We start from the raw sequence: 225,678 nt of genomic DNA on the forward strand, positions 1-225,678 counted from the left end.
GAACTTTATTTCTTAGCTAGAAATCTGATCTGCAGTGAGGAGGGTTGAGGGACAAGCCGTGTTTGTAACACATCCAAGGACGCTGTTCCCTCGGTTCAGTCCCCCGGTGCACTCAACACTCCTAATCTGCGTCTACTCTATAAAGGCCCAAGAAAACTTAAGCAGCCTTAAAAAAAAAAAAAAAAGAATTTGCAATGGCACGTCTTCTTAACCAGCATCATGGAAAAGTCATGCTGCTCTGCATATAGCCTTCAGGATTGTGTCTGTAACACTTGAAATCCTGCCCAAGTCTGGCTTCGCTCGCACTAACAGGTACTCTGTGTGCTTCTGCATCTTTTCCTACAAGCAAATGTTGCAACTTTCCTATTGCGACAGCTGTAATAGGCATTCACTTTACTCTGTTTTTCCTTAACACTCCCGATTCCTTTTATATCTAGTTGGGAATACACTCAAGCGCTAATGGCACTTGTTCAGCCATCCAGAGAAGGCACAGCGTCGCCTTTCTAGCTATTTGTATTTCTTCATTTTGGAAATCTGAACTTTGCCGAGATCCAAATGCCTGATATTTAACTTAGATTTGTCCCTCTTAAGGTCAGAAGGCACCATTAAAATTATCTGGCAACACAAGATTGGCATCTACTTGGAGAAAGGAGGTTTTAAATCAGTCATTCCTACCTCTTACTTCTGTTTGGGCAGTAAGAGGATTCCAAGTGCCAGATAATTAAGTCACCACTGACAGATGAGACCGGTGATAGACCTGCATCCGTATGCTATCACTTCTAGTTTGGTAACCTCAAGGGATGTGGCTCATGCTGCACGATAGTGATCTACAGCTGCTGGTGTTTGCTAATCGGTCAGCACAGGCTCCTTCAGCCACCGCCTGATGGAAAAGTCCTAAGGGGCTGAGCAGAAATGTAGCTTTTAAGGCTCCAAAGGCACCATTTCATGGAAGGGGACCTTGTCTGGGGTTTCAGACCATAAAAGCTTTCTGCTGTCAGCACTGTGGGGCGCTTCAAGGTGTAGGGAACAGCATCAGCGCAGCCCTGCACAATGGTAAATAGTCTGAACTGCCTTGTAAGCCACTTCCAAATCTTTGAATCCATGTGTGAAAAATGGCTTGAATGGCATAAGAAGAAATGGCATTAATAAGCCCTATGAAACCCATCGGTAAGGCAAAGCAAGGAGAGCTGCAGGGGAGCTGAGGGAGTCTGGCGACAGCCAGAAAATTCAGAAACTCCTTCAGCAAACAGGGAGAGAGACATACCACCACCCAGGCAGGTCTGACATAAGGGTTTTGAACAGGAGCCTTCAAAGTTTTATTACTAGGCTCCTTTTTGTAAGGCAGGGCACAGCACATACTCCATTTAAGGCTTCTGTGGAGTAGAACCAGAAATATCCAGCCTTGCAAATATCCTCACCAGCCAAGCGCGGAGCCGAGACATGCAAAATGAGCGCCCGTCAGCTCAGTGCCAGCACAACAGAAGGCAGAAGTGCTTCAAGGAACTTGTGACAGGTTCTCTGGATGCACCAATTCGAGACGGGCCAATCCCTGCTCGAAATGTGCAAACTCTCACACTCCTTGGCATGACCGTGCAGCCAAAATGCACATTTTTTAAAGGATTCAGAGAAAACACGACCAAAGGGACAGGAACGCGGAAGAATTTGGCAATGGGAAGCAGATGCTTCCTAGGGAGGAGACAGGACTTAGTTCGAAAAAGGTTTGAGGGAACTTTATATATAGCAATGAAGTTGCTGAAGTCTAATTTATTGCTGAATATCTAACTTCCAGGGAGGACTGTACTGTAAACAGTCACACCTAGGAAAGCAACTCCGCAGAGGTTCACTCTGGGGAGTAAGGCAGCTTAAGTGGTATAAATATCAGTGCGCTGGTTTACCTACAGCAGGTGCTGCTGGCAGACACGGCAGCCATCCATCACAACCCAGGTTACCCATGTTTTGCCGTTTGCTGCTGTCTAACAGCCCCTCTGAAATCCTGGGGGTGGCGTACCAGGGATGCCTGCAGCGAGGGGGTGAGCTGGTGTGCAGGGCTGGAGTGAGAAAGAGAAAGGGAGATGATCCGAATGCGTATAAGGCACAAAACACAGTACAAAGACTGAAGATGAACTCCGAAGTTGCTGGCAAGAAAGAGAAACATGACCATTAGTTTTGAGAAGGGAGGTGGCACAGTCCAGGCTTGTTCCTAGTTAGTGGGATACAGTTTTTAGCTGATCTTTGTCTGACAAATGTAATGGTGCTAAGCACGGAAATGGAAAGAAGATGAAGGACAGGATGACCTGTGAGGGATGGAGTTACCTACCTAAAGGAGAGCGAAATGGCAAGTTTTAGGGGAAAGGACCCAGGACGGGCTAGAAAGTCCTACAAGAGAAGGAAGAGAAAGAACATCACTATTCTCCTTTATTGCACTAAAAATGAGCTTGCCTCCATCAAAGCGATCTGACTTTACTTTCTTCTCATAAGCAAGCATGAAATACATTATTCCAAATGGACCTCAGTTACTTCCTGAGCTGAGCCTTTGCATCCTTCTGTTAAAAAAAATAAGACACTTGTGGTTCTCTGGGCTTCAGCCCTTTTCATACTGGTGTTAATTTTATTTTTCAGGCTGAACAAGATCACTCCTCATTCACATCTTAGGGCCTCCTCATAAAATTAGCCTGGGAAAGCAAGACAATTGGACTGAAAATTGTTGGACTTGCCTTGGCTTTGGAACACTCCTGAAAACCTCATGTTTCCTTGGAAATACTCCCCCTTTGACCAAACTAAACCTGCTCCATTTCCACTAAGTGTCACAAGATCGTACCTCCCTCCAGCGGGACCAGAGAGTTTCCTTCCTATAAAGCCAGGTTTAAAGGCCAGCTGCACTCCCGAGGCTTCAGCAACAGCCTGCAGTCTCCAGCACACCACATGCCAGAAATCAGCATCTATACGGGCTCACAAAGGCTGTAAAACATCTTGTGCAGAGTGGAAAAAAAAAAAATTAAAAAAAAATGCCAGGGAGCTTTGCCAAACACTTTCTGCTTATTTGCACCTATGCCAAATGCTTTGCAGTCTTTTGCAGGGGGCATCAGAAAGTTACCCCGCAGCAGCCCTGGAAGCAGGGACATCCCTTCTGCCAGCACCCTCGGAGAAGGGCTGGGGCAGAGCTCGTGCTCCTGAGGAACTACAGTAGTTTTGAGATGTCTGCATAGAGATTAGGCTGTCTGATGCCCTTGGGGAGAAAACTTTCATCTGAGGCACAATTTAATTCCAGTCCTGCCACAGAATCCATTTGCAGTCCTGCTGACACACACAATGACTCCTGCCTCAGTTCTCCCACCCATAACAAACGTTATTATGTCCTTTACACAGCTGTCTTGGGCACTGAAGGGACATCCACTTCTGAATCACATCGTTTGGAAATGGAGAAGCAGAGAAAGAGGAGAATACAGAACATGAGCTAAGCTCCTTTCGAAGAGGACTTGAGCTTCTGCAGCGGTTTGCCATTGCTGCCCACGCTGTCCTGTAGGGACCTGAGACGAGCTCTTCCCCAGATCTAACACGAATCTTTGGCTTCAAGAGAAGCAGCTTTTTCCCCATCTGGGGTGTGGGAGAGGTTCTTACAGGTAAGAAGAACTTCCTTCTTGCCCAGAAGGAGCAATGCTTGGAGAGAAAGTGAACCAAGGGAAGAGCTGACTTAGGCTGTGCTCTTTGCTGAGCTGAAAGGAGCTGAGAGGAGCTGCATTCGCCTGTTGCAGAGAGAGAAAAGACAGTTTTAAGTTCAGCAATTTTTAAGCAGCAGAGAAAAGGCAGTGTCTGGCTGGGGGCGGGGGGTGATCGGGAGCATCCTGTGCTGCACGTGGAGCAGGAGAGACGGCAAGGTACCAGCCAAGCACTGGTCAGGAGAACAGCAATGAATATAAGCACTTTGCAGATGAATAGACTTTACCCAATTAACTTTCCCCCTCTGTATTTTGTTTCCTTTGCCAGTGGTCAACCCCCACCGGCTGGTCCTGGCAAGCCAGGGTGAAGCACCGGGTCCTTTTGCCTCAGCAGCGCTTCCCCTAGAAGCAGGGCAGCCTCAGCTCCTGGTGCTGCTGGAAGCTGCAGTAAAGCCTTTCATCATGAAAGAGTAATTTCTTCTACTGGGGGAGTATTCAGAGGCCACAAGGGGCCACACAGACATCCAAGATGGCATAAGCCTGTTTGAGGAGCTTACAACACGGGAAGGCAACAACAACACAAGAGAAACAATGGGAGAAGGCACAGACAGAGGGACACGGGATGATCTGGGGTTCAGGCAGCCAATCAGTAATGCTTTACTTCAGTGTGGCTTTATTATTTTTCTAAATAACCATTTGCTTAACCAGCCCCAAGGCTCCAGCTGTTAGCTCCCCTTCCAACACAACAGATCTGGTCAGTTTTGAAGGGGAAACACAAAGCACAAAGGTACCTTCATATCTCTGAGCAACCTTAGCCTCCCCTCAGAAAGCACAGGCAAAGGCAGCTCCCAAACCGCTGCTCTCTCAGGTCAGCCTAAACGTGTCCTTTGCAAAGGACAGGTGATTTTGACTTAAACACGGCTGTTGCCTTATCCTTGGTTCCTGCAAGCTGGCATCCACATGCTGAAGTGACGGTCCCTGCCAATGGCTACCAGGGGAGGACCCGGTCAGTGTCCACAGGGATTGCAGAGGATGCACAATCATCCTGACGGCACTGGATGGATGCTCCCAGCCACCCTGTGACCGAAGGGAGATCCCTCCCCACGTGCCTGCCCTCATCCCTCACGTCACTTTCCTCTCGCTGTGCAGGCACCAGCACAGAATCTGCCCCAATAATGAGATCAGGGACCGTCACTTCTGACATAGGGCTGACTTTTGTCAAAACCTATCATTAGGACTCTGTTTCCCCACTGTTTTGAACCTTCTTACGTACAACATTGAAGCCTCAGATTTGTCAAAACATGCAAAGGTGCTGCCAGAGGCTGAGCAACTCATTTTAGTCCCTTTACAAAGCCATTTTAAGGAAAGAAACAACATGTCAGGGCGATGCCAACAACTGACTGTACCAACAAGGAGAGATTTGACGTACTTTTCTATGCTGCAGTGACTGCTATAATAAAAGACAGCAGTGCATTAGTGAAAGATTTATGCTAGTATTTCAACAATGGAAAACATGAGCTTTGCTGTATTCTCTTTCACACCGAGACAGGCAGCGAGGGCATGTCATGTAACACTATTTCCAGGAATGATGTTACAATTGAAGAAATGCTGATTTGCTGGTACAGTAAGACAATTCCTGGAAGCAGGAGAGACCCTCGTATTATTATCATTGCAGAGGGAGAATTTGACTGTACAGCCTCTTATCCCAGGCTGTTTAGCAGGGACAACCCTCCTGCTCCTGAGGGGTAGGAAGAAAAGGTGAGCCAGAAAGCCTGGGAGAGCTGCCGCTCCGGCGTGGCCCCCTCTGCGTGGCAGCAGTCTCCCTGGCACCGTCGTCAGAGCCCTCCATGCCAGCAAGCGCAAGTGCCAGCTAATTGAATTTGCTAATGATACATTCTCTTGAAACCCTTCGCGCTGCACCCACCATTTTGTGCTTGCAATTAAATTACAAGCAAAAAAAAAAAAAAAAAAGTAAAAAAAAATGCCATGTGGTGTCATTTGACATTTAGATGTCAAAGTAACTGATTGACAGGGAAAAAATCAACAGTGAAAGGCCCGTTCCTGCCAAAGCCAGCAGGGAGGTTGCCAGAGGCGTTGGGAAGAGCAGGATCCCTCGCGGGCCAACGGGATGAGGCAAGGTGGTGGGAGAGCGGACAAGCAAGCCCCCTGCCAGGTTATCCTGGCCCCGAGAGATGTGGGAGGGGGGAATCAGCCATCCTTCTCCATCTCCCATCCTCCAGCACAGGGGTTTGGGGCGCATTCAGGGAGGGAGGGAGGGGACCCTGACACCTTTGCGGGAGGGTTGTTCTGTGCAAAGCCTGGGAAGATGGGGTTCTCCCACCTTGTCAGAGGTTTTGACATCTTGGTGGTTCTTTCTGCCCTTGTTCAGGATAAAGAAAGGAGGATTTTTAAAAAGAAAAAAATCATTTGTAATCTGACAACTGGGAAAAAAGCAGAGTTAAAGCAAATCACTCATTTTGATAATTTTGAAATATTTTCTTCAACATTTTACCTTACAGGATTTTTATTGGTTTTAGCCTAAAGAATAAAGTAACAAAAATTTCAAAGCAAGAAGGAAAATTTTTAAATGTCAAAACCTGGACATTTGCATAATTTAAAAAAGCTTTTTTACCCAAAACCTTTTCAAACTGAAGAGAGATTCATCCCAACAGGCCCCACCCAGCAAAAAGCCTCAGCAACGGTAAATATGACGTTTTTCCAATGGGATTAAAAGTTCACGCCCAAATTCCTGGTGAGCCCAAGGAGTGAGAGCTGCCTGGGGTCAGTGAGGTGGGAAGGGAACTGCGGAGCCGGGGTCCCGAACCGGCTAAGCACGCACACGCACATCGGCACGCTCACACCCGCAGCCTCCATCAGCATCTGTGCGCGGTCCAGGCGTGCAAAGCACAGCTACAGTCAGGGGCCTGTGGTTTGAGAAGGGGAAAAAAGAGAAGAAGAAGAAGAAAAAAAATACAAAACAAAAAAGAAGGAAATTGCAGTTGCATCTTTTCTTTTTCCCAGACCTCATGTGGAGGTTGGGTAAATAAGTGAGGTTTTGGGTTACCCGGTGCAGGCAGCCTCGGATCCCCCCGCATGGTGCTCAGCTGCTGGAGGGGTGCCTACATTTCCTATAAGAGAAGAAGAAGATTAATAACACAAAATTAAAAGTTCTCTCTCCCTCAAGCTCAGTTACACACAGTCTATAGCAAACAAGGTACATCAGTGAGCTTCCTTGCCTGCCCCCGTCCCTGCCTGCAGCAGCAGCCTCCCGCAGATCCCACGGACCACCAGTGCCTCAGGTTTCGGTGGGCTTCGGCTCAGCCCCCTGCAGACCAGCACTGGGCAGACGGTGGGCGCTGGGACCTGTGTGTGTTTTAGTGGAATGGACAAGGTATGTACGTGGAGTTAAAAATAAAGCTTTGGGGCTTTTTTCCTTCTCTTAGATGCAGGTGGGGCTATAAAACTCTGTTAGCATGAGTCAGAGCGCCAGACTTGGCAAAGCTTGGCTTGCCACTTTAAAAACAGAGCACTAATTAAATCAAGTAACAACAAGGAAAAAAAAAATACCTCTTTTTTTCCAATAACTAATCCAGCCTGAAATGAATTAAAAATATTTTACCTGGACTCTATTCATGTACAGAATAAAGCAAAAAAACATGCCTGAAAAAAAAATTGCTTGGCAAAAACCTAATGCAAATTGCTCTAGCATGAAAGTACAGACTCTTCTTTAAGCAGTTTAGATAGATTTAATCATGAAGCTGAAAGCCTCCTTCGTCTCTGAGGAGAGGCCAAGTGAATAGTCCTCGCTTGGGTGTCCTTTGTAGGGGAGGAAGGGTGGGACCGTCAGAGACATTCTGAAGAGCCCACTACAAACTGCTACTAACGAGCAAAAGTGTATCCTTTATTTTCCAGTGTATATTTTACGTCCTGTTGCAGCTGTCAGAGAGGCTGTGAGTGGGTTCATTAAGGTGATGTTACGGCAGAATTTTAGGCTTTGGGTTGGTCCTGTATGCCCTGCGCAGAGATCTACCATCGCTCGCGAGCCCTGGCTGGGCAATGCTGCACGGTCCTGCCAGGCACTGGGGTGCCTCTGCCCCAGCATCATCCCTGACATGGAGACGCTGAACTGGTCCTCACGACAAATCTTACAGGCACAACCAACCCGAAAGGTTTTAGTAGCCATTACAGCAATTTCATTGCCCTGTGTTCCTGCTTCATGCAAACATTTCAGGAAAATGAGATCCATTTTGAACTCTCATCAATGCAGAAAAACGTTCATTCTTCCAGTACTCCACAGTTCCTTGGCACTATCCTTACAGATTTTCTTCCAGGGTTTTTTTTTTTAATCATATGTTGTTTATTAAAAAAATAAATCTTCAGAAATGTTAGTATCAGTGAGACACAGAAAATTCATGCTTAAAAAACATTCAGTAAAAATACTGGAATGTTACAGGAAGTAATCTATTTTTAAAAAGCAGCTAACTCCTCCTGGGCACACCACACTTGCAGAATTAGTTATCGTCAGGATTCACACAGGAATCACGGGATGAAGTTGTACGGCGTGCATTGTGCAGGACATCCGATGGGCTCGTCACAGGATTCACTTGCCTATAAAATTACTTGGAGCAAAATGATGCACAAATCCAGCTCACGGTACATGACAGTCATGCCATTAACTCCAATAGAAATCTGCTCGCCTGAATAAAACAAGAAAGACTTGCCGGGGAATTTCTATCAGCACAGTGAGCAGTAATAGATACAAAGCGTACAGCCTGCAGTTATTCATTCTGGAGATTTATTTTTATTGGGAGCTATTTACAGAAGTATCTGCAGCTGCACATTTGCCGATGCTCAGGCCAGCCTGGACCACAGAGCGTTCTCCCAAGCGTGATCCCGAGCGCAGCAGAGGCACGCTGGCTCCTCTCCCTGTCTTTATCTGCTGCAGCCGGTGCTCTGTGTACTATGTGCAGGCTTGTACCTGCACCCAAATCTGCCATTAACTTCAGGGACAAATTTGGCTGCCAAAGAAAAGCGATGTCTGGCCTGGTTGGCTGGCTGGGTGGAGTACACACCGTGTGCCACGGCAGGGTCTGCATTACCCTTGAAGCCTACGCATAAATCCCATTAACGGTCATTAAAATTCCCGGCTGGTGTTGGAAGGAAAATAGACATTGATTGGTATGCCAGGGAGTTCAGGGGGAGGGAGGAGGCACCGGCAAATTGTGCAGCTCCTGCTTAGGCTCCGATCTGCTGCGGGGTGTTTCTATGGGTCAACCTGGTTCGGGTGCAGCTCACCGGAGCACGGGACCCCCAGCCACAGCAGCTCTGGCGGGCATGATGCCCAGCCCAGTCACAGCTTCTCCTCGTGCTCTCCCAAGCGCCTCGTGTGAAAGTGGCTCCACAATATCTCTGCAGAGGAAGAGAAAACTCAGGGACCATGCCTGAAATTACACGGGAAAGCAGTGCCACCTGAGACCTTCCAAGTCCCATCTTTTCACTGACGGCATCTTCGGGTTTTTTCAGAGTGTTCACTTAAATTACATTTAATAAGATAGGCATGTCAGATTTTGTTTACAGAAGTTTACTGTTCAAGTCAGTAGGGAAAATAAAAATCTATCGACTGTGGCTTTTAAACAATAAAAATGCATTTTTTTTTTATTAGCATTTTATTTCAGTGCAGACAGAAACATCACTGACTATCACTGTTGTTTACTGTTAAAGGCGCAGCTTCTACCGCCTTTCCACACATAGAATATTCCCATGGCAATCAATGGAAGTTTAGCATAAAGAGCAAAATATACTCCATCATGTTGTCTCTCTATATAGTAAATGCTAATTTCTTGCCAACTATAAACTTGAAAATTTCTTGCAGTACATTGCAACACAAACCTATTCTCAGTGTGTAATTTAGATTTTCAAGATGTGTACGTTCCCAGCGGAGAGTCATTTGTGTGTGTGTGTGAGAGTATACGTATAGAAGAAATGAAACGTTAATGACTTCTCCATCTATGGCTCTATACTTGTTAGCTTTTCCTCCTAGTTTTCTTCTGCCCTTCAGAGTGCTAATTGTGCCTGTAAAAGTCCAGGAAATTTGTGTCATAAATAGTTTCTGCCTATTATAGCCAATGAAACACATATTGAAACAAATATATGGGACTGAATCACAAGTTATTTCACTGAAGTCAATGGGGTTACTCTGCATTTTGATTTCGATTTGGCAAAGCATGTGGTCTGAAGTTGGTCTTGGAGACGGGAATAAAATTAAGCACATGCACACAATACTTGTCTGGGGCTTTTTTTTTTTTAATTGATTCCATACAGGGAGCAGAATTTAGCTAAATATATTTAATACAATTTCCTTCTGATTTTCATCACTGTAGATAATAGCTTGTATTAGGAAAAGTGTATCATAAATATCACACATTTGCCAGAGAATGGGCAAATAGGAAATACTGACGCTGCACTTCAATCAGTAGTAGCTCTGATTTTGATCACCGGGTTATTGCCACCTGGACATTAATTTTGCTTATAGGTTGGAAAATAATATGCTTTTCTGTGTTAACTAATTAATTTTGGATTCAGGAGAAAAAAAAAAAATCCTTTGGTTTCTCAGGTGTTCAGAAGTACTACCATTTCCTTGCCGTTGCCTCTTGCCCAGTACTTCGGCTGTGTCACCCTCTTTGGTGGGTATATTTGACCCCTAAACTCAGTTGCTCTTTCTTTTTCATGTGTTACAGAATTGTGTGCATGTGTGTCTTTAAACAAGGGCACCTGCATAAAAAATGTCTATCCTCATTAGATCCATTTTCTCAATTAAATTCAAGTTTCTATGTCCAAAAGACATAAATCTGGGTATCGATTTAGTCGTAAAATAATGAAACTCCCAGCAGTCTTCTAAACCCATTTTACTTGGATGAGCGTATAAGCTTTTAAAATATCAAGTTATTCCAGTATTTAATACACATAACTGCTTCCAGAGGTCTGAAGGCAATAAGGCATATCTTCCCCACTCCATTTGAAGCACTACGGTTAGAGCTAGCCAGTCCCTCACTGCTGGTTTTAGGGCTTTTGACAATTTTATTCAGTGTGAGTTTGATATTTTCTCAACAGGGGCTATATCCCCTGAAGCCAAAATCAATAACCTATCAAATCAAAGCTCTATAAAATACCAATGGGCTCTTGGTGTTTTGCTCCCATAAATACAATTCAGCTTAACTCTACGCTTCCAAAACAGGCCGACTTTACATTTACTGGCGTGTTCCACCAAGTTAAATGTATCATCAACGTGCACTTCCAAAAATCTCTTTTTGGGCAACAAATAATGATCTATTCCTTGTAAAGTAAAGAATCAAAACCAATTTTACTTACTTGTATTCATGGGACAATTCTGAATCTTTTCTTTTTCTTCCAAACGGGACAGTATTTTGCTGTGCCAGTGCCTCCTTTTTCTTGTTCAAAGGACATGCCCAGCTGAGCAAGTATAACCTCTGCGTGGAGGCAGCCGGAGTCTGGGTAAAGCATTTACATGTCTTGTGGTCCTATTTCGGGTTAAACTGGATTTCACAGTGCATAGATCAATGTTAGTAAACAAGCTTTAAGGTACATTGGCGTCTTAGCCCCGTCTATGCTCAGGGCAGTATGAAAATATAGAAAGAATAGTAAATTGAAGCAAATTTTAAAAAATACCAGTGTGTTTTATTTGAGTCTTTTCCACTCCTCACACACACGCTGAAGTTGCTGCTTGATGAAACGAAATCTTACAGAGATGAGCATTTTATGAGCTAAGAAACCTTCTCTCCCACCGCAAAGTTAAGTGTAACAGAGCAAGGAGCAACTTACCTTGCTAAATCACAACAAATTCTACATACAACGTTTTTCCCCAGCTGTCAGAGTTTAGCAAACAAGCCTGCCCTGCATAATATAACAAATATTCTTCTGATAACTAGGAGCAATATTTCAAATTCAGTGGGTTCACGAGGTGTTCCATCTGCTGATGGAAGCTGCGGTTCCTTTCCTTTCCCTGCTTGCCTTTAGCACCAGAAAGCCCAGTTCAGTACCATGTAATTCCAGGGTTTACACTGCTACCCAGCTGGAGCAAAGGGCCCTGACTGCTGCCTGTTTTCAAATTATTTCAAAAGAATTGAACTGTCAGGTTTCACCAAAATTCCACACACAGAAAACTGAAGTAACGTGGTGGTCATTATCCTCCAAACTCAAGTTTTTTGATTATTAATGAAGATGAGATACAATTACTCCGAGCAGTTTCTTATATATAATCTTGAGTCCTGTTCAGCAGCAAGCCTAGTTTCTAAATATAGTCTTGGGGTCAGCATGTAAAAAAATTTAAAGTGTGGCCGCATTTCAAATGCATTTGTATACCATAAATCAAAAATAACACCAAAAAAATTGAATTCAAATGAATGTCTTTTGGCTCTGCCACTCTCCTCTCTGATTAATTCTTCTCCGATAAATATAGCAAGGTGGTTGCTGATTTTTTTCTCTGGGTGGCTTTTACGTAATTCTCCTACAGCAAACATCACAGGAACTTATTTATGTATTGATCTCTCTGGTATCCTCCAAAAAACCAGTTCTTTAATACTACAGTATTCCAGACAGGTCCTTATATTCTTGACTCTATTCTACAAAATTAATAAGCACAATTTCTTTTATGTTAATTAAAAAACAAAGTTGGATTGTTCAGGCCCAGTAGTATCATGTGGAGTAATCTCCTTCCACTATTAATTTCATCTCTGTCACTAGCAAGGACGACGTCCAGATTTGGAGGGCTGAACAGCTGCCGAGCAGGACCACAACCTTTGTTTCGTGACATCTCTTGCTTTGACCCCTGCTCTCTGGTCACCAGAGAGATGATTGACTAAGTGCGCGGGGAAGTCCATTTTTAGTACGGTGGACTGGAGCACGGCATGACAAACTGTGATGTCTGAGTTTTGCGTTACACCATCTGGCCTGCCATTTCCAGAGCCTCACATCAGAGTCCTGATGATGTATGTTTAAGCTTGGCACTATCATTTATCTCGTGTCTTGTGTTTAAACAGATGCAAGCTGAATATAACAGAAAAGGAGACCTTGATGCAGGAGTCGCTGCAGAAAGCGATGCTCTTGAGCTGTCTACAGACTCCAAGATTAAGTGTAAAATCTGACAGGGAGGATATGTATTAAAAAATATGTGTTGACAGAATGATTTAACTAATATTTTAAAGGCAAAATATCAACTGACTTTCCATATCATTTATAACGTTAGTGAACAAGGTACTACAAAGCTGGCTATCCCCTTCTGTCACCATCATCTTATTCGCAACCTTATTTTACAGATCAAGAATGTTTTAATAAAAGGGAGCACTGGGGCCTGATTTTCAGCTGCTGCGAATCAACCCAGCTGCAATGATAGCACCAGGGTAGTGCCATTAATGAAGGGACACCGCTTTACATCAGCTGAGGATCTGGTTCCTAACTCTGATACAAGTGCTTGTACACAGAGATAACTTGCTGCATCACCAGGAATGCAAGGCCTTGATGATTAAAATGAGCTCTTGCAGTGCCAAGGGTGGGGACACATGGCTGCGCGGTCTGAACCAGATGCGTTCATCTTCCCAGGAAGAGGAGAGGGAAGGAGAGGGTTCTGCCCTGTGCCACGAGGCCATGCGGTGGTGCTCAGTGTAGGGTCCCCACTGTCGCAGTCATGCTCAGCTCTTTTTATCTTCATCCCACATTAAAATACATGTCTCCTCCTGGATCTGGCTCACAGAAATCAGCAAATCCAATGGAGGAATGACACTTCACACCAGCTTTGGATTCAGCCCCTGAAGCCTAGATTAAGTTCACCAAACTGTAGAAATTCAACTAATTGCAATGCTTGAATTAGCAGTCCAGGTCTGCACCCCTAATCCACAGAAAAAAGGCAAGAACAAGCAGAAGGGGGTGCAGCCCTTTTAGATATGAAACATGTCTTAAACGAGGGGTGCAAACCTCATTTCACTGACAGCAAAGGGAGTGTTGAGCAACTGCATTGTATCTTGGGCAGCTGGGTCCTGGCATCGGAAAGAGAAAATATCCCAGGGTAAACAAGCTAATTGATGCAGGCAAATGGGAACTTCTGGGGGAGAAACTGGAGGTTGGAAGGGGAAGAAAACATGATGACCTGAGTAAAAGTAGTAGGCAATTGAGATGTGAACAGTCTGGGGAGACTGAACTGTACAAAGCCTAGGTATGTCACCCTTTTATTCCCTCAACATGGCTGTAAGCGACAACAGCGCTTCCATGATGTCCAGGGGACATCCTGGTGCTGAGACTGGACTAGGAGCAGCCGCGGCGCCGGGGGGACGAGGCAGCAGCCCCTGAGCAACATACGCCCCACAGCAGCTCCTGAGCAGACAATTTTCAACCCTTATTAAAATGTTAGCACTTTATTTTGTGAATGGAGCGATACTTTTATTGCATGCACAATTAGCCTTCCGTATTAGCAACTTCCTAGCAACTCTGTTTCTTAAAATAGGGACTTACAGTGCAAGCTTTTATCTTATATAATCCCTTAGAAAAAGATAGCTCAGACACCTTTTGGGGGTTTTAAACATCAAACCTTCAGCTTGAGACCTGTCTTTATCAAAGGAACTAGCAGCTCTATCTAGGGTTTATGTTCTTTAGAGGAATTCCAAATTGCCTGTTTTTTATAGACTACCTACATAACAACCTCCTACAGTATTTAAATTTTTGTAATTTTCTACTCCTAATGTGATCTTCACATTTAAATGCACACAGATTATTTTACATTTATCTATTTAATATCATAGTTATGTCTTTCTTTAAATGCCTGTTATTCAACAACTTATTAATAGTGAAGAGTTTTTTTCAAACAGAAGCCATTTAAATTTAGTTAGTTTATGGTGAGCTCTTGTATTTTTTCAGCCAGGAAAAAAGCCTTAATATCCTAGAAGACTGTATTTATAAAACATATTTGTCTATTTAACCTCAGATGCATCATCATTATGAGAGGACTGAAACATTTTTCCTGACTTTTCTTTTCACAGATATTTCATTGCTGTACATTAATAAATGTGACTCCTGTGAAACGGGCTTGCTGTTTATCACCAATCCTTAAAAATTGCTTTGGCATTAAAAAACAAATAAGGTCTCCCCCAAGGAGTGTTTAAGGTCTTCTCAGGAAGCTACCCCAAAGACAGAGGTCCCAGCAGAGCCATGCTTACCTTGGCTGTCACACTGCTATGGGGACCCAGCGCAACAGATTCTCAGCCATCAGTTGCCAGACGTGACCCATCCAGGGTGGTACAGAGCACCCCGACGCCTGGCCTATGCAGGTGGAGTGAGCGGGCTGAATGTGGGTTGAAGAAACATCATCTTGTTAGCGAAAAGCATCTACCACCTCCTGAGTAGGAAAAGATAAGGGAGGAGAAACGAAGTGTAGTGTCATTTAGCATCACATTCACCCCTGCAACCTTCTTACTTCTGTGGACTTGCATTTTGGAGCACAGGTGGGCCATAATCCAGAGCAAAGCCTTTACACATGCCGTACTCGAAGAGCAGAAATGCTCGCAGGGTTTCAAGGACATCCCTGGCCACTGCTCTGCGTGGGACCTCTGGAGGCATGAGGCAGTGAAATGTGTTTTTTCCTGACAGCCTCCAGGACGCAAATTGAGGAAGACATGAGGGCTGAGAGGGAAACGGGATCAGCTGAAGTGTTGTTCGTAATGACCTGCACAGGACTGTCAATGGTAGCTCCGGTCAATGGTGTCATTGACTTCACCCACATTTTTGACTCCGGAGCATCTCCCAGGCAGGAGGGAGGTGACCCGCTCACTTCTGACAGGTGCCTGAGCATCATTACTCTGAAACAGGCTGAGCAGGAGAAAACGGAGGGCCCCCCAGGGATGGGGACAGCCCAGCTCCCAGCATTCCCACTAGGCCCACAAGATCAAATGACATCTGAGAAAGGTTTGGCTCTACAGGTAGCCCTGAGTGCAGGGAGGGTCTTGAACCCAGAGCATCTCACCCACCTCTCTGGATCGTCCTCCCCGCTGCAGGACCTGAGCTGTTCATGGGGTGTGCAGCTCCTGGCCTTCTCCCTTCCTATGGGTACCTAACAGCAAAACTTCAAGGAGTCCTTTTCCTCCTTTTTATTTATCCACAAGCATGCTTTGCAAGGGCTAATTAATATTTGAGCAGCCGTGTGTATGAAGGTCTATGCAAGGCAACTCAGCCACCAGAAAAGTTAATATGTGCTTTGCATTTGCTGTCTCTAATTACAGGAGGGAAGGACTGAAGGTACAGCTATGCCTGCCTCTGCATGAGCCACTTTGACTATTCCAAAGCTAATTAAATATGTCTCCTGTATATAAAATATATCATCTCCAGATAACAGCATACTGTTAAATTCTTCATCTTATTAAAAGCTTGCATTAATGCTTTTGCAACATAAATTTTAACTATGGACAGGTACTATTTGAGGAGCCTGACAATAGGACTGACCTAGATTAGGCTGACAGTGCCAAAAGATATATCACCTCTAGCTGTCTGGGAGAGAAGAAGGATGAGGAATACATTCTCCATTATTGCTTAATGCTGAATTGCCAGCATTATCTCCAGAAATCCGGTGGTGTTTCGCCTTCTGCTCTCTTGGTACAGTAGGTGGCTATACCATGCCGAGGAACAATATTCTCTACTTGCCATCTCATATTTCCCATCTTATAACTCAGCTGCAGGGAGATTTAATGGAGCATTGGATAATGATTTTAAAGTCATTGGTAAGTCCCCCTATAGTTTACAAAATTATGGGAGAAGTCAGATAATTTCAGATGGTTGGGTTTATGCAATAAGTTTTCACAGGCATTTAGGTCAGGACTGTCATCTGTACAGGAGCAGAAAGAAGTTTGCCTGTACCAACACTCAAGCCTTTGCAAATTAAATCTTCTCCAAGGTTGCTTGGACTCTTCTGCTAGGCCTGAGCAAGCAAGGGGAAGTGATGGCAGGTTCAGAAACCACAAGGAGTTTCACCACATAGGGAACATTCTGTTCTCTCAGTATATGCGCACAGATCTGATCAGAGATCTTTTCATGGCATCCTTGTACAAAAATGAGACGGCAAGTGTGTCACACAACTTCTAATGCAGAAAACAAAAAGACTGCTGAAGAGCAGCAATGTTTCTCACATGCATTACTGATTACTCAGAAGATATGAAAATAGCTTTAAGAGTCTAAGAAAATAGAAATTCCAAATATTAATAGGAACTCTGCCATTGATTTTAGCACAGAGCTTGCATTGACATTGTGAGATTGCTCAGGCTTAGACACTTGATTGACACAGTGATGGCTCATTCAAAGTGTATGCAAAGTCAGTGCAACTGTATTAGGCTTTTCCCTTGACTTCAGGTTTTTTAACTTTTTCCAGTGACATAACTGCCAAGGGCCATTGTATTGGCAGAATAATACTTCTCTTGCCATGCTGGTGTATAGGAGACTTTCCTTTTTGGGAAGGAAGGACTCTTCCACTGCTGTCCTCCTGGATAAAGAGCTCAAGATACAGTGGATGAGGTGCAGCTGCCACAGAATCTCCAGCCTACGAAATTCTTTATGGACTCATTGGTGGGTTGTGCACTCAGAACTCCAGTGAAAACCAGTGGGAGCTCCCTCTACAAACCAGCACCTCTGAATGTGAGACTTTATACATATTCTACTATTGAGACAATAAGGCCAAGGATCAATTTTGGAGCCACACCTCTTTAAGAGTTGACTGTGGTGTTTCCCAGAGCTGGCTCAAACCTCCTCAGCAGGGCAGAGGAAAACCAGCATTGCCATCTCCCAAAAGGGGACAAAACTGCTTCCCAGGACAAGGGTGCCATTTGGCATGTTTCTTCCCCACATACCCAGCGAATCATCTGCTGTAGCACAGACCTGTCCCTTCCCCAGGCAGCGAGCTCACGGCCCCTGGAAGGGGCTCATTGACTAAGATACCAATGAGGGCAAGAGTGTCCTATTCCAGAGGGGAAAAAAAATACTCCATTGCCACCTGCTTTTGCTATACAGCTGGATGAAAGACAAAGAAAAGGAAGAAAAACTGATGGAGGAAAGGCCCCTCTAGGGGAAATGTTATCCCTTGAGCACTAGGACAATAAAATAAAACTTACTGTATCTAGGGATTCTGTCTGACAGAAAGAAAATTCAGTGCCAAAGCAAAACTGAGGATTGGAAATACAATGAGCAAGAACTGGAAGGGTCTCAGGATCACTTCCCTGGCAGGAGTAAATGGCTATAACTGCACTGGATTTAATACCAGACAAGAATATGTCAGGGATCTATCAAAAATGTCCTACAGAAACAGATGTTTCCACCTACTCAGAGATATGGACAAGAGTCTTAGTTACCCTAAATCCCTCTCATGTTCTCCTAAATATATACCCATCATATGCCCTTTAAAGTGTGAGAATGATGCAAAACAGACTTCACGTGTATGAAAAATCTTATCCTGGATTTTTACAAGGAAAAGCATAATTTATTGTTAAACTTTTTCCCAGCGGTTCCACTGGCTGTGGAAATTCACCTCCTCATTTTGGAAGGTATGTACAGAAATCTGTCGAACTTAAGGAAGAAAAATGAAAAACAGACAATAAACCATCATAATCTGCTTGATCAGCTGGAGCACAGAAATAAAAAATGCTACATCTTAAAAGAGCAGTCCGAATTGTCTTGATTTGTACATAGAAATAAGTGACAACAACCACTTCTAGATAGCACCACTTCCTAGCCGCATATTTAAACTTAAAAGTCAAGGTTGAGTGAAAAAATATTGCTGCCTTGAAAGATAAATATATTACTTACATAAGCTATAACAGGAATATGTGTTACTGCATAAATATTTAAATTCAGATTTGGAAACTATATAATTTTAAGAAACCCAGGCCAATAAATATTGGATTACAAATTCATATTTACAAATTCCTTAAAAAAAACCCGATCTTATGATTTCTGTTTCACTGAACTGGGATGGTAATAATTTGTCTGTGTTGAACGAATGCTCGCTTTGCACTCTGTTCTCCAAGCTAACATTTTCCATTTCCTTTTAACTACCAGAAAAGTGAAAACATTGCCCTAAAATATTTCTATTCAAATTTCCTAGATTAAATCATATGCTTTTAAACCTCACTCAATGACCAAGACACTTTTCCCGCAGCAGTCCAACCCAGCTAGTTGAGGGGAATGAAAAGCAATTGAGTTGCGCTAATAGAGCAACGCTAGTTTGGAATAGATAAAACACAAATGCTGCACAGTAGGCAGCTGACAAAGCCCATTGCCAAAAGACATCCCTGAAAGAAGTATTTTAGCAAATTTAAAAAAAAATGGGGGTGGGAGGAAGAGACTGTTGTACATAATTAGAGCAGAAATGGCTTGAAATGTCTTAAATTTTAAGACATGTGCCAGCCTGTAAAGAGCATGAGCAAGGAGGAGGCATCTCGTTTGGCCTGCTCTTTCATTTTGACCTACTGTAAAGATTACTGCATTTAGCTCCAGGGCAGCTCTTATGGGTCATTTTTACCTACAAAATTAGGCCTCCATAGCCCGGGGTCTCATATGATCTGATGGTTCCTACATTAATTACGGAAGACCAGATTCTTCCCTTCTTGCTTGGGTAAGCTGCTGTTGGTCTCTGATGGTGCAGACTTTGAATCAGAGGATTTGTAGCTGTGTCAGGGCAGGAGTCAGGAAATGATAAGCCATCAGTAACAAAGAAAAGACTGAAAATTAACTTGGCAAGTGCCATGCTACTGAAAGTTTAAAATAGGCAGAGGATGTTTTTATAAATTTTAGGAAGACTATAGACCCCAGTCGCATGAATTAAATGGAACAAAATGCTCATTAGGGGCTAATAGCAAGTCAAGGAAGAAAATAATCTTGTCTTCCTATCCTGCAAGCCTACATGTGCGATCCTTCAGACTAGTAAGGTCCCAGAGGGTGAAAAATGTCACTGAACTTGCACAGTCCTGTCCACACGGGCTGGACCCCTGGTTAGTCCACGTGGGGAGCCAGCACCTCCACGTAGACATTAGAGGAATATTAACATCCACCCTAGCATGGCTGATGGTATGAACGGCACATCACTCCGTATTTCAGAAAACGATCGCTGGTTTTAGTTGCTCTTTTTGGGTGGCTGCCCAAGAGAATTGATTGCCAGAGAGCAAAGGCTTGGGCTCACTGCGAATCAGGAGCTAATAAAACGTCCCAAGGGACAGGTGAAGGCCTGCCAATTGTTTTTGAAAGTGTAGGCTTTTAAACATGACATGACTTCCAAAAAAAAAAAAAAAAAAAAAAAAAAAAAAGAGAGGAGAAAAAAGAAAGAAAAAAGAAAATAAGAAACAAATAAACAAATCTTGCTCATAACCAGCACAATAAAAATAGCAGATTTCAGGGGGAAAAAAGCAAAGATTTTTTTTTGCAAAATCCCACTAGAAAATGATCTCATTTTTGAGCACCTATAATGCTGAGTCAAATATATCAGTCTTTTTATTTCACTGGGAAAAACCTAGTTATCTTTTACATTCCTCTCCTTTTCATTCTACAATTGACTGTTGTGACTGTAGTATAACTCTCGCCCATTACTGGACCATCAGTGACTGTACCAAAAGAAAATAACACACACATTTAGTGCCTTCATCCAAAGGGAAACATAAATGACAAAGAAGTTTTAAGAAGCCTTGGGATAAAATCAGTTTTCACTTATTTAAGCTACTTTATCACTCTTCCCAGCAAGCTTACCTCAGCACTGACGACCCACTGCATTCACATGAAGCCTTGCCATCACGTCCATAACAGTAAAATGAACTTTGACACCACATCTGGCTCGCTGGGATGCAGCAGGCTGTCCACTGCATTTCCAAATCATCCCCCTCTCAGGAAGTTTTTACACTTGTTCATTAATACTTAGCTTAAAGGGCGATTTGCTGCCCGCTACCGTGTGGACAGCATTTTTAATAAATAATGCATACTGTGCGATAAGGACAATAAAGGCCAAGGTAAAAAATGTAAAACATTTTAATGGGATGTCTTGATGAAAGCTTCCCATCACCTTCTCTAAACACCTTACTAATGACCATCTAGCTTGGGGAGATAATTTTTTTTCTTAGAAACAAGTTCATAATGTACTAATAATATGCTGCTAGTTGTTGAAGTAGCAAAGTTCAGATGTGTTATTCCAGCCCTTCTCACTGAGTAACTGTGCTTACGCCCCACACCGAAAGCTTCAGTAGGGTGTAAGTGATACTTGTACAGGGTCTTCTTCAGGTCTTGTCTGCCTGGGAGAACTTCAGCTGCTCAGCACAAGGGTGGATTCCAGTTTTCAGGGGTGGAATATAGAATAATGAAGTGAAATAACAGCATTAACCAATACCTAATTAACACACAATCTATTTAATTTCTAGCTCCACCATTAGGTTACTATTACAGTATATTTAGTCGGCATGTGTAAAACCACATTATGGCAGCTTTTCAGAGTCAGGCTATTCACAGGCCATTTGCAATTCTCATTTCTCTTCTCTCTTTAATGTCATAGACTTAACTTCATGAAGGTCTAGAGCAGGTTAGTGCAGAAGATTGACGATTACAGCCTAATAGGTTTTTTTTTCCTGGCCCCTCCACAGTGTGTATTAGAAGCCTGTACAGATTCAGAGCAGCAATGTGTCTGTCTCCTCCTGGCCTCCAAGATATGGGGGAGCAGGATTTTAGGTAAGAGGAACTGGGATTTCAGGCAGAGCTATGTGTTTCTCGGCTAGACACCAAAGAGTTTAATATATTTGGATATTCAGGCAGGTAAACAGGGCCTGTGCTTTAAACCTAGTGCCTGTGGAAATACCGGAGTCCCATCCACCGTGGGAAGACTTCACACCCAGTGCAATGCACAATGTGTTACCTCTCGCTTGTATTCCTACCTCAGCTTCTGCTGGGCTTGTAGCCAAGGCCATCACTTGTCCATGATGTGTACAACTCCCATTCTGCATCCCACTAGGTCAAAACACTGTGCTTCCTCCTGACCAAGAAGCCAACTGCATGCACGCTCCTGCTCATGCCTGGGGACCAACACAGTTTATCTCTCGCTGGGTATTCCCCCCATGCACTGAGCAGCAGGGATGGAGCAGCATGAGCAGGTCCAGTGCTGCAGTGAGCACTGAGGGGAAGAGTCTGTGCATGCAGCCCTGGATTTCAGACCGGGTAGGTGCTGGAGCAAGGGTTCAAGCCATGTACATTGTGGATCAGTCCATCAGCAGGTATTCCCTCTCAGTAAGGTCTGGGTCATGTGCATTTACTGTTAAACTCTTCCATCTGCACCAGGCCTGACTGTGGTCACAATATTATGGTCAGCAGCTGAGACCTTGGGGAGTCACAGTCCCCTGTTCTTCCCTGCCAAGAGACTCAGCAGCAACAGTCCATATACTTAGTCGCTAACTTTAGTAAATCATTCAAAATACTGCCTAGCCCATAATATAAAGGACAGCTGTGATTTAGTAAGGCTCTTAGGCTGGGCACAGCAGAGCTGTCTGTGTTACCTCAAGCTAGAAAAGGATGAGTTTTCAACAGACCTCTTCAGGATATTTTAATTTGTGTAAGTGCATTCAAAGCATGAAAGCAGATGGACAATATGTGAATTATGAACTAATTGGGGGAAGATGGAAATGAGAAGGTAAATTTCATTTACATTATCTCTCTTTTTACGCTTGCTAAGGTCTAAGGTAAAGGCTTGGTCTCTTTCTGGTCCATAAAATATGGATTGCTATTTTCAAACTACATCAACACTGCTAATAGCCATTCCCATTAGTCAGCCGTATAATAGCATTATGATGCTATGAAATATTGACATGATAAAACAATGTAAGCCAGAGGTTACTGACAGTGCACACTCTGATATTGACAAATAAATGCAGATTTTTTTAATGCACTCCTTTTGCCACCTTTCTACCTGGCTGACAGTATATAAAAAACATTTTTCCAGATCCTTCACTCACTATTGCTGATGCCAGTTGATGGCAGAGGACCACTGAAATTAATGGGACTATTCTCACTATTCTCACTGATGTTTTCCGGTGTGGAAAAAGAATTCAGAAATTTGGCTAAAATGGGGACAACACTGAAGATTTTGTATCTATCTCAGTGCAGCGTGAGGGAGGTGAGATGGGAGTGGAGGTGCAAGAAACCAACCAAGGAGATGCAAACTTCCTGGACAATGCCCAGCTTCTTGGAAATGTGAGCACACAGAAGCAATCAAGCGGGGACAAAGTGATAGACCTGGTTGCTCCAGCACCTCTTTCTTGTACCAACACACCTTCTCTGGAAGGGAGCTGCCCTGTACTGTATCCCCTTCACCAGCTAGCTGCAAAGTCATCTTTCTGCAAAATAAATATACATAAACATATATCCAGCTACCCAAGGGAATATTCTATTGGGCACTTTCAAATATGAAAATCATTTATAACATCTGTTGAGTGCATAATTTCCCACCCTAAATCACACTTGCAGTACTTCTTATTTTGTTGGGTTTAGGGAAAACACATGTAACATTTGGTGATACAGTATAGATGAGAGGACAAGGCCTATTTTTTCCAGAAATAATTATTACTGATCCGCTACTAGAACGTATTCCAGAAATATTAAGCTAGAAATCATCCCTTTAATGGAGAACATATCCTCTGTACCAAAGGCTCCCAGTTATTAGCATTTTCTTTACTCCTTGGCTTTAATTGTACTCATTTTCACCCTTCCTCTCTAAAAAACATAACCATGACTGAAATTTTGTGTGGACATCTCTATTTTCCAGTGACTCCAGTGATGCATCCTCATTTACAGCTCTGTGTCCCATCAGAAACTGGGATTAAGACTTTTGCCAGGTGGTGGTGCTTCATTCACTGGAGTTTGCAGAGCAACCGGCCGCTCTCGGATGATAAGGTTCAGAGGACCTATCCTGCACGTGGTTCAGGCTTCCTTTGTAGCCAAGAGGAGCCTAGCACAGTTTTGTGTTTCTCCTGGAGAACGTGCCTGCTGGACTCACTCTCCACCTCCCAGAAGTCCACCCTAGGACTGAGCTCTCCTTCTTGTTCCTCCAACCCATCTGTTTTAACGATGACTAATTTCCACCACACATAAGTCACCAGCTCCCCCTTGTTTTCTTGGAAGGATCCTTATTCTGTGGTACATACCTTCTTATCTGTTCCTGTAACCAGCTGTCCTTCCTTTGATGATTCCTACCAGGACTGCTACACAAAATCCCCAGATTGTAAAAATCCTGTTCTGTGGAAACGTGGTAATTTTGCCACCGGGGTATCCAGCCCACTCCTGAGATGACAGGACCTGAGGAAGGGTCCAGAACAAGCACTGGCTTTGATGTTGTCTTCCCACACACTCTGTCGCCTCATGCCTGAGACTGTACGTACCGCAGGAGGGTACAACAAGGGCAGCCTGAAGAGAGCTTGTCTGGTGGGGCTCGTTCCAGGAAGACGCGTGTTTCTGGTCTCCATTATCTGCAGGAGTCAAACAGGGGACATGTCAGTGCGAGCCAATGGGTAGTGCTGAGCTAAGGAGAACACCGCCGCGTCTGAACGAGTACAGCTCCCGTGTGCTTTTAACAGCTTACACTTCACAGGCAAGGTCTGGATAACACAGGAAATTTCACCACCAGATGCTGTAGCCCCTACCTGCAGGCACAGACCACACAAGGGAGAGGAGTGGCACCCGGTGAAGAACAGGGGAGGGAAGGATGGGGTCACTGTTCACCTCCGGCATCCCGGCACTGCTGGGACAGCGAGATCTTTTCTTGCTTCCCACCAATGCATGACACATTCTCCTGCTTAGGATACAAAACTTAGGTTTTGGTTAAGGACGTGTGTAGATGCTCCAAATTGCTGTGCCATTAAAACAAGAATGAAACAGAGAAATAGGAGCAGTGAGGGGAACAATAAGAGAAAGGAGAAGCTCGAGCTGAGGCAGGCAGGGGATATGCCTGCTGCCCAGCTACGACGACGAAGCCATGAAGTGGGTCCCTTGGTTGTGCCCACATTACGGGGTGTTGCTGCCATCCCCACCTGCCAGACAGGACTCTGCCTCCAAACCGGAGAGGCAGAGACCTAATGGCGCAGTGAGCCCATCAGCAGGGCTTGAAGTGGGGCATCGTGATGGGGGGACGATTCCCCCCGACAGGCACAAGTGTGTGATAGAAATATCATGCTGCCTCTGCTGATGTCTGAGGGTCACAGCCCCACGTCCAAACAGGCTCTCTGGTTAGCCAAGGGTACAAGCAACAGTTTGCAACTGTTACTGGAAATCTTGAAGAAAGATCGTGTCTCTACTAATCACAACCATTTTCCCTGTATTATCCAGAAGACAGCTCATGAGGACAGGCACTCAAAAAATAAATACTTCCTGTAAGACTTAACATTACTAGGTTTTAGCACAGGTTTAAAACCTTGCTCAGACTAGGATACAATGCTTGAAATATGCTCTCCTGAAGTAGAACTTTGCTGATCTGGCTCCTTACCTGAGCAATGCTTAATAGCCATAAAGCAGCAGAAAGCATTCCAAGTTGTGTGCTACGTTACTGAGCTGGTGGGTGAAGCATGGGTAATTAAAAATGTAGTCAGAAGTAAGTTTTCAGCCACAATAGATAAGATATGCAAAGCAGTTGCTTGTCCTTACTGTTTACCTTGGTTTAGAAACTGATGGCAACCCTCCAAAGAAATCAGTTTAAACTGAACGCTGAACTCAGTTTAATTAGTTTTAAGGTATTGACACCACAGCAAGAACCATCAGACAAAACTTCAGTGCTTGATCAAACATATGGCTTTATCTGTGTCCAATGTGAGGCTTTTGCTGCCTAAACCTGAAAACTTCTTATCACTTAATGGCTTGGCTCGAAAGAAAGCTAATTTGGGATGGTAAGTGGATTGACTGACCAATTTGTGTTTTAAGACTAATCCACATGTGCTGTACTTCACAGTGCTCCTGGGTGAACTCCTCACCTTGTTCTGAAGCTTTCTGTATAAGCTATCTTCTGTGACAAGTGCAGGAAGATGCAGTGAAGAGTTAAAAGTGAATCTCCTGCCTCTTTGAACTGTTTTCTCAGTACTGCATGTACACAGATACACTTTTGATGTGTTAACTAGAAAATCTGACTGAAAAAGAACAAAGCAGCTGTCACTGAAAGGAAGACACTGACGAAGAACCACACAGCCTTTTATTGAAGAACTGTCAAGATTGATCCTACAGCACTCAGTTTGTCTGTAGTATTTATCAAAGACCTAGATCAGATGAAGGAAATTAAAAAAAAATAATAAAATCCTATCCACTGGACATTTATAAATGGTATCTGAGAATGCATTACATTTAAAACACCTATAAGAATGTTTTTTTTAACAGTTTAGGGACTGGAATAAAAGCTCACTGGCATTTTTCACAAGTCTTGGAAAATAACAATTTGTCATTGTTGAGCAAACCCACTTAATTGCTTGCAAAATTTTAAGCAGCAAACTTGATTAAAAACCATTCTGACCTAATAAATAAATGAACTCATCGAAAGTTCAAAATCTCTTGCCTTTAAAAGATAAGTAAAGCATGCAATGCATCCTCGTAAGTACTGACATTCGTGTTACAGTTGCACCACAGAGCTCAAAACAAGATCAGGGCACAAGTGCGCCAGAACCTCCCCAAACAGCTGGGTAGGATGCAGATGGCCACATGAGCAGAGAGAGATTAAGGCATTTGCCCAAGGTCACACAAGGAGGCCTTTGGATAGTCAAATCTGCAGCCCTGAGGGTTTCAATCTAATACTCTACTGCAAGGCCAGCTGCTAATCGCATATCCTTGCTGGCCTAGGGATGAAGCACGGGATGTGATGAAGGGAACTTGGGCGATCCCTATCTCACAGCACTGGCAATCACTGCCATTGAAAGGACATTAAATGCCAGAAGCCTCTCTGGATTAATATCTCAGGACCTGGTGCTGCGTTGAGCTCCTTGGGGGAGCCACCACTCCCTGGTGGGTAGCACAGCAAAACCTGTGGTTACTGTGATGTATCTCTTGGCAAATGCTGACAGTTTAATGATGAAGGCTCTGGAGATATCTCCAACACAGAGCCAGCAAGACAAGTTCTTCTCCATCAACCTCTCTTAAAAGTAACAAAAATACTGCCCCTTTTTTCAAAGAGGCAACTGCTGCACAAAGAGCTCTGAAGTAGTATGTAAGTGTTGATTAAGATTCAAATTCTATTTATCTACACACACACAGAGACTTTGGGAGGGCAGGACAGATTAGACTTTCTGTCAGGGATGGAAACGGAAGTTGCACTAAGGAGATGTGGAAGCCCACATTAAAAAAAGAAATCTTTGTTGCATTTCGGCATTTCTCTTTGTGGAAAAGTACCAGTAAATCCTGGAAATGCTGGTGTGCCATTCTGCATCCAGGCACTGCTTCTCATGGGCTATGAGAGTGGCTGCTGGCCTTTTTTAGCCAAGGCTCACCTGAAGAAATGAGGACGAAATTGGCACCACACCAAGTCCAGATCCTTACACCACACTCACGTATTTTTCACTCATGATGGTCAATATCTTCTAGCTACCAACGCAGCCAGCATTTCCACCTCTTCTTCCAGTCAAGTAAAACCATGTCCCTGAACAGGACATGTCATATGGCCAAGAACAGCACATATATGGTACATCAAAGAACTGTCCATGGGGGGTTCATGCACAATCTCTTTGCACTGGCAAGCAAGATGCTTGCTAATAAGCAGGCGTTCATGATTAATTCATGTACCTACCGATAAGCGCAGCACGGGCCCGCCTGTCCCATGAGAAACGCCCCTGAGAGATGTGGCAATGGGTTAGGCAAAGCAGGGGTTAAGGAGTTGGATTGGGAATAGACGTGTGTCTCAGTTTGACAGTCATACGCTAACTGGGGATGGCTGAACAGATGCTCTCCGAATGCTAATGTCACTCATGGTGTTCTACTTTGGGCAGACTTTCTCCACCAGCACAAGTCATCTGGGAAACGGCTGAGCTTGGAGGGGCTGGTGGCCGTTCTCCCGGGGCACTGGGGCTCTGCCCAGCCAGACCTCACCCTGGCACACATGGCCAGGCTAAAACCCTTTGCTCAAACATTATTTAAGTGCCTTAAACTAGCCTTGCCCCTTTTTGCCAGCCCTTGGCAAGGGGCAGATTTCTGTAAATCGCCTGGGGCTGGGGCCTTAGCCATTTAGATACTCTTGGAGGAATTAAAAAAGTGCATTGGACCATGTACACTGCAAAAGACATTTAGCTAGTCCTTAGCCAGCATATGTTCATTGATTTAGACACTAGTTCTGTATTCAGACTGTCTCCAACTCAGACTTCTACTTTTGAAGCACCTTTTGAAGCTGAAGGGTCTGTGCTATCAAAGCCAATGCATGGTCAAGGCCTCAAATAACAGGCTGCTTAGATCGAGGATGTACAGATTGCCACGGTGACCTGTGACATTGTGTAGTGATCGTTAACAAGACTTAAAGTGCACTTGGAGAAAAAAAAAAATATATATACATATATATATATAAACTTTGAGCAGAAGACCCCAAAATTTTAAAATCACATTGGAGCTGTCCTTTATAACAAAATAGCAGGGCTCTTCCTTAGCTCTACCGATGTAAACTTTCCCTGAAATTAATCTGTAATTTGTCCACGTGATTACAGAGATATGGGACTCTGGGTGTACAGGCAGAAGCTTGCTCACTTAGGATGCTCTCAGTGGAGTAACACTGATTTACACCACTGAGAATCTGTCCAAGGGATTTTACTTTTTCTGAAAAACACTTCCCGCTGTGGCAGACATAACGCCATATCAAAGGCATGTGCTGTAATACACAATAAAGATATAGCTTTCATAATTTTCGATTACACTTCCTCTGCAATGATGTTAGTGAATCTCACCCAAAAGTAAATTATTCAGTGCAGATGATATAGAAATCGTTTGATGAGTGTCACTTTTCCATTTAAAGTTTTACCAAGATCTTCTTGGATAAGGGGCTCTTTTTTCGCATGACACATTTTATATTTTGTTTCTGTCCCTCACCTTCATTCAGCAGGCTGTTTCAACTTTTTAATATACTTTTCTAACAAAACATGGAGTAGCCATTCATCAAGGTCTATTCAGGGGAAGCGCTCATTCATTCAGCCAGAAATACTGATATATATGTTTTATTTAGTTTTAAGAATACTTTTTTTAAAAAAATTTTGAGAACATTGAAAGCTAGAGCCAAATATGAAACGGCAACCTTCTTTCAAAGCAGGCTTGGAGGAAGAAGTATCGTGGGCTGCACTGGGAATCCTTTTCTTTCATGTAAATAAATAGTTCATTTACAAGAGCTTTTTAAATGGAAAAACATATCCAATACACCAATACATTTAAACTCAATCATATGGTAAAATATAGCAAACTGAAAAGCTGAATTCCAGAATGTTTTTATCTTTCTTTTCATGAAGTTACAGATACATTGGAATCTAATTCAAAAAAAAAAATTTTAAATGTCCCTTTAACTTCACAGTTATTTTCTACTTGCTCTATTTCAGACATGTACAACAATTAATCATTTCATTTTTCCATCTACTCTTTCTCTTCTACCAAGCTATTCAGAATCCTGCCCATGTGACATGGCCACCAACAACGACCTAGGTTTATTTTTATATGGTGCCAACTCCTACTTTTACATCTGGATCAGTAATATGCTCCTTATTACCTCAGCCATAGTGGTCAAGAAGCACCAGCTATCAGTACTTTAAGTGGTGTGTCAATTATTCCTGTTTGGAAGTGGGTCAGTAACACATAACTCCAGCCATAACTGTTTTTGCAGGCATGGATCTGGAGGAATAAAATGAGGTTTGCACATTGTTACAAAGTGTTTGACCAACACACATTGAAGCCTCGCTACCATTATACTAAGTTGGCAAAAAAAGTCCCATCTCTATCTACTGGAGAGGGGATGGTGAAATTTCACTGATGAACACATGTATCAAGATAGACCAAGAGTCCTGAATAAGGAAATCGGCAGCTTGTGTCCGAGACTAAAAGATGTAGCAGCAAAGGAGATAAAAGATGATGGAAATCTGGATGATAGATTTAGAGTGTGTTGATGTACAGGAACAGTTACCTCAGCCGTGATGGAAGGAAAGACGGCATTCTTCACTGTTTTCCTCCTTCTGCCTTAGAGTACTGCATCTGCCTGCGTTCCCCTAATTCTTTAAAAAAGGCCTGGGTCTATCTGCAGCTCATGACAGGTGACACATACCCATGCAAAACCCCAAGCTTCAGCGTCTGTCGCTGAACACATCAAAAGCATAGCAAAGTATACCTGTCATTTATCCTGCACTTGCCTTGGCACCACTTAGGCAATGCAGTGTGAGTCTGGTTCCAGCTTGTTGTAAATAGCCCACAAGAGAAGGTCAAAGGCAGTCTTTATCTTTTGCGTCATATATACTAACGGTATTTTTCTTGACGCTCTAGAAAACCTTCCTGAAGGTTAAGACTTCCCACTTGTGCACAGACTCACAAAAATTTTTGTCCTCTGCTAGCAATAACCGAGCAACACAGACACGTGACACTGAAGAAACAGGGGGTTTCCCAGTGGGAAAATACACAGCTGTGTTACACTGCTGGGGTCTGTAAGTCCAGCTGAAGTTCTGCCTCTGCAATTGATACACAGTCTTTGGGAGAAGAAACCACAAAATTGGTGAATTGCAGTTCCAGTGTTTGGACCAGAACCTCTGCGTTACAGGCTAGCGCACCGGTATTTCTCAGAAATTATTCATAAGTGAGCAATACGCTAGTCAAAGATGTGGAAAGATTGTTGTGTGAAGAGCTGGAGATGACTGGAATTGTTCACCTTAAAGGGAAGAGTATACAAGAGAAGTGGGTAACAGAGATTGACTAGGACCTTCTGGTCTCCCTGCTCAAAAGACAATGGGAACATTGAAAGATGGGAAATTAAAAACTGATAGTTGCTCAATTATCCCAATTTGCTTAAGCACACTGAAAGTCCTCGAAGCATACAACCTTGCAAGACTCTAGAAGTGTCTAGTCATTTGTACTAATTTCACCCTCCAGAGAAGTTCCACCTCTGTTTAACAGCCATGTGGTAAACACAACACATCATGATTTAGCCAGACTTAGATTTTGAAATGGCAGACCAGTGTGGAAAGTAAAGAGTTCATGTCTCCCTATTGTTACATTTTACATTACAAATGTTGTTGGTCCCAGACTTTTGGGGCTAATGGACCACCATAAATCCACTGATGTTCCTACTGATTCCCACCCTAGCAATGGAGAACTGAGAGACTTACTAGTGTTGCCATCTAACACAGATCCATACATCAGCTACAGATCATATACCGTTGCCATATATCCAGATTGACAGCCCATGCTGGGAAAGCTGGTACAAACTTTTGACTACTGTTGGCGTGCTCCTTGTACAGACTTCAGTTCAAATGTGTACAGTACTCAAAGGAACAAGACCAAGGCTCAAAAGACAACAGGACACCCCTTTTTGCAAGCCGGCTTATCTCTCTAAGCCAGCCATCTATCAGGCACGGGATTCCTCCTTACCACAACCACTCATCTCTGAAAGAAAATTTGTAATTCCCATTCTTGATTTCCTTTCAACCTGCTTCTCTAAAACAATCTTCCCCTCAGGCAACGTGAGTCTCCAGCCTTTGTTTGGCTGAAGATGTAAATATTTGGGCACTCACAGATTTGATATATATATACATATTTGTTGGAACATTTACCACCTGCTATTCAAAGTTAAATCCATAGATTACAGAAAACAAGTTCTTTATCGCTTTTTGTCTAATGTAAAATTAAAGACAGCTGAAAGTCTACAAGCTTTCTCTTGCTTGTGAGTCAGTTGTAGCATAATTACCCCTCTAAGGCTTGATCGGAAGTGAAGAGCAAGATATTTGCAAAGGCCCATCATCCCAGCAAGAGCTCCAGGAGCTTCTGTGCTCCTGAGGACATAAAAGCAGAGGTCATTAAGGCAGAGGCCACAGACTAATGAAAACTCTTCGTCTGTACTCTGCATGAGCTCTCATCTGCTGGTGATAAAGGCTCACTTGGCTCCTGAAGCAGGGAGACCCAGGGTCTCCATGGAGCATCATATGCCTCCTTCTGAGACCAATGCAGATAGCACTGCAGTGATGCATTGCACAGGGTTTTCCCAGACCCATTCCCAAAGCTAAAAGTGGCTTTTAGAGGTCTGTGAGATCTTTACACAACCAAATCCTTCCTATGTGTGAAGTCAGGTCTACCAAATCTGCATTGCTTTCCCAGGGTGGCCTTTCTTCCATAAGGCACTGAAGCAGGACTAGCAACAAGGTCTACCACTTGGCTATGGGCAGGTTTCTCCTCTCTCCAGGCATCTCAGAAACTTCTTCAGACTCAAAACCAGATGAAGCATCTGGGTGCCTGAAGTCATCGAATTGAGGTTCTGCCAGCACTCAAAAAAACCCACAAAGCAACATAAAAACCCCAACCAACCAACCAAAAAAATCTCCAACCAAAAAATCAAGGACATGTGTTTGCGGGGAGATTTGTGCCTCATTCTCATGCTTATTGTTTTCATTAGGTTTTCAGGTGGCGACCTGGGCTGGTATGAGCAGAGGAGAGCAGACTACATAGGAGCAGGGTGTGTGTGGAGTGTATACGGTGGCACAGCAAAGCAGGTACAAATAGTGGTGCAAACTGCAGCGATGCCACGACCTCCAGTATCAAACTGGGCTTGATTCTTGGTACTACATACAGGCCTGTTCAGGTTTATTTCACTCTCTAAAGTGAGTGAATATGCTTGAATAAATATATGCTTGAATAAGACTCACATCCCTAAAAGAGACCCGGCTTACTTTAGACATCTCAGAATTGCCCGGTCCCTTGTGGCTACTGTCAGTAAACAGGTACCAGCGCAGTTTCAATGCCCATGTCCAGCTGCTGGCATCCAGGCTCCAAGCACAAAACCAAACTGTTCACCTGGTAACAGCTTTTTGCACTTAATTGTATATGTGCGTTTATTTTTGAATACCCAGCTATGTATATGGGACTTACATGACATACACCTAATGGTACACACAAGAGTATAAGCAATATCCTCCAAACAAGAAGGTTTGGAAATCTGAGAAGAGGAAGCACTGATGGCTGGTCATTAAACTGACAGTTTGGATCTGACTGTTATAGGAGAGGAAAGGTATGCCTCTGCTCCCTAATGAAAAGGATAGACAGATATTGAAGAAGAGTAAGTTGGACTTTAATTACTGGTTTTGATGTCTGATCTATAACTCCCTAAAAGTTTTGTACGGGAGTAATATGGAAGCATCAGAAAATTCCACTGGGATATAGATGAGGTCCAGTTTGCAAAAATATCCTCTTCATAAAGAAGCTCAATGCCCTCTTTTGCTTGGCAAACCATCATGAATTTATGATGCATCGCATTTGGAAGGCAACACGGTGCACAGCTGAGGCAAGTTACTGAAATGCAGGGAGAGTAAAAGCAAAATGTTCTGAGAGTGAGGGTGCATATGGGGATGTATTTGAAAAAAATTATATATATATAAATATACACACACATTTGCTAGAGAAAATGTATATGTATTTATAAAAAATCTAAACTTCTCACCAGTCAAAAGTTAGAAATGATGCAAAACGCATCTGCTTTGATAAGCCTGTTATAAATCTCACAGCTTGAAGCTTTTAACTGACCCTTTCCAGTTCATGAATATTTTAAGCAAACCCAGTTTAATTTAAAACAACCCTGGATCAATATATGCATTTATTCTGGCCCTGTCCAAATATCAGGTCCTTGTATTATCAAAAATTGTATCATACATCTCCAGTTTGACTCCAAATCTAGGGTTCATTCAAGGCTGGAGCTCAAATTAGGGGTAAACCTACATGGACTGAAACCTAAAAAAGTCTATATGGAACCCAGCCAAGCAAGACAATTTGGCTAACTATATTTAGAGCAATCCCGTGACATAAAGACTCTCTTATTGCCCAAAGCTGATGCTCAGAGAAGCACACAAATGCCCCGGGGAATAGGTGGTTTCCAGTATCACTTTGTGATGGTGTTCAGCATGGGATATTAGCAAGGAGACGTTTATGTCAAGGAAGTCCACACTACCTCACTTCAGAAAACCCATGCCAGAGCACTGATGGGGAGAAGAGATGCCCACCCCACCAAGAACTGACACCTCCAACCTTGGGGGGGGGCCCTTCCATGCAAAAATTACTTCAACAACCCAAAACTGCTACTGTCCTGAACACCTTTTGGAAGAAGTCCTCTTGCTTGTGTGACACTCTTCTTCTCCAGGTGTGCAGAGAGAGCCGTAGGCTGAGAACCGCAAGGCTTTGAAGATTCTTAGGATCTTGAAGCACTTGTATGACTTTGCAAGACTTGCAAAAAGCAGCTATTTATAAGAATAATTTCAAACCTACTGTCCAGTTTAAATATTAACAGAATTAACAACTGTTCACCGTCCCACAGATCAGTGTTCCCTGCCTCTCATCTTCATGTCAGCAAGAGGCATTTCTTAATAACTACAGTGAAAATTAAATCCCGCCTTCCTCTTAAAGTCAATGAGAGTTTTGCTCTGAGTCATAATTTATTACATACTTATGTTTTTCCTTCCTAGTACTGTTCACTTTTTTAAAAAAGTTCTCTTGAAAGACACTAGCATATATTCTACTGCACTAAATATGTTTTTCATTTTAAAACCTCTTTTTCCATACATCTTCATCCACTGCAAAATTCATTTGTTGCCACTAACATAACACAGATCCTGTATTAATCCAAGAGGCATACTTCTATCGCCGTTAAATTCCGTAGCAGTGACAGCCACCTGGCAGTCGTCCTCTCACCTGGTCTCAGGGGCAGCAGCCAGCCCCCGCAGCTGTGGTCCCTCGGGCGTGCTGGGACACCCTTGTGAGCACAGCACCCTTCAGAGACTTCCCAAAAGTGTGGACACAGATTTACAGGTGTCCATGAGAACAACTGCGGAGTTTCCCACTTCTCAGGCACAATTTTAATGCCTGAAAATCATTCATTACCATAGGAAGGACAGCCTAAATCAGCTTCCAGATGCTTTGGTAAAGAGAAGGGCTATTGGCCATTTTAAATGCAATGAATAACAGATACTAGGCTAAGACAGTATCACAGCACCAACCTTTCTACCTAATCACACATGCTAGCAGTGATAAAAAGGCAGAAACATGGACTGGTTTTACACTTGAGAAGTATTTGTGGGGGCTTATTCAGTGCATAGATTGTCTGTATAACCTCCGTCTAAGGAAATACCTACACAAACATCCAGCCTGTGACTTCATTAAGATGCTCACTGACTCTATGGGAAGCCCATAATAATCTCTATAGAAAGAATGCAATCAATATGCTATCGAGAAGATAAGTCAGTGTCAACGCTAATGTTTAAATATTCATCTACTTGTACCAACATCTTGCCTGTTACTGAAACAACAGGAATATTCAAAGATTAACTCTACATAAAAGACTTGGTAATTTTTTTCTCCAATTCCTTGTTTTTCTCTCGTCAGTTCTACGAACAGTTGTTAAGTAGAACAGGTTGGCATTTTTTCATCAAAACGTTACTTATTTGAAAAATGGGTCTTGGAACAAACCAAGACTTTTGCAGAAAATTTTCATTTGGGGAAATTTTTCAGCTTGTTGTCAAGAAAAGTGAAAACTGAAAAGAACTCATTTTCCAGGATACACAATAGTTCTGAATATATAATCAAAAGAGCTAAAAGAACCAGACGGTATTTGTTTTAATCCAAAGAATTTGAAAGGAGAGAATATAAAAGGACTCATATTAACTGCAAGCACATTTATGAGGAGCTTCAGAAGAGAGATGATTTGCTTCTTCATTCAGGACCATGAGACGAACTCCAGAAAGTACCAGAGGAGAGAAGGAGGGAGGATGACTTCCTAGCATTTGCGACCCACTCAAGCCATTTCTACCGCTCAGAAGAGACTTCCCAACATTTCTACAGTGAAAGATTTGTTTAAAATTAGAAATAAAGAAAAAACTTTACGTAGAAGATTAAGGAGCATGTGAAATGCTTGGACAGAAAGATGATGAAGTTCATTGAAGCTTGTGTTCTGCATGGTGCTGCTTGGAGGCTCTAAATAGAACCAACATTTCTGCCGCCAGAGGCAACAGTCCCCTGCAAAAGGGGAAAAAAACTGATCTCCCAGATGATCGCACTGCCCTGAGAAATCCTGCTGAAGAGCATTAACATTGTTTTGTGCAAGACGGTGAGTACATCTACCTGAGATCTGGAAGAAGTAATATATGGTAGTGAACTCAGTCCCACAGCTAATTCATCTATTACAGCATAGGCATTGTGCAGCATATCAAAAGTAAATCAACACTTCCAACACCTTATTCACAGGTAAGCATTGAAGTAAAGCCTGCTACCATTTCCTAGGTGGGATTTGAACATTAGAATTGGAGGAGTGATATGACAATAAGAGAAGCAACAGAGACAAACCACACTATCATCAAGAGAGGTTTGTAATGGAATAGCATAGTACTTGCCATTTTGCTATTTACCAAAAGCCTTGTTTTAATCAGGTCTGTAATTAAAGCCCTTAATCATTCTGAACAGTTTCAAATGAAGGGCTTCTCTCATGCGTTAACATATCATTTATGCAACAACTGTACATGTAAGGTAGTGTCAGTAGTCTGTCCAGACACAGGAAATAACCTATTGAAACACAAATCTATTTGTCGGCATTTTAATACAAATCTGAAAATGCTAGTTTACACATTTAAGAAGCTGTTACAAACTGTCAAGCAAAAAAATATGTATCTTGTGAATTAATGAGGCTTCCTAAAGACACAAACCGCATCTGTACGCAGCATGCTATGCTGGTGAAAGGGGAGCAAATAGAGCATGGCAGAAAGCGGTTGCAGCTGCAGTGTGGGGTTGTGTCCCAAAGGACATCTTCCAGGGGAGGGCATATTGTCCCCACGCCCAAGCCAGCAAGGGCTGAATTAGTCCTTGTTGAGCTCCAGTTTGGGAAAGGACTTTAACAAAAATGGGAATGGGATCTACAGTCTTCCCTTATGCCTGAATACATTTTCAGGCCACCCCTGGATTCAAGAATATATTCACTTATTCAAATGGGAAGGGATTGAGGTGGGAGTTACTTGTACTCACCCCTGAGCAGGACCGTTCCTGCATTTGCTACCACCGATAATGTCCTGGTACCAGAAGCTTCATGAGTTGTGATGGAGTCATTTGGGGTGCAATTAAATGAAGGCTAAATCCAGGCCTTGATGTTGAGAGGTATTTCTGGGTAACCTTTGTGCACTGTCAGTGTGCTCTGCTTGGTCCCTCTCCACTCTTCTCCGTTTGCCCTGGTACGATGGGGGATAGCAGCAGCACCGGCAGTAGAGCAGGGGAAAGAGGTCAGATAGGACAGGTGGGGAAGGAAGAGCTTGAGAGAAAGAGGAGAGAGGTACTGAATAAAAAAAAGACACTGGGTAGATTAAAATTGAGCAGCAAACACTGTGATTTGAGGGTTTTGAAGAATTTCAACCTGTTCTGGTGAGAAGGCATATGCTGTAAGACTGCATTGGGGTTCTCCAAGGAAGAGCATGTATTTTCCTCCCTGCTTTAAAGAATTAAAACAGCGTGGAAATTAAGCTATAATCAGATTTACAATTACAGTATAAAACACATATGGTATTAGGCAAGGCTGGCAAGGGTATCCAATTTTCAGTCCTCAGCTCCTTGCATTTCCCCTCCCAACAACAGTTTAACTCTCTCTCTTGAAGATCATAAACCTGTTGTTCTCAGGTGCTACAGCCCCCTTCTGTTCCTCTGATGCTGGCTGGAAAGGCAGCAAGATCTTCCCAGAGCTTTTTGCTCCCTAAAGGAGTGCAAAGGGCAATCCCTTTCTACCTTGCTAGCCAAACGTGCAGGAATTTGCCACAAAACTTTTTGCCCAAAGGGAATTGCTGATGTCTTTAAGAAAATGCTCCAAAATGGGTTTTGCTGAACTTCCAGAAAAACATTGGCACGTTTCTGAGGAAGAAGTGGTGGACTCGCAGTGCTGTGGTGGACTCCACAGGGAAACACTAGCAGAGGGATGAAAGTCCTCAGCAAGGCATGTCAGAGCCTGGGCCTCCCAAAAAGCAGAAAAGCACAAGGCCTTGTGTCCTCATGGCACCTGGTGGGTCCAGTTTCCTCCACGTGCAGCAGAGAGCCCCGAGAGTCACATCTCGCGGCGCAGAGTTTCCTCTCCTGCTCTGCCCATACCACACTTCCTCCAGTTACGTGCTGAAACAGATAAGTAAAATGCACCTGTATGAAACACTTCACTGACCTGCTGCCCTTGGCTGTATACCCACATACTCGAGACACCCGTCTCCCAGATGTCCTCCAGCATGAGGAACATTATGTGCGTGCTTCAGGGCTGCAGCTCAGGGTACAATCAGCAGCTATTCCAGGTCTCTGGTCTTGGGTCACCAGATTTCACCCGCAGCACCTGTGCCTTCAGAGGTTTCACCTTAACGCGTTTCCTTCAGGACGACCAATAATGGATGGATGAGCTAAATGTGTAATATCCCCTTTTTTCCTCTCAGAGGCCAGAATAATATTCAGCCCCACTTCCATGTCAAGCTTAAGTCTGCATTTTAACATATACATCAAGGAGACTGTGTTAAAAAAAAATCTAATATTATGCTTTTGACTAGAGAATTTACCTAAGTAAATAATTATTTTTAAACCTAAGATTTAGGCAGCTTAGTATTCCACATTATGCTAATGTTTGACAATTACTAAGTGTGGGTATCAGCCAGCATTTTTTTTTTTAAGTTTAATTTAAAGCAATTTGACATGGAAAGGTTATTACTTTAGTTGCCAATAAAAGCTGTACTTTTAACATAAGTGTACACCAAGCCCTAGGGTATGTGACTATTATCTTTTCTGCAATTATGTGGTGTTCTACATAAATGTTTAAAAAAAAAAAAAAAAACTTAGAAATATCAAAAGTACTAACTTAGCTACAATACAGAAGTTGAGCAGCAGAGCCGGGAAGCCCGGCTCCGGCAGGCACAGCACAGGTTGAGGTTTCCTCCTAGAGGTACCGCCGGGAACGGCGCCTCCACCCGCCGCCTCCCTGCACATAAATCATAAATCACAGAATGTCCTGAGCTGGAAGGGACCCACAAGGATCATCGCGCCCCACTCCTGTCCCTGCACAGGACACCCCAAATTCACACCGTGTCTCGGAGGGCCTTGTCCAAGTGCTTCTTGAGTATCGCCAGGCTGGTGCCGTGATGCCTCTCTGGGGAGCCTGTTCCAGGGCTCCACCACCCTCTGGGGGAAGGACCTTTTCCTAATATCCAACCTAACCCTCCCCTGAGCCTCCCCGCACTGCCAGCCCTAGGGCTGAGCTGCCCCAAACCATCTCACCAAACACAGATGCTGCCATTTCATAGCTTCACCTGCATCCCCCAGAAAGGCACTTTTTTTCCAAAAGCCTTTCCTTCCCTCCGCAAGTTTTCCATGCTAAGACAGAAAACTGCTTTTCTTGCATCCTTCTTGAGCTTCTGCTTTTCTCTTATAAGGGGAAGTCGCAGCTTCCACTTGCTTTAGGGCACGTTGCCAGAAGAGACCCCATGACTGCAGTAGTGTGCCTCCCCCCCAGCAAAAGGCAGGGTGTGATCCTGCACCTGGTGGGGAGCCCGGTGCCCAGGGAGCAGCCACCACAAAGCACGGCAAAGATCGCAACCCAAACGCAAAGTGTGGTCCTATCAGACAGAAGCATCACTGCATGGTCAGCACCTGCCTTTGAGCGGCAATCACCCTTTTCCCCCAGGAAATTACAGGGGAGACCATGAAAAGCCACAGTGCCATCATCAGAGGCCCTGAAGGGATGAAGTCCTGGGTACAGCCGTGCAGAGGAGAGGGGTGAAAGCCTGTCCTTAGCAGGACACAGGCCAGCTCGCACGTGTGTAGGGAGAGGCGTTTCCCTCCTGACAGCTGCTGTTCTCCAGGATTCATTTCTTTGGCCAAGGTGAGGGTGCCGCACAAACCAAAAGCGCCAGGAGGGTGTTTGCCCGTGGCGCCGGGGAGCTGGCACTGAGTGCCGTACTCCCTTGGGCTGCTCAGTCTTGAGCCCCGCCTGCATCACGGAGGGAGACGGATGAGAACAGCCTCTTCCACCAGCCTCTCTGGGCCAACAAGGGCCAGAGCTGGGGTCCGCGTGGGCGCACGGCAGCGTCTCCAAACAGGGCCCAAGCCCCACATCAGCCTGTGCAGGTAAACTCCTCTCTGCTCTGCACACACAGCCCTTCAAAGGCAGAGCCTGGGGGCAAACAGGTCAGAGTGAGACAAGCTCTAGTCCGAACACTGAAGGCTGCTTAGTTAAGAGATCATTCTGATTTTTTTTTTTAAGCCTGTTTTTTTTTTCTCCCTGTCTGGGTTTTGTTTTTAAAGTTAATTTGAAGCTCGCAAAAGTCACAGTATGACCCATGCTGGCTGAAAATCTCCCCCAAAACAGCCAGCACCAGGGCAATGAACTTCAGCTTCCTGCAATGCCTTGCCAGCGCCTTTTGGTGCTAACCTGCAACCATCCCCAGACAGCGAAAGGGAGTTCAGCCTCAGCAGCCTGTTCAGCCTTTTGTCTTTCTACTGAGAAAGTGAGAACACTGGTTACAGATCCAGTGCCAACTGCAGTTCATGTTTCAAATTAGCTAAAGTTTGTTATTTTACACTTTAGGTAGGAGCTGCAACAAACTGTTCACCAGCAGTCCAAGCGATAGTATACAAGCCCCTCTAGGATCCCTTGGAAGAGCTCCTGATGAGTTCACCAATGTTTGCACATTAACCTCTGGGTGAAAAGCCAGCCAGAGGGATGTGAGAACTCCACTGAGCCCTCCAGAACATGACACAAAATGATGCAAGTGTGGGAGCTAAGAGAGAAAAGGTTTTGTGAGCCCAGAAAAATAATAAAATGTTTAAATCCTTAATTGTTTTTCTTGAAGGTTTATCCAAAATTGAGCTCTCCTTAAGTCTGTGAGTTTGCAGAGCATTGTCAATAAATTAGATCATGCACACAAGGCAGGGATTTCAAGCCAAAAAGCTCTAGCCACGAGTTGCTTAACAGCAACACTCCCCAGAAAAACGACTCGAGATGAAACATGAGATATGTATTAATTATCAATGGTCTAATAGAAAATTTAATGAAGACAAGTATCTTCTTGCACTTTATCCATGATAACGATGATAGTACGTCAGCGAGATGCATACCTTACAATGTGGCGGTGAATGTCAAGTCCGAAGCCATTATAGCAATCCACCACAATAATGGCTAGCCAATGTATGGACTTGTAGCACTTAATCAAAGTAATGCCATTCATCCACAATTATTTATGTTATGGTAACAAAGAGCTGCCAAATGCAAAACAAATGACATGAGGATTTGCAAGTGAATTCCTTCCCGTAAATTCTCCTTAGGTTATGCTTAAAGGCCCTCAGGATGGAAGTCTGTATAAATTCAGAGCGTTATCAAAACAGCGGTGTTATCGTGTCACATTTTACTGCCTATAAGCCATGAACCCAGCGCCATTGCTGAAATGAGCCCTTCAGCCAACAGAGCTGTATTGATATCATTTGAGCTGGCCCTGATTAACACCCAAGAATTGTCTTCAGAATTTTACAAGGGGCTGGAATTTTGAAAGATGACCTTTGCTTACATCTGCCTATTAAAGAAACCAAAGACCCAGTTGTATCAACACTCATACATGCATTTAACTTAAAGGATATGAGCAGTTCCCACTTACCTCAATGGGCTTTGGATTAGAGCCATTATAATTACCAGCCATGATTCTCTATTAAGTGCAGTACTTTTCTTTCAGGGGCATTTATGTGGGTGTTTGTATAAAAACACTGTCAAAAACTAAGAACACCAGTAAATATAAAACGGTAACATTCAGGTTCAAATGCAATGAACTAATTTATTTTTTTTAACACTACATCCAACTGTTTTTCACTTGTCACAGATGTCACTGGAATAACTTGAATACAAAAAATCACCTAAGAACAACATACTACACAGACCAGCTAATATTGATTGCTTTAAAAATGCCCCCTGTTAAACTAAATAATAGTCAAATCTCACTGCAGTAAATGTGCCTTTATATCATTAAACACTAATCTAACAGTAATCTGAGTGCATAGTGGAAAACATGAAAATGTTGAAAATGAAGGATCAATTTATATTTTTTTTGCATTATATGAGTCTCCAAAGCAACACTTGAAACAAAATAATCATTCCGTATCAGCTGGCCACTTAGCCGCGCAGGCCAAAACTGGGACTAAGCTAAAGTCTAATACGCGCTTTCCAAGGCGAGCTATGCCCCTGAGAGGGGATGCTGGAGGACGCCCCTCACCACAGGCTCTGGCCACCCTCGATGACCAGATTATGGCCCGTCATGTAGTCTGAGGCTTCGGAGGCCAAATAGACAACGGCGGCCTGCAGGTCGGTCGCCTGAGCCAGCCTCCCGGCGGGGATGTCCACCAGCCAGCGCCGCACCAGCGGCTGCAGGTCCTTGGAGCGGATGAGCGGCGTGTCCACGATGCCCCTGCAACAAACACACCCCCCAAGAGTTTAGGACCAGGTTTCCCCCAGAAGAAAAGGCAGAACTTATAGGTTTTTGAGATGTTAATTCGGAAGGAAAACCATGGAACAGCACAAAGGAGATGCACAGGTCAGACCTGCTCTGTCTCTGCTGAAAGTCATGATGCAACTTTGGTAGGACTTCTTTCCTATTGCCTTTTGCTGCCGGTGGCCAGGCTTAGAGTTTTTCTAAGGTTTTTTAGAGGCTTCTAAGAGGTTTCTTAGACGTTTTTATTTGAGTACGCACATATCTTAGCTAACAGCAGTACCCCCTTACTTTTAGGTTGTAATGACCTGTTTAAATTTTTTTATAGAAAAAAAGCACGGCATTGGAACCGAAAGTGCCTTGAACTGGGTCCATCACGGCTTTTGGGAACTGTTGTCCTTCTACCGACGTCCCTTCTCATCGCTTCGCAGCTCAATGTCACACAGCGTGTTCGTGTACAGCCCAGAAACTGAGAACAGCCCGACTTCCCATAGGTCAAAAAGTGGGGGAAACAAAAGCCAGCACCCTTCTGGGCACCAGACCCTTTCCACATTAAAAAGGAGAGGCAAAGATAAGGACAGCGCACCCAGTGCGGTTCCCCTTGAGCCAATACCTTAACAAATCACACCACATTTACCTGCCTTGCCTTTTTTACATTAATGAGTGACTACACCATTTATTAAAACCCTGCGAAGTCCATTTTCTTCAGGTGCCCTAAAAATGAGTGATGCTTCAGAAAGCAGAATGCAGGGCGAACATTTGGCTGGCTTTTATGACTTTAACTGAGACTGATTTGTCATCCTCCTCCTTAACAACATATTTGTATTTTGCGAAATGTATAATTTTTTCAGCCCCTGAACAAATATATTTACATAACTGTGTCTAACGAGAAATTACATTTAACTTCTCAGAAATTACAATAACTAAAACCTGAACTGCCAATTCCACTTCATTAGTGTGGTAGAAATGCATTCCAAATGTTAATAAAAATTCCAACATGCTGATAAATTAGCGCTTCTAAGGAGCATGTGACACCTTGGTTAACATATTCAACCTCAATTATATTTCTCTTCAGCACCCTGTTATCTGGAACCTTTGCTGGCAATCAGAGGTGCTGTTTTTCAGCGGCCAATTTTCTAGATAATGTAGCTTATCAACACTGTGGGTAAACTTGCCAATGAAATCAGGCTGCACTGAACCACACACACGCTAATTGCATCTCTTTTTTATGCATATTTACAGACTGTCACTTCAAAGAAATCAGTGGCCCATTGAGGCAGCCAGTTAGCTGGAAGAATTGCCTCTTGCAAATGAAAATTAGCAAACAAGCTAGTGATAAATATGAAATGAACAAAGTATAAAAATACTCGTTTTGTTCTGAAACTTCATCGGCATCCCAATTTATACTTCTAAGGAAATAATTTTTTGAGACACACTGGATTCTGGGTATGAGATTTACCTTTTGTTTTAAATGAAGGCTGAAATCTGCTATTTACTCTGTTACAAAGTGGAACTAATTCAGACTTTCCCCCAAACATTTCTGTTTTCACTAATCGGGCAGGATTTAAATATCAGCTTTATTATTTATTGTAATTGTCAATAAACAGCAGAGCAGTTCAGAAACACTGAGCGATGCAGCTCGCTTAAGCTCTGGCAATGTAATAAAATCAAACACATTCCGGTATAGGACTGCAGAAGGTTTACTTATTTCCCCCAAGCACAGCCCCCCGCTCTCCTCCCTCACTCTCCCAAACTCCTCGAGAACTGGTTTTCTTCACAGAGAAATGTGCTTTGAGCAGCAGACATGAAATATGTTGGACTCCTTTCCCTTACGTGCCTCTCACCGTGCTTACAAAACCATCAACATAATCATTCTGGCTTTACACTATCAGAGACCAGAATAAGATCCATATGATTTTTAATTTTTTTAAAATTTACATATATGTTTTAACCCCAAGGGAATGCAGATTAGGGAATACAACACAGTCCTCCAGCACAACAGATTTTGCTAAAAAGAGGATGTTTTTCAATCTGTTCAGAAAAACGATCTTTGGCCTGATCACTGCAACCTGTAAATCACAGCACTGTGCCTCTCGCTGGACCTTTCTTTAGGTTCACTTCAAGTAGCAAAAATTATACGTGCAACAAAACTTCATTACAAATTTTTGTTATCGAAATGAGAGAAAAATATAGCGCAAAACTTAAAAGTTGCAAACACACATACTGATGGCACTATAAATATTAGGCATGTCATTGATACTACACATCTTCTGGGAAAGCTTTGGTGCCAAGTTGGGCAATTTAATGTTGTCGAACCCTTTTAGGCAGATTTTAGTTGGCTTCTAACCAGTTCCAGCAAAGACAACTGCCAATGCATTAATTCCCTACCTCATCTTGTATGCAGTGCTGAGCCTATCAGTACTTTCTGTTGCATGTCAATGTAATATCAAACTGCTGGTTCCTTAGCATTAGACATGAGCATCAATATTTCATTATTGATACACAGGACAATTCAAGACATTAGGAATAAAAAAAAAAGCCTAAAACATTTCCACTTCAAGAGACACGTTAGAAAAATATCACTTACCAGATACTTAACTGGAATTGTTACGTGCGCTCAATCCCCAAATGAGAGCAAAAAAAGATTCCATCTGTGTGTAACTTGATTTCTTTCAGATGAGTTATTAATTTGAATGAGTTAAGTACACTCCACTTAATCAGGAAGTGTTTAATCAAGAGATCCACTTAATTGGGACATCTCCCAAGGAATTAGATTTAAGTCCAAAGATACTTACCAGCAGAGACTGCTCCTTAATAGGGATAGTAATGCTGCTTAATTGGGACACCTTCAGGTGATGCTGGGGTGGTCCTTCTCCTGCCAGCTCTGCCTCTCCTTCCCCCGTGATGAGGTGATCCCACCCTACCTGCTTTCTGACTCCTCGTACCCGTCGGGCTAAAAGCCTGGTACAGCACCGCACGGCTGCCTCCGTACCATCCCGGGGAGCAAGGCAGGCATGCAGGGGATGAAGCCTCTTTGCCCATCACAGCCTAAACGCAAGTCCCTGCAGCCCATCAAGGGGGAATGGGGTTCATTCCCTGGACTGCTGAGTTTCATGGGGTCCCCAACAAGCTGGCCTAGCTGTGGCTGCGGGTTGAGCTGAAGATAAACTTCCAGCTGCCCATCCCAAAGGTCATTACATTATGGCATTTTATGCCTTGCAAATCAAGCAAGGAGATGCAATTAGCCCCAAAAATGGACATTGATTCAGTGCAATGCCTGCAAAAAGGAAGCGTTCCAATGCTGTACTTACGAAAACCCAGAGCCCCTCAAAAGTCCCCTGCTCCATCCCACCCAACACAGTTCACATCTGAGGGGACCAGGAAAGGGACTGAACCACACTGTGTGCAGCCAGGCATCAGCCACCACTCAGTGCCCTGCAAAGGTCCCTATTCACACCCAGGGCCTCTCTGCAGCCCAGCCCCCCCATCCCTTTTGGGAATACTCTAGCACCTTCTTAATTTTGCACAGCATCAGCTGTGCAGCAGGCTACCAGGCAATTGCACTAGGTGGTGGCGTAAGGGCTGAGCGCAGTTTCCACAATACCTGGAGACGCTTGCTGCTGCATGGAGCAACAGGCAAGGTCAGCCAAAGCATCCAGGGAGTCTCAGCCACCTTCTCCCCGTGGGCACGAGGCTTGCCTGGCCCGCAAGACAAGCCTAAATCTTCAATGTTATAAATGCAATAAATTATCCTAAGGACTCTGCTGTAACATTTTATGCATTGATAACTTTTATGCATTGTTCTGCATGAGTTTTATGCACTCATTAAGAAATTAAGTTGATAAAAAGAGACCAGATAGGAAGAGGAAAAAAATGCCAAAAGGTTTGCACGGTGAAATATTGTTTGAGGCCAGGCTGGAACGTTTGGAGCTTCAGACAGAAGTACGCTGGGAGTGCCTTAAAGTGTTAATGCAACCGTGAGTGGGAAGGGCAAAGGACTTAAGGACACAAATATTTTACTTCCCCAGAGATTATCTTGGGTACCGCAATGCCCTATAGCTATCTCTGTGGTCTTCACACTCCTCAAAATCCCCTTCTTTTATAAGATGGCTACATGCTAAGTTGGACATCCATGTTCAGAATGACCTGGGCATTTGTGACGTTTTTCAACCCTGCGAAGTACTCCGACAGCATCGACAGATGCGCTGTTGCATTGAGGCAACTGCCCGGTGTTGGGTACTAAGTTCAAGCGGGTTGAAGATGCCCCTGTGCCTCACTGGGTCACGTCAAGAGACACGACTATAAGTCCGGTGGGGTCTGTGGTTCTGGGGATGGGTCCAAATCTGCGCTGAAATGCAGGTTCACATCTCATACAGGCAGAAAGGTGAACGTGAACGTTTATTCACTCTCAAGCATATGTGGCTTTTCCTCCTGGTGAGGAAGGATCTGAGCTACATGAACCGCTGTAGGCTCCTTCCTCCAAGCACCACCCAGAGCTCCTGGCGGGCCCCGGCACAAGGGGCTCAGCCAAAGCTTTGAACAGCCAGGAGTACAACTCTGCCTGGCTCCCAGAGCTGTTCAGTCCAGGTCCCCAGCTGCGTCCGGGGGAACTGCTCTGACCAGAATGGGGGACTTTAAGGACAGCAAAACGTTTGTCCTCTGTGCGCCCTTTCTGGCTGTTCCTCCGCAAAGAAACACTCCCCTTCCTGTGGCAGGATTTTGAGCTCAGAGCTAGAGTTTAAGACAGGTAGGGATGATCAAAAGGCAATCCCGTTTTGGCTTGAAAAGTAGAAAAAGAGAAGCGTGACTGTTTTTTCTCCAAGCTCTGACAACTGCCTCCAGAAACATAACTTCTTCAAATACGAGTATTTGCTTCCAACTTATACAAAACAATGACTTTTGATCATTCAATGGGTATTTTTAAAATTTATGTAAACCCTTTAGAAATGGGCAATTCCTCATGTAAGAACCTCCTTATCTGTGATTGCTGTGAATGTGACACTACTATCCCACCTCTGTCGGTAAAGATTACCCATGTGTTTTCAGACAGAGTTCCTGCCAGGTCCTGCTGAGCTTCCCTAACTCCCTTCATCTCCCCCAGCTCCCGAAAGCCAGTGTAAATTCACTAGCACTAGTTGTGGGAACACTAGTGCAGTGCTGCTAGCGTTGGCATGGGGAAAACCCTGCTACAAAGTAAGATGCTGTTTGAAGAATCTGTGGATCATATAGAGCAACGGCTGGAGTCACTGGCATAATTAGTAATAAATAATCATAAGGACGACAGCTAGCACAAGACCCACAGTAAAAACAGAGGCACTTCCCATTGAGCTCTGTAATATTGTTTTTACTCCACTTTGTGGACTGAAATACATGTAATTTGTTTTTTCTAATTTGATGTACATTGTATCTTCATTATTACAATTTAACTTCTGGGTTAAAATCCTGCCCTTCTTACTTACTCTGATTGACTTCAGTGGTCTACGGAATTTGACCGCTTCCAATTAATGCTATGCACTTGGGTTTCTGCTTAGCACTGTCGTGCACTGTTAATTGTTTAATAAAATGACTGCGTTGGGCACGTGTGCGAGAGACAGGGACAGAAAAAGTGTATGCGACAAGAAAACTTTTCTTCGTGAATAAAGACCATAAAAAAACCATACAGCTTTAAGCCTCTAAAAATAAGGGAAATGTAATATGTAATAAATATATATATATTTACAAAATTACACCTGGCCTCCTGTGATTGTCAGTGCTGAACAGTATCTCAATTACAGCAGTACAATGTGGCTTTTAAAGTGCATATATATTTGTCTCAAGTAAAAAGGGGAAAGAAGTATTGTCTATTAAGTGTCAAAAACCTTCTCTTTAACCACAGAAGGCTTGGACAGACTAAGGAAATATTTCATCTGGAAGAGAAATGCTAAAAACTACCCTTCACGTTATTGGAAAACCTATTATCAAATGCTAAAACCTCTTCTTAAGTCCCTGAGTATACACAGCAACAGAGCAGGCTTGGTTCTAAGTATTTAAACCTTTGTTAAGAAAAAGACAACATAAAAAGGGATGCAATCCACCTGCTAATTAGAAACTTTATTTGCTGAGATACTGTTCATTTGAGCTTTTTAGAACACTTCATTCTCTTTGTACCTTCAGAATGAGACTACATTTTACTTACGGGGAAATGCAGTTGACTTTTACTCCTCTGTCAATCCACTCGGTTCCTAGTGTCTGCGTTAATTTTACGACCCCAGCTTTCGAGGTGTTGTACGCCAACTGCTTCTGCGGGTGCGGGACTAGAAGGGATTCAGAAATAGAAAATTATTTATTCTCCTCAAATTAAGGTAACTTCAGCACTACATGGACAACTCCCTGCACTGAGATGAACTATTTGCCATTTTCTCTGATACTAGGCAGGGAGCAACAAGAATTTAGACACCCACAACAGAAAACCTCTAAATATGTATTTTGTCACCTCATGTTTTTGCCTCAGCAGCTGGGCTACTGGAAAAAAAATGAAGGGAAAAAAAAAGAAAAAGAAATAAAGCCATTTAAAAGGTTCCGTATTTGGGCAAAGCCAAATCCAATGTATTAAACATGCATATGCAATATTTGACTACTCCCAAGAAGGATAAATAATCACCTACACACATGCACATTCATATATGATAAACAGGTATATGTTTATATACTAAATAATTGTACACTGAAATACTAATAAAATATAGTATAGCATAATGATATGATATAATGTAATATGACCTAAGTGCATAATAGATTTTATATAACATATTATATTATATACAGCTTCTTGGAACAAATTATTTTCCTTAATTTTTAAGTTATCCGTAGAATTGTCTGAAGCAAACACATTGTATTACCTAATCAGTGTTTGTGTGGATGTGAGCGCAGGTGCGTCCCAAAAATTCTGAACGCCCACCACTTTCAAAATGTGAAGCTTTTGAAAATGTTTCAGAGATGTCACATGTCAGTCAGAGACTAATTACAACGTTCAAGCTTGTTAGTGCCGTGTGCTCGGGTAGCTCTGCCCCTCCGCCAGCTCTCACGCTTGCAGTATTCCCAGGAAAGCTACTTAGGGACAAATCCCCAGTGGGTGTAAAGTGCTTTAAACCCACGGGAGTCAGACCAAATTGGTCCAGCTGTTGGGATTTACACCCACAAAGTGTCTCTCCTTGGACTTTTTTGGCTGCCGCAATGACTTCATTAAACAAATCCAGTGCAAAGCATAATTAGCACCGTATCGGTACTGAGCATCACTGAGATGCTGACTCTTTCACGGAAGGAGAGTGGGGAAAATCAGTGCTAAATACCAGTAATCGCAAAGGCAAGTAATTGTAGCCTGTGGGATTCGGTAACTCTGAACCCTGGAAGCAGGTGAGTCGCTGCGTTTGTGTAAGGTACAGCAGGCAACCTCCCAGCATTTTGATGAAAGCACATAAGCGACACTGGTTGATGGCATTAAATTGGTCTTAATTTATTAAGTTAAGCTGATGCATCAGTTCTAGATCACTACCACCCATGGTATCCCAGCACATCCACTATTGCTTTTATTGACTACAACTATTTGAGTATGTCAATTTAAAGGGTGAGAAAAAGATGATAACAAATTGAGTTATCCAAACTGTGAAAGAGCCAAAAGCCCTGCTGAAAATGACTGAGCATGTGAATAAGGACCTTTGCCTTGAACATAGTTGTTTGTGAATAGATTTAAAGCACACACCCATGATGGGAGCAACAACTAGCGTCTCTTTTTTCTGCATGTGCTGAAGGTTTGCTCAGAATTTGGAGGCCTTTTGCTTGCTACAAAGAGCATTTCACACCACAGCTCCCCTCTGCCAGCGCTTATTCTGTGCTCGTTTTCTGTTCAACATGAAGCGATTTGCATTTCGACCATTGCTTTGCCCTCGGCGTGTGCCTGTCACCCCCCAGACACAGTGCACCGTGTGGGCTCTCAAAAAGATGTGGAATGTAGTTTCTTGATTAATTGCCATGCATCAGCTCCAAGTTACATACAACTTTGGTAGTTAACCTTCTAACCTCCCAAAAGCAGTTCTTTGCTAAGCTTTCCAAACATGTCTGTTTGTGATAAATCATTCAGTGCTTGCTAAGAGGATAAGAGTTTTGGCACCAGCTCTGCACCTCTAGCACACATGGGTGAGAACAGCAAGTTGCTGTAAGCTATCAGAATCAGCTTTCTGATTTGGGGTGGGTGCTCAGACAGGGTTTTCAAGAGTCCTTCCATGTAAATGCTTTCATCTTCACAAGAATATCTAAGGAAGGTAATTCAGAAGCTGAAATTTGCCCCTCCTGAGACACTTGGCCCCTCTCAGTGGGAAAAGCTGAAGAAGAACCCAATGAGTGTTGTGAAGCTCGGGTGCTGGGTGGGCTTTCTGCAGCTGAGCACCCTGCACCACCTCTGCTGCCCTTACCTAAGGTGGTCTCTTATAGACAGAAGAGCAAATCTGCAACCCTCCAAACTCATAGAAAACAGGGCTAGAGCTTGTGAATAAAGGTACGCCTCCAGCAGTGTCACAAAAAACTCTGAATTTGTAAGGCTTCTGGGAAGTGAGGGCACTCGCTTCTGTTTCAGATGGAGAAGATGGGAGGAAAGCAGATAAAAATGCTACCAACATCAGCTGCATTACATTTTAAACACCTGACACTGTTTTTCCAACCTTGTTCGGTGCATAAGGCTTCCAGCCTGACCTTGAAGCAGCCATGTAATGTTAATGAGAGGTGCACACAGATAGAGAAGACCAGACCACTTACCACTAAAGATATGCACTGTAAAAATTACGGATCTGAGTTACACCTGTGTAAATCGCAGAGCCGCAGCAGCCTTGTCTCCGCTGCTGAAGCATAAGTCTGGAATAATTCCAGTGAAATACCAGAATCAAAATGCACATATGCAAAAATGTATGTAGCTTATCTTCAATTAATTGAAACTGATTCTGAGCAGTGTATCTGGAAAAATCACAAACAAAAGCCTCCCTATCCTGCTAAGTGTCTCCTAATTTTCCTGTATCTCTGAGGAAGGACTCAACCTACAACAACAAAAAAAAATATCCCCTAACTATTTCTAGAAACATTTCATACTATGCCAGTTGGCCAACATACTTAAATAACCAACCAACCAACATATTTATTTAACATTCAGCAGATGGACATGATATGAACATCGTGGTTTTCAGTCGTAGTTTTATAACTACTAGGTTTTTTCAATGCCAAGATTCAAACAGGTTCAGAAGGTAAACACATCTCTTCGTCTCTTAACTTCTGGCCTAGCATGCATTAACTTTCAATGACATTTGAATGCATCTTGCAATGACCCTTCCAGGCTGCTCTGAGGGTTGCTTTCCAGTGTTTGTTCCTGCTCCAGGACCCATACCGCCCTCAGACATCAGATGTAATCCCCATGTGGGTCTCAGTGGACTTGGCATACCAGCCAAGGAGGTGCAGCCCCGAGCTGGGGCTGGGATGGATGCCGTGGTGGAGCGGCGTTACCTTCCCGTTCAGCAGAACCATGCCAGGGCCTGAAGGAGAAGCTAGGGAAATGCCTCTCCTTAAGCAGTGGAGAGCACTTCTGGGCTGCAAGGGCAAGGCTGGGAGCAGAGTGCCAAACCAGCAAACCCCCGGCTGGTGCCAATTTCCAGAGCTCCATAACTTTGCCTAGGGTGGAATACTTCCCAGTAAACTTTGCTCTGTGATGATGATGTGGACGGTGACAGCCCAAGCCCAGACCAGAGCCCGGCTGGGCATTCGAAATCGAAAGCTTTACATTCTTTTCAAAACTATTTTTCTTTGGGAGATTTTGTAACTCTGCAAAGCTGGGGTGGAGGGATGGTGCCTGTGTTTAAGCATAAGTAAAACAGCTGGCAAAGACGCTTGAAAAAAAGATTAACAACGACATTATAAATGCATTTTTGAAGAAACATTTAAAGTTACTGTGCAATAAACTGAGCAGAATGTCACAGAATGTCAAACTGGGCACAGTAAAAATAAATGTTATTCCCAAGGAAAATAAAAAGACTGCATATTTATGTAACATTCAGCAGATGGACATGATATTAATACAGGGGTTTTCAGTTGTACTTTTATAGCTACTAGATTTTCTTGCCTAACTTGGCAACCCAAGGCACCATTTGATTTTTGGATTTGGACAATACTGCAACAGATGTCCAGACCAATAAAATAAATTCCTAAAGGGCTATGCTTAATTTGTGTAATTGATCAAGTTTTGTTACATGGGCCTCAGTTCACCAGCATGTAACTGCCTTCCAGATTAGCTCAGCAGTAGGGATTTCATTCCATATGTTACAATGGTTTATTGGCGCTTTTGACAACACTGCTGATTCAGCAGCGTTGGTGGAGACACCTGTTGGCAACGATAATGAAATAAAACCCATGGTACCGGGGCAACGACTGGCACAAAAGCTTTTGGGTGGCTTGTAAACACCACAGGGGCACGGCTTCCTGCACTCAAATGCGTTTTCCCGAAATTACTGGGGAGCGCACCAGCACCTCTCCCGTGCCATCGGTGCATCGGAGTCAGAGAAGGTGACTCCACCTCTTCTATAAAAAGTAATAAGTGCGCTAAAACATAGAGGACAGATAAATGTTGAAAAATGATATCAATAAAAATTTTGTAGTACATTTCCTCTAATACAAAATGTCAGTGATTTACTCCTTCCCAATACAGGTTTAATTGATTCAAATAGCATCGGTAGTAATTAAAATATGGATTCTGAAGCACAACTGTTAGCTCTCATCACTCACCTATTAAACTTGCCATAGATGCTGTGTTAATTATCTTCCCATATCCTTGATTCAGCATAATGCGGCCTGCAGCCTGTGACAGAAATTAAAGGAAAGACCAGTGACCCTTTTTGTGATTGTGCTAATAATGACATGATAATAAATTAGTCTTCACTTTTCAGAAGAGTTTATGTGCTAACACATTTTTTTTAAGCACTTGATATAAAAACTTGATATAAAAATGGCTGATGCAGGAAAAATCCCATTGCCGTTTCAGACCCTCTTCACTGTTGGCAATATTTTTCAAAATAATCACTAATGTTGGGAACGCCCCCCCAAAGTTTTCTGCTATTCAGGAAGTGTCAAATAGCCACCGTCCAAAAAACCCTGGCCATCCTTAAATGCCTGGGCTTGGGCAGCCAGTAGGTACCAGCTGCTTCTGAAAATATTAACCAAAATCTGTAACTGGTATAAAGCAAATCCCTCCTTAACTCCCCCAAAGGTAGGACCAGTTCCATTGTGATAATTAGTAATAAAGTGCTGTGAAATCTTGGTAAAGTAAATGCTTAAAAAAATGTTACCATTTGCAAAACAAACGAGTACAGCGTCTCACACTTACTTGGCAGCACAAAAATAATCCTCGTAAATTAATATTAAAAGTTTTGTCCCATTCCTCCAGGGAAGTATCTTCGCTTGCAGAGTTCATATTGATCCCCGCATTGTTGCATGCGATGTGAACCGTGCCCCAGCGAGCTACAATTGTATCCACCATCCTTTGCACATCCTCGGGTTTGCTTATATCTGCTGCGATGGCAATGCTTTTAATCCCTGCATACAAGTAAGTGATGAAGTCAGTGAGGGAATTCACAGAGAAATAAAAAATCTGTTTTATGATTATTTATTAATATATATACCTATATGTATTTTATATATATGCCACCTTAATTCATTGCTCCACAAATTGTAATAAAATGTGTGTTTGTTATTGCGATACCGCTATTAAAGTTGCTAACTGGTGCGAGGTTTGCTTGTTGGAGGCAAACATAAAACCGAGGTACGAGAGTGGCGTTTGCCACTCCACCGGGACGAAGTGTTGAACGCTGCACCATCTTCTGTCCAAACTGCACCATCTTCTGTCCAAATCCTCAACTGCAGCTTCCCCACAGAGAGCATCACTCGGGGGTGGATGGTGACAGCTCAGGAGCAAGACAAAGCAAAGGACTCTCTCATTTGCTCAGATGTAGATTTTTTTTAAGGCCAGTTTCCCCCCAAGACGCTGCAGAAATCAAACATATTTGCCCAAAAAGTGCTTTCTGGATGAACTACAGCGTCCAGGCGGCTGGAAGCTTCAGACAAAACCAGACCAGTTTTAGGTGGGAGCTAACTGGGAATGCCTGCAGGTTCCCAGGTATGGTAGTCACGGTGCCTGGCCTTATTTGTTGCAAATCACACTACCAGAATAACACAAACGTTCAGAAGTTCAGAGATTTACTGAATTAGAAACAGGCAAAAGTTGTACTTTTTTTCCCCAGAGAAATCCAGGCATCGACTTTTGCACCAGTGCTGATCCATAAATAGCTTCATCTAATTTACTGTCAAAATCAGCTTTCAATACCCTTATTATTAAACAACTACTGAGGCATGTGATGCCAATAGGATTATACCCATCCTGAAAGTCAAACAAGGCTGCCCAGTAAGGGCTGTGGTGAAATGGGTCTTAACTCACAAGGAGGGGGGCAGCCGCTGGGGTTGCACCATAGAGCAGCAATCTGCAAGCAAACAGCGCACAGGTAGAAAGTTACAGCTGTTAACGCAAGATGTTTTACTTCTATTTAAATGGAAAAATTATTCCCCATTGGTCCCTTTTTTCAATTATTCTAATGAAAATTTTAAAAGAAGCCTTAAACCTAGCCTAGGAGAGCAGAAGGCTCTCCCAAAATGAAGCTTTGAGATGGAGATTTCCATGAAAGCAAGGCAAAAGAATAACCACCCAGTGATGCTGGAAGAAAATGACAGGAAAGCGGCTTTTGGATGGAAAAGCTCCTCTTGATCTCCCATGCTTCCAGGAGCCTGCCAGAGGGCACACCCCAAGGTGATGCTGGTCTGGGGTGCTCCCTATGTTGGGCCATGGGACTTAACGTCCCCTCTGGCCTTCAGCTATGCCACGGTCCCCTTGCTTTCCATGGCAGAAAAAAGGGCAGACTCATAATGCAGCCACCCACAAAAATGGATGCACGTTCTGCCACAAAACAAGACCTCTTATTTTATCACAGGTTTTATGCTAAATGTGTTGAAGGAATAAGAATAGCCAGACAACCCATGTTGCTCCTCCTAATTGTTATCAAGACGTGTAACATACAGGGAGCTGCCTCAATCTTTCTTATTCAATTTACAGACAAAATGGGTGCAAGCGTGTTACTAATGGTAACAGAATGAGGCTCTTCACCTGCCCTCCAACTCTCACCCCATTTATGGCTTCGTCTTATAAAATAGTTCATAAAAACAAGACAAAAGGTGCCATGCATAAATGTCTAGTGAAGAAGCAGTGAAGGCACACTCACTTCAAACCAGAGTCCCACACTTGACCTTAATCAATTCAGCTGATATCCCTGCACTCTGACAGGGGGAAAAAAACCACTTTCTGTCTCTCCACTGTCTCCCCAAACCATCTGTTAAAAATAAATTAAAAAAAATGAAATAAAATAAACTATGGAAAAATGGCTTAAAATCTGTAGTCCTAACCAAAGATAAGAAACCTAAGACATGACCGTGCTGCTACATGCACGACAGTACCAACGCACCTCTACAGTCCTCGGTTTAGTTTTGCAGTGCTCGTGGAGGCAGTTTTGTGATGAGAAGGGCAGGAGAGGAGCCCAGTGTCTCCGTGCTGGAGAGGCACTGATGTGCTGAATTTGCCCAACATGTCCTTCTGCAGGGGACATGTACATAGCCCCCCTGCCATGGGGCTCTGTCTCTGCTCTCTCCGTATAAATGGAAGTAATACATTGCATTGAGACAAGAAGATCAAAAGTGACATCGCGGGGAAGGCATTTGCATAGTTTACAGGGAAAATGCACATTTTAAAAATCCCATCAGACTAATTCTTCCCTTAAGGTACAGGCAGTGATTCCCGCTGAAGACAGAGGGGTATGTAGTGGAAGGTAACCCTCAGGATTTTTGGTTATGTTTCATCATTTTTGGTTCTTCTGTCAGGATCCATTAGCAGCTCCTGCAAAAGGTATTCACACAGGATCTAAAAACAAAGACCCCTGCAGCCAAGGGAGATACACCCGAGCTGTCTAACAAAGATAAAACCGAGATCACAGAGATTCTGATGCTTAAAACTCACCATGAAATGATGGCACCATCCCAAAAGACAGTAAAGGGCTCCTGGGTATAAGAAGCAAAGAGGGTTTAAGAAAGCTAAGCAAAATGTTTTGAAAAAGTATCTGTATGGGAATGACTTGGGGCACTGCGCTACTGCATTTCCAACTTTGAGTTTGAGACCCACAACCAAAAAGGGGGGAAAAAAAATCACAGCTCCTTTGTGCTTATTATAGCAGGAAAAATACGTATTAATACTACGATTGCTTCAGGCTTACTCATGTGAATATTTTGGGGGTAAAGCTAGCTGAACCTTTTTGTCAAAATTTATTTCCAACAGAGTATGTTACTTTTTTGAAGCCAAAATATTTCATGGAAACATATTGATTTCAACAAAAGTTTTCAAGGCAAAACTTCTGAGGTCCAGGCTAGACTCTCTAGTTACCTCTGGAGAGAAAGAGATTGAAAAACTGACCTTTTCAGATCCTTTCCAAAAATGGGCATTTGGATATAATTCCCTTTCACAAAAGCATTACAAAGTTTGGTTTTTGTTCCAACAAGGAACGACAATAAATTTGAAACCTCAAAAACCATCATGAGATGGAATAGACGTGCCCTGACCAGCTGCACTGGTCAAGTTGATAGAGAATATGTGACCTCAAAGGATAAAGATGTGTAAAGACTGAGTAGTGAGATTTTCTTTACTTTAGACTGTAATAATATTTGCTATGCCTCATGACCTCTCCAGCTACAGTTTGCAACACCCCCCACCTCCTCTGGGCTTGCAGCCCACCGGTGAAGGAGCAGAGATGTAGGGCAGCTGTTGAAGGATGAATGATCAAACTCCTACTGAAAATGCCCTGGAGAAAAGTTAAGATAGTTTTCAAATAGGCTGTTGGCATCCAAACTCTCATGGCTCTATCAAGTAGCCCATTTCTATCTGAATAGCTCTACTTGATATGCAGGGTCTCACTGTGAAAAAATGTCCAAGAGGCAAGTTAACTTGTAGGGCACAGCTACTTTGTGCCAAGACCATATGGCTTCAGTGCATAAGAAAATGAAAAGCTTCAGGGAAGGAGGGACCAGATGACTCAAGAATTTGTAATGGGAGCTGGACACTTTCTATTCTAGGTCACTGGGATCAGACCAGCAATGAAAGCTTTAACCGGTACACTGATACTCAGCGTAAAGTGTCTCCTGCTAACTAGATCTGAGATCGGGCAGACTGGGACTTTTTAAGATGTTCTCTGTGTAGGCTCAGGGTGGTATCAAAACCAGAACTGAACCATTCCTTACCCCTTCCTTGGGAAGCTGACTGAGACTGGGTGATAGAAACACATCTGCAGGGGCCGTTTTTGCTGGAGAATATGGTCTCCAATGGCCTAATCCCTTTCTGAAGTCAGAGTGGAAGCAAATACTGGGGACTTTATCCAAATGGGAATGTGAAAATTTCCTGGGTAAAGCTCCGTCTTTAGAGGCAATGAAGTACTGAACTTCGAAGAAGGCTCAGCTGTAGTCTCACAAAAAGAATTATAAAATGAGTAACACTTCCTTTCTTTTCTCATTAAAATTATATTTCCAGTTTTCTTTTTCCCCCCTTACAATTGCACTTTAGCATGACTCCAGGGGGAAATTCAATTTTATGTTACATTTTCTGTTTTTACTCTTAAAATAGAAGTGGCTTGTAGAGGATTTTACCTCTTATTTGGGATTTTTGTTATTACGTCTATTAGTATTTTGTTCCTATATCTGATGTTGCACGTTTGAAAGAACTGTAGCTGAGGGTTTCAAAAATGACTTTGCCTCGGTTTGGAGGTATAATGAGAGATTTAGGCTGACAATGCCTCTACCCTGTTTTGGCTCATAGTCCAGACATGAGGTATGGAAGAGGTGCCAGGGAAGAGGTATGCGCTAACACGTTTGTAGGCCGTGTCTGTTCATCCATCCTTAGTAAAGCCTGAGGTGCCTTGGCTGCTGCATGATCTACTCTGAGGAACATCAGGGCTGGATGAAAGAGAATTGCACCACAGAGAAAGGGTCAGGTTTGAACAAGGAAAGCAGCCTGTTCCAGCACTCATCACCAGGTCGTGTACAGCAGGACCTGCAGGTTAGTCCCCTGCTTACCTTTGAGGCTGAGCTCATGCACCACCGCTTCTGCCTTTGCAAGGACCAGATCCACAATGGCTACTTTAGCACCAGCTTCCCCCAACGCATGAGCAAAGGCTCTTCCAATTCCCTGCCCTCCGCCTGTGACGTAGGCCACCTTGCCATCCAAACGCAGCCGGTCAAGGATGCGGCGCTTGTTATAACCCCAGAAGACGTCATCCCTCACGACTTCTTTCTAAAACAAAAACATATATACATGGCACAACAAGGTGAAAAGCTCAGCAAGTGATAGCTGTGAAGGACTCTGCCTGTGAGAATGAGGTGGGAGCATGAACAGGGATCCATGTCTTCTCGGCTCGTTATTTAGTACTAAAAGTTTGACTTATTCAAGCTGGAAAGCACCTTTAACCCCACAGATATTAGTCTCAATAGGAGCACTAAGGTGCAAGACAATGGAGCAGAAGGGCTGTGGGTTGGGGAGATGCACTGACCACTCCACTTACTTGAGAGCTGGGTATGGTATTTCCCGACCCAGCTTCCCATGAGAGATGGGCCATGTACAATGTCTTAGAAGATGGCTGATTAAGTCTTCTTGTTATCTCACCCCCAGGACCTAATCCTGCCCTCAGGCTCAGCTGGCTCCAGGAAGGCACAGAGGCTAAGAACAAGTTTCCAAAGGCAGGATTTGGCTCAAGTGGAGTTCAATCAAAATATCTTCACAAGGCTGGTGCGCAAATAAAGATATCAGCCAATAACTTAAACCAAGCTGTCATCTGATCAGCTGCCATACATCATTTCCCCCTGACTGGAATCAAAATGGAAAATACAAGATGTTTAAAATATTGGGTTTGAAATGCCAGAAATTGCCAGTGGGTGTAGTTTTGGGAGCGCTCAGAAACTGCAAAACAATCAAGATGTTTGGGTCTGGATTTACAGAGTTAGGCCATTATGATTCCAGATGGGAATTTCATTACATCTGGATGATGACCACTACATAAAAAGGAGAAAGATAAAAGCACCATCTTTTCCACAGGACAAGCAAAATCTAAGGACATGAAAATATTAAGCTCAGAGACCATAGTGGGTATGACGTGCTGCCTTTGGGCAAAAAAGGAGCTACTTCAGAAATATTGCATTGGTTCATTACAGCTGGGCATCAGCTCCACCTGCCCCCACTCCCCTGCGCGGGAAGGACCACAGACCTCTGGGCACAGGCACCCGGCGAGCAGCATGCCGGCTGCTCCGGGGGTTTATCAAAGCACCGGTGTGGCTGATCCAAAAGATTTTGCAAGGAATCAGCATTTAATAGCTTTAGTGTAGCCCTGGACTATTGAGACTAATACATGCCAAGCCCTAAGCTGGTAAGTCCACGCTGCACAGCACCACGGCACAACAGAACGTGAGTTCGGGCTCTTGCCACCAAACTCCTGGAAATTATTTTGTCACTGACCTCAGTAGAGCCAAAATTTCCCCAGAAGTGCTCACAGAGAAGAAATACATACCTTGGATTCAATCACTGCATCTGGAGGTGCAGGGCTCCTTCGAATGATGCTCAATCCACTTTGCACAGGTAAAATTATCTGCAAATATAGCACATACACACACAGTTCTCAGCTGCTTTGTACCTGGCTTGCTATTACCCAGCTTCCACTGATATGAAAGATAAGTCCTTCCTTCCTTAGGCTACAGTAGCTTTTCTCCTACTCCTATTCCTTAGCTGAAATTCCTTCCAATGCAAATATGTCAGGCATTTGTATTCGCTCACATTCCTCTTCCAAACTCACGGCTTCCACAAATGCCAGGAAAAAAATGCAATTTTCTGTCTCTGTTTTCTAAATCAGTGCCAGCTGCTGAGGTTTCTGGGTTTCCACTGCCTGGCTAACGCTGTCATGAGGATATTCCAATCTTATTCTTGGAGCTCAGCAAACCAGAATAGCAACACTTTGGTTTTCTTCAGCATTTGCTAGAACATCTGTCCTGCACCCATAGATAAATGTCAGTGGGTTTTGCTGCCTACCTTCTCTGATACCATTATCACACTTTAGTGGACGCTGCACTCAGTGTTGGAGATTCAACACCAATATCAATCTATTAGAACATTAGATACAGAAACAACATGTTATGTACATCCATTGAATGGTGAACAGTAAGATTCAGGGCATGGAAAAATGTCGTTAATTTTTCCTCTTCCAGAAAGAAAAGCTGTTGCTACCGGTATGTTGATGATAGAATAAATACAGAATCACAGGAGGCACCTCTAGAGGCTGTCTGACCTGCAGATAGACAAGGACCTTAAGCCTGAGGCACATACCAAAACCTCCTGGGCAGGAGCTGTGGCAGGGGGAAGGTGGGAAGGGGGTGCTTGGAAGGAAGGTAGCAGACCTCACCTGTCCCACCATGGGATCAGCCTTACAGTGCAGAAGGGCAGGCAGGGATCTGGCCACCCTTGATGGCTCCCCTCAGCCACAACAGCCCCTCTGCGACCCTGGTACAGCTGTGGCATGAAAGTAAGCTTTGCAGGCTGGTGGCTACTGCCCTGGGGTAGCATCATTCATGCCTGCTTTTAAAGTCCGGGAGTATATACTTTAAATGTTGCCTCTAAAACCATAACATATTGTTTATGCATCCTATTCCTTCTTTTTATTTTTCCTCCTGGAGTAGGACTTTGTTGACTCCTATTGTGCTGGTGATGCCCTACAGCCTCCAGAGCCTTTCAAGCAGAGCGGCAGTTCCTTGGCTATAGTGTAGAGCTGATTATTCACTTTTAAGTGCTCCACTTTTATCTTGCCTTTAACACTGTATATGATGTAGACAGAGAGTAGGGATCATTTCTGAATATAGAAACTCATACATAAAGCTCAAGTGAGGTGAATTATAATAAAATTTGAGTTCATTTTAGGTCCCCTGGATAATGGCACCAACAAAAGAAACATTTTAAAGAGTACTTTGCAAAAATCCATAGATACAGTACCACGGGCACCTTAACCAATTGCATTGCACTAACCTGCTCAACACGAGGATCTGAATTAATCACTGTATTTAATTTTCTGACAGCTAGTACATTTTCATCAGATATGTTCTCCAGGTAGACTTGTCCTTTCATGAGCGTATTCTCTACACAGATCACTCCATCCGTTCTAAGCAAGTGGTTATCCACGACAAAGCTGTAGTAGTTAACAGCATTCCTTTGATCAGCATCAATAAAGACTATATCAAAGTGCTCATCCTCAGCATGTAATGCCTGGGAAAAAATTATGTTGGAGAAAACACTAATTATTTACCTGAAAATGTAAATATTGCCATTAGAATGCCCTTCATATAACGCCCAAACCAGAAGAAACCCTGTTGTTCTAGGGTAACATTGCTAGAATTACTTCTGGAGATCTTGGGAGTTTCCCATGCTTTGCAAAAAAATTCTTCAGCAATGCTGGTGCCCAAAACTGTGAACCTCTCAAAGAAAATAAGGATATAAAAGAAGATGGCTCATCCCAGTTCGTGGTGTTGAGAGTCACAGAAGAAACATCTGCATACCTGGAGTCAAAGCAAATTGATCCATCAGGGTAAGGGAGAGGACTGGCGTCAATACCCTGTGGCTGAGGTGATGCAATAAGTTATCTCTTCTCAAAAGAGTAACTGTCAACATATTGAAGAGTGGTGATTATATCAGTCTTTGGGAAAAAGAGGCGTAAAGCTGATCCTGGGAACTGCAAACTAGTGAGTCCCACTTCAGTAGCAGGGAAATGGTTGAAATCCCAATTAATAATAGAATTATAAGGCACATAAAAGAACAGGTCATGATAGAGATAAAGCAGCACAGCTCCTGCAAAGGAAAATGATGTTTCTTTAATCTAAAAAAAAAATGCTTTGGATCGCTCAGCAACAGAGAGGATAAAAGAGAACTGGCTGCTATCATCTAATTGGATTTTCAGAAATGTGGCACACCTTCCCTCCAAGCAGGCTGCTGATGATAATGTATAAAAGTGTTGATGGATGACCAGATGGGAGCCTTTACAGCCTTCTCCTGTGGCAGTTAATGCACTCGCTGCCCAAGAGGCTGCTATGGAATATTTCAGATTCCATCTGGGACTATTTAACTGCATCTGTGTGCGTTGCAATGAAACAACGGCTCATCCACCTATCTCGGCAAGCAGAAATGCTTTCAAGTCTTGGCATTTTGAGTGAAAAGAGAAACAATTATGTTTTCCAGAACTCACTGTTTCTACCACAACTTTTAACAGTACTTCTTGCGTCCAGATTTCCCTTTTGTGTTTGGAGACATTGTGCACAATGAGTGATGAGCAATCCCCTGAGATGTAGGAGAGAAAGCATCAATAACAAATGGCAACAGAATGTGAAAAACTAATTTGTTTTCGGCAGTGAGGTTGATGGCTCCCAAACAGAGATTTCAGGAGCCTTTCTGAAGTAGGGAGCATGTCATTCAGACAAGGAAAATGCGGCAAGTGGATCACTCAAACTCTGAATTACTCTGTTGTGCAAACTGGTGTCATTGTGAGCTTGTTAGTGGTTAAGAAATTAAGCCTGCCTGAGAGCCTGGATTGTCACACTTAACTGCACATTCTTGATAGCGCAGAAGCTCTGCCAAAAGCGTTCATGAGTCTGCATTTAGGACATCTTTTGATACTACACTATAATGAAAGAGGACTTTAAGGCCAAATATATGCTGGTTTATATTAAATGTAGCAGGAACAGGGACATCTGGTTTCCTGGGATTCTTCTTTTCATTTGATGACCAGTAAGAAAATTTTGCCCTGGTTACCTCTTGAGCTGTACTGGGGGAAAGCAGCAGGAACATCTTTGATACTGTGGAAAAGCATCTTACATCAGGCTGCAACTTAGCCGGTCTGTCCAATGTAGATACTTCAGGAAGGGTCAGAAGATGAAAGTTTGGAGGACTTGTCCGTTGGGAAGAGAGATGGAAGTCTCATTCCCTGGAGAGAAGAGCCAAACCCAAAATCAAGTAGTTATCATGACTTATCACTACTTTCTGTCTTGTGACCTTCCCGGGCAGAGAAGGTGGGGGGCAGACATTCAGAAGCAGATGTGGCCATCTCTGAGCATATGTTACTACTGCTCCCTAATGAAAAAGAATCTCACTTTTATGCATTGACTTCATTAGGTCCATATGGAGTTGTGTAGCTCTTTGGATATTAACTGGACTTCTCATTTCTGCCCTCTTTCTGTACTGTCTACCTGCTGAGAGCTTATCTCCTTCTTATCTATCTTCTGATACAGATAAACCACCTTTTAACTTCACAGCTTTCATCGTAGGAGGGTGCCTGTGTTGTATGTGTATCCAGCACATGCCTGGTTTGTCCTTGTACCACCTGGCTGTGCAAGGCCACTGTTTGGAAGGCATTTCTTTTCTGCCAGTTCATCAAGTCCCGAACGGCCAGCCGTGTAGGTCAGTCGGGCAGCCTTCATTTTTCTAGATACCTAGTACTAGACACCTGTATGGAAGTGCCTGAATCACTGCCTTGGAGTTTGTACTGCGCCCCTGCCATCATTTGAACTTCTTGGTTCCCCAGCTTCAAGGCTCCTGTTCGATTTTTCCATGTTTAGTTGGAAACAGCTCCAGGCCTGTAAGGGGAATCCACGAAATTCCTTGATCCAACTTTGCCTCTGGAGCAGCCTCTACACAAAAGCTGCTCCACAGGAGCAGAAGAACAGCCACAGGAGCGGGAAAGTGCTCCGTTTCCTGGAGCTCCTTGGTTAGCAGAGTACGGGTCACCTGGACAGGCAGTCACCATGGCCAGGGTACCGCACTGGAGAGGGTTTCCTCGCCGACAGCACCTGCTGCTGAACCAAGACAGCCAAAAAGAAAAAGCTGCCCTACTGGTAGCTCTGACTGCAGAGCTAAGCACCAGAAATATCAGTGCAGTGATGGAGAGAAGAGGAGACATTACCGCTGTCCTTCTCAAAAAGGATGAGGGGTTCAAGACGGGGGACTGACTACCCTTCTCCCAGAGCAGACTGCGCCAGGCCCTGCCTGGGACCTCACAGCACATTGGAGGTGCCTTTGTCCTTTGCTAGGAGAGAGGCAGAGCCCAAACCTCTCCAACTGCGAGGAAAGCTGAGATACAGAAGGAAATAATCTGCCTGCAAAATATCCCACTGAAACTAATTTCCTGAATGTTTACAGTTCAATCCCTGCTCCTTGCTACAGAGGCATCATAGATGGTAACAGATGGCAACACAAAGTGTCTTAATTCAGTGCAAACTTGGCTAAAATGAATGCTTTTGCTTACAGTGAGTCATTAACTTCCTTAGGGATTAAAAAAGAAAAAAAACTTGCAGCACTGCATTGCATAGAGGAGATGCGTCGAAAGCAAGCACAAGAAAGGGCACAGCAGCGCTGCTGATAAATACGGCAAAAGACCTGGGAAGACCTGGGAGAGGACATCCCAAATAAAAACATGAATGAACCTTCTGTCAAAGCTGAGAGAAAACCTGATTGGAGTTCCGATCAGAGACAACACTCTCTCATAAGGCACGTATAAACTCAATCAGAAAAAAATGACTGTCCAGTTCCTTCGATATGGATCATACAGTCAGCATATTCGTAATAAAGATGTACTCAAAACTTATTACCTTCCCTATGCCTTGTTCTTGACCTAAATGTAATAGCAATCTATCCTTAGGGTACATAGAATACATGAAAAAGTACAGCTTCCTTTTAGAACACCATTAGAATATTTTACTGTATGTGGACATACACTCTTGTTACTCCTAAATGCTATTCTATTGAGTACAGTTTATATTCACCGGCAAAGCTAAATCTCTAGGGAAGCTAGAGAGGGAATGCAATTTCTAGTAATAACAGCTCACAACAGTGAATACTATCCACTTATCCCCACAATTTCCAGCTATTTTGGACTCCTTTCTGAATTAACCTTTCATATCAAAAGGAGCAATTCTGCACACTAGAGACTCCGACACAATTTCATGCATAATTTATTCACTCAGTTCAACATTAAACGCAGAGTCCTTGACTTTGTCAAGGTGGATTCTGTTGGCAGACTTCACAAGCAGCAAAACAGGAGAAATGAGATCTGCAGCTCAACCTCTTCACCTATTCTGTCTGGCAAAAGGAGGGAAAAAAGGAAAAAGAAAACCCCGACATGCTTATACAATGCCCTGCAATCAGCAGAATCTGCTACAAACATGGTGTTACTTTATGTGGTGCGTTTTCAATTTTAAAATGGAACTATCAAAATCATGGATGGGAATAATTTGCTGGTAGTTTGCGTTCCCTCTGGACTCAATCCTGCATCCATTGTTCTACCAAAAATCCACCAGGAATTAAAGGAAGCTCTCTGTGCAGGATCAGGCCTCTTGCTCACAGCTGATGCATGGCAAAGCATGTTATTCAGGCACAGCATGACAGAGTTAAGGAGCTTGTTGGGAAGGGTTTTCAAAAGCTGGCCCAGCACATATTGAAAAGGTAGCTAATTCCTGCTGAAAGCACCTGTATCAAGGACTGAACCCAAGGAAAGGCTTATCCACAGTCCACATTTCAAAATATGATGTAAAAATTACTGAGGTCACCGGGCACAGAGGCTTGTGCCATGGTGTGTGTGAGTTACATGCTTTGGTGGGGGCCTAAACTCCTTGGCAGCCTCTCCCTCTTGCATGGGAAAGGTGGATTTTTTTTCCGTCATGTCCTCAGGTACCAGATGAACCCCACTGCGTACCTGAGCTCCGCAGCCCGTCTGGCATTTAGCATCCTTTGACAGCTCAAAGTCCCAATGATTTGCAGCTGGCTCTGATCTGGGAAAAGAGACGGGGAGGCTGGCCATCCCTGCCCATACTGTGTGTTGATGCAAAGAGCAGTAGGAGGGTTCAGAAACCCTGGTCAAGGTGCCTCTACGGATTGACGTGCTCCTTTTGCACTGCTCCCCGCTCGCTCAGAGCCCTGATGAGCCGCAGTTGTAGGTGGAAGAGCCAGAGCCACGTGCATCCCACAAAGGCCCCACTGTCTGAGGTGCACGGGCACAGATGCGTCACATCCTTGTGGCAACTGCTGCAACGTCTGGCAGCTTTCCTTGTAAAGGGCATCAACGGCAGATGTGGATACAGCACTGGACACATCCTGCAGCACTTGGATGACACCTGCTACCCGAGGCTAGGACGGCACTCTCAGGTGGACTAGTTTTCCACGAGAAGTGAGCGTACATCACGTACCTTCTGGCAGTTTGGTCTTTCTGAATCATAGCTTCATGCAGCAGAAAAGGACTTCCCTGCTAGGTACTTATATATCACATGGCAATTCTGTGCTTTAGAAGAGCCAGTGCAGTGAGGCAAATCCTCTGCTCCCAGGAGCTTGCACTGCTGCAAAAAATTGAGGACCAGCAGATAAGCAGAAATCCTGCCATCCTGCACTCGGTTGGAAGCAAAATTCAGCCACTCACCAGAGCAAGAAAGCTGCAGCAGACACCTCCAAAGAGCAAGTGGCGAGTGACCACCTCTGCCCTCTAATTTCTTTAGAGGGACAAGAATGAATAGACATATTCATAGACATATACTGTAGACAACAAAGGCAATCCTTGCCAGAGCTTGTTCCAGATCTCCTGAATCTCACCACGCTTTTCAACTAGCCAGCTCTGCTCTAGACCAGCCTTCCCACAGATGATGGGGGACAGGAACACTGTTGTTCTCCACCTCCATGAAGCTGAGCTGTGAGAGCTCAGCTGTGCCATCCCTGGCCCATCTTCTGCCTGTGACCCCCTCATCCTCCTGCCTTTCAGCATGCCCACATGGCAGTGGAGGAAGCTTGCTTGGTCTCCAACCTAAACTGGTCTTCTCTAGGACAGAGAAGTCAGCACGCTGTTTACAGCCTGAGCCTCTTCCATGCACCCAGGTGTCTTCCCACACAGCTGCCTCACTCCAGCTAGGCAAACCTCAATGACACCAAAATGCAAAGGCACCAGAGAGACCACCAAATGCATTGCTTCATCATTTACAGCCATTGGGGATTAAGACCTGTAGGACAATCCTGATCGTCCCGATATCAATGACAAAATATCTGCCGGGTTGAGCAACAAAAGTTCAGAGCCCTGTGCAGAAATCCTGCATAGAGGGGTGTCCCCAGTGCTGGGATCCCTCCTGCCAAACGCGAGCATCTCAACTCCCATCAGCTCCGAGAACTATATGAATCCCTGAGAACCTGCAGACCTGGGGTCAGGATGTGCCTTCACATTGCAACCAGAGGATACAAAACCAGTTGCAACATTCTGTTTTAAGGATCTAATTTTCATGTCTTTGCTCCCTTCTTTAATCTCTACACAGCATGTACTCTGCTTGCCTCTAGATATTTTAATTCAGTCACAGTAAGTCAGTTGCACAGAATGGGCACTAGAGAGCAACAGCAATTCAATTAATTTCACACTCTCTGCAGGGAGCTGAGATTTTAAATGCTGCACATTGCAGGTGATCTGTAACATTTCGTTTATTCATATACTTGGCAAAGGTCTTTGTTTCTTTCTTATCAAACCCAGAGGTGATGAAAGCCAGAGGTCAGAAAGCTCCTGGCCATTTCATTTTAGATTCAAATATGGTACCTGTTAATGCAAATAAAGTTACAATCAAGAACACACTGATACATCCAGACTGAAAATGGAGTCAGACCAATTTTGTTTGCATTAATAATAGTAAAGCTATATATTTAATGAACCTGGCATGGGCATCACCTGTTAGCATGCTGGACCGGCAGCAACTTCCTGAAGATCCATACGCTGGAATTAAATGTGAGACTCCCCTAGCTGCTGGCAATCGTAAGATTTTCTCATTCTTGGGAAAAAGTCACTAGTCAGAATGAAACAAATACAGCTAACACATTTGCTTGTCAGAAGCTTATCATGTTGCTCGGGAAGTGAGAAACTTGGGGTCTAATTGCCCACAGTGTTTTTAGTGATGGGAAACAGTAAGAGGTTGCGGTTGAATTACAAACTTCTTCAGGACTTTCCCAATTCTTGTGGACGTTGGGAGCAAGCTGTCCTTCTCAAAAGCTGGCTCAGCAGGGCACAGATACACTCTTCCAGCTTGTTATAGTTAGAATTAGAGACCCTGAAACAAAGCCCACCCACGTCAAGTAGAATTCTGCCATTGAAGCCTATCAATCTATATTTAGAGCTTGTGATTCCTCTGATCAAAAAGCTTTTTGGTTAAAAAGGACAAAAACTACCTTGTGTGACAGAGCTGTCCCATCATACATTGTCATGAATAAGAAATAACTCCAGTGCAGGAGTGTATTCCCATATTTGCAAGCAAATTAGGGTCAAAGTCCAGCATTTTGTGGGCAGGGAATAGGACCTGCCTGAAACTCTTTGATTTGTTCCACACGAGAGCTCCCAAACTCCCCTTCCAACTGGTTTTACCTCCAAAGTGTCTGCTGTTGGTCCCACTCGCATGCTTATCTTTTTACCGTCTGAAGAATAATCAAATGCTTCTTGGCTGTTCACTCCGAGATACGGCGCTTCTGCACATGCAAAGATTTTGCCATCATCTGGCAATTCTTCTGCAATAGCAAGGATACTGTAACCTTTAAGCTTGCCAATTAATAAAATCTTCCGGGCTTTCATCATATGAACAAACATCATAAAAATTTGGCCTGTTGAAAGACAAGAATGAAAACTTGAAAATAAAACCATAGGAAAAACTGTACCCTGTTCACAATGAGAATTAGATGTACCTTTTAAGTGATCATTAAAAAAAAATCTAATCTTAAAACACTTTCAAATCAGGGTGTAACAACAGAATCTGACAAAATTTCATCTAAAATGCAGCTAAAAGACAACAGAATAAAGGGACTGGTTTTAAATGTAGAACCTTTATCATCAAGGCTGCTATTGTTCAAGTGCTTGTTAAATAGTGCTTGAAATATTGCATATTTTAACATTCCCCCCATATGAAAATGGCTTTAAGATGTCTCCATATTCTTTCTGGAACCCGGTTGAAAAAAATCACTACATTACCTTGCATTTGCTCTTAGAGTCATTATCCCTAGACAGCACCATCATTTAAGAAATTTATCATCAGTGGTGTCCTTCGAACAATGTATTAGTGTAATACATTATAAGAGTACTTCACTGTGATGATATATTGCTCAAAAGATGGGAACATCTGGGAAGAATGAATCTGGGAATAGATTTAATGTAATAGGCTTTATATGGGGATACAAGCCTGGGTATTGCTACTTGAAAAAATGCAGTGCTTGGCCACAGACCACCCCCACCACAAAAGCTCATAAACCCCTACAGCACCACCAAACCCAAAACAACATGATTTTTCCCTTCCTTCCCCTTCCGGTGAGGCTGATGACCTCTTTGCTGGTCACTAAGGGATGGAGCTGGCACTGCGAATTAAAGCACTCACAAGTGTCTGCATGGGCGTGTGCGTGGGCACAAGTGCATGGGAAGCAGGGGACAGGGAAAATTAATGCAAGAGAAAGATCGAAGCTACAGGAAGTTCTTATCTTTCTTTTTAAGTATTTTTCCACATTTTCCTGAGCATTTCCATGGCATTCATCCTTTCCCTGCTCAAGATCGAGTAGAGGATGATGAACTTCAGTGATAACTTTTACACCAATCTGGTGCAATTTTATCCTCTTGGTTGACAACTTGCCATTCAAAGACCCAGAGGCACGTTCTTCCTGCAGCCTAACTCTGGTTTCAGTTCCTCCAGCGTCCCCTGGGCTGTCATCAGGTGAAGTTTTTCTGGCAAAGGGAAGAAATTTCAACATTATGGTAACAACCAAAATCTGAGTATGCTGCATTAAAAAAAAAAAACCAGCAACCAAGAGGGAACTCCTGGAAAAGGTCCATCTGTGCACGAGCACGACAAATCAGCTCAGAAGCATTACAAATATCCCTAAATTACAGTGCTAAGAGGACCAGGCTTGACAATAGGCCCGTCTCAGTGCTGGCAGCCCCTCCAGCCATAGGGGCTTGGGAAGAAGGGGTTGTGGGACCGAAGGACCCACTGTTCAACCCCAAATCTTTCCCATTTCCAGTTGGTCCCAGACAGGTGCCTATCTGTCTGCTGGTTTGGAGTAAAAGGCTCCAGCTACCCTGGCCAGGTGTTGTGCAGCTCTAGGGTTATTTTTTTTTTTCAGCCAAAGAAATGTTGCATTGCAGAATAGAGGGAAAGATGTCAAATCTCAAATATTTTGCAAGACAGAAAAAAAAATGGTTTTCCTCGTAAACTGCTGAGAAAAGCAGGGCATCTCCAGATGCTATTTCACAGAAGCCAGGCCTGTGACGATGTCTCTGGATGAAGTGAGATGCTACCCATTACAAAGAGAAAGGAATAGATGACTGGAAGAAGTCCATAGCCTCCAGACAGATTAGATTACCCTATCTGAAGAAAGTAACCACCAGAAATGGCTGGTGATACTTCTGCAGGCCAGAATTTAGAGCCATTTCACCTTCCCCCCCCACCCCCCGGCTCCCCCACCACTCCTCAGTAAAATGAGAAAGAATTCATAACCCGTGTCAGCCACACTCAGATAATCTAAGACTTAAAGAGTAGAACATTTCATATAACCTCTTTTCTGCCCCTCACAAATGCTTTAACAACTTTAATAAGATAATGTATAGCTATTATCGTACAGCAAGCGTAAGTCAAACAACTATCAGCTATTATTTCAGCAACAGAACGAACGCTCAGCGTTCCCGTAATCCACAGCCTGGAACAGTTTACACATTGTCAATTTTAGACAGAACTGGCTTTTTCCACGTATCAAAATGTACACTGATAAATGGGAATTGTTTAGCAGACCCCACATGGCTGGGTGATATACTGTAGCTCAAAAAAGAATAATGAGGGTATCAGTTGGACTTCTGAATTAATGATACCTTAAATTAGTTTAATTAATTAGTTTAGTTACTAGAGTAATTTAGTTAGCAGGTTAATTAATGTTTGTTGAGCACTTGGAGATAAAAGCCGCATATAAAGGCTGCTATTATAGGGTGGATCCAGAGGTGCAGGTTTTCTTCGGTCTTTGTTTATTCCAGCATCAATTTGATGCAGGGCCTCATTCTTTGAGCCTTTCAGCAGGCACAGTGTGGAGGCTGGCTTGCTGATTTTTCATAGGATACGGTCCAACACAGCTATTGCCACAGTCAATATTCAATTGGGAGAATATCTTCCCAAATTTAGTCAGGACTTTTTGTTCTCACCTCCTCTCCTTGAGGCCACAGGCGCACACAGACACACACAGGTCCTGCACACTTTGCTATGTATTTGGGTACAGCTAACTCTCATTCTTCTTCCTTCCACTGTCCCCCACGTATATGGCGTATTCTGAACAGAAAATCTAAGAACATATTCATACAGTCCCAGGAAAGAAGCAAAGGGTTACACAGGAGCATCCATACCTCTTCGAAATTGCCATTGCATCCAGGTAAGGGTCTAGTCCAAGAGCAACATCAAGAGCTTTTTGTAAGTAATTCCTGAGCTGTTCAGGAACACGAGAGTCATTGAGGGCTATTTCTTTGGCTTTGAGAAGGTTCTCAGCAATAAGTCCAGCTGGGGTTTCTGAAAGGGAAAATAAAAGGAAGAGCAATGATTTCCTAACTGCTCAAACCAGCAGAAGAGGAATTTAGCCTGAAAAAAACAAATGCATTTTTTTTCCAAACAAAATACAGGTTTTTGAAGGAATATTAAAACAATCATGGAAATCTTTTCAAACTGAAAAGATATTATCCTTCTAATTAATTTTTGTCTCCTACATTCTCCCTTTTCTCCCCCACTGCTGATCCTTTTCTGAGAGGAAAAGTATAAGAATATTTCAGAAACATGAATTTTTGGTTTTGAAGCTCTGAGACGATGACTGAACCCTGAAAAACTCCATACAAAACCCACCCCTCTACGTAACTTTCTCCTTGGAGAAAACAGAGCACTTCTCAAACAGCTTTTGCAAAACCAGGCAGATCCTTTCAGGCCAGGAACGTGCAGACACTGGGTCTACCTTTGTAAAAAGGAGGATCTCCACTACCTGCATGCCCATGGGCTGCATGAGCCCCCAACACGTGTCTGTGCCATGGAGGCTGCTGTGCAGAGTCTGCAGAGCAACCCATGATGTTCCTCTCTGAAGTACAATTACACCTGTCCTAATGTAGCTGAACTGACAAATACTCAAATAAAATATTTTGCCAAAACCATGATGGCATAAAATCAAAGATACTCTTCAACTAATGATTTCTAAGGAGGTGATGTAGCAATCAACCTGGCAGGACCACAACCTCCTGACCTTTCTTCTGCCTTCAACCTGCCACAACAGCTTGCAGTGGAGACACACCATCCTGAACTCTCTGTTTCTCAGGTCACAAAAACTATGCTTGAGCCCATCAGCACCACGTGGCAAATCTCCCAGCATCTTTTCACAAGCCAGACCCTGCCAAAAGCTGATTATTCAGGTAGAGAGAGAGAGAGTTATGCACGACAACACATGTCAGCATCTCAAAGGCTGCAAAAACACCTCTAGGAACAAGATAGCCTGTCCTGGGGGCAAAAGCCATGTTGCCCATGGCACTGTACTTGCCCTGAGACCCCAGAAAACCTGTATCACCACGTGGCAGCAATGCAACGGTAGGCCCTGGTGAGCTATGGCCCCATGGAGCAGCGAGACATGGTTCAGAGAAACTCCCCCTCTTCTCAAGTGTAACAACACGTGCAGGGTTATGAAAGCACCAGCGAGGGCAGATTTCAGAGACACAGGGCAAGCAGGCTGTGAGTATCACTGGGGTGGAGCAGATTGCCCCTGGCAGGATTTTATTCCCTATGTTAGAAAAGCTGCAGACAACTAAGTGAAGCAGGTGAAAAGAGGACATGTTTCCCTCTGGAGGACTGGCCCGGACTAGCCCAGCAGCTGTGGGGCGAAGCCCTGTCCATGTGGAACTGCTGCTGCTGCAGGCACCACATCCCCATCCCAGAACAAGTTTCTGGTGGACCCTTGGACACCACAGAAGGCATCCAGCTGCCCCACGGTCTGCTGGCAGACCTGTCGTATGAAGGCACTGAGGACATCAGAGCATCACCTCATATAGCCTGCTGTTGAGAAAGACTGTGTGAAGGCAAATGCAACTGCATATTTTAGGAATAACTTTTAATCAGAAGATCGTTAAAGGATCAGACTGCAAAGTAGAGATACATATGTGCCTCTGACTTCTCTGTTCTCCACTTCTTTCCCATCTACTTAAAATGCCACCTTGGATATATTCCCCAAACACTGGGTCTTATGGGTGTCCTAACCCAGCTTTGGTGGTGGTCTGCTGTTGGCTTCTAGCCAAGGGATAGAATGACAGGAAGGTGTTTGATTTTTTTATTGTCTTCTCTGTCTGAGCATTTCAAGGGATAAATCTGAGATAGCTGCACTGAGCAACTACATCCTCAACCCAGCATGTGAGGATAGTCAAGCCTCCTCATTATGGATGTGACCACTTTGAGTTCCTCTTCCTTCAGCTCCCCCGCACACCAAGCTGAAGGGAGATGCAGCAGGTGACCCCAGCACCAAAAAAGCACCGGGGATTCCAGTTGCTGGAGACCTTCCCCTGGTACCAAGGGGCACCATATGAAAAAACTCATGCCTTTGGGAACAGGGGAAGGTCTAAAGCTCCCCAAAGATCTGGTTCTCAGAGCAGCATTTCTCAGCTTTCTGTAGCTACTGAGATGACAACTCTTTTGTTTTCTGAGACAATTTCACTAATTTTCATTACCCAAATTACAAAAAAAATATGAAAGCAGACAAGGAACATAAAATATATGTGCATTTTACATGGGAATTGCCAGCCTGGACCAGACTTAGAGGTCATCTAAACAGCATCATGCTCATGGCATTAGCCCAACCTGACATATGAGGAAGGCAGATTTAGGCTAGCTATTGCAGCCCCTGATTTACGTCTCATGCCAATCTCTCACCACCAGGGGCAGCTTATATCTCTTTCAGCAGTTTTATAACTAATTGCAAGCGCAGGAATAACCATCCCCTTCCCAGACCAAGTTGGTTTGTTCACCACAGCCCAGCTACGCGTTATGTGGAGACACGTTGTCTTTTTGCAGGGTTTTCAGCACCTCATGAGCGAGCATCTCCGGGCTCCCGCTGTACAGCTGCAGGATGCTGGAGGTCAGGATCTGCTCATCCTCCCTGCCAAGCACTCTGAGGCTTTTTGCTAACTTAGAGCAAATAACATGTTTATAATCCATGTTGGATTTTAGTAATTATCATGTTATGTTTCTGGGTGAATAACAGACAGGAATCCTCTGTCACTCAAGGGGGAGGGAAACAAGATTTTCCTCCTGCCGTTTTGTAACCTGTGTTACACCACCAACTGCAAGCGCCAAGAACTGCTACCAGGGAGAGAGAGCATGCAGTGCACGCAGGTGCCAATACGCTATATCTAAGATTATACAATCCTTTTAGGAAGCGCTGCATTTTTTGAAGCCTGATGATGCTTTGGGCCAACAGCAGAGGTCAGAATTGCCTTCATTTAGCAAGCACCGACAAGTCGGAGCAGAGCTCAGGGCTGGCTGCTGGGCCTGGCCAGGCTGCACTCAAGGCTTTGAGACCTCCGGTGAGTGAAAATTTATGTAACTACTGAGGGTTTTTTGGCTACTGCAGGGAAAGTGCTTCATTTTTAGCCCACAGTTTTGCACAACCCCAGCAAAGCCGTTGGACCATATTAAGCACTAAACGAAATTGCCTGGTTGCCCCCCCATGGCTCTATCTATGCACAGATATCTCCCTTTCCCACTTAATTGTGCATCATCATCTTCATGCATATAAGGGGAAAAACAAAAGAAAAAAGGGAGCTCACTCAGAGGAGGAAAATGCTGCCAGGTGCAAAGCAAAGGAGTTCAAGCCCTACCAAGAAAGAGCAGGAAAGCCTCCATCAGCTTCATAAAAAAGGTAAGGTGACAGTTCTTAAAATGGACCACAGCTGCCAGCAAGATGGTTCCCAGCATTTTCTTTGGTAGATGCTGAGAGCAGAGTCAGCCTTTTTTACGATGAAGCCAAATAATAGATTGCAGCTTCTACTTTTTCCAGAATAGGCACTTTTGGTTCCAGCCAGGATGAGTCAGGATTGCAGGTGGGGGCTGTATGTGGGGGATACTGGCGTCCCCTGCGCAGGCGGGCAGTGCAGCACCATGGAGGGACATGCTGCTCCAGAAGCCGAATTAAACTCAGCAGCTTGGGTTTAGATGGTGCTTTTGGGGTTGAGGGAGCTCAGTCAGGAAAGGGGAGGGCACTGTATTGTTTTTGCAGGGGACTGACCAGAAGAAAGCCTGGAGACAAGCACACAGGAAGGCAGTCTGGATTTGGCAAAAACAAAGAAAGCAAAAACGCCACATCCAAAGATGCAGACCAGATCTTTGGTTCCCATTTTTGGGCTATCCTCATTTCACCTTCTAGCCTTTAGATCTATTTTGCAGCCCCAGCAACGACTTCCAGAAGAGGTCCCCTTCCCAGCCAGGGCAGAGCACTGAACCTGATCCACGCGAACACCATGCGGTCAGACAGCTTGGTGCTCGGGTGCTGAGCACTTCGGCAGGAGCTATTCAGAAGTAAAAACTTGGAAATCCAGTCTGATAAAATCTTCCCAAACAGTTCCAGCCATTACATTCACCAAAGCACCTCAGGCATTGACAACAGCTTATCACAACACTCACCTCTTCACCTTACCGTGTAAATACACCTCAGCTGCTGCATTTTACCAGGCATTCCTGTTTATGGAAACAGCAATGCAATACTCGAGCTATTTCCTTACCCCACCAGAGCCCAGCACACAAAACTGCAGCCTTTTAGGAAGACCCTGTGCTACTGCTTGACCCAAATACATTAAACCCAGCTGTGATGGACACCCATCGTATGGATGGAGCTGTAGCAGAAGGAAGCAGGAGTGTGGCTGTGGCACAGCTGGGGCTGTTCAGTGGCTCCAAACCCACCACCCATGAGCCCGGGCCATGCACCGGGGCACAGGCATGCCTTAGCTCACGTGGGGCTGAGAGAAGGCTGGCAGCATGGGCCAAACACAACTGCCTGGCCATTAAACATTGCAGGGGGTCCTGAGCACAGCCAGCTGGGTTCAGCTTAATTTATCAGCTTGGCCTTAGCATCAGTAGTGCCAGAGCGTGCAGCAAAGTCAGCAGCAATGGCAAGGGGAGAGGTAGCAGCTTTGGGGTGGAGTGGGAGCACAAGGAGGATGAGGGGGAGGAAGCATCCAGGGTAGGGAAGCTGCAGCTCATGGCAGGAACCAGGGTGCTAAACTCTGCCTGAACTTCATGGGAGGAAAACATACACCAGCCAAAGTGTTTTCTACAGTCTCTACTGCTGGAAAAGTAGTAGAAAAGCTGGATGCTCCGCAGCACTCCTCTGCTTGCATTAAGGAGGCTCTGGAGTCACTGGCAGAGAGTATGCGAAGCATAATTTATTTTCATAGATAATAAAGGATGCCGTGTGTGGCAGGAATAAGCAGTACCCACTGACAGTCAGATCCAAAACCCAAGGCAGTTGAGGGGAGTCTTTTGATAGCTTCAATGGGCTCTAGATCAGGCTGTAAGAGAACAAAGTCTCTCCGTTCAGAGAAGCCTGGATTCCCACATGCAGCTGTTTATTTTAAAAAATGGCCAAAAAAAGGCAGCAAATGCCTCACTGGGTGCCACACCAGGCACACGTGGCGATCACAGAAAGCACCAAGACAAGGTTAAAGCTGCAGAGAAAAAAAATATTTCTAAAAACAAGCATCCCAGTCCATCAAAATTAGTCACAGCCAAAGCTGTCTTGGCACTGGGACTGTCCACCTTCCCACCCATCCCTTTCTCCCGGAGCATCCACTTCAGGTTCCTGCAGCCCCACCTCCCCTGCTCAGCCTCAAACTCCTCTCCCCAGTAAACCCTATCTCTCCTCCTTTCTGCCAAGCCACAGAGCCTGCAGATCACACCTCTGCAGGGCAGTGGGGGATCCAGAACCATTCACATGGTGTCCCCTCCTGTCACACCGTCTCTCCTGGAACTCCCCACCCCACACAGCGAGTTTACCTGCAGGCTTATGCATGTTGCTTCTTGTCCCCCAGCCTCAGAGGATGCTGCTGTGGGTTTGCTGCCTCTGCAGAGAAGCACGTTGGTGTTCAGGTGTCTGTAGAGGGGATGGGCTCCTCCACCCGTGCTCACCTGGGCACACCAGCCCCAGCTCTGTGGAGAGGCTGTGCAGGGAGGATGGCCCCGGGCTGGGGCTGCACCCGCTCCAGCTGCACCCACCTGCCCCCACCCAGAGCACAGGCAGCAGATGAGATCCAACAGTATCTGACATGACAAAAAGAAAACAAAAAAAGTCAACATTCACTGCCTTTGCTTTACGTAAGAGCAATGTTCACATCTTTACCTCAGGAAGCTGCTGGCTCTCAAGGAGATAACTGACAGTTTCATAACCTTCTGGTTACATAGCACGGGCATATGTCCCAGCTAAACTATCAGGTATGAGGCAAAAAAAGTTCCAGGACTTTGAACCCTAGATTATGTACAAGCAGTCCGTAGCTACGAGGTCACTGCTGCTGCCCTGCACAGCCAAACGTCGGAGCAGCCCCTGCGCTGGGGTCCAGCTCAGAGGCCAGATCTCTGCATGGGATGGGGGTGGTTGTGTGACACACGTACCAGTGGCCCTTCACCCCCAGAAAGGGTCCCAGGAATGCACCCACAGGAGGAACCAGTGGGAACATCCAAGGTATCCAAAAGCCTAAGCTGGCCTGCAGAGTTGGAGCAGAAAAGGCTGGTGAGGAATTAAAGCAAAGCAATTAAAGAGCATGTGATGGAGCTGAGGTCGGCTGGCTGTCTCCTTTTCATGCACGTGAAACACAAACCGAAGCTAATGAGGAAACGTGGACTACCACATAACCAAAACAGCACCTTTCACTTGTGGGATCTATCACCCTGGGCTTGTTCTGTCAAGGACTGACTCAACATACCTGCAAAGCCTGCCAAGAGAGCTCAGGGCTGGGCTGAGGAGGTGAAGAGGCTGCGGGGAGCAGGTCCTTGCTGTAAGGCTTTTGGCAGCCCCTCTGCAGGAAGGATGTACAAGGACATGACAGTCATCGGCTATGGCAAGCAGACAGGCATCGGAAAGTCAATTTGTCAACTTCTAAAATGAAACAGAAGACATTTCAAAGCCCCCAGAATAGAATGGGGATGTGTAAATGGAAAATAAGTAAATGCACAGGACAAAAGCATAAAAGAAAGGTAAATGAAATCAGTCCCAATGCTTAGCAGATTGCTATTAATCAAAACAAATAAACAAGGCAAAGAGGACAGACCTCCTTGCATACCTAAGATTATTTCATCTTATGATTTAGTAAACAACAAACTGCATTAGACCTGCAGTGCCCGTGAAAAGCAATCCAAATTGTGTTTGGATTGGGAGTTAAAATTTCAGGCAAGTATTTGGTAACAGGCTAAGAGCTTTAGTATGCCATCTAATCCATCTTCCAGCAGCTTTGGAGGTGACTTTGGGCAAGTTGCTTCTCTTCTGGTGACTCTATTTTCCTCTTCTGTAAAATGTGGATAACAGTCTGTCCCCTTTGCAAAGCGCTTTGCTATCTGGAGATGAAGCCAGCAGTGAGAACTACATGTTAGGAGTTATTACCCTTCCTGGAGCAGGGCTACATGGCTTTAAAGTTTATCCTTGTAGCTTTTTCCCCAATATTGATTTTGAGATAAGTGTAGGCTCCTAAGTGAGTTTGGCTCCAATTAAGCCTTCAATGCAATGAAGGGGTTTTGTCCGGTGGGCTCTTGAAGAACCATTTTTTCCAGCCTCTGCTGTTATGTCTGTTTTCAGTTTTCTTGATCTTTGTTTCTGAACAAGGACAGCTTTCAGAAACACAGCCAAGAAGGCGGCAAAGATGGGTTTGTACCTTCAGGCACTGCTGGTGAAAAAAGGGAGACCTTCCCCTGTGCTCAGCACACACAGCTATATGCCAAGGGAACGTTTGGTGTGGCAAGCTGAGCCCAGGGCCCTCCAGAAGGTTCAGCTGGAAGATCATATAGAAAGGTGAATTGTGCATCCCTCGATCACGTGGGGAGCAGCAGGGTGCCGGCCGCCATTGCCAGCACCTGCTTCCTACCACCCCCCACCACGCCATCGCTTCCTAGAGAAGGGGAATCCATCCCTCTGGCTGAGCCCACCCTACAGGAGCAATGTCCCTTGGGTCCAGGAGATGGGGTCTCCCCAAGTACGCATCAGGGATCTGGCATAGTCTTAAGACAAAGAGGTGACAGTTGCAGGAAAGCGTGGGAACCAAAAGGCAGAGCCATCAAGGCTCAGGTACCAGTGCCTGGACAACACTGCTGATCCTGAAACAACTCCACCACAGAGAAACCTCAGCATCTCAGGGTCCCACAGATAGGTAGGCAAATGAATCAAAACTTAGCTCATCCCCCAAACAGCCCTTCAGAGGAAAAACTCCCTGATTATTTTTTTAAACTCACCATAAAAGCTAAAAACAATGACAAAACCATTCTGTTCCTCAACACAAGAGAATCCCATGAATCTGAGCTCAAAAGAGGTTTAAGCAGCTGGTATCGATCACGTTTCCATGCTCCTGCTCCTGTCTCACCCCATAAAAGCAGGTTAGAGCTGCAGCCAGATCAGAGGCTCCACACAGCAAAGGAGTTTCCTAAATGTCATTGAGAATCACACAAATTGCCTTTCATAACTTTAAATTTGCTGTAGGGCATCATGCTGGAAGTTAATATATGCACTCCTATTGTACTTCTTAAGCATTATAAAACTAGCTGATTATACAACCCCATCCTGGTACTTGCACGTGTCTTCAAATGCTCCTACCACCCTTAACGTGCATCCCAGATTAGATAACCTTAGTTTTGTAATTGGTCTCCCCCGTGGAGGCAAGACCTCCCCTTCTAAAACCTGGTCACCTGGAGCCTTTAAAAAGCACCTCAAAAGCACCCAGTTACGGGAGATCTCTCAACAGGGAGATTTTACCTTCTGAAAGCATGCCAGTGTCAGAAGAGGCCTTTGCTGGAGCAGCCCCAGCCATCATGCCCCAGAAGTGCCGGCAGACAGACTTCCAGCTGGTGCGAGTCAAGAGCACGTGGTGCCGGATCAAGAAGGGAGAAGACCTTTCTGACTGCGAGGACAAGATAACGCTCTCCGAAGCAAAAATGTAAGTACAGGAGCCCACGTTGCTCCTTGCCGACTGCGCTGGATGGCTCTGCCTAGCCAAACTGTGCAGTCTCCTTAGTGGGATGAATGTCAGATGGAAAAAACCATCTTGCATGCCGTTGTGGCTTAAACCCACCATTACGTGTACAACCCTGTGCAAGTGGGCTTCGAAAGGGGTGCAGTAGGGCAGCACAGGTATTTGCTGTTCTCCTTGGCATGACTTGGCAACTTAGCCAAGGTACGGAGGGAATTGAATCAACAGCCTCAATTTTTGTAGATGGGAAATTTCTTTAAACTTCTGAAAAGCTTAGGCAGGAACTTCTGAATGCTGTACTAGGGCTTTTTTTTCCCCCCCTGTATGTACATGAAAACTTTGTGTGCAAAAGCTCATGCAGCAGCATAGGAGAACATGTTTGTAGAGGTGGTTGCAGATAAATGAAATGCTTAGATGCAAAAAATAAACACAGTAGGTCACTGACAAGAACAAAAACCATAGCACATCTTTCAAACTGTGGAAGTCACCTACTGCTACTTCAGCCAGAGGAGAGAGAGGAATTTTCCCCAGGGATACACGGAGCTCTTTGCTGATATCACATCTCTCCAGTTAATTATCCTTTAATTACAGGATAGTCCTTTTCATGAGCACATGGAGCCCCGTTTGTGATGCATGTCAGAAGTTTTCTAGCATTTCTCATCCTCAGGTTTTAATGTCACAAAGTCTAACCCTTTTCTCAGTCAGGTCAGAGGGATCTTCACCAGCGCTGGCAGTGGGCAGCGGCTGCACGCGAGCATCGCTCGGGCAGAGCTGCAGTAGATAGAACAGGACTTCAGTAGACCCAAAGGCAGTCTGCCGGACCTCAGTCAATAAAAGGATGACCCTAGGGCCCAGAGCACTCCCAGAAAAATCCTCAGCTGACATATGCTTCAATAAAGGTATATTCAGCCCCAAATTCACTACTATTTTTGTACAGCAGAGGGGTTGCAATGGGTGCTAGTTGTGCCATCCAGCACTCAAAGCTGATTCCACCAACTAACATTCAAAAACATCCTGTCTCTTAGAAGGGTTACGTGCCAGAGATGGATGCACATGCAGTTGAAGTATAGCTGTAAGGTATATACTTGGTGCATTAAGATGTACACAATGATTCTTTTTGTAATACTGCATTCCTAAAGCCCAGAAGAAATTTTCTGGAAGGTATAAGTCCTTATTGTCTTTCTTTAACACTTAAAAAGATTAAGGATAGTCTTAGAGGCAATTTGGTAAAGAAAGCAGAGAAGCATCTATTTAGACCTGTAAGAGAAAGTACAGTCATGTCAAAAGAAATTGGGTGTGTAAGGAAACCTGATTATCCAATGAGCCATCTGCTCATTCAAAAAACAAAACAAAGGTTCACAGAAACGGTCAACTTTTACCCAACTGCAGCTCAAGGAGAGGTCTTGTATAAAATACGTGTTGCAGTTTCTGTCTTCCCCCACCCTCCTTGATTCCCAACAAACTAAAAAAGCCACTTGTTTTCCCCCTGGCTCCCCCTGCCCCACAGAAGTAATAACAGGGCCATGTTTTAGACAGATACTACATCCTGGCTTTGTAGGCTTTTATTTATCCTTTAAAACTCCTGTATGGAATTTTTGCCAACTCTCAGTTTTCTTTTACTGCCTGGGAGCAGTTCCTATTTCTGTCATACCTGTTTCGAGGTAGAGAGATTCACTGTTTCAACTGGAGCATTGCAGAGACACTATTATGTACAGAGGTGTGTGGCTGTGTGTAGATAGACTGGAATAAATCAACTCTTATCACCCAGATATAGTGGGCAGAGGATGTTTCCTCCACAAATACTTCGGAAAATTTTGGCAATGTCTTCCCCACACACTTTTGGGAAGCTGAAATGACTGGTCTGGGGTTTTCTGCTGGGGTTTTCCACTTCCAGCATGAATAACATGCTCCAGCCCTTCTAGCTTTCTTTTTTATCATTACCATGTAGAAGTTCAGCCATGTACCTGTTCTCTAAGACAGGGCAGGGTTTATCTGGTGCCAAAGAAATTGAGCCCCAACAGCCAGGAGAGCCATCCCACCCTCGCAGCCCCACACTTTTGCAGTGCACAGACGGGAAACTCCACATTCCCCACCTTCCGGCTACATCCTTAAACTTGTTCAGACATGCAAAGTACAAAAGAGGAATATAGTAATCTCAAACCATGTTTTCTAATCCTTGCCAGAGGTGAATGCATCTCCGAAGGTGGGATTTCCTGGACAATAGAAGCACCCATCTATTTTTGCTACAAAGTGGTAGAAACATACAATATTCTGGATCCCTCTAACACTACTCTGCTCTGGGGTCACATTACTGAACCCCAGCAACTAGAGCTAGCCACTAGCGCCAAAAGGAAGCTGAGGCGCTTTATTGTCATAGATGAAGTTGTTGATGAACTTTACGGCTCCAAAGTCAGAGAATACTTTGAAGAGAACAACGTTCAGCACAAAATCCTTGCCCTGCCTACCACTGAAGAAACGAAATCCATGGACCTCGTCTTGAACATCTTGCAAGAAGTCCAGAAATTCAGCATTGACAGGCGAACCGAGCCCATCATCGCCATCGGAGGTGGCGTCTGCCTGGACATCGTAGGACTAGCCGCGTCGCTCTATAGAAGACGTACCCCTTACATTCGGGTCCCAACAACCCTCCTCTCTTACGTTGATGCCAGTGTGGGTGCAAAGAACGGGGTGAATTTCCTGCAGTGTAAGAACAAGCTGGGGGGCTACACTCCCCCGGTAGCCAGTTTCCTGGATAGATCCTTCATTCAGAGCATTCCTCGGCGACACATCTCCAATGGCCTCGGTGAAATTTTAAAGGTAAGAACTTTGTAACTGCAGTTTTCAAACCCAAAATATTGATAAGACGTCCATCAGCATCCATGGTGTTGTATAAACTGCCTTATAGAAACAAAGATGGGCCCTCAAGGCTGCATGGGGACTTTTAACTCTCAGTGTGCCTACATATATCTTTCCAGCTGCTAAACTTGTTAGAATATCCCTTACAAGCAGTGCCTAGTGCTGACCCTGCAGAGTAACCTCTAAAACTCAAGGCCAGATGTAGACATGGCAAAACCAGGGAAGAAAGCATCTTCCCATCGAGGCTGATCCGCAGCACTCTAAAATGAACCGCTGGTCAAGAAATTGAAGCTCATTATACTGGAGATTAATAATCTGCAAGATCATTTGCACCTACCTCGTGGGCAATGTCGAGTGTGGTCAATCAATCTCCTGCCAGACAAATTCTACTTCTAAAATTACCTGGGAAGTTCACAGTAAATGGTTTTATGCCTGAAGAGCTTTCAAAACTTTTGATAAAGCAGAGTTCAAGCTATTAAAGTTCATTAGAGATGAGCTCATCAGTAGTATTTCTCAGTGCTTGCACAATGGGAACCCCTCAGGATATCTGGAGGTTTCTGGCAGGTACTGGGAATCCCAGAGATCACCATTCCTCACTGCAGAAGTGGGCTAATGCCTGAGTCAGAGGGTGAAAAAATACGTACTTGTAACTATGAAACCGCTTCTGAGCCCTTGTATTCCCCATACAGCAGTGCTTTCCCACCTTCCCTTGCTCAAAAAGCAATCCCAAGGTTTAGATGAGAGTTATCTTGGGGATGTCTACCATCCTGTACCTGGCCTGGGGATGGCTACTTCTCAGTACTATTCAGCTGAGACAGTCTCGAGTTTCCTGCCAGGCACACAAATAGCCAAAGCTCGTACAAACCCTCTGCTGGGCCACCGGAGCACGTAGCGAACACACAGAATGGTCAGAGCTGCCCAGCAGCAAGGGAACTTGCCCACCAGCGTTCCCATCATCTCTTTTACCAAGTGTGCAGGTATTTCTTTGCTACATATGATATTATAGTTCAGTCTAATGAAACTCCTAAGTTTAGCACAGCACATGCAAAGATCACATAATTATCTTTAATTACCTCTTCTCCTCTTTGTCCTAGATGGCACTCATGAAACACAAAGGGCTGTTTGACCTGCTCAAGAGCCATGGGAAATACCTTCTGGACACCAAGTTCCAGTCCTACAGTGGCTGTGCTGACTACAGGGATGCTGCACTGCAGACCACCAGGATTGCCATTGAAACCATGTTGGAAGAGCTGGCTCCCAACCTCTGGGAGGATGACCTGGACAGACTGGTTGATTTTGGTCACCTTATAAGCCCAGAGCTGGAAATGGTGAGTGACAGACTCGGTATGGCAACATCAAAAAAAAAAAAAAAGTTTTCAATCAGCAGCATGAAAACTTTGTGCAAAAGGGTCTGAGCTAAACTCCAGATCTGCACATTCCCTCAGATCACCCAACGCACCCAGCCTGGTCCTGTTGTATAAAGGGACCCCTTTCCCAGCCCTGTTTCCCCCACACCTCCACCCATGATTCCCATTGAGACCACAGGCCAGTTACTGCTTCTTACCAGGCATTTACCAAAGCACAAAGATGTCTGGATTTCAGTGAAGCCACTAGAAATCACCAACATGAGCTATAACGGTGCGAAGGTATGGAGACTGTAGCCTCCATAGCCTGTATTACTGGGCAGAAATTGCCACTGTGGAAAGAGGGGAGACGACTAGCCCTTATGCAACATTCAGAGCTCTTCCTTCCATCCGACGGTGCTCTTCGTCAGTGATTTGAATGGGAGGAGAATTAGATCCTGGATCACTACAGGAGATTTTACTTACAATTAATCATGTGTAAAACAGATCATTCTCTGCATCCCATCAATCACAAGATGCTAACGTCCAGCAAATCTGTATTTCTACTGCTGCAAGTCAAATGTCAATTTTCAGGAGTAATTTTAGAAACAAAGCTACTTATTTACTATTTGTTAACCCTAAGCCTTTTCTCCCATCCGCCTTTGCTCTGTTTCAGAGGGTTTTGCCATCGCTGATGCATGGAGAAGCGGTGAACATCGACATGGCATTCATGACGTACGTCGCCCATGCGCGGGGGCTCATCACCGCCGAGGAGAAGGAGCAGATCATCCAGTGCATGAGGGGCCTGGAGCTGCCGGTCTGGCACAGCGGCTGCAGCTGGCCCCTCATCAAGAAAGCCTTGATGGAGCGCCTGAAGCACAGCGGGGGACAGCTCCGGATGCCTCTCCCCACCGGCCTCGGGGTAGCAGGTACTGCGGCGAGGGACAGCGGGGAGCCCCCGGGAGCGGGCGCGTGGGGGGCGGCCGGCATCCCGGCACACAGACGTGCTGGAATACGTGCCCTGCAGTTCTGCAGCGGCGCATTCCTGGCTTTACTTGTGCTTCTCTTAACATCGCAATAAACCCACCGAGAGACAGGATCCCTCTCTTGCGTGTAACCACCAGAACTCAGTTAAGGACTGAGGCCTAATTAATTGCATTACGATTGACCAATTCACTTTGCAAACGTGTTTGCAAACAGTCTAAACGCAGTGCTCTGGCAGATAAACCAGCAATGTCATAAGGGAAAAATAATTCCTTTGTTATTGAAAATAGTTAAGTCATCCTTGGCCAGAAGAGTTTAATATCTCACTGTGGCTAGAACTAATACCTGAAAACTAAATAGCATCTGTTCAATATCTGGGGTGAAACATTCTTTCTTCTGAGACTTTTTTTTTTTAAAAAAAAATCAACCCCTAACATAGATACAATGCATGGGACCAGGTTGTGATCTCTTGCATCAGTATTCATCCAGACTATTTCCATCCAGCTCAGTCTCTACACACTCAGTAGAAAACTGGCTCTCAAACTGTTTGGAGGAGCTACTCTTCTCCTAGAGAATTAACGTACACAAGCAGGAGAAGCTTCCCTGAATGTCCAATTAACGACAAGCCTTACTTTACAGAGATATTCAATGACACTAGCGAAGAGACCCTGGAAAGAGCATACCACCTGTGGGTCAGGGACTGCAAGACGATGCTGGAAGAAGAGCCGGCTGCCCTGTGAGAGCTGCGAGCCCGGGCTGACGGTCCTGCCCCACGTGAGAAGTTGTTTGACATCGTAAGTTAGCAGGCAGGACTGAATTTTAAGAAAAGATAAATACAGCATTACCTGTGAAACCACATACACCCCAGAGCTGGGTGGAACAAGGATATTGGCACCTGACCTGATTTACCTCTTTCAGTTGTTCTATTTGAAAAGTAATTCATTAGACCTGTGTAGTGCTCAAGAAGCGATTGCTCGGAAGTGAAACCACCAAGTGCCTGTAGCATAGTTCATAGCAAGCTGTCTTTTTTGGGGGAAAGTGAGTGGCATTTACTCATTCATTTGGTTAATCCAACCTGGGGGCTGCCATGGCCTTGCACAGCACTGTCTCACCACTGCTTGTTGCTGGATCCCTGGAGTCAGTAAGTGTATCTGGCTCACAGACCACATAAAACAAGTGGGGCCTCCTGACAGCACCATGCAAAATTTCCATGCTATATAAAATGTTTGAAGTGGGTTATCTCCTCCACTGGTTTTGGCATTCTGAGTTCTTGTTTTCTCAGCTCCTTCAAACTAGCAAAAAAATAAAAAACCCACTCAGCTGCCAGTCTTTGCTCCCAGTGTAAGGAGAGGACACACTCCGATTACAGGCACTGTCACGTAGCTGCAGAGCAGCAGCTACCGCCGCTGTGAAGCACAATGGGAGCTGTGTCTTGACAGCATGATGGTCCCATGTCTTGGGACTCTTAGATACTGAGGACATGCTGGCAAGACTCATCTTGCTGCCAAAAAGTATAGCGGTGGTTTTACTGCATAACCCCTACAAACCATCGGTGTGACAAATACAGTGTGGTTTTGCATCAGTGCTGCCTATGAACAAAGTTGAGCTCCAGGGTACCCTTCAGAACCCCCCTGAGCATCCATCACGGGCCTACTCGTACCTGGCTGGCCGGGCTCCTTCCCCATCGCAGTGCTTTCCAGGTAGATAAGGTCAGCTGGGGAAAACTGAGAGAAATTGGGGGATGCCAAGTGAGTTTAACATCTTCAAGCAGCCTCAGTGTCATGTCTCAGGATCCTGGAAGACACAGAGCAGGTTATGTTTCAGATGCTGACTGTGAAAAATGTAAAGGCAATGTCATCCTTCTCCCTGGAGGCTGAATCAAAGGAATCGCAATCAACAAACAGCCTTTGAATTATTTACAGCATTATCATATTATTTTTTTCCTTATGTTGTACAAGTTTGTGCTGATGTGCTGGCTTCTGTTTTGCTGAAGTAATAAAAGCTATTAAAACTGGAAAACTTTTAAAATAACAATTCCACTGCTGCACTTAGTGCGTGCCCGTGTACATTTGCACGTGCTCAAGGGACAGAATGACACGGGAGGAGTGAGGAACAGAGCTGACACAATAAATCCCTTTTCCTCTTGAGCCTGAAGAAGATGCACCTAAAAATACACAGAAAGATTTTCCTGGCCCTTCTCCAGAGCCATGCATTTCTCTAGCTTCAGGGCAGGGTTTCGCACAGATGGTACCACCTTACCAAGCAGACCTCTCGTAGAGCTCCTGCAGCATCACAACACATCCTCACAGCCACTTCTTCCCAGAGAAATAATCCCTTAATGCCCTGAGTTTGAGTTAAATAAGCCTGTGGCTGAGGATATCAATGAAATTTTGTCCTTTTTCCAGACTGTCAAACATAGGTTCATTCAGTGGTTCATAGAATCGTTAAGGTTGGAAAAGACCCTTAAGATCGCCGAGTCCAACCGCTAACCTATCACTGCCAAGTCCACCACTAAACCATACCCTCAAGCACCACGTCTGCCCTTCTTTTAAATACGTTCAGGGATGGAGGCCCAACCACCTCCCTGGGCAGCCTGTGCCAACGTTTGACAACCCTTTCGGTGAGGAAGTTTTTCCTAATATCCAACCTAAACTTCCCCTGGCGCAGCTTGAGGCCATTTCCTCTCATCCTATCGCTTGTTACTAGGCAGAAGAGACTGACCCCCGCCTCGCTACAGCCTCCTTTCAGGTAGTTGTAGAGAGTGATAAGGTCTCCCCTCAGCCTCCTCTTCACCAGACTAAACACCCCCAGCTCCCTCAGCTGCTCCTCATAAGGCTTGTTCTCTAGACCCTTCACCAGCTTCATGGCCCTTCTCTGGACACACTCCAGCACCTCAATGTCCTTCTTGTCCTGAGGGGCCCAAAACTGAACACAGCATTGGAGGTGCAGCCTCAACCGGTGCCGAGCACAGGGGCACGATCACCTCCCTGCTCCTGCTGGCCACAGTATTGCTGATACAAGCCAGGGTGCCATTGGCCTTCTTGGCCGCCTGGGCACACTGCTGGCTCATGTTCAGCCGGCTGTTGACCAACACCCCCAGGTCCTTTTCCTCCAGGCAGCTCTCCAGCCACTCCTCCCCAAGCCTGTAGCACTGCATGGGGTTGCTGTGACCGAAGTGCAGGACCCGGCACTTGGCCTTGTTGAATCTCATACCATTGGCTCTGGCCCAACGATCCAGCCTGTCCAGGTCCCTCTGAAGGGCCTTCCTGCCCTCCAGCAGATCGACACTTCCACCCAGCTTGGTGTCATCTGCAAATTTACTGAGGGTGCACTCAATCCCCTCATTCAGATCATCAGTGAAGATATTGAGCAGGACCGGCCCCAACACTGAGCCCTGGGGAACCCTGCTCGTGACTGGCCACCAACCGGATTTGACTCCATTCACCACCACTCTCTGGGCTTGGCCATCCAGCCAGCTTTTAACCCAGCTCTTGTCCAAGCCATGAGCAGCCAGCTTCTCCAGGAGAATGCTGTGCGAGACCGTGTCAAAGGCCTTACTAAAGTCCAAGTGGACAACGTCCACAGCCTCTCCCTCATCCACTAAGCGGGTCACCATATCATAGAAGGAGACCAGGTTAGTGAGGCAGGACCTCCCTTTCATAAACCCATGCTGGCTGAGCTTGACCCCCTGGTTGTCCCACATGTGCTGCGTAATGGCATTCAAGATGATCTGCTCCACGACCTTTCCCGGCACCGAGGTCAGACTGACAGGCCTGTAGTTCCCCGGATCCTCCTTCCAACCCTTTTTATAGAGGGGCATCACATTCGCTAGTTTCCAGTCACCTGGGACGTCCCCGGTTGACCAGGACTGCTGATAAATGATGGACAGTGGCTCAGCGAGCTCCTCTGCCAGCTCCCTCAGGGTCCTTAGGTGGATCCCATCTGCCCCATGGACTTGTGAACATCCAGGTGAATATCCTGTAGTTCCTGACAGCAGCTACCACGTGGGAAAAGCATCACTCCTGCTCACAGGGAAGCCATCTGCACCATCAGCCTTTCACTAGAACAGAAAGGGAGAGCACAACACAGGACTAGATGAGGGCGTGAATTTTTCTGGAGCGCGAGAGCGCCCTAAGGACAGCAGTGCTGAGGGACAGTGCGCTGAGCGCCTCTGGAGGAGTGTGTTGTCTCTGCCCCATCTGGTGCTGGCCACCTCTCGGAGGTGATCTAGGACCAGAGCCCTGTAGCTCTGGTGCTCCTCTCCCAGAGTTTAGGGTGATCACCTGGGTACGCTGGCGACCAGTTTTCCTCCTCTCCAGGAGCTGGATGGGCCATTTTTCACTTCAGATAATTTAGAAATGAATGAAGCACAGGATTATCAGCTGCCCAACAGTCAGTCTCCTTCAGTGCAGGAGTCCTACTCCCATCTACCCACGCGGAAGAGGTAAAAAACATACATCAACTTGAATTCTGAATTTTAAATGGCCAGGGAGAGACCCCTCATGGGCCCAAAGGCATTTAGCACCCCAGTCCCACGAAAAGCCAAGCAGCAGCTCAGCAGGGTCCGGCCAAACTGAACCCAGAAGTCACAAAACCCCACGTACCCATTAAAAGCCCAACACCTAAGGCTGGTGTGCTATTGGTGACAGTGACGTGGCTGTGGGTCACCTGCCAGCCAATCTCACACGCTGGCTTTGCCTCCGTCTTCAGGAGTCAGTGTGTGTGTGTAACAACATATCAAAGCAGCTGAAGCACAATTAAGACTGAAAAGTGAACACATTATTATTTTTTACGCTCCCTTCTGCCGTGGGTGAGAGAATACAATCAACCCCTGACATGCTTGGTTGCTTAGTAGCAGACAGCCACATTTTTAATTATACACTAAAATATGCTAAAGAACATAAACGGCTGTGTGACTAATACGTGTGTATCAAGAAAGGCATATGACAGCAGCTAAATTGCTTCAGTGTCTGACAGAGTGCCTCTGCCAGGCTTGTCATCGGAAGATCAAGGGAAAAAGGTAGAAAGTATTATTAATAAAACAGCGTCTTTAAAATACACCTGATGGTTTGCAGTGCATTTTTTTTAATGCCTAGAATGAATTTAACTTTTTTCCATTTATTCAGCTTTCATTTAATTCCTACATTTTCGAACGGAACTATTATCCTTAGACCTAAAATCTGTGCTTATTTTCTTATTATCTTCAATGACTTATTACTCCAAAGAGAAAAGTGGAAAGCCGCGCGGGACCCAGCTGGGTTCTCTGCAGCGCAAGTTCTTCATGGGTTTGTTTGAACAAAATTACTTTAGTTGTCAGAGAACAAGAAATTATTTTATTATTTACATGTCCTGAAGTTGTTTCTTTTGCAACAAGCTGCTCTGGAAAGTGGTGTGGTTTTTTTTTTTGGGGGGGGGGGGGGGGGCAGGGGAGAGATAAGCTCTGATATTCTTAATAAAGGAGTAAATACACAGTTATTACTCATGTCCAGTCAATAGCAGCATTAAATATACCCAATGTAAAATGAGAATCAGGCCAGAGGTCTTGAAGACTAAGAAGACTCGGAAGACTAAAAGTCTTTGAACGTATTTAAAGTGGCTAAACAAACAGCGCTGAACTTAACAGCAACTGCCTTATTCCTCATACCGCACAACATGTGCTCAATGGTGCTGTGCTTGTCTGCCTGGAGCCATTACCGCTGGTACAAATTACATGCTGCATTCAGAGAAAATGACTTGTGAATGACAGTATTAAATCATAACTCGCCTTAGAGCAAGCCAAGTTTGCTGGCCTTGGAGCTGGGTTGGAGGTGCCGGGCTGGAGCTAACACGGTGCCGCAGGGGGTGCCGCAGGGGATGCCGCCTCCGCCTGTGCCGGGATGCAGCCGAAACCATCACTGCCGCAGGGTCTAAGCCCACCGAGGGAAGCCTGCCATCATTAAAGCTTTGCAGCCGGCAGGAAAGGACGCAGCCCTACAAGAGCGTGCTGTTGCCCACTTTTGTAACTAATGTCTAACTCTTGCTGCCGTCAAAGGCAAGGAGGAAAGCCAGCGGGAGCAGGGAGCTCTGGAGGGGCACTGCTGAACTGCGAGAGAGCAGGCAAAGCATTTGAGCGAGACCAGAGCCCCCAGAGCTGTGTGCCCCACGTACCGAGGCCCGCTCAGAGCCCAGAGCACACCCCGGGGGCCCAGCGCAGCCCTGCCAGCACCCGGCCCTGCCTTCCTTCCGTGGGACGAGCACCACGCTTGGACGCCACGTCTTGTGCTGGAGCCAGGCACTTGCCCTCACTCCCAAATAACTGTGGCTGCTCCACCGATGGCTACAGCAAGGTGACCGCTGGCGGGCTGTGCCCAGCTCCCAAAGCCTCTGATGGTGCCCTACAGCCACCCTGGATGGCCAGTGCATCTCCCATGGCTCACAGCAAATCCATCAGGACATTTAAGGATTTCTCCCATAGCTCCTTTGAGACAGTATCCACAATATGCAACTGTGCACATCAACCCCGTGGTGATTTTTCTAAATACATTAAAAGAGCAATTAACATTTAGATGATTTGCATGCCCTGGCTCATCCTACGCACCGTAGCAGCCTTCTCATTGCCTCGCACAGCTCTTGGCCAGCATTTAGCACAGAGGTCTGGCGCAGGATCCATCGTTCCCTCTACGACCAGAGTACAGCAGTGCCTCAGCCCTGGTAACTCCAGCCCCAGGATGTGCAGGGATGGGGTAAAAGAGTGCCAGCACGAGGGTCTGGGAGCTGCCTTCTCTCTAGGGAATCACAAACCAGAGGACCCGTCCATGTTCGGTTTGCCAAGTTCGACAGAAACCTTCTTGCTCCGTTACGATCCAGGTAAGAAAGGAAGATTTGTGCTGAAAACGCATCTTCAGGCCTCAGTAGAGATGGTAGCCTTGACACACACGTTAATAGAGTTGCTTTCAAAAGCTTAGTTAAAAACAGAGCCATTTTAAGTAAGGGTGCGAGTTGGATCACAGGCAAAGACCATGGCGATGGTCAGGGCACATGGATTTAACCTGCAAGCCAGCATCCTATTAAGCCTTATTGGTTTTAATAAGTCAGGCACACTTTTTCAAGCCATTCCCCTGCAATTTTAAGCAAGTGCATTTCAAAGGAGCTGGAGGAACAGACTATGACCACCGTGCCGTGCCGGGACTACCCCCAGATGCGACACCAAAAGGAGCAGCAGCTGCTGAACCTGCGAGGCAGCAGAATCACCATCTCCTTCCCAGCATCGGGAGCTGCCGAGCTCCCAGCTGTGTCTCCTCGGGAGGAAAGCACCTTGTGGTGACATGGTAGCAGGGTCCTGGTGTGCGCCGAGCCCCACAGCATCCTGCAGCCTGGCCACCGGGCTTTCCAGCAAACCAGACCCCACTGGGCTTTGGCAGCATTATTTTTAACATCCACTTTCTTACCCTGCACAGAATTTTTCAGGCTTGTCCAAAGAAACTAAAAGCCTTCTACGCAGACCTGCTACCACCTCTTTGCTGACACATATGGAGCAACTGCTTACAGACATTAACCCCATGACGGGTTTTCTCCCGGCTCCTCCTGGGTTCTGTCGCCCAGCCGAAGCCCGCAGCTGCTCCCACCGACAACAAGAAATCCACTCCCAAAACAGCGCTGGCAGAACCGACCACCAAAAGGAAAGCCAAAATACGTCCAAAAACTCAAACTTAAATTAGAAATTATATTCTAGGCTGCTGATAAATAGATTTTCTATTGCAATACTATAATGCCACATTCAAACATGGTGCTGAATTTCTAAAGAAACAGCATTACAAAGCTTGCTGGAAACACTCACAAGGCTTCAACTCTAGTACCTTCTCCAGAGAGGGTGCAGGGCTTTTCTACTCTATTCCCAACGAAGTCAGGTAGCTTCACCCAGCATTTTTCTGTTTGGTTGGTTTTTAAATTGAGTGATGCAGGACACCTAGTCATTTTTAATTGCAGATGAATTTCTACCCCTTAATAGGGTATCAGATTTTCAAAACAGGCCAAATTCAAAGCTTCTGTTGTTCGTATTCAGGGCTTAAAACCCATGAGATAATACGCATTAACCACCACTGCTGTGCAGCAATGTCCACAGAGACGGCGAGGACTCCACGCTGTGAGCACAGGAAGCGACAGCCTGCCGAAGAACATGACCAGAAGGGATGAAAGCAACAGAGAGGCAGGGAAAAATAATGGAGATGGGAAGACAAAAACGAGACCCCAGCTGGTTCCTACCCGGCACTAGCCGCAACTCCCAGCACAACTCAGGAGCGGCTGTTGGCATGTAGGGTGAGCGGAGGTTTCGGAGGAGTGACCCGGGGGTGAGCAGAGCCAGCACTAGGATCTCCCCATGCACAGGTCAGAGGAGGTGTTTCTGGGTAGGACTGCTGTGGGTAGGTGACCTCGCAGGAGCGACAGCATAGCAAAGAGGTGTAGGTACCCCAAGGCCTCACCGAGCCTGTGCCTGACACGGGGCAGCTGGTGGGAGGGCAAGGGCAGTGCAGCCGGGGGCGGTTTTAGCAGACACCCCTTTGAGAAGAGAGGGAGGCAAAAGGCAAGAGCCCACGGGAGGGGAAAGGCAATGACATTTTTTCATGTCTACCTATTTTGTTCCTTATGCTGGACTGCAAGCTTTGGGTTTATCCACTTTGGCGTGTATTTCCAAAGCCCAAGCGCGGCCTGATCCGTAGCTCTGTCCCCGCTGTGCTACCGCAATACAGACACAACCAGACAGCTCTGGGGCTAGCAGGGATGCTGACTGACACCAGCTCAGGAACACGGAGACATCCACCACCAAGTCACAGACACAGGAGCACTGCTGGGCCTTCAAATGCACAGAAAAAACAAGGTTCACGTACATGGAAAACGAGTGGCTTACACAGACACATGTGAAAAACCAAATGCTTTAATCCATCTATCAAGAACAACAGTTCAAATTATTTCATTGGATACATTAATATTGATCCATAATTTACAGTGCTATGGACCATACACAAATTATTGCTGCAGTCAACAGCAGATGAATATCAACATTACAGTACCAAGCATCATAGCAAGAGGCAGTAATTAATGTCACTTTTTCAAGAAATATAGGTATTTATACTATTATCAACATCAGCTTCCCCCCCAGTGCATTTTATGTCAAACAACATAAATGTAAGTGCATTATTTTGTGCTTTGTGCTTTCCTTATGTACCTTCTTTTTGCTTTTACAGGTTGTAAGAGTTAAATATTGCTTTGTAGGCCAAAAGCAGTAAGGAAGAACTTCGTGGTACTCTGCATGTTCCTGCTTGTTGCATGGCTTTGGCAAAGTGAGAACTGGTAGGAATCCCATCCACCCGCTCAGGGAAGCTACCGCCGGCCCAGTGTCACACAGGACACCGTCACCCGACTGTGCAACAACTTCTGTCCATCTCACTCCACCTTGTTCATGCCAAATCCTGCCTTTAACTGCCGTCTCTGTTCTCTGCCATTGATCCCCTGTAAAACGTCACGGCCTCACGTTCCACCATGCGCAAACGGGCAGAGACATCTCCAGTTCACACCCGCCTGGAGGTCCGTGTCTCCTGGAGACGTCCCCACCGCAGCAGCGTCAACATGCTTCCACTCCAAGGGTGGGCAAACTCAGAGGAGGGCTGTAGCTTAAGGAAACACGGGGTGAAGAGCGAGCAGAGCACAGCCGAGTCATATGTTACCCCAGAGCAACACAACGTACAGGGAACACACAACCCAGCTGCTGGGGCCACAGCGATTTTTATCAAGAAATCCAGCTCTTGATACAACAGTTTTCCTTGAATCCTAACTCATCTCCACACAGCACGTAGCCAAAAATCAGAAGTCACGGCTGTCAGCAAGTACCAGTGTTTCATGTAAGCTTGAAAAATATTTATATACCACAGTCTAGACTTCAATTTCTGAATGCCCAGCATGGGCATCAAACCAAAAGCCTTATTCAATATATTCAGTGGTTTTCAGTCACCACACTCGAGCATGCACACCCTGATTCCGTACAATGCTGCAGAGCTGTCCCATTTTAATGGGGAAGGGTAACGCAACCTTGTGTTACAGCTACAAGCATTTTACAGCCCTGATTTTCTTTACTTGTCACCGTTACCAAACGGCAGCACCAGAAGCCTGTACCTGCACGCTTGACTCGGAGCTAACTACGGCACGGCTGCCTTGCAGGGGATTTCCCTGCCCCGGGAGCACGTGGGCTGCAGTGCACCCTGCAGGCTCCCAGGTCCTGCCCTGGGCCAGAGCTTCTGTACCCTAGGAAAGACACATTCCCAAAAGCTGTCTGGGGTGGGGGGGGGAAGGCATCATTATAATCTAACTCCAGCTCCTCCTTCAAAAAAATAAAAAAAGAGGAAAAAAAGCCACAACCCGGTGGTTGCATCAATGCTAACACATAGCTCGCCGCTCAAGCGGGAACGGAGACAGCTGGACACAGCCAGCAACAGCCACAGGAACAGCAATGTGAGCGCAGACCCCAGAGCACCGTAACAGCAAGCGGCGTCCCCGCCAAGCCCCGCGCTCTTGCCATCAGCGCGAGGACGCCTGATGATCGGAGCGGTGCCAGGCAGGGGACGCTTCCAGAACCCTTCCGTGGGGAAACGTTTGGGTGAAAGCTCAGCGAGCCACGCCGCAGGCTACGGGAACTCCCGACGTTGTCCCCAGCTGTGCCATCCCTACCCAATTCACATTTGATTTCTGAACACTAACGCTGCGACCAAGGTTTCCTTATAAAGCTTGCCAAACTGGCACTCAAGTCACTAACCATTTCACTTATCCTATGGAATTTCCAGTGTAGCACAAGGGAGAACAGGAAGCTCTTGTTCTCTATACGTAGGCACCATGCTACACTTCAGCGTCCTATAAAACATCACTCTAAAGCTCTCTCCTATGCCACACTTCAGTCAGTGCTAGTCGAGGAAGACTACAACTAGAGTTTAAGGCACTTCATTCTGAACGAGCTGTGCTTGCCTGCCGCTTGCGAGTCAGCTGGAGGCTGCTACTGAGAAATCCATTCAGTCCGCCTAGCTCGGAACACCACATGTCACCTCTGTAAAACACCTAGGCTCGATATAATACAAGTATAACTACCGTTATTGCATAGGACTACACTTGAGTAGATAATGCACCGAACTACTTTTACAACATTGTTGCATGTTTAAAGTTAATAACATTGTTATCAAGTAACAGTTATTTGCAGATACAGTAATTTACTCTTTTTTTTGTTTGTTTGTTTTTTTCTTACGTCAGCTCCAGTGCTGAAATAAACCACAAATTACTATAACGGGTATATTAACTACATAGTTATGTTTCCAAGCATATTACTACCTTTTCTCTGTATCACTAAAAATAAATATGTAAGTTCAGTTTCTCTACAGAGTTGCTTTATTACCTAATCTAAATCTGTACTCTACCTTAAATGTGTTTAAAAACATTTTCAAAGTGAGACTGTAATATACAAAATATTCTCAAAATCTCTCTTAAAACACAGAACCCTGCATAAAAGCTTCCTTTCAAGTGTTTACAAAGAACGCAGAAAACTTCCAATGAGTTTTAAAAATGTCAAAAAATTGTTGCAATATTAAGAGGCAAAAATCTTACAAATGAAATACAAATGTATTTAAAACAAAAAGTTGAGGATAACTAAGGAATCCATGCAAATCAAAATAAACTGTACAACGCAATTTAAAAAAAATAAAGCCAATTCGATATGTACAACATAATGTGCCCAGCTGATAAAATGTATTAATTTTTTTTTGTCCAAAGAGCGTATACCCACTTACAGTGCTCCTGCTTGGGTTACTGTTGGCGAGCCACCAACGTATGCTACAAAACAAAATGAAAATCTAAGAAAAACTGGAACCATGATCAAAAGGAAAACCCAAATCAGCTCAGAGTAAAATTAAATGGCACTCAGAGAGAGACTCGCATCTCCCTGCAATTTTCAGCAACAGCATTTTATGTCACAACCAACACAATCAGGATGTCTTAACACCTTTCTCTGCTTGCGTGTGTTCTGAGTGGAGTAGGGTGGGTGGGTATTTTTCCCTAAACACTTGTCATGTAAAGACCAACAGTTTGAGGGACACTGTATCTTTAAGGCAGCACTATTCAATTAATACAATTACAAATTGGACTTTTTTGTTTCTTACATTCTTTAACTTTACATTTTGTTTCCAGGTAAATAGGTTGCATTTACAATTCTACGATTCCCCCCCCCCCCCCCCCCCCGTAGAAACAGACTCTTCATTTGTAATTCTATTGCTTTGAGTAGATTTGACCAGTTCAAAGTTCTTGGCGAATCCAGTTCACAGACACTGTACATATGCTGTACAATATGTTGGAGGCATTGGTAGTTTTAAAATAGAATATACAAGTTTCTTCACAAAAAGTCTAAAAAAAATCCTATATATATATAATATATACACACGCACACACACACACTGGGCTACTGATAAAGCACAAGGAAAAAAAATCAAAAAATTCTACAAAAGGTAAATTATTTAATCTACTGATCAAGAAACAAAACAGTTTATGAAAGATGTGCCAAGTATATGCTAACAAGCATGATCGGTGTCCTCCATGCTCACGCTGCTCCGCCTGCTACTCGTCTTCGATGCTCCAGGAGACACGGAGGAAAGTAGTGGGTCAGTCACTCCGACGGGGGAGAGGGTATCGTCCATCAAGATATCTTCCAGTTTGGATCCCATTTTTGCAGGAACACTGTAAGTGCCGGTCGGTTCAGTCACGTTTCCGAGGTTGTCACTGAAGGTGATGGTACCGTCAGTGAGATCGAGGGTGGTAGTGCAAGACAGGTCTGTGTGGTGCGGCATGATGTCTTGGTTGCAGTTGTCCAGCACAGGCTCTTGTTTGATGACCCTGTTGACCATATCAGGGGAACAAAGGCCTGTAGATGGAACAAGGGACAGTCCGTGCGCCCGAGCTTGCATCTCAAGTTCCTGTGAAGGAGGATAAGGGACAAATTAAAAAACAATCTGAAAGGAAAACCTGTCATCTTATGCTCGTGTGTACTGCATCTCACAGCTTCCTTCTGCTGTACACAAACCATTTCCTCCTTTGGCAGCAGCAAGAAGAGCTTGCACCTCGTACACTTCTGCCCTGCAGATTTTCTCTTGAACAAGAGGTGGGTGAACACCACCCCACACAGGCCCTTCACACTTCTCCTGACAACCTACGCCAGAGCCAAAACCCAGCGCCCCGCAGAAAGGAACCGTTCCCCCTCAGGCTCCTTCTCAAACCAGCGCCACGGTAGGTAAGCTTGGCATCAGCTCAGATGAGGAAAGCATTTAAAAGTTGAGAAAAGAAATGAAGTAGCAGAAGCGTGCACGTAGTATTTTTTAAAAAGCCATATGTGAAGGTATAGCATTCCTACGTGATGTTTGTCATTTCCTGCTGAGAAACTGGAAGGGACATTTTTCATTCTACAAGTCTGGTAGAGTTGCAAGTTGAAGAGGTCAGCCAAAACTGAGCAACACTATTCCTGCACTGGAAAATTATAGACAAGTCATAGGAAGGCTTCAGACTTCATACACAGCCAGGATTCTTCATGAAAACTTTAAATCCCACCTTCACATTTAATCACACAGATGCACTTGACTGAAGACAGATAATAGAAGAATTGGCTTAAATGCCCTTTTTTAAATGCAGCAGTAAGAGAGATGTTTTGCTTCTACTTATGCATTATATTAGGCAATCACAATCACTGTTGTGATACTGTTTCTGGATATTCCTATCACTGAGGTTGATTAATAGCCTGTTTTCCATTTTCAAGCTAAGACAACAAGCTTGTAACGGCACACTGCAAGATCAATGGAGAAGGTGGAAGAAGGAAGCACTTCTTCCGTCAGCTGACATGCCAAAATCAGGAGTTCCTTATTCTGGGCTTAATCAGAATCAACACAAAAATACAGACTTTAGGTTATTTGCTGCCAGATGTATTGTCCATTATTCAAGGGTCTGGTTTTTTATGTTATTTTGACTGAAGGAGCCAGAACAGATGGATAATGCAAAGGAAGATGAAAGGTGCTTAAAAAGTGATCTGACTTAGCTTTGAAATACCACTGCTTGATGTTGCTCTGAAGAAGGGTCGCGCGCCTTTATCGCCTGTAGCGAACAGATTGCTCAACAAAGTACAAAAACTGCGCTGAAGATCAACCCAGCCTGTTCTATTTTAAAGCTGTTTACTTCCACACTTGACTCTCAGGTATTTCTAGCTTCATTATCTCCTTTGTGGATTAGCCATGCTGTGGTTCAGGGGCCGCCGGACACAGCAGCCAGCCTGGCACGCTGCAGCCTGCCTGCAGAGTTCAGCTGGTCGCACTGCAGGTGAGTGGCAACTCGAGAATATCTGGGACGCACAGACAGACGTGCTGGACTGCTCCACCACTGCCTTTGTGTTAGGTGTTCTTACACCCAGTTGTAGATACACTAATTACTCTTTTATGGAGAGGGGTGGATATCCAGCTGTCTTTGCCCACCCAGAGAACGGAGTTGACAACGAAAGCTGTGTGGGCCGCCAGGCTAAGGTTTCCTATCCAACTTGAGGTGAAGGCAGAGGAATTAGAGAAAGAGTTCTCACCCCTAAATCTCTGTGTAATACAGGCTATTGGGAACCTGTGTCAATCTAACAAGGCAACAACCCACAGAGAAAAAATATTCATGCCACCCACTGCTTTTCAGAGTTGAGAACTCTTTTGCAGTCCCACAGACTTCAAGGAACGAGAAAACCAACGATAGCACCTCGGACAAAAAAAGCAGCTCAACATCCATAGCTCTTGGCTGTCTTGCTGCAAAAACTCTTGGAGCACTCGCATTAGGCGTGCTTCTCTGCAACTGCTCTCAGAAAAGCCAGGGCAGCCTCAACATTAAATAAGGCTGCCAGTCCCCAAGATACCAGGGGACTCAAGATACAGTATTGCAGTGTCTGACACCCATACTGCTCTCCCTGCCCATTTTGCCCTGCAAGCAATGTTTACTCTCCACCAGAAAGCAGATGACAGATTCCTGCAGAGCATCGGGGAGAGGCTGATCGGGAGAAGAAATAAGAGATTAGATGTAGAAGACTGCAATCTGTAGAGCTTCTCTGACAGACAGGGCCTAGATTGGTCCCCACACAATTTAGAAAACCCATGAGCAAAACAAAAATATTTCATTTATTGCGATTCATCTGAAACTGCTTCAGAAGGAGCACTAAAGCTACAGGCCAAAAAAAAAACCCCACAAACAAGAAAACTAAACTGAACACAGTGCCAAACAGTTGAACTGAATTTGACCACTATCAACAAATAAATCATACATGAAGTCCCAATTCCTTAGGTCTGACACACACAAAAAAACACCCAACCAAAAACCATACAAATCTTTCATATAGTATGGTTTGCAACTTACTCTGGCCAGAGCAGAACAAAAATCAACCAGCCCTATGTGCTTTACTAGAGTGTTGGGATTTATTTTTTTTTTTTTAAGCTAACGTATCCTGTTTTTCTCGTGGAAAAATCTCTGCAGACATCTCAGCATTGGTCACCATTTATTGAAATGGTGGCTCCTTCTAACCCATATTTCTGCAAGCGAGCTTCAGTTACCATTATCTGCGTTACACACTGCAACGTCAAGAGCATTTGCAACTTATTTATCAGCAAACCTGTATTCTGAGCAGCAGGTGCCTGTTGGCATGTTCCAGCTTCTTCTGTCTGGTCTCGAGCTCCTTCGTGCGTTGCTGTTCTCTTTGCAGCTTACGGATGTAGTCCACGGACGCTTTTAGAATAGTTCCCTTATTCCAGCGCATATCCCTTTGAAATGAATAAAAAAGGAAGAATTAAGGCTCTCAGGGAGGCTTTATTTTACAGTCATTACCTTCACATGGGCAGCTACGAATACACCTCATATATACATAACACCTGGCTAATATTTATTCTGAGTTTATGAATACAGAAGGTATATGAAATGCACTAGAGGGGGCCAGAGCGCAGCTATTGCGCACCAGACTGCAGCCAGCTGAAGGACGCAGAGCCCAGGAGCTGCCCTGCGGCCGCCCAGGCTCCCCGCAGCCCCCCCGGGCCGTTCCCCTGCCTCCTGCACAGTTTGGGACCTGCACTGTGCAGAGCGACTGAAGACCAGGGGCTCTGTTCGTTGCCTTATGGCAAGGCTGCAAGGCAACAACAACAACAAAAAACCAAACGCCCCACAAGACTCCTCTCAAAGTTCGCACGGCTTGTTGTGTGGGTGATGCCTGATTTCAGCTGGGGGATTAAAAGGACCACATATGACCTGGTGCTTCTGTGGGAGAAATACCTGAGGCCCTTTAGCTCCCAAGAAGCAGCAAGCAATAGTCCTCCTGGTGGCACTGTATCACTGCTGTGTTACAGTAGGAAGAGAAGAGCCCAATACAGCAGCATGTTCAGGTGCTTTAAACTTAAACTCCGGCTAAAAGACAAATGCCACATTGCAGCATAGGGTTCTTTAGTCAGGGGGTACGTGGCTCCCATACTGCTTCTCCCACGTTATTCCTTCCCCACCTACTTTAGAGACAGGCTGCCTGCAGCATCTTCTCCCGTGCATCGCCTTAAAAAGGTTTAGTACAGACTATCAGACCAAAGATCCACCTGCCCTGTAGGTTGATAATGAGGAAAATTGCCCTGCCTGCTGAAGAGCCTCTCTGAAGATTAGTTATGAGTTGCTCCATGAGCAAGTGCCTTGAAATAACGGAAAATTTCCCCAGAAGTGTCATGGGGCATTGATTCAGATTTAAGAGAGACTTTCAAGCTCCAGAGCAAAGGGGATTCCTTGCTACTGAATCAGTGTTGGGTAAAGATAAGACAAGGTAGTAAAATTACCTACAGGAACTGCTGGGAAACTGCCACAAACACTGGCAAATCATCAGTGATCAAACACACAGCTCTCTATTTTTGGTTTTTCTTGGACAGAAGGGGAATACGGTGGCTTCCCAGAAGAACTGCCCTCCATTTTCACAAGAATAGGGATTGATTTTATCTTGTCAAGCTATGACATCTAATAAATTAAAAGAATCACTCAGCAAGAGAAGCAGCCAGCCAGCTAAGCAGGGAGACTAGACTGAGGTTTCACCTCCTGACAACTCGACCTCTGGTAAGGCAGTCACTCCTAGCATCAACCCCAGCCCTGCCAAAGCACAGGGGTCTGCAAGACGCTGAGCTGCTGCACAACAGGACTGTGACTGTTTTGTGAGAAAAATCATCAAATTAGTATAAGCTTAAGCAAGCTCCAAAAACGAAAAAACAACCCCCAAAAACAATCTTCAAAAAATATAATGCAATCTTCAAGCAGTTCTATAGTCGTAGAGTGCCAAGATCATACAAGAAAACTCAGGAATATTTTTCTTTTGTAAATTCTTTTTCTTATCTAAGATTTTTTTTTTTCTTTTTACACTTCCCTCCCACAGTCTCCTTGAGCATATTATACTTACGGGTCATTTGACTTGGGTATCAAAGTGCCTAGTTCTTTTATACGATCATTAATATTAAATCTTCTTCTTCGTTCAACTTTAGGAAAAAACAGTACAAATGTTACAAGTAATATTCACACTTAATGAAAACATATACAGTTTTTCATCAAAGATTTCTTTAAGCGCCTTTGAAATGTTCACCTGAAGCTTAAAAATCTAGTGACAGAGTAATTTATTTTGCTCTCCTACACACGGACACACTAAGACAGAAATTCTGTCTATACTGTAAAAATGCGGGATGCTGAAGTGGGAGAGTTAAACTGAACTCTAAAAAGCTGGAAGGCTGTGTTAGCATAGGGCTCAACTGAGATGTGAACATCTTCCTAGGGAGAAACATCACAGAAATTCAGAGACAAAAACTTAGATGCTCAAGGAAATCCCAAAGCAGGAAAAGGGACAAAATGTATAGTCTCGTTTTTAAAATACTCTTCCAGATGCAACATTTTGAAGATCCAGAAGTCAAACTTGCATATCAACCTTCCCGCATTAGATTTTCATGCTATAGAAAAGGCTTCTGAACAGCTCAAGGCATGAAACAGTTCCTTTTTTTCTAGTAATATAGATATTAAAGGGCAACGTAAGGATCCTGTAAGTCATAAGATGGTCATTATTTTAAAACGTGTTTTTCCAACTTGCAAGTACGTGTTCCCTTCAAAAATGGAATTTAATAAAATTGCCACACTGAGGGTGCACACTGACGTTTAAAGTCAGACAGGCCATACAGTGAAGATTTTAGATGAATTTAAACAAAACATAAAAAGGCAAAATTGTGCAAGGTGGATTTGTACAAAACAACTGGATCAAATGCTGTTCCCAATAATTCCATTTATAACAACGACCTGCTCGCTTGGCTTATTGAAAAAAAAACAACAAAAATAGAGTTAAAATTCACTAGTAGATTTAAGCACGCTTTTCACAAGCATTTGAGTTATTTGATCTATGGCATAACATAGTGAACTGGTTATTATACACTACATGCAGCGTCTCAATCGGATCTAACCCACCAGCATTTGAACACTTAATGCTTAAAATCATTACTAGAATTGGTGCAAAATGTGAAGAACCAAAACTTACTCAAGTTGTGATTGTCTTTCTTTTGCCTCTCCTTAGCCAATGCTCTCGCTTCTGACTCTGTAGGAAAAATACATGCTGTGCATGTGAATGAAGTAATTAGAATTAAAGTAATTCAAACACACCGTTTCAGCCTGTGAAACATTTGCGCAGGAAGCCTGATCGATGTCTGTCAAACCAATTATTACACCCATTCCAGCGAGTGAGAAGGGCCCATACAGTAAGCTGTGATTGCCAAAACGCAACGCTGGTGTTGAACGTCCCCCTGCACCTGCGGAACACCTCTTCCCACGCCTCCTGTACTGACTTCTGCGATGAGAACCTTTCCCACAGAGGCCCTGATTCAGCAAGGTATTTGAGGACAACGAACTGCTGAAATCCAGCATACCTTCTCCTGCGTTCACATACAGCCCGCACACTTACGTACCACACAGAAGCCGAACCAGAGGAGCAGCATGCTTATTGCATTGCTACCTGCACAGGATGTGAAGCAGTCGGGAGTCAGAGGCTCTAGTCACCCGAATTAAGGCTACGTCCTTCTGTGGCACGTGCATGCACATCACCATAACAGTCAAGGTATAATTTAAGCGACCTATTAAAAAGACTGTATTTTCCAGCTACACTAACTGTTCTCATTATATGAAAGAGATGAAAAATTCAACACCTTTACTAGCAATATTGTTAGAAAACAATGGTCCTTGCTTCAGGAAAAGCAAAAAGAAAAATAATGACAACCTCGCTGCACATTGGCTGTCTCCTCCACTCAAAACTGTTCTTAACCTTGCTCCATACGTCTACTATAGGACTTCAGCGTGCCATAGTGTGGGCAAAAGCATACCTAAATTGGTTATTTTCAGTTCTCATTTGATCTTACATTTCTCAAGAAATTAATTATTTTTGTTTGCTCTATCCTTTTTAATTTTTAAAAAGGGTAAGGTCACTAATCCTTGCCCTGCTGCATTCAGGTCTCAAATGCAGCAAGCATTATTTAGTTTTGCGGTCAGTCAGGGAGGACAAGTGAACATGTGATCACACAGCCCATTATGGAAACAAATGCCCTCACTCAGTCCAACAAGTTTCTTTCCTGTATTCTTTTATTTTTATGGAATATGGAATATGCGGGTCCCTTCCAACTCAGGACATTCTATGTTTCTATGATTCTATGTCCCGCCCAATTCAAAATAACAGGTGATAAGGGTTTCCCTTCGGAGTAACAGAGGTTGACTACTTCATTACTCAGAATACAGAGCTACCCCAATATTACATGCATTACAACAAGACATCTATGCCAGGCTCCCAAAGGATCCCCAAAAAAGACTTTAAAGACTATCGCATGTCTCCATGAAATTTGGACTTAAACCGACATTGCCTTGTATAACAGATACGGGGTTTGTAAGGCCAAAACCAATGTAAACTGCACTCCTGGGCGAGCAGGATTCCTGTCAAATGCTTCAGTAACTACAGCTGAGAAGTCACAACCATCATCAACATCAGATGCAGGGATAACAGGTTTGACTTTTCTTGGTTCTTCATAGTTTTGATGTTTATACAGTAGGATGGAGAAAGGTTTCGGACAAATGCTAGATTTAAATATTGCAAGCTCTCTCCAGCCTAGTTCCAAATGCAAAATCAGGAGATGAAGAACCAAAAGACTTCTTCCTGCAATAACATGCTGATTTTAAAATCACTGGCTGTCAGAAAGCACCATCTATAGTGCTTTCTGCACAACAGCTTGGCCAGATCAATGTCAAAGCTGCTGCTGTTTAGTTTAATGCCTAAGCCTAAAGCTCTCCTAAATTAAATGCAATCTGCTAGCATATATTTTGAACAGAAAAAGCACTCATCTAAATTGTTTCTGTGTACAGGTGAGTGTAGCAAATCGACATTTAAACTTAGTTCAGGTCTATTTTGATGTCCTGAGGACTTCCGTAAGACCACTTCACTTACTAATTTTCCCTCTCTTTTTGTCGTCTTTGCCTGAAGTCTTACACAACCATCTACAGTAAATCCATCAGCCTGGACATCTGACAAGTTGGATGTTTAGTTTGCAGTCTACAGCCACCTTTAACTTTCTATAATTGGGGCAATGAAACCGTCTGCAATGCAGGAGTTTGAGTAGTTCTCATCCTCTCCCACCCTCCTTTTAACCTAGTTGCATCATTGTACAAGCTTTTCTTTTTTTAGTAGCCACAAATTATTGTGCAGTTTGTGTGTCTTCATTTGGTGCAGAGCTCAGATTTTGTGCAGACATATAAATGCAAATATCCGCCAGCTCAGAGACGTGGCATTTCCTCCTGAGAAGCTGACTCCTGGGCTATTAAAACTGCTCTACTTAAACTAATTCCTGCCCAGAACCTGCTTTGCAACTGAGTCAGCCTGTGAGTTCTCACAACAGAAACCCAGAAAGACAACAGACAAGAAACAAACTATGCCTCTACCATGCTGCATACAATATGACTCCCTGTTGGGCTTAAGAACAGCTATTTCTGGGTATTAAGATGATTTTTGTCATTGGTTCAGGAATGGATCTCCATTTGTTCCTCCTGTGGACAAACTTGCCTTGTAGACTGTAGCCTACATGTGGTTATAGGCCTTTCAAGTGAGGCAGAACACCAAAAATAAAACATGCTTGACAATACGGAACTTCTTATTTCTTCCCTGAAACTATTTAGCTTCTGTACACATGTGCTTGAGAGAAAGAAGCTTTTAGTGTCCCCCTCCCTTCCGCCTGCCTCCCATGGCTTATTCAGAGCACTGCTGGAAGAACCGACGTGACAAGAAATTTACAGGATACTTCTTTTTCATCTTAATTTAAGAGGTGCACACTCTCTTTTGAGTGGCTAATTTTACATTTTACAGGATCTAGGTGTCCAGATTTCATATTACAACAGGCTATTTGTTCATTACTGCCCTCCCCTACTAGAGTAGGGCCTCAGCGTGAATCTCACAGAGACTCAACAACATGAAGTTGTTGAAGTTTGGTGTTGACAGAGCAAACAATAAGCCCAACCTAGAAAACAGCTCTGCAAGAGATGCATGGAAGCTTCCTGTGACACGTTTTCAATGTGCATGTTTCACTGTAACAACCACGGACTTGATCTTGATTTGTCACAGTGAACACACACGTGCCCACACACGAACAGAACTGCATTGCAGGCTAATACGTCTGCTAAAAAATGCAAAGCAAAAAGTAACTATTCATCCAAATATTCTCTCTCATAACAGAAATTATGTCCAATATCACCTGAATTCAAAACAATTACACTATTGCTCCAAGGTGGTATCATAGACATATTTACCTGTGAGCTCCCTTTTTATATTAGGAAGATTAGCTGGACATGAGTTGCTGATGTTTAGTCCCGGAGGAGGCATGCTCTGGTTGCCATAAAGGTCAATCAAATTGCCAGACACAGGCAACTGGAAAAGATAAACAAGAAAAAAGATAATTTGGTTTGCCCTTATGAAAGGCTTTGTATAGAAGAACAGACTTAGGATCTGCTAAGAAATCTGTGCTCTTTCCCATGTGCAAGCACAGCATGCAGTAAGGTCCGCAAAAGTCACAGATACACATGGGCATGAGGAATAAAACACCTACATTGGGAAAATCCTGTCTTCTCTCCTCAAGAATATGCAGACAGAGAATACGCAGAAGAGGTAACATGCTGACAATCTTGCTGTATTGTTGCTCCTTATTTTTCAGTGAAACTATTACATGTGTACCCCCATCACTTCTCTTACTCAAAAAAAATCTGGAAGAGCCTACGGAACACGCGTGGAGGAAGCCACCATCTTTCCAGGAATATGCAAGTGAAAGAACTTAGCAAGTTGTCACATGCTTGAGGAAGAACACTGTATTAATCGATCACATTTTTCATGTGATTTGAAAGCTACCTACACAGAAAACATTTAAGTTTACTTTAACTTATGTAACAAGAACACGCACCAGTAGGAGGAAGATTATTTTGACATTAAGTATCCTCAATTACTTGTTCATTCTGCTATTCTTATTTAGGTATGCTTAAGCAAGGAGATTTGTACAGAAATAGGACAGTATTCCAACAATGTTTATCAAAGCTATCCCTTTAAAGTTGTTTATCCTTAGTGTATTATTTTACCCATCTCTCTTTTGTTTTCAAACTAGGTTTTGAAAAGACAGGTATAAAACACTCTGCTATCTTATCTGAGCAGCAATACTTCTTATCATCGTTGCTGCAAAGAAAACCAATCCCTCCAAGACACTGATCCTGCAGAGATTAGAGTATTACCTCTACACCCATGTAAACAATGCTGTTGAATACAATGGAGTGAGTCACAGCCTGGACTATTAAACTCCTGGTGATGGTCCTTCCCAGACTGAGACCTAAGAAAATTTCTCTGCCATCTGGAACTACCATAAGAAGAAAGTTGATGTGCATCCATTGAAGTACCACCAACTAGAAGCCATGCTGATACTTGTCTTGAGCAGACAGTGGCCAACAACAAAAATTAAGTCTCCTGACTCAATCTTTAAGTGAAAAATGTAACTGAATTCTCACCAAGATCCAGCCTTACAACTACTCACCCTCCCCTTAGCTCTGGAATGCAATACAAAAAGAAAAAAAAGAAGGGGAAAAAAAGGAATATCTATAATAAATTTAAGGTCACAGCTGTCCATCACAGACTATGGTCCAAGTTGTGACGTATCCGCATTAATGTCAGGGTGACTACTCCTCCTCTCTCACTGCTCTACAAGGCTGACCCTTGTATCTCTTGGCCCCTCAAATGCAACCATGACACAGGCACAGCAACAGCGTCATACACCCTTCTGACTTGGATGCGCTTTTTCTATTCATGCTCCTAAGCATGGAGAGAGCACAAAGAACTTGTTTGTAGCCCAGGGACTTGAAGTTCAGAACCAGACATGTGAAATCTAATTAGGAATTTCAGAGAATTACAAAAAAAGAAAAAAAAAAAAAAAAGATCCACACACCCCACCCCCCCACCCCGAAATCTAAAACTAGCGTCTCAAAGCCTGGGTAAAGCAGTTAGGTTATAATTAAACATGGAGAATAGTCAAGGTCATTAAGCTACTTTACTTACTGTAAGGTGGACCCTGTTTGTCACAACAGGTTTGGATTTCCATCGAGTCCCAACCTCCCCTCCCCCCCGCCCCAAAGCATCAACACTGTGCCAGATTTCTGTGCAAATAAACAGGACCTGTGCAAGCAATCACCATGCAAGGGGAATGCAACGCAGGCAGCAGCTGCTGAACGTGCATGCTGAAGTCCTGCAGAAAAAACTGCAAGCACCAGAGGAACCATACCAAGAGCTGCGCAACAACCAAAGCACGAGCACTGCTGATGCAGCGTTAGCTAAATAAAGGAAGATGAAGGGAGAATTTGCACAGCTGATAAACGTTGCAGGTTTGCGTGTACACATGAATGCTTATCAAGGAAATTTACATTAGAGATAGATTCCATCAATCTCAGTTTAAATCACTTAAATCACTGATCCATAAGCAAAGAGATTGATTGGCTTCTTTCTTTGACTACTTTTCTCAGCAAGCTGAACTCCGCAGGTCAAAGCTTCAGTTCTAACTCTTTACTACGAGCGTGACCACGTGTATGGCCCACACTCAGTATAAGGCTCTGAGAGGCCTCTTCTCCACGATGGCTGCAAGTCGCATCTTTGGGACTAACTTAATACAACCCCTTCCACCTAAAAAAATATGAAGTGGAGACAACACTTCAGCCCATCTCACACGGCTAAAACACCTGCAGTTAAAGGTAAGTTAAAATTGAGGCACATTCTCTGTTCCCAATTCTATTCCAGGTCCCAGAGGAATGAAAATTAGCTGACTTTTAAGGTAAGACCAATAGTTACTAGTGCAGAGTTCAGGGAACTGGAAAGGGGAGAGGACCCCTACGCTGAGGGTATTGGTTTGAGTTGGACAAGTTGGCAGTGCTGTGAGCACACAAAAGCAGTCACAGGCTGAAATGGGGCAAAACCCAACAAAAATGCAAAAAAACCCAGAAAAGGCTTTATAATGGACACAATGCAGCAACACCTGGCATTTATTTCGAATGCCTCCTATTGGGAGAAGCTGGAAAAAATTCAACATTGTTTGCGAACATTTCTACTCTAATCTATTAAGACAGTTGAACCTTTCATCCCTTTCCCCAAGTACAAAGGAAAGGGAAAGTGTTCAAAACCCCCACAGCCATTTCACTGGGAAAGTGTGAGTCTCAAAACTCATGAGAAAGACATGGAATTTCATGTCCTTTCTCTGTTGCTAAGGAGCTCCTTCCCTGCCTTCACCAAACTAGCATCTTTCCAACTTAAATATGCTTCCCTTAAGGCTTTGTTAGCCACATCTGGCTAAGAAGATGTTTAGATACAGCATCATTCAGATCATCTACCTTTACTCTCCCAAAAAGTAAACCACAGGAAGAACGGCTTATGCCAGACTTAGCTTGTTACCTTCACAGAAAGAGCATGGTCTAAAAAGCCTTTATTCGTGACATGTCACGTTTCTAGGCCTTGGCTTCACAAGGTGCACAAACTAGTTACTGGTTTTATATAACAGAAATTTCAAATATGGTAATTATTACTGCAGACTCATCGTAGCATGCGTTCAGGGGAGGCTGAGGCTTTCCTTTCTCCTCCGCTACTCCAGCAAAAAAAGCACCCGCACTCCGGTCATCCGGGCTCTATATAAATTGTTAAGACATCAGCTGTGTGATCAACAAGGCTGCTACTAAGGTGAGGGATTCTCTTCCCCAGCTCATGCAGCCTACAACATATTGTGTTGTTCCCTTACCTACGAGCACACACTCAGCGACAGACCCTGAAATAAGACTCCTCTCTACTTCTGTAGTTTAACTTCCACAGGAAAGGCACATTTAGGAGTGGAGCTGCATGTACTCACACAGCTTTCCACGCCAGACTCTTGCTAGAAATTGAGTAGTTGGATGAATTAGTTGTCATTCCAACTTGGCATACAAGAGTACTTCACCCAATACCTAGCAATTCAATCACTAGGTCACGTCCATGCAGAAAATCCTCTCGGCAAACTAGTGACCATTTTGTGGTACCTTTTTTCATGACAGAAGCAAAGCCAGTTAACTTGTGACCCAATACCAAAGTTTACAAACACTTCCACAAGCAGTTAGTCCCAAAAAGCCCTTTCCAGTTAAGAGGTACTTGGAAACTTCCCTTAGGTCGCTCTACACAGAAATCTCTGATTTTGCTTATCAATTAAGTACTGTTACCAAAAGCAACAAACTGGTCCTTTTATTCTTTGTTGGTTATGGAACAATAGCAGCCTTTGTCGTAGTCTCAGCACAGCTATTTATAGGTTGTCTCTCTTTAGAGACCATTTCCTCTCATGATTTATTCCACCTCTACTTAGCTCAGTTTACAGACATTAATTCCTTATTAGTAAAATGTTGTGTGTTTAAAGAGCTAAATTGCGTTCCAAAAGAAAAGTGTCTGTTACATCAGCCTTTTTTTTCCCCTCCAAACAAGTAGTTGGGGAACATGGTTCAATTTCCATCGCCTCAGGATTGGTACCAGGTTAATTCAGAGATTGAAATACGCTCTTTGCCTTCAGCAATTTAACTGTATTAAGTAAGGAAGTCTTAATTCTCCTATCCCATACCCTTGTTTTACAGGCTTCACCACATACAGTGGGCAGTTTATTGAATTTCACAACAAATGCGGAGCAGGCAGCTTTTACAAGGTTTGCCATCATGCCAAAAGCAGGAGGGATACAGACTACCCTAAATATTGACTACATGGACTCCCTCCACCAGAAGAGTGTAGAGTACCATTATGTCCTTGCCTGGAAGCAAAGAGCCACTGCTGAGGTCCCTGTGAAATGAGGGAGGAAGAAAAGCACAAACAAATCCAAGTCTCCTCTAATTTAACGGGTCCTAACCCAGTGGAACTTCAGAGAAAGGACTCCAGAAGAACCTGAACCCTCCATAAAAAAAGAGTAACTATCTTGAAAACTGTCTTTTCATGGTTTTTTAAGTTTTCCTCTCAAAACAGCAGGACAGATGCACTTTTCTAGTCATCTTAGATTAAAGATAAATTCATTCTTTCTGGCAGGACTCTGCAGTTATTTCTCTGCCTACTCAAAGGGCACTATTTAGCGAGGGATGCTGGTGGGCTGCTTCCTGCAGCATGTACCAGGTCTCAGAGGGCTGTGGGAATCTGTGGGAGCACAGGACTAGGTTAACATGACATCAGACGACTAATGTCAGCAAATGTAAACCGATGCTACAAAACCAATGCTACGTGGTAAGCTGTACATTTTGGCACTAGATAAAAAAAGAAACCGGTGCCAGCACTGGCAGACATCTACTCAGCCAGATCGAACAGCACTTAAGCCCAAGACAAGAAATTCACTGGAGCTACCCTCCACAAAAGACCAAAATAAGATTATGCCAGAAGTACGATTCTATTAATGCTCACAGTGATGTGAATCAGCAAACAGAAACAGCACTCAGGTAACGTCCACCTTACCTCGCTCACCAACTTTCGCACCTCCGTGTCCTCCTCTTTTGTCATAGGCTTCCTACGTCCCTTTCATCCGTTCAGTTTTCCAGCTTCTATATTCCTTCCCCTTTTGGGAGTTGTTCTTAAATTTTTTTTCCCTCCCCCTAAATTTTGTAAGATCTTTGCTGTCATCTAGCCAGGGACTTCTCTCCATTTGAAATCGGGTTAAGCTAAAGCTATGATGCTAGAGCTAACAGTTAAACTTGAGCAACTTTGGATAGGGATGCTAACATGTGCTTAAGTGTGGCATACAATTTCTTACTTGAGCACGTTAAAATACAAGAACCTGGGGTGTTGGAGGCTCCTTCTAGGCTTTCTGAAGCCAAGTATAATGTCCATGGCAATCTTTCATATTGATGGGTATGAGCTCACTCCTGGTAGCCCAGTTCAACCCTCTGTTAGAATCCTCTCACTGACTACCTTGACTTTGAAATAAGAAAAGTAAAATTGTTGTTTGTATTCCCTCGACCTGACCCCAGCTTGTGTTTTTAAATTAACATTTTTCATTGCAACTCTGTACCTTAGTCTTCAAAGAAAACCTAATTATCCTTTATGGGACAATAATTCCTTAATTACTTGGAGAAAAAGTCATGCTACAGTTTTGCATTCTCTCAAGAAAAGACAATTACACTTAACAGGGAAACCAAATGGAAAGGACCGCTGTACCGTATTTGCCATTTGCAGGGCTGGGTCCATCAAGCCAAGGATTTCTTCATTGTAACTTGACTCCAGACTAATTATGTCATCAATCACATCATCCATCTGCAGCAGAAAAGGTGTACAAAGAAAAACAAACCAGTTATCAAAACCGCTAGGGTACAGAGCCCTGACACAGCACTTCAACCACACGCTGGCTCTCTGCAGCGCGGGCCCAAGCAAAGGTGTCCATGCAGTTCTACCACGTTCCAAATCCAATCCCTCAGCCACGACTCCCACTATTCAAGATGGGACAGTCAGGTCATGACAAAGCTGAGGCTTCATGGTCTAACCCAGCCCTCCCATCAGCAGTCACCTTGCTCTACTTGCCCACGAGCACACCGTTCCTCCCAGGAACAGTGGAGGAGATATCTCCCCGTAGAACGAGCTACGCTAACGACGTGAATCCCTTTCCCCCGCGCAGCACTGCCTGCCTACCCTCCACCTCTTGCCTCTAGTTGTGGGGTCAAAACCTGCGTACAGACGGTAATGCCGGAGACCCTGACACCTGCAGGGGAAGGAGAGGGAGCGAAGGCTTGCTGCTGGGAGAAGGCTGCCGCCCTCCACAACAGAATCCATTGGATTCATGTCCCTTGTACACCCTCCCATGAAGCACCACCCAAGAGCAGCTCGGAGATGATTTTAGATGGTGCAAGCCATCTTCCTTCTGGGGCCGAGCTGGAAGGTGCCTCTGTAAGCTCCTGCACGGTCAGGAGAAACGGAGCCCTCCAAAGCACCTACGCAGGTGCTCCAGACTGTCCTGCAGAATTGACTATTTCATTTTTGCTCACTATAAAAAAAGGAGCTTAAATGACAGTCATCTACAAAATCAGTGCATAACGTTGATGGTAGAAGTAGTACATGGGATTTTTGTATTGGCTCCAGTAAGATGTGAATGAATTAGACTGCACTGACTCGAAGTGAGGGCATGAAAGGAACTAGTGGTTACACAGCCCATATCTGAAGTCTTGTTACTAGAAATAAAAACCCCTTAGTTTAAAAAAAGAAGAAAAAAAACTTTAAAAATTAAAAAGGTTGACTACTGAGGATGCTTTACCACAGATGGATTAAAGCCTTCTCGTATTATTTTTTTCAATGCAAGTGTGATCTGCATAGAAATGTAGTCTTACAAGACTATCAGGACAAGAACATATACATGCAGTCTTGGGAAAACTGCATTAGAAAAGATTTCCTGAAGTGAGACCTTAAAGCATGGTCGATATGTCCTCCTGCTATAGCACTACAGTGCTAGAAAAGCACTAGCCCTCTTCAGGTGTCTTAATGCACTTCTGCCATCAGTGCTAATAAACAGCATGGTTGTTTCATTCCTTAAATACACCTTATATTCAACTTATTAAAGACGCTACGGGGCAAGTTTATTCTGCAACATAACTTCAAACATGCTCATTAGAAAGGGGACCTGTGCTCCAGCTCCTGTGTCATCCAGTACCTGCATGCATGATGCTCGTGAGTGTGTATTCAGAGCCGGGCACTCACTCTCAACCCTGCTTTGCTCTTCAAATTTATAAAATCCCTGCAGAAATAAAAAGGAAAAAAGAAGAAAAAAAAAAAGAAAAAAAAAAGAAAAAGCAAAGCATGGATCTGAGTTCATGGCACAGTCTCAGTCCCAAAAAGAGCACAATTGAAACAGTGTCATGCACACATGTGCCTGATGACACAGCAAAGTGAAGCTGTAAATATCTTGAGGAAAAAAAAGATTTGGGTACATCTGGGATGATAGGATGGAACTATTAGATTTTTGTTTCTTTTGAAGCTATGGAGCATAAGTAATTTCTCTTGCATGTGCAAAATATGTTCTGTAATAACTGTTTCTCACAGTTGCATAACGTTTTCCTCACAGAGTGCATCTGTATTAAAGATCTGGCACCAAGGCTTGAAGGGGGGAGGATGGGGGGGACACGAGGAGCTCTACAATTGTCTCCCATTTGCCATGTTACAAAAATATCGATGTGATTCTTACACTTGTTAACATCTTTCAAATCATCTTCGTTCAGCACCTGAGCACACATGCAACATCCAACTAAGTTTCTGCAGCAAAGGTTGAGACAGGTTGCAAAGGACTTCTAGGCATAGGCTAGTGAAGTCTTATATTTGCAGCACTGAGCTCATCATGAACATTTTAGGGTATATTAGCTGGGATAATCTGGCCTTCCAGCTAAGCAAGAGACTTGCTCAAATTTTACTGTAAAAAGAACTGAATTACCTCAAAAACCTTTGTGTTTTTCAGTTATTTTTGCTATGTTCTTTGCTCTTTCTACAGAAACGAGCCATAAATAACATTATTCCAGAAAGCTACAGCTTACAAAACTGCTTTGTGTTCTCCAAAGGTCAATTATTCACTGCATGCATCAAGCAAGGGTGAAAAAAAAAAAAAAAAAGAATAGAGGAGTTTTAATAAGCATGAGCTAGCTAAAATAGTTAAAAAAAAAAAAAAGAGGACATTAGAGGGATGCAGTTTTTTGCCAAAATGTTCTACCCAAATATATATATTAATCAGGCAGACACAGAGGTAGTTACATTTTCAAAGTGAACAGTTCAGAAAGAGAAGATAAACATAACATCTTAACAATAAGCAAACACGGTTTAAAACAGAAAGCAAGCAGACTGCAATTCCATTTTACTTAAGACCATATACAGCGAGAGCATATTACCTCTTTCTCACAGTTGGAGTTAAGGGTAAGCATAGCCATTGGGCTGTTGGGCGCGCTGCTTCCAGTTCCGGGCGGCATGACATGATCACCGGGCTGGTTTGGACATGGCAAGCTCAGGGCTTGGTTGGCATGTTTATTTGCTAGAGTGGTAGAGAGGTACTGCTTTACCTGCTGCCGCTGGGCTTGCTGAATATGGTACTTGGTTGGATTCTCAAGGTGAGTCTGCACCTGCATGACACAATTGAAAAGTGCTTTATTGTTTTACAACATCATGATACGTGCCGTCGACTTGAGATATATATTTGTGACATACACACCAGCTAAGCACTTGATTTGAAGTACAAAGCTGTGCAGCTCCGAGGGTCAACAGCGCTTCGCTAATTCACATTCGGTGGCAAGAAATCAGTTTATGAGCTAGCGTTTCAATAACTGACTTATTAATGGTAACCAAAGAAGTTCCACTTATTTTTTTACAACATGAGATTTCTCACTGAGGACCAATGCTCAGGTTTTAGTTCATACAGACAGTTATCCATTCAGACCTTCAGCTACGCGACATTTAGTTTTCACTGAAATACGGAGAAACAAGTTGCACTGCAGGACTCATTTTACTTCTTAGTAGCTACCAATTAAAACCAAACAGTATGGATTGCTACCTTTTATCAGAAGTCAAGTAACCAAGAGCTCAAAAGGTTTGATTTTTTTTTTGGCTTTGGGTTGTTTTTTTTTTATTTTGTTGTTTTTTTTTAAAGTAACACATTGGTTAACAAAAAAAGAAAACACCATTATTTTTGCCTACAAATTATTTATATCTCAGATATATGGCCCAAATCATATACAAGTAAGACAGCCTGTTTATAAACACATTATGCAAATAAGATGCAAGAAAAGAAGTGTTTCAGTTCAGATCAATCACTGTCCTAAGCAACAGCTATTTTTGTATTTAAGAAACTTTTCAGTCCTTAGGATTTTTTTTATATACGAAATACGAAAAACCTCATACGGAAATAGTCTCACACAACCTAAATAAGCAAGAGAAGAAAGGCAGGTTTTTTCCATACGAAATTTTCACCATATCCTAGAAACTCTCTGTCTCTTCTCTTTGATCATTAGTGTTTTTATCAGAAGGTAGAAAACAACCCAAATATAATTATACTCTTAGAAGATTCCATTAAAGTGAGTTTTGCTGTTACAAGTGACCATGTATGCTCCCCACTTATTTATGTGGAAGAAATTAAATAAAGCATACTAGATCGCAGATTTCCTGTACAATGTTAAGCCTTCTTACCAACAAGTTGTAAAATAAGTCTGCAATAACAACTCACCTGATAATGATTATACTCAAGCATTTCCAGCATACTACTTATAGGTTGCGAGAGAAGCGATTGCAATATCCTTTGCTCTATGCTACTCCAGTTTGAGGGATTCACATATGGAAGCACCATAAACAAGCTACCCCAAAACAGCAGAAGCAACTTGAATGCCACTGCTCAGACTTATAGTAACCTACACTCATTAGCCATGCATGCAAAGAAACAAACAGTTCACACAGGGGCTCTTCTTGAAGCTATGCAAGTTTAGCCCTGAGTATTGGTATTATTTTTTTTCCCTCTGGCTTTGACGTCATGCTTTTTCATAAACATAAAAGGACCTTTTAAGTGATGGGCTATCAAAGTCAGATTGACAGTTCGCTCAAGGCTAATTCGCTATTCATCTTTCGTTCCAGTCATACTAACAGACAATGGTATTTTTCTTTAGCAGTAAGGTTAAAAGTTTTTAAGTACAGAGTAAGAAATAACTGAACAAATGTCCTACGGCCCTCATGCATATCCCCTGGCAGTGGGGTGCACTGGATAAACCCATGCGGCTACACAGTCCTATCTTCAGCTTCCAGGCTGAGCAGTCGGCTGCCCTGCCCATGCAGACACCAATCCACCCCGGACCTGCAGCTGAACACGAAGGATCTGAAGAAGCTCTACCACATTCACAGCCTCCCTGGTGCTTCAGAGACCGTTAATTCTGTCCCAGCCTACCACTAGAAGAGGCTTTCCAGTTCAGGAATGGTTGACAATGGGCTAAAGCACGTCCCAAATACACTTATCTGCACTTGTCACGGTGCTGTGCACAGTTCTACACCTTCCAGAACTTACTTTTTCTTTCTATCCAACACCTTCACAAAAGCTCATACCCAAGCACAGGAATCAAAAGCTGCTCAACTTGCATTATTTTCCAAAGTGTCTGCTGTATAGGGAAGCACACTTAAGATAGTGTTTCTAGAGAGTTTAATCTGATTTGTTCCACTAAATCTCAAGACAACACAATACAGAAGTCTGCTGTGATAAGTACAGCACTTGCTTTGTCAGTCCTAAACTGTGTTATCAATTTTCCTATCACCAGCGGTAAGAGTTATGCTGCCCAGATAAGTCTATTTTTCACTTAAATTTTCATCTTCCGAGTAGATAAAGTTATCAGTAAACGAGTTATTTTCGTAACACTTATCTTTGAATATGTTATTTTAAAAACAAGCCCTACTTGTCTGACAGAATTTGCACATTTCTTTTCCTCCACAGATACCATGGCTGTTCTCCCTTGACCCTGCCAGGGCAATGGGATGGAACAAAGCCTCTCCCCTCCGCTCCCACCTCCTACCCACCCTTCCAGGCTCCCAGGAGATGGACCAGCAACATTCCGAGATCCACGCCTCAGCTGTGTGTCATCAAATATTAAATTATTTATAATATATTCTAATATACTGAACTGACTCTCCTACATGTCAAGTTTTGAATCACACACTGCCTAACTGACATAGGATTTTTGTTGGTAAAATACATACTTATTTCACAGGAACATACCTTCCCCAAGACTTTGTTGTATTATCCTACATTAGAATAGCTTGTGTTATTTTGCTACTCTATTTTTTTCCTCCTTTTGGCATTTTGTTTGGTTTTGGGGTTTGTTTTTTTTTCTTTGGTTGGTATGGTTTGTTGTTTTTTTTTACTGTGCTGTGCTGCCCTCAGTGTGCCAGGGAAGGCAAGGGAAAAAGGTTGTGAACCTTAAATAAAGAGCTGCATTCCTTCTTAAACTTTTCAGTTGAAGATTTCTACTTAATACAGATGTGTAACTCTTGTCTGAGAATTTTAAGTAACTGAGAAGTCTGTTCTCTTTGGTTCAGGGCAACAGATTTCAGCTGCAATTCAGAAGCTATTGTGTGCTTTTTCTTTTCCTCCTTTTTTTTTTTTGGGGGGGGGGGGGGGGGGGGGAGGGGGGCGGGGCGGGACACACAGAAAGGGTAACGGGGGGGAAGGAAACTGTCTTCCTCTGCCCACCCTCACAGTGAATGTAACAGCTAGATAAACATCGCTGCATATTTGCACGCAGTATAACTGCAAAGGCAAATTATAATCTAGTCAGTTTAATTCCTATCACACCACACAGTCGCTTTGGCTCATGGAAAAGGTATATCCTTCTGTAAGTGTTTGGAACACAGTTAACCAGTAGATCACGTTTTCATGTAGAATCAACTCTTGCTCCACATGGGCAACAAAGTGACTCTGAGGAAATTCATTTACTGTCAGGTCTCTGGGCTTCAAATCACCAGAAGCGGAGAAGATGCTCTATTGCCTTTACAAAAAAACCTACCAGAAGAACCAGTCATTACACGCTAGGTACGCACCGTTCTCCAAGGATGTGTCACCTTCTCACACGAGTCTAGTAGTGAACCAAAGAACACTGAGAACTGCTTTTTCTGTCACTAAATTGCTCCGAAACGATGCAAAGGAAAGATTCAGGGACTGAACATTTCCTTTTAATCCACAGCTGGTCAAACATACTTTCACATTTGAATACAAGAACATACAATTTTTCTCCAGATGGAGAATACAGCCTAACTGCTCCCACAGTTGCATGTCAGTGCAACAGGACAGGAGATCCCACAGGATGGAAGCAGCTTCACACACATTTCTTTTTGGACAGATGCACCAGTTTCAACTACCAACTACTCTGGCCCAGTGTGAGGCCCAGCAGGCTACACAGAAGGCATCCAAGAAACTTCAGTTTGATTATTTGTTGTTTCACTTACTGCCCTCTTGAGCTGCCTTACAAGCTCCATCATTGAAATCTGGTGGGGGCTACCTTCAAGAACTCAGTGTTTTTTGTTGAGACTAACTCTTTGGCCTAGAGCATCCTCTTCTGCAGTCTCTACATCAAAGAGAGCCCAATGTGTCTACTTGGGTAAACGTCCCAAGATGTATCAGTCACGGTCAGCCTGTAGATAAGTCATAAGGCAGCCTTACTCTTTGACAAAATATCTCACAAGCAAAGAGCTGCAAAACAAACCCTAAACAGAAATTCCACTGCCCCAAATTTGAAACTGTGAATAAAAGCTTTGACTTAATTAAGATCTAATTTTGGTCTTCAGCCCCTTCTTGCATTTGGGGTGAAGAATAGTTCTTGTTGTTCTTCCAAACTGATGAGACACGAAGTACAAGATGACAATTTATTGGTTTGGATACAGTCCTGAAGAAATGAGTCTGAATGGGGACATGCAAGAAAAATGGAAAAACATGAAACTACATCCTCTGTATCCTCAACCATCTATCTCCAGGAATCTCAACCCAAGCTTTGCTGTAACATTACTAAACTGAGTAGAAAATTGGTTTGGGGGCATTTTGCTATTGGCAAGCAAGTAAAAAAATGGAAGAATCATCTGCAGAACTCTGGAAATTATTTAAGACAAATTTAGCTGCTTTTGCCATCTTATCACACCATGGTAACAGAAGAATTTGGCTACAAGGAGCTACAGATCAAGGATGGCCAAGTGGCAGCCCACAGCCCGAACTTGGCAAAGGAACCCCTGGAAGAAAGCTGTACTTTCAACTGTATTCAGGTGCATTTTCAATCTGCTCGGTTATCAAGGTTCTGCTTACATGGGTAATACAGAATAACACTGCCTCAAAGTAGAGGCCCAGAACTGGTTTCATGTTAGAACAGCCTCCAATGCCACCTCAGCAGCATCTCCACTAATCTCCATGGGCTGGCTCCATGCACAGTTAGAACTATCACTGCATCAGGTATTCCTGCACTACGAGTCTCATCGGACAGCAATTCAAGCTCCATCCATTCTTGCCACGCTGACACTGAGCTAGTAGGCTGCTTCTTGAGCTGAAGCACTGAGAAAAACAGTATGAAGAAATCAGTTTTACTGTGCCCTACAAGGCTGAGCTGGGCTGGAAATTTTTGGATGGAGCCACACTGATTACTCAGCACTCATCCCTCGCCCTTTGGAATATCCTGGAGAACAATGTTATCTCAAGCAGGGGAAAGGTTTTCTCATACCTTCACTAATCTCAACATCTGACTGCTAATTCCAGTGCATACATCCAGTTCAAGTATCTGAGTAGGGGAAAAACAGTTCCTGATAAGCTGCTCATTTTCTTCCCCATCACAGAAACAATAGCAATAACCAATATACATAGAGTAGATTTTTCCCAGCCCTTGGGTCTAGAGTCAATCAAGCAAACATTTAATCAATGGCTTTCACTTGCTTTAAGCATACACACCATATCAGTAGGAATTTTAGGTGTACTTCAGACTACGTTCTTCAAAATCCTTGTATTATATTACACATCAGTGACAGGGCTACTGAGTAGACCCATATACTTCCTTCAATTTGAAAAACTAAAAATGCTTCCTATTAAGGTCATCAGGGGCTCAGGAATTTAAACACAAAGCACAGCTGTGTGCTTAAGCACAAATATCTTGGCTCAAATAGCTCCTCTGTATTCAGCCAACACAAGCAACTGAAACAATACTTCTGATACTTGCTCCTCCTGGCAAATCTTGCTGGCAACCACTCAGGCTTAATTTACTAATAACTTGCTAACAACAGCAAGAACTTGGGACAGTGCTACATGGCAACAGATCAATACAACCCCACTCCCAGTGGGTATGCAGGGACCAAATCCCTTTTGTAGAGGCACACAGGAGAGTTCACTCTTGGGCTTGGCCAATGCGTTTTGCATAGTATAATCAAGAAACTAAATGGCTAATGATTAAAATAATGGGGAACTTACACCAGAATAATAATAATAAAAAAAATAATCAGTAATTAGCTCTGGCTTTACTACCAATCATCCTCTTCAAGTCCAGAGAATCATTTAGGTTGGAAAAGACCTTAAAGATCATCAAGTCCAACCATAGTTGGAAGTTGAATAATTGCTGTAGGATCAAGCTTTGACCCACCAGTACTTCTGGATAAAGGTCATGAGGCTAAGTTAGTTGGCCTGGTTTACTTATATACTTATGAATTTGTCCATGCATGGGTTTGGTTTGAAATGGGTAACTGCAGGAAGCAAGCACAAATCCAGCATATCTTGTGTTCAGAGTATTTCTTCAAGCTAGAACACTGCTTCTTGGTTTTGCCATCTCAGTTACTACTGAAAATCACAATATGTTGCTTGTCACATCTCCAAGTACCACTGCTTTCAAGCTTCTCTTACCATCCAGGGAGAAATATGAGAAGAATTATCTATTTCTAGCTTAGGTGCTGCATTATTAATAAAACAAACAATACAAAACACCAAAGCACCCAACAAAAACACCCACTCAAACAACACCCCCCCCAAAAAAAAACAATCCCCTTCCCCAACCCTCCCCCTCCACTGAAGTTATAAAACTCTGAAGTACTTAATAGTTGTTCTACTCACTTATGGTCTTTCGTATAAGTATTGAACAATTTAACATGTAAATTCATCGCCAAAACTTCTGCAGATATCCACACTACTACTCGCTTACTCATGTTCCCCCAACATTCGTGTGAAGCAAAGAAAAGGGAGCCACGCCAAGCAGAAAAACCATCAGGAACGAAATGTTAAATGAATTTGAGGAGAACAAAGCCAGTTCTGAACTAGCCACACTTGAAAACGAGATGTCAGAGCAGGACTTGTCCACCCTGAGGATGGGGATCATGTCCCACCATCCAGGCCTCCTTGCCCCTCCAGCCCCAGCCACCACCTGGCCCCAGGACTTCCTTTGCCACCTCCTCATCTTCTCCACTTTTCATCTCACCCTCTTTTCACAGCAGATATCACACCGCCATCGGCAAAGGCCACCACCACTCCAGAGCCCCCAGCCATCCCTGTGTGTGGGATGCACCGTGGGTCCTGCCTAGAGCTGGCACCATGCTCAGCCTTTGCCGCACTCAGGCCTAGCCGCTCAGACAGGAACCATCTGTGCAGCCCAAACAGCTTCCCCTGCTTTCCTCCTCCCATTTGAGCTTACAGGACACAACACCCGTTTCCTAGCAAAAAGCAAATTGCTAAGAACCAGGCCCTGGAGTTAAGTGGTGACGACCTCCTGCATGCAAAGCTGAAGATGTCCCAAATCCTCCGTTGGTGCAACACAAGTGACAAGAGGCCATCATGATGCTGCTGCTCTGGGCTGCCCGACTCCTCTGGCCCCCAAGCGCTGGGAAGGAGCATATTCCCATTCCCCAAAAGACACAGAAGGAGATTCTCCTCACCAAAAACATCACTGAACTTTTCTGTCAAAGTAAAGCCAAATCACTTAATGCTTCATTTAAGTAGAGATACACTTGGGCACAGGGACACACCAGAGATTGACAGAGGACAGCTAACCAAGGGGGAAGATGACTTTTCTCCCAACTGACACCCCCTCCCTCTTTTTTGCCTTTTTTTTTTCTTTTTAAATTAAAAAGACCATTTGTTTCAAGCAAATTGCCTAAGGACTTAGAGTTTATAATTACAAATAAAATACTTTTTGGTCAATTTTCTCATTTCAATAGAACTTTTTGTTGCTTAGACAGCTAAATGTCATGAGATTTTTAAGAAAGGTTAAAATTCTGTGCCATTTAACAGTTAATGGTACCCAAAGAAAAACGATACAAAACCACATCCACTGAAGTATGCTGCGAGGGCTACAGGCTTCTGCTGGGTCCACTCCACCAGAAAGCCTGTTCAACATGCTACTCCAAAGCTGCTTTTTGAAGCTGCTTCAACCCATCACTTTCAAGGATAAAAAAATCCCAACAGCAGCAGCAGCAACAACAAATTGTTCTCTAGGACTTTGAATAAAAACAGAAAGCTCTATAAACAGGTGCCTATGCTTTCAGGCCAGCAGGAAGAAAAGAATTTAAGGAGAATGGCATAGGAGAAAAATAATCAATTAGTGCCTCTTGCATTAAGAGTGATTTATTCTCCTGAAGTTTTCTAATCCAGGTTCAAGACTCTGCAAGTCATATTCACTACAGCTTGATCCACTAAGCCTAAAAATCCCGAAGACCATAAAAAACTTCAATTATTTCATTAAAATATTGATCATGGGTTTTACCGTAATTGCAGGAAGAACCCTTCAACCACCCAACTCAGAGCAATCCAAATAACCAGCCAGACAAAGGTTTAACTCATTCTCGAAGACATTTTCCCACATGCAACATTCAAACAATAAGCAACGGTATCACATTTTTCCCCCTAAGGACATCAGTGGCCTGAAGGAGCTTCACATGAGAAGTTCAGTCCTCCTGCTTCCTGAAGCCTTTCTAGTCCTCCAAGATGGAACAGCTACCTCAGTTGAAATGTAATCAAAATTAAGTTGGTAGGGTTGGGATATATCATTTCCCATAGGGCCACTGAGAGTTTAATAATAGATAAACCTATTCAGTAACTTCTCCAGCTGCCATTCTCCCCTTCCCTCTGTCTTTTCTAGATCATATTTGCTCCCCTTTCTCCTAGTCCATAACCCAGGAAGAGTGGCCAGAAGAACACTGACCAGAAAAAGCCCGACAGCAGGAAAAAGGTGAAGAGTTACTTGTATTGACCAGGGAATGACATGCAGGATGAGCCGATTCCAGCATTTTACCTTAGGACATACCCAACACAAGGAACCAACATCAGTTAGCACAAAAAAAGTCCCTGATTACTTAACTCAGCCAAAAAAGTCCCTCTGAACTTGAAAATCAAGGCAGGTATAAGAAAGTTATTTAAGATCTGGCATCATGATTGCAGTCTAAGTGGATCCAACAGTCATCTTCAAGCACAAATAGTTATGAAAAAGAAAAGGCACATTGTACAGAATGAGCATCATTTATACAACTTGGGGTTGTTTTGCCCATCACCAAAAATTCCTCTGCGTAACGTGACTTTTTATCCAAGGGAAAGACATGAAGCAGACAAAAAGAACAAAGTTTTTATGGATTAGTATTTAAAAACTGTGCTTTAGCTATAGAAGCACATGACAACAGTATCTAAGGAAATTAAAGAGAGGTTAGCCAAATTTGCTTAAGGCGACAGGAATTGATGTAATTTGCAGGTTAGTGGCATGCTAGCTGCCGTTCCACAAGTGTGGCTTTCAGACAGGATTTAGTCCTCTGAACCCCTGCATTTTTTTTGTTAAGAAACCAGCATTTCAGCTGTTTACTTCCTAACCCACATGCCATAAATTTTTATTTTACACAGTTACTGAGAGGATACCAGAAAGCACTGCAACACTTTTAGGACAGACAAGTAATTGACTCCATAAAATGTCAGACACACACCTTTTGCTATGATTTCACCTACCCCAGGTGCTTCAGAGCGTAAATATTTTATGACTAACAGGCAACAATATCAGCCACACAACTGCATCTGACAGGCAAGTTTGAATTATGGTACTACGACAGTAAAAAGCTTAATGCAAACATCTCATATTTACGTCGACTTCTGCCATCCTCCTCTCATAAGGAAGCTGGGCAGCACTTTCATCAGCACTAGAGGGTCTGAGATTGCTCACAGCAGGACACAAATGACTCTTCCTTACAGGACCTGTCAAAGATGAAGTTGCGTCCAAAACCTCTTGCAAGACCTGGCATAGAGAGAGACGTGAACTCAAGAGGGAGCAGAGTCATAGGACTACGGACATTTCAGCTGCTCGAGAGCCCAAAGCCAGTACAGACAGTCTGAAGCCACCTCTGCTCCCAGCTTCCCCTTGCAAAGCCTTTCATAGCCCAAGCACAATCATCCACCTTTCCTACAGCCCAAGCAACACCAAGACAAGATTTACCAGACCACTCTAACACAGTTCACTATCAACTTGAAAAAGTCCCTTTAGAGAGGTAAAAGTGTTTGTCCAACCTTATCTTCCTCCTAACGTTGTCAAGAACAGTGTTAGCCAGTGCCAGCTTTGACTTGCAGTCACGTATTTAGAGCCTGAGCAAGACTATCGGTTACATTTCACAGAGGTTACTAATCCAGCCACTGTTCTAGCCCTCAGTAACCCCTGCTAGACCTGCATAACAGAGTATTTCACTTCCAGGTCCCCGTTTCACTGCAAGCCTGCTAGAAGAACCGGTGCCTTTAAATGACTTCACCCTACTGCATTTCCCATGGCAGGGAAGAGGTGCAGAATACCGACCCTTCTCCCCAGCAAGGCCTTGACAGGTCACAGTATTTCTTAAAGCACATCAACTTTCACATGTGCAAGTGAGTTAGAGATACCAGGTATATCTGTAGAGCCCACACCTGAGACAGTATGTGCTTTGCTATATAAGAGGTGGAACATCTTCAAGTCCTGCAGTGCCCTGAGGAGACATTTTCCACAGGTTAGGGGAAGCATCCTTCTCCATACCTGGTTTTGCTCAGGTTGCTCGTTTATCAAATGTGAAGAATGCTGCTGATAGGATTGGGTAAAAATAATGGCATATTTTGTAGAAAATGAACAAAGGAGGAAACAGAAATCAGTTTTATACAAGGTGTTGAGTAAAAAAAGTGATCAGAGCTACGCTTCAAACAGAAGGAGAGACAGCACACGCTGACTTTAAAATAAAAATCCGTATTACCAGCTTCCTAGAGACGTGGATTTGCACACACAGAACAGGACAGGTTGTTTGCTTGTTCAGACTTCAATAACTATAATTCATAAGCTTCAAGTCCCCATGCCAAAAGCAGATTTTAATGCAGTAAATCTACTTTGCCCCTGCATCGAGTTCTCTTAATGTGAAAAGTCAGCGGTGCATGACACACAAGTGAAACAGAAGCTAAAACAGGCTATTTTGCCCAAACTGTGAATAAAATGTATCAAAAGGGACAAAACCCAACCTGTTACTTTCACAAATTTTAAAAACCCATACCCTCAACACTAGTCTCATTTGTCACTATGAGGTTTGTGAAAGGTTGCTCAATTTTATAGTGTATGAGATTCAGTTTCGAGCCAAGATAACTTCAAACACTAAGGAATGTAATCTTCGGCACTTTGAGGCTAAGCAAGAAGTGAGTTTGATTTAAAAGTCTTTCAAGTCCACAACTCCAGCTTGTGAGAAAGATTTGGTGTTCAAAATATTGCCTGTGGGCTACTGAAGTACTTATTTACAAAATTTCAACATTCAGCACTGAAACACAAGATAGGGAGAGCGACGTGAAGATGGCACTAGATCAAAATATGTCAAACACCCAAAAGCCACAAACAGGAACAGTTTTATCCTTCTCCTTTTTAAAAGTAAAATCTATTTGTAAACTCAAATACAACTCTTGGATTATTATGTTCAAGGCGGGGTCCACCCACAGCAAACCTGCTTCGGAGGCACACTGCATATCAGAAGGACATCTAACACTTGTTGCATACTTAGTCTAAAAATGATCTAGGTGAAAGACTGCTACGCTCATTGTTCACATAATTACATGGGCACTGTGAGGTTGGCAGTGTGCTCTCAAGGTCACTTACAAAGCACATATCAAGAACATGCCACCAATCACGACCCAAATGTGAAAACGAGAAACAAATACACCAAGCCCAAGCAGTGGTACGCAGTGCCTGCTGGAACAGCTAGGCCTGTGTATCTGCAGAAAGGCTTCCTATGGGAACTTTTAAAGAAGCGTCCAAAAATAAGAGTGAAAATAATTTCAAAAGGACCATTTATTTTAACAAACCACGTCGCAACACACTGGCTACAGGACAAAGGACACTTGTTCTGGAACACGCCTGTTTTGAGGCTATGCGCTTTACGACAAATACACTGCACCATGAGAAAAAGTTATCAAAAGAAAGAAGATTTTGTTAGTTCAAAACAGTTTTAAGCTGTTAACATGCCCTGAGCTTCTACATGTCACAGTTAATAAAGAATTAGAAAGACTTAGCTGAGCTCTATACCACTTTGCTCACTGCCAATGATGTCTCATGTCAGCCCCAATATGGAAGGCTTGAATAACCAGAAGAATAAAGCAGTCTAGATACATCCTTTTTATTCACACTACTAATGTGATCATTAGACACAGCCTAAAGTAATAATAAATCGCTGGCTTCATTTAAGTGAAGGAAATGCAAGCTGGCTTACCACCGAATGGCTTGATTTTTATCCTTCTGCTCAACGAGCTATGATGTTATTTACGACTGTATTAAAACCGACTGAGTTGTAATAAAACAGTTTCAGTACCTCAGAGTGCTTGATCATCATGTTCTCTAATGTAAGATAATCCAAGTCACCTTCATGCAAACTCAACGGGGTACTATCTGAAGCATTCAGCTAAATACCAGAATTGGGATTTTTGGGGGGTCTTTGGCAGGCCACAAAGGTGGATATGCTACTTCTACAGGGTGGCAAGCCACCGCTCTGGCGGAAAATTAACCCAGGGGAACAAATTGATGCCATAGGGCATCAAAACTGAAAATCAACAGTGTCAGAGTTACTATTGAACAGTGGTGGTTCTTCCTAGGGAGGAGCGTGCTAATATTTGACACTTCCATTAAGCAACATTACAAATTTTATTTCCTGACTTCTCACTCACAAAGTAGGTGCCAGAGCAGACATTACGGTAGCCACAAAAGACTAAAGGTAACAACAGTAAGAAATTAAGTATGTTTATTCCACTAATTTTAAACCCAGAAACCACAATGAAACCTAGTGTTTTAGTTATTTCTTAGCTAAAGGAATGCTGCCATAATAATTCTGCAACAAAGACGTATTTAAGGCAAATAGCCACTAGGTTGCATGACCTCACCTCTACACCCCATGATGTTATTCCCACAACAGACAGTAGCTATCATCTGGCTGTCAGGAAAAACAAGACTAGCATTAACCCGTTTATTAAAAAAGGATGCCAACATTTCAGCCCTTCTAAGATCTCAGGCCTTACATACATAGAGACATGGCATCACAATCTATTTTATACTTACACAGAAAAAAAAAAACCACCATCCAGACGCTTGGCCATTTTTGTAACCTTCCCCACACCTGCCCCTCCACGTCTTCCAGAGATGAGCTGTTGAAAACCCTTCCCCTCATGTTATTTCACATATGGTAGGGAAATAATTAGTTACACTGCGGTATGATAAGCTCCTTGTCCACGTAAATGACCCTTGATCAGGCCAGAGGATGGGACACTTGCAGGATCATCACCTGAACCAGTGAAATCTTCTGACAAAACACGAGTTAGCCGTCATTAGCCCTGTTTATATTGCAGTTGCAACGAAAAGCTGCAGTTAGGATCATCACTTCAATAGATATTGCACATCCATGTTCCTTATCATGAAAATTTAAAGACTGAAAAAAAGATAGTCTAAACTTCTGCCATGATGCTCTTCCAGCATACACGCATACCCTGGCACAGCAGCATTTTCAGCGTGCAAGCACATAAGACCTCCAGCCTGCAAAGGACTACAAGCTCCTGATTCTCTACTGCATGGAGTCCTACCAAGGTCAGGGTCAGGGCTCTGTCTGCAGGACTGCAATCACATTTTATTACACGACACCAGACAAATTCCACCTTCCCAAACAGCTTACAGAAAACTCTCTTCAATGGTTTCATCTGAACTTCAAAAAAAGCACAAGCCAACAACTCACCAGGAGAGACACATTCACAAAACACAAAGAAGAGTGTGTGTTATCATTCCAGTTCTCCAAAGGTTAGTTGCATATAAGAATTGCCAAGAAATTCAGAATCGTTTTGTCAGAAGATCAAAACGCCTTTTGAGGAAGAAATCCAGGGCCTCCAGGCTTGGTCTCAGAAGAATCCTATTTTAAACCGCACTTGACCCACACTAATGTAACCCTTGAAGTGCTTTTTCAAGAACAGAACTACGTTCACAGAGGGAAATAGGCATAGTATCTTCTACCAATGCCGTATTTATTTAAGTAAAAAAATCATGCATCTCCTTTTAACACTGAAAAATCTACAGATAAGATAACATGTATTTTACAACATACCTCTCATTGCTGATTGATAGCATACACAAGGTTTTAGCTATCCAAGAAATAGTATGTGAACGTAACCCAGTTCAAGGCAACCAGATGATAAGAGTTAGGTGGATGTAATTAGAGATTAAATGTGAATTAACCAGATCCTAACTCAATCTTCCCCACCTTCCTCACCCTTTCTTAAACCCCAAGTATAAACCCGTTTTAGCATATCACTACTTTACAGCATGGAACAAATATTTTTAAAGATCTTAAAGCTTCAAAAATACAAATAAGCTTACATTAGATGTCATTTATTTTAAATGAAACAAAGTTTCAACAGAGGAAAAGTAAAAGTTTGGGTCTTTTTAGCATCTGCTAGGAGCCAGAGGAGACGCCGGCACATCCACGATAGCGAACAGTAGGGTTTGACAATGGCAGATGTAGCTGCAGCCGGTCCCAAGGACACCACAGCTTGCTGTGCCCCCTCAACCAGCAATGTGCAAGACGTGGGACCCTGTAGGAGAACGGGTCAGAACACTGTACGCATTTCAAGCTGTTGATGTCAGACTGGCTCTAGTCTGCTCTCACAGACTGAACTCCCAGTAGTGGCTGAAGAGCACAAGGTCTTCTCATTTAATTTCCTCTGACAAGAATCTAATTAGTACTCATCAACAGCACTGTGCAAAAATAAGCTAATACGTAATAAGTGTGGGCAACTGGGAATTTACTTCAAAATCACATTGTTGCTCCACACTGAAGGGAGAGCTACTGATGTCTGGCTGCTTGTTCTTGCCCTACCACACCAGCTCTTACCACTCAGTTACGCAGGCACAGCTGTTTGCACGGCTACATTGACCCAGGCGATCACAAGCACTAAGCCAATTTTTTAAAAAAAAAGTCACCTTTCCAAAAACAGACTTTTTTTTTTTAAATCTCAAACTGCCTCAACAGTCCCACAGAGTTTTTAGCGTAGCCCCACAGATGCACATGTTGGGACACCGCAACCACAGGGGCAGCAGCTACCGGGGCTGTAAGGGACATCATCAGCCACCGTTGCTGCCACAGGCAATGTATCACAGAACCGTAACCAAAAGTGGCCACAAATAAGGAATTGACAGAGTAACAGCCAAAGCTGCTTCTGCCGTACCCCATCTGGTGGCCTATTGCTTATATACAGCTGGTAGCAATAGCTATTTCGGCACGTTATCTGGAATTGCAGCTACTAGAGAAGATGACACAAAGCTGGATTAACTGTGTTCCTCTAATAGTTATCTGACGTTATTCCCTTAGTCCGGTAACAGTCAGCACATTCCTCACTCCGCAGCCAAAGTGGAGCGTCTAGACACTGTGCTCAGATCACACCGAGCCATGAAGACCTGACTCAGTGCTTGCAGCCTGCCACCTTTAACCAAAGCAGATAAATGGAATTAATAAATTTTCTTGGGGAAGGTACAAATTCAGAGAGGAGGCTTTTCTAAGGATAAGTCCTGAGAACAGGCAGAAGCCCTGGCTGGAAACTTTTCCCTCGTTACTTACATTAAGCACCACAGGGACAGGCAGAAAGCAGTTCTGAATAGCGACCCACGTAGGAAGCGGCACTTCGTATAGAGCCACCACTTATTCAATAACCGGCACTCTAGAACACAAGGCACCACTTTTCTTCCCTCAAAAAGCCAGTGTACATTAGAAAAGGATAAACTCTTTTGAAAAGTCACAGTAGCATGATTAAATACTGTTTCTCCTTTTACACAGCAAACCATACAGAGCTGAACCCTTAAGGAATATATGAACTTTTATGTGAATGGAGCCCATTAACTACCACGCAATGAATGGTGCCTGGGGTCCAGAATTCATTTCATTTTAGAAAGCAAAGAGGACAGAAAGCTTACGATTGCTACACACAAGTGCTGACTCATTCAAGGTCATTTTACTCCTTCCCTGAACAAATTGTTTCTTTGAGACCCAGGCTATCATGGTATTTCACAAGAGTATAGGAGTAGGTAGCAGTCAGGAAACAGAATTTTAAAATAGTCAAATGGCACAGTAAAATAGCATTAAACTGCTCAGAGGAAGACTTTTCAATTAATAAGTTATGATAATACAGATTATTGCCTTTTTTTTTTCTTAAACACAAGTCTCACTTCTCAGAATTTTCTGTGTAACAAGACAGGAATTAACTTTAAAGCAGTTCCTGAAATGCTAGCAGAGCACCATATTACTTCAGTAGAACAGCCCTACTTCGCAGAAGGCTGTAGCAGCACTAGGAGCAGCTCTGCCCCCCAGTAAAAACAAGCTTCTCACCAAATGCAGCTTTATCAGTCAGCTGCTGTTGGGACAGAGATGCTGGTTAAGGGCAACAACTGTTACGATCGCTGATATAAGGGAATAAGTCCTTCCTGAGAATATCACCCCCTCTAGCCAGGGCTCCCCAAACCCAGAAGAAACAAAAAACTCACATGCCTAAAGAAAATACACAAGCAGAGAGAAAAGTCACAGCCTTAGGTAGCTGTAGCCGTTTTAACAACAAGGTTTAGTGTGTTGCCTATAGGTCCTCGACAGGACTGTTACAAAGACCTAGGGTAGGCAGACGGGCTGTTTTCCACACGTCAGTCTTGAAATATGTTCCTTGCAAGGAAGGGAGTATTTTTTAATAAGGAGACTTTCCATTAGTTGCTTGTTTATATTTTTCTCTGAAAAAAAAAAAAAAAAACAGAAAGTTTTCATTCATAGCCTACCATTAAGTCCACAAACTGAATTTTGATTGTTTCAACCAGGGATTTCCTGCTGATTTTTAGGAAGGAAGCCTGAAATACAAGCTTTGATTCACCTTCCTTGACATATGAACTTCCTTCAAGTTCACAAATTATTTTTGACTCCAGGTCAGAATAACTTCTGGTTCGATACCACTACCAGCTTATTTTAATATAGCTGTTTACTGGCAGGGCTTTTGCAACGTAACTATGAAAGAAAAAATTGTCAGTGTAAAATAGGGAGGGAAAAATACTTAGAAACTCACTGTTAGGATTTTCTGGGGCTTGCAAAGAAGCCCTAGACCTTTTAAAGATGCTTAGATGCCTGACTGCTGCCGAGACTCCACGCTCAGCTCCAGCGACAGCTCCCAACACTGCCGACATTCAGCACGCGAAGCACTCATGGCCTGTGACGCTTTTTGGCAAGCGGATCTGCCGCTCTCTATTGGTGTTCAAAAGGAGAGGATAGAGAGATAGATACAAGGATTACATTGCTCCAAGACAGAAAAACAGCTCTTTGAAACATTGGTTTCTTTAAACACACAAGACACGTTCCTGCTGATATCAACGCGTTCATTTGGGAGACAGGACACAGATTCCAGCCAAGTCAGTAACAGAAATGCTGTTGTCAGAAGCCAGGGCTACAAGTAGGTGGGCTGCCTGAAAACAGCTAATGGCTCCTGGGTTGTGTAAGCCATGTCAATTTACAAATACAGTAATATTTGTTACACTTTACTGGAAAGCCATCATATACTACTTCAAATGGTTTTTCTTTCACTAGCTCACATTGTCTAATAAAAAAAATAAAAATCAGGATTTGCAGCACAAAGCAGGAAGGGAGAATATAATTTAACGCAATACAGTTGTGTCTTATATAGCCTTGAGGATAGGGAAAGTTCAGTGGAAAGCACGCTCCAGTGTTATCACTTAGGCTCTTTTAGCACCGTAGTCTTACTTGCTGAACAGGTTTATTACTTCTACTGGACGCCAGTAGCAGGTTTATCTAAGAAAGTTAGCCTGCCTTTCACAGACTTTCTAACAGTAATTGGTTTTTACATGTAATAAGCATTACATATAGGATTTAACTGGTTAATGGCTTTAACTGGGGCATTAGTTGGTGAAAATAAAACACAACACCACAAGCAAACACCACAATTAGAATAACATGTCAAAATGATTTTTAACACCCGAGTATTAGCCTTCATCAGAGAGAGAGACAGCCTAGAAGGATGACGTCCCCAGCAGCTGAGAGCTTTCCCAAGAAATACACACACTCTTGGAAACCGTCATGCCATCTGCTGAGAGATTATGAAAGTGCAGCGCAATGAATGACAGACCTGAACGAGCTCTCCGTGCTTCCGAGCATTTCGCGTACGAGTTGAATTACTGCAACGTTGATGTTGAAACGAGTGCTGCTCATGATCAAGTTCAAAAGAGGAGGTGGGGGGCTGAATCTGCTTGAATTGTGGAAGTTACCCAAGAGTTTTCCAAGTTTCAAAGAACTAGGTGGAACCACAACTACTGACACTCAGTCACAGAGATCCGTAACAAAATATTGTTCCAGTATGTTAAAGAGAGAAGAATATGTGGGAAAACCAACCTATTAATTTGGCATGGACATTCTAACTTTGCAAAAACACTGGTATTAGAGTTGTGTTTGTTGTTTGGATTTTTTTTCTCTTTTTTTTTTTTTTTTTAATTGATACCCGATTTTCTACTCCACATCATTACCAGCTGGAAAAAATGTATCTAGTTCCAAGTCAATTTAAACTATAAAAGTTTATTAACAAGTCTCAAAATAATAAGCAAGTGGGTAACTGACATCCAGTGGAAGTGCTTCTAGTGACAGCCTACAGGGTTGAGCTGTTACCCCCAAACCCCAACACACTCTCTGCCTGTGTCTGGAGGCAGCAAACCTTCGTAGCTGGTTACACAAGAACTGCTGGGAACTAAAATATTGGCAGAGTAATATTTCCAAAGGCCGTCACTTTTTTTTTTTCCTCTCTAATCTACCAGTCTGCCAAGCATACAAAAGCACACACGCAGTTTTGCTGGGTCACAGCGGCAAGTACAAACGCAAGCCCTCCCAGAACAAGCACCGTCCCAGGTGATGCAAAGGGGGTGTATGGAAGGTGAGCGAGGAGGAAGTTTGCTCCAATTTGCACTGAAACACCATGTCCAATTCTGGCCCAGACGATACTGATGAGGTAGAAGTGGTTCGGGGAAAAGCGTTCCAAGGGATTCAAGATCTGGCAAGCCTACCACAAGCGGAAGGCTAGCACAGCCTGCTTTTCCTCTAGCCCACACCAGTTTCAGAAGTGTTGCAATCCCAGTCTCACATTAGTTATTAAAGGAAGATTTACAGTAACAGCTACTTCATTCTTTAAGTCAGACAGACAGACCTAACCAGATCCACTGGCCAGCAACTCTTGTAACAAATTCAAACTGGATGCTGCCATACAGAGAGATTGTCCCAGGAAAGTGCGACGCCAGCAGTGTATTGATGCAGTTCTAGCCTGATCCTCTCATGTAATTTCTGAGTAATGCTATTGCTATCTATAAAGAGAAAAAAGAGAACGCTGCATGAATATTTTCTTAAGCAAATAAAACCCAGATGACTTGTGTCCTCAATTCAGGGACAATTTTCACTACAAGCACTGAAGAGATGCATTACCAAAATGGATCATTTTGCTCAAAGAACAAGACAAGCAGCTGGTACTCATTTCCAAGAGATAAAGGGTTAAAGCAGTTACCCAATTCCTCAGCTGGACTACTACTACTATTGTAAAATCCGTATTCAGCTGAATTCCATCAGGCCATGCTTTCTTAACACCATCTGACATGTACCTCTTCAAGATCTTGGGGTTTTTTTTTCCTCCTCTCTGCCTCTCAGACACTAGAAATAAATACACCCAAAAAGCCACATGGTAATCCAAAAGCAAAGCAATATTTAATTATCAAGCTGGGGAGACAAATGATGGGACTGAATAATTTCTTAAGAAAAAAAATAAACCAACCCCAAACAAAACAAGACACACTCGCCAGGTCCTTTACAAACAACACAATGCTGGTTTTTGTTTCAAGTTCATAAAGTAGTTGATAATGAACCAGCAGGCATTATTTTAAATCAACCAGTTTTATTAAATGAGCCAGAAAGGAAAGAGGCAGGGCTAATTACCAACATTCCTTGATGAATTACCTAGCGGTGTGTGGTAAATCTCTGGGCGTCTTTGTCTTTATCCCCAAATTTATCCCTTACTTATTTCTCAAGAGGTTAAAGGACATGGGGCTAATTAAGGAACCAATCCAATGACAGACAGAATCATTCAAGGTAAGGCTGGTTTTTACTCTTTCAAGCTTTTGCATCTCTGCCTGGTACTTCTTAATCTAATTTTTTAAAAAAAATTATTACTGCTTGGGAGGGGGAGGAAAAGTGCTAATCTTGTCACGGTCAGGCAGGTTGAAATTGCCATGCAGTGCTGGGCAAAATGCTACATATTTGTAATTTAGCCAATAAGAAATTCCTTAAGCCTCTCTTGAATGGCAGGAATGTCTCCAGCTTGTCACTTTGAATTCATTCACTACACAGGTTCAGCGTCTCGGAGAATAATGCTGCCAAACTAGCTGAAGAACTGAAATATTTTCGAGCATACATAATACCTAAAGATTACTTTAAGCAGATCTAAATTTTCACATTTAAAATTTAATGTCTATCAAAGGTGTCAGCAGAGGCCTCCCTAGACCTCCACCTGATTCTCCAGCGCCGCGTGTGGCTCCAGGCACTATTGTTTGCTAAGTTAAGCTGTGGAAGCAACAAGGCCAGCTGCAACGATCAGCATGGACCCTCTTCATATAAAAGTGGAATAAGGTCATTTTTGAATTAACGTTGACCAAAAAAGGACTTAATATAAGCTGTTAAAGACTGCTAGCTGGTGGCCTGCAGAGCCTCATCAATGCTTTTAATACCCACAACTATGGATACCTACAAATCTTTGGGAAGATTAACTCATCTTCTGCAGCTCTGAAACAGCCACTGACATGTGGTGAACCATCATTTTCCCAAGGTCTGGTAACTCAGCCATCAGCTAATACGGCCAGACCATGGCGGGGGGGAGGGGGAAAGTGCTTTGAAGCTGTAACAGAACAAACTTAGGAAACTCTCCTTAACTCTGTAGATCTTATCACGCCAGCTGAAAGACAGCAAATCCTCGAGACCACCAACTAGGGTATATACCACCAAGAACCTTCTAAAAGGCGATCAGAGCTCAGACCTCCAGATGCGTGCATCATTTTGTGAGAACATACCCTTATTTTCTCTATGTCAAAAACGTTATTTCAAACTACAAGGTGGCTACTGTGAACTTGCAGGGTCCACAGATAGAGCAGCCAGCTCTATGATACGGAGAGTTTCTCTGCTACCTTCCCACTCTGCCCAGTTACCTGTGCACCCTGCTCACAGTATCATTTCCCCAGGAAATACCCCAGCCCCCTCCCACAGCATAATTTGGTAGCAGCAGAGTTTGTTCCTCATTTGTGGGCATTGTATTTTATGTTGCAGTGACCACAGCTGAAGAGCCAAGATGGAAAGACAAGACGTCTTCATCAGCAACAGCATTTCTCTCAAGAGTGAGGCAACACATGTATTTACACCCATAGGAAAAGGACATTTGGGACGAAGGGTGAAAGCAGTTTTGCACTAGCAGTCAAGCAGTCAGATACTTGTACACTGGAGCATGTTGCCCCCTTGAATTCCATGCATTTTTAATGTCTAATAACCTAGGTGTTAAGCAAGAGTTTACATTTTACCTCTATTACTAACCACAGACATCTAGCACCAGTGCTTGTTTTGGAACAGCTTTCAACCCACTAAGCAAGCAAAAGATTTCAGGCCTGATAGATATTTTTACTTACGCGAAGGCTTAGAACACAGGGCAGGCTTCAGTGGTTCTGTAGTTAAACGCAAGTTTTTCTTTATTAAGAATTTGCTGTAGGCTTAAGTTATGGATATCGGAGTCGCTAAGCGTAAGTAACCTTACTGTAGATGTTCTATCTGTAGTTCACCGAGACTCAGTCTGGCAAATCCCTCGTCTAAGTCCTCAAGTGCAAATACATGCCATGCTTACATAACATACCGGCACACACTACTATCTGCCATTGTCAGGTTAGATTAAATTAACTTTTAATCAGATAAGTGTGTCCACAAACACACATTTGCTGTAGCAGATGCTACCACGCGTTTATCTTGACATCCCATTGTTCCTGTTCTTTAGAACCATGAGTTAAGTCCCTTATACAATGAAGTTTTATGGTGATTATTACACCAGGAATACTGTTGCTAACTGCTCAGCCTTCCCTGCTAGGCAGAGCTGCATTACCACCACAGGTCACTCTCTGTAATAAGCACACTGGAGGAGGACTAGGAGAAGGGTTTTTTTTTTTTTATATTTATGTCCATAGTCATTAACATCACTCAGAAGGCATGCTTGGCATTTCAAAAACGAAGAAATACAGGGTATCTGATGCAAAGAGCTTATCGTGGTGGCGCATTTAAAAACTGAATGAACAATGACATGAGGGTGAAGGCAAGAGGCCAGCCCAGTTGCCTGCACCCTTCCAAGCCGCGCGGCTGCAGCGCTGCACTCCTGTTGACTCAGGAATAGTTGCTGTAAGGGGAAAGATGAGCACGAACTACAGCCGTGGGACAGCACCAAGGAAGTGGCGAATGGACCCGCTCTGGTATCAGTAGTGATCAGCCCACAACGCTGCTGCGTGACGGGCAAAAGCTCTTGGAACAACAAAGCAAGAGCAGAAATCCAGTAAACAGTATCTGGTTCTAGGCTTTGAAAAGAAGAGGTTTCAGCTCGCTTAGGCCCCCAGGTGAAGGAAGAAAGGCCACAATGACAGGACGTAGCAGTAAAGAGCTGTACTTCTAGGACCAAAAGAGCAGTTAACATCTACCATGAAGACACCAGCCTAGGCAGTGCAGCAGGGGGAATCCTAAGGGGGGTCCTTAGTGGCAGAGAAACTTTTAAGTGTCCAAACATAATAGTATATTTGCACACAATAAACAACCTGCTAATAACAGATAGTAAAAATGTTTTTGTAGCCTATATTTCCATACACGTGTTTTTATATACATGTCACATTTTGGGGTGAACTGCCCCGTTGGCAAGAGCAGGCGCTGAGCAGGCACTACGCGGGAGCACAGACAGATCTCAAGCTGCAGATTAACGAAGCAGGACCTGCCTTGTCCAGATCCCCTGCAGCAAGGGAACTGTTTGCTCGCTCTCCAGAAACAAGGATAAAGGGGATGTTAGCACCCTGAAAGGGACCTGTTATATCACCTTCTGGTCAGGAGGCTTGTTTATATCTCACTACTCGCAAAGTGTTTGTGCACCATTCAGAAGACATCTGCAGCACTGCAGGAACACGCCACTCCGTGCAGCAGGCACCCACCACGCGCTCCCGCCCCAGCCCTTGAGCTGTGCTTTGCAGCGGCATCCGATATGGCTCTGCCATCTCAGCGCCTGTGCCAAATGAAACTTACATTCCTAAATCCCCAATGCAGGCAAAGAGGGATGCAGAGAGACATCAGAAGCCCAGCAGATATCTTACTGTGCTATTCATTTTGTGTGACAACTCTCAGGAGGAAGGGGAGGTAAACCAGCTGCATCCTCGGGAGCGTCAGCATGGAGCAGCAGGGACACACTGGGACAGGGATCACACCATTTCACTACAACACATCCACTTTAGGCTTCCATCAACCCTTGTGCCGTGGCCTGGTGCATCACATTAAAAACACGACAGCACAAGTGTCACATCTATGCGCCAATTGAAGAATGCCAACAAATAACATGGAGGGGCAGAGAGAAGACACGTTCACCCTCAGTTTTCCACCTTCTATCTGCTTAGTGACACGTGCAGAGGACCGGATGTCAGCTGCCCACTGGTCATGTTTTCAGTTCTGCAAGAACTGGTAATGTTTTCAAAGGAACTGATTTGCAATTCTCTGGGCCAAAGCTGGCCCCGAGCCTCCTCTCTCAACTCCTGAGGATGCTCCAAGTGCATCTCCTCCCAGTCGCAGTTGCTGCAACGCCAATGTGTTTTGGGCACGCAGGTCCAAGGTACTTAGGGGATTGTATTATGATTGTTCTGAACAGTAAACGTCATCCAGAAATCAGGCAAAACAATACAAACTGCAAGGCATAGCTAGAGTTCAATTTTTGTAATGTCTCTCAATGCAATCAACAAACAGGTGAGTCCCCACTCCTCCCCCAGCCCACTTCTCTGAAATGCTGCAATAAGTTTACTTTCTGGACCAGTGAAAATTCTGTAAATAAGACTACTTTGAGACAAGTGCACTTATTTTGTAAAATATAAAAATAAAAATAAAAAGAAGAAGAGAGCAATCTTCAAAGGCAAGCCTTAATTAACATCTCAGGTCTGACTACTTCTATCAGCAGAACTTCTCAAAGACTAACCCCAAACCCAAGCAGAGGATCTTGCAAGCTTTGCTTGGGAGAATAAGGCACGATGGCTGGTAATTTCAGCCTTTGGAGTGGCTCCTTGGGTTTTTTTTTCCCCTAGATCTTTCAGATGTTTTAGATGAAGGAAAACCCTTTTACTCCTGTGTCTCTTAAAAGCATGTAAAGGTTGGTGAGCCCCATACCCATCTGCTACAGTGCAGCTTTGGTGAAGAAACCAGAGGGACATACATAAAACTTTTGTCATACAAGTCAGTGTTTCTGCGTGCTGAACCAAGAAAAACCCACCCTAAAATCAGCTGCCTGGATGGACATAGAAGAGTGAAAACTATCCCACAGATGAGGGTAGGGTATCACTGCCACAGAAAGGCAGGGAGTTGTCCTGCTGCTGCCCGTAGCTTGGCAGGCAGGAGATCACTCACTTTACAAGCATCCTGCAAGTTGCTTTTTAGGAAAGGGGGCTGGGATCGGGCGAGGGGGAGCACGAAAGACACAAAAAGCGGAACACAGCAACTACATCCTATCAACAGGAGATGCTTCCTAAATAACTGTCAACAGACAGCCGCTAGGACTACAGGAGAAAAGCTGTGATATCAAGCAGGAAGACAATAACAGATGAAGTCCAAGACAGCTCTGGGGAACGTGATTAACAGACCAGCTTCACTACAAACCAAGAGTGTGTTCTCTCAGTTCCTAATAGCCAAGGATTTCACCACCTTTAACAAATTTAACTCCACAAGGTATGGGATTAATACGAGCAATATTTTGCAAACAGATGACTGAGGAGTGAAGGAAATAACTTATCATCATATCTCAGTGACTACAGGCAGGGACCTGATGCACGACCTCCTCAAGTCCTGGGCTAACGCTGCTTACAGAAATACAGCAACCAGTTCCCAGGCATCACCTCTGGAATACTGAAGTTGAGATTTGCAGCAGTGCTTCTGCTCCAAGAGATAAGGACTCCTACCAGACAAGAGAGTAACTGCAATCAGCAACAACAAAAAGAACAGTTTCTTAATACCAATCAAGTATACAGAACTAAAATACACCTGTACAGAAGAAGCTACTCCATAAAACAACCCACTGAAGACATCTTAAGATGAACTCTTTGCAAAGAAGTTAACTCTTAAATAAAAATATAAACTTACTTTGTACCTCAGGAACAGATCCTGATCCAACATCGATAGGGCTTGGAACTACTCCAACGATCAACATTTTAAGGTATATGCTCCTATTTCCAAAGCACAGCAAGAAGTTGGACCGCAGTAGAAGCAAAGAAACTCTTGTGACATCTCTCAGTTGTGTTTTTCTTCAACTACCAATAGGACATGGACGAAAAGGCACTTAAAGACAATCCAGCCTGTATGACTGTGGAACTCACATCAGCTCTGCAGAAGGATGACTGACTGAAAGCTGGAACAAATCTTCCTTTCGCCATTAGATTCGAAGAGATACTGTTTCAAATGCATTAGACCTATTCCTAGTCCATCGCTTAATTAGGGCTGCACGAAGCAACACAAAATTTAAATTCCAATGGGTCATTTCCAACCTTGCCAAGCTACATTACTTGGCAGAGAAGTGATGCAATAAGAAGTCATTACTCAAGAAAATGAAATTCTAGTTATTCATATGGCCTTGAACATACCACATTATGTAATTTGGAGATTACTATGCAATGTGACACAGGTTCGTATGTATTTCTCTTTCTTTCTGTATTGTTTCCAAATGAACATTCTTAAACATCTTGAAAACAAACATAAAATGCAAGCTTATTAACACCTTCAACCTCTTTTTAAACCAGTCATTCCAAACTACCATCCTCAGACACGCAAGTATTACTCTCCTCCTCACGCTGTGAGATACCGGAGAAAGGGCAGGTCACACAACGTAATTAAAAACACAAAACATTGACAAATTCAACAAGCTTGGAGTGGGGCTTTTTGATGCCAACTTCCAAAACAGGAAAAAAAAAAATACAACAAAACCAGCTACTGCATTTAGTCTTATTTGTTTGTAAAGTAAAATTCAAAAAGATCCCTCAAAGAAAGCTGCCTTGCAATTAACATTTCTGAAAGTGTAAAAATCCCTTTTACCTATATCATTCTTTAAGGTCACTAAATCCAGACCATTTGGATAATAACGTTACCAGCTTAGTTCCCTGTTTATCTAATTAAAACTTTTGTACAGCTCACATAGAAAAATGTGTCTACAGCTAAAAAACAACAACTGAAGTATAAAAAGCAGCTGCAGGGAAATGATGTCACTCGTACAGCCTTACTGGAGGCAGAGCTGCCTGTCAGCATATCGGCACCAGGAAGATCCTGATTTATTGTTAATCTCATCTTTTGAGCCAAATAACCTATTAAAAACAAAACAAAAACAAAACACAAACAAAACAAACAAAAAAAAAACCCGAAGAATGTTATATGGACCTTTCTGTGAAATCCTACTGTCACCAAAGCATCTGGGAAATTTTCAGCAAGATCGTGACTTCGAGCCTGGTATTTTGTAGTAAAATTTTTTGTACAGAACTGGTCCACTTTTATCAATAAGGATAAAAGCCTGAATCTGTAGCTGCTTTCACCCACCAAAAACACAAGCAACACAACTATGCAAAGCAGTTTCTCTTCTCTCATGCGCAGAGAGGAACCAAGAGGACTTGGTTTTGCTAATTTTGGCTGCTATTTTTGTAAGTGCAGGTGATGAGAAGGCAGGCATCGCTTTGTTCCAGCAGGTAGCTCACGTACACAGAACCACTACCTTCAGTGCAAACTTCTGTTGCGAAAAAGCACTTGTTGCCAGGTATTACTTTTAATTCACAAGCCAGTTAAGCGTACATCCTCTTCAGTTTTTTGCTCCACAGGGTCATGCACGCTGCCACTGGGGCCAGAGATGACTGCAGAGGAGGTGCCCTCCCCTCTTTCCAGAAGACACTCCGCCTCCATCAGGAGGGAGCAGGGGACAGATACTTATTTTGCAGTCCTGGAGAATGAGGATTCAGTTTCAAGTCCTTCGTGTGAAGCTCCCTAGCAATGCTCCAGCAGGTTACAGATCTGCATGCTAATCCTACAACAAGCCAGTTCCTAGTAAGCCTGTTTTGTAATAAGCAAGCATCACCTCTCGGCTGCAGCATCCTCTGTAGTTTGTCCCTCAGAAATAAAGGGCTGTCTCCCCTCCTCTCTCAACAGAGAGGCAATTGTAAAATGAATCATGTAGACAACTGCTAATGCTTCTTCAAGACATTCCACTCCTTCCTTAATGGTAAAATATCATCAGAAAATAAATGCTTTCCTACAAGTTTTCAGAAAGGTTTAAAAAAAAAACCCTAGAATTCACATCGTACCACATTAGGAGGAAAGGACGTAAAAATCTAACATATGCTTATTTAACTAAGCACATTACAAACAAAAAAAAAAATATTTCATAGCACCTACATATCTGCTGGATCTGAATTATAACTAACTATGGTGTCATAACCTGGAAGTAAGTTCAACACATTTTCATACACAAACATTGTGCTTAATGCACAAATGTTAGACAAAATAGCTCTTCACAGTCAATTTCGGAGTCCTTACTATATACTTCAAGCATACGTGCATATAGTTTTTCGCTTTTAATGGAAATGTGTGTACATATATATAAAAATATTTCAGAATTCAACTTTTTGTTCCTAGATCATAGACCATACTTGGGTATCAATCTAGTGCCTCAATTAAGTATTAGTTTTGGTGCTGTCAATGCAATACCAAGATGCAGAATCAATTAATAAAAGCACCCCACATTTCTTCCATAAACCCATCACAGAGATGGCCTCAAAATCCTGAGCCTGCAAGTCTATTTTAAAACTAACTCTTTGAATATGTATCATTGACATGTAACAGCGACGAGCAAACTACAAGCATATTGTAACCAAGCTCAGTTGACTTCACTTATCTGGTAAGAATATGCTTACCAACTGAAAGCAGTTACTAAACATCAGACAAAGAAAAAGATTTAGCAGTAATGCAAATAGATAATCTCTGTTAGTTTTGAAAAGTTTTATTTTCATTAAATATGTCAGCGAATTTCTCCAAAACGTTTCACTCACACATTGCTTTACTCTACTTGGACTTACCCTGTGCATGAAATTGTCTCTTTTCTTATAGCTGTTCACGTTTTCCTCCCAAGTAATTAGCAAGCTACATCCCCTTTGACAGAGGGACACTAACAAGCTCCTACAGTTTCCAGTAGGACAAGGAATCCAAAGCTAGTAATAGCAAACAAGTAATTTAAGCAAAAAAGGATTACAAAGGCTTGTTGCAAAAGGCTGGAAACTCACCCGTATTTCAGATTAACGCTTTCTGAGGAGCTCTTTTGTAATGAGTTTTGACTCCGCTTTACAAAAATATTTGTTTTCTTTTAAAAAACAAAATATTGTTTTGAATATCTATTATAATTTCTTCTTTTTTGAAAATAACTAAGTACTAGAAAAACAGAGACGTGTTTTCCAAAGCGAAAATGACGGAAACATTGGTTTTGTAACAAAACCTCCCTTCCGAGGTCTCAAAGTTTAGAGAAAACAAGTCACACAAATTTTTTTTTAAAAAATTTCCATTCTTCGCTACCAAAATAAACAGCAAATCAATCCAGAGCGCAGCTTATTTGCAAAATTTCATTGCCAAAAATCCCTATAACTGTGACCCTATGAAATAAAGGACGTTTAGATGAGCGAGAGCTCCTAAACAGAAAAGCACAAGGAGCGGCATACCTTGAGGACCTCCATGGGTACCTGGGTGGCGGGGGGCAGGCTGGTGGGGACGCTGACGTTGATGGCAGGTGTCTGGCTGACGGGTACTCGCTGCTGCATGAACTGGGCTGCTTGCTGCTTCTGCTGCTGCTCCCGACGCTCCTGCTCCTGCATCTGCTCACGCATGAGCTGCTGTCGTAGCAGAATTCGTGAGGTCATGCTGGAGGAGCTTAAGGGAGGCTTGGAAGCGCCAGGATGCTCGGAATTGCTGTGGGAAGACCAGAGAGAGACAGCTCAGCTTCCACAAGCAGGATGGTGGCTCCAGCGGTCGGAGCTTGCAGAATTACACCGGAACGTGGGGTGGGATGGGTGAGGATATGCCGCACCATGCAAGGGGCAATGCAGAGCCGACCTACTTCAGGTACTTAGCAGCCACAGTAGGCTGCCTTAACTTGACTGCAGCTAACCGTTTCCCAAATGCCAATATCCAGCTGTAAAGAGCTATTTGCTAGTTCAATTTTATAGCAACCATCCATAAGAAAATTAAATGTTTTCATAGATAGCAGTAGGTACTCATACTCCTTTTTTAAAAAAAATAATACAAGGGCTGCATCAAGCATAATGAGAGGTATAGATAGTACTTCAGGTTTAATGATCTAGCTCAGAAATCAATAAATAGATAAAATAAATCTACCTTTCACATGAAAGCACAACATATCAAAGTTTAGTTATTTTCTGCAAAATGCTACCTCGGGGTTTGATTTGCTGGGGTGACACTCTTCATCACCAGAAACCAGACCCAAAAAAACCAACCGAACTCCCACTTCAGGCCTACTGGCATCTTCCAAACACAGTGCGATACAAGAACAGGCGGAATAACAACAGTAACAGATTTATTTCAGTCTCATTTTATAAAGCGTTTCAGGCTGGCCCGTGCTAGCACACCGTGCTGCTTCACCACCTAAGAGCTATTTCTAAGCCACTGGCAAGCAGAGCTTCCTACCAGACAGTGTGGGAAAAACCATGGGACTTTGCCACGGACCGCAGGGACACCTTCTGAAGCAATCCACCGTTATATTAGACCCCAGAAGTAAAATCTATTTGTAAGATTTTTCTGTAGCATAAGGCAGAACAATCAGGGTATGTAAATATCGAGCTGCACATCTTTCGAGGGAAGGATGTTGGAAGCAGGTAAGCATACACGACTCTGTTTAAGAGCAAGCTACGGTGTGTATAACTCTCAGTATTTGGCTCCGATTCTGACTGCTGCAGCTGATTGCCATCAGCCCACGGAAGGAAAGGGCTCACGAGTCTATAACGATGCAGGGCCATGCCTGGCGAAGGCAGCAGTAACCCTCCCGCCCTAGGGGGAGACTGGTCTTGCAAACCTCTGGCTCAGGTGTTTGGGTGCTACCGGCAGGATGCTGACAGGGCAGCTTGCAAAGGAGTCCAGGAGCCAGCATCCCTTTTCCAGGTCTCCCCTGGAGGCTGCGGCACCACGAGCTACTTGTGCTTGGGCAACCGGAGCCAGCGCTGCTGGAAGTTTTCCAGCTTTGTTTAGGACTGATGTTGAAAACAGTTCAACGCAGAAATGAAAAAGGAGAACCCACACTTACTCCCCCAAGAGATCAAACTCTGCTCTTCCAGAGCACACATTTTGGGGGCAGGGAAGGAGGGGACCATCTTGCTATTTAAGACCTGTCAGGTTGAAACATGCACAGAGACACTGATCCTTTTGATAAAACAAGAGAAAACCTTTGTGGTGAAACTAATGCAGCTGTGGAATAATCGCACTAATTAGCTGCTCAAGACAAGTCATTGACTGTGATACTTGTAAAAAACACCACCCTTTCAACTAAGGGCGAAGCAATCCTCACACATCTAAACCCAGCAGTGTGTTTCCTGGCTACGCATTTGACCCACTTGCAGATTTCCAAACCAACGACAGGCTTTATTTCCTTGACCAGGATAGTTATAGATCAGTGGTCTCCCCATTTTTTTGATCACACACTGCTACCAGGAAAAAGTGTTTGAGCATGCACCCTAATATATGTATATTTATTTATGAGTTATACACATGTATTACTGAGTGCTAATATTTTCTTCCTGCCCACCAATAATATTGCCCGCCCCACTTTGGATATCACTGTAATAGATGAGCAAAGGCACTCAAACACTGCTTTTAAGGAAGGATTCATAGTCCTCATTTAGACGAACAGCTTAATTTGTATCGCACTGAGCAGGATTCTCATTTGTGTGCTACTGGCATTTTTCTTCTTTCATAGATCCCTAACACTACAAAATTGGTAACCCAGGAGTTCCTCCCATATTCTTTCATTTTGAATTGTTTCTCCTCCTACCAAAGCCAAGTGTGCTGAAAACCATCTCAGAAGAACCTTCCCACACACTCAGATTTTGGGGAATGCAAGGGAGAAGGAAGGAGAAATTATTTCCACGGCATTTCAAATAGCCCCTGCCAGGAACCTCATCTTGCTCGTGCGATTATTGTACCTACTCACACCAACGGCTCAGCAACTGTCCTTACAGCTTCCTGCAGGTGACTCAGGGGTCTACTGTGGATTGAAAGGTGTCAACAAAGAAGCTTCAAGTATTGTGTCTTTAAAAGACACAATAGTCCCAGAAAATGCCATTGTGCCAAATTCTTCCCCAAAGGATAGAGGCTCTTCCAGGTTTTCTATCTTTTGCAAATCTGCTCAATATTTTAATTATTCACTGGGAAAAAATGGCTTAGATGTAATTAGGTAGGTAGTGCAAGGTCAGGGAATGTACTTTTTAAATAAGTATCAAAAGAAGAGCAGACACCAGCGAGGGGAAGAGTCTGATCTTATCCACCTCCAGAACACCAGATTTTGGTGGCCAGATCAGGGGGAGGAAGAAGTTTGAGGGGAGATTACTGAACATCTTGTTCAACCTCCTTTCAAAGGAGAAGCCAGAAACCAGCGTAGCTACAACAGAGCCGCGAGCTCAGCGTACACATCGTTCTCCTACTTTTGCACATTAATTTTAGGCAGTACAGAGGCGCACAAGCCCTGAACACAGGCAGCGCCGGCGGCAATGTGATGCCAGACCACAGCTACCTCCGTCAAAGCATCTGAGGTCAAATAACGCTTTTATCTGGGATAAAAGCTGCTGCACAACACCTGCCTGCCTGACCAGATGCTCCCGTCACAAGCACTGCAAAAGCAACCGGACAAACACAAGACAGCTCCTGCCATGCCAATTTCTCATTATTCATCCCCCATGGGCTATAAAGCTCCTCCTGCACCAGGGCGGTCTCACCACACCAGCTCTCCTTCCACTCTCCATGAGTGGCTCTCATCAGATGCAGAAAACTGTTTGAGACTTGGGTATTATTTCACCCTCTAAGCCTGTCCCATGTGCAACACTGATCCTCCTCCTGCCCACCTTCCCTTCCCCACCACATCCATGCCTCTTCTCAGTTGCAGGATGCTCCGTGCAAAACTCCAAAGTGGAATGGAAGATGGTTTGGGTTTCATCACCACGTACCCTCCGGGGAGCAAACAGGAGAAGGTTTGTCAGAAGCTCAGTTTTCCAATCAAAAAAAGCCATTTTAAGACTTTTTTTTGTCAAAGGTTTCCTCAAGAGAGGTTTGAAAATTCGTATTTCTAAAGCTTCTTGACCTTTACACGCTGCTGCACAGGCAGATCTTCTCCCACGGCCGAGCACGGTGCCGTGTACCACAGTACAACCCAGAACCTGGACACGTGGATTCAAAATTCTCATACGTGAGCTGATTCACACCTGGATTATGTAGCGTCGGTCGCACAGCCCACACACACAACTGATACATGATGTGATTTAGATACTTCCTGCAAACACCGCTTATGGATACCATTTAATTGCAATAAATGAAACCAACTCATCCTTTTAATTGACATATGATTAAACCAGTTATCCATTAGTTGTCTAATAAGCATAGTGTAATACAGAGTTATTAGTTATGAGTGTCATGTGCCAATCCAATTAATCATGAAATGATAACATTAAATAAGTTTAAATTATATATCCTTTGCACAGATGCCTGGGAAATGTTAGTTACTGCATACCTGAATTATAATGCAGATGGGCGTTGGATAATAAAAGACAACTGATCAGATTAAAATCAAGTTTGATTTTGTTGCCATCAACTCAAGTGATTACTGAGACCATACCTTTGAGAGCCTAATCCACCTTCCCAGATGCGTACTGATTATTTTATCTCTGTCTCCTCAGGCAAAAAGACAAACTCGTCTTTTGTTGTTCAGTTTTGTTTTCAGATTCTTATAAAATTGATCAAACAAGTTCTCTGGTTCACATGCATTATTTATAAGAGTTGTCTGGTTTACAGACATTATTGTGCATTACCTATGTATTCGTTAAGAAACCTCTCCAGAGGTTTCGAGCCAGAAAAAATTATTTAACTCAGTTTCACTTTTTAATTAGCTTTAAATATTTTTTTAAATGAAAAAGAAAAAGCCTCCAACGTAAGGTTTCTTAGACAAATTACAATAATTAAAAACACAAACTCCTCTCTAAGCAGAGATAAGGCACCCAAGAGGGAGGCCACTGCTCTCCTCCGTTCATGCCAACTGTTTGTTAATGGGTTAGTCCAGAGAAATCAGCCAAGAAAAGCAGATTTAGTACCTCAAGAAATCCACTGAGCCGCACCAGATCTCAGAGGTCAGAGGTAGAAATAACACGGGATTTAAATGCTTATGTTTCATGTCTTACCCATATCCCATTCACAATTATTTATAGAGAAAAGAAAGGCATCTGTATTTAAGTATCTGACATTAGCATAAAACTATCTTGATCTTTAAAGCAAGCAGATGAGAGGTTGCCAACGTTACAACTCAAATACTTGGCCTGACCTCCAGAAGGCACTATCAGAAGAGCCCACTGCACAGCTCCCCTTCCAACACCCCTCCTGTTCAACGACCTCTAGAGTTCCTCAGAACTAAAGTTTATTTGTCCAGATACTGTTTTCAGTCTCTCTACCAAGCAGTAAAACCTCAAGAAACTTTTTGTTGCCCGCACTATATATGTGGCTGAAGCAAAACCACTTCTAGCAGCATCTAACCTGCCAGCCAGCATCACTGTTTGCCAGAGAGAGGGGTGACAGGAAATGGAAGGATACCAAAAGGAAAGAAAAAATAAAAAAGAGGAAAAAAGGCAAGAGGGAACCAGATTGCCCTCCAAAAACCCAAACCCCAAAACCCACAAACAACAAAAAAGCCCCCTGCACAATCCTTTCTCCCCTATCTTCAGCTAAAGCAAGGGATTCTAACTACAAGAAAACTACTAAGGGCATTTTCCCTGAAGCACTTTGTACTTCATTCCTAAAATTTAATAATTGATTGTGGGTTACAGCGATGCTCCACTCACCATGCCAACTGGCTGGTGCTGCTTAAAGTATCAATGTTAAAAAAACCCAAGCCAACAGTTGGCACCCTCGTATGTCCTTTCTTGCCAAGGACAGAGCAATTACATAAACTGTGTGGAGACCTTTATCAGCCTTTATAATAAAGCAAGGACTATGTTTCAGGCCTCTATATGAAAGACAGGCTCTGCATTTGAAGGTTACATGTTTGAAGAGACATACTGCCTACTGTTACATCCGCTCCATCATCAAAGTAAACATTTTTCTGTCTCACCAGTGCTTTCTTATACTGACGTGCACCAGCTCAGAGCTGCTCTCCTGCAGCAATGCCGGTTACCCTATACCACGGGCTGCACCCATAAAATAACCCTCAACCCAACAGGCATCCATCCATCTACCCGAATGCATTGCGTGCACTTGGTCGGCAGGGGGAAGGAGGCAAAAACCCTCGAACATCCACCACGCAGAGCTACAACCCAGGAGATAAGGGCTGAATTACAAATCAAATTAATTCAGTGGATAAGCTTGTCTTTAAAAAAACAAAACCATAAAACAAAAACCCACAAAAAAAACCCAAACCAACCAACAACAAAAAACCCCAAAACAAACCACTACCAAAAACCAACAACACAAAACATTTCATTTAATCCTCAGCTGAGAGGTTTTTTTAAGTAGCTGTACACCATTTAGTAGTTTTCCATTTTTCTTCCTGTCTTTAAAACACTCCTTCACAAGCTGCTGAACGTAATGCTTTCTGAACTTAATGAAAACCTCTCTCATGACCCAGGAGCACTCAGTAAATAATTATTAAGCTCTGGAGGTGGCTTTTGCATGAGTGTTGACTTAATAAAATGCCGTAAGTTGATCTGCTTGAATGCCCATTTACTTGGGGACACAGCTTGCAGTATAGCTTGGAAAGCTTGATCACCATCAGATTAAGGAACAAGGTAAAACTAAAAAGGTTCAATCTAGAAGCTGCAAAGGTCACATTTTATGATCCTTTACTACCATTCCTGTTAAAAACGAGATGAATAATTGTAAATTGAGAGTATCCTCGAAGACATCTCTATAATAATCACTATAATGCACTAAGTCTTTTTATGCCTAAACTGAACCTCCGTTAGCCCAAATGTGTTTGACAAGACATTTCAGAACAAGATATATATATGTATATATAATTTTTTTTTTTAAATGCGGAGTATTTTTTAAGTCTTCCCCTTCTGAAAGTCACCATCATTATCTCACCTGGTCAGCCACAGCTCCTGTGGCTCTGCAGAAGATAGTGGCCAGCTCCCAAGCACCCAAGCACGGTATTTTTAACTCCCAGAACACAACCTCCATCACAGCAAATCTACCACACAATCTGCTCACGATGCCGTCACTCCAGGAAAGAGCCACTTACAAACAGAAGCTGCCAAAGGAGCAGGGCATGAGCATCTGAACTCTAACAGCTTCCATCTTCCCCCCCCCCGCCCTTGCGTCTAAAGGCTTTTGCTGAGCACCCTCAGGTGAAAGTCAAGCGGCGTCCTGGCCAGCCATGTCTCTAGGGGTGGCTCCAGATAAGGACCTGGCAACTCCAATCCCCACGGAGCAGCAACACGGGCAGCAGTGCCCGGCGCCTGCTGGCACTGCAGACCTGTGCAATCCAGCACCTACCGAGAAGAAAAGAAGGGGGGGGCTTTGAGGCAGCCACGCACAAGGTCTTCAGACATCACAAAATGACTCCAAAACAGCCCAGAAGTTTGGAGCCAACATCTTGCTACATCTTGCCTTACCTGCATGAGAACTGCACAAACTCCTGATGGACGCAGCCCGGAGCAAGGCGTGGGTCTGCACCGAGCGCAGATAAACGCCTGGCACTACCGTGGGGCCGACCACGATCCTCAGACCCGTGCCCAGGCGGCTGTACCACCCTCGCCATCCCACAGACGGACAACCCGCGGTGGGTCTGGGAGAAACTGAAGACACGGGTTGGCACGGAAAGCACTTCTCCCATTCATTAATTAAAAGGGGTGTGATCGGGCCATTAACGCCATCAGAGGAGTGGATAAGGGCTGTCTGTAACGGCACACTTTTTCTCACGATCTTTATCGCCAAAAAGATGAAGGGAAAGGGTGGGTGGGTGCAAGACAGATTTGTTTTTGGGGGCATAACTCCTTCACTTTTAAGGTTCACCTAGGTGAACCTCCACCTAGGAGCCACTGGAGGTGCATCTCCCAAGAGCTAGATGCACATCTGTAACGGCACGGAGACCCAATGTGACTGTGTACACAGTTTCCCTAGTTTCACCTCTGCTCAAACAGGCTGAACCCCTCAGGCAGAAAAGGAGCGGGCAGGTGAAGATATTTACACACACTAACATCTCAAGCTCCCAAAAACATTCCATGAAGGGTTACAGGAATTTAAGATGTAGCTGACAGCATTACCCGATATTAGTTTGGTGCTCTTCCTCAAACTTTCAAAGCCATCACAAACTCAGAGGAGATATTACAAGAAAAAAAAAAAAAAAAAACACAAAAAAGGCACAAGGCAGATTTGTCTTTCACTTGAAAGCCTGACCAGTCACCTTGCCAAAGGTTTTTTGAACCATTTTTCAGACACCACATCTACGGGTACTTCCCTCTCTAAAGGGCTCCACACACATTTGCAAAACAAAAAGCCAGATAGCTAAAACAACCAAGGGGTGATAAAAGAAAAAGCAAGGAGATAACACTGCACTAACCACCTCTGTAGTTCTTGATTTTGTAATATAGAATTTACCTTCTTTTATCTGGGTAAATAGAGAAGATAACGCTGTCGCTGAGAGGGAAGATGACGTACGATCACCACATTTTTTTGGTACTTTGCAGCTACCTACTGCCCAGATCTGACTCCACATCACCTTCCTATCATATGCTGGTTTAGAAATTATCTGTCACTTACACAGTGGGATGGCAAGTTTACTCACAGAGGCAGCCCTGCAGAAGACAAGACTCCACCACGCTGTGTTCACAGCTGGTACCTGTCATTCACATGCTCCGATTCCATCCCAGCCAAAAAGCCACCACACTCCTAGAGGCTTACACTGACCCAGCAATTCCCAGTCTAAACCCTCCACTCATCCGAGGTTTTCTGCTTATTGACTCCACTGTTAAAGCGCTATTCAACGCTTTCCAAAGACAACGAGGCAGCTCGAAGCCTCATCTCGCGCAGATGACATCCTCACTCTGGTATGCTGAGCAAACAGGATCTTAAGAAGCAAAAGGGAAAGTGTTTATGGAAGATTTGCTTTAAATAATTAAGAACCCCAAACAGTCATAGTGAAAACCACAAAGTGAATTCAGCATTCGGTATGTGATCCGTCAGTGTTATCAGCATACAGGACTTGCTCATTACAGTGAATGCTACATGCAGGGAACAGGCAACCTCTAACACATCACTGCAATAACTCTAACATTAAAATAATCTTGGACCGATATTATGCAAACTTTCCCTTCGGTCTCTAGCCACAGCGCTAGCTGTTCATTACAGGACCTGATCAGATCAGGGAGCATCTTTAGCAACTATTCTTTCTAACAAAGCAACTCTCCAGACTCCAGAAATCAATTCCTCAGCGCTTTTTACACAAACTTCAATTTTAGAGTCCTGTAAGCATTGCTCATAATTGTTCTACATTTTCAGCTATATGTGGAAGAGTTTTTAGGACAAAATGGATTGTTTTACCCTGCAGGCTGAACAACTTGGCGGGGGGAAAAGCCTTTATTCAGCAACAAGTTACTTTACCAATGATTTGGATATTTATACTGCAACTGCAGTTTGCAATTGCAGGACAGCTGCACCAGTCTTGCTGCCTCGGGTATTCGCAGCACAGACTGGAAGGTGGGATATGCTCCAGCTGTCCATATAAGAAAGCAACAGTGATGTTCACAAACTTGCTAATTGAGGCCAAGCGAAATGACAGTCCTTCACTGGAGGAATTGCACAACTGCAAACAACTACAGAAGAGATGGCCTTCAATTCCCTCGCTTAGGCCGTGCAGTGAGACCTACAACATCCCTGACGTGGGGCAATCTCAAACCAAGGCTCCTGGGGAAAGCAGACCCCAGCAGTCCACCAGGTAATGCTGCTATGCTACCATGGGATCAGCAGCATCCTCAGTACAGCCACATCCAGCAATAGGGTCACTCTGTCCCCACGTACCTATCCCAAATCCCAACCGCTCCCAGGTCAAGGATTTCCCAAGATGGGTATGGTTCCTGCACGCTCACAGCCTTGGGGCGTACGCTGTGGGTCACGTCAGAACACCTCAGGGTCTGCTCTGCAGCTGCACAGCATGCCTGGGGTAGGTCAGTGCAAGTGCTGATTTAGGGGACCTCTTCACCCACCATCCAACAGCCGTAAATTCTATTTTAAGTTCACGACATCGACATGAACTGCAGACTTTCACAGAAATATTTAGTATTGATTTAAAGGCTGGAGTACTGGGGAATTGGCATCTCCAGGGACTGTTCTGGCAATTCCCCCTCCACCCCCATAAAAAGAAATTCTGCACCTTGTTTCTAGCCAGAAACTGTTTATGAACACCAGGGAGAGGGAAAAAGGAAAACAATAACCTTAGGGTTGCATGTAAATAAAAGAAATACCAAATCAAAAACATGATACAGAATGAAGTCTTATTCAAAATAAGAAGATGCAAGCAACATTCACACTTTCTCATTTCAAAGCATCGAAACATATACAGAAATATCCTCCTTAATCTATTCATAAGTCTTTTCTTAATGACTCATAAAGACCTGCTTAATTTCATTTTGCCATCACCCTTTTGTTCCGCATCTGTCTTATGTTGCGCCTAAAAAGCATAAGCTCTTCTCAAAGAAAAGACATCAGGAAAAATCCTCAGAAACAACTTTATGCAACCAACTAAACCCAAAAATCAATACAGCTGCTTGCAGTTCTACTAAAAGCCTATTTTAAAGTAAAACTCTTCAGCATGCACCATGTTTTGCACTGTTTCATGACAACGGAGGCATGCTGTCCATGTACCTTGCTGCAGGAATACCACTTCTTACTTTTCAAAATACATTGCAGCTATTGGTTTTTTGTTGCTGTTGTATGGGGGCTCTTTGTTGTGGTTTTCCTTTGGTTTTGGTTTTTGGTTTGGGTGGGTTGGTTTGTTTTTTTTTTTTCTTTGATGGGGAGTGGGGGGAGAGAAAAAAAGAAAAAAAACCCGTGGCCAACTCAAAACTATTTACAAGCCTTTTTGTTAGACCCTCTTAATCTCTTCTGCACTGCCAGAAACATAGCACTTGAATAGCTATTTCTGTTCAAAGCTATATTTGTTGTGGAACTACTGCAAACTCCTGAATCATGTAAACAGAGGCTAGAGCCAAAAAAATGTTTCACTGGACTTGAAGTTCACATCTGCCTTAGTTACTAGGACAAAAAAAAAGAAAACAAACCAGGCACTCAGTTTATAACCAATAAATCCTGCAAAGACTACAGTTAATCATGAATTCTTGCAACAGGGTTTTGTTTAATCTGGTTTATTTAGCATTCATGACCTTGGCAGAGTACCTGCGGGAGCACCCACCATTACTGTGGAGCGGCAATTCACACCTTCTGTTATTTTAGGCTACAGCAGACAACTATACAGCCCTACATTAGTCAATCAGGTTTATAAACCTGCAGCGAAGTCACCTGGAAATGATGTATAGCTCCTGCTGGAGCCCAGCAGCATTGCTGTCCCTAAAAAGCCATATTGTAACAGCTCTCAGTCTGGCCTTGGTAGCAGCTGCATGTTTCTGCAAAACAAATGCTAAGCAAACATGCTGCTGGGAGCAAAATGACCCTCCTGTTTCTTTAGCTACTTGGTTGAGAAAGGTTAGCACTAGAAACCATCCCCTCACCTAAACCTACCGCTTCGGATGCAAACTTCACCTTCTCTTCACTCACCTTCTTCCATTCCTTCTGATCCTCCTCCAGCAGGAAGAATCCCCAATATTCCCAATGTGCTGGAAACTATGAAAAGCCCCAGAACAGCAACAAAAACCCATGCGGGTACTTGATCCCAGCTTCCCAGAGATTTCAAAGAGCTACTGCTGCAGGCAGGGACAAATTCTACCAAGTGGTCTTTGGCACTGAACTATAGAAGAGGTACTACAGGTACGAGGACAAGCAGCATAGTTTTGGATAAGAATGGGTCATCATAGGTGGATTAAGGAAAAAACAAAAAAATGTTTCCGTCGTTATCCACAGAAAATATCTGGATTAAATTGTAGTAGCCTGTTTGCATCGTACAACCATTTGCTGAATTCAGAAAATTAGTAGCTGCCTGATATTGAGTTGCCAATATGTGTCTAATACACTGAAAATATTTTTCCCCGTCCTTTTAGGGAGGCTGCTGCAAAGCCACATTCAAGAATTGCAATTGGTTTTTCAAGTACTCAGGAAAAAAAAAGGTTTTTTAAAAAAATCTACTTTTAGCAACTCCCAGAACTAACAAGATGATTTGTTATTCTTGTATTGTTTCTAAAAGCAGATAATAAAATGTCTTGTCCATTAACACTTGCATTATCTACCACTTACTGTAGTTTAAGATTGTATAAATAATTTAGAAAGAGTCAAAAGATACTTGATCTTAACACTTAAAAGCGTTAACCTTATATAAGGTTAAACTTCTGTGTCCCTTCCTATCACAGAGCTATAACCTGGCTATACAATTCCTAGTCTTAATAGAAGGACATATATTTGGTTTCTCCCTAGAATTGACATTGCAGACTACTGAAAATCATATTAAAGCCAGTATCAGTGTCTACACACTCCTGTGTACAGAAAAACAGCATCACCTGTCGGAACGCCAACATTCTTCAGTTAACACTCGCACAGTCAAAGCATTGCAATCCTATTCACAAGTTATCAAAAAAAAAAACCCAAACCAACAAACCCCCACCCCAAAAAAGAAAAGACCAACAAAAAGCCCACAAGCCCCATGCCTGGACTAGGGAAAGCCATCTTCTGTAGGACTTTTCCATCTTTTGCAAGCTCCCAGGCAACTCCCTTTATACACTAGATGGAGCTTTGTCCCCTGCTTCCCCAGCCTCCCGGCTGGCGCTGCACCACGGTAGGGATAAAAAGGGTAAAGAGACAAAGGGTGAAAAGCCGACCTCACCCCGAATAAACAGAGTGCACACAACAGCTTCAGAACAGCATGACACCAAGCAACCATCTGGGCTCCCTGGTCCTGCTCACCTCCCGCCCCCATTAATGCCTCGTTCGAGCACTGTTTTGTCATTTTCAAAGAAGCAACGATTTCAACAACCCCGAATCCCAAATCATGTTGCAACTTCTACCAGCCTTTACTATGGCCATGAGCCACTGACTTGAGTTCACACCACATTAAAATGACATTGATTCTTCTCTCCTTACAAAGGGACAGCATTTAAGCTTATTACCACACCTGAATTGCTCACTGGCTTTCCCAGATCCCTCTTTATAATCCCACTTATTTTCTTTCAACATAAACTCTTCAATCTCCAGTAACCTGAATCATCTGTACCTAATGCCTCTGCTAAGGCTCCGGACTTGGATCCATTGGCATTTTTGGGAAACAACTCATTGATTATAGTAAAATTCCCCTTGACTTGTATCTGCTGGATTTGGTCTGTATTGTTTCAGAGCACAGTCAGGAGAAACAGCTCATCCTTCTGGTGAGCTGCCACAACTCCATTAGGATCTTTCAAAGCACAACAGGATATGCTCCATCATCGGTATTTCTATGATGAATTTAAACTCAATGGGACAGAGAAGAGCCCAGGGGAATGAGTCACTACTAATGGCACAAGTGGCCAGCACTGCAACGCAAGCGTAAAAAGCAGCAGCGTCGGGCTGTATCAGACAAGGTAACGCCAGAGAGGACAGAGAAGCCCAAGCGCCCACAGTTTAAGACATCTGCATAAGACCTTGTGGGCAACGGCTCTGCTGAAAATGAAGCGATGAGAGAAACAAGAGCCCACTTTATAGTGGGAAGCTAAAGAAAAGTTTGGCATTTTAATCTCACAAAATGGAGGTTGACGGGGATGAGTGTTGCTGTCTATAAATACAGCAGTGAAACAAACACCCAGGAGAGAATAACCCTGGCATTTCACCAAGCGATATGAACCAGCTATGAACAAGATTAAATTGGTACCAGCAGTCTCATTCTGAGAAGTCCAGTCCCAAAACTGTTTCCAACTGGAGGACTGGTGAAGGAACAACTCGCTTCTTTTCAGCTAAAGACTCGTTGCCTAATCAAAGTAGGTCACTGTGGAATGAAGCAGCCAGTAGTGAATTACGGGCCACGGAAGACGCCCTCCAGCCAAAGGCTCCAACAGGACAGATGCAGGACAACGCAAACTCTTCAGCAGAGCACACAGATCTGACGTAGAGCTGGAATGTAGTATTGCACAAAACAACAGCTATTGCTTTCACATATATAAGCATAGCCAACAGCAATCCTTCTGGAAGGTGAGCACGTCAGCTTGAACAGGCTTCTCAGCAGGTCCCACCAAAACAAAGATGCTCTCCTAGAGCTACAAGCCCATCCAGACCCTAACAAAACACTCATCATATCATCTGGCATGCTGGGTCAGCTGGAGAGTGTCAGCACTCATCGTGCTGCAATTTCTCGGAAGTCCTCTCTCCCTCCTCACCCCCACCTTTGAGAATGCCGTTGCCCGTATCCTCTCCTACGTTAGCCCAGCTGAGTGAGCCAGAGTTCAGAAGTGTTGAACTGAAGCAGTAAATAATACCTCAAAAATGCAACCCCTCCTTTGTAACTAATTTAGAAATAACTTGAGTGCCTATGTCACCACTCTGCAAGTAAGTGACTACAGCTTAGCTGCCCCACCGTCTGTGTCTGCCTGATACACTATTCCCCAGATTTCTGCACTGAACCATGCAGAGACCAGAGGGGTCCAAGTGCTTCCTTAATTTGGGGCAGCAGCACATTCAAATGGAGTAAGTCAAAGGATAAGGCTAACTGCAAGTACTAACATTAGTAAAAGGTCTGAAAATAGTCTCCAAATAAAGGTCATTTTTGTCACGCAGAAGTTCCTTCAAGTCAGTATTTCTTAAATTGGCAAAAACTCCCATCAAGCGGTACAAATAAGTGACATAACAGCGCAAAAAGAAAGCTAGAGTTAGAAAACTGTGGGAGCAGGTGATGGAAAGGAGAAGCTGTTATTCATTCACGTCAGAACAATCAGCCTCAGTCCCTATTTTCTTTCCGTTGACCACACCACGTTATTCAGTTTAACTGGCCCGCAGAGTCAGCGTCAAAAAGTTCTGCCTAAATCAAATGTTCAAGCAGGTCACCAGTTTTAAGCAAAAACATTTGCTTCTTTATTCAACTGAGGAGCAAATTTAAAATAGGAAAATAAATAAAAGTATTTACACCTACCATACTTTCCTCTCCCAGAAGGCTCCCCCTGGTTTCAGGCAACGGGAGTTTGCTCTGCATGGAGAACTACACCAGTTTACCTTCAAGAGCCTTACCACCACACCTTCATATGCACACCACTGCCTGCCATCCTGGAAAGCTGGAGCTCCCGTGCTTTAAACTACTAGGCCATATGAGCTAATCTGTACAAGCCCACCTGGCCTTCCCTTACCAATTGAAAACTGATAACACAGCGATCCGGGGTGTACCCCCAACACAAATATAAAACCAAAAAATACCTACTACAGAAAGAGACAACTTGGAGTAGACAGAAGGCGTACAGAGAAAGAGATTTATCCCAGAGCAGATTTAAAAAGGACACCATTCAAAGACAAGATAGCAGCTGAAGGGTCCAACAGCCACACATCATCTGGCAAAGATGCCATCACCTGTAATGACTTTCAACACAACAATTTTAAGCAGAACCTCTCAGGGGACTTCCTTGGAGACACACAGCCTGGGAAGTAAAGACAAGACTTGAAACCACATCTTTAAATGCCAGTATCATCCACCCTCTGCAGTGCCAGCAGTCATGTGTCTTTCATTATCCTACCTAGCATCGACAAGCAACACAAGACAAAACTGAAGATGAACCTGCCATGTTCTTGCAACACCTACTCACAAGTTTAGCAGAGAAGAACCCTTTCAGTCTGGTATACCAGCGTAAAAAACCCAAATTCTTGGCATCCCGTTACTGTTCAATGTCCTGGACTTGCCATCCAAAACTTCCACTGAAGTTCAAAAGGGGAGCAGAGTGAAAACGCCTTCACTGGCCATGTTATTTCCAGCCTGGGAACAAAGAACTTCAGACTCCGGTGCTCTTTTAATACAGTCTAATTTATTCTGAAAAAAAGTAATAATTAAGAAGTACGCAAAACCAAAGTATGCAACTTGAAAAACATCCTCCTGTCTGGCAGAGCAGGCACCTTCTAAAAGACACTTCCATTAGCTCATTCTGCTAAAACTGTTTTTTAAAAATAATTGGGGCAAAGCAGAGACAATCTACAAAATACACAATGTTAAGTTGAAAATGTTACACTGAAAAAAAATAAAGCAGATCAAATACATTAGGTAAGATGTTCTAATGATTAAGTCCATATACAAGTTGTTTGAAACCAGTGTCTTTAATATATGAATGCTAACATACGAGTTTTTCAAAATCCAACAAGAGTTTAGTACTACCAAGAAGCCAGCACATTAAATCTTTCCAGACTGGAATTCAAAAATTCCCCAAAACAAGAGCAGAAAAGCCCTAGGCAAAAAAGTCAAATTTCACCACCCATCCCACCACACGCCTCTGCAGAACCAGCACCAGGTAAATTGTGGATTGCACAGTCAGCCAGAATAATGAGGTTCCCAGGCCAAAGCGGGTTGGTTTACAAACAGGTCCAAGACCTTGGTACTGTAGCGGCCTGGAGAAGGACTGCAGAACGGTGGCACTTGCTAACCTAGGAAGACACTTTGATACCAGTGGTCTTACGAGCAATAAAACCGTGTTACTGTTATTACTTCAGGTAAGTTGTATCCTCCTTTATTTAGGGGAAATGTCGATATACTGCCACACAAAAAAAAAAAAGGTCAATAAAAGGCTACTGCAATTCCAGGGAACACAGATTATCACAGTCTGAGAGGGCAGAAATCCCTCTCCACGCCCACGTGCAAGCGACGGACTGAAGTTGGTAGGAATGGTCTGATTCACCTCTAGGAGAGGACCAGGGCACTTCCTACGCAGCCTAAGGAAAATAAGCTGAGTATAGCATCCCCAAAACAAAATCAAGCCACAGAAATCCCCAAACCATTCACTGAACCATGGCAGCTCCTAATGTATTACTGTAAGGGCATGTTACTGCAGGGATAACGCACAGGTAAGACCCATTTTCCCACACCATTCTCCTGTGCTTACACTCTCCCCCCTGAACAGAAAGGTGCACCCCCAGTCTTGGGGTAACAGGTATTCAGAGACCATGCTCCAGAAGACCTGAACAAGTCAGTTTTGCTTGAAATTGGCCAGTATGTTCTAGATCTAGCTACAGCAGCTTAAAAACCTCGTTTCTGACTGATTTATCGCTTTCTCACTGCATTATTCAACAGCAGCATCATTTTATCAACCATCCAAGTTCTACCCTCCAAGAAGCAATATCCAAGAGCTTTTCTGTAATAACGTTTTCCATCATAACTAGAGCAGCAAACCAAAAACTGGTCGACAGAAATTCACTGAAGTTTTCTATACCAAAGTCCATCTTTAAAATTTTTCATTTGACATTAAATGGTATATATAGTTCTTTGGAATTAATAAATCAAACATGCAAATACAAGGTGGGACCCACCTCGCATGCATTTTTGTATTGGTTAACATTTCACATGCATAAAAATTTAAACAGTGAACTTCAAGCCAGAATTGCCAAGTCATACACTTCCCTCATTCCAATTAAAAAGGCAAATATAACTATTTCCAATATGGCTGGGAACTTACAGATGCATGGGACGAAGACAACAAAATTAAAAAGTCCAAACCAAAGTACCTACAGAAAATAGATTTAAAACTGCATCTCTGCATAGCAATAAAACAACATGCTGCTTGGAAACATCCTTCCATTCCTTTTTAACGTAATGGGGGTATGAATTACTTCCAAAGTAAACTTCCAAAATGTGTTTGCCATGGACAAACACCAAGCAAACTGAAGTTCTATGCGCAGAATCCCATTTCAAGAGTGTGAAGGTTTCTTTGTTCCCTTCAGTGCCTGGTCATTTCAAACCTTTAAGTCTACATGTTTTATTGTGCTTGCAAAACCTTTATTAAAACAAAACAAAAACCTGGAAGATTACAAACTGAAAAAAAAACACTCCTAAAAAAATAATCCTAAAAAATAATCAAAAAAGCCCTGCTAAACGTCCTGTGTCAATGTATCACCAAGTACAACATTTCTCCTATTCTATCAGTCCGCTCCCAAAAGCTTGGCATCTGAAAGCAAAATATTATTTCATGTAGCAAAGAGAGAAGGTATGTTTTTTCAAAAAAATGTTTGTATAAAATCCAGGAAAAAGATATATTTACAATTTTAATAATAGTAAAGCACAAATTACTTAATCTATCCTCTTAAATGGCAGTTTCTGACCGTAAACAACCGTAAATACAGATAAGACCTTTTATTCAACTATCATGCTAAATTTCAAGTTTCTGTAAGCAGCCCGATAAAGCAGCCCAATTATTCCTCCCTCACTTATGTGTTATCTAAAAACCACAGACAATATCATTTCAGACACTAGAAAAATACTTGGAACTTTCTCCACCGTGGCTCAGCCGCCCCACCAGATCTCTACACACAAACGAGAGTTCTCCTTCTCCATCCTTGCTTTCCATCTAGGTCTTCTGCATTTCCATGGTTTTAAGTCCCTACCTTCAGCACACAGATATCTAAGCAAACAGCATTTTCTGAAAGTTACTTCAGGAAGTTTATGTTATGTATTCAAGATACTTCCCATAGTATTTGTCCTAGTAGCCTTAGGAATTAAGTTCAAGTTGCAAGGTCAGACACCCAACTGCTGTAGGACTGGGGAGAAAGAGAGGTTGACTTTAATGAGACTGTTAGCAAACTTTCACTAAACGTTTAATTACAACATTAAATTCAAGCATACATTCAGCGCATCGTAACCAAATTTAGCCGGGACGTGGTCCCAAACTGAAAGAAATCAATAGGAGTATTTCATTCTTACTTCCCAGGGACTAATGCTCTTTTGGCACAGATGTTATTTGACTACAGCATTTTCAGCTGAAAACTCATCTGCCCTTACTGCATCTGAGGAAGCTGCACTGAAACAGCACTCGCAAGGCAGCACTGACCCACCACCTACAGCATCAGTCTGCAGTCCACGGTGTTTGCAACGGAGCAAACCATGAACCAGCTGGCGGAACATTAAAGCGCATATGAAGATCTTGTGCGTGCTTGTTAGGCTGTTCCGCAGAAGAAAAAGGAATGAGCAAGGAAATATTTACCACCCTGGGTGGGTATGGATTTTTTGTTGTTGTAAGTCAGATAATTTCTTAATTTTATTCCTACCTGGGCCAGGAGGGGATGGGAGAGGACAGAAAAAAAAACCATCCTACAACACTGCTTGTTCTCCAACTGCTTACAAGCCAGCTGCAGGAGCTGATGGGCAAACGCAACCCCATCCTGGCACCAGAAGTGACAATTGCTCTGTACAACTCCGCTGTGGCTTAGAGAAGAAAAAGAACCGAGAACTTACCCAGGGGATTCATTCTTTCTCTTTTCAATCCAGCAAGGCAAGAGCTCACCGGGAATTGCGCTCCTGATGGCCACAAATCCAAGACTAGACAGAAAGGTCTTAGTAAGCACCAGCTTCCAGAAACTGCACTTCCACTCCTACCATCCACCTCCTAACCCCGCCGCTGCATTTGTGGCTGCCTTTGTTAGAATACTTCTGCAAATGAAAACAGATGAGTAACTATTGCTGCTTTAGCAAACTCCCAAGCCCATGGTCACTAATAATAGCTTTGTTCCTTTTATTACTAAACAAAACCAAAAAAAAAAGTTTAAATGCTTGTATAAAATGCGCATTGCTGAATGTTTTCTTTCATTGATCCTGTGCCGTTTCCCATATGAGCTTAGGCCCAGGTCTCTCGAACAATTTATGTGGATCAACACAATGCGGAGCAATCTCAGGGTTGTGGAAGGGGTATCCCTCGCAACAACAAAAAGAAAAATTTTTTAAAAATTAGGTTTTGTGCTCTTCACTTTAGCTATTAAGAGTTCAATTTAAAAAAAAAATCTGAACAGAGACATTGCCGCCACTTGCACAAACTTAAACCCAGATGCAGATCTGAGCTCTCTGGTATGCCACATCCCAGAGCTTATGAATTCAGAAAGGCAAAGGTGCTTTGGCAGGCTGAGCTCCCGGCTCCCCGCCGGCACACTGGCACGCCGCTGCCAGCTCCAGCTCCGCTCCAGGAGCAAACAGGAGGGACAGGAGGGAAAGGGCAGCAGGCGGAGAAGAGAAAGTGGAGAAGGGCAACGCGAGAAGAAGGAAATGGAGAGGGTGTGAAGACATTGCTGTGAAATGGCAATGGACAATGATGACAGGAAAGCCTTCCCTTGCACAAACCCCAAAATGGTTCATTGCCGGTAAGAAAGAAGGAAAAAAAAAAAGATAAAAGAGAAACCACCACAAAACCTACCTTCATTAAAAAATTCTGATTTTTCTCCCTAGAATCAAATCAATTACAGGAAATCCTAAAAGCAACAAAACCAACTGGCTTGCAAATCACCGCTTTTTATGAGAAGGGCTGCCATGCTTCTACCTGACAGAGCCTTACGCTACACACCCCCTTTGGCACAGGATCTGCTGTAGCCTCCTATTCCTCCCACCGCCTAGGCTCGCGCCCGTGGCTGGGCAGAGGCTGCGTCTCTCAGCTTCCCTGGCCTGGCGTGCAGGTTTTCACACCAATCTGGGATCGAGCTGTAGCACTGCCAAGCCCAGGGCCTCCGTTAGCCTGCATGAAGCTCCTGGGAAATAACTGGGAGCCACTGGGCTTTGGCCAGCCATGCTGGAAGGTGAGTAGACCTCAAGGGGAGGAAAACAGGTAAGTAAGTAAGTAAAGATATGGAAAGTTTAAAATTCAGGCCACAGCATTTTCATACTCTTAACATATCCTCAAGCTTCCAGTGCTTTTAAACTTATTAATTTCTATTATTGAGTTGACTGTTGCTGAATAATCCCAAGCGCCGCATGGCAAGTGTTTTTTTCACAGGAAGTAACTAAGCCAGAAGCAGCGCAAGCATCCTCTTGTTCTTGTGTGAGCTTTTTTTTAGTTTAGCTTATTTGAACAATGGCACAATGAAAGAGCTTACAATAATGACTGTTACAAAATAGGAAGCTGAATTATTAGGCAAGCTTCATCTGCGTAACTCAATCAGCCTAGGGAGGATATGACAGGCACGACAAAGACAAAGGACTGGACTCAGTGACCCCAGGCATCTCTTTCAGGACTCTGTTTCTGCAACCGAGTTACTTAGAGGTTGAAGTTTGCTTTTGCTCGTTTGTGAGATACACCGTTCCTAGAACGGCGGCAGCAAAGCACACACGCTTCCCAAGAAAGCGGGTCACCAAGCGCGCATGCAGAAAGCAAACACTTTGCAGAGGTTGTGATGAGAACTTTACCGGAAAACAAGTTTCAAAGCAAAAAAGCAAAGGTTTATATTTAATCTTTTTAGTGTACAAGAGGTACACACAGCAGGGCAGCTAAATCGTGAGTTAGTCTTTAAGCAAATAGCCAAGCATAGCTTTTGCAAACCAACAAAAAATCACTGTTGAAAGTGGTCTTTAAGTAGCACCAACACTGTTTTGGTTGCAAGGCTCAAAGGCACAGAATTTCTACAAGCCCGCTGAGAGCATCACTGGGAGCAGCTCTGGGTTGATATACTTTGGACTAGATGAACAGCAGCCGAAGCCAGGCACGCACCATCCTGTGATTACAATAACCCTACTGAAACTATGAAAATCAGGTCTGAGTGCTCCCCTGAGCAATACTTCTGCAGATAACAGCAACACAAGTGACTGAGCAATAGCAATACAGGAACCTGTAAGTGAATCATTAACGAGCAATGATTTCTCCATTACTCACTGTGGATAAAGCTACTGCAGGTAAGATTTGTTTCTAAAAAAAGGGAACAACCAACAACATGAGTACTAACACGTTCATCAAGGCTCAACACAAAGTAGAAAGGAAAGAGGAAGGCATGGCTATCGGTCAGTCTTTGTCCAAAAGAGCCGTTCATTGAGGAAGGCTCCATGGAGCAGAGCAGCGGTGCTGGGAACACCATCGCACACCATCTCCTTCCAGGGTGGTCGTGTTCAGGGGCTCAGGTCAACTGGTTGTTGATTTTGCATTACACCAAGAAATTATTAACTCCTTCAAAAGCTACAGATCTGTCAGACTAGCGATACAGATTGATAGCCAACAACCTAAATGTCAACAGTTTGACCTCTAGGCAAGGGTTTCCATACCCCTTTACCCACATTCTACAGTAAATACTCCTAGTACATTTTCTCCAAGTGTTTGCGGTCTATGCTACTGAAAATAAGCAACGGGAGAACTGAGCTGACATTCTCAGCCAATCTTTAGGCAAGATTAGCAAGCAATTAAAGCTGTTGTATGAGGAATTTTAAGTGCCCTACAACTTCATGCCAAACAAGAGCTAGTCAAGCACTGGAATTTATTTTTCACAATTCTGTTGTATACAGAAACAGAAGACAAATTTAAAGAAAAGATTTTTGAAGCAAGGATTCAACCTATTACCAAAACATCCATTATAGTTTAAATACTAAAATATGCTGAAAGAAATCCTGCATCCAAAAAGGACATGCAAAGCATTCTGATTGCTTCCTACCGAAAACGTCAAAACATTTCCATTTCAACCAAACCGGGGAGGGCTCGATGTTTGGGGTTTTTTTTATTGTTTTGTTGGCAAAACATAATTAACGGTTATGTTAATCGCACCCGAGCCGGTTTGGGTGCAGTACAGCCAGGGACCACTTTTAAAGCCTAGAACCAAATCTCAGCCCCAAAAGCAAACAAGTGCTTTGCGACCGATTGCCTACAACCAGATCCACCAGGAGAGGTAGCAGAGAACATGGCTTTTGTCCCAAGAGTCCATCATTTTTCAGTCCCAGCTACACCTCTTCATTAAGCTCCCAGGAAAACTAGAGAGAATAGCAGAGAAAGCCATGCATTTCATGAGGCTGAGAGTTACAAAAGGAGAAGTTTAGTTTTGAGTACAACAACAAACAAAGAAAGATTTTGTAAACTGTCAGCCACAGCAACAATTTTACAGCTTGCATGGGTTTGAGAGTATGGGTTGAAATTAATTATTTTCATAAACACACCAACTGGAGCAGAAAACACCATCACAATGAACAAAGCAAGTTAAAGAAGTTAAATAAGGCAACTGAAGCCTGAATTACAGTTTCAGACTGATCTGTTGTTCGTATAAAGAACGCTCTACTTGAAGATTAGGGGTGAGAAATAAGAACTCATTAGCTCTTCTCCAGGGTTCATGATTCAAATCTGACAAATCATACACTTCAGCGTTTCCAAGCTTAAAGAAAATTCCAGCAGGGTCATGGAAGATGCTATTTATAGCTGGCTTAATCTCTGCGCACTCAAACACAGCTTTTGTACATACACATATTTTGTTAGCACTTGAAGAAAAAAAAAATCTGTTACTGAAAACTTAACCATCCACAAGTTCTGAAAACGCAAACGAGTTTTTCCTCTTAATATTAGCTGCCCCTGACTGAACTGCACCGGAAACCAGCCTATAGTTTTTCCAGCCAAAACTGTTACTGGAAAAAATGGGTCCTGGAAAATATTCAGTGACAAAACTGAGAAAGAAGAATGTGGAAAGTTATAGTAATTAATTTCTTCAATAGGAAACAAACTCTTCCCACCTTCAATGTACCTATCGGTACAGCTCAGACCGCTCTGAAACCTGGAACGTCCAGGCAAAAAAAATACATTGGAAAGAGTCCGGCACTGGCAGCTGGAAGGAAAGCCAACAGCCCTGTAGCCCTGGTCTTTAAGGTCAATTCTGCCAACGTAACTATTGCTAAGCCCTGTAACAGAAAATACATTTGAAACCAACGCTCCTCTGCTCCACCTTGGTCCTTGACTGGCTGCTCACTGCAAAAATCATTCAGGTCTGGGGCTGTAAGAGGGCAAAGTGAATGGGTCAGACACTTGTGTAATCTACACCAGGGTCAGGGAAAGGCGATGAACGGCTCCTGTGCCAGGCAAACAGTGCCTCACCAAACTGACTGCCTTCTACGGTGAGATGGCTGGCTCAGCGGACAGAACGAGGGAGCAGCGATCACTGTTTACATGACTACAGATGGGAGGAAATCAGGACAGACTGCCCAGCTCCAGAGGCAGTGGTCAGCAGGTCAACCCACACTGGATGGGCTGGTTAATAGTAGCTGTCTTTGGTGGGGGTCAACATGGGCATCAACACTGTTCAGCATTTTCATTAGTGATCCTTGAGAGTTAAGCAAAGCTTGACTAGACAAGGCTGCTTGGAGCCTTGCCGTACTTCAAACTTGAACATTGAGCCAAGGGGTCGGACCAAATGACCTTCGGAGGTCCCTTCCAAATCAAGTTATTTTTGGTCCAGAAACACTGAAGTTTAGTCTTTGTCTCTGAAATTACCTTACAGTATACTTAAAAATATTTTATTCACCCAAATTAGAAAGGTTTCAGCTATGGCAGACAGGATCAAGAATGATGTGGCCCAGGCACTGCACCAACCCTTGGAAAGAAACACAAGAATATTTATAGTTGCAACAAAACTCTTGCTACTCCTCAAGAACTGCTCTGTGCATGTATTGTTACACAGGCTCCACACAAGTAATTTACTCACAGAGCCCTTGTTATAGTCTTTATTAATTCTTTCAAGTAAGTTTGTCTGTTGACCTACTGTAATTTTAGAAGATTCAGAAGTTGAATGCTCCTATAAAACTCTTAATGGAATTAAACAGAAATATCATATAAGCTTTTAATAATGTTGACAATTACTAAAATCCAGTTAGCTGAGGCAACAAGAAACCACTGATCCCCTACATATGTTCTCCTCTCCCCATCGAGCATGCCCAGCACAGAACGCCGTTTGGGCACGGCGAATTTCCCTGCCTTCTTAAAATACTAACGGATCAAATCTGACTGTGAGGGAACGGTGAGCAGCTGAACCCCCCTCCTTCCCCTGAAACAACATTCTGGTGAGTCAGCCCTCAGCATTTTCCCTGCTCAAATCCAAACACATGCACACACACAGAGGTTGTTTAGCATACTGCTATTCTGCAACAGTACCAGTGCCCAAGATCACTTTTTATTACCTTTAAGCAAGTTTAGGAAAAGATCATAGGTTGGAGGAGCATGGCAGAGCATCTTCTTTACCAAACACTACTGTCAGTGACAACTCCACATTACTGACACGCTGTATTTAAGGCTTTGAGTTATTAAGGCTTTCAGCATTGGAAACAGAAGTACTTGACCAATGTTCACGCATTGGAAAAAATTAAGCAGAATCAGTCAGAATCTCTCCTCGTTAGTTTTCTGGAAGTGATAGAAATCTTCTAGCAGTCATAAATCATAACCAGCCATCATTTCTCTTAAGGTACGCCTCAAGGAAACTTGATGTACATCCAAACTTCTGCAAGCTTGCTGCTTTCTGTTGGATGCATCTTTCATTTTCCCTAAGAGTGCAAATCATGCTCTGGAAAGGCTACAGCATGCCAGGGATACTTAAAATAGAAAGGCCTGTAGCTGGTGATACTGCAAATATAAATACAGCTATTGGTATAGCGGTGGGAGTAATAGCAGTGACATGGTCCCAGAGCAGCCCCATGGTCAAACTCTGCTGGCAAGCTGCCAATGGCTCCCTAAAGCCCAAGCAGAAGAAAGGGAACAGCCGTTCAACAGTCTGAATGGGCATAATGCAAACAAAATGAGTTGTGGCAAACTGAAGCCCAAGTGTTAGAGTTGTGCTGTCAACGGTACTAAATTTAGGAGCTTCAGTGCAGGAAGGGTGGTAAGAGCACTACAAAGTGCTTTAGTAAGGTAACAGAGGGTGAGCTGATTACAAATTTGTGTAATTTTGATCTTGCTGTACAAAAGAAAAAAAAAAGAGAAATAAAAGCATTTGCAGTTGGCAGCCGGGGCATCGTGTCTAACTGCCGCTTTTGTACGACCAGGGAAAAGCACAACCATGGCTCTCTGTGGCAGCAAACTTCAAAGAAGGATACAAACACCAAACCCAGAACCTCAGAGAAAAAAAGCTGGACTGAGAAAGGCCTAGCCACCAAACTAGCAAAGCCTACGAACTTTAAAGTCTGCTTAAAAATATTAGATGTCAAAGTTATCAAAGCACACCACCAGTGAGAACTGTATCCAAGTCTAATATAATAATGTCATGTTTATTTTTGTCCCTGACTCCAGACTAGGTGCTCCAGCTATATTTGTGCTTCTTGTAGCATTTTAAAGAAAATGTACACCCTGACTGAGCAGAGTAGTAGAGGGTGTATTAGATTATCTCTTTCAGGGAGTGGCCTTGGTGCATCACCAAGTTAATAAGCAATTTCAGGTCAACAGAAAGACCAAAGCTTATATTGAGAAATACTTTCCCAAACATATTTAAATAACTGGTTCAATTGGACTAAGAACAAACAATATTTCATCAATTTTAAGATAATTCAGTGGGCCCTGTTTGGTACACTAAAAGAAAAAAATATTTCAAAAACTTCATTTAAAAGGTGACTAAGCCTTTAGATGCGCAATGACCCAGCCAGTGGTCAGAGCCACTTGAGCATACAATCCATCTGGCAGTGTCATTCAAGACATCAGGCACTGCAGCGCACAGATCTTGACAGCACGTCTTCCCAAAACTCCCGAAGACGACATTCATAATTTTGCTGAGCATACTGCAGAGAGTGGCAGTGGGTAGAGGGAGACACCAGTGTCCCAGCACTTGCCTCTGATTGCAGTTGCATTGCTGTTGACCAGAATGCAAGTATTAATTATTATGTAAAAAGCAGAGGCAAGGCAGAAAGGCTTAGGACAGAGATAATAAATAGTGCCTAAATGTTGGAAAATAAAGAACGGGTGACTTCAATTTAGCTGCTTGATCTCTACTTAGGATGCACTGTCAGACAAAATACTTCCAGCATCCTTCTTGCAGCCAACACACACTTCAAAACAAAAGGACATTCACCATGTTATTACCAAGGTTTCGTATTTCATGTAGAAACAAAAGTTGAACTTTTTGCTGAAGACAGAAAAGATTGCTCCCCAAGGATGGCTACTCCCATGACAAATAACACTTTCCAGTAGCAACAGTCTAGCTTTAGGGACAATTAAAGCATGGTTCTTGCACTCAGAGAGGGGCTCATCCATTTTAAGGTAATGTTACCTCAGGCAGGCAAACTCAGACCTAATCTGCTCATTATTTTATAACAAATAAAAGCACCATGTTCCTGAAGCTCGTTTAAAGTTATTTCAAATAGACCAAAAACTGGTAAAGAAAGAAATCCTGTGCAAGTAATTTGTTTTATTTCTTAGTCCTTCCAGGAAAAAATAAGCCCAAATTCAACGGGTTCTAAAAAGAAACCTAGCTAATGCTTTGAGACATTTCACGCTCAAAAAAAAAAATATCAGCTTCAGATTTGGTGAAAATATTATATCTAGATGTGAGAGGTTCACTCCTGGCAGGAGCCACCAGATACTGCTGCAGGAAGGTCCTGCTGCATTTGTTTTCAAAGATGCAGAAGTGGTCCCTTTCTAGTTTCTGTGTCCACCCTGTCCTCAAATGTAAGGCTGAGCATTTCGTCCATGGAAGACTTTCTTTCAGCTTCTTGTGAGATACCCCATGCAGGAGGTAGGGCCACGAGTCAGCCCTTCCAGGCCCAGTACTCCTTCGGGTGCTTAACCTAGATGCTGCAAACACTTTGTGCTTCTAGAGGCCTTCAGGACAAGCCACCACCACCACACAAAGACAGCAGGCTGGCTAGATCTACAGGTTTAGCAGGCAGATCTTAGTCACCACCTTCTTCCATTTCAGAAAGGTCAGTGTGACTGCTCTTGGACAGAAGCCCCCACTTCTCTCACCACCCCCCTAAGTCAGGCTACAAGTTTCAAGACAGAAAGCTGCCTGCCCTTCTCTCTCCTTCCGTTTTTTTCCTTCCAGCTTAGTCTTCCTTACCCCTCACGCCAAGCTTAGGATGACAGGCTGTCGATAACATGAGCTGGACTCAGGCCTCTGCATGGAAAAGCCATTGCTTCAAAGGTCTTGGGCCGGAACTCAACAGAGGCTCAAAGTAGATGGCCCAGACCACCCTCGGTCAATCTTAACAGTATTCAATACAGCTCCTTCGCCTTCCCTAAATATAAAAGAAACCAGGACAGATGGCTGCGGGATGCATCAACAAAGTACTTGCTAAGAGCAGCTGATGAACAAATCCATTCGCCTGAAACATCAAAAGTTATATTCTTGTAATAACAAAAAGCAATGTTTTTGCAGCCATGATGACCACAGGATATGAACAATTCAAGAGTTTGAGGAGACTACTTCATTAGATCAACAGAAACACCTGAGGGGGGAAAACATAATCTTTAAGTAGACAGATTCTTCATTAGGCTTCCAGGCGCTCACACCTAGCACTGCTCAGACCACCACCAAGCTCCAAAATATACCTTTTTTGTTTTGGTATTTCTCACACAAGACAGAAGCAGGGCAAGAAGAAAGGACACCAGACAAAGCCATTTCTCTCCTGTGAGGTCAGAATAGTTATATTCCACGTCTACCACTTCTGGCATCTATATTCTCACATGATTAAAGAAAACTACCAAACTGTAAGAAAATGCTTACTTAATGGTTGACCAAATCTGAAATATCATTAAGTGCACTGCTGTTCCAATAGCATGTCAACAGATGGATCAAGCATTAGCAACGCAGAAATTTTTCACATGTCATTGGTTGCATAAACCAAGAAAAACACTGCTATTGTGGAACAACTGAGATTTCTTATGAACTAATAATTTAACCATAAAAACATTAATTGATTCCATTTAGCTACATTCTGCTGAAGCACAGTTCTTAGATGCAAAGCCAACTCTGCCTAAAATTGATTAGTTTTGGGGAGGCGGGGGTGGGGAGACAGGATATAATCAATCACTTATGAACAGAAAAGAAAAATCCTAATGCAATCAGGCCATCATTTCCAATTCAGTTGGCAAACTTTCCAACACTGTATGACGGGAACATGCTAAATCAAGCCACCACATCTGAATTCCTCCCCTTCCATGACACAGGCGTAGCAAGCCTTTAACATCACCAACGTTATGCAGTACAGCCTTCATGCTAAATTCTAGTTATCCCGCTACTAGCCGCAGAAATAAACAATTCTGAGTAAACAGGCAGAAATAAATCACAGTGAGATGTAAGCTACAAAGTGCACATTATGGCTGGTTTGGGACATGGACATAGGGTTAACAGGTAGTCAAACAGAGGATAAAAAACAAAAAAAGAGGCGGAGAGGTCAGAACCACTCTTCACCCCCTCCTGAATGCAAAGCAAACTCATGTCCTGCCATAAGTGCATGCTCTCCCATCCTAGACTGGTCTCAGAAATGGCCAGTTGGCAAAATCCTTACAGTTTCCACTTGCGGTGTTAACAAAGAGTCCTCAACACAGAAGGTAGCCTCTCCTTGTCCTGCAATCTGGATTTGTAACTATTACTACCGTTCTTTGTTTCTGTATTACTTACTTTCCTACCCTTGCACCTCAAATTAAGTAAACTCACAAAACAAGAGTTCTGGGGATCATCCTTGGGTTTGTGCTGTACAAAACACTATGAAGTACAGAGGTATAGCTGGGATTCCTTGATACTGTGAAAATACAAAGACTCAAGATCTGGCTCTTTGGCATGAAGCTACAGAAATTTCATTTATTCTTCAATGGTACAGCGAGAGGACAGAAGGGAGAACAAAGTAGAAAACTTCACATCAAAAGAAAGGATGTAGTACAAGAGGCCTTCTTTGCATTTTCCTGTGCCCCTTTCTCCCAAACAAAAAAAAAAACACCCAGAGATGCAAAAATTATGATGCCAGGACAATAGTTGGTGTGCAAGGAACAGCCCCAAGGGATGCGGCACAGGTGGGGACCGCAACATGAGACAGGTAGAGCCAGATATCAAGGCAGGTGAGGTAAGTGACAAGGAAAGACAGGGCCGGAGTGCAACTGAGTATCATCATAGTAAGGATGTAGGAATGCTTGAATACTTGCCTGGGTGTACGTGAAGACAGACAGATGGGACCAGAGGTTGATATTTATGGGTCCGAGAGTAACAGCACCAGTTCTTAAAAAAGAGAAGTAAAAAGGAAAAAAAAAAAAAAAACTACTGAAGAACTGAGAAAATAAGAACAAGAAACCCCAAAGCCGTCTGGTGTTGGTTTTCTTCTCTTTAAGAAAAGGTCAAAGCTGCAAGCGTGGTGTAACAAAAACTGAACAACAGCTTCAAAAAAGTGGGCTCGTCAGAGTTTACTCCCAGTGCATGGGACCACATAGGAGAGCACTTCCCGGACCTGCCACGAGCAGACACTACAGGAACTTCCTTCTCCAGTAACCTGATGGATGAGAAGTACCCTGTCATATATTATTATTGTACCCTATAGCACTGACTATTGAGCTATTCCTACCTGTCAAAGGCTATCCTTGCCAGTAGCTTAAGGCCATGATTATCAGTAATTGCAACTAAACCAGCTCTGTCTGCACAGAGGTAAGGGTTATTTATGTTCTGCAATATTTGTAATAAATGCTTATTTTCAGAAGCTCACAGGAGAGTTTTGCTTGGTGACACTAACATCAGATGAAATAACTACAGAACTTGGTAAGGACAAGGGCTCTGCTCCTGACTGCTGCTCATCTACCCACCTGAATATAAGTTGCTCCCTTTTCTGTTTCTATTTCCCCATTTGCAAAGCAGGAATGATGATAAAGGCCTCTTCTATAAAGCGTTTTTCAAATTAGAAAACACAGCCACTGTTGTCCAGGCACAAACAATGGTCCCTGTTCTAAAGAAAACAGAGAGAGACCAAATACTTGGATGTATAACCCAAGCAGAGCTGCACGGAGGGTATGCAGTCTGGAAGAAGGTACATGGCAGGCTTAGAGATGTCCAGCAGCACTGGCATTAAGGCTGGGGAGGGGGAGAGAACACCCACCCACCCCCAACTTCTCCCTCCCTCCCAGCACCACCCTCCCCATATGTAACACTTCACTGACCAAGCAGCTAAGCATTGGCTGTGCTTAACTTCCAGACAACAAGGAAAAATAATTATGAAAAGTATCTGGGATGCTGGAAGATTGCTTTCTTATTCACAGCGTGTTGTATTTGCCTCTGCAGTTTTTTCCTTACATCTCTGCCCAGATGTGAACCGAAACTACTTAAGTAACAGTACAGTTCCCCCTTGATGATGCAGAGTTTCTAATGAGGGACTTCCCAAGAAAATAATACTCAGACCTTGAGTAATAATTATTCATACATGTTATAAATAAACACAGCTCCTAAGACTTTTAATTAGACAGTTTCCACCAAGAAGTTATGTTCCCCTTAAACATTTACAATGTAAAAAGAAATCATACAACTTTTCTCCCAGTGACAGATGAGTTGAAGAGTGGCCTAAGTCAAAATGGACTTACTGAAGACCTCTCTTATTACAGCTTTCTTCTTTCAGACTAGACAAAAAAATTGGTGAAGATCAAAAACATTCATCTGCATTAAAAGTTACAATTGCATTTGAAACTATTAAACAAACCAGCTGTTGAATTACTTGCTTCTGCAATTCCGACAGACACTAACCCATACCCAGAGGCTTCTATTTTGCTACATTCCCTTGAGCATATATTGGATATTTTACCCACCGTGGGTGGGATTGCTCTGTCCTCCTACCTGAAAACAGCTTATTTATCAAAGCCACAAAACAAGCTTTTTATACATCTCCTCCTCTCCCATATATTAGCATACCATGAGTTTTGTGTACATTTACTTGTACACACACCAAGTCTCTACCTGTCACATACAAGCTACTTAATTATTTGTTTGCACTGCCACAGCACACAGGGGCAGTCAACATTAATCAGCATCTGGTACAAACAGCACTAGACAAATCACAAACATGACCACTGGTGTCCTGAAGAACTTACTGTAGTAAGACAGACGACATAAGTAACATGGGGAGAGACAAAAGCGTGCCAGGAGACCCAGCAGTCCCTACAACAGATGCCAGCCAAAAGGTTATGTTTGCCTTTTTTTAATGATGATGATAAAAAATCCAACCAATCACTACCACGGATCTCTTCTTCCCTTTGAAAGAAGAATACTTTTTCAATAGTAAACTTAATGGTTAACTCATTCTGATGCGACAAGACCGACAGAAGCTTTTACTTGAAACAGCATTATAGCTAATAGTCTTCTCTCTCCTTCCTCCCCAGGTGCTGCTCTGCTGAGTCTTCCCCTTCACCTTTTATGAGTGAAGTTGATTTTGTGTAACGCTGCCATAAGAAGTGTTGCAGCAGAAGACATCTCAAGATCATCTTTACTTGCCAATTTACCCCCTGTGCTGGCAAGCTGAAGTTCTCAAGGGAAAGAATGGAAGACAAAGACAGATGGGAAAAATGAGATAACAAGACTGTTTCTATTAAGAGCACCTTGTCAAAGAACAACCTAAAGAAACTGAAGAGATAGGGCAGAAAAAAGACCACAAGAGAGAACAAAACAGGGTAAGCAGATGCAGTGTGACACCTGCTGTAAAAGCTTTGTGAAATGACTCACCCAGTTCTCTATTCCTCTCTCCAGCTTAGCTCCACACTGGATCAGAGGGAGGTGCTACACATCAGGAAAAAGGGTGGAGTTGACAGAACATTTCCTGGGCAATCACAGGAGCAATAAGCAGCCTGTTTGACCACCCAGTGCAAATTACAGGAACATCAATCAACACTGCTCAAACACACACAGCACACAAGAGCACCCTGAAAGCTGCTCCATCAGCCCTACACTGCCAGGGTGCAAGAGGCTGGCTATAATCTGTCCCTGTGACAGCAAGCACTGAGTCGGTGGCATCCACTGGGAACACTGCAGAGGTTCCTGTATGCCACTGAGACAGCCCTAAAAGCATGCCACCAGCTCCCTGCCAGGCTCTCAACTTACAGGACAGTTCATTAGTAAGACCACTTTAAAAGGCTCACAAGGATGGTGACCATGAAACAGTGCTCTGTTGGACAAGCTGGATGAGCATACAGCAAGGAAGGAGAAGCAGATGCGCTGTAACATGAGATAAGTCTGGAACAGTGACTTCCAAGGTGGGAAGGGGAGAAGGTAAAAGACATCTATGAAATTATGGCAGCCGGATAACTTTACCAACAGACAGAAACCCCTCCAGGATGGAAGAGCAAGTATGCGAAGCAAGGGATGGGGAGCCTGATGGAATTGTGGAGGTCTGGGGGATGGAAGATGGATGTGAAAGGATATGGCAAGTTCTCACAGCTAAGCATATATCTGACAGACTTCATTTCAAGCAAGAAAGAATGGGCAGGACAGAGCCTGAGGGCTGAGGTCCCCTTTGCGCTATATAGAAGACTTGTTAGTCTTCTAGAGACATAGTCCTGCTTACTCTATAAGAAAGGCCAAAGGCACATATACAGCAAAGAGAAGGTCTGCAGACAGAACAAGGAAATGAAGTGGAAACTCACCTTGATATCAGCTCCAAGCCAGCTGCTGACACCTTCTCTAGAAACCCTCTGGACAAAGCTCCCACCAGGCTGGACTGTCTCACGCTTCCCTGCCGCCTCGTTCCCCTTGGAACGAGACTCCCAATACCCCATCACCTTCCCTCACATATCCAGCCAATACCTTCATATCCTGTGCTATTCATCTTTCATCTTCTTTTCATCCTCATAGCAGACCTATTACCTACAACAGTCCTAATCACAGTTAATTGGTGTACTCTATATGGAAGCGATCCATAATCTTCAAAGCATCTTCCAAACAAACTACAGCAGGAGAGATTTCCCCCTCTGCTCAAGGCATTTGGCAACAGCATAGCAGCAGACATTACACCAAGTGGCCTTTTTGTTTCCACTCCCTGAGTCACAACCCTATGCATCAAAGATTGATTTCATGCCTATCTGGGATGAGCTTTCCTAAACATTTATGACATGCTAAAAAAAAAAGCTTCAAGGGGAAGGTATGACTCACCAAGTATTTGCTAATGTATAGCTGATCTTCAGAAGTTATTACATTTGTATCTCATTTCAGAAATAAACATGCAGATTTCCAACTCTTATCTCAGACCTACAGCACACAACACTATCATTATGGGCTACAGCAGCTGCTGGAAGGACAAAACCATATACAGTAGCCTTCCCCAGGAGACAGAAAATATCAAGTTACCCACAATAAAATAAAAATAAATAAAGAAAAGCCATCCTTAAACAATAACATACTCATTGATTAAAGGCCTTTTTTCCCCCCAGTTATAATCCTTACTTTCTTCTACTAGGGGTAAATGGCAGCACGGGCTCAGCAGTCTCAAAATCTACAATAAGTTTATTTTATTTCTTTTTAACTACAAACTGAAATTCTTCCCAGGTTTCCCGAAGGACCATGTTGTCTCTTCCCATCCTCAAAGGTATTTGGCACAAGAAGAGGCAACGCCTATAGCATAACTGAACAGATAAAACAGTGATTCAGACAGCCAAGGGAGACTGTTTAAATTAAGCACAAGAATATGGAAAATCCCAAGCTTTCCTTTGCCTCCTTGTATTCCTACTCCCTGTTTCAAGAAGCAAGTCCTACTGAACTGCAGGGATTGGTTTTGCTCCTGGGTGCAGACAAGCCAAGTACACAACAGCAGGCTCCAGGCTCCTTGGCCTGGCTACATTTTCTTTTCCCAACACCAGTTTGTAAAACAATTTTAGGAGACAAATCCAGGCTAGAGAGGTGGATTTGCACGCTGGCAGTTGTTAGGTGAGGAAAGAGGCTGTAATGCTTAGAGAAGGACTTGGGAGAGGTAGCTCTGAGTTTAGGGATTTTTTCCCCCCCCTTTTTCCCCCTCTTTTTTAAGAAACGCTGTTTGTACCACAAATGTCATTGCAGCCTCTAAAAGCTGAGTAAGAGAAATGCCACTTTTTCCAGACATTAAACTACTGATAAAACCCAGATCTCAGTGAAACCACTCAGGTGGGGAAGGGATGACACCCAGGGGGGGTTGAACCTACCATAGCTGGTGATGACAACAAACCAAACTCCAGATTAGGAATATGAGAACTTCCACTACAGACCACACCATCCATGCCACCATCCTTCACAACAGCTATTATCAAGTACATTAAAAGCAATTACAAGAGCCAGTTAGTAGGGAAGCATGTTCCCTGCTATTCCCAGAGCATGGACAGCTGCATTCACTCTAGCAGATGCTCTCTTGCTTCAGAGTTATCCAAGTGCATCCAACTCCACCAATCCCATAGCATCAATACACCTACAGTGATGTTTACAGGAGAATTATGCCACATGCAAAGAGTTCCTTCTCCTCAGCAAAGCAATACATATTATTCCAAATACTTTTACAGAAACTTTTACGGTTTTTTTTGTCATCCAAAGATTTAGGACTGTGATGACCCATGCACAAGAAACAATGCAAACTAACAACTGAAACATACAAAGACACAAACCCGTAACAACATTTATTTAAAATTATATCCATTGATAAATTGCTAGACATCAAAGCAGACAGAAACCAAGTAATTTTGCAGTGTTCACACCTGAAGCAGAACCCCCACATTCCATTGCCACCTGCCAGATGTGATGGGACTCAGAAAGGACATCAAGGTAAATCCAGTTAGCTCCCCTAACCTCTGCTGAAATCAATTGGTTTGTTTGGGGTTTGGGGTTTGTTTTTTTGTTGGTGGTTTTGTTTTTTTCCTTATTCCTCTCATTTTCCCCCCCTTTCTGGCTTTACTTAAGAGACCCAAAGACTTTTTGCTAGTTTCAGTCCTTCTTTTCTCCAGGTCATATTTTATTTTATGTGGGCACTTAACTTCTGTTTGTTAACAAAAGGAATTAAGTACCCAACTACTTTAAAAACTGTATTTCTTTTATGTTGTTCTTATTGTATTTCTTTTATATTCACCTTCAATGACTACTAAGCTCATGCCTTTGGCTGTTTTAAATGAAGCAAATCTCCTGACATCACTGGCAACAGAAGCACTGCTTGAACAGAGAGTAACCAACAGTTACTCTTAACAGTGTATGGTAATGAAAGAGACAATCCCCACTAACTACAGTTAATAACCACAGTTTCATACCCTATAAAAATTCTGCTGCTTAGCAAATGATGAACAAGCAACCTTCAATTAATTCCTTCTTTCTTGTTTAAATACAATTTTGTGTGCTAACCAGGGACCAAATTCTGTTTGCCTAACTCACGACAGCACTTTGTTTCTTTTAGTGGGAAAACTCTGATAATTCAGCTTTCATTCAAACAAAAAAAAAACTTCTGATTTGACTTCAGTGCTCTTATGGCCTTAATGTCATTAGGCAGGAGTCTGCATCTCGTGCCAAGACACTGTATCTTCCTCCCAACCAGGTAAATTCTCCGCTGGGTAACAGCTGGAAAGAGCTGGATGACTAACGAACACAAATCCAACAACTGAAAAGAAGCAGATTGATCTGTTATTCCCAGTCTTGCCAGCAAGTGTTGCTGTTTACCAAGGGAACTCAAGAACAAAAAAACCCCAAAAAAAGAATAAAAAAAACTATTGCTAAATTTCCTGATTCTGTTTGTATCCAAATCCTCCATACAGAATTCTGGTTCATCAGTTGAAATTCAGTGTGGCTTCAGAAGAGCATGCTTTTGAAAGCTTCTGGAAGCAGAAAGCTTTCAGACTATTTTCTGAAAAAAAAACTGAACATGCATATGATCTTCTGCAGTGTTGATAAGCACGTTGCAAATGCCCAAGGAGAAAATTTGTGTGGGGAGATAACTGCAGAAACTATTCTTAGTAATGGAGTTCTGCATCTGTTAAACTAACTCTGCTGGCACTGTGCTGAAAAAATTTATATTCACAAACACGTGCTCCAAATGTTGTGAAGAAGATACTATTTTAAATTCTGTTTTATGTAACCTGAAACATCTCCGAGAGCTCATGGAGGTATTTTCATTGTGTACCAAGAAGGAGCAGAGCCTGGAGCAGTGGTCCTCAGCGCAGGGCTCATAAGCAATAGCCAGTGGTGTGTGGGCATCAGAAACCTGCAAGTTAAAAGCAGAGCAAAAGGCAGAGCAAAGCCCAGACTCCCACAGAAACAGGTTACGGAGAGTCACAGGCCTAAACGTGGTTAAAAACCATGTCTCTAAAACTGCGTTTTTGCTGGCTAAACCACTGTCGCTCAGCATGGGAAACCGACCTTTAGCGAAACATGTAAGCAAATCCTGAATGTTCAGTGTACCAGAGTTCCATTTGCTGATCCCCTCGTGCAGTCTGTGAGTCTCACGATGCCAAGCAGTAAAACCCTTAAGAGTCCTGCAGATGAAAATAATATGGCATGCAAGCCTCATTTGTGTCGCAGTGAATGAGATGGGAAACCTGGTCTGAAGACAGAATGAAACACCAGAGCCCCACTTTCTCATTTTAATAGACAGTTTTACTGATTGAACTTCAGTACTGCTTTAACTGTCTTATTTCAATCTGAAAGCTAACTTTTATTAGGTGGAAAGTTCGTCACAGACTTTTTTTTTTCCCTCTTTCTACCATCAGCCTTTTTTTTTTTAAGTCCTCCCATAGCATTTTATTTTTGGGCACTACGAGACGCTGGGCAGAAGCTCGCTCTCTCCTGAAACATCTTCAGCACCTCTTAAGTTAGACCAAGCGGAAATCATGTAAAAGTACACTCTTTGTAACGTAACTTTTACGGTTATGCCTCCACGTACCAAACAGAACCGGACCCCTGGATGCACCTATAAATAATTACTACAAATAAAGTGCTGTCAATTGGAATAAAGCCATTCGCCTTTACATCCATAGGTGAACTCTCATCACATGGCCGAGAGTAGACTCTGTGTTTGACATCACCTGAAGACTACCACGACGCCTGCGTGCAACACTTCGTTTGTAAGTGATCACATGAAAAAAAAGTCATTATTCCACTTGGGAATGGCTGGAACCTATACTTGTAGAGCAGCTGTAGAGAGGTCAAAGCCTGAAAGATTTTTGGAGAAAGAAGAAAAAGAAAGGGGGCGGGGGAGGGAAGGCTGCAAGTTGCACTGACTCCAGCGAAACAGTTTTCTAGTCAGTTAAACAGCCAAAAGCAGCATTAGGCTCTACCACTCACACCAGACTTACTCATAACCCCTTCCTCCTGGCTCCCAGGGGCCATATTCTGGCGCTCATTTTGAAAGACAGCCCCCCTCTTTAATCACCTTTTATTAAAAAGCTCTTTTTAAAAGCTGTTGGAACAGACAGGGTCCTACAGTAATCGCAAAGAAAGTATTTTTTTTCTACTAACCCATCCTCATGGCAACAGCCAGAAATACCCTTCCGTAACCCGTACATGTCAACAGGCTCCATTACAGCCCAGGATGTTTGGTATAGCAGTTATTTCACAAGCCTCTGGTGGGACTGTAAATTCTGGCAGTGTCAAATACATTTCCTTTTATTACAAAACCCATTTTGAAGCCATCAGAAAGATTTCTCATTTGTAAGCTAGCACTTCTATATTTAGAATATTACTTGGATTACAGATTTATTTTTTTCCTCCTGACATTGCAGAAATTGAGAAAAAGAAAAGGCAGAAGCGCTAGCATGGGCAACTTTTCAAATAATGGAAAAGGTTTAAAGTTCTTGGAGAAGGGGACCATTCCTCTGGATTTGAAGGAAAGGCACGATTCGTGACTTTCAGCTAAAACACCGTCCCTGGCTTCACCCCTCTGTAAAATGGGAACTCCTTCTCTGGCCAGGCTCACCTGCAACGCCACTTGTGGTCTGCTTGAGAAAGCAACAGGTCAAGGTGTTGCAGGGGTATGGGGTGAAAAAAATCAAAGGTCCATCAGGTACCTGGTCAGAATAGGACTGCACACCTTCATGACTCTCTGTTTCTTCTGTGCTGAAAGTTCAATACTCCCTACCAACCCCTACTCCCGCCAACCTGAGGGGAGCAGATCACCCTCACAAGACCTCTGCTCCCCCAAAGACAGGCAGCCTTTTAGAAGTATTGGACTAAGTTGTTTTAACACGTACAGAGAAGTACGTCATGACGTGGACCTTTGAGTCAAATAAAATATGACAAATACTTGATGGAAGTAAAGATTTCAGTCAATCTAAGAGCTAATACATTAGGAGAATAAGCAAACCTCCTGTACATGCAAGGATGAACACAGCTTGGCATGAGAGACCTCTAAATCAATACTAAATCAAGCTAATAAATGTGACTGACAGAATAATGACTATTACCCCATTTAAAGCAAGGCACCATATAGCTCTTTCTTAAGGACTCTGAGATTTTGGTTTCTTTGACTGAGTGCTCCTAACTCAGATGTGCTTTTTTTCATCAGTTCTGGATTAATGGGCTGATTTATCTACTCAGAGTAAGCGATATCCAAGCTTTTGATATCTTGACTAAAACCTGCTCTGCAGCTAGAACTAATATCAAGGCCTACCCAAACAGCCTGGTAGAAATAAACTGGGGGAGGGTTATGTATACTAATTCCCAGATCTTTGGATATACTGTTGGTTTGTTGGGATTTTTTGGTGCCTTTTTTTTTGGGGGGGGGTGGGGGGGGGGGTGGGGGGGAGCGGACGGACAGACACAACTTTTCCACTAGTTTCTTAAAACGATGGCAGCAGAACAGAGTGTGAAGCTGGGTGACATGTAGCTGCCAACACATCAAGCATTTGCAGTGATTCATTAGTCCAGGCTTGGATGAGTTGTTCCTGGTTTTTGAAATAACCAGAGAAAGAAGGAACTAGGCATCCAGCCTGCCAGAGCTCGGCCGATTGGTACCCATATTCCAGGTGCAAACCTACAGAATTGCACTGTGTGTATTTACTTTTATTTTAACACGGGTTACTATCTTGTCAAATGATGGAAAGGTGGCCTGCATCTTGAGGTTATATACATTAACTGGTAGGGGACAGAATAAACCAAGGGAACAGCCATTGACTAGAACCCATTTTGATGTTTCAGCATTTGTATTTAATCATAATCAAACTTCTCCGTGTGTTTTTCTCTGAATGAACACATTACCCTAATTTCATATTTTTTGAACTCTAATCTCCTTGTCTGTTTTTCCTATTAAATCTTTTTCCAGGCCTCTATCCTCCCTTTCCCCAGAGAAAGGGTCTTTGAAAAGCTTTTATCAAATACAATATATAACTCGGCCTGCTACGGCTATTTCCAGATGGCCTCCAACAGGACAAATTTATTTGCTCACTATGAATTTTCCAATAGGGAAGAAATAAATGGAAGCAAGATGGGAATCCTAAAGCAAGAACCTTGCTAGTACCTCAGGAATTACGATACTTCATTTCTTCTAATAAAATCACACACAATCACATCCAATTCACAGAGATACCAAACACTCCCAATGACTTCACCCTCATCTCTAACCCAAACAGCTTTTTCATGGAAAGAGGGCCACAGCTTAAGCAGGTATTCAGACGGTTGGCACACCTTTCTGGAATCTCTTGCCTGAAAATCCAGCTTATAACATATGGAGAAATTGGAGCAAGCGCTTCTATTTTTATTACACAGCATCTTTTCCAAGTTATCGTTTCCCCTGCGTTACAAGGTATTTGGCAAAACAGACAGAAAACTGTGAATTAGGATCAAGAATTATAGAACACTCCTTAGCCTTCCCATCGGTGGGACAGTACTTTCTTCCTCTACAGAATCCTCATACAAGTTGTGTGTTGCACTGTACAAATAATTCATGGGATTACACTTGAGCCTGTCTCTTATTTGGAAAAAGGAGCTCCCAAGTAGCTCTTACATGAGGATAGTCTGGAAGGTCAAGAGGCAGACCTCCAGGTTCCTGTCTAAGGCTAGAAGCATCAGTCAAGCCAATATCTTTCTGTTTTCATCACAACAGGTTTTGTCACTTCTCCACAGACACTACTTCCTTGGCAAGTCACATCTGAACTGAGACCCTACTCCTGCCCGAGGTTCTGCTGCCACGAATCTCTGGGCCACAGTAAACTGCCACTGACTAACCGAGGAGGCAGGGCTGGGGTCCAGAACCACAGGCTCCCAAAGCTTGATTAGAAACGCAAATCAGTCACCAACAATACCATATTTCTCCAAGAACCTCTACCTCAGCACTTTCTCCCATTTACAAAGGGAGGTCCTCAGGGGTACCTCCAGGCATACCTGTCCTGCCATCCTCCATCAAGCCTGCCTCAAGAGCTCTTGCCTGGGCAGGACACCGACCAGGGTTTTGACAACAGCGAGGCAGTGGGTGCGCTAGGACTCCTTGCCATCACACTGACAGCTCTGCCTCATTGTTTCCCCCTGTAGCCATCTGCTTCTCGTATCTTATTCTCAGATTGCAGATCTGCTGTGAAGCATCCCACCACCTTCCTTCATGCTCACATAGCACCTACCAGCAGCACGGGATGCTGGGTCCCGAGCAGGGATCCTAAGTGTTATAGTAGAATAAGACATAATAGGCAGAACAAAAGCTGTTTACCGAGGACTTCATTGTTGGAGCTCCCCAGATATACTGCTGGAAAAATAACCTCACATTTCATAATAATTTCCCTGACGTGTGCCAACTACAGAGGAACCCTCTTGAACCAGTACAGCTCCAAAGTACCCTGTATCAAAGTCCTAGGTCTGTATACAAAGCTGCTGAGGAGAAACAAGGTTTATATTCTGATTATTTTCATCCTGAACAATTATGGGCTCTGACATAATGTAATAGCTATTTTGGCACAACTTTTGAGGAGCATGAGTAAGCAGCCTCTCCTAATTGATGTGCAGATCCTGGAGTGGGTAGTAACTGCATAATAGCTTCATGTTGTCTTCTGAAAGTTAACACAGATGTGAACCCTGTCAAAGTATTCCAGAGTCACCAGCAGTGGCTACACACTGGAAGAATTTAATCCTGTTTCACCCATTATCTACATTTTCTGTCTTTCATGGAATACAGATTAACACAGGATGACTTGGATGTTACAGCTGCAGTCGACTCAAGTGATTCCAGCTCTCAATTGTGGCAGGAGGACTCAAGCAGCCGATCAAAATACCTTAGCTTAACAAGTCACCATGCAGCAGCTGAGCAGTGAGCAGCCACGTGTGCTGTTAGACGAGAGCCAACACGTACTAAGACAGCTTAGCTTAGTCTACGGTCAAAGAGGTTGCTGTTAACCTGCATTACATCATACTTGCTATGAACCAGGACTTTGCCCACAGATAACTAATGCAGTATAGCTGACATCAGTAAAATTACACAGAATTAGCTAAACTATGCTTGAGCTGTAAGATTATTAGCTCGGTAAGCCAGTATATCTGGGACATGGTTCCTATGGAGTAAGCATAAAGCTCAAGAAGAGCGTCCGGGCAGGTTACCAGACTGCTGGCATCACTGCTCATTCATTTAAGAGATTCAGTCCATTAAGAATCAGCCATATAAAGTCATCAAACTGGACTCATTGGTAAAGATGTCACTAAACGTAGACATGGTACTTGTCACGCTTTCTACTAAAATGCTGGTTTTAAGACAGCAAAATTCAGCCACATACAGAAAACCAACCACATGCCAGCCATACAACTCACACATCACTTTTACCATATTTTTATAAGGTCAGCAGTAAGATTTTGTGCTCCATCTGACCCAACATAACTGCAAGCTGCTACAGAAGGAGTCCTGCCTTCCCACAGCCCTGGTTCCCAACCCTCCCCTGGGCTGGGTCTTGTAACTGTGTGGCTGTAGCACAAGTCAGTTATGTAGGCAGACATAACACTATTTTTTTTTTATTGAGCATGTGTGGTCTTTTCCCATTGAATCAGTGAGATAAACCAACTCTCCCTGCAGCCATTTAGCAGCCAGCTCCTTCATGGGCTGCAGGACTCAAGGCACAGATGGGCACGGCCATACCTTCCAGCAGCAGCCTGCAGCCAGAGGAGGTCAGGTGTAGCACAAAACCACACCCTGCCTAGTGCATAGTCCTTCTGGTGGCGTTCATACGGTGAACTTTTACCCCGCATCACTGCCTTGGAAATAAAGTAGTTAAGTAAGTGATAAGTGGTTATTTTTTCCCTTAAATCACCCAAATGATAAACAAGACAAAGCCCCTGATTCCACCTATCTAAGCTATAGAGAAAATGGCTGGGCAAATACATTCCTGCAAATACCTCCTGCATCTTGGCCTCTGAAATCTACTGGAGTAGACAACACCAAAGAATTGGTAGAAGTGCACTTTAACATGAGAATGCACATCACAGGGCAAAAGCACCATAGATACTATTGCTCTGCAAATGCTTTTGTGTTCACGTTCTGAATTGGCGCTCTTACACAGTCCCCGGTACCCGGACCAAAAAAAAAAGATGCGTAAACAACATTTTGTGCATGCGATGTTCAGTAGAAAAGAGGAAAGCTGCCCCTTATCTCTGCAGTCTCCCAAAACCCCTGGGTAGCAGAAACTGGTGTCATTTTCCCAGGCTGTCTGCAGGCCTGTACCTTATATCCAAAGGCAAGCCAGCCCATACGAATTGGTGGGATGCCAGCAGTCCAGTTCTGAAAAGCATGGGACTTACCAGCTGGCACGTACTCCACGCATATGTGCAATAAGCCTGACACTTTCTGGGGAAAATTAAACCTGTTTCCCCTTGCATAACAGCTCTGCTTTAGCAGAGGGGAGCAGCAGCACACAGCTACACTCCAATGCTGGGAGTAGTTCAACAGACCTCTTTCCAGAAGAGCTGGGGACCACTTTTCTTTGGAATAGTGATGGCTATGGAAGGATGTAAAATATGGGCACAGCAGTATGAAGAACTCTACCAAATAAGTCATAAAGGCCAGGCCAATTTTTGTGAAGCAACTCTGCTGCCTGCAGGTTTAATTCTTTTTCTGTGTATCATCCTTCTGTGCCTCTCTCCAACAAGAAACTCAGCAGAATATGCTGGAGTTTGTCAGTCTTCACTTACAACAGAGAAGGGGGTCTCAACTATTAGTCTGTATCGCCCAGCTGAACCAGGGGTCCCTCCGTCTTTACACACTTCTCTTCCAGCCTCTGTGAATGCCTCACACCTTCTAGCAGTCGTACTGTCACAGCCATCCAGTGTCCAGATTTCAGAAAAAGCTGTACAATAAACCTGAGTGCAACAAAAAGTCAGTGTGTAGCAACAGAAATCCCAACTCCATTACTAATTCCCAATCTAGTTCAGAACATACCTCTGCATTTGCATGGTTAAGGAAAGGCAGTGCCTTCAAAATCCTTTTTATTAAGAACTCAACATCTAGCACAGCTCCCTGTAAACTGCATATAATCTAATTTCTGCACTACCCTGTTTCAGTTTCTCATTACTGAAGATCTTTCATGTTTTAATTCACATGACATTAGATTTGCTCCACTAAATGAGCACCTTCTGAACTCCAGAATAAAATGGAGGTTAATTACTAAACCAGATTTTTAAGTGAGAGTAAAACTCTATTAATGCCTAAAGCAATGCTAAACTTGACAACTTAATTCAAGTCAAGCATTGCAGAGTTAAACTGCCCCAACAGCTTTATTCAAGCAGCAGCTCACACAGCAAGACCTCTCAGGACCCCATGTTTTACCCAGCTGACAGAGGACAGGACTCCTCCTGCTCCCGAATCTTGTATATGCAGTGAGATACTCAAATGGCATTTTGAGATGGCCTTGTAAGCAGATGTACAGACCTCTCCCCCTACCTTCTTCTCCTCATCTCCCTTGTGCACACCTCTGAGCCTCAGAATAAACAAGGGGAGACAAACAGAAGCGATGGGGTAAAAGAGCCGTCGCTGCAAGTACAGGTGAAAACAAAAACTACAGCCAAAATCTGCCAAGATCTAACATTCACATGGTATTAATGTTGTCACCAAGGCACCTAAGAGCTAAGCCTTACAGCATCCTGGGAGTGAAGCTATTGCTGCACACTGTTTACCATCCAAAGTCACTCATTTGTGTGAGAAAAGCCCAAAAGGACTGCCTAAATGCAGACATCATCCTCATCTATAAACTTAAAGTAAGAAGGACGGTTGATACCATTGGGTCTCAGGTTTGCCTGGGGCTTCCAGATGGCAACAAGTAATCAAGTCTCTTCCCCAGAAAGTGCTACTCTGGGAAAGCACCCTTACCTTTCCACTCATTTCTCAATAGTTATTGGAAATGCAAAAGGAACAAAGTTGGGAGTAGTAAACATGGTTTATTTCTTATACTTGATGTTTCACTCTTGCCAGTCAGCTTCAGTTACCCAAACGTGTCAGAGCTTGACAGTAGAGAGAAATGAATGCAGCCTCAGAAAATACAAACTGGGGACTATATAGTCAGCACACATCCATTTCTACGTCTGATACCAAGCGAATCAAGCAAGACTGCTATGGGATCACATAGCGCTGCACTCTTACTTGCTATTGACGGTGTTGTTAAAGATTCGTATTTAACTGCTACACTTAATTTTAATTCTACAGTCAAGGCACCTCTGAAGTAAACTTTTCCAGTAATTCTAGTAAACCTTTTTTATGCTAAAGAACATTTTCTGTAAGATCTCCAGTCCGTTGGTCCTTGAAGCTGCCTAAAGCAATCTGCAGAAAACTGTAGTCCTAGATAACTGCATGGCGCAGGACAGGCAAGGCGAGATCAGTCCTGACTGAAGCTTAGGTACTCAATCCCATGTGCTATTAGTTTAATCTAGCTTGGCAGAAGTGTATTGTACAGTGTCTCAACGAACACAGACGCAGTTGCAGGTTACAAAAAGGCATTTTGTGCACAGCACGTTGAGGAACTGATTCTAGAATCACCTCAGAGCATGAAATGGCCAAAGTTCATGTTTACTATTTTAGGAGTAATTTTGACTTTAGTGTATGAATACATAGCAGACAAGTTAGTGCTGGTGCATCAAAGAACTGGAACATTTTAGTCAACAGCCTCATGGAATTATTATACGTGTTAAACAGCCAAGATAACATCGCAATGGTTGAGCATCTGTCAAATGCTCTGCACAAACACCACCAAGGTACAGTTTGTAGCACTGGACACAACCTCTGCACTGAAGCTGAAGTGCTTATTAGATGTAATGTTATGTTGTAGGGTGCTTTGCATCCATCCACAATGTGGAATGACAGATAAAAAAAAGAAAAAACAAAACAAACTACTTTGTGTTAAACAAGATTAAATCAAGATGAGGAAGAAAACCTGGCAGCCTTTGAGCCAAGACTGAAAATGATGCAGTTTTGCCCAGGAGGTCTTTATCCCTGTGCAATCACTTGCTTTTAGGACAAATGCAACAGTTTAGATAAGCAGTAACTCCCCTTGTCTTACTTAGGAAAGCAAAGCTGAAGAAGTGCAATTTGGGGAGGAGGTGTGCAGCCTCCTGCATACTTCATCTTGTGCGTACTGTGATATGCAAGTCAAAACAGTATGAATGAGTTGTGTAACTCAAACAAAACAAACCAAACCAACAAAAAACCCCACACTCTCTTACTGTGGGCGTCATTAGTACTGGAACAGGTCACCCACAGAAGTTGTGGAGTCTGTCTTTGGAGATACTCAAAACCCATTGAGACATGGCTCTGTGCAACCTACTCAATGTGATGAGCAGCAGTGCTGGACAAGAACTCCAGAGGCGTCACCTCAATGACTCTGCAATTATACAACCACTGGGAAAAACATAAGACTGTTCAAAACAACCCTATTCCGAATTTTCAGAACCTGTCCGTGTGACACCCCATACTAGACTAACAACTTGGTTGGCTTTGAGAACAGCCTAGTTTGGATTCAGAAAGCTGCAGTCATACTCCGCTCCTTTTACAGAGGAGCCACACACAAGCACTCCCTGCCACAGCAGGCACAGGCACACACACAAGTGCTCAAGGGACTGTTCTTCATGACTGAAGCATGTGGAAATCTAAATACTCATCTCTCAAATGCCTACAACTTTGCAACACCAAGAACTTCATCACTTTCCTTCACCTCGCTACCAAAAAAAAAACAAACCAAAAACAACCACCAGCAAACAAACAAAAAAAAAACACCGAACCAACACCAAAACAAAACACACCACCCAAAAACCCACAAACCTATAAGCCCAGTCTGTCATCAGGACACCAGAAACTATATGGGCAGTCAAGTCTTTTGGGGGTGGGTGAGGGGGAGATAGAGAAATCTGACTGATAATTCTCTTCCTCTGCTAAACAGACTACACTTAAACTCAGTTACTTCTGTATCTCATGTTGAAAAGATTCTACATTTATCTTTCTCCGGTGGGATTTTTTACTTTTCCAAGTAGTATTTCAACAAAAGTGGAATATATTAAAATCATAGTGTCAGGCTCGAAGGTACATCAGATTTAACAGCCTGCCAGACACGGAACGCTCTTCTCCCAATCCAGCAACGTATTCAAACCATGAGTTGAAATTTAAGAACAAATAAGTCTTGAGCAGCACGGTTCATGTGCTTAGGGTTTGCTGAATCAGGGCAGAGCGCTCCCGTGTTTGTTACAGCCCTGGGGCTGCAACAAGTTTAAACCTACGAGTACAAAACCAATGGAATTATTCAGGATTCTGAAACAAAGACTACGTGGAAGCGTTTTGCTGAACGGAGGTTTGATCAAGGGAAGTCTTTAAACATATGCTTAACTTCAGCTGGCATTTAAGTCTGATCTCTTTCAAAGAAGCCTCGGCATGAATGCTGGATGCTTTCTTTAGCTTGCAGCTCTCACTATGCCAAGCATTCGAAGTGCATTGGCGGGCTGAGAGCCTAGGGCAGGCATTTGCTCAGGAAGAATGCTTTTGGGAGAAACTGTCTATCATTTTAATATTTTTATTAGTTTTACATCTTCAAACAAGGCCAAGTTGTTTCTAAAATTCCAGGTCATAAACCAGCACACAGTTAGCTCCCTGAATTTTAACTTGAATTCTCATCTTCATCTAACAAGGCACCAGGAAACAGAAAAGAGCTTGTTACTCAAAACTTTGATAAAATTCAGTTAAATTATCCAGATGGTTTTCATTCCACAGAAAATACTAAACCAGCAGTTTGCAGACCATAGCATTTTCTAAATACACAAAATAAAGAGAAAACAATACACAAGTGGAAAGTGCAAATGCTGAGCCTGTTATATTTTTGTTCCAGCAGAAATCCAACACAATCGATACAATCTTGCAGTTCTAGAGTACCGGTCCTGCTGCTGCCAAGGGTGCCCTGCAACTCTCAGTGCCACCAAGCGAAGAGCACACAGTTCCCGGTTTGACCGCTCATTGCTTCCCATGCTACATGCAGAAGGGAGGAACTGCGAGTCCATCACATAGTGCCCAAAGCCAGGCGTTCCCTATAGCACTACAAGAAGCCAAACAGCACCTACTGAGCAACCTATGCACTCCAGATGACTCTGCAAGCAGCCAAACCTAGCATTTCTCCAAAGCATAGTCTGATTCTGTAGCTCTTACAGGAGAAGCTTACAGCTCTTCTCACGAAAAACTGTCTTAGATTAAATGGTGATTACAGAGTTGTGAAAGCCCTTGCCACAAAAAACCCCACTGAGAAGAGACAACAAGGACAGATACTGCAATTTTCTGTGCTGTGTTATTTAATAAACGTCAATGCAAAGGTATTAAATTACAAATGGGAAGCACACATGAGATAGTTGTATGACAACACCACAAATTTAAATCCACTAACAGCAGAATTAGAAAACTGATCACAAAGATCAGCAAGAGATGAGCCATGGAAAAATATCTCTGCAGTTACAGATGGATATTCATCCCTTTCACACGGCATCTCACTTAACGTTTCATAGCAACAGGGCAGGAGTTATCAGATAGCAGGGGATGAGACTGGTAACCATACAAACCAGTACCATCCTCCAGCACATAGCACATCTCAAAAATGAAATGAGAAAACAAGCTAGTGAGCAAGCCCAACACTTCAGCAAGGAGGAGCTGCAAGAAACCACCGAAGCATTTCTTCTCTCAATCATCAATATGGTTTTTCCTGCAGTACCGCTGGTTTTCCACATCAGCCAGCCAGGATGGCACAGGGAAGAGCATCACTGTAACCCGTTGAGCACTGCGCCGTATCAATAGCGCTCTGATGCTGTCGCAATGCTTTGCGAGAGCAGGATCTGTCATCTTCCGTGCACCTCTGCCTCTGCCCACCTTGAATAGCTGCAATGCCCAGGCTGCCCAGGAGAAGCTCCAGGTATGAAAATGGCGGGATTACCAGCTCAGCCTGCAACCACCATCAGAGGTGCTCCGGGTCACAGCTGACTTCGAGAGCCACCTTTTCCCACCAGCCTCCTTTCACTGAGCTGGTATGCAGCGCGACACTGGGCACAGCAGAATGGCATTTGGGAACACAAGATCATTGGAACTGTTCCTCCGCAGGTCTATTTATAGTCTCAAGTGGTGCTGCAAGGCCAAAGGCCAAATGGTCAACAGTTTCAAAACGCAAGTCCCTAAAGGTCCCACCTGAGACCAAAGAACACACACACACCCTGGATCGGTGCAAGAGGTCACCGCAGACCCAGAGGAGGGAAGTTCTGTCCTGTGGAGATCCTGGTACCCCCGCACAACTCTTCCAAGCACCTTCATTAGAAAGGCTAAGTGAGAGATAATTAACAGTCTCCTCCACAAACGAGGACTCCTTTGGAAAGATAGTAATTACTGCCTACTCAGAGCGCTCTCTCCCAGAAAGCAGGAGGCTGCTGGGAAGGCAGGGGGGCCCAATTACTTTGGGACAAACCAGAAAGGCTGCAAGAAGGACCCTCCCCAGACCCGCAAATGTGCAGCAGCAGCACCAGGCCCCTTCCAGCCAGCCCTGCTTTCTTTGCAGGGGCAGCTCCAGCACCTTTGAGATCCTCCTAACAAGCAGATCCATTTCACGTTTTTCTACATTACTCGACACACTTGAAAAACAGAAAGCCCTTGCTGGCCCACAGCATCTTCAGGGCGAGCAGTTCCTACAGCACAGCTTTGTACAGCCAATATCAAAAGCTGTATTAGCTGGGAACCAAATTATCACTTGCAGAATAGTTTTGCAATTAGATTGAAACCGTACATTGTGCAACATGCTAAATCAAAAAAAAAAAGTTTGTGTTAGAGACATAATCTTATTTCAACTCCTGCCTTACTTACTTTACGCCATTGTAACTCACTTCCACAGAGGTTCAAGCTGTACTACAAACTATTTCACATTCCTAAGAAATTAAGCACTCTTAAGAAGTGATATGTACTTGTCTTCACTCTCAATATCCACCTTTGCCCAACAGCTTCCTCACCAACATATACCACTCAGAAGAGGCCCTTTGGCCACCAGTACCATCAGAGAGTCCATACCACCCTTTCACTTCTTTGTCTTCCTGCAGCAATTCAGGAAGCTCTGGTTCCCATAACCCTAAAGATGTTTTCCCTTCCTCCAACTACCTGTGCCCCAAATATCCCCACTCATGTTGCAAGCAGGTCCCCATATTTCATGCTGTGACCCCAACTACAGAGATTTGGGCAACTGTCTTTTAGAAGAAAATGGAGCTGAAAATCTCATTTCTGAGCACACCTTCCTTGCTTCTTGGTAGAGCTGTTCCACTTTGTACAAATAGCTATTTTCTGGAGCAGGATGAGAACCACCACAGGCGAATGCTCACTTCCCTGCATTACCAAGCCACTCCTGCCCATACCAGTTCAATGAATAGTATACAAAGCAAAATAGACTAGCTTCTGCAAGAGACACCTCAAAAAACCCATGGTTTATTGGTGTAGGCACTCCAAAGGGTGGTGAACATGTTTAATCCCACGTTTTGAGTCACAGACAGGACTGGAACTCAAGATTTCTGTGTCGTGAGTGGATGAAGCAGGGTAGAGGGATGTCATACTACCTGCTCTTCCTCGCCTCTGGAAGAACAGACCTGTCTTTGGCACGTCGCTCCGAGAAAGGTTTAGCAACAGCTCACCTAGACCAGACAGATCTTCAAGGGACAACATTCAACACCACCAGCAGCCTCTTACGCCCTTCACTGGCTGACTCAGGCAATCCCCCACTCTGCAGGCTGGCTTTCACAAGCCTTCTTTGAAGCCACCTTTCCCTCATACATTCTGTAAGGAACCTAAACAACTACCTCACAGGTTTTTTAATTCCACTAGGCAGCAGAACACATAAAAATGAGATGATGCAACACTAAACCAAAGTTCCCCTGATGAATATAGCCCTAGGTGCCCAACAGGATGTGACAGGTGGACAGGCAGGCGAGCCGAGCAGGAGGATGAGGTCACGAAATGAGCAGTTGCACAGCATACTACTAATCTTAAATTCCAAAGTCATTATGCACAAGCCTAACAAACAAAGGAGCAGCTTAACAGATTTACAATGTGCCTTCTCCAAGGGTGGAATAATTATTTATCAGATAGCAACCTTTGTGTTACAACAGCAATAAATAAATAAATGATCCCAGCAACTCTTCTCGACTGTGCTACTAGATAGATTTGACACCTGGGATGTGCCTTTAGCATGGCTGAGCTTGGGCAGAATTGTAAATATTTGGTACAAATAAAATGAAGCTTGCTAGACTGAGCAGAAACCCAAACACAGTAGTTAATGGCATCCCAGGGGACCCACTGCAAGAGCTCCATACGTCCGTGAATGCCTTCCAGCTTCCAATAACCAGCTCAAAAGAGATTTTTCCCTTTGCTTTTCTGTAAGATCATCCCCTCCTGCATGTGTACACATCTCAATATCATTCTGATCTCATTCTCTCAGGTTGCAACTCTTATTTATTCAGGTTGAAGTCCACAAACATTATAAAAGGGGTTTGGTTTGTTCCCTCTACCTCTGTATTCCTAGGTTGGCTTTACAGGTATGTATGACCATGCAGAGAGACATCCAGAAAAAGCATTTCCAAGGTCAGTCATATTCTATACAAACTCTCTGCTTTTTTTGTTTAGATAAAACCCAAAGAATCCTGAAAGGAAATAGTAAACATGCACAAAACAGGCTCAGCCAGGCTCTCCCGCTCAAACATCTCAATGATCCTTTTCCACCGCTACGGTACAGTTCCAACATCCCAGTTTAAAGCTCCAGGACCAGAACCCCGCCTTGCCCATATTCCCCATCTCTTGCCATCTGGCAGCTTCCGAAGTCTGCTCCCATCTTCTCACCCTGCAACAGTTCCCAGCTGATTTAGCTCCATCCCAAGTTTTCTAGCTGGCTGCCTGTCCTCCAGAAAGAACCACAGTAATTCCTATTTTCTGTATGTGTTTCCACGTTACAACAGGATGGCTGGGACTAAGATTAGTAACAATCATTCATCATTCCTGTCTCCATTCCCTCAAGTACCCTTCGTTCAGGACATTCCAGTTGTTCCCACTTCTTGTTACTTTTCTCCAGTCTCCAGATCCCCACAACCCTGCCCTACTGGGTTTCGACCACTCATACAGCACTTTGTGCTGTCACACACAGCGACGACAAGAAACAGGGTCTCGGCATCCCAGGGTTACAGGCAAGCTTTGACAATACAGTACCTGTTATTCCCGCGATGCTTTAAACACATTAAACTTGGCAAACTTCCAGCACAGAAATATCTCAAAGCTGATCAACATCTTTCCAGGTACCTAATTTTCACTATATAAAGTCCTTTTCTTGCAAAATTCATCATTAAATAAATTCTTTACTATAAGAACAGGCCAAACCAGGCATGTAATCCTTGCCCACAGACGAATGAAGCTTGCCTTTGTGAATTTGAACGGATACAAACCTCCTTCCTACTCCCTGTAATTTCCGTTGTCTCTTCACAAGCAGTCTCATAAGATGGTCTGAGAAAACCAGAGCCCCCAGCACCAGAGCCTAGCCACTCCAGCCCAAGCAGCAGGCTCAGGTGGGTTTATGCCCATTTTGTGTCAAAAGAGCAGCACAAACGTACCTGTGAAACTAGATCACTGGTTTTTGGGGAGCATTTAAGAAGGGCGAAGCCAATTCTTCCAAGAGATGAGAACTGCCGTGTCATCTCAAACGCGACTGTTTCCCTTAGCCGAAATGTCCCTGTGAAATACCAACTGCAGGACTGATCTCCAGCTGCCTGACACCGTACCTGTGGTATTCTAGAGTAAGAGAAAAAGGGTCAGAAAGAGAGGTATTTGTTTATTCTTAATGCTCATTTTTCCAAGCAATGCAGAATTCATAAACTCCACATCTGCAAATGTATGTCTGCCTACATTGTAAGGGAATAATCTTCATGGGAACTGATTTAAAAAAAAAAAAAACTTGTTTACTGTTAGAGGCTGTTAATTACAACATTAAAATACTAGCCCGAACCCTACATTAAACTTGCATTCTGTTTTACATAGCAGCATACGTAACAATCATCACAGCAAGCAGCTCTGTTGGCTCATGCTGGAAGAAGTAATTATATATCACAGCAACACATTTTTGCTCTTCAACCTGCCAGTCCAGTCCATGCAGCACCTGTGAGCAGCAGGTCAGGGCGGGGGGAGCCTACAGAGGGTTTCTACATAATCACTTACCACCATAGGAAGAAAGGAGAAAAAAAAAAAAAGCTATAAACCACCAGACCCTGGCGTGCATGCTTGGCAGAAAGCTGCTAACACAAACAGTACAGCAGCCCTTGCAGCAGAGATGTTACCAGAAAAAATGAGCTCGATCCAAAGGCACTATTAGTAGTTAAAGTATTAGCCAGCAGTTGTATTGTAAGCCTTCCTTATCAATTTTCACAATTTTTATACTTGTACCAGTGATAGCCACACCATCCTCTTTCACTTGGACACTCCTAGGCCCCCTTGGAAACACTTATTTTCAGGTGAAGCCCAGAGACAATGACAACTAGGGCTCATGCAAGCTGAAATTCCGGCCAAAGATACTGGGACAGAGCCCTCTCAAAAGGCACCCCGGAACTGCTAGTGCCCATCCACAGCAAGCAGACCCTTGGCATGTCTAACACAGGAAACCACACGTAACTTCTACCTCAGAAATGGGCTGGAAGACAGGCTGATCTGTTCCAGATGGTATTACAGTGTTTGGTTCCAGTGAACCTAAATATTTCAACCTTGACACTCAAAGTAGCACCAGCTTTTTTACAGCTCTTGCAGATAAAGCAGTAACATTATTATATTATAAATATGCAACTATATTCCTTTTCCTGTGCTGTTTTTCCCCCAGTATGAAACAAAGTGTAGAACTACATACGAGCCAATAATTGTCATCTTACTGTTTAGTTGCTGAGATTATTAAAAAAATAATCACAGTTCTAGTATAATATGATAGTGATGCAACAGCAAAATCTGCCATGCCACACTGCTTAATCATGTTGTCTTTGTGCCAGCAAAAGTGATATTAAAAGACGGTGAATTTTACTAAACAACGTTAGAACCAATGTATTTCAAAAACATTTCAAATCCAAAATAGAACGAGACAGACAATAATGGCCAAGAGCCTGACCAGCTTAATGGAAGTTGGACTCTGGTTTTGTTCTCAGCACTGAAACAGCAGACCGTTCTCGGAAGACAATTAACAGCGAATGTGCAATTTCAATTTTTAGCAGAAACAAACAGACAATTACTCCTTCCATTTCATTTTTGAAGTCTTCATGTTCTGCTTTGGAAAGCAAACCTAGAAATCGGAGGACAGCACTGTAAGTGTTGGAACAGGTTTCTCTTGTACCCTCATTTTTAAGCAGCTGTATGGATTTCTTTCCATTAAACCTTTAATCATAGAACGTGGTGAAAGGCTGAATTTGTTTATAAAAATAATGTATCTGCAAGTCTCTTCTGCTCTCATTTCCCAGTTTTCTTCTAGATACTGACCAAACCGTACAGCAGGAATTGGCCACGCTGCCTACCACCGTGCTGGAAAGGACCTCTAATACATCGCCCTAAGTGCCAAATAAAAACACACAGAGCACAGAATAAGCTCCACAATGACTTGTTAATGACAACTGGTAGGTTCAAAACAGCCCCAGAAATTCTGGTCCAGAGGCTTGTGAAATTATCTCCACTACACGCAGGGAAATGACCAGTACCAGGGCACCCCTGCTACCCATCAGCAGGGCTGCATCGGTTTATTTTCAGCTTTTTAAAAGGCAGAAGAATATATTGATTCAAATTATCACCTGGATACTGTAAATCGATAGTAGCCAGCCAAGGAAGCTTCCTGCTCACCAGAAAGGTACGGATTTATTTCATGCAGGGTGCGTATATACTTACACACAACTAATACAGCCAGCAGTCCAATAAACAAAAAGAAAATAGGTGTGCGTGCTAAGAGGTGCACAGTCAGTGCAGCAGGTCAGCCCCAAAATATCTGTGCGCTCTGACCAGCTTGGCAGCTAAACAAAACCCTCCCGAGGAAAGCAGGCTCGGGAAGCAAAAAGGTGATGTTCAACAGTTCGTATCAAAGCAAATGCTGAACTGAATTTCATGAGCTATTTCTGTTTCCTTGCTAAATAGCAAAGGCCTACTGCAAATAACAGAGCCAGAGCTTCGCAGAAGAGAAAAGGTCAGCCAGGATCTCTCGCTATAGAAAACACTCTGCTACAGACAGGGAGCAGCACCGGCTCCCAGTATAAAGAAATACAAAGAAATACCACTTATTGCCTCCACATGTTTATACAATAGACAATCCAATTGCAGCGTTTCCTTTTAAGACTGTTTTCAACAATAAAAGAGTACAAAAAGAAAAGATGTGGCGAGGGTTTACTTCCCAGTGAAGCAAATTTGAGGTGCAGAATAAACATGGGATTATTGACTCACTCACAAAAATGTTACCAGAGAGATTTCATAGAGACGTACTTTTGGCTTAGCTCAACTCCCACTGACGTCGGTTAAGACTTTTACCATTGACTTCAGTCAGTGCTAGCCTACGTATCACTTTAAACTCAGCTATTATTACCTTTTAGTTTAAAATATGTAATGTTCCTCTGTAACAGACGGAAAAATATTTCAGGAACTTTTTAAATCTGTTCCTCCAAGATTTTTTTTTTTTTTAAACACACTGAGACGCGGTTCCTGGATGCAAGCACATGTGACCTGTTCTAAATAAAGGATATTTTCCACTTCTTGCACAACTGGAACAGATATAAGCAGTAGCTTGAACAAACTGCATTGCAGAACCCAACCAGAATATAAAACACTTGAATAAGATCCATAAATAGCAGTAATATGAAAAGACTACCTCCAATAAGGCACAAACTCAATGTTGAGAAGCCTAATGTAATCAAGTTCAAATTTAATCATGCTGCAAAGTTCATTTACTAAATTAAATTTGATCATCTGCAGACTAAGTCACTTTAGAAAAGTCCTCCTTGGCTCCAGAGTAAGTACACAGTTTAAAAATGTGTGCCTCTGGTGAAATTAATATTTCCTCAACAAACACTGTGTGTTAAAAGGAACGTTTTTACTGAGTCGAGATCTCAGTGTTTAGCAGAGCACCAGAAAGTTAAGAAAAAAAAAAAGGGGGGGGGGGGTGGGGAGCGTCTTAAAGAAGATCCTAACCGGACGGAGATCAGGTACTAGTTGATATAAGTAAAACATTGAAGGCTTACGTTTAAAAAAAAAGCATTTGGACACCAGGAACGATGAGAATTTTATAAAAACATCACTTCTTTAATAATGACAAACTCTACAGCTCGATGCTATTGCTCATAAAGCAAGAATAAGCTTCCTTAAAAACTATCACGCAACTTAAAAGCATTTCCTAATAATCTTTTCCACTAAAAATACTTCAGTAACTGCATCATTCAGGTGCTTCTTAACCAGTCTGAAAATAAATAAGCTGGGAAAGGGCAACAGAAAATAGCACAAATAGCAGTAATTTACCTGCAGGTACGTGATTTTATTAAGAGTGAGGCAGTAAATTACAACAACTGACAACAATTTGCAGGCACTTGCGCAATTTAATATAGAATTATTTTGCTGCATTTGGCACATCTGGGTTAGTTCAAGTTGCCCTGGGCAAAGGCAGACTGCGAAGGCTTTACTACCAGGTACCAGTTTGGTACCCAGAACATCGCTTTGATAAGTCAAATGATTTACAGAATCCACATTAGTAGCATGATGTAACTTAAGCCTACAGCGCCCTGATGATTGCGTGCAGGCACGTCAGGATCTGTGTTTACTTTTGGTAATAACTGATTATTTTCTTCAGCTGATTGCCTGAAAATAAAACTCCACCAGTTTCATTGTGCACCGCTTGTAACAGAAAAGAAACCTTATTTACTTGTTCATTACACAAACGCATACATATTTAAGCATATGTACTTATAAATTAAAACTACTATCCTTTGGGAATATGGCAGGAGAGGAATAAAGTATGAATGTGAAGGAAAAAAAATAAATCTCATTGTGTTAGTGGCTAGTCATCCAGTCCAGTTTCCTCCCACAGTGAAAAGTGACTCTGGAGAAACCAAAGCGACTCAAACATCTTCTCAGTTTTCAAAGACATTCAACCACAGCGAATTCCAGAGAACCCTTAAATGCATCTAGCACTTAGCATAAGGAGCTAACTTCTCATGAGTCTGAGGGGTTTAGGAAATATGGTTGGAACTGTTGTATCTCAGCCCCATGTATCCTCTCAATCCCCTGTGATTAAAGCTTTTTGCTGGGCTTACATTTTTCCTTGGCCTCTAGCATTCAATTGTGGCTTGGCCTAAGTTAGTACAGTATTTACTGCAAAAAGCTTTTATTATCGGACCCCTTGCGGCTTTGGATTGCAGGCTCGAATTATGAAATATGGATGGAGTAACTGCGAGGGCACACTGAAGAGGAGAAATCTTTAACTGGATGTCATATATTGGAAAACAAGCAATATGGGAGGAAGTGAATAGGAGAGTTGTACTAAGTGAAGGACAGCAGTATCTGCAGGGCTGAGTTAAACCAGGCAACAAAAAAAAGTTTCTCCTTGGTTCAGAGCACTGGCATTCTTACATATTTCTGAGCTGGATGGCTTTTGCTATGTACTCACAGTTTCAGCTGCTATGAGTAAGCCAGGGATGCTTCTCACTTCTTCTGGTTAAAAGAGATCAGAGAAAGCCCTAAATGTTGCTAGGAAATCAGCAGTTCTCACCAGGGAAAAAGAGTATATTGCTGTTCAGACTCATCTCCTAACATCAGCTATTGCCTCTGGTTTGCCTGCTCCCCGGGCACCTTTCCAGAGCAAGGCTGCGGAGAAAATGGTAAGAAAGCAATTCCCACGGCCACAGTCCCATCACTACATCACGCTGCCCTGGTGCTATTCCACTGACTGCTGTGCAATTACTCCTGATTTACATCCACAAGAGAAAGCAGCAGGGTGATGTTGGATACCCTTGATAATCATCAGTCAGACTGGTTTCAGGCCTGAGCAAAGCTGAAGGCCTACAGGAGTCCTCTTAGATTGCGATCTGCACATCACGAAGCAAACAGGTTTGTGAGCAACTTTTGCCTCGTGTTATCATCAAGTTTTATCAGCCTGGCTCCAGGGACAGGTTTATATGGACCTGGCAGGTCCTCTGCTGCTTCCTCTCCCACAAGACCAGGAAGACAACTGAGACTCTACCTTGAGGTAAGAGTGGTACGTGAGCTGGGCAGGCTTCACGCTAAGGTTAACATGTCAGTTCGCTATCTGCCAAAAAAACCATAGGTTGTTATTCCACCCTCGGGGCTCCCTCTTGTTGTACAAATGGGTACGTGTGGAGGGGCAGGGAGGCTGACTGGGGCAAGCTGGTCACCTCTCCTAACCCAAAAAGCTCTCTCGGAAACATCAGAACAGATGTTGGCCAGAGGCACCATGTGGACTTCTGGATGACTCACATGGGGGACCCTTTGAACCCCAAGGGTGGGCAGCGCTGGCTCTGCAAGGGTACCAGGTGAGAACATACTGGGGCAATTCACTCCAGGGAGGTTTGAAACGTCAACATTTAAAAGATGGCCAAATACTCCAGTGCTTCATTACAGAGTATCTTTATTATCTCTTCCCCCTGAGAGAAATGAACAATGCATGGATGCATTCGGCTCCCAAAGCATCAAGTCACAGGAATTAAAAGCAGTTGGAACATCTGTGCAAGGTCAAATGCAGAGCTGGTATCTAAGCTCCACGCCCACACCACCTGAAGGCACAGACAAAACTGCTGACTACGAAGCGGACAGCCCTGAAGGGACAAGTCCCGCACACCAGTTAAAACCCACACACCAGTCAGAACAACAGCGCGAAGCACCAGTGCTCCACCATCCACCCTGCGACTGCTGCGCTCCACTGGCAACACGGACACTGGAGCCAAAGCCCTGCGGGGTCCCACCACAGCCGGGACCCGCCACCAGTGACCCTGTCTTCCCCGCGCTGCCCTCTCCCCGCACACAGGCCCGGCTCCCAGCTAGTTACCTGGATAACGGCAACTTCCCCGCACAACCTTGGAGGGCAGAGGAGTTCTGCCAGCTTTCGTTCGGCTGGCTGACCCGTCGGGCTGTGAAAGGCTGCACATCACCACCACAACACGCGCCATTTCTCGGCAATACCAAAGGTTCCGCGTGAGCTAGGGCTGCCCCGAAGCCAGGCCACCAGAGGTGGCCCCAGACTTGCCAGCCCTTGCCAAAGTGACAGAATTCTTAATATTTTTTACCATAAGACCTTCAATGTTTCTGAAGCATTCAGAGCACAATCAAAAATTCATTTACTTTGATGCGTGCCTGACAGGCGGCACAATCTAAGCTAATTCTAGCACAATTTTTTAAAAAAGATTTACCATCCCATTCATTTTTCAACTGCACGCACGGCCATACGAAGAGCATTGCTCAAAGCTAAAAACGGTGACTATAAAGACAAGCTAACAACCGACTTGACTACAAACGCGATACACTCACAGCAATGACCTTATATTCAGCTGAGTACCTCTTAGGAGAGTGCTGAGATGAAATGGAGGGTTTGTTACCGCCAGAGCGCTTCGAATGTCGAACCAGAGGAGGGAGAACCGTGCTACTGCTGACGAGGTGGATGCTCGAGGCGCGGGAGAGCGTTTGCTTTCTTTTTCCAGCACTAGGACGCACAGCAAGCACCTTACACCCGGCAAGGCAGAGGAACACACACCGCCTGATTCCCCTTTAAAGACAGTATCTACGCGACGCAGCCGCTCCAGATAAGAATACCGCCTATATCTCGGGGGTAGGGAGGAAAAAAGCCTACTTTGACGTACCCAGGCAAAAGTTTCCAGTCCCCAAGCAATCGCAAGTAACAAACCTGCTCTCAAAATCAAAAAAAAAAAAAAAAAAAAAAGAGAAAAACAAGCCTCAGAAACAACCTACAAGACCTTGCAACAGCTCCGCGCTGTCCCCACCCGAGCGCCGCCGCACCTGCGGGGGGAACACGGGGGACACGGACGGGGGCGCAAGCGGCGGGGCCCACCGCGGGGCCGGTGCCTTGTGCCCCCGCCACGGCAGGGCTCCCCCGGCGTGACAGCGAGGCCCCGCACGGCCAACAATGCCCTTTACACAAGGCCGGCCCTCCCAACAACGCCGCTATTATGGCAGGAAGCACTAAATGGCCGCCCCGCCGCGCACGACGCCTGCCCTCGGCGCGGGGGCGGCTGCGGGGTGGTGAGGGGCGGCGGGGAGGGGGTATTTCAGCGTTTACAAACGGCCCGGCGCCGGGCGGGGACCCACCGCGCCGGGTCGGCCCCGCAGCGCGGGGGCACGGCGCCCTCCGCCCGGCGGAGCGGGAGACCGGCCGCCGCCTGTCCCACCTGCTCTTGAGGGGCTGGCTCTTCAGCTCGTAGTAGGTCTTGGGCTCCTCGTGGAACTCCTCGCCCACCTCGAAGTCCGGCACGATCCCCGACTCCGCCTGCATCGTCGCCGCCGCTGCGAGAGGGAGAGACGGGAGGTTACCGCCGCGCCGAGCCGAGCCCCGCCGCGCCGCCCGCTCCCGCACACACACAGCGCCGCCGCCCGCCCCGCCTGGGACTTGTAGTCCGCCCCGGGGCCGGCCGGGCCGCCTCCGCCCGCTGCGCACTACAACTCCCGCCGGGCCCCGCCGCGCCGGGAAGGGCCGGGCCGGGCTGGGGCGGGCCGGGCTGCGCCCGCCGCTATCAGCTCGGGGGCGCCGAGGCCGGCCGCGCCGTGCCCGCCACCTGCCGCCCCCTCCTTTCCCTCGGCCCCCGCCCCGCCCCGCCCCGCCCCGCCCCTGAGGGCTGGCGTCACACGGCTCTGACGACAGGCGGCCGCCAGAGGTGCCGCGCGTGACGTCACGCCTGCCCTCAGCCGCACAGGAGCGGGGACTGGCATCGCTCCCTCCGAGGGGGGCGCGGGCCTCCCGCGCCCGCAGGCGGCGGCACCGAGGGCACATACAAACGCAAAGGGCTTTTGGTCACACCCTGGGAAGCGTCAGGCGAAGGGTCTCGTCGAGCGCGCCGGGGGGCGGTGGGCGTCCGGCGGCACAGCGGCGTTCCTGTGCAGCTTCGGGCTCGAGCATCGGCCTCCTTGGGAGTTCGGTTAGAGCTCGAGGTGGGGTCATGTTCAGCAGAGGACGATGGGGTTGAATATTCAAACCCCACCTGGATGCGTTCCTGTGCCCCCTGCTCTGGGTGTGCCTGCTCAGCCAGGGGGTCGGACGAGGTGATCTCCAGAGGTCCCTTCCAACCCCCGCCATTCTGTGATTCTAAACAACAGAGATGATCTACAGGCGGTGCAGGGTGTGGCGTTTATGGTAATTTATTTTGCTGTGTACAAAAGTGACAGACATTCGCGTCCCAGGGCTGTTTGCACTTTCCAGAGTAAGTTCTCAGCATGAGAATTCATAGCTCTAAGAGGCTTCCCTCAAGCTTTATGTGCCTTTATTAATAGGCAAAAGCTCATAAACGTTGCAAAAAAGGTGCAATAAAATTAAACATTTGAAAGCCAGCTGGGTTTCAGTTATTCGCAGTAGAAATTTTTTAATGCCGCCTGGTCTTCCCAATTGGCTCCTGCAGGACTGGGAAACTAAGAGCCAGTATCTCTGAACACAGCGTTAAGTCTCTGCCGTACTCCATCGTACCCACAACGGGTGCCAGGTCCCAGGGAGGGCTGGGTGGGTGAGGACGTCTCGGCATGGGAATTCGGGTGGTGTGAGGGATCAGAGACATCCCATGCCTGCCCAGCACCCGTGACCGATGGCGTCAATCCCTCCTCAGGTTCAAAGACCCTGGGGGTGCATGGTCCTATTCTGGACTTTTTAAGTTATCCTGTTTGGCCTTGCTTGTTTTCTTCACAGTTTTGGGTTTTGGTGCCGCAGGGAGCTGGATTTTGGGAGCAGAGCTCGGTTCCCACGCTCACGAGGGGCCGTGTATCCGCACTGACCATTGGGATGTTCCCCTTTACAATCCAGAGCACGAGGAACCTTCGTCAGCTCTGCCTTGTCTCCTTACCCGCTGTGATGTGCGGGTGACGGGGACCTTCTAGTTCAGAAATGCTGTAGGAAGTTTCCCTCATGGCATTTCCCCAGAGCCTTGGCTTCACTAAATGAAGTCACAGCACAACTCAAAGGCCCAGGACATTTGAGAATGCTATTGATAACTGATGCCTAATAATTCTAGTGCCGTCATATCACTCGCAGCTAAAATCACACCACTCCTGTTGTATCGGTGCAGGACCACGAAGTCCAGCAGACCAGATAAGCCAGAAACGAGGCTTTTCCACACATCCTTTTCCTTGGCCACAGCTGCCAAAGGTGCCCGGGAGTGGTGGCCGCAGCTGTGGGGCAATTCCCCCGGCCGGGGCTGTGGGGCTCGGTGCTGCACCAGGGACTGCTCGCACCTGGACAGCCAGGGCCCCCCACTCATTCCAGGCAATGTGAGGTTTGATAAAATAAAACCGAGCAATAATTTTAGCTTTGTTTAGAAATTTAGCTCCCAGATTATTATGCAGCTGCCAAACTCCAAGCAATGACTTAATAGCAAGAGTAATTACTTTAATGAATCAGATAAAACAAATTGGATAAGGCCCTGAAGAATGTTCTTTTGAGCCCACATTGGCAGATGGCTGGGATAGCTCGACAGAGGAGTAGGCTTGCTAACAGTGCATTGGGCAAAAAAAAGCAACGAACAAACAAACAATTAAAAACAACTTAGAAAAAAAAAAAACATTACTAAGCTACATTTACAGCCTGAGCCTCTGTGGGTTAGGGGCCGTTTCTGATCAACTGTGTTTTCGTGAGTGAGGAAATGCTACATGATTTGATGCAAGGGAGTAAGCAGCAAAACTCATTTTGTAATGACTTTGCTTCTGTTTTTCCAGGTGTAAAAATGAGATATTCTGCTGTTCAGAATGTACAGCTTGTGAGCTTTCAGCTCTGCTTTAATTAGAGTGCTAGTTCTAAAGAGCAAAGATCCAGTATGCAAATATATGTCCTAGGCAATGCTGCTTCGCTTGAAATCTCGCGGCTTCAGTAGGGCTGGCGTGTACGGCTCACAGGGAGAGAGGAAGCCGGGTTTCTTTTCTTCAGACCACGAAGCTTTTATTTCCGTCTTTCATCCCTCCTCTGTGCAACGCAAACTTTGTGTTTGGTGTTCGGGTGGGGGCAATTCCTCATTGTACCTGGGCTAACTGGGACCTTCACGCTGTATTGTCGAGCCATACAAAGCTTTCTTCTATTCATGATAGATGTAATTCATGTTTATAATATTTTTTGTAGGGTTTATCTTTCAGGGTAAAGGAACAATACTTCCACTGTGCCTAAACAGGGTACTAATACGTAAGCATGCCCCAAAACAAACATGATGCTTAAAGGTGAATCCTATTACGCCAATACTGCAGTTTGATTGCCATAAAGAAAATTAAATTAAACCCAAAATACATATTAGGTGAAATTAGAGATGAAGCGACTATCATGTTGACACAGGGGTTTGATTTCTGTATAGTTATTCTAGATAGCTAGATTTCTGTATAGCTCTGTTGAGTCTTTTCCAGTCATGGATGTCAAACTGCTTTAGGGAGGAGAGCAAGAATGATTATCCCATTTAGCAAAGTGAAAAACAAAACACAGAAAGGTCATTTGTCAAACATCGAATCAGTGGCAGAACATGAACTTTAATCTAGTGTTTGCATAACCCTACTAAGACTCTTACCAGGTAGGATTTCTGTAGCCTTGTCACTCTGCTAAGGGCGATGACCTATGAGCAAGTCCTAAACACACTCTAGGAGGTAAAGTCAGGTTTCATTGTGTGTACAGGCACATAATCAGATCTAGGGATCACTGGGAATGCACAGCTTGCTTTTCTATTGCCTGAAACTGGCCTTGCATTCAAGAACCATTTAATCCAACTTACAGCCAGGATAAAGCAAACTGCGTCTATATTGACAACTACATGTTAGTTTGTTCCCTTGCACATAATATTCCATTTACCCACTTTTTTTTTTTTATTGTTGTCCTTTTTTTTTCAAACGGAATGAAATTTGTCTTGTTAACTCCTTCCTAGAGTAGTAGATTAACATCTGGTGACATAGGCAGTCTCAATGCCTATATGACACTTCCATCTTGTTCTTCACCCAAACTAACATAATACCCTCCAAAGGTGGCTCCATGAGCTAGTTTGGGCTTCCCAGCTCTGCTTAGCTCCCCACTGCCATCCAGACATCCTCTACCTGGTCAGCATCGTTCAGTTCTTTTTCAACTAATGGGTATGATATTGCTAAAGCTGTTAAAATATGCATTCAGCTTACTAGATGAATTCCCCTTTTCAGACTGAAGGATTTTGTTTGGCCATGCAGCTCCAGAGGAGAGGGGTTTCTCAGGAGACACAGCTCTTCCTCATTCTGAACCAACATTTCCTGTGATTTCAGCAATGACTTTCAAGATACTGTGGGGTGCACAATTTAACGTGCAGCAAGCACGTTGGGCAGAGCTGCTGTTTCTGCCCCCCACCAACCACCACCCTATGATTAGTCTTTGCAATTCCTTCATTTGTGGTATCTTCACTTACTATTCTCACAATTTGTATTTTTCTTCTTCTGGCCTACAAGCATCATTTAAAATGGTTTTCTGATCAGTAATGTTACTGAAACCACAGTCCGGGGATCTCTAGTTGACAGCAGGAAGCAGCAACATATAGAGATTGACATCTCTATAACCAGGCAAAAAATCGACACCCGACTCAGCAGAGTTCCCCGTTTGAAAGAATTCCCCCACAGCAACTATTTGTGCATTCATTTGAAGGGGAAAGGAAGCAGTCAATGCTGCTATTAAAGAAAACAGACAGACATGTGACTTAATTTTGAAGAAAGTTCCCAGACCTTTGCATTCATATTCTTATCGCACATTGTGAAATTTGGGAAGAGAATGCAATTTTCCCCTGCAGAGCAAAAGACAAGAAGTTGGTATCGCTTTTTATCTCCTTATGAGGCAGAAGACTTACTTAAAGGCTTTCAGCATTGAATACAGAAAGAAGGGTGGCATTTAAGTGAGAGCTTCCAGTACCCACTGACAGAAACATTCCTGTCCAGTTTTGTTGCCCTGCCAGCTGCATATATTGCCAATTAAAATCTCCCATTCCCAATATCTCATGCAGATTATTTCACCCTTCCAGTCAGCTCTAGCAGAAAGCCCCTCCCTGCCCATGCTCTTTGTCATTCTGCCTCATTTCTTGATCGAGTTTCTTCTTTCCAGCCACATGTTTCTTTGCAGACCCCCAATCTGTCACCCATTCTCCCTTCCTCCCCAGCCGCCGTCCCATCTCTTTGCCCACCCAAGACACATTCCCCCTATTTCAGACCTCAGCTCCCTCCACCTCCCAATGACACCCTCACACATGTATTCAGGATTTAATCACAGTTTCTGCCTACCCTGAATGCCGTTTGAGCTTTGTCTCCCATAAGGTGCAGTTTTCATCCTTTCTGCTTTCAAATCAAGGGGTTTCCTCCTCTCATTCCCTGCTCTCAGGAAAATGAACCAAACAGCTCTCAGCATAAGCTCCCTACACACAGCAGCTCAGAAGTGTAACGGCAGGGAGATCCTGCTCCCGTTTAGGATGGAAAATGTCCAAGAGGGATGAGACCTGTGGAAATTTAACTGCTGCTCTGCTGTGCATATACTAGTTATGGTTTTTCAAAGAATTACCATTTAGCCTGATTGTCACAAGAACAGCACATGGCATATCTCTGACATACGTGAAAACCAGCAGCCACATAAAGCGAGATAATTCCTCCAAGCTTTGTCAGTTCACATGCAGGGCTTTGCTAGACAGCCAGCGGCAACCAGATGTTTTGAGGGGGAATCCAAAAATGATTTTCTGAGGGAGAGCAACAGGCCAGTCACCCCACATCTCGGCAGGACAGCCGTGCTCTCCACAGCCTGCCCCACACAGGATGCTGTTGCCAGCTGTAATAATTTCACGGCAAGTTTTGCATCTCCTCATCTCCTCCTCTGAGAAAAAGTTTCAAGTTCTCAGATTGAAAATGGGCCCCCTCGTTACATGAATACCCCAGGAGAAATAAGCAGAATTCATAGCTTAAAATATAGTTTCTAAGAGTGTGTCATCAGTTTGGAACAAAGTCTGAAACCCTGTACGTCCCAGGGTGGTTTTATCAGCAGAATTGAAGGTGATTAATTCCACAGCTGGGGCTCCTGAATGAATTGTGTTACTCTAATGAATCATCCACTAATTCCTAGCCCTCCCTTTTTTCATCTCTGCCATATTTGGATAGGTAATGGAAGAATTCAAGGGGGAACTGGACAATCTTTGTTGTTCAATATCCTTGTTTTGATTTTCACATGTTCCTCTTTCCAGATGCTAACTCATGACACTGGTTAGCAACAGCAGCGGTGGCGCAAACAGAAGCTACAAGAGCAATGTCATCCTGACTTGGCTTCAGGGAAAAAAAAAAAGCCTAGACTGGGGATTAAGCCATTCCCTCTGGTTCTTCATCAAAAGAATAGCCTTCAAGATTTCCACATTAGAGACTGAGCTCGGTGCTCAAGGCAAATGTTCCTAGGTCCAAATGGAGGGTGTCAGGGGGTCACGACTGCCTCTGTAGGGATAAATGGTCAGTCTTCCCTAGTCTGGGGAGGTATTCAGGGAAGGATTTGCAGGATGGAGAAGAGACACCTGAGGACTCTCAACTTCAGTCCATGGCCTGGAGAGAAGGACCTGACAGGCTCTAAACCGGGCTCCTGGCCAGTAACAGCCAGTCACTCTTGGATATGGTGGTGTGTTTGCAAGGTGAGAGGTAGGCAGTTGGCCCTTTCTTTAAGTGAAAGCTGAGGTTCTCCTTAGCTAATACGCCTCTGAGAACTACCACCTTGAAAAAGACAAATCCAAGGCCAAGAACAAGGTCAGGGGGGCTGGCAGCAGGCTACGTGTGATGATCTTCTCCTGAGGACCAGAGGGTTATTCTCCCAGTGGGAAATAATTTGGGTCTTACTTCTCAAAGACCACTGCAGGAAGGCAAGCAAACTCATCCTGCTGAGCTCTGCTGGGCTTTTGCAGGGAGAGGGAAAGGCAGCAGCAGGAGCAGCCAGGGCTGGACCCCCATGGGTATGGCCAAGCGGCACTCGGGCACAGCCATAGACAGGCTGGGAACAACCATTTGAAACTCAGTAAAAGTCCATGGAATAAAGTTTGTGAGGGCAACCTCATTTGGCTAGCACGGCATTGCAAATCTGCTTAATTCAACTGGGGCAAAGGCCAAAGCAGACGTAGATAAACCAGGTTAAACTCTCACTTATGCTGGTTTAATGTAATTCGGTACAGTATCAGTGCTAGTTAAACTGATTATAGAGTTAACTGGTTTAAATACATTTGCTCTAAGTACTGGCACTGATTTAACTAGACTGTTTTAAAATCAGAAGCAAACTTTACACCTCTGCCAATTTTTCCCTGTCATATTTAAACCAGTACAACCTGTAGAGACACGTAACAAACTGCTTTTAATGAGAGAAGAGAACTTGGCCCAGCAGCGCTGCTCGCTGCTCCGGCACCTTATTCTCAGCTTTCCTGAGAAACTGTGTCATCTTCACGTCAACAACACTTAGGTCTAAATTTGTTTCCTCAAAATCTTATTATAAAAGGTGAGACCAAAATCACAGCCCATTTTTCAAAATACACATAATCTCATCAATTTAGGGGGAAGGCGTTTGTTTTCTTTTCCACCGTCCAATAACAGTTCTGAATGGAAAAAGCACAGATTTTTTTTCAGTGAAAACTTTCTCAAGCTTTCAGTTTTGATACAGACCCATGAATGCTTCCTGTGCTTCGTCTGTCTTTTGAGAGAGATTTCATTACAAGTGCTATTTGAAGAGAACAGGCCTCTTTTTTTTTTTTTTTACATTAGAAATATGAACATTTGTAGTTAGTAGTCACAAGGAGCTCAAATACCAAGACCCTAATATTTTGCTTTACGTCAGGCCTTTACACATACATCATGAAACACAAACCCTCCCAATATGTCTTAAAATACTCAGCCAACTGATATCAGAATAAAATATTAAAAATTATTATATTAAATATTAAAATATTCCCCATTTGAAGTCAGAATCCCTTTGGTTTTTCTCATCTGTAGTATTTCTACTGCAATTCATTTCTATGTCACCACCTAAAGAGTTTGTCTTCAAACAAAACCTAAGCAGTGAGAGAATCAGAAATCCAAAGAGGGGAAAAAAAAGTCTTTTTTTTTTCCTGAGGCTTGTGGGGCTTTTAAAGCAGAGGAATTAAAGGATAAGGGCCAATTTACTGAATTTTTGTGTTACCTTTCACGCTTTTGGATGTGCAAAAAGGATGTCCTCAGCTAGCAAAACAATGTGGCAAGTATTTTAAATACGTATTATACAGAGATAATTGGTAGCATCAAGGGCCAAAACTATGTATAGTTGAGATCAAAACTGCCCATACAAAAAAAAAAAAGGAATCCCAAAACTGAGTGATCATTAAGTGCTTTACCCATAATGTGTGCCTACTTCAGAAACTCCACAGGGATTTAATACTTTTTCTTTTTCCCTCTTTTCTCTCAGCAGGCTGCCATTTGATCTGAACAGGCAATGTAAGTCTGTGTCATTGCTTCCATCTACGTGGAAAGGATAATTTGCCAGAGGATTTTTTTTCTTTAAAGGCAAGAGGGTTTGTTAAAAAAAGGGAAGTTAAAGGCCTGATAACTCAGCCCGACATACTAAATGTGGATCTGTCAGACCCATTGCCAGCTTGTGAAGGAAGGCGCCTGATTCATCAGCCATGAAGAAAGAATGCCCCTTCCATCAGCGTGAATCCAGGGATGAGTTTGAATGTTGACTTCAAATAAGTGAGTACAGGAGGCAGAAAATGAGGCAACTTGCCCAGTAATAAGCCTCTGTAATCTTTCCCTTCTATTTGCATCCCTCCATCAGCTCTTACCCCACACTTCTTGTTCTGTGTTCATCCAGCACTTGTTCCTATCAGTTTTGGCCTGCGAAGAGAAGAGGACAATGCTCACATCAGCTCTCACTTGGATCTTCTTTGGTCATCCAACTAACACCAGGGCACCCAAACACGGGAGCAGTGTCGAACTGTTCAATCGCCCTAGGTGCCCCCTTGGCAAAGGTCCCTTTGACTGCGATACCACAAAGCTAATGACTGGCATTAGCTTTGAAACCTTGGGGGGAACACCAGCGTACACAAAACAATACTGTGGCCCATGGGCCAGTCATGCACAGCGCAACGACCCCAACAACTGAACCACTACTGCTTGTTTTGGAGGTTCCTTCTGCCAGTCCTTGGGGAAGCGTTAAGACCAACACTACTTTCTGCATTAGGAGACTTAATAGAGCATAGCACAGCCTGGACCAAACTGTACACAGCCAAATGACTTAAATACTTGAGCAGACGCATGGCTTAACCTTCCACACCCTGCTAGATGATGTAGTGCATGAGAACAGGGTATTCAAAGTGCTTCAGATGGCCTCAATTATTTGGCATAGTGACTTTCATGGATATGGCTAAAGTGAGCTGACTTCTCTCCAAGGAGCTAGTCAGTAAGAAAGCCAGACCTGGAGCTCATGTTGTCTGCTTTCCCAGAAGTTAATGCCATTACTGTGGCAAAATGGAATAAAAAGTACACTCTGTACTGTTGTGGGAGAAGGGAGAAAATACCCTCTAGTGATTTCCATGACAAGTCATTGCACAGCAGGCCTTAACCCAAAGTTATTTGCAACACAGAGGCCTTGTTCAGCAGTAAGCTAGGTCTACTTGGTAGGTGTTAATCTAGAGCAGCCAAAGTGACCTGATTGCCTTACCTGCCCATGCTCACCTGGGCTGTCCTTGACAGAAATGGAGGACATTTCTGTCAAGCTACAGACCTCTGTTTGCCTACGGACGTCCAAGCAGCGCAGAGTAGCCACCACTTCTTTGGTCCAAAAATATGAGTATCAAGGAACCCAGAACTTGCCTCACACCCATGACTGCATCTAGCTAGTTAGCCCTAATCATTGCTAGAACCTCCATAAGTCTTCTAAATTTCAGTAAAGGCAAAGAGGAAGCTGCATGTTGTAGCTCACAGAGATGTTCAGATACATCCAGCAGGAGTTCCTGCAACAGTTATACCTGATCCTTATCAGGTGAGAGCTATTTCTGAGGTAGATTGATCTGTGGGGAGCTGATAAAGCCTGTCTCAATTTTTCCTGACAGCAGCTAGACTTACTGGAGCCAGGGATGTATTGGGGGCTACAAGTACTGTAGGAACAGAGCTGAAGATGTGTGGAAAGCCTGAAGAAGGTGCTATCCAAGCCAAGGAACCTAAGTCTCACTTCTTATAAAGAGCTCAATCCTGCCTCATGTCAGGTGATCGAAAGACATCTTCATACCTTTCTATCCTTTCATGGAAAGTCACATTCCTCCCCGTGAAGCAGGATTATTAGCCAGGTGCCACATTTCTCATCCACTGCAAGTGCAAAAGGGGCTCCCTCAAGCTGTTGTGATTCCCTTTGTCTTGCTGAAAGATATAATCAGACGTAGTTGACGCTGGATCTCATAACCCCCAGCAGAGCAATGCACACGAGGTCAGTTAGCACCTCTGGGACAAGGGCATGAAAGCCCCCCTGATCTCCACTACCAGGGCTGTTCCAGTGCACACCTGCTCTTTTCACCGTTGCCTGCAAACCAGCCAAAGGGCGTGCACCTCTTTTCTATCCCCTGTATTCTTCTGCAAGGCACTGGGTTTGACTCCTGCCAAACTGCTAAGCAAGAAACGAGCAGTCACTGTCCCTGCCCTGGTGTATGCATCAGAGATGTCAGGACTGCAGGATGCTGCTTTGAAAGGCCAAGGAAGGGCCACCTATTGGTGGCCTTAAGTTGTCTCAGAAAATAAAAATACATTATTTATAATTTCTACATACCATTATCAGAAGCAGCACAAGGTGCAGCCACTGGCACTTCCCTGTATCCTAAGTGTTCATAAAGCTTTCCTTGATGTTAGCAAGTCTATTAATAAAGCATTGCAAGCAATCAGAACTGCTCCACCAGCCTGGGAGGGGGAAGTGTTGGTGACATTGTGTTCCAGCTGAAAGTCATGTAAAATCCTCTATACCTTCTTCTGAAAGACATCAGCATCATCAGCAAATGTAAATATGCAATCACAGCACCTTGTAATTAATGGGAAGTCGCAGGCCCAGTTAGCACCGCAGATCCTCTCGCACTAGCGGTGAGTGAACAGGACTGTTGCCTGACTCAGGCATTATCAGTAAAATTCAGCAGCACATCCAAATGGAAAGAAAAAGACTTAACTGTACGCTGACCTTCACAGGTCTGCTGTATCCTCTTGGTTTCGGTTGTGTGGCTGAGCACTTGTGGTGGGTTGGTGCTGGCTGGACACCAGGTGCCCACCAAAGCCCCTCTGTCACTCCCCTCCTCAGCTGGACGGGAGGAGAAAATATAACAAAAGGCTCATGGTTGAGACAAGGACAGGGAGAGATCACTCAATAATTGCTGTCATGGGTGAAAGAGACTCAACTTGGGGAAATTAGTTTAATTTATTACCAATCAAATCAGAGTATGGTAATAAGAAATAAAACCAAATCTTAAAACACCTTCCCCCCACCCCTCCCTTCTTCCCAGGATCAACTTTACTCCCAAATTCTCTACCTCCTCCCCTCCAGCGGTGCAGGGGGATGGGGAATGGGGTTGTGGGCAGTTCATCCCATGTTGTCTCTGCTGTTCCTTCCTCCTCAGGTGGAGGACACCTCACACTCCTCCCCTGCTCAAGTGTGGGGTCCCTCCCATGGGAGACAGTCCTCCATGAACTCCTTCAACGTGGGTCCATCCCATGGGCTGCAGTTCTTCATGAACTGCTCCAGCGTGGGTCCCTCCCACAGGGTCACAAGTCCTGCCAGCAAACCTGCTCCAGCATGGGCTCCCCTCTCTAAGGGCCCACAGGTACTGCCAGGAGCCTGCTCCAACACGGGCTTCCCCACGGGGTCACCACCTCCTTCAGGCATCCACCTGCTCTGGCGTGGGGTTGTCCACGGGCTGCAGGTGGATATCTGCCCCACCGCTAACCTCCATGGGCTGCAGGGGCACAGCCTGCCTCACCACAGTCTTCACCATGGGCTGCAGGGGAATCTCTGCTCTGGCACCTGCAGCACCTCGTCCCCTCCTTCTTCCTGACCGTGGTGTCTGCAGAGTTGTTCCTCTCTCATATTTTCACTGCCATCTTCAGCTGCAGTTGCTGTAGCACAAGGGTTTTCTTTTCCCTCCTCAATTATGCTATCCCAGAGGCACTGCCACCATCTCTGACGGGCTCGGCCTCGGCCAGTGGCGGTCTGCCTAGGAGCCAGCCGGCATGGGCTCTGCTGGCCATGGGGGAAGCTTCTGGCAGCTTCTCACAGAAGCCACCCGCTTTTGCCACACAAAGCCAATACATCACGGACTGAAGCCACCTTGGCCATCGGCTCCCTTTGCAAGTGGAGGGGGCTTTGCCGTGGGTTTCAGCAGTAGGATTATGCCTTTGCTGACTGCAGACACATTTGAAACCCCACATCAGCACTCTGGGGAGATGCTGTCTGAGCTCATTGCAGAGTGTTAATACTGGAAAGATCATGTAGGCCTCATTAAGAAATAGTTTTGTTCTTGAGTCTCTGTCTTATTTTTTAAAGCACTCAGGAGACAACACAACCACCACATTTCCTCTTTAGACTCAGTTTTCTGATCGGGGGCCTGAAGTGCTCACTGCCAGATGTTGCCCTGGTTTCATACAACCCATGTGACACAGGCATCAATGCCAGCAGCTACGTTTGCCTATGACATCAATGCACACAGCAGCCAGGAAAAAGGTCCGTGGGTAACTGATCAGGGCATACATGCAAGATCATATATTTCAGATACAGTGTTTTGGTGGGATTTCTAAACATCTCAGCCCCACGTCTTGCTTAAACCACCAAACATCAAGCTGCTCCTGCTCAGCATCTCACCACCCCCATGCTTATTCTTTGTCATCATTCTTGCACATGCATCATGCTATTGATGATACTTAGATATATTATTTTAAGTGAAGAAATAAGCGTGGGAAAAACAAACAGCTACTTCTTTTATGCAAATTCTGTCCTGGATTTCTGTAGTATTTTCTAGAAAATTGCATTATTATGGTGAAGAGAGAAGTACATTAAAACTGTGCCAGTGCATATATTTACAGTCTCTCCTACACTCGGCATTAAGAAATAGTTCACCGCAAATAATGACATTCTGTGCCCATTCCAGCATTGCCCACTTCCTCAGATCTCCACGCAGCTGCAGCACAAGAAACCAGAAACAAGAGACATCCAGACCACACGAGGGCAGGGAGCACTTGCTGCAAGGTGTGGGAGGGCACGTGCAGAGACCTCGCCACACAGGAGGTTTTACATCTGCAGAGGGTGCCATGCTCTCCGCCCACCCACAGCTTGCAGCCCTAACAGTACTCCTGACCTATTTGATTTTCCCTTCCTTTGCTATTTAAGTAAAGCCAAAGGAAAAACCCACCTGCAAAACATGCAGTCCAGCAGCACTACCAGCTGCTGTCAGGTTTTAGACCCATCAAAGCCTTGATGGGAGCCCTCCAGTCCAAACCAGAATAAACCAGCTGAAGAAATATGAGGAGTCTTCAAAGATTCTCATCTGGGAGACAAAAGGACCTCTTGGTGTGCTTTAAACGAATCAAAGATGCTAAGCAAGGAGCCGACCCTAGGACCTCACTGAGCATGTTTCCTTGGTCAGAAAAAGCTCTGGACCTGTTCTCTGCTGGAAAGGGAACATTAAAAATGAGAAAGCAGCAGAGGGGAATTCCAGAGAACTGAGCTGGGGAGCAGAGAAAAAACTGTGTTGGTTGCATGTCTGGCATGCACCTGACTGACATTTCACTCCTAAAAATGATCCCAGTAGATAAATTCAGATAAAAGGGTAGAAGTCTTATGATTCAAACATGTGTTGAATAAGAAACCACATAAATGAAAATATCAAGGATACACTGACTGATGAGGCAATGAGCTCTATTCTGTAAACATTCTTTCAAAGCAAAATCATGTGCCTTGAATAAAAAAGTTGCTTTCTTTTGGCAAAACTCCATTGAAATCCAGTAAGCCACATCCAGTTACGGTGGGATCTGAGGCTTGCATTAGGCTGCTTTATACCCTAAGGACCTATTTCTTTTAGCAACGTTGTCATGTTCTGTCCCTTAAATGTCACCTTGTCTGTGCACACCAGCAGCAACAGGGCTGCCGGGCGGGAGTCGTGGGGCTGTGGAGCCACGTGCCCCGGCAGCCGGGGAAGCTCTGAACCTGGGCTCCCGTTCCCACTGGCTCCAAGCTCCAGTCAGAAAGTCAGGCAGAAAAGGCCTTCCAAATGGTTGCTCACTCACCAAAATTAGGTCACTAAGGGGGAAGAAATGTCCCTGCAGACTGTAATGGTGGGAAACTTCCTACACGAATTATGTGGGACTGGCAGCCTCCACGAATGCCACTCAAAGCACCCTCCTGCCTCCAGGCTCCTTTGGAGAAGGCATAGGCAAAGGGATTTTTCTATTCTTTTGACAAGGTTTTTCTTTTTGCCCATTCCCAGCTTCTCTGGAACACCTCAGAGTGAGATTATTGAAATACCTTTGAACTGGGGGATGGAGAAGGCCAAAATGTGCGCTGTGGGGGCATGCATGCCGTTGGGACTTGCCATACTTGGCTGCCCAACATCTCTGCCCTGGAGCCCACTGGGGTACGTGGACCTTTCTACTGAATGGGCCCAGGATGTCAAGCTGCTCTCTTGCAATGGCTTTGACTACACAGTCAACGCAGGAAGCCACAAATATACTCACTAAAATCAACCTCCAAGTGGCAAAACTAATCATACCAACACACTTGATAATTTTTCCAGTCTTCGTGCATCACAGGTAAATCTCTTTTGCTTAGTACTGTTTTGGCTTTCATTTCCCTCATCTAATATACATTGTCTGTTTAGATTATCTAAACAGTCTTGCTGTGATTTGCCTCTGCATTTCATTCTCCCTGCTACTTTTAAGATATCTGTGCGGCTGTTACCATCAACAGGGCCTTACCTTAGCTGCCCTCTGCTGTCTTGGAGGTTTCCACCAGCAGTGCCACCAGTCTCTCTCACCAACTACACAAGGAACCTTCTGGACACATTTTAACTCAACACCTAACTTGCGGAGCAGCTAAGACGGAGATAACTTTGACCCGATGTCATCAAAGCATCATTGCGAAATTCACATCAGATGCATGTCGAAGCAGCATGAAGCTAACTCTGTGTTACCAAGACACTGCTTGCCATGCTCAGAGCTGCAAGTATGGGCGCATCCTAGCAATAATTTGGATACCATGAGATCTATAAAAACCATTTTTTGTACTTGTATTTACTTTCTAAGCTCAGCCAACACAACCCAGACAACAATGGGAAGGAAATTAATCTAGAACAGAGGAAAAGAAATCTTTCCATCTAGAATTACTGAAATGTCGTCGTGTTTAGCTATGCAGAAATTTCAACACAATCTCGAGGATATTTATCTACAATTTTGCACTGGTACACATGTATCCCTAGCATTTCCCATGGACTTACAAACCACAGGGCTCTGAACAATCTCTGAACTTCATATGCCCCATCACACACGTATAGCTGTTTACTCATGTTCAGTATTCGTGTCTGCCATGAGTAGTCCTACTGTAACCAGTGGGACTATTTCCTCAGAGAGGTACTACCCAACATGAGTAAGAACGTTACAACTTGAGAGAGGGTGAAGATGTGCAATTGGACCAAACACCAGAATCTCTTCAAAATCACAGACACTGCCTCTCTGATACTCTTGAAATCTGGTTGACATCACTGTGTCAGCAGCTCTCTGTCTGGATGTGGGGCCAGATGGCATGCCCCAGTCATTCTCAAGACAGAGTTTTATTCTTTTTCAAGAAGTCACTTGAAAGACCATTACCAGACACCTCCCTTCCACCACCCTCCATGCGGGGCCTCAGGCAGAAAGCTGTCTCTTACCAGAAAAGCAACTCATTAAAGCCAATGGAAGGCTTCTTGCAGCAAGGTACCATTAGTCCCCAGCCTGCATCCACAGTCATTTTAAGCCCCTTTTCCCTACAGGTATACTCCCCAGCACTCAGTCCAAAACACAGAGGCACCTAAGCACAGCAGCTGACTAAAATCAAAAGTGATATCTCAACCATCTGTTTAAAAATATGAGGCCATTGACTCATTAGTTTCATCTAACTCTACCAGCACAATAAAAAGATGCACGCCTTCTGGAGAACAATATCAACACACGTGGGAGGATAATAACTCTGCAAGATAGAGTGGGATGTTGCAGTTAAAAGCAACTCTCTCAGGATTTGCACTGAGCTCCTGTAGATTGGCACTTGCCATGGTTGTACTGGGGTCTGGGCCATTCCCTTCCCCGGCAACGGGCGGTTTTGTTTGGGTCCTCTCTTTTGACTGGGGTTTTGGTGTTGTAAAGCCAGGTGTGAGTTTGTCTGCTTTTACAACTCGATTTTATGGCACTTTTTAAGCAACGAGTATTTGAGCTGAAGTTGCACAAAATGACCAAAAAAAAAAAAATGCAAGCAGCAGCCTCTCCCACCCTCTCTTTCATCTGTCCCAGTCTCATCTGGCAAGTCCCGATTATCTGGGATTGTAGTAATTCTGGGGGATTACTCACAGGCCAGCCAGGGCTGCTTGCAGCCACTTTTCCAGACAAGGAGGAGTGAAAGCTGGTGAAGATTAGTTTAACAGAGTGTGCCTCGGTTCATGGAAGCTGCTGAAGAAAACACAAAGAGGGAAATCAGACCTCGGTCGAGTTCAACATTTGAAAGTTGAAGTCTCCTGCTTATGAGCTCACCATGCTCTGCTGAGCAAGTGGAAGGAAAACATTTTCTCTCTACAGCATGACTTCAAGAAAGGAAGTTGTGTGGGCAGAAGCACCAGGGTGACTCTAAATACAGTGATGTCTCCTTCCCCGGCACGCAGGCTTGGGAGCACTTGCTTTCTTCCAGTTGGGGAAATTTCAGTGGCAAGATGTAGGGAGGAAAATATTCAATACCTCCTGCTTTAGAGACGTTTATTTCTACAGCCAATTATGACTCCAACCGTAAACTTTTTATTGGTACCTCTCATGCAGTTTATTTATTGTAACTTCCTTTTTTGAGTGGGCTGTTTATTTTTAAGCAAGTGTTGTTACATTTTTCACTAGATTACTAATAGCCACGTGCTCTGGCTGCTGAAGCTGAATAAGCTGATGTAACTGTCGGTCATGATCTTAGCTCCTTCCTTAGCCTGTCCCCAAAGTAAATATATAGAGGATGAACACAGGGTTTTTTCTAAAAGCCCTGTGTACTTTCCTCTTGGAGGATGAGGCAGAGTCCTACTTCTAGCAGAGCCACCAGGACTTTAGGGTGCAACAGTTAGGTCTGAGACTTAAATTAAGTAAAATCCCTACCCACCATCAATAAGGCTTTGCAAAGGGCAGGGTTAAGACAAAATTTTGCATTTAAAATAACTTTTGCATCAGCCCCATATTTATGATGCAGCTAACAATAATTCCGGAACTTCTATCTCAACAGGTCTGGAGATTTCTTTCCAAAGCCTCAGCAGAACATTTGCTGCACTCTCTGGCTCAGCTAGCAGCATGCTATTGCAGCGCACGCCCAAACACTCTCCTCGCATTGGCATTTTGGGTGCTTTGGGACTTCCTTGGTCCAGCGGGCCCTTGCCTGTATGACCTGGGCCATCTCAAAGCCCCTCCTCCTCAGTATCCTCTACCCTCCAGGTATTTTGTCTGGCTGAGAGTTTCCAACAAAGTTTTTTGGGGGGGTTGGGGTTTTTTTTTTGATGTGTGCAAAAGAGGAAATAAAATTGCTTTGGGTTTTCTAAACATGCCTTCCTCTCATGCTTACTGGAAGCACACGTTCCTGGATAGGCCGGACAGCCCCGGGCTGCCCTTGCTGGGTGCAGAGAGAGCCTTGTTGAAAAACAGTTGCGACAAGCCGGCTGCTTTGGGTGTCTCCTTACACTCGTCTGCGCTTTGCTCTCAGGCATTGTGCAAGACCAGGGCCAAGGCCCTCCGAGCATCACCAGCTTCAGAGAGAGCCCGTCTCACCGTGCCCTGGGGAACTCACCAAAAATACTTTGTCTGCTCATCAGGCTGCTGAGGGACCTGGGGATTAAACACCTCCACTCCTCTCAGAGAAAAGATTTTTAAGAGATAATAGATGCCTATTAGCAATTTTTAGGTTGTGTTTGCAGGTCTCACTGAGGTAAACTACCCCTGTCCTACAAAGAACATAATTTCCACAGTATTTTCAGTTGCTGAGATTAGCCCAAGATATGGCACCCAAATCTTCAGGCGATTCTGCATTGTCTGGCACCCCCTATATGTTTACTGAAAAATGCATTTGTTTTCTATTGTTCAAAGTGAAGATTATTGGGATGAGCATACTCCAAATTCCTCTGAAGCCAAAGTTTTGGGATGGGCTTTGAAGCCAATATGCTTTGGATCAAGCCTTCAGCACATTGCTCAATTTTCCATTCTTTTGCAGGAAAACAGTTTACCAGTTACAGGGTGGAAAAGGGCAGGAGAGAGGTTTCCAAACAGCTCTCAGCTCAGCACAGCAGTGTCAGTCCTCTCATTTAACAACCTCACTGAAGTGCCATTACAGCCTCCATCCAAAAACTGGTCTGTCCTATAGCTTTCGGATGCAGAGGGCACATCTGACCTTCCTCCCTTTATCAGATCAAATCAGATGTTTTGACTAACTTCTATAATTAGGGCAGATCTATTTCCCTTTACCACTTTCCAGTTGAAATGCCACAAAGGCTCTGTGGAAACTTGACATTTCCTATTTTAGCAAGACAGATTAATATTCAACTTTGTATTTCACTCGGAGCACCAGCGTAGTGCATTGCTGTTCACTAAGGAGCACATGAGCTGTTCCACCAAGAAACTTGTCTTAATATTTGTGTAAATTTTAGCCCTGCCTGTAGTCACTGTCTAAGCCTTGGGGTCCATATTTAACCCCAAATCCTAGTGGGAGTTGAGGTGGAGCCTTTAAATCCAATTTTCTGCTGCATTCAGTTGCAAGAAAATAATTTCCTCCAATTAGCAACAAAGCTTCCTTTCCAAATGAGGGGTGAAAAACCATTTCTCAGCTCCCCTGTCGTTACCTGTGGGCTCACGTCCCCACCCGTAACAACCTGTGGGAGGCCAATGTTCCTCGTCACCCAGCTGGGGCGGCAACATCACGGCAGCCGAAGGCCGCCGCTGCCGTTCGGCGCCGCCTGCAGCAGGTGGTGCTGCCGGCTCACCGGGAGCCCGCCGCGCTCCCTGCCCTGCCGGGAGATCACTGGTGCCCGCTGCAAGCGAGTTGCGATGAGGAAAGGACCCAGAGCACGATGCCTCCCACCCGTCTTTGCATTTGTCACCCGTCAAAGGGCCCTCCGGCACTAGCTACATCCCTGAGAGCGTCTCTGGCCATGGGAAGATTTTAGGATGCATCAGGGAAAATATGTGCAGGCTATTTATTTGCTAACGTGTGTAGGATCAGTTTTGGGACTGAAAAAATATATTTTCTTATATAGGTGTAAAAACACTTAGGATCCCATCCTGAAAAAAGAAATAAATTACTTTTGGCCTGACATTTTCCAGCTTCCAGTCAGAGGTGCGACCATATGCTCATTTCTAATTTAAATAGGGCACCACCTTTTTCTCCGGTGAAGGCAGGGATTTAAGTCTTTCAGAATGCTAGAAGAGAAGGTAATTTTCTGTATAAGACCACCTGAGCTGACTCCTTGACCCTTGGACTGCCCCATCAGCCTCCGCTCAGACCACATCCTGGGGCAGCTGCAGCCTCTCTACAGCTGGTGACAACTTATTTTTCCAAGCTCAAGCGAAAATAGTCAAAATGACCCTGTGAGTTTCACCAAGTCAATATCTGAGAGCATAAATTCCTCACTACATAAAGCAACATTTCGGTTCTAAATAATAAATGATGTAGAAATATACAGCTGATTTAGAAAGAC

At 43.9% G+C, this 225,678-nt stretch overlaps 3 protein-coding genes across 7 annotated transcripts; 1 reads left to right on the forward strand and 2 right to left on the reverse strand.

Annotated features, from left to right (window-relative positions):
* Positions 1 to 41,687: 41,687 nt before the first annotated feature.
* Positions 41,688 to 66,375, reverse strand: LOC142058240 (3-oxoacyl-[acyl-carrier-protein] reductase FabG-like). The gene is made up of 8 exons (XM_075095398.1): positions 66,271 to 66,375; positions 61,563 to 61,799; positions 60,061 to 60,138; positions 58,577 to 58,793; positions 53,748 to 53,956; positions 53,150 to 53,222; positions 48,531 to 48,648; positions 41,688 to 42,334 (listed from the first exon to the last, which is right to left on the reverse strand). Exons 1-8 carry the CDS (start codon positions 66,373 to 66,375, stop codon positions 42,139 to 42,141), a joined length of 1,233 nt encoding a protein of 410 aa, XP_074951499.1. The 3' UTR covers positions 41,688 to 42,138.
* Positions 66,376 to 80,563: 14,188 nt separating this feature from the next.
* On the forward strand, positions 80,564 to 86,704 carry LOC142058241 (2-epi-5-epi-valiolone synthase-like). Its single transcript, XM_075095399.1, has 5 exons — positions 80,564 to 80,748; positions 82,965 to 83,598; positions 84,732 to 84,965; positions 85,657 to 85,909; positions 86,604 to 86,704. Exons 1-5 carry the CDS (start codon positions 80,579 to 80,581, stop codon positions 86,702 to 86,704), a joined length of 1,392 nt encoding a protein of 463 aa, XP_074951500.1. The 5' UTR covers positions 80,564 to 80,578.
* Positions 86,705 to 94,855: 8,151 nt separating this feature from the next.
* On the reverse strand, positions 94,856 to 206,359 carry MITF (melanocyte inducing transcription factor). 5 transcript variants are annotated; one of them, XM_075095680.1, is made up of 11 exons: positions 205,942 to 206,016; positions 198,142 to 198,319; positions 145,608 to 145,854; positions 116,463 to 116,690; positions 115,241 to 115,324; positions 113,761 to 113,856; positions 107,853 to 107,970; positions 104,557 to 104,631; positions 103,444 to 103,519; positions 101,644 to 101,791; positions 94,856 to 98,941 (listed from the first exon to the last, which is right to left on the reverse strand). In XM_075095680.1, exons 3-11 carry the CDS (start codon positions 145,803 to 145,805, stop codon positions 98,540 to 98,542), a joined length of 1,425 nt encoding a protein of 474 aa, XP_074951781.1. In that variant the 5' UTR covers positions 145,806 to 145,854; positions 198,142 to 198,319; positions 205,942 to 206,016; the 3' UTR covers positions 94,856 to 98,539. The 5 variants fall into 5 exon arrangements, with proteins under 5 accessions (XP_074951781.1, XP_074951778.1, XP_074951777.1 ...); XM_075095677.1 differs by lacking the exon at positions 198,142 to 198,319 and having other exon boundaries at positions 104,557 to 104,613; positions 205,942 to 206,359; XM_075095676.1 differs by lacking the exon at positions 198,142 to 198,319 and having other exon boundaries at positions 205,942 to 206,359.
* Between the last annotated feature and the right edge of the window lie 19,319 nt (positions 206,360 to 225,678).

Source organism: Phalacrocorax aristotelis, chromosome 6, assembly GCF_949628215.1.
Source record: "Phalacrocorax aristotelis chromosome 6, bGulAri2.1, whole genome shotgun sequence".
NCBI lineage: Eukaryota > Metazoa > Chordata > Aves > Suliformes > Phalacrocoracidae > Phalacrocorax > Phalacrocorax aristotelis.

What these genes read in the sequence shown, in the direction of transcription:
- MITF (XM_075095676.1), bottom strand. Translation starts at nt 206,045, where the DNA reads ATGCAGGCGGAGTCGGGGATCGTGCCGGACTTCGAGGTGGGCGAGGAG. An exon ending in ACTCCAACTGTGAGAAAGAG is followed by an intron (nt 115,325 to 116,462) that starts GTAATATGCTCT and finishes TTATTTCTGCAG; the next exon opens with GGATTTTATAAATTTGAAGA. An exon ending in GAAAGACAATCACAACTTGA is followed by an intron (nt 103,520 to 104,556) that starts GTAAGTTTTGGT and finishes TTTTTCCTAAAG; the next exon opens with TTGAACGAAGAAGAAGATTT.
- LOC142058241 (XM_075095399.1), top strand. Translation starts at nt 80,579, where the DNA reads ATGCCAGTGTCAGAAGAGGCCTTTGCTGGAGCAGCCCCAGCCATCATG. An exon ending in TAAGCCCAGAGCTGGAAATG is followed by an intron (nt 84,966 to 85,656) that starts GTGAGTGACAGA and finishes GCTCTGTTTCAG; the next exon opens with AGGGTTTTGCCATCGCTGAT. An exon ending in CACCGGCCTCGGGGTAGCAG is followed by an intron (nt 85,910 to 86,603) that starts GTACTGCGGCGA and finishes CTTACTTTACAG; the next exon opens with AGATATTCAATGACACTAGC.
- LOC142058240 (XM_075095398.1), bottom strand. Translation starts at nt 66,375, where the DNA reads ATGGCCAGCCTCCCCGTCTCTTTTCCCAGATCAGAGCCAGCTGCAAAT. An exon ending in CAGATCCTCGTGTTGAGCAG is followed by an intron (nt 60,139 to 61,562) that starts GTTAGTGCAATG and finishes CTATATTTGCAG; the next exon opens with ATAATTTTACCTGTGCAAAG. An exon ending in AAAGTCAACTGCATTTCCCC is followed by an intron (nt 42,335 to 48,530) that starts GTAAGTAAAATG and finishes TGTTTGTTGCAG; the next exon opens with GGGCATCGTGGACACGCCGC.